This window comes from Eretmochelys imbricata, chromosome 10 (assembly GCF_965152235.1).
Source record: "Eretmochelys imbricata isolate rEreImb1 chromosome 10, rEreImb1.hap1, whole genome shotgun sequence".
Taxonomy (NCBI): Eukaryota; Metazoa; Chordata; order Testudines; family Cheloniidae; genus Eretmochelys; species Eretmochelys imbricata.
In genome coordinates this window covers 31866031-32133413 of record NC_135581.1, presented here as the reverse complement: position 1 = coordinate 32133413, position 267383 = coordinate 31866031, and the positions used below count along the sequence as shown (strand labels likewise).

The 267383-nt window shown below is 48.4% G+C and overlaps 3 protein-coding genes and 1 long non-coding RNA gene across 7 annotated transcripts; 2 read left to right on the top strand and 2 right to left on the bottom strand.

Annotated features, from left to right (window-relative positions):
- Window positions 1–11608: 11608 nt before the first annotated feature.
- On the top strand, window positions 11609–33673 carry ARHGDIG (Rho GDP dissociation inhibitor gamma). The gene is made up of 6 exons (XM_077828983.1): window positions 11609–11778; window positions 22133–22312; window positions 31001–31084; window positions 31386–31462; window positions 32022–32085; window positions 32359–33673. The coding sequence occupies exons 1-6, from the start codon at window positions 11706–11708 to the stop codon at window positions 32556–32558; spliced, it is 678 nt and encodes a 225-aa protein (XP_077685109.1). The 5' UTR covers window positions 11609–11705; the 3' UTR covers window positions 32559–33673.
- A 3077-nt stretch (window positions 33674–36750) lies between these two features.
- On the top strand, window positions 36751–47174 carry PDIA2 (protein disulfide isomerase family A member 2). The gene is made up of 11 exons (XM_077828798.1): window positions 36751–36976; window positions 39050–39256; window positions 39829–39962; window positions 40530–40667; window positions 41228–41344; window positions 42789–42914; window positions 43702–43896; window positions 44702–44822; window positions 45514–45695; window positions 46560–46652; window positions 47094–47174. The coding sequence occupies exons 1-11, from the start codon at window positions 36751–36753 to the stop codon at window positions 47172–47174; spliced, it is 1620 nt and encodes a 539-aa protein (XP_077684924.1).
- A 13213-nt stretch (window positions 47175–60387) lies between these two features.
- AXIN1 (axin 1) lies at window positions 60388–233003 on the bottom strand. 4 transcript variants are annotated; one of them, XM_077827636.1, is made up of 11 exons: window positions 232793–233003; window positions 231594–231712; window positions 229594–230562; window positions 141940–142080; window positions 112038–112134; window positions 99674–99811; window positions 85204–85748; window positions 81160–81336; window positions 73730–73975; window positions 62889–63056; window positions 60388–60852 (listed from the first exon to the last, which is right to left on the bottom strand). In XM_077827636.1, exons 3-11 carry the CDS (start codon window positions 230469–230471, stop codon window positions 60726–60728), a joined length of 2517 nt encoding a protein of 838 aa, XP_077683762.1. In that variant the 5' UTR covers window positions 230472–230562; window positions 231594–231712; window positions 232793–233003; the 3' UTR covers window positions 60388–60725. The 4 variants fall into 4 exon arrangements, with proteins under 4 accessions (XP_077683762.1, XP_077683763.1, XP_077683764.1 ...); XM_077827637.1 differs by having other exon boundaries at window positions 231594–231687; XM_077827638.1 differs by lacking the exon at window positions 231594–231712 and having other exon boundaries at window positions 229594–230565.
- On the bottom strand, window positions 202587–211082 carry LOC144270829 (uncharacterized). The gene is made up of 3 exons (XR_013347255.1): window positions 210284–211082; window positions 204277–204386; window positions 202587–202999 (listed from the first exon to the last, which is right to left on the bottom strand). It is a non-coding gene; the product is annotated as an uncharacterized LOC144270829 (long non-coding RNA).
- Window positions 233004–267383: the final 34380 nt, after the last annotated feature.

Sequence of the window (267383 nt, the reverse complement as noted above, 5' to 3'; positions counted from 1 at the left end):
GCTCGCTGGCACATGAATACCAGGGGCTTGGGGCAATGATGGGCAGGAGCAGAGCCTGCCCCAGAGTGGCACAACTCAAGACCTCTGTGCCAGCCTGGGTTTGTGACTGAGCACAGCCCCTCCCTTAGGGTCACCCTTCTCCGTACCCCAACCCTGCCAGGAGCACCCTGCTCTGGTGCTGCCCTCCCCCCGCCCAGCTGTCCTACACTGAACAAAGCCACTAATAAAGGACAACTCATGGGCAACTCTGGCCTCTCTCATTGCGGGTTGGCAATGGAGGGGTGCTGCCAGGGGAGGGGGTGAGCAAAGCCCTGCCCCTTATGGAAATCGGCACAGGGGGTGCGATGGGTGGGACCCAGAGGGGGCTTGGCACAGCCTGGCCAGGGGCCACAGAGCAGTCGTGTTGTCCAGCGCCATCCTGTCCTGCCCTGGTGCCTCCTGCAAAGGGCCACGAGGGGCAGAGGCCTCCTGGTGAGTGGTTGCCACCCTCTATGCCCCCCCACCCGGCAGCATTCCCCCTGCAGTTCAGGGTACAGTGGCTGGGCCTGGTATTAGAGTCCAGGCCTTGTCAGTTCGAACCTTGCTGCCCTGCCCCAGGGAGGGGACGGGAGAGAGTTGGCACCTGGAGCCAGACGTGGCCTGGAGTGCTGCAGGGGCTGGTGGATTGGGGACGATCTCCCCGGCCTGTTTGGCCCAGTGGGACTTCGGCATCCTCTGGCCTAGCCCTTGGCGCATGGGCTGCTGTGCCAGTCTGGCCCAGCCTGGGGAGGGGCCCAGCCCAGCAGCGGTGTCGACCCTGAGAGCAGACTGCACTGCCATGGAGTGAGAGAGGGTGTGACTGGGGTTCCTGCTCACCCCCCAGGGGTATCCCCAGCACCTGGCCCTGAGTGAACCCATGTGCTCTGCTGGGGCAATGCCTGCCCCTGTGCTGGGGATTGACGGGGCACTTACAGCAGGGCAGGAGCACTACAGCGAGGCCTTGGGAAACAGCACTGTCGCCCTGTCCTGTGAGCTCATGGGGCGGGGGGGCAGGGCTGCAGCCCAACAGTGATGCTGAGCCGCTCTGCCAGTACCCTGGAGTGGCTGAACTGGAAGCATGCTACCCTACTGCAGCGAGGGGAGTGCATCTCAGAGCGGGGGACCAGCCAAAGAGTCACCTCAGGCTCGTGGCCCGGGTCACCGTGGCCCCAACGTTGCCCTGCAGCTGCACAAAGAGTCTTAATGTGGGTGTGAGACGTTGCTGCGTGTAGGGGAGGAGGCTATGTCTGAGCAGCTGCTGCTGCATTCCACCCCAGAGGTGGCTGCATCGACTCCTTGGGTATTAGCATGGCACTGAAGCATACATGGCACTTCCAGGTAACAGGGCACCTGGCTCAGTGCATGGCTGTGAAGCAGCTGCTCAATCTAAGTGCTCGACGTTATTAGCATTTGCATTGTAACCCTTCTGCCAGGCGCTGGGTTCCTTCTAAAGATCTAACCAACATCAGCCAAGCCCCACGCAAAAACCTGGGGCCTGCTGTATGCCAGCCCAGGCCCCTGCCACCAGACCCCTCCCCCAGCCCTGTGCGCAGGGGCTGGGCACAAAGAGAACTTCGGGGTGAGGAAAAGGGGGATGAATGCCCAAACGCGGGAGACCCGGCAGCTAATAGCTGCTGGAGGTCAGGGCTGCTCCCCAGACTTGGCCAGCTGCCCGCGCTGGCTGAATTCAGCTGCCACTCCTGGCGGGAAGGCCAGCACCACAGCCCCTTCGACCCAGTGCTGGGCTGCACCTCTGCCCAACCCACAGCAAGGCTGCACCACCCGCCCCATTGCCCGCTACAGCCCTCAGTGCAGGTATTCCCAGGGATCAGCAGCTACACCCTACCCGAGTCCTCCATCCCGGTGCTGCACTCCCTGCCACAGCCCCCCTTGCTGGGCCTGGCTAGGGCTCGGTCCGAGCCGCCCCGGACACCTTTCCTCTACAGCTTTGCGGCTAGCTTTTCCCAGCAGGGTCTGTGTGTCTCACCGCCCTGCAATGCCAAACTCGGCCCAGCCCGGCACCGTTTCTGGAATGCGAATAGGGCCTGGCCCATCCAGGTGGCTCCCCAGCAGAGGGTGCAGCAAGTTCCCTCCCCTGGCCTGCCTCTGCCCAGCTGGAATTCCCAAGTAGCTACCCCTGTGCCCAGCAATCCCAGCTAATTGCACCCACTGTGGATCTTGGGCAAAGGGCACCTAGCTCAGGAACAGCACACGCGGGCTGAGGGCCTGAGACCCCATGGTGCTGCAGCCCACATGCCTGCCCATGGTGACCAGTGCCTGGAAGATCCCTGCCTGCCTTCCCCGCATTCTTGGCGGATGGGCTGTGCAAGGATCCAGCCACCCTCTTTAAACTCACAGCTGCGAGTCCGGCAGATCTGGGCCCAAGCTCCAGCGCTAACGGGAGCCCTGCAGATACTGGAGGGCTCCGATGGCTGGCGAGGGGGAGAGGCTGAGGCCCAGCTCCAGGCCAAGGCTGAACGTCTGCATGACTGCTTTTAGTGCTAGGCCACATCTATCAGCCCAGCTCTTTAAACACACTGGAGCCTGGCCTGGTGCCACCCATGTCCTGGAGGGGCTGGCTCCAGCGCCCCGGCAGTGATCCCGGCCCACCCTTGCCTGGGATTGTGTGATGGTTCAGATGCCTGGCCAGGGCAGGACAAGGAGCCCAAAGGGCCCATCCAGACACTCACCTCTGCTGTGTCGCCCCCGCTGGGGGCTGAGCCTGGGCCACTCCAGGAAGGGCCAGGGGGCATTGGGGACTGACGGGAGTGCTTCCCCCTGCAGCAGAGCCTCCAATACCAGCAGCGAGGCGACCGGGTACCTGGGCAGAGTCTCCTTCGCCAACAAACCTTCTTTATTGCCTCTGTTCAGCACCAGGCACTCGCTTTCACTCCCAAACGCAGCTGCTACCCCAGGGTCCAATGGGCCTAAAATCTCCTTCTGACTAGGAGCCGGGGATTAGAACCCAGGTCTCCTGACTCCCAGCCCTGGCTCCTGGCCTGTGCTGCCTGCCAGGCTGAAGGGAGAGGCACTGGGTGAGGGGAGATTTTCACAGTCTGGGGCTTGGTGGTTGCCCTAAGGCTGCTGTCTCTATGAGGCTGGCGTGGAACAATCAGCGAATAGCTCCAATGCCCTGTTACCGCCTCCCCCAGCTCATGAGTGATGCACTAACTGTGTCCAGAGCTGGGGCTGGCTCCAGGGAGCCCCACTAGCCCTTTCCCAACCATGGGCTGCACCGCCGCTTAGTGTCACCTGCCGCAGCCGCGGCGGGATGCAGGCCCCTTTGGGGGCACGGTGTTGTCAGGCGCTGCACCAACTGCTCCAGCAGAAGCCGCACGTCCCTCTCCCCTGCTGCCTTCATCTGCTCGCGCTGGAATGCCACCAGAAACGGCAGGCGGGCTTGTCTGGCAGGGTTTGTTTGCCATAAAACTCGAGCTGCTTATTCCACACGGTGCTGCTGGCCTCCAAATAGTGACAGCTGGGTTCCTGTCAGCGCTGCTGTTTGATTTCAAAGTGGGGTCTCTAGCCAGTGAGGGCCGGGCTCGCCTTTCTTACCGGGCTGAAGGTAGCTGCCATGTTGGCCTTTTTTCTCCAGGCTCCTGGTCTTTCCCGGCTCCCCAGGCATTTTCACAAAGAACTGGCAACGGCTGTGTGTTCCCTTCTGGGCAGCCCACCTGGGTCACTGTGTTTTTATCCTTTGCCTTCCTACGCGTCCCTCCCTTTCCAGCTCTCCTCCCCGTGGGAGACCAGGGTCAGGTGTGTTCTGGGGACACTGGAGTCCACAGCAGTGAGACTGTCGAATGGACCCTGCACTTGTTAAGGCCAGGGGAGATGGAGGCAGGCAGTGCTGTGGAGGTGGAGAGAAGTTGATGAGCGGGAGGAGGAGGAGGAGGCTCGGGTTCAAGGACTCTTGGGCCAAGAGCAATGGTGACTGAAGGCAGGGAGCTGGATTTTGACCTGCTGTCTGCCCCAGGGAAGCATGTCCATCCTCCAGACATTCTGCTGAATAAAGAGATCAGGTCGTGAGGCTTCATGCACAAGGGCAGCTGAGCAGAGGGACTGGGAGGTGCCATGACTGGAGCTGAGTCTCTCTGGGGCACAAGGGGTGTCTAGGGGTGCAGGTGGCAAGGGGAGGGATTGGGTCTCTGCTCCAGCCCTGACATGCTGCTGGGGTGCAGGGGCCAGAGACAGCTTGTGAGGGGCCAGGAGAATTGCTCTGGTGTAGGCAGAGGACTGAGCAGCTCCAGACAGCTGTGTGGGACCCTCCATGAGCCCAGAATCCTGAGGGTTTAAAGCCCCTACGTCTGGGCTGCCTGTGTCACACTGTGCCCCAGGCAGAGCACAGTCCCTGCCAGAGAGGGTTGAGAATCAGCAGAGCCTCGAGGTGGAGAGCTGATGCTACCCCCTCTGCCCCTTCCAGGGGTGCAGGCAGGCTTCCCATCAGGGCACCTGTGTATACCGGCCCTCTCAAGTTGCCCTCTGGCCTCTGCGAGGAGCCCTCCTTCCCCTTGCCGCTCTCTGCTGCCCTTCCTTGGCCCTAGCTGGCGCACCCCTCCGCCTTGCGGCTGGTCCATCGGTGCTTCCTCTGGGGCAGTGCTCAGCCGCCCGCTCCAGGTGGGTGTCCTACGGATCCTCTCTGCTGAACTCCCCCCGGCGCCCTGGGGTGCTGCTGCTGGCCCGTAAGGGGTAATGCAGCACAGCTGAGTGCCCCAGCCTGCAGAGCACCCTTCTCCACCGCGCCTGCCTGTGGGCGTGCTGGGCGTGCAGCTGGGATGGGCAGGGAGAGGGTGGCAAGGCGCAGGCTCAGCTAGCTGTGCTCTTGGGCCCAGCCTGCAGAGATGCCAGGAAGCTCTGCCCTTTGGCAGATCCCACCCTGCTCACTGCCCAGGAACAGGGTGTGCTGGGTGAACAGAGCTCCTTGACAAAGCACACTGAGGCTTGTAATGCTGCTGGCACCTCGGGCTGGGCACTTGCTAACACACACCAGGGATGTAGGCCTGTGCTGGGCCATGGAATGGAAACGCCAAGCCAAAGAAAATGCGGTGCTGGTGGGGGGGGGGCGCTCTTCCCTTGAGCCAGTGTCCCACAGTGGGGCTGTGTTTATTGGGGTGCTGTCTAGGCGGAAAGCTGAGGGCCTGAGTACCTCTTGCCCCATGGCCCTTTCTGCAAGTGTCTGTCCTGGCGTCCCAGCCAAACACCCACCCGGACGATGACATTCTGCCACCTGCATCCCTTGCCCTGTCACTGCCATGCCTGCCCTGCGTGAGGATTAGTTGTGTGTGCAGTAGCCCAGGGGCACTTCCAGTGCCATCCAACAGCCAAACTAGCGCTCCTCCAACCCACTCCTTTGAATGCTGCCCCCCAGCGCCTGCCCTGCCCCACGACAGCGAGGAGAAACTCGGAAGACTTTGTAATTCTTTAGTATTCATTCTAACTGATCAGTGATGAGGCAGCGGCTAGAGCACAGGTCAGGGAATTAGGACGCCTGGGGATCTATCCCCAGCACCCTGCTACGTGTGCAGGTGGCTTAAATGGCTCAGCCTCCCTGCGTGTGAAATGGGAATGCTAACATGCCCCTATTTTTGTAAAGAGGGGAGAGGGGAGGGCTGGCAGGGGTCTGGCTTGTTTATCACCTCATTGTAGAATGGGGCGCTCTGCCCACCAGGGCTGCCCTGGCGTTTGGACACCCCATCACTGCAGGCTGCTCAGCCCTGGGCTTTGGCACAACCCATGATAACTATAGTGGCCATCCGCAAAGCGTGGCTTTCACCCAGGGCTGGGTTTTGAATGTGGCCCTGCCCCAGTGTTGGGGGCAGATTGAGAAGCAAACTGGGCTCCCTAGTGAGACGTGCTCGGGGATTTCAGGGCTGTTCGGATCCCTGGTGCCATGTGCCCAGGCCTGCGGGGTGTTGGGGTGAGGCTGCTGGTGGTCACAGCACAACTTGGCTTCTCACAGACTCCCTCCTGGCACACTGGTATTGGACTGGCCACGCCTGCCTACGGCCCTGACAATCCCAGGCGCTGGAGACACAGCTATGCTGCTGAAAGGACACTTTTGTGCCCAGGGATGAGTTGGCTTTGACAGCACACAGCCCAGCTGACAGTATTTGCTGCGACTCCAACAGGTGCATGGCCCACCCTGGCAGCCCTAATCTCGTTGCATGAAGGGCTCTCAGGGCTGCCATACCCCAGGCAGGTGGGTTTGAAAAACGTCTGGACATCGTACCAAAAGGACTGAAGGTAAAAAATCCATTACAATCTACATACCACACAGACTATGCTGACAGCTTGTGCCACACGCTCTCAAAGAAACTGCGGAATCACCTGATCAACATCCTCTACAGCAAACAGGGAAAGATTAAGAATGAGCTCTCAAAAATGGATACTCTCATAAGAAACCAACCTTCCACACAAACTTCCTCGTGGCTGGACTTTACTAAAACTAGACAAGCCATTTACAACACACACTTTGCTTGTCTACAAAAGAAAAAGGACGCTAAACTTTCTAAACTACTACATGCCACAAGGGGCCACAGCAATGATTCCCTCAACCCACCCAGCAATATTGTTAACCTATCCAACTATACTCTCAGCCCAGCAGAAGCAGCTGTCCTATCTCGGGGCCTCTCCTTCTGCCCCTCCACCCCCACAAACATGATACAGTTCTGTGGTGACCTAGAATCCTATTTTCGACGTCTCCAACTCAAGGAATATTTCTAACATACCTCTGAACAACATACTAATCCAGAGAGACCTCCCTACCAACACTACAAAAAGAAGGATTCTAGGTGGACTCCTCCTGAAGGTCGAAACAGCAGACTGGACTTCTACATAGAGTGCTTCTGCCGACGTGCACGGGCTGAAATTGTGGAAAAGCAGCATCACTTGCCCCATAACCTCAGCCGTGCGGAACACAATGCCATCCACAGACTCAGAAACAACTCTGACATCATAATCAAAAAGGCTGACAAAGGAGGTGCTGTTGTCATCATGAATAGGTCGGAATATGAACAAGAGGCTACTCGGCAGCTCTCCAACACCACTTTCTACAAGCCATTACCCTCTGATCCCACTGAGAGTTACTAAAAGAAACTACACCATTTGCTCAAGAAACTCCCTGAAAAAGCAAAAGATCAAATCCGCACAGACACACCCCTGGAACCTCAACCTGGGATATTCTATCTACTACCCAAGATCCATAAACCTGGAAATCCTGGGCGCCCCATCATCTCAGGCATTGGCACCCTGACAGCAGGATTGTCTGGCTATGTAGACTCCCTCCTCAGGCCCTACGCTACCAGCACTCCCAGCTACCTTCGAGACACCACTAACTTCCTGAGGAAACTACAATCCATCGGTGATCTTCCTGATAACACCATCCTGGCCACTATGGATGTAGAAGCCCTCTACACCAACATTCCACACAAAGATGGACTACAAGCCGTCAAGAACTCTATCCCCGATAATGTCACGGCTAATCTGGTGGCTGAACTTTGTGACTTTGTCCTTACCCATAACTATTTTACATTTGGGGACAATGTATACCTTCAGATCAGCGGCACTGCTATGCCAACATTTTTATGGCCCCACAGTATGCCAACATTTTTATGGCTGACTTAGAACAACGCTTCCTCAGCTCTCGTCCCCTAACACCCCTACTCTACTTGCGCTATATTGATGACATCTTCATCATCTGGACCCATGGAAAAGAAGCCCTTGAGGAATTCCACCATGATTTCAACAATTTCCATCCCACCATCAACCTCAGCCTGGTCCAGTCCACACAAGAGATCCACTTCCTGGACACTACAGTGCTAATAAACGATGGTCACATAAACACCACCCTATACCGGAAACCTACTGACCGCTATTCCTACCTACACGCCTCCAGCTTTCACCCTGACCACACCACACGATCCATCGTCTACAGCCAAGCTCTGCGATACAATCGCATTTGCTCCAACCCCTCAGACAGAGACAAACACCTACAAGATCTCTATCAAGCATTCTTACAACTACAATACCCACCTGCGGAAGTGAAGAAACAGATTGATAGAGCCAGAAGAGTTCCCAGAAGTCACCTACTACAGGACAGGCCTAACAAAGAAAATAACAGAACGCCACTAGCCGTCACCTTCAGCCCCCAACTAAAACCCCTCCAACGCATTATTAAGGATCTACAACCTATCCTGAAGGATGACCAAAAACTCTCACAAATCCTGGGAGACGGTCCAGTCCTTGCCTACAGACAGCCCCCCAACCTGAAGCAAATACTCACCAGCAACCACATACCACACAACAGAACCACTAACCCAGGAACCTATCCTTGCAACAAAGCCTGTTGCCAACTGTGCCCACGTATCTATTCAGGGGACACCATCCCAGGGCCTAATAACATCAGCCACACTATCAGAGGCTCGTTCACCTGCACATCCACCAATGTGATATATGCCATCATGTGCCAGCAATGCCCCTCTGCCATGTACATTGGTCAAACTGGACAGTCTCTACGTAAAAGAAGAAATGGACACAAATCAGATGTCAAGAATTATAACATTCATAAACCAGTCGGAGAACACTTCAATCTCTCTGGTCACGCGATTACAGACATGAAAGTTACAATTCTTCAACAAAAAAACTTCAAATCCAGACTCCAGCGAGAAACTGTTGAATTGGAATTAATTTGCAAATTGGATACAATTAACTTAGGCTTGAATAGAGACTGGGAGTGGCTAAGTCATTATGCAAGGTAACCTATTTCCCCTTGTTTTTTCCTAACCCCCCCCCCCCCGCGACGTTCTTGTTAAACCCTGGATTTGTGCTGGAAATGGCCCACCTTGATTATCATACACATTGTAAGGAGAGTGGTCACTTTAGATAAGCTATTGCCAGCAGGAGAGTGGGTTTGTGTGTGTGTGTGTGGTGGGGGGGTGAGAAAACCTGGATTTGTGCTGGAAATGGCCCAACTTGATTATCATTCACATTGTAAGGAGAGTGATCACTTTAGATAAGCTATTGCCAGCAGGAGAGTGGGGTGGGGGGAGGTATTTTTTCATGCTTTGTGTGTATAAAAGATCTTCTACACTTTCCACAGTATGCATCCGATGAAGTGAGCTGTAGCTCACGAAAGCTTATGCTCAAATAAATTGGTTAGTCTCTAAGGTGCCACAAGTACACCTTTTCTTTTTGTGAATACAGACTAACACGGCTGTTACTCTGAAACCTGTCCTTGACAGAAGCTGGACAGAAGCGTGTGTTTCAGCCATGTCCCAGCAGCTCCCTAGTGCACTTGGAGAGCTCCGAACTGGCTTTCTTTGCAAACCACCTGCCATGCAGCAGTGTGCGCTGGGGCCAAATAGAACCCCCCTTGGCCACAGGAGTCAGCCCCTTCCGCATCGAGGGCTGCAGTGGGTAGATGGTTGCTGAGGCTGGCAAAGGAGATGGAGCATTTCTGCAGCCAGGATCCCCAGTGTACAGAAGGGAGCAAGGAGTTGGCATGCCCTGTGCTGGCCTTAATCCCACTGTGTAAAATGGGGGTAATGATCCAGTGGGGTTGTGAGCATCAATTCATTAGCATTTGTGAAGCATTCAGACAATGGTTACAGCAGCGGAGATCCAAGATTCCTGGGTTCTAGTCCCATCTCTGGGAGGACAGTGACACCTAGTGATTAGAGCAGGATTCAGGGTGCTAGCTGTTTGTTAATGACTGTGAAGCTGGACCTGTGTAACTGCAAAGGGACTTGATGCTGAACTGCCCCTTTAGGCATCACTGACATTCTCAAAACTGCTCCTCAGCTATTGGTCTCGCTCAATTTTTCCTGTTGCAGCTGCTCCACTTTGTATAAATTAAATATTCATCGGGGGAGAGAGACTGACTCTATAGCCTCTGGATTTGGCACTGCTGCGACAGCTGCTGGAATCTGGCATCCTGTTCTGGTGTCCACAGTTCAAGAAGGATGTTGATAAATTGGAAAGGGTGCAGAGAAGAGCCACTAGAATGATTAAAGGATTAGAAAGCCTGACTTATAGTTAAGGCTACGTTTTAGTCCCAGATATTTTTAGTAAAAGTCGTGGACAGGTCACAAGCAGTAAACAAAGATTCACGGCCCGTGACCTGTCCATGACTTGTACTATATACCCCTAACTAAAGCTTGGGCTGGGGAAGTCGTGGGTGCTCTGGGGGGGGTTGGTCTGGGGGTGCCATGAGTGCTGGGGGGGGGGGTTGCCTGGGACCCCTGTTGGTGCTGGGGCGGGAGGGTTGTCGGGGCTGGCAGGCTCTCTACCAGCCTCCGCACAGCTCCCTGGAAGCAGCTGGCAGGTCCCTGCAGCTCCTAGGTGGAGGGAAGGCCAGGGGGCTCAGTGCGCTGCCCCCACCGCAAGCTCTGGCTCTGCAGTTCCCATTGGCTGGGAACCAATGGGAGCTGCGGGGGCAGTGCCTCCACCTAGGAGCTGCAGGGACATGCCGGCTGCTTCTGGGGAACCCGCTCCCCACCCCCGAGGTAAGCACCACCCTGCACCCCAACCCCCAGCCCTGAGTCCCCGCCCACATACAGAGATCATGAAACAATGGGTGTTACCAGTAAGGTGAGTTATTACCAGCAGGAGGGGGGGGGAGAGGGACATGACCTTTTGTAGTGATAATCAAAGTGGGCCATTTCCAGCAGTTGACAAGAACATCTGAGGAACAGTCGGGGGGGGGGGGGAATAAACATGGGGAAATAGTTTTACTTTGTGTAATGACCCATCCACCCCCAGTCTCTATTCAAGCCTAAGTTAATTGTATCCAGTTTGCAAATTAATTCCAATTCAGCAGTCTCTCCTTGGAGTCTGTTTTTGAAGTTTTTTTGTTGAAGAATTGCCACTTTTAGGTCTGTAATCGAGTGACCAGAGAGACTGAAGTGTTCTCCGACTGGTTTTTGAATGTTATAATTCTTGACGTCTGATTTGTGTCCATTGATTCTTTTACGTAGAGACATTGATGGTCATTAACCACTTGAGTATCTACCACCACCAGGCTCCATCACTGACCATTTTAAAAACACTATTGGATGCTTTTCTAAGAGTCCTGCTCCAGGAAGGATTCCGGGGCAGGTCTCTGGCCTGTGTCAGACAGGGGTCAGACCAGATGGTCACACTGGTCCCCTGTCCCCCTAGACTCTCCAGCTAACCTGGTGATCGGGGCGCTCACCTGGGAGGGGGGTGCCGGCCCCTGCACCAAGCCAGGCAGAGCTGAGAACTGAACCCATCTCCCCTTGCCCACCAGGCGACTGGCGGCACAGCCGGGGCGCGGGCAGCCCGACCCAGTGGCCAGAGCCAGCGCCGCACTCACAGGGGAGGAGCCCAGCTGGATGGTGCCCTCCCGGCCGGCTGGCTGCCCCTGCCCCGGGCTGCAGCTGGGCACAGCCCCCGTCATCCCCCGGGAGGGGCCGCCAGGCCGCAGGGGAGCGGGTGTGCGCGGCGAGCTGGCGATGAGCTCATCGCGGTCTGGTGGCTGCTGAGGGCTGGGGCTGGTGCGGCGCGGCGCTGGGGGGGAAGGCGGCCGCACGTCTCCGGTCTGCGCGGCGCGGCACGGCACGGCACGGCACGCCCACTGGCCGCTCCCCCGCAGCAGGCTCGGGCTGGCGGCCTGGGGCTCGCATGGCCCCGTGACCCTCCCCGCGGCGGCGCGACCCCCTTCTGGCGGCACCATGCTGGGCTCGGACGCGTGCGAGTTCGGCGGGCAGCTGCTGGAGCTGCTGCGGCTGGCGGTGTGCGCCCGAGGTGAGCGGGCCGGGCTAGGCTGGGCTGGGCCGGGCCGGGCGGCTCCTCCGCGGGGGCAGCGCTGTGGGGCCGGCACCCCAACGGGCAATGGTGTGGGGCTGCGGGCCCGGGGCGGCAGGGTGGGGGTGAGCAGGGACCGCCGGGGTGTGTGTAGGGACAGTGGGTGTATGGAGGGGCCAGGTCTGGGGGTATGCAAGGGCCAGGCCGCCGGGGTGTGTGTGCATGGGCGGAGGGGGTGTGCACAAGCAGAGGGGAGTGTAGGTGTGTGCAGAGGCCAGGGCCGGGGGTGTGCAGGAGCTGAGGTGTGTGTGTGTGTCGGGGGGGGGGTGTAGCACGTGTGAGATTGTGTGCGGGGGGGGTATAGGAGCCAGGGCCCTGGTGTGTGTGCATGGGTGGAGGGAGGTGCAAATGCGCGTGTGCAGGGGCAGGGGGTGTGCACAGGGGTTGTGCACAGGCAGAGGGGAGTGTGGGTGTGTGCAGGGGCCAGGAGCTGGGGTGTGTCTGGTTGTGTGCAGGAGCAGGGGGTGTATGGGGTGTGCAGGAGTCGTGTGTGTGTGTGTGTGTGTGTATGCAGGGGCTGGGGCTGGGGCTGGGGGGTGTGCACACTGTGTGGGTAACTACCTATCCAGTCAGCTACTCCCAAAGCTGTCCCTGGCCAGTGCCCTGCCCTGAGGTGCGAGGGCTTCTCCATAGCCAGCGGCCCCCAGCAGAGCGCCCCTCCCCCTTGTGCCAACTCCCTGCGGCCTGGGCATATGGGCTGAGGGTGGGCAGGGGGTGGCTCAGCTGCAGCCAGGCTGCCTTTGCTCTGCCCAAGGTCTCTCCAGGGCACTGGGGGTTCACTGCCCTCTTGCTCTCACAGTTGTATCGATTTGTCTGGGTTTTCCATTGTCCTTTCAGGATATTGAGTGTGGGCACAGAGGGGCATGCCTGGCAGGGCTGGAGCAAGCACTGGGTGAGCCCTTGTTGTGCTGGGAGGAGCAGATGGGAGGTAGCAGGGAGAGGAAGGGTCCAGTGTCCACGGTGAGCACCGGGACCTTCTTTATGTGTGTGAGCTGGTGGGGGATTTGCTGCTGAGGAGGGGTCCTCATGGGTTGAGCCCTTGAGGTAGGGGGCTGATGGGTCGCTGCCAGCTGGCCCATTTGTTGTCCCTGGTGTGGCTTCAGCCTCCAGCAGAACAAAAGTCCCCCGTGTCCTGCTGGGAGGAGGGTTTTGCAGGCTCAGATGGGTGCTGCTCAGCGCTGACGGTGGAGGGCTGGCAGGGCCCCCCGGGGCGCGTGGGCTGGGACCTGAGTTCAGCTCCACCACTGTCAATCCAGAGAGACAAGCCAGGCTCCACAGAGCTGGGCGTGACTGGCTGCAGCCGGCAGGGCCATTGCAAACCCTCTGGAGCAAGGCTGGCTCGCTGACCCCCAGCACCTGCTCCAGCTCGGACCACTGGGAGCAGAGAGCCAGGACTCCTGTCCCAGCCGCTCTCTCAGCACAGCCTCGGCTTGTTCCCTGCTCCAGGGCTCGGGTTGGGAGCAGCTTCCCCTGCTCCTGCCCCAGAGGCCTGTGATGACACCTCCCTCCCATGAGAAGCCTGGCTTGGGGTGGGGAGCAGGGCCCTGTGTGGAAGGGGGAGCCGCCAGGCACAGAGCTGTCTCTGAGCAGGACTATCCCAGCTTCCCTCAGTCTGTCCCTGGGACCGCCCCCTGCGGTCCCCTCAGTGGAGCCAGGTGATCTCTGCCTTGGGAGCACTCCACAGGTGCCACTGTGACCATAATCTCAGAGAGGTAGCCTGGGGGAAACATCCCCCCCCCCCCCCATCTATAACCCCTCCTCCAGGTTCCAACCAGGCCACCCCCCTCTGACCCCCCCCCAGGGATTTGGGACATCACAACCATTTCCATGGCAACAGGCTGTGATGTCACAAGACCAGTGTTATGACTTCAGTGAGGAAGTGGGGGTCGGCAGGCGAAACTCAGGGAGGAGGGTGGGAGAGACTGGTCTGAGCAAGGAACAGGGCATGCGGCACCAGGGGCTCAGAGGATCCCCCCCATCTCCCAGCCATGGGCTGCTCCCCTCTGGGAGAGCCCCCTGGCAGGGAGCTAGTTGAGGGCAGAGGAGGCAGCTGCTGACAAACTCCCTCTCCATGCCTGGGGTGGGGCTGTGCTGGGCTGCTCTCTGCCTAAGGTCTCTGAGCCTGGTGTGTGCCCTGTACTGGAGTCTGGGTGCTGACTGCTTTATAAGGGGGGCAGGACCCACTCCAGAGCACTGGGGGCTGCATCCTGTGCCCTGGTGCTGAGCAGCACCCCCAGCAAGGGGCACTTGTTCAGGACGGCGCTGTTTGCTGTGGCCCCTCTATCCCAGTGAGCACGTCTGAGGGCATGGGGGCCTGCTGGCCTGGAGGGCAGCAGGGGCTTTCCCAGGAGCTTGTACCTTACTGCTGTCACAAACCGGGCCCTGCTTCTGCTGGAGCACTCACAGGTGTAGACAGGAATTGGGGTGGGGGAGGGTGCACATGTGGAGCCCTCGCTCTCCCTCTCAGCTGCCTGTCGGGTGTTGATTTGGCGGAGGAGCTTACCTAGGCTGCGGGAAGGAGCTCCAGCCTTGGTGTGGTGCTTTGTGTTGGGGGGTGGGGTTCGTCCTAGCTCCCAGCCTCGCCCACTGATGTCCAGTGTCAAGTCCCACAGAGACCTAACGTGTGCTTCATGAAAGAGGCGTGAGCCACAGCGGGCAGTCATTAGGGCACTGGCTCTGTGATGATGCCCAGCGCTTGCTCTCCCTTGCCTCAGCCAGGGCTGCTTGCTGACAGCACCCTTTGCCAGGCAGCCCACCACACGCTGTGCCCCACACAGGTGCCAGTCCCCCTGCCTTACTCCTGGTGCGTCATTTACACCTGGGCAGAGTGGGTGTGAAATGCCAGCTGGTCAGGCTCAACATTGTCTCTGCCCGGCTGTGCAGTGATCCGTGCTAGGTGCCCAGTGGGGGCAGAGCCTAGGGCTGCTGGCTGCAGAGGGGGCTCTGGTTGTGGGCCCTAGAGGGGTTCCCATGAGGTGTTTCTGCTCCTGCCAGGTGATGCTTAGTTACACTGTTCCAATGAGCTGATCCCCCAGCACATCCGGCTTGCCAGGTTCCCACGGAGTCAGTCTCCCCCAGGGGCCAAGCCCAGCTCCATGTGCTTCTCTCAGCCTGAGTGTGTACCACCCAGTAGCAGCCAGGCCCAAAGCTGCCCTTGTTCCCTGGGAGCCCCAGCCCTGAGCACTGTCAGCTCATTAACAAAAGGCACTTCTGGAGCAGAGCCTGCTCCTGGCCCATTGGCTTTGGGGAGCCAGCTGGGGTTCTCTCAGGGACCCCACGGCTCCCTTTTCTGCCAGGGCCCAAGGGGCTGGGAAGGGACCTAGCCCAAAGTCCCTGGACTCTCCCTGCAAGCCCCGAGGCTGGGCTGAGTCTCTGGTTTAGGGCGGTGAGGGGGTGCCCTTCCCTGCTGCTGGTCAGAGGCTGCTCATAGAAGGGGGCTGGAGCCTGCCGGGAGAGCGGAGGGTACAGCAGCAGCCCTCTCCAGGCCCTAGCTGTAGGCCAAGGGAAGAGGCTGGTGAAATGGGTGTTAGTGGAAAGCCAGTGCCCCCCACCCAGAACCCATCACCTGGAGCTGTGCCCAGAATGCCGCTCACCCACCCACCCACCCACCCATGATGGGTCTGCCGGGCCTTGGGAATGCTCTGGAGTGTTTGCACCCACAGGCAGCAGGTCTCGTGTGCCAATGTTTCCCAGTGTGCGAGTGGGTCCCAGTGGGCGCGCTGGGGCGGGGAGAGGTGTGCCAGTGGGCACGCTGGGGCGGGGAGAAGTGTGCCAGATTGGGTCATGGTGCGAGGGAAGCAGGTGCCAGCAGCAAACCTGGGGCCGGTTGGCTTCAGCTGCCAGGATCATGTCATGTACTTGCTTCCTGGGCTGCTCTCAACCCTGTTCTCCTGGCTTGGGGGCCTGCATGCTGGGGCGCTTTCCTGGGGCTTGATTCTCCAATGCCTTCACCCTGCCTGCGAGAGCAGCGGCCTGCGTTTCCCTGGAGGTGCTCCTGATTTACACCAGGCTGAGTGAGAGGAGCTTCGGGGTGGGGTGGGGGGGAGCTGGCTGTGTGTGACATGTACAGCCAGGAACCCCAGGGTTTCTATCGTGAGCTTTCTGCAGCATCCCCCCTCCCAGCGTGGCAGCTGCTTCTCCTGAGGGCTGCTCTCGCCTCCCGTGCAATGGCTAATCCTGAGAGCCTCGCCCAAGCCCCCGACCCTTCCCACATCCATGGTGGAGCGGGAGCAGACAGCGGCTTTCCCTCCCACGCTCCTCGCAGTAGGAGAGGCCATGGCAGCTGCAAGTAACTGAGCCCTGGGTTTGAGTGGCAAAGTGTGCACAGTGAGCGGCGCCCCGTGTGTTCTCCCCTCCAGTGGTGGGCCCCAGAGCGCCTATGCCAGGCCCACTGGCGGGGGCTGGTGCAGTGAATTGAACGATCTGTTGGCCATTTCCGCAGCTGGAGTGTGCGACTTGCCGCCTGGCCCTCGGTCTGTGCCTGCCGCCTCGCAGACGCGCCTGGTGTTGGGGCTCAGGTTGGCGATGGCAGAGAGCCTTGCTCTGCCTGTGGCTGCCTGGAAGCTGCATCTCTGCAGCCCAGAAGCCACCAGCATCAGCAGCACAAAGGGGCCACTCGCCGTTCTGCTCCCAGCCCTGACGTCCCCTCCCGCCCCGTGACCCCCGAGCCCTTCCCCGAGAGGTTAAAGGGGGAACAGAGTCCAGGGGCAGTGCGGCTCTGGTGTGACACCACCATGCCCACAGAGTGGCACCTACAGCACGGCAGGTTAGTGACTGTGCAGGTGGGGGACCGAACTCCCGGCTCCCTGCTCTAACCAGTAGACACCCTGCCCCAGAAAGGCCCTGGGCCATGCGCTGCAGGCCTGCAGCATGGGCTCTCCTGGCTAGCAGCAGCCCCTGGGAAGGGCTCTGTCTGGTCCCCGTGGAGGCAGGCAGAGGCCTTTGCTGCCCACTCGTGCCATGTTGAGAGGGGTTAGAGGGCAAAGCAGCTGTGTGTGATAAATTCCCTCCCAGGACATGGCCCCCCAGAGCTCCCCCGGCCTACCTGAGCAAGGATTCCAGCCCACAGCACAGGCATGATCTGGAGCAATTCACCTGCCCCGCCCTGGGGCCCAGCTGCTCTCCTCCTCACCCCCAGGGAGCGCTCCACAGAGCTCCCTTCAGGTACAGTTACCAAGCAACCACCCACCTGGCTGCAAGAGCAGCCTGCAGGTGCTGCACTATTAACTCTTTGGCTGCCTGATTGCATCTTACCAGAGCAGGAGGGAGGGGCCTCCCCCTGACTGAGACAGCAGGTTACAGCAGCTGTGAGGGTACGGGGTGGGGGTGTGTACTGGGACTTGCAGGGTGCTGGGCGGCGAGCAGCAGTAGTGTTTGGGCTCAGACTTCAATCCAGAGATTTTGTCCTCCCACCCCCACGTTCTGAGTCCTAGCAGCACCCCAGCCTCCTGGCAGAGCCCTTAGACCAGAGGCTGCAGCAATTGGCCCTACCCAGCCAGGCTAGCAGCTTTCCTATGTCACTGGGAAAGAGGGGGTTGGGCAGACCGGAGCCCAGCTATCCATGCAGGTGGGTCTGAGGTGGTAGGGGAGGGAGGAGCCGCCTGTGAGATGAGCTCATTTGGAAACCAGGCTCACCCTTTGTCATAAGGAACTAAATCGGCAGCGTTCGGGCACCCCACAGCAGGGGTCCTCCCACTCTCCCACCATGCTCTAGCCCCAGCTCCACCAATTGCCAGCCCAGGAGCACTCAGTGTAGTTGTAGCCGGTCGGTCCCAGGATACTAGAGAGACAAGGGGGGTGAGGAGACCCAGAGCTCTGTGGAAGCCTGACAGTTTCCCTCTCACCAGCAGAAGTTGACTCAGTAAACAGTATTCCCTCTCCCACCTCGTCTCTCCACAAGTAGGCAGGCTCAGGTTTGTCCTGGGCACAGCACTGCCTCCAGCTCTGCCTCCGACACTTCCCTAAGTAAATGCAGCTTTTCCAAGCTGCTGGCCTAAGGCTAAAGCCAGCTGGAGTTCCCAGGTCCCCTCCAAGCACTGGTAATCCTCCCATTCTCCCAGGCCTGCTGGTGCAATGGGCTCCTACTCCTGACTGAAATAAGTAGAAGGGATTTTGTGCTTTCTGCTGTGTGCTACTAAATCCAAGTCCAGGCAGGCTCCCTGTCACTGATGTGTGTATCTGCATGAGCCCCTCTTTGTCCTCGAAAGTCGTGTAAAGAGGGGAGCAGCATTTGCTCTTCATCTGTCCAGGTCCTTCCCCACAGGGCTGGTGCCCCAGGCATGGCTGCAGGCAGTGTCTGACTGGGTATGACTAGTGAGCTAGTGCAGTCACCAATCCAGTAGGAAATTAAATGGTCAGGGTCTAGCAGGGCATGTGACCGGCACCATGACAATTTGAGCAGGGGGTTGGACTAGATGATCTCCTGAGGTCCCTTCCAACCCTGATATTCTATGATTCTATATACAGGAGTGAAGCCTCTGGAGGAAAATGCTGAGCCAATTTCACTTTCCTTTCCAAGCGGCTGTACAATGTAGGCATCTCCCATGCATCTGTCCCGGGTGTTTCTCCTTTAACAACGTACATGCTCCCAGCTCTTAGCATGGAGTGGCTGTTGAGTGGTGCTAGGTACCTGCTTCGCTTATGGGAAATTTGGGGGGGAAAAAACAGACAAAAACCAGATTCTAATTAGTGGAATTAATTCAGGTTTTACACGCTTTCTGTGTCTGCCAAAAGCTGTTAATTGATGCGGATTGAAGACTCAGATTTTCGATTGTACAGACGTCTGGAAATACAGCGTTCAGGTTCTCCTGGCAACCTTAGGTGTTTGTGTGTGTGAATGAGAACTACGAAGGGTGGGAAGGTCAGTTGAGCAGCTCACAGCTTGTTGATGAAATGTCTTGGGTCTGTAAAATCAGACAGATGCGCAGGGCTAGGGCTGTCGTGTCACAGCTGGCAGAGCTTAAATTAAAGCCGACCTGCAAAGGCAATGTGTCAAATGCAGTGCTTTGTGCTTGGTAAGCGTGGGTGGGCTGGGTGGGAACTGTGATGTCTTGAACGGTTCACTTCCCTGCTTCCAAGCAGATGGGTTGTTGATGAAGGGATTGGTCAGTACGTTGTCACAGCTCAGCCTTCCTAGTGTTTCTGCTGGAATGTCTCGATGTCGGTGCTATAAGGGCAAAGGCCAAGCCTGGCTGCCCAGCCCTCTCTGCACAATTGCACTGGGTGTTTCAGCTGGGAGGGGACCCCCACACACTTCACCCTGGGATTCTTCTACAAATCACTGGCGAGGAAGCGTGCAGCAAATGGGGCACATTGAGGAGAGCACTGGCCCTGCAAACTGACTCTTGAGTTAAGCTCCGCTGGTGGAACGGGATCCTCATGGGGCCGGTCAAAGCTGACCAGCGCAGCTGGAGTTGTGTAGGCGGGACACTTGCAGTGAATCACTCCCCTGTGCTGTGTAGTCTGGGGACTATTTGCAGAACTTGCTGAGTACCTGGAAAGAGAGGATCAATTCAAGGAAGTGCTAAACTCCTCTTGGATGATTCAGGAACACAGGAGACTAGATCTGTTTGTACAGCATCTTGCACAGTGGGCTCCTGGTCCGTGGCTGGGGCACCTAGCTGCTGCCATAATGCATCTAATAGTTAAAGTGCGGCACCTTGCACAGTGGGCTCCTGGATGCTACCGTAATACATGTAATAAATAATGCACAGCGCCTAGCACAGTAGGCTCCTGGTCCATGGCTGGAGAGTATGGTAATACAAATAATAGATCAGGGCAGACTGTCAAACCTGGCGCTTGGGCGCTGCTTGCTGCAAACTGGCCTCACTGGTGTTCCTGGCTCTGGGTCACACAACGTCAGGTTGGAGCCAGTTCCCCAGCTACCTTCCCGTTGCTGTACCATTCCGAAGAGGAGACTGAATGTTTGCTATTTAAACAGGGTGGCAAATGTGTAGCGTGGGCACCCGGGGCTGCTGGTGTCTCAAACAAGCCTGCTCCAGAGTGCCTGGGCTGGGTGCCTGTCCTGCTGAGAAGTACCCCTGGGCCCCCCAGTGCAAGGCACAGCACCCCTGAGGTGCTAACTAGCCTGTGAGTGCTCCCTGCTGGGCTGGGGGAGGGTGACTCCTCCCCGCTTCTGAGCCTTAGCTAGGCTTCACAGCAGCATGGACGGCTAGATCCCCTTGGAGTGCCACGTCAGATCCTGATGCAGCAGCCTGAATCCTGCCTGGCTCTGGGGCTGGGGTGGCACCGGAGGTGCGGCGGTCTCACAGTGTGATAGACCGAGGCACCGACTCTTTACGAGGCTGGGAGTTGGGTGACACTAGGCAGTCCTGTGCGGCTCTCCAGGTTCTGGGCGCTCAGATCCCCTCCAGCTGGAGTCTCTCAGGGCTCTTCCCGTCCCTCGTGCTGGGGCTCTGCAGTCCCTGTCAGCCCCCGCACACTGCAGTGACCCTGTGCTGCCACCTGAGGCCACAGAGCAGCCTGGGTATCACTGGAGGCGTCGCTTACCCTGCAGACCCCCTTGCTGGTGGTGCTGAGTTGGTGAGAGCCTGGCATGATGCGGAGCCCAGGGGCGGCAGGGGCCAGCAGCTGGAGAGAGACTTTACCTGTAGGCTGACAAACTGGCTGCAAGGCTGAGCTGTGGGGAGTGTGGCCCCTTCCCATCACTTTTGGGGAGAGCCGCCGCGTGGGCACTCAGGGCGCTGTCTCCCATGCACACCGGGCCCTTGGACGTGGGACTGGGGTGAGGAAATTCCTTCATCCCAATCTGCAGTGACTAGATCCTAGCTCATGGCCCAGCTCGGGCCCCTCCCAAGGGGGATTGCAGCGTGCTCTTGGGGCGTCACTAGGAATTGCACGTGGTCCTTCCCAGGGTCTGGTCAGGGACTAGCCTGGCTCTCTTCTATTCGGCACTGGTGAGGCCACACCTGGAATATTGTGTCCAGTTTTGGTCCCCCCACTACAGAAGGGATGTGGACAAATTGGAGAGAGTCCAGTGGAGAGCAGCAAAAATGATTAGGGGGCTGGGGCACATGACTTACGAGGAGAGGCTGAGGGAACTGCAGTTATCTAGTCTGCAAAAGAGAAGAATGAGGGGGGATTTGATAGCAGCCTACAACTACCGGAAGGGGGGTTCTAAAGAGGATGGAGCTAGGCTGTTCTCAGTGGTGGCAGATGACAGAACAAGGAGTAATGGTCTCAAGTTGCAGTGGGGGAGCTCTAGGTTGGATATTAGGGAACACTATTTCACTAGGAGGGTGGTGAAGCACTGGAATGGGTTACCTAGGGAGTGGTGGAATCACCATCCTTAGAGGCTTTTAAGGCCCAGCTTGACAAAGCCCTGGCTGGGATGATTTAGTTGGGATTGGTCCTGGTTTGAGCAGTGGGTTGGACTAGATGACCTCCTGAGGTCTCTTCCAACCCTGATATTCTATGATTCTAGGCCTGTGTGGTTCTTCCTGTGGGACCATCTCTGCTCTGCTCTGTCCTGGCAGCTGAGGCTGGTGGCTGCATTTTATCCCTTGGTCTGAGGGATGTGCTTTGTCTGGGGCATGTGGGACTGTTGGGGTGGGTCTGGCCCCCTGCTAGGTGGCCATGCAGGATCGGGGGGGGGCCTGCATCCCGCTCGGTGGCCATGGGGGAGGGTGTGTATGGCCACGCCTCGCTTGGCGGCCCTGCTGTGATTAGGCAGGGTGCTGATGGGCTGATCAGCTGCTGGTGCAGCCAAAAGCAAACAAATGAACTCGGAACTCATCTCTGGCTGCCCTGCCCGACACTTCCATGAACTGCGGGTGAGGCCAGCGCTTGCAAGGAAGGGTGGAGAATGGCTCTGCAGCTGCAATACACAGACCTGCCGGTGGCTGCAATGCATGGGGGGTGGCTGGGGCTGAGGCGGGGCGGTACAGAGTGGAGCTCCAAGGACTAGGCTGTCTCCTCCACCCAGGCTGCTCTTGGAGTGATGACTTTGTTCCTGTGGGACAGGGTGTGAGCAGAAAATTGCCGTGGGGAAGGGGCAAACCTGGCCCCTTGCTTCCTCTAGACTCCTGTCCCATCCCACCCCACGCACCTCCATTCTCCCTGGCACTGCCACTCCCCACCCCTGTTCTCCCTGGCACCGTTCCTCTTTCCAGCAGGCTTCAGGTGCCCTGGGGAGGATACCTTTCCCACCCCTCAGCTAACACCAGTGTGTCCAGCCCCAGGGATGGGCACCTGGTTGGTGGGTGAGCGGCCGTGGGGCTCTCCCGTAGGAGGCTGTGGGTCCCTCCTTGCTCTGACTGGCTTCTCCTCCCCTCAGATATCATGGCAGACAAGGACGGTGTGACGCCTCCCCTGGAGGAGGAGATGGATGACGTGGACTTGGCGTACAGGGCCCCGGAGAAGAAGACCCTCCAGGAGATCCAGCAGCTGGACAAGGACGATGAGAGCTTGAACAAATACAAGCGGGTGCTGCTGGGGCCCATCCCAGTGGGTGTCGGTAAGGCCCCGGCCCAGTCTGTGGGAGGATGGGAGGGGATTTCTCGGTGGGGGAGGGGGTCTCTGTTTAATCCTCACCCGGGGGCAGTACCAATGGAGGAGGAGCCATGTGGAAAGTTCCTTACCTGGCTCCTTTCAGCTCTAAACTTGGAAGAGCAGCTGAGTCCCGTGGGCAGGGTTGTGCTGCGGGGGATGCGGAAAGTCTCCTCTGGGTCTGGTGTCTGTCCCCGGTGGGGAGTTGCCATGTGGCATGCAGAGCTGTGAGCTGTGCCCATGTGGGCATGGAGGGCAGGTACGTCACTGCACCTCCCTCTGTCGGGGTGCTGCCTCAGCCCGTTCCTCCCCGAGGGGCCGGTCTGTGCCCCTAGCCTTATGAAGGAGATGTTGGTAGCTTTCCACCCACCTCCGAATTGTAACAGCTGTCCAGTGTCAGATCTGTACTGCAGTCTACTTGGTTACGTTATCGCCATGGTAGTTTCCATAGTAACAGTTATGGAGCGACCTTGTACCTTTCGTTTGTAGGTGACCAAGATGGAGACACCCTCCTTCTGGGAGTCCCTAAAGCAGGGTGGGCAAACTACAGCCCGGATCCGGCCCACCAGCCATTCTAATCGGGCTCTCGAGCGCCCGCTGGGGAGCGGGTTCTGGGGCTTGCCTCACTCCGGCACTCCAGCCAGGGAGCAGGATCAGGAGCCGCTTCATGCGGCTCCTGGAAGCGGTGGCATGGCACCGCTCCGGCTCCTATGCGTAGGGGCAGCCAGGAGGCTTCACTCTTCATGCTGCACCCTCCCAGCACCGCTCCTGCAGCTCCCATTGGCCAGGAACCGCAGCCAATGGGAGCTGCAGGGGCGGTACCTGCAGATGGGGCAGCGTGTAGAGCTGCCTCGCCCCACCTCCGAATAGGAGCCAGAGAAGGGACATGCCACTGCTTCCGGGAGCCACTTAAGCTAAGCGCTCCCTGGATCCTGCACCCCTGAGCCTCCCCTGACGCCCCAACCCCCTGCCCCAGCCTTGATTGCCCTCCGAACTCCTCGGTCCCAGCCCAGAGCACCCTCCTCCACCCCAAACTCCTCATCCCCAGCCCCACCCCAGAGCCTGCATCCCCAGCCGGCGCCATCACCCCCCTCCCACCCCAGCCCAGCGACCTCTCCAGCACCCTGAACTCCTCATTTCTGGCCCCAACCCAGAGCCTGCACCCCCAACCAGAGCCCTCACCCCCTTCCGCACCCCAGTCCCAATTTCGTGAGCATTCATGGCCCGCCATACAATTTCTATTCCCAGATGTGGCCCTCAGGCCAAAAAGTTTGCTCACACCTACCCTAAGGCCTAGACCCACATACAGTGCCCTGGGTGGGGACTGCAGTGCGGTGCTGCATTGTCACCACTGTACGGGGGCTTGGCTGTCCTGCCACCTTCCCAGGCTGCTGGCTATTCCCCACCCCCTGCTTCCTGTGCCCTAGTTTGGCAGTTGACATCAGCTCCTCTCCTGTGGCATGAGGGTAAGTGGGGAGCTCGATTCGCTGAGTTAGCCAGCCGGGAGTCCTGTGCGTCTGAACGCTGCCGAGGATGTAGCATTTCTCCGTTCTCACCTCTGAGTGACGGGCCCTGGTCTGCGCGGCTGCATGGCCCAAGTGGTGACACAGCCAGGCGTCCCCTGTAGTTGCAGGCAATGACGCAGACTGGGAAGAGCGCGAATAAACGCCCTGGTGATGGGCAGCGAGCAGCAGTGCACCATTGACCTCCTCAGTAGCCCCACAGGGAGTTCGCTGCATGCTGCTCTGCACCGGCAGAGCATGGACGTAGTGGCAGAGAAGCGCCGTTAGATCCCAACTGTTCGATTGTTCCCGACAGCATTTTCTCCAGGCCTTCGTCCAGTCTAGTCTTAACTGTCCCAGGCCCTGGGAGTGCCACCTGGTCTCTTGGGAGAACCCTTTGTTCTGAGATGAGCGTTGCGTGTGTCTGGGCCCACCTAGGGGGCAGGCATTTGTTTCCAAGCAGAGTACCTGGCGTGTTTAGACTCTCCTATGCGCGCACACATCAATCCCCAATTTCCCTGCCAACCCCCTGGCCACCTCACACCTAATGAAGGGCTCCATTTGGGTACACTTGATGGAAAATTCTCCAGTCATTGACTGGAACGTGGGAAACACTTGTGATAGTACAGAGCTGGCGCAGGGTGATGCTCCTGCGCTGTATGATGCTCCAACAGGAGCAGCTATAATGCAAGCTGAAGCAGAGCTAAAATGTTGCACAGACGTGGCTGTAACTCAGTTAAGCTCTCCCCTGTTCCAGCCCAGCAGCCGCTCCAGGGCAGTAGTGGTTGGAAAGCAGGGCAGTGTGGGACAGCGTTTCTCTGTTGTGTCTTAGCTTCCACTGAGGGTTGAACTGATTTCCAAGCTGAGTGGCCTGGAGGTGTGCTGGGCCTTGGATAATGTTTTGCAGAGCTGCTGCCTCAGTCTGTGACTGAGTAATTCTCCGGCGGGGCATCAGCAACGTGTAGTGTTTGGCAGAACCCAGAATGCCTTGTGCGACGTGCGTGTTCCAGATCTCCTCCCTTTGCACCTCGCTCTGTGCCCTGTGTCACACTGGCCCCCGGTGCTCACAGGGCACCCGTTTGCAGGCTGTTCCCATTTTCCCCTTAGCTGCTGCTTAGCCAAGTGAAGAACTTGATTCTTTGGTCGTCTAAGCCAGTCAGTCTGGCTCTCTCCGCAGTATGTTTCTCTTCAAAGAAAAGTTAATTTGCTAAATTCTCCATTTTGTTTTATTAAAGGAACAACTGGATTTGTGGCCATTCTTTTGTCTATAATGGCCACGCTTAGACTCCTTCACGATCAAACGCTTGTACCTTAAAACAGGAGATTCTTGATATTTCTGTCTGAAGATCTCCTTGGAAGACTCGGGGATGGGAAGTGGGAGATGAGCTGGTGGTGCTGACAAATTAATGAAGAGCACCCAATAAATACCAGAGGAGATAGCGTTACAGGGGGTGTCGCCCAAAAGAAATTGTTACTAAAGTTTTGACAGGTCTGATGAAAATCTCATTTGCTCTCAGTTCTGTTCCATTTCCATGGCACCTGTGGTGCTGCTGGCAGACTGGACTCCGTGGGGAAAAATGGGTATTTTTACCATATGTTAGTCCGGATGCATTACACGCCTAGTGTAGTCTAGGGAAGTTGTAGTTACCTTCACCAGCTAACATGTGTTATGTCCTGGAGAAACCTAGGGTTCAGCTTGCCCAGTCTACGCTAGGCCTGTAATACAAGTGTTAGGGCACCTTTTGTGTAGTGAAGGCGAGGCTGTGGTCTTCAGGAAAAACAGGGAAGACAAGGCCTGAATTTATAATGTAAAAGCCAATGAGGAGAGAGCCCTTCCCAGCCAGGCCTTCTCTGTTTGCCAGAGAAGCAGGAAAGGCCAGGTGCCCAGTTTCTCTGAATTCACCCAAGTTAGGCCATTCCCCTGTGAAGCCTTCCCCAGCTACTCTAGCTGGCCAGCACTCGCCAGGATCCGCCCCTCTGCAGAGCATGCTGGGAAAAGCGGGAGGAGCTCCGGGCCCTCGAGGACCATCGGGCCCAGGGTGCCTTTGTTCGATCCCGAATCCGTCTCCTTCGGGAGATGGATCGCGGCTCCCGCTTCTTCTGTGCCCTGGAGAAAAGGAGGGGGGCCAAGAACATGTCACCTGCCTTCTGGCAGAAGATGGCATCCCCGTCACGGATCCAGTGGAGATGTGTGGGAGGGGAGCAGCAATCCAAAACACTCCAGCCATTGCAATGGGGCAGTTCCTGTAGGAGCCAGCCTCCATGTCCTGACCCCTACCCTGAGTGTTGCACTAGCTGTGCTGTGTCTGGAGTTCACATCTTCTCCTGGGGCCCTTCACCCGCCTTTGGCCCCCTCTGCCTTTATAGCAGCAACAAAGACCAGAGCTGAATGTGGCTGGGCGCTGTTGGCAAAGGCTGCTTGGCAAGAGAAGTGGCAGCCCCTGTGGTCACACATGCTCAGTCTGTCTTGGAGCCAGCACCCAGGCCTGGAGCTGCTGAATTACAGCATTAGGGGAGGGCAGAGCGGCTGGCGAGCAGCAGCTGCTAGGTGGGACTCCAGGCTGAGTCATCAGTGCAGGGAGGGCCAGGCTTCTAATCACAGGGGATAAACAGCAGTTCACAGATGTGCTTTAAATAACACAAAGGAGGTGAGGGCCAAAGCAGCCAGGAGCCTGGATAGCTCCAGCTCCTCTTGGCTGGGCTAGGGGGAGATTGGAGAAGTGAACCCCCCAGTGCAGTGTCAACACTGGGAAATAGGGGCCGACAGGGCGGCACTCCCAGCTCACGGTGGCTGCATTTGCCCCCTGGCTCTGGAGGCAACAGTCTCCCTCTACTGTGTACTGGGCTTGTTGGAATGTGCTGGATCCAGCCAGGGATCATCCCCTGAAGATCAGGGCTCCTTCTTCCTGCCCCACAGGGCAACCCACAGCCCCTGAGTTTAGTGCTGTGCTGGGGGGGGGGGGTGGAGGGTGCTCCTGGGCCCCCGCTAGGCCAGGAAGGGGATGTGTGCAATTCTAAAGACTCATCTGCTTGGGTAGGGAGCTGGCACTGCTGCTGTTGTGAGGGTCTTCTCACTGCCTTCAGGCCCGGTGGTGGGGATAGGAAGGGCCCGGGGTCTGGGGCACACAGGAGCTGCCCAGTTCCCTTGTTACAACAGTCAGCTGGTAAGAATGAGAATTAATAGATGGGATATATCAGCCATACCTTGGCACAGATTTATTCAGTCTGTACAGCGCTTAGCACAGGGGACCCTGATCCTGACTGCAGCCCCACAGCACTGCCGCGTTCCCAACCCCAGCTGAATAATAATGGTGGCCATGGCAGAGCCAATCACTGTACAGAAGGTGAGGGATGCACACTAGAACACTCCTGCCAGCTGGTGCATTTCCCCTTGTTTGGGGCTTCCCTTTGTACCTGCATGGGCGCCATCAATTATGTGTGGGCACCCGCCCTCTTCTGACCTCAGCCCCACTGACTCGGAGTCTGATCCTTGGTATGGACCCCAGCCTGGAACCTAACTGAGAACTCCTCGGCTGCTCCCAGCTTTAGGTTTTCCCCTGCTCTGACCCTTAGTCCTGACTGCCTTTGGCGGGATCCTGACACCCGTATCTGTGCCCTGGGCATGATGCAACCTGGCTCTGCCTGCAGCCAGACATCTGGAGATGGCATGCAAATGAGGCAGTGCCCTAATCAGCATATCTGATGGCCAGGCACTTTGTCATTTGCACAGTATTCCTTTTGCCATTCCCTCCTGTGCTCTGTACCCCAGTGCCCCCCCTCTGGCTGGATTCTCCACATCGTCTCTGTGATGGGTTAACCCCCCCACTGGGGTGTCACCTAATGTACTGGGGTACCACTGAGCTCCCCTGTTCTACCAGCCTGGGCTTCCTTACACAGTCCTGCTGAGCCAGGTCCTCAAGCCTCCTCCAGCACACACACAGGTAGGGACACACCTAGCTGCAGAGAGAGACAGACACTGAAATCAGCTCTGCATGGGAAGACTCAGCCAGGAAATTGCCCAGAACTCAAGTGCACACCCTCCTGGAGGTGCAAACCCCAACATTATATTGTCTTGCGCTGCACAGAGAACTATACAGTGTAAGATCATGAAATTTGCCTCCTCCCTCAATGTGGAGGAAGATATGCACAGGTTTTTGCCCCCTTCCCCTCCCCCGTTTATGAATTCCACAAACTGGTTTTAGAGAAAACACAAACAAGTTTATTAACTACAAAAGATAGATTTTAAGTGATTATAAGGGGTTAGCAAATGGATCAATGCGGATTACCCAGCAAATAAAACTAAAACCACAATGTAAGCTTAATACACTAAAGAAACTGGTTACAAGTAGTAATTTCTATTCCTGAATGTTCTTTTAGGCATTTCTTTCACAGGCCAGACACCTTCTCCAGCCTGGGCTCAGCTTCCCCCCTGACCTCCTTTGTCTTTGTTTTTTTTATATGTTTCCCGCAGTCATCCTGGGTGGGGATTCAGTAAAGAATGAGCCCTGGTTAAGTCACTCCCGGGCCTTACATAGGTTTTACATAGGGTGGCAACCCTTTGTTTTCCAGTGTGGTTCCCCACCCACCGACCCAGTGGAAAAATACTGATATTCTATCATCCGGTACCAAGTGATGTGATCACATGACCTTGCAGTGCCAGTGCAGACATGAGTCAGAGGCATTTGTAGCATCCCAGGAAAGCTTCTCAGGAAGGTGGGAGATTAGCATCTTCAAAGACCTATTGTTCTTCCTAGTGGCCCATCCAAACTGATTGCATTCTGTCTGGTGGGCATTCCCCAGGTGTAAACTCCTTGTAATTGTTACATAGTCAATATTCCTAACTTCAGATACAGAAATAGTACATGCATACAAATAGCATAATCATATTCAGTAAATCAACCTTTCCAGTGATATCTCACATGATCCATCTTGCATAAAATACATTTTAGATATGCTATAATCATATTTTAACAATATTTCTATGAAGACTATGGGGTGTAGCATCACAGTCTCCCTGACGTTAGTGACACTGCCTAGGCCCTAGACCATGATGGCCAGCCTGGCTTGCACAGCACCTCTGTATCCATTGCACAGCCCAGTGCTCCACACACCTCCATGGCTGGCAGAGGGTTTGGGCCGAAATTCTAGGCAGCATCTCTAGGGTTAGCTCTAGAGTAGTCTTCCAGGGGCTCTGGCTGAGGCAGGCAGGGGCTGTGCAGCCTGTATCAGCCCTGGGAGAGGGAGCTGGTGCCCCCGCTGTGGGACGTGCCCTGAGCTGGCCAAGTATCCCATGGCTGAGTGTGACAGGGGCTGGGGCAGTGACTTGGCCACCTGCCTGGCCAAGTTGGCCTGGGGGTGGCACGGCACTGGGCACTGCCAGCCCAGCACTGCAGCAGAATGGAGTTCGGTCCGTTTTGACAGAGCGCCCCAGGCTGCCAGGCTTGGTGTGTCCTGGGAAGGAGGCTGTCTGGGCCATCAGCAGGAGCTGCTGATGCAGGGCAGGTGCGTATCCAAACGTGCATGTTGTCGGGGGGCGGGCTAGGGCCTGGGCAACGAGCACACCAGGCCTGGGCATGAGGGCCTGCTCACCTGCCCTCCCTGGGCCTGCTCTCAGGAGCCCCTGCTGCAATAGGCTGGCCACCATGGGAAAGGGGAGGCTGGCTCCCCAAGGAGGGGCCGTTCCTAGTTAATCTCTCGCCTTTCCTCCTTCGCTACAGGCCTGGCTGAATTCTCCTGGCCCACATTACCATCCTCTTCTCGATTCCGTGGTGATGCTAACTGTGCCCCCTCCATGCTGTGCCAGCCTTGGGCTTGCTTTGTGCTCTCTGGGGCTTGGCGCCGTGGTAGCCTGACATGTTCTGCCTTGGTTGGTCAGAGAGCCCCGGGCTGGGAAGGGAGCCCCCACCTTCAGCAGACTCTGCAGTGCCAGGGCTTCTGTAAGCCAGTTTACAAGATGGTCCTGCGGCTGCATTTCCCCTCCTGGCAGGGTTTGTGCCAGGCTCTGTGGCCTGGCAGGCAGGAGAGGTGTGATACCTCTGGGGTCTCTGTTTCCCCTCCACCTTCCCGCGTGAAAAACAGTTTCAGATTACAAGTAATGGAAGGGGTGGGGCGACAAATTCCGTGAATGAGATGGGGGCTGCGACTGGGAAAGTTTGGCAACCGCTGTTCTAGAGCAGCTTGCCCTGCAGCCAGCTAGGCGCTTGTGGCTCGCCTGTGGCTTAGTAACTCTTCATTCTAATGGAGCCTCCCTATGAATCCATAAGACAACACGGGCCTATCCCTTGGCTAGGTCAGGCTGCGCTGCTGAACAATCCCTTCTCCTAGCGGCCAGCTCTGCACAGCCCCCTCGCTGCAACCCCAGAGACCTGGGCAGCCTTGCCCACCACTAGGAAGCTGGCATTTCCTCTGCCCCGCAGTCAGAGGGGCTGGACTACCCCTGAAGCAGCCGTTTAGCCGATGGTCCTCTAACCCTGCCTGTTTGAGGACCACCCCTGCCTGGCACTGGAAAGAGCAGACAGCAGCTGCTCTTCTGGTCATGGGCCTGCCGGTCGTGGCTTGCAGTGCGGCCTGGCTGATCAGACACAAGGAGCACTACAGGAGGGTAGCTGTGGCCTCTGAAGTCTGGGAAGGTGCTGGCCGCAGCTTAGTTTGAGCTTTCTGAGCAGAGGCTTGTGGCAGGGCAGCCCTTGTCCTGGGAAGGGGAGGTGGGCTCTAGTTCTTGGGGTTGTTGGCAGTCTTGCCCTCCCCGGGGAACAAGCTGGGCAGAGGCATAGGGGACTCTAGTGGAAGGTCCCTGGAATAGATGTGTTGGATTCATGTTCATGACATTCACGATGTTTGCTACAGATGGATTTGTTGTATTGGTTTATTCTAGTGATATGAATGATACCAGAGCCATGGGAGCTCCCCCATTTGGAATAGGGCAGGGGCCTGGTGAGCTACTGCAGGACTTGGGGGGCGGGGGGCACAGCGGGCAGCAGCTGCAAGGGAAGCCTGGCCTGGAGTCAGGCAGTGGGACAGCTCTGTCTGCAAGAAGCTGCTAAAGCAAAAGGTTTGGATGGCAGAATAAGCAGTGTTCTCTTGGAAAAGCCAGGGGTGGGGGTCGGGTAACAGCTGTGCCCAGCTACCGACTCTGCCCCTCCTGCCATCTCTAGATCCCAGCGTGGCTAACGTCACCTTGACGAGACTGACTCTGCTGTGTGACCAGGCCCCAGGGCCCATCACCATGGACTTAACAGGTGAGCAGGGCCAGCCCAGCGCACCCCCTGGCTGGAGCAAGGATGGGGGGAAGCAGCTTAACAACCTGGCAGCCACTTGCAGGCTAACCCCTGCTCGTTCGGGAGATCCTGCCCTCAGGGGAGTTATGGGGGAATGGGGAGACAGGCCCCATTTGTCCTCAGTCCGTCCCTGCTCCTAGGTGTTGGAATCCCAAGGGGACGCTGTCCTGCTGTCCGTGCCCATGGGGAGGGGTGGGCTCTGGGCCCTGGCAGAAGGGGGCCAGGGACAGGCAGGCTGACGGCTCTCCTCTCGCCGGCGCAGGGGATCTGGAGGCGCTGAAGAGCCAGTCATTTGTGCTGAAGGAAGGGGTGGATTACAGAGTGAAGATCTCCTTCAAGGTGAGCTGATCCTGCAGCAGGCAGTGTGGACCCCGGCTGGGCCTGGTGCACTCGCTTGCTGCATGCGGGTCAGTGAGCGCCGTCTCCTCTGGCAGAATGACCGCTCGTGACTGGCACTGCCTGGCACTTGGCCGCTGGCACTCTCTGGAACATGCCCTGCTGCCTGTGCCCCATGGTGAAGGCAGGTCGGTGCAGCCTGTGATGGTGGGAATTAGGAACTCTAGATGCCTGGTGCAGTGACGCTGCTGGGTATGTGCCGCTGCACTGCGGACTGCATACCGCTCTCCTGCATGAGAGCCAGGCTGAGCTGGAGGCTCGCATGCTGGGTTGGGAAAAGGGGGGGCAGGGCAGCAAATGAGCAGGACCTGAGGGCAGTTAGAGCCCCTGTGTATCAGATGCCTCCCTGGTGAGAGCTCAGGGCGGGTCACTGACATCTGCCCTGCAGTTCTCCCCAGGCTGCTCTCCATGGGGTCTTCAGAGGGAGGTCTCCTCCTGCAGGCGCAGGGAGCGAGGCCCTGGCAGGAGGTGTCCCCCTGACCCTGACCCCTCTGCCCTGCAGGTGAACAAGGAGATTGTCTGTGGCCTGAAATATTTGCATCACACCTACAGGAAAGGCTTGAAAGGTGAGTCTGCACCTCGGCCTGCCTGATCTCCAGGTCTTGCCCGGGGCTCCTTGTGGGGTGGGAGGGGGAACCCAGCTGGTCATGTGGGGCTCGGCAGTCTGATATGGGGTGGGGGTACTCCTGGCGCTGGTCAAGCGCTCTAGTCCCACCCCTGGCCCCAAGCCACCACAGGCATTTGATGCCCCCCCTCACACATTGTTACCACCTAGTGCCTGACCCAGAGCATTCACCCCTGTTCATGCTGACGGCTCCCCCTTCTCTCTGTCTGCCCAGTGGATAAAGATGTCTACATGATGGGCAGCTATGGGCCCCGTGCTGAGGAGTACGAGTTCCTGACCCCCCTGGACGAGGCCCCCAAGGGTGTGCTGGTGCGGGGTACCTACCACATCAAATCCTTCTTCACTGATGACGACAGAACGGACCATCTCTCCTGGGAGTGGCACCTCTGTATAAAGAAGGACTGGAAGGATTGAAGCCCTCCCCTCCTCCCCACCCTCCCCCATCCAGACTCTAACATGAATTAGGGGCAAACGAGCCTTACTGCAAACACAACGGCTCTGGGGCCGCTTCTCGGGCCTCGCCAAGTCAGGCAGCCGAACAGGGCACCATGCCCCCCCGCTCTAGTGCTTTTCTCCCCTCTGCAGCCGCATCCCCCACCATAGTACATTACCCCAAGCAGGTGTCTGTGTCAGTCCCGCCCCTGCCTACTCCCCGCTCTGCGCCTGTCCTTACTAGACTCTGCTGCTGCCCAGCGGGCCCCTCTTGGTGCTGAGCCCAGCTCCCCTCAGCGTGGCACAGGGCTCACTGTGCCCCCAGCTGCGGGTATTAGGGCCTCCTGCCACTTTCACAAGGTTCTTCCAGACAGCTGCTCCCAAAGATCATCCCCCCACCCCCCTTGCCACGGGGAGGTCTCGTGTCTCAGCGTTAGCCTTGCACTGCTGGCCGGGTGCCTTGCATCAGCCTTGTGGTGCCCTGGGGGAGCTCCCTGAGTCTGTGCCATGCTGAGAAGCAGCCGGAGGGTTTACTGGCTTAGCCCAGCCCCCCCAGTGATGGCTGTGTATGTGAAGTCCCCGTCTGTCTGCCTCTTGACATCCCGGCGGGAGCTCCTGTGCCACCCTCAGCCTGGAGCTCTGTGCTGCCCATTCTGGCCATGCCAGCTTGCCTCACTCCACTCATTGCAAGCTCTCCCCTTGCCACACAACCAGCCCCAGCCTCTAACGAAGCCCAGGGCCCTTTGTATTTGATTCACATGAAGGTGGGCTCACCCTTTGGGGATTGGACTCAGGGTTAGTTTTCATTACTGGGGGGTACTTTGAATACTTACTCTGTCCAGCATTTCCGCCGCTGGTGCTGTAGTGAGTGAATGGGTTGTAGCTCTGGGTGAGGGTGTCCCGGTTGTGTAAGGGGCTGTGACAGCTCACAACTCTGCACCTGCTGGCCCCATGGCCCGCGCTCTGTGCTGGGCCAGCGTGGTCCTGAAGGGTGCCCCGAACGCGGCTGTACTTGCCCTTCCTCACCTGTCCCGCTGATACCCATGGCTGTGCTCTTGGTCATTACCATTAAACGTAACCGCCCTCTCTTTGACTTATGCCCGTGTACGCCTGTGCTTTGTTCACTGTCACGGAGTCCCTGGGCGATGCTCTGGAACTGCTCCCCATGAAGCCAGTCAGGACTCTGGGACAGTCGCCTTCCTGTGAGCAGCCTGTCTCCAGGGCACACAGCTCACACAGCTTCCACCTTCCTGGGTCTGACCTCGGAGCATTCGGCATCCTCTGCCCCTCCGTGCGCTTCCCACAGTGACTCCGCTCAGGCGGGGCTCCTGGGGAAGCCAGAGGGTCCTGCACCCCAACTTTGCAGTCAGGCATGACTCTCAGCCAGCCAGTAAAACAGAAGGTTTATTAGATGACAGGAACATGGTCTAAAACAGAGATTGTAGGTGCAGAGAGCAGGACCCCTCAGCTGGGTCCATTTTGGGGGGCAGTGAGCCAGACAACCACGTCTGCACTTCACTCCATGTCCCAGCCAGCCCCAAACTGAAACTCCCTCCAGCCCCTCCTCCCCTGGGCTTTGTCCCTTTCCCGGGCCAGGAGGTCACTTGATTCCTTTGTTCTCCAACCTTTTAGCTCTCACCTCGCAGGGGGGAAGGGCCAGGCCATCAGTTATCAGGAAATAGGGTGTTGACCATTCTCTGTGTCCAGACCGCTGCACACACCTGCCCTCTAGGGCTCTGCAATGATCATACACCCTTATCCCACCACCTAGATACTTAAGAACTGCATGGGGGAAACTGAGGCACCCCCACACTATTCAGAGGAAACATTAAGAACAGTCCCACTTCGTCACATTCACCCATCAGCTAAGTGGATAGGGGCGCTGTTTATAACACAGAACACTGCCTCCCTTCCCCTTGGTTACCAGCAGTGAACAGGGGCATCTGTGCTGATGGTGCCAGGGAGTGCAAGGTTCACAGTCAGTCTATAGAGAAGGGCGTACGTGGCTCTGATCCCTGCCTTTGGGATGCCAAGGATGTGTCCTCAGGGCGGGCTCTGCTGGGGTTTGGTCTTCTGCCCGGCCGCTGGCCAAGTGTGTGTGGGTGTGTGTGGGTGCCAGCTGGCCGTGGCTGGCCTCAGCTGCCCCAAGCCACAGTCCCAACTCCTGGGACTGGCTCCGCACCTGAGGCCAGGTTTATTGGCTTTATTGGCTCCCGCCCCTCCGCTACCACAACATCCCACTGCTGCGTTTGCTTGTGTAGCGTGGCTGGGTCCTTCGCAGCGTCTGTGTCCCCCTTGTGCTCTCTCCTGTGTGTGTGTGTGGTGGGGGGACAGCCCCCACCCCTGAGTAGTCCGGGCCTCCTCACAACCTGCAAACTCAGGGCAGAGGAGGGCTGAGTTCCTCCAAGCGCCTGCACCCTGGCTGGTGCTTCCAAATACTCCAGGGGGGCCCTGCTCCGGGCTCCCCCCCAGAGTGCCATTTGCCCTTCAGGGCCCCGCAGCCCCTGGTCTGGGCTCCTACTCCTATGAAGGCAGCTGCTGAGCGGTGTTGCTCTGTGCCCGTCGGCTTCCCACGCTGCCCTGCGCACAGGGGCTGGGAGAGCAGCAGGATGAAGTCTAGTGCGGAGGAAGCCATGGCCGGGCTGTTCTGCAGGGGCCTAGTCCTGGCTGCCGAGCCTCTGACCACTGCCACTGATTGGCACGTGACTTCTGTCCCTTCCTAGTGCCTGGCAGGGCTACCTGGGGGCATGCTGTTGGCCTCCGCACACACGGCTCCTGCTCCGGCTGGGGCAGGGCTGTGTGGCTAGTAGGAGTTGTGCTGTTGGGGGTCCCAGCGGGAGCGGCCCCTGCCGGGCTGAGAGGCGCACTGCACTGAGTGGGCCCTGGTATTGCTCCAAGTTTCCCTGCAGGCTCCTTGCAGGGAGAGCCCCTCCAGTGGCTGAAGGGAGGGGTTCCTGCTCTTCCCCCTACAAACATACTGGGGGCAGGGGGAGCTGGGCTCCCCACAGACTCACAGCGGGGCAGGGAGGGGCGAGCCGCTCTCTGTTAGTCACTCCCGGCTGTGCTGCAGCACCTCTCTTTGGTGCCAGCTGGCCCTTTGCCCCGGCTGTGGGCTCTGCTGTCGGTGGCTCCCCACTGCACCTGGTGCGGTCTCCCAGCAGCTCAGGGAGCCTGCTCACGTCCCTGCAGGGCCCCTGAATCGCACCCAGGAGTAAACGGCGGGGAGCGTCACCCTGAGCCATCAGCCAGCTCCAGCTCCAGCTCCACTGCACCCTGGGCGCAAGGTGCCAGCTGCAACTGGCACCCCAGGACCTCTGCTGCCCAGAGCAGCCCAGGCACGTGGGCATGGTGAGGCTGAATGTTCTACCTGCGCTCTCCTGTGAGGGTACCCGTCTGTCACCCCTGACAGCTGCCCATCCTGCTGTCACCCCCCGCCCTCCCTCCAGCAATGTACCCCTGGCTTAGGCCCTGCTCATTGCTACCATAGGTTAAAGCCCTCTGCCTGGGCCACAGCTGACACTGTATTGGGAAAGTCTCTTTGGCCAGGCCTGGGACACGGCTGCCCCTCTCCCCACCCAGGCCCAGGGCACTGCTGCCAGGCAAACAGTGCCATGTCTCGGAGCTGGCCGGGCAGCCAGCAATGCAGGGGGCATGGTACTGGGTTATGTGAGGTGCTGTGCACATGGCTGGCAATGCCCTGCTCCTGTCCCCAGCCCAGGCAGGTTCCCTGGGAGCCAGCTGGACAAGGGCATGGCTGGCAGCTGCCCACCCTCCACTAACCCATTGTTGGGGCCGTTTCCTTGTGCTGGGGCTGGTGTGGGAGGCCTCAGAGCCGAGGCCCTAGGGGCAGGTGTGGTAGGAGCTGTGCCCAAGGGAGGGTGCTTGGGGATCTACTGCCCAGCCCCAGGGCAAAGTGCAGTGGGTCGCTGGCCTCCGCTATTCACAGTCCCCAGCCTGGGCCTGAGAACTGGGCTGGAAAACAGCTCTTGCAGCCACCTGCTTGTTCCTGGCTGCACGCCTTATCTGAAGCCGATCAGCCAGTAACAAAGGGACACGAGCGCCATGGGCCAGGCGCCACCCGCTCCTCCGTGCCCTTATCTTCCCCCGTCGCCTCAAGAACACCTTCTCCTGCTGGTGGCTGGTGCGCTGCTCGCCTGCTCTCCGCGCTGTCACCATGGGCTACTCCAAGTCCCCGCTGCTCGTGGTCCTGCTGCTGTCGCTGGCCTGGCTGGCGCCCACCTGGGGAGAAGACAAGGATGCCCAGGTCGAGGAGGGGGTGGTGGAGGAGGAAGAGGACGTTGTCTCTGATGAGCTCCTGGAGGAAGAGGATGTCTTGGTTCTCCACCAGCACAACTTTGAGCGAGCCCTGCATGAGCACCGCCTGCTGCTGGTGGAGTTCTGTAAGTTGGGGGAAAGGGGTGAGACACAGCTCAGGCCAGGCAGAGGGTATCAGCAGCAGCATGGGCCATATCCCCAGCCAGCTGCCCAGCTGGGCTCGCAGCAAACCCTGTGTGCTGCCACTGAGTAGCCGTGGAGCCCTGGGTTCAGGGGCCCCAAGGATGCCTGCTCTATTCTGGGATTAGCCCTGTGCATGCCCTGCTGGTCACTGGCTCTCGGGAGCACTTGCTAAGGGGAAAGTGGTTGCAGCTGTCAGCGCAGGTGCTTGGCCCTGTCAGCTGCCAGTGGGACCCTGGGCATCTGTACTCTGAGCGCCAGGGAGAGCAAACAGTGGCTGCCCCGTGCTTGGCTGTCCTTCAGCGCAGAGCTCAGGTGGTGGCTTTCCCACGGGAAGGGTGTCCTGGCTTGAGCGAGGAGACACTGGCCGGTTAAACATTAATGTGCAGGCAAAGCTGGTCCCAAGGCCCAATGACTCCCTAGGGGCCACAGGAGCCAGAAGAGTGGTACAAGCAAAGCCACAGAGCCAGAGCTGTGATTAGACCCAGGCAAGCAACATCATGAGCCTGGCCTGGGCGCAGAGCCTGCACTCCTCTCCCCTGCCCCTGGGCGCAGATCCTGCCAGGGGCTCCCCTGGGAACAGCTCCAAACACACACTCTCTGGGCACAGATCCTGATGTGTTGTCCCCTGGGCGCAGATCCCAACGTGCTCCCCCAGGACCTGGGTGCAGATCCTGCCATGGTCTTCCCTGGGCACAGATCCCGATGAGCTCTCTCCAGGGCCTGGGCGCAAAGGCAGCAGTGCTCTCCCCGGGGCCTGGATGCAGAGCTCTCGTCCCCACCATTTATTGCTGGCGGCTCTGCACCAGTCACTGCCTCAAGCAGCTCCACTGGCAGCTCCTTGCGCAAGTGCATGCGGGCTGGCAGGTTGTGCTTGCTCTGCAGGTGGGACGGTCTGTGGCTGTGCTCTGTCTGGACGCGGGCATTGCCCACAAGGCCTAGCGTCAGAGCCAGAGGCCGGGAAGTGGCCTGCATGGCCTGGCTCACAGTGTGGCACGGCACTCCCAAGCATGGCGCCATGGGCGACCCAGCCGGACAGGGTCCCAGCGTACTGGCTGTGTGTGAAGGGGCCAGGGCAGCCCAGCTGGGCCCTGCTGCCTCTGGGGCCAGGCCCAGGCTGCTCTTTAGGCCAAGCAATTGGAGGTGGCGGAAGGGGTCACCTTTGCTGGGAGTCTGTGACCCCCACAGGGAAGCCTCATAGCCCTGAGGGGCCTGTCCCGAGTCACGGAACAGGTGCGGTGAATGGGCCCAGCTGCAGAGTGTCCCCAGGCCTTGCTGTGAACTGGGGCCAGAGCAGGGCCATGGGGGAAGGAGGGGACGTGTGGTGCCAGGCTGAGTCTCTCCATGGAAAGGAGCCGAAGCACCCCAGGGCGGGGCAGAGGCAAGGGAGCCTTGGAGGCGCAGTCATGTCCCTCACCTCACAGCGTGGCTGACAGCAGGAAGGACCAGCCAACACATCATCCAATGACATGGGATCCCCCTGGCAGCCCTGCCGAGCAGCACCGTCCCGCCCTCTTGGGTAGCATAGGGGGCCAGCAGAAGGGCAGAGCACCTGGGAATGAGAGGCAGGACCGGGTGGGTTTGTGCTTCCAGGCCCTGAAGCAGGCTGCGTAGCCCCGACTCTGCCCCAGGGGGAACCCAGCCCTCCAGGGGGCTGTCAGATGGGTACTGCCCTCCCGGCAGAGCCAACAACAACCAGTAACCAACTAGGGGTGACAGCTGGGCCAGGCTGGGCAAACCCAGGCTGTGCTAGGGGCGAGTCTGTGCGAAGCCCCCTGCCCCACGCTGGGTGCTCATGCCATCCCTCTTCCAGCCCCCAGCAGGCCCCAGGCTGTGACAGTGACCCCTGCTGGACTCTGTCCTGATCTCCCCAAGATTGGGTGGGGCAGCAGAGCATGAGGTGGTGGAGCCCCCAGGAGGATTTCATATGAGGTGGGCCAGGGTAGGATGCTGGGAGCTGCTCCAGGCAGAGCTGCGGGGGGGCGGTCTCATCCACTCAGCCTTCCCCTTTCTCGCAGATGCCCCCTGGTGCGGGCACTGCCAGGCCTTGGCCCCTGAGTTCACACGTGCCGCTGGCATCCTGAAGAATGACTCCATGGGCCTGCGGCTGGCCAAGGTGGATGCGACGGAGGAGGTGGACCTGAGCGCCGAGTTCGGCGTTACAGGGTACCCGGTGCTGAAGCTCTTCCGAGATGGGAATCGCACACACCCCATAGACTTCACAGGTACAGCCTGATACTGCCCTGGGGGGGGGTCCCTGCTCTGGAGCATGGTGGGGCTGGGATGGGATCCTCACCCAGTACAGCCTTGGGGTGTGGGGCAGTGGTGTGGAGAAGGGGTTGTGGGTTTGCAGTGCAGGGGAGGGATTGTGTGGAGCAGTGGATCAAGGTGTGTGGGAGGGGTTGTGGAGTTGGGTGCAGGGGGAGGGACCATGGGGGGCTTCAGTGTGGGGGTGCAGGGGAGAGGCTGTGCGGGAGGGGATGGGTTTGCAATGTGTGTGTGAGTATAGGTTTGCAGTGCGGGGGAGGGGTGTGTTGGGGCTGTAGATAAGAGTGCAGGGGAGGGACTGTATGGGTGTGTGGTGCAGAGGAGGGGCTGAGTGTGTGTATTTGCAGGGTGGGGGGGCTGTGGGGAGGGCTGTGGGCCAGGGTTCAGGGGGGACTGTGGCTGTGTGGTGCAGAGGAGGGCTATGGAGAGGCGTTTGCAGTGTAGGGGGCGGCTGTGGGTTGCAGTGCGGGAAGGGCTGTGTGCCATGGTGCGGGGGGGGCGCCCCAGGCAGGTGACGTGCTGTGCGCAGGGCAGCGGGACTCCGAGGGCATCGTGCGGTGGATGCGACGGAAGGCTGGCCCCAGCGCGGAGCTGTTGCAGGATGAGGCCAGTGCCCAGACGTTCATCACGTCCCAGGACGTCATCGTTGTCGGGTTCTTCAAGGTGCGGGGCCTGGTGGGCAGGAGCGGAGGCCATGGGGCCTGGCAGAGCTGCTGAGTGTGGAGCTGGGGCAGCCTGGTTTCAGCATGCCCCTGAGCTGGGTGGGGCGGTGGCTGCCCAGGGTGTCTAGATGGGGACTTTCCCCACTGGCTGGCAGGGCCACTGCCCACACCACAATGTCCCCCTGCCCTGGAGGCCCTGAGCTTGGCCAGGAGGTGCCATGATCCAATGCCAGCCCTGTGTGTATGCTGTGGGAGGGCCCTCCAGCACTTGCCCCCCCAGTACTCACCTCTCAAAGGAGTGAGCACCTCCCCTTCCCTGGTGCCCCAGTAGCGCCATAGACCAGCCCTGCACACTCAGCCCAGTCCCACCCCCTGCCTGCTGGGGAGCAGCTCATGGGCGAGGGGCCAGGGCACTGTCCCCGTGGCGCCAGCATCATGGCATTGTGGCTGTGGGAGCCATGTTAAATGGAGGGTGCTCTTCACCAGTGGGCTGCCAGGGAGCTGGTCTGGGTGGGCAGCGCAGTGCCCCTCCCCCCAGACCAGCTCAGGGCCTCCGGGGTGTTCGCAGGACCTCCAGAGCAAGGCTGCGCAGGGCTTTTATGAAGTTGCCAGTGATGCTGTGGACGTGACCTTTGGGGTCTCCAACAGGACAGAGCTCTTCCAGAAATACAGCGTCACCCCCGACACCGTCTGCCTCTTCAAGAAGGTGAGAGGTGGTGGGGCAGGGTACCTGGCACTGGTCCTACTCCAGCTACAGCCCAGCAGGGACATGGGGATTCATGGAGGATAGGTCCATCAATGGCTATTAGCCAGGATGGGCAGGGATGGTGTCCCTAGCCTCTCTTTGCCAGGAGCTGGGAATGGGCGACGGGATGGATCACTTGATGATTACCTGTTCTCTTCATTCCCTCTGGGGCACCTGGCATTGGCCACTGTTGGAAGACAGGATACTGGGCTAGATGGACCTTTGGTCTGACCCAGTAGGGCCGTTCTTATGGGCCACCCAGAGATGGACCACCCAGAGATGGGCATGAGCACTAGCCCCAGCAGGTGACAAGGAGGGTACGTTGGGATGGGAAAGGCCTGGTAGGAGGGGCTAATGTAATGGCCAGGGCAGGGCATTTTCCCAAGGCTGTTGCCCCAGCAGGACATGGCCCCATGGGGTGCCCTGCTAGTGCAGGGGCAGCCTGGGGCCCTGCCCAGCCTCTCCCACCTTTAGCTCCATGCTCTTGGTGTGTGTCACTGCCCCACCTTGGTTTGTTGCAGTTTGATGAAAAGCGGGTGGATTTCCCTCTGGATGCGGAGCTGGGCCTGAACAAGGAGGAGCTCTCCCGCTTCATTGTCCTGCACAGCCTGGAGCTGGTGATGGAGTTCACCAGTCAGGTGAGACACACACCCCGCCCCCCACCCCCCAATGAGAACAGCCCCAGAGAGACCCAGCAGGCTGTATCCCAGAGGGCTTTACACAGACAGTGCACTGCAGGGCAGGGCTGGTGGAGGGATTACAGCCCTCTGATGTGTGTGAGCAGGGCTGGCCTAGGGCACATTGCTCTCTGAACAGTGGGGGGTGGGGGTGTTTGTGTATGCGTGGGGGGGATTATAGCTGGGGAACAGGGCTGGCTCTAGGCACCAGCAAACCAAGCACGTGCTTGGGGGTGGCACGTTTTCAGGTGCGGCATCCTGGCCATCTTTTTTTTGCTTGGGGTGGCAAAAGCCTAGAGCCAGCCCTGGCAGCAGCAGTGTGTCCTGCGCGGTGGGTGCCCTGGGGCTGCTACGGTTCGCATCGGGGACCAGCGCCCGCACCTTGTGGCTGGGCCGGGTGGGCTCCGAGGGCGGGACACTTGGGCTGGGGGCCGCCCCGCGGGGTGCACGGAGCCGCCTGCAGGTGCCGCAGGGCGGCCGCCCCCCAGTGCCACAGCCGGGGCTGGGCGAAACAGCCCGAGAGACCCAGGGGCTGCGGCAGGGCGGCCAGGAGCAGCAGCAGCCATGGGGCCATAGCGGGGACCGGTTCCCAGGGCACTGTCATGCAGAGCCCGCATCCTGCTCTCTGGGGCTCCGCTCCCTCTGGGCCTACCCTGCCCCGGCTCCTCAGCCCCCGCCGGGGTGGTCCCCCCGGCTCTGCCCTCCCCAGTCCTGGCCTGTCCTGGGGGCGGGAGCCCCGGCTGGAGGGACCCTGGGCTGAGGCACGGCCTGGGAGCCTGGCTGCTTACCCCAACCCTGCCAGCGCCGGACCGGCTGGAGGTGAGGGGGGAGTGGGCGGAGTCAGCACTGGTCAGGGGAAGCCCAGGGTTGGGGGCGGCAGGGGGTGCGGGTGGGGGAAGGCATTGGGGGGGCGTGAGAGCCCAGGGCTGGGGTGGCAGGAGGGTGCGGGGGGATCCCAGGGCTGGGGTGGGGGAAAGCCAAACATTTTTTTGCTTGGGGCGGCAAAAAAACCTAGAGCCGGCCCTGACTGGGTAGGGCTGGCCTAGGGCACATGGCGTGCTGCACAGCCGGATGTGGAGGGGGAATCACAGCTGGGGTGTGTGGTGGGAAATGAGGGGCTCACATCTAGGGGTTTCTGTGTGGATTGCAGCCAGGGCATTGGGCAGGGCTGGCATAGGGCACACTGCTCACTGCACGGGTGTGTGTGTGGATTGCGGGACACTGGCATGGGCAGACGAACACTCATGGAGAGTGTCTAGACAACTAGGCCTTTCCCGCCAGCCTTCCCAGGACCCTGGGGCTGCAGCTGTTGCCCTGGGTCTGTGCGGTAGTTGCTGCAGGAGCATGTGTGCGGGGACCCTTCCCACCCGCTCCACTGGCCAGCAAACCCTCTTTCTCTCCCTAGAACTCACCAAAGATATTTGGGGCAAAAATCCTCAACCATCTGCTGCTGTTTATTAACAAGACCCTGGAGCCCCACCTGGAGATCCTGGGCAGCTTCCGGGCTGCCGCACCCCCGTTCAGGGGCCAGGTAACCAGCTAGTCATGTCCCTGGCAGTGGGGCGTTGACCCTATGAGCTGCAGCCTCTGAGCCCAGCATGCCCCACTCACCTGGCCTGGCCGGGCCAGGCAGGCTGCTCCCAGCTGGCAGGTCTCTTGCCAGGGCTGTGGGACACCAACACGTGGCTGGCATCACATGCATGCACTGTGGGCTAGCCTGGCTGGGCGTGTGGTCGAGTTCCTTAAGCCTGAGAGCCTCATCCCAGCCCTGGCGTCTGCTGTCTCGCAGCCCCAGCACTGGGAATGGGAGTGGCTTGTTTTCTGGGCCAGGCTGGCTCAGGAGGGGCCCTATGCCTTGTAGAGGCTGGAGCACTGGCTCCTATCCTGGCCCAGAGTGGCCAAGAGGGGGAGTGAGGGTGTCAGGGAAAGGACAGGCTCAGATGCGCACAGTCCCAGCGCAGGCTCTGTGGGGCAATGAGGAGGCTTGGGGGGGGTCTCTCAGTCCCAGCGCAGGCACTGGGGGCAGTGAGGGGCCCTGCGGGGGGCTCCTAGTCCCAGCCTAGGCTCTGTGGAGCAGCGAGGGGGTGTGTGGGAGCTCTCGCTCCCAGCACGGGGCTGTGGGAGAGCATGGGGTGGGGGTCTCTCAGTCCCAGTGCAGGCTCTGTGGGGCAGCGAGGGTGTGTGCCGGGCTCTCAGTCCCAGCACAGGCACTGGGGAGCAGTGAGGGAGCCTGGTGGGGACTGTCAGTCCCAGGGCTGGGGAGGGCCCGATCGGGCTGGTCTGGGGTGCAGCTGCCCTACGTCTGTGCCCCACTGTAGGTTCTCTTCGTGCTCATCGACGTGAATGGGGAAGGCGCCCAAGTGCTGCAGTACTTTGGCCTCAAGAGCCGTGAGGCCCCCACCCTGCGCTTCATCAACACTGAGACCAATAAGAAGTACCGCATGGCCACAGATGAATTCACCACCCAGGCCGTGGGCTCCTTTGCCCAGGCCGTGCTTGATGGCAAGGTCCAGGTGCGCACAGCAGCCATGCCCAGGGCTCAGGCCCAGCCCACCCCTCCTGACAGCAGGAAGGGGAGCACTGCCATTTGTGGGGGTTGGGAGAGCTGAAGGCCACGTGCCACCACCAGATTAAGTGAGGGCAACCTGGGGGCCCTGGCCACATTCCTCCTGTTCCCCCAACCTGCTGCCATCCCAGCCCTAGCTCCTTTAATGCAGAGCACTTCCCAGCTGCTGTGTAGTGCCCCACTGAGATACAGCCACCTCTGGGTGGAGAGGGGCACCTGAGCAGGGGAGAAGATTGGGGGAAGACTGCACCCCTTCCCCTACAGAGAGTCCTTGCTGGGCTCTCACCCAGCCCTGCAGAGCAGATCTTGGTTTCCCAGCCAGCAAATACCAGGGGACTCCCCTGACTTCCCGGAGGAGGACGAGAGCTGAGTTGCCCATGCCAAGATCTGAATCTTTGGCTCCAGGGGGTTGGTTCTTAGACCCCCCTTGTGCGATGCAGCTGGATCAATCAAAAGGACCCTTCTTGACCATTCATGCAGACGTTCCCCTTTATGTGAAGTTTGCACAGAAATGCTCAGCCTGGAGGGCAGCGAGCGGTGTCTACTGTATTAGGAATGCTGAGTGCCCCCCCATCTGAGCGCCGCGTGAGCGCTGCAGGGCCAGGTGCGGGGAACTGGGTGTGAGGCCTGTGCAAGCCCGTGTGGCTCACACACACCCACGGCCCAGACGTTTGCAGCTGTAGCATCTCTTCGCAGCACTCTCCGGAATTGAGTTACCAAACAGCCCACACAGCCTCTCCCTCTCTCCGCAGCCCCATCTCATGAGCGAGGAGGTCCCCGAGGACTGGGATAAGCATCCAGTTAAAGTCCTCGTGGGCAAGAACTTTGAGCAAGTGGCTTACGACGAGACCAAGAATGTTTTTGTGAAGTTCTGTAAGTATCAGCAAGAGCAAGTCTGAGCCTCCCCTGCCCCCAGGCCTGCCTGATGCCCTCGGCCAGGGCCCAGTGCAGACACAAGCACCAACTCTGTATGCCACCAGACAAAGCTGTACTGGCAAGAGACTGCCTAGACGTGGGAGCTGGAGGATTCGGGCAACTCAGTCCAGCTCCTCAGGGCAGAGGGGACATTCCTAGCGTGTGTCAAGGGTAGAGCTCACTGTCTCAGGTGACCTTCTCTTCCCTGGGGAGGCGATTCCCTGTCTGCGCCGTCTCACCTCCAGGGAGCCTAGCAATTCCTGCCACACTGACCAATCCCCTCGTCCCGGGGAGAAGGGGAGTGGCACCTGGCAGGTGTTTGCAGAGTGTGTCCCACCCTGCCCTGGCCAAGCTCCCATCCAGCTCCTTTGTTGGTCTCCTCCAAGCCCTTCTGTCCCTGAGGAGCCATGACCCCACGCACTGAGAGAAATCATTTTAAGCACCTGGGTCACTCCCAAGCATCTACAGCATTGCTGTGTGTGGTGGGCAAAGACTCCAGCTGGTCCAGCCTGATTGTGCTGTGTGCCCCTGCCCTGCTGACTTTGCCAGTTTCCTGGCCCGGTTGCTGGAGCTGCTTTCCCAGCCCCAGTGCTCTGCCCCCAGGATGCTCCCTGCAGAGCAGACAAGCAACCCTTCTCTGTCATGACAGATGCCCCCTGGTGCACACATTGCAAGGAGATGGCACCTGTCTGGGAGGAGCTGGGTGAGAAGTATAAAGATCATGAGAACATCATCATCGCCAAGCTGGATGCAACAGCCAATGAAATCACGAATCTCACCATCCATGGCTACCCTACACTGCACTATTTCCCTGCTGGGCCAGACAGGAAGGTAGGTTGTCTGGATGGGATGGGAAGGGCCCACTGGGATGGGGGTGCACTTGGGTGCAGGAGGTGGGTCACTCCTGGACCTGTGCTGGGTGACAGCAAGGACCCATTCTAGGCTCTCATCTGGATACTGCATGCAGCACTGGTCCCCCAACTCACACAGGATATGGCCGAGCTCAAGGGGTTCAGAGAAGGGCGATGAGAAGGATCAGAGGTTGGAGAAAGTGAGGAGCAATTGAAATGACTGGGATTGTTCCCTTAGAGAGAGGGTGGATAAGAGGGGACAGAGTAACAGACTATCAGATACTGACTGCTCTAGATATGGTAGATTGGGAGCGTCTGGGCTCCCTGTCTCGTAACACAAGAAGAAAGAGACAATCAATGATCCCAGAAGGGAACAAATCCAACAGTGATCAAAGGAAATATTCTTTCACACAACACAGCCTGTGGAACTCACTGCCACAAGATGCTATTGAGGCCAAGAGCTCTGTAGGATTCCAACAGGGCCTGGGTGTTTCTCTGGGTAACGGGACCCTCCAGGGTTATAAGAAGATAGACTAAAATAATAGTGCTTTGGCAGAGCTCCAACCCCTCCTGCTTCTGGGCAGGAGCTACTCGCCGATGGGGTCAGGAGGAGACTTTCCTGGGCTGGGCTAGCCCCAAATTCTCTGCTGGGGGTTCTTGCACTTCTCAGGAAAAGCTGGTGCTGGCAATGTCAGAAGCAGGAGATTGGGCTGGCCCAGGCCGAGCATGGAGGGTGGTGGGTAGAGGCAGGCTAGGCTGCCCGCAGGGAGGTCCTAGGAGTTCAGCCTGCAAAGAGACAACCCTGCAACATCAGTGTCTCATGTTTCTCCTTTGCCTGCACCAGATGATTGAGTACAAGAGTGCCAGAGACCTGGAGACCTTCTCCAAGTTCCTGGAGAACGGGGGGACGCTGCCTGCGGAGGACACGCAGCCTGTGGTTAGTAGAGTCTCAGGGCTCCACCCTGCCACCCCTTGAAGCTTGAAGCCTGCTGACTCAGGCTGTTGCTTTAGCAAGGAGGTCACTTGGACCAACCCAACCCACCAACCTTCCGTTAGCCCGTCAGCCTGCAGCAGCCGGCTCCGCCCAGCCCCAGTGACTCTCCCACCATGGAGAGAGATGTGTCCCTCATGTCCCTCCCACATGGTCCCTTACACCCTTTCCCCATGGGGCAGAGGGCTGGGTCCCTCGTACCCCTCCCCCACCAGGGAGATCAGGGTCCCTCACACCCTCTCCCCCACTGTTCCTCATGCCCTTCCCCACTTTGGAGCAAGCTATGTCTCTCCTGCCCCTCTCCATGGGGTCCTGGCCTTGCCTCCGATGCATGCTGGGCCTGCTGGGGGCAGTGGCTTCTATGGTAACCACCCTGCTGTTCCCCAGGTTCCTGAGAGCCCAGAGGAGCCCAAGGACACAAATGGGACACGCCCGGCAGATGCCCCTGAAAGCAGAGACGAGTTATGAGACCCGCCCTGCACCTACCCCTGGGACCCCTGAGAGCGGGCACCTGGGGCATGGACTGACCCTGCACTGGGCTGGCCTGGCCTCTCGGGCCCTGCCTCAGGCAGCAGCTGCTCTCCAAACTGTGGCAAGGCCTACGGCGGGTGTGGCCTGGCACCTCCTCCTTTTGCAGAGCAGCCCCAGCCAGGAACAGGGCCATCCTCCATGCCCCCCACATGCTCCAGCCTCCACCCCATCCTGCAGCACTGATGGCCAAGAAGCCAGGCCCAGCATGCCAAGGGTCGCCCACAGCTCCCTCAGGCAGTGACACCAACACCAAATACCTGTGCCCCAAAATCGTGAGATTGGCATAAACGTCATGAGACCTGACAACCAGCTGTGGTGGTTCTTTGTCTCTGCTGCCGGGTGCAGGTGTGGGGTCCCAGCCCTGCAGCCAGGAGGCTAGCACTGGATGGTGCTATTGAAAGCTGAGGCCTATGGCATCACCTGCCTCCTGGAGCTGGGGCTTGAAGAACCCCTCAGATACCATGAACCTCCTGACGAATCTCAAGCAAGGGCAACAGCAGGGGTTGGGCGAGTGGGGGATGGGCACGTGGCAGAACCAGGAACATGAAGACCTGTGTGAGTCTCCAGCTTCAACCCCAGCTGCATACTTTCCCAGCACATCTCCCACAGGGGGAGAAAATGGGACAATGCATGGATGGCACGCTGGCACTGTGAGAAATGTGTCTGCTGTCCCGTGGCCCACAGGGCCTTCCTCAGCCCTACAGCAGGGAGGGCCCCTGGGCTAAGGGTGGGCCTCCATCAGCTGCAGTAAGATTGGGGCTTATCCCCCTGTAGCCTGCAGCATGAGCTCTCGCCTGGGTACCATGCTGGTCTCCCAGCAGGTCCCCACAGCCCCATGAGTCGGACCCCCAAAAATCATGAGATTTTTTTTAAAAGCTCCTAGTGGGTGTTTTAGGTCAGTCTCTTGCTGTTTGAACCCCCGCCCCGCTGCCCGTTTGCAGGGCGTGCGCGTGTGACATTAGTGTTACCCATTCTCCCAATGTGCTGGATACGGTGATTTTGGCCCCTGCAGCAGGAGCTCTCACCCCCACATCTGCCCCTCTCCTGCCCAGCAATGAATGCTGTCCCCAGACCCCCATCAGTTCTGTCCCCACCCAACCCCCCCTCAATTCAGCCCCCTCCTCAGTTCAGTTCCCCAGGCCCCATCACCACCCCAACAGTTCAGCCCCCACTACCCTATCGACCCCCACCACCCTCAGTTCATCTTCCCACCCATCTACTCAGAACCCACCATCCGCACAGCCCTCACCCTCCTCACGTCAGTGCCCCGGCCATAGTTCAGCCCTCCCAGCCTCACCTCTGCTCCACTTAGGGTTCTTCACCCTCCACAGGCCTGGGGGGGGGGGCTGCAGTGGGGTCCCCCGCCCACATCCCATGCTAGCAGTGGATCAGCCACCCGGGGCTGAGAGCACGAGTCCCGCCACGCGCAAGGCTGGCAGCGGGACCCCATCTCCCAGGGCTTACAGTGATTTCTAAGTAAAATTAAGCCTCACTCAACCTCGGCATAGAACTCCCAGGTGGCAGGATTTTTTTTTCCAGCGGCAGCCAGCGTGGCCTTTCTGTTCATGTTCCCAGGTGCTGTAACCACATATGCCCTCTGCCCCGTCCTCAAGGGACTCCAGGGCCAGTCAATGTAAAGTTGCCCAGCTGTTTCTCTGGCCCCAAGCCCTCCTTCTCCCTCCATGGAGGCAGGGCCCTTGCAGCCCAGCTCAGTAGTGCAAGCAGGGGGCCTGGTGGAGGCAGGCCCTGCAGGAGGAGCTGAGCTGGGGCAGGCAGCTGATTTGCCCAAGGGCTTGGCATCTAGCTGAGGGGGAGCCCAAGGGTCAGTGGAGCATGGGGAGTCAGAAAGGCGGGCAAAAGTCAAGGGAGGGCTCAGGCTGGAGGGAGTCGGTGGGGAGGGGAGATCAGGAGCCCCATATTATCTGAACAGCAGCCATGGTTCCTGTCCATGTGCTATGGGAAGAACCCCCAGCCCCAGGTGGGCCATGAGATCACAGGGACAGCGCCAGACCAGCGCCCAGCACCACCACAGCAAAGCCCAGAGAGATGCTGCCAGGAGGCCAAGCCCAGGCTGGGGGATGCGGAATGGGCTGAGCCAGCCCTGGGGAGGCACAATTGGCTTGAAGACACTCCCAGAATATGTGCTTCTCAGCCCGGGGCAGCGAGGAGGCTGAACCCCATGGCAAGGCATAGCCCTTTGGCACAAGGCTGGGAGGGGCAGCCTGGGCGCTGGGTACAAAGGAGAGTGGGATGCCAAGCAGTGGGTGTAGAGCCAAGGGGCAGCGAGAGGTGTGCAGCTCTCATGGATTCTTCAGGCCTCTGCTTCCAGCTCCCCACGTAGCCATGTCCTCCTGCACAGGCTGCCTGATGCGGTCCACAGTGCAGGCCCTGCCCTCTCAGGGCCCCTAAGCCCAGCTGAGCTACACCCTTCCTTGCGGAGCCCTGAGAAGAGCTGGTCTGGGCTCTTAGAACATAAGAACAGCCATACTGGTCCATCTAGTCCTGTATCCTGTCTTCCAAAAGTGGTCAGTCCCAGATGCTTCAAAAGGAATGCACAGAACAGAGCAATTATTGAGTAATCCAGCCCCTGTTCTCCAGTCCCAGCTTCTGGCAGTCAGGTGCTAGGGCCACCCAGAGCATGGGGTTGCATCCCTGGCCATGCTGGCTAATAGCCACTGATGGATCACCATGAATTTATCTATTTCTTTTCTGAACTCAGTTATACTTTTGGCCTTCACAGCATCCCCTGGCAACAAGTTCCACAGGTTCACTGCGTGTTGTGTGAAGATGGACTTCCTTTTGTTTTAATTTGCTTCTTAATTTCATTGGGTGACCCCTGGTTCTTGTGTTATGTGAAGGAGCAAATAACACTTCCTTATTCACTTGCTCCACCCCAGTCATGATTTTATAGACCTCTATCATAGCCCCTTCTCTTAGTTATCTCTTTTTCAAGCTGAACAGTACCAAAGCTTTTTAATCTCTCATACGGAAGCTGTTCCATACCCCTAATCACTTTTGTTGCCCTTCTCTGTACCTTTTCCATTTCTAATATCTGTTTGGAGCTGGGGCAACCAGAACTGCATGTAGTATTCAAGGTGTAGACATACCATGGATTTCAATAGTGGCATTATGATATTTACTGTCTTACCTATCCCTTTCTTTATGGTTTCTAACATTCTGTTTGCTTTTTTGACTGCTGCTGCACGTTGAGTGGATGTTTTCAGAGAACTATGCACAGTGACGCCAAGATCTCTTTCCTGAGTGGTAAAAGCTAATTTAGACCCCATCATTTTGTATGTATATTTGGGATTATGTTTTCCAGTGTGCATTAACTTTGCATTTATCAACATTGAATTTCATCTGCCATTTTGTTGCCCAGTCACCCAATTTTGCAAGATCCTTTTGTAACTCTTCACAGTGTGCTTTGAACTTAACTATCGAGTAATTTTTATCATCTGCAAACTTGGCCACCCCACTGTTTACCCCTTTTCCCAGATCATTTATGAATATGTTGAACAGGACTAGGCCTAGACCTGTGGCAGACACCAGTATTTACCTCTCTTCATTCTGAAAACTGACCATTTATTCATAGACTCATAGACTTTAAGGTCAGAAGCGACCATCATGATCATCTCATCTGACCTCCTGCATATTTCTATTACAACACAGAATATAAAGTGTACAGTGCTCACTTTATGTTGTTATTTTTGATTACAAATATTTGCACTGTAAAAATGATAAAAGAAATAATATTTTTCAATTCACCTCCTACAAGTACTGTAGTGCAATCTCTTTATCATGAAAGTGTAACTTACAAATGTAGATTTTTTTTGTTACATAACTGCACTCAAAAACAAAACAGTGTAAAACTTTAGAGCCTACAAGTCTACTCAGTCCTACTTCTTGTTCAGCCAATTGCTAAGACAAACAAGTTTGTTTACATTTACGGGAGATACTGCTGACTGCTTCTTATTTACAATATCACCTGAAAATGAGAACAGGCATTTGCGTGGCCCTTTTGTAGCTGGCGTTGCAAGGTATTTATGTGCCAGATATGCTAAACATTCATTTGCCCCTTCATGCTTCGGCCACCATTCCAGAGGACATGCTTCCATGCTCATGAAGCTTATTAAAAAAATAATGCATTAATTAAATTTGTAACTGAACTCCTTGGGGGAGAATTTTATGTCTCCTGTTCTGTTTTATCTGCATGCTGCCATATATTTCATGTTCTAGCAGTCTCAGATGATGACCCAGCACATGTTCGTTTTAAGAACACTTTCACAGCAGATTTGACAAAATGCAAAGAAGATACCAATGTGAGATTTCTAAAGATAGCTACAGCACTCGACCCAAGATTTAAGAATCTGAAGTGCCTTCCAAAATCTGAGAGGGACAAGAGGTGGAGAATGCTTTTAGATGTCTGAAAAGAGCAACACTCCAATGCGGAAACTACAGAACAAGAACCAGCAAAAAAAGAAAATTAACCTTTTGCTGGTGGCATCTGACTCAGATGATGAAAATGAACATGAGTCGATCCGCACTGCTTTGGATCATTATCTAGTAGAACCCATCATCAGCATGGATGCAAGTATTGTTGAAGCATGAAGGGACATATGACTCTTTAGCGCATCTGGCACGTAAATATCTTGCGATGCCGGCTACAACAATGCCATGCAAACGCCTGTTCTCACTTTCAGGTGACATTGTAAACAAGATGTGGGCAGTGTTATCTCCTGCAAATTGTAACTACACTTGTTTGTCTGAGCGATTGGCTGAAGTAGGACTGAGTGGACTTGTAGGTTCTAAAGTTTTACATTGTTTTATTTTTGAATTCAGTTATTTTTTGCACATAATTCCACATTTGTAAGTTCAACTTTCATGATAAAGAGATTGCACTATAGTACTTATATGAGGTGAATTGAAAAATAAGATTTCTTTTTTTTACAGTGCAAATATTTGTAACAAATAAATACAAAGTGAGCACTGTACACTTTGTATTCTGTATTGTAATTGAAAGCAATATATTTTAAAATGTAGAAAACATCCAAAATATTTAAATAAATGGTATTCTATTATTGTTTAACAGTGCGATTAATCGCGATTAATTTTTTTATCACTTGAGAGCCCTAGTTTCAACCAATTTGCCTGATACTGAAGTTAGGCTTACTGGCCTGTAATTGCCGGGATCACCTCTAAAGCCTTTTTAATAAACGTACATCACGTTAGCTATCCTCCAGTCATCTGGTACACAGGCTGTTTTAAACGATAAGATACATACCAGAGTTAGTAGTTCTGCAAATTCATATCGGAGTTCCTCCAGAACTCTTGGGTGAATACCATCTGGTCCTGGTAACTTATTACTCTTTAATTTATCAATTTGTTCCAAAACCTCCTCTATTGACACCTCAATCTGGGACAGGTCCTCAGATTTGTCACCTAAAAAGAATGGCTCAGGTGTAGGAATCTCCCTCACAGACTCCGTAGTGAAGCCTGATGCAAAGAATTCATTTAGTTTCTCCCACAACAGTCTTGTCTTCCTTGAGTGCTCCTTTAGCACCTTGATGGTCCATTGGCCCAACTGCTTCTGATATACTTAAAGAATTTTTTTGCCATTAGTTTTTGTGTCTTTTGCTAGTTGCTCTTCATATTCTTTTTTGGCCTAACTATACTTGATTTGCTAGAGTTTATGCTCCTTTCTGTGTTCCTCAGTAGGATTTGACTTCCAATTTTTAAAGGATGCTTTTTTGCCTCTAATTGCCTCATCTACTCTGCTGTTTAGCCATAGTGGCATTTTTTGGTCCTTTTATTATTCTTTTTAATTTGGGGCATACATTTAATTTGAGCCTCTATTATGGTGTTTTAAAAAAGTTTCCATGCAGCTTGCTGGGATTTCACTCTTGTGACTGTTCCTTTTTCATTTCCATTTAATTAGCCTCCTCATTTTTGTGTAGTTCCCCTTCTTGAAATTAAATACTCCTATGGTGGGTTTTTCTGGTATATGGTCCCCCCTCATTTCCCCCCCGAAGGACGTTAAATTTAATTACATTATCGTCACTATTACTGAGTGGTTCAGCTATAGGCACCTCTTGGACCAGATCCTGTGCCCCACTGAGGACTTAAACAAGACCTGCCTCTTCCGTGGTAGGTGCCAGGACTATCTGCTCCAAGAAGCAGTCATTAATGGTGTCTAGAAATTTTCTCTCTGTGTCCTGTCCTGAGGTGACACCTCAGTATGGGGATAGGTGAAATCCCCCATTACTGAGTTTTCTGCATTTATAGCTGAGCCTAAGAGTCCAACACGTGACTGAAACTCCTTCCATCTTATCCCACAAATCAACATGGGCACCAGAAGCCCTTGCAGTGACCAGGCTCCCTGTGGAGGAGCCTGGGGCCTTGGGGAGAGATCAGATTCCCAGTGCAGAGAGGCACTTGCCGCTCTGAGCACTAGATGGGGCTCTGTTTCCAGAAACACAAGTAGGCAGTCAAGAGGCTGTGGCTAGTGCTTTGTGAGACAGCTTGCAGGGCGGAGAAGGGTTACAAGGAGCCCCCCTGTTCTGCCAGCAATAAGAGGAATTTCTCACCTGTGCGGGGTGCCCTCATTGCTCGCCCCCTCACGCCATCATGCTCCATGACTCAATCCTTTCTGGGCTGCTTAGGTCTCTCCTGCCACCCCAAGCACCCTCAGGGATCACAGTCCCTCAGAGAGGAGCGGCCTTTGCTTCAACAGATGTTCTAAAGCCAGCAGGAGTTCAGGTGGAAGTGTCCCAGGGAAGGAGCACGAGTGCCTTCAGACCGCAGGGATGGAGCCACCAACTCAGCCAGGCCACTGGCTTCAGTCTCTGTGACAAGCACCAGCTTCAATCATGGTTCACAAGAGGCCATAAGTGCTGCAGCTTTCACCCGCAGAGCCGCGCATCCCACCCCAGACCGGCCTATTCAGTGACCAGCTCAGGGAACAAAGCAGCTGACTCCAGCCCAGCTCCCAGACCTGCTCCTAAGCACACACATGGGCTCTGTGCACTGAGCGGAGTGCCAGCCCGGTAAGTGCCTCGCAGCACGGCTCTAGAACCAACCAGACTCCAGGCTCAGCTATCACCTGGAAGGGGTAGGTGGGTCCCCGCCATCTCCCCAGTTAGCAACCTCCCGGCAGCGTGGTCCAAAAGCCCACGCCTGGAAGCCCAGGGATGCTGCTGCTCAGTCTACAGTGCTCTGAATAGACTGAGAATGTTCCCTCTCCAATGGCCCATCCTTCCTAACCATTTCCCAAAGGGGGCAGAGCCTGGCACAGGCTGTGCCCAAGGACTTCAGCCCAGAGCTTGTCCTCAAGGCATGGTCCCAGGCACGATGCTTGCTAAGGAGTCATCTTAGTGGGATGGAGGGAAACGGATGGGATGGAGGGCCATGCTCTCAGCTTGTGATCTAGCCGGCTCTCACGCTAGGCAGGGCTGAACTGGGCACTGGCTAAGGATGTGTGAGGATTTTGATGATTCAGGAGGGTTCTAGCTAAGCATGTGCCCTGACTAAGTCTAATCATAGCATTACATGGGCAAGGTGGACCAGCCAACTTTGGGCCATGGCTCCTCTGTGCAGAGGTGCTCGCTCCACGCCAGCTGCTGAGTCAGACCAATGCTATCCCCGCCCCCCCAACAGCACACACTCTTTCAGCAGGCATATGGCTGGCCTCCCACCCAAAGCTCAGGCCGCATGGCTGGCAGCTTGAGGGCTAATGCCAGCATGGGTTAATCACCAACTGCAAACCTGAACCTGCTCAGGGGCTGCAGAACTGGGCAAGGATTTGGCTCCTCAGATTCATCCTTATCCTTGGCACCTACCCTCTGCTTGTGCCAAAACAAGCTAGAGCCACAAAGGGACTTAGGTGTGGTGCTTAATTAGTGCTGGGGGTCAAGCAATGTATTTACTTTCAAAACAGATGCAGCAAGCCCAGAGGTGCCAGTGTTCTGAACGGCCAAGCCCAGAGGCACTGGGGCTCAGCCTTAGCACATATTTAGCACTGCTTATGTGCCTGAGTCCAACATTTAGGCACCACTGACATTCACAACCCCCCTCTCAGCTGACACTGAAACCCAGAAGGTGTCTTTGTTTATGGCAGCCAGCAGGTGCGAAGCTGCTGAAGACCTAGTGACCTCAGCTAACAAGCTGCCTGCTGCCCTTGCTCCTACCTGAGCCCTGGCAGGATTCCCAAACTAAGTTCCCCTGCCCATCTTGCCCCCAGCAAGCACGTGGATGTGTGTATAGCTTCCACCACCGAGTAGCCAGTGGTCAGCTGCGAAGTGGGAGATCAGGCATCAGATCCTTGCTCCAAAACAGGCAGAGCAGGGATTTAAACGCAGGTCTCCCACACCCCAGCCGAGTGCTCTAACCACTAGGCTATTGGGCAGACGAGGTGGTGAGGTCTACCTCTGATTTTTCATGAAAACCAGCTCAGGCGCCCAGCTCTAGGAAGGGTCATGGCTGAGAATCCAAGTGGAGAGGCACCTGACTCTCTCTCCGGGGTCCCTCTCCTCAGCATTTCCCGCTGGCTAGCTTTGGCAGCTCCCTGTGCTGCCCGCTGGTTTCTTTGACTCCTATTCTTAGGCCCCTCTCTCCCCCCTGTGCATGGTACAGGGAGCCTAGACATCCAGCTCACGCTGTGAATCTCCTAGGTGACAGGGCCCCGGGGTGTGGGGCTGCAATGCTGCGTCTGATCCCTTTGTGGCTCTAGCCTTCTGGGAATGTGCCAATCCCCGCTTACTCTGGTCCCCCTACCCACAGGAAGCCTGGCAGAGTGTGGCATCTCAGGACCAAAATGTTTTGTCACCCCAGCCTCAGTCCAGAAACAGCCTGAGTCCAGCTGACCCCTCCACAGCCCCCAGTGGAGAAAAGTGCTTGCAAGGCTCCTGCCTGGTGGATTCCGCCAGACACATTCCACCAGAGGGAACCTGGCCTGGGGAGAGGGTGTCCCAGAGCCGCTGGGGCCCAGCTTGCCTGGATGCACGCCCCCTGTTCCCGTAACATCAGCCTAGGGACTGGGGAGGGACATTCCTCTTCTAGCCCTGGCGAGTCGAGAGGGGCACCACTCCTGAGTCAGGACTGCAGGAGGAACTGCTCTCCACACGCCCAGGCAGGTCCTGGACACCACACTCTGCAGCATGGATCCCTTGCTTTCGTTGAGTAGCCAGCCCAAGGCAAGGGCTTTGGGCCAGGAGTCCTTGGCTTTCTGTGGGCTAGATCTCATAAACAAGGCCACTCCCAGGTGGTTACTGCAAAGGAGCCTCTGGGGATGAGTGCAGGGGACTGGAGCTTGCTTGGTCGCACCCCAGCCAGCCACTCCCCTCTCCTGACTGCCTCTGGTGAGCCCTCCAGCCCCTTCTTCCTTGCCATGGCTACTCTCACCCAGAAGCAGATGAGGGAGGGGCCAAGGGTCTGTTCTCTTCCAGGCCCCACCCACAAAATAAACTCCACCCACCCGGGACACCACTCACTGCAGATTGTGCAGCTGCCCCTGCTATGAGCACTTGGTCTCTGAGCACCACTGGGCTCTCCTTGGTGGGGCTTCGTTGTGCCTGTGGGCTCAGCTCCTTGACGGGGAGGAGATAAGTGGTGGCATCAGCTCAGATGCTGCTCTCCATGAGTTATGTAGATCTGTGTAGCCCCCCCACCCCCTTGCGGCTCCTTCCTTAGATGTGGAATGAAACAGTTAATGTTTAAATCATCACTAGGCAATCGAGTTACTATTGCAGTGAGGTGAGTGGAGCTGGCCACACTTCGTCAAGCGATTGTTCCAGGCTCTCTTCAGACTCAGGCAGTCATCTCTGCAACGGTTACGCTCCGTTGTAAAGGTTTCTTCGTACCTGCCATTTGCTGCTTTTCCCATTTAGCATGGACCATCTCTCCAGCAGCCCAGGACAAGGGGTCCTAGGGAGCTGCCTGCATGCGCCATGTTTGCTGTAACAGGTTTAATCCTGCTGTGCGTCCACCCTCCCTCTCTGTCCTAATGGCTCTATGCTTCTCCCCTTCTCAACCATCCCATCTCGCCTCCCTCCAGCCCACAGCAGTGAAAAGCCTCTTACCCGCTGCTTGGACATGTCATTGCCTCCTCTCACCCTCCGTACCAGCTTCGAGTTGGTCTTTGCTTTCAACATGCGGCCTGACTTGCATCTCTGGTGTCCTTTCCCACCATTCCTCCCCTTTGCCCTGCTCCCACCACCAGCCTCACTTCTCCCTGCTGCCCCAGCACCCCGCACAACCGCCCCATCCCAGCGGGGCTCAGCCTCTCCTTTCAAACTCCTTGTTGAAACTCTCTCTCTTTTCACAACCCCAGGAGCAATAGTGCTCCCCCCTCGCTGTGACCTGCAATCCCCAGCCACCCCACCCCCCCACGAGACGGTGCTCTGACTGCACCCACCCTGTCACCTCGGGGGTGGGATTATAAACTTCGCAGGTCAGGAAGGGGTCTCTCTGGGAATGGAGAGCACTGCTGAACACAGGGAGATCAGGGCAATAGGAACCCAGATAGGGCAGCAGTCCATTTGCAGTGACACTTTGTGCTCATTTTCTTTTCCTAAAAAAAGTCCTTGACACTCTGCATAAATGGCAGGCCCGCCAACCCCGGGGTCTTGGCCGAATTCCAATTATGCCTGCTTTAAACTCCCTCCGCCATTTGAACTGACTAAGGTATGCTATGCACCTGGACCAAGCGCCTGTGAAGGGCTGCATACCAGGGAGGGGTAAAAAAGCAGCTTGCAAAATGGGGCCCTCCTAGTTTAGATAGCTTGCACTTCACAGACAGGTCCTGAGGCATACGCCCTCTCTGAGTCCTGTCCATTTGCTGCTACCTGCATTGACTCTTACCAGCACGGCCACCATCCCAGCTACCTACTTCAGCTTGTGTCCCTTGGGGTAGATCTTGCTGAGCCTCGCATACCTCAGCTCTCCAGAGAAGGAAGGAAAACAGCAGCCAGTTGGATGTTGGGTTTTTTATTTCATTATTATCCAAGTACCTTTTAAAAGATAATTGTACAAGTCAGCACATGAAAACGCTCAGGAGACACCGTTTGTAGGCATGCCGCTGGCGGCTGACGCTGTGGTTAGAAAATGTACATATTTACAGTGGAACCCTTCAGAAACAAGGGCAAATGGAAAACCTGTGGCTGTCGGGTACATTAACAATTTCACCAGACACAGAATATGAGCTGAACTTAAAAAAAGAAGAAGAAAAATGTTTGTAATGCAGTTCCCTGGATGAAAACAACTTCTCATTTGCTGGACTTCACATAGTGATAGGCAAGTTACAGAACCGTGTTCAAAAGGCACTCTGTGACATATACAATATACTGAGAGGCAAACCTACCTGTGTGGATACACAATCACGCAGGCCTATCCCACTATATCACCTCTTACTGTCATCACCACGCCTGCGTCTAGCAACGCTGCAGCCAACAGAAAGAGTAGAGCTGAGAACACAACAGAAGAACAACCATGGCCAGAGTCAGTGCTGATGTGAAAGTCCTCACATCCTTACTGTGGGGCAGAAATGGACCAGCACAGAGGCCCACTGATCTGCAGGTGGGGCATGGGCTGGTATCTGAAGGGGGTCTGGGTCACTGGGTGATTTAATTGACAAATATTTACACTTGACTCAGGTGAAGGGATGATCTGCAGTGTGGCGGATTAAGGGAGCTCAGTGGGTCGGTGAAGAGAGGCCTGCAGAATGGTGCAGGGACAAGACAGCTGCTGGCAGAAGCAGCAGGCTCAGGGCTATGTCCTGGACCGTCCGGCGTGCTCCGTGGGGAGCACATTTAAACAACAATCGCTTTAGATTCTTAGCCCCCAGCATTCTTGCTTTTGAATAAACACTGGCCCTTTGGGACCCTTCCCTGAGGGTCCTGTCTTCTCTGCAGCCAGGGTGACTGCTCTCCTTAGGGGGTGTAACCTCCCAGGAGATTCCTGGGCAGCTCTACTGATGATAAATGGTCCCACATGTGCCCATCGAGGGGGAAACATGCAGAAACAGCTCTATTTTACCGCATGGCCACAAATACAGCCAAAGGCTGCCTCCGGCTCCTGGGGATTAGCGCCTTCATCAGTCTCTCCAGAGCGCCCTTTCTCAGAGCATTCAGGTATTAGCAGCAGTGCTACCAGAAGAGATCGACCTGCAGAGTCCATGGTGAGATTTCTCTCCTTTCCTGGCCGCGTGGAACAGAAACTGCAAGTTTCCAAGTGGTTTTCTCTCTGCACTACATTCGCTCTGGCTAAGTCTCCACGTCAGGTCTCAGCATGGGCAGGGCCGACATGCCATGGCCACAGCACAACAAATTATTATGATCTACAGCCAACAACCCCTATGGCGGGGTGCAACTTTCTAAGAGGCGTGAATGGAGGGCTCTCTGATTGCTAATTACATATGATGAGAGACCTCCGGCAAAGCATGTGCTTGGGAAAGGCTTATGGCTGGGAGCAGGTGTCACCAGACTTCTCCAACTATCGCCTCTTATCTGCAGAGAAAAGAGCAGGAGACGGCAGTTCACAAAGAAGGCTCTCACTAAAACGGAACCTGCCGATCCCATCCCTAATCCTGGTGCTCCGTGCTCCAGGGTGCCCCCTCCTGGCTGGACTGTAGCTAACACTCACTGGGATGCATCCGAGTTGCAGGAACCAGACACTCATGGACTCCAGCAACAACCAGCCGCAGTAGGTGCTCTAACAAAAGATCACGGTGTTAAGAGCTCCTAAATACAAGCCCTCTCCTCCAATGCTTACTCAGTCACAAGAACGCTTGGAGAAAAAACTCCTAGGAGATCTGGTAGCTTAAAACATGGGCAAGGTAAACAGATTAAAAGTGGCTTGTTAATATGTCATAAACCCAGGTTTTCAACCCCGCACTACTCTGGCCTTCGTATTGTCAGTGTGAGCCAGCCAAAGTGTCGGCTTCCATATCAGCATCTGAGATAGCAGCTTGTGTGGACTTCCCCGAGGGAGTTCTCCACCTCACACACACAGTAGCATCAACTAAAAGCCATCCACTGTCAGGACACGGGGAGGGTCGGATGAAGGCAAGGCTCCATGCCGAGCTGGACAGATGGCTGTACACGCTGGGTGAGCTCCGAAGTACCTGTACGTCTTACATTTACATAAGAGCACTGTGACATTGAAAAGATTTTCCTTTTATTACAATATATCAAAAATATGCAGCTTTAGTAAACAAGTCATATTACACTTTCTAATTCAACTGTACAATGCTACAATACACGTAATAGTCTGTCTGGAGAGGGAGCCCGGCGGGGATCCCACCGGCAAGTCTGTGTGGTGGAACTCCTCCCACTGGCAACGTGTAGCTCCTGGAAGTCCTTGGGAGGGATCGAGGTGCCTCCCTCAGCCTGGGTCAGCCCAGCACCGAGGGATCTGTGCCTCCCAGAGCACCAACTCTGGATCTGCTCTAGACTGTTGAGACTTCCAAAATCTTTCCCAGGCCTCTTGGCTCTCCCGTTAGTCAATCTTCTCGACCTTCCCAATGATCTTCTCCTCAAAGATGGGCAGGGTGGCCTCGTCCTCGCGCACCTCCTCAAACACCACTCCGCAGTCAAACTCATGGCTCACTTTTTTAAAGTAATACCTGCAGAGCAGAGGTGGCCACGTGAACGGATCACCCACTTGGCAGCAGCCCAGAACCCTGCAGGGTCCCACCCACCAGGGGCTGCACCAGCCCCAGCCATGGGCCCTAATAGGCTTCGGAAGCCACACACTGACTCAAACCCAAGCATGCCGTACACCTAATTCCTATGTGATAGTGCCCTGGGGGGTGGATGTGATAAACAGGAATAAATGTCCATAACACCCAAATTGGCTCCAGAGCCAGAACTAAAAGCCTCTCTCTTGCCCTCCCACCAAACCCTCCCCTACAGAAGCAGCATGGCAGCAGAGATAACAGGTGCCTGCGATAGCAGGGACTGGACTCAAGGACCAGCCATATGTTCCTTTGATAAGCTTTGCAGGTGATGGCCAGCTCACCAAGGCAGGCATTGCCAATCCTAGTACAAATACAGCGGGAGTGGCCCTTACACCAACTATACTCCCAGCACTCCTAGCATCAGAGGCTGACCAGCTGGGTCCTGCAGCCCACCCCATAAACAGTCCCACAGTACGGACCAAAGTTGCTCTCCTATTGAGGCTAGAGCTATGGCTCGGAGAGGCTACAGGTCCTACAATGCAACTGGCCTCTATGCAACTGGCGTGCAGCCCAGGCAGCCCTCCATTGAGCAGAGTCTGGGGCCTGGTGGGGGCTGCTGGCTTGGTACACAAGCAGGTTTTTGCTTGCAGCAATTGCTGTTGTAACACTCTTCAAAGCCAGACCCTGCTCTCGAAAAAACACGCTCAGGCCAAACTGCCCTGTCTGCCCTGATCACGTGGCTGCAAAGAGTTCAGCAGCTGAACTGTCCCGTCTGGACTGCAGCACGGCACAAGCGTAGCTTGGAACCAAACCCCTAAAATACCCGTAACTCGTCACTTCAATAACACACAGTACGCACATGTTCAGGGCCAAGGCCGAATTCCTGCCCTGATCCACCCTTCTTTAAATTAGCTCCTGGCAGGCCATTTTACCTGCCTCTTAAAGAATACACACACAAGAAACCTCCTTAGCCACTGGGTGTTCTCACTTGTGCTTCACGGCTAATGACAGCTGCAGCACTGCAGGAGGAAGTCCCACAGAACGGAGCCCCAGGGAGAGCACCTCTGACCGCATCACCTGCAGTTGTCTCATTAATCTGTCTCTGCTGGGAGAGACAAATGGGCAAAGCACTCACACCACTGCCTGCTCGCTGGTAGCATGGATGACGTCAGCTCTCTCTGGATCCTGCTAGCACATCTCTGCCTGGGATGCCATATTCCTAGGACTCAACGATACTTCTGCCCCTGCCCTGAGTTAGCCTACACTGCCGTGGCACTCGCTCTCCCCTCCAACGGCCCTGCGCTGGACTAGCCGTATGCTTCTCAGAGACTGAGCCTGCTTATTTTCTGAACCGCAAGCTCTCTGCCCGATGATCCTGCCTCCCTCCTTGCTTAAGGGTTGAGAAAACTGTTCTTTTTAAAATTGGGAAAGATTTCCCAGCTCCTCCCCACCCCCCAGCAGTCCCTGCCTTGCTGGAACATGGGGTTCAGTACAGGCTCAGAGAAGGGCCCTTGTTAAAATACTGGGAGCACATACCTGAGAACCCCACCATATGCAGAGGGCCTGGGGGGGAGGAGGTTGCTCTGGGATAGGAGGGGCCTTGTCCCCTTAGTCTCCTTCGCACCCCCATGATTCCCACTGACACCTGCTGCTTTAGGTTTAGCATCCTGGCATTGCAGTGAGACAGCGTCCCCGGCTGACTCAGAAACACCACCTCCCCAGGGCAGTCCCTTGCCTCGTCTACCTTGCATGGCTCCGTCTCTGGAGAATCACTGCGAGCCAAGATCCCATGACATCCACGGTACTAAGGAACGTAGACAGTAAAGAGCTAGTGCTGCAGTCTCAGAGGGAGGCCCCGACACCCGCCTTAGGGGCAAAGGGGAGGAAGAGCCAAAAGGTGAACGTGGCCGTGTGTGGACAGCAGAGACCTAGGAGCAGGCTGAGCTGAATGGACTTTACCATAGGTCTCTCCTCTGTCTTACCTGTAATTCCCTTTCTTGGTGAGCAGCTCCTTAAACTGTCCCAGCGTCACCACGCGCCCCTTGACCAAGGTGCGGTAAGGGATGGGCTCTCCACAGAAGTAGTACGCGACCACGATATTCTCACATGGCTGGGAAGCACCATTGCCTGGTCTCTTCTGGGGCTTCAACCTGCCATGAAAAACAAGAACATTCCCACTAAGTAATGACATCGGGCCTGGTGGCTTGTTCTGGCAGATGCTGCTGGAGGCTCCAAGGAGTTTGGCTGCCACAGGGGAACATGAGATGTGGGTTAATGGAAGACATCAGTATGCCTTAGTTAGTGCTCACTGCAGGCTCCTGGGGACCAGCTGACACGGGACTGGTGGGCTCCTGGAGTCCCATGGTCAGGGACTTGGTTCCCAGCTCCCCAGTGAAATGGGAGACATGTCCCATTAGGAGTCTCCTGCTCCACTGAGCCGTCACATGTGGCAAGGAACTGAGGAAGGCCACAGGGGGACTCTGCTGACTGCTGGCCTGCTGGAGGAATGCCTCTCCCCCTCTGGACTGATTTCTTCATTTCCAGCGTCAGCCAGGGCCAAAAGGCACATCCTAGGTCCGACCTTTGCCTCCTGGACTGCCCTGGAGGAAGCAGAAACTCAGCAGCCCGGCCCACGACAGTCAGTCAGGGAAGAACCGATGCCCACAGAGGCCTGGACAGCACGGAGCAGGCCCTGGAGGGAACACCCTCACTCAGAGCCGTTCTGTCTTGTGGGGTGGATGGCGTTTGGTTTTTTAAAACTGGGGTCCTTCTTCAGGACACCCCATCAGCTGGTCCTGTCCCTCCCAGAGCTGGGGAGGGGGGCGCCCTCCAAGGGCCTGGCCTGTGGAGAAGTTTGACACTGGCTGCCTGAGAGGAGGATGGTTTAAAGTGGGGATTCAGGTTTCGTTCCCCTCTGGTAGCTGGCTTGGCCCGGAGCCCAGCCACACAAGCGCACAGCCACTGTCTCTAGCTCCTGATTTGCCCACCAGTGGGCAGAGGCTGCCCTGCTGTGAAATGTAGGTGCTTGGAGCCCAGCCACTGGCCCTGAGGCAGCTCCAGCTCTGCCAGGGTGACAGCAAAGCCGAGCATGGATAGGCACTGGGAACCGAAACACAGAATCCTCCCTGACAGCACAGGAATCAGTCATGGGGCCAGGGCGGGATGCACCCTCTGCCACTGCACACGAGAACACACAAGAACTGCCCTGGGAAGAAGAGCCCCTTTGCTGTAACCAGTGGCTGGCTTTATCTAAGAGAGCCCATGCCCCAGTTCTCCCAGCAACGCAGCCTCCTGCTGGGCCCATGGAGCTGTTTCATTAGGTTTGCCAGAACCAGCTACCAGGGAGGACATATTCTTAGGGGTTACGCTGGCCCCTTCAGTGGTCCCCACACTGGCACCCTGACTTGACAATTTAGTAGAGATGGTCCCAAAGCCGAGTGCTGGCATGAACACCCCTGCCGCTCTGCACGCAGGCAGGAGCCAGTCACAGATCTGTGGCCAAGCCTATTCCTGGAACAGACTTGTGGCAGTCCCTGCAGTCAGGGGCCAGTGCTGCGGGTCTGGGGCCCTCTCTGCCACAGGCTGATGTGACTGTCTGTATACAGACAGAGAGGGACCCATGCTGCAGAACCCTAGCCCTAGTAACAGAGGGAACGGGGTCTAATGAGGAGTGGGGCTGGGCGCCAGGAGCCTGGGGGGCTGATCCCTGGCTCTGTCAGTGACTCATGGTGCAATGTGACCTTGGTAACCCACTGGAGCTCTCCGCGTCTCAGCCCCTGGCTCTCCAGAGAGTGGGAGATAATGCTTGCCTGCCAGGAGGGGGTGCTGAGGTTTAATACTGATTCATATTTGTAAAGTCATGTTGACTCCTGGATGACAGGGGCTAGTCACCAGTGAAGTATTATGAGGAGCATCCTCTCCAAAGGTGAGCTTGAGCTCACCTGCACGAGCATGCTTAGCCCATCAGGGCAGTATGGGGTTGCTAGCACAGCTTGCTAGTCCCAGATACAGGTACGGAGGGTCAGGCTGACAGACAGACCCTATGGGGCTCCTGCTAGGGAGAGAGGATGCAGGTTCTACTTCAGCTGTGGCATATTTCAATCACTCCCCACCACTCCGTTTGAGGAAGAGGGCTCATGGGCTCCCACAAGCATGAGAGGGAGGGGGCTGTGCTAACAAGTCCTCCTCGGCTCTCAGGGCAGGAGCTCAGTGTCCCTTTGCAGGAGCCGGCGGGAGCGCTGCTAGCACGGGACACCTGTACAGACAGACAGGTGCGTGATTCCTGATGACCGCGCCGCCTCCAGAGGCAATCTGTGTCTGCAGAGCCCAGGTGGCACGCTTCTACACCCTCCTACAAATCATGGACTGGCCACGCGGCACATCAGCACAGCAGGGCATTCAGAGTCTGCTAAGAGGGAATCTAGTGCCGCCATAGTTTGTAATCTGCTGTGCATTCCCCCTCCAGCGCAATAAAAAGCAAGAAGAGAAATTTCCTTTCCATATGAGAGACAGCAATGATTTCTGAGCAATCTGCAGAATCCCTCTCTCTTGGGTCCTGGCGCTAGCCGTGTAAGTCCGTGGGGAATGCTCCCTGGACAGCCCTGAATCCACAGTTACAATATAAACACACGGCCACTGCCAGCCTGTCTGCTCCAGATCAGGATGGTGTTTCATTAGTCTACACAAACCGGATCATTTCTCTTACTCTTACATACAGAAATGCATAAGGCAGACTGACTTATTGAGGGCAGGACTTGTTTTCTTATTGCCAAGACAACTTTTCGGATGTTTTAACATCCTCAAAAGAAGCAAATCAAAGAGATAACTCAGTCCACTATTATAGAGGGGCACCCCCTTGCTATCAGCAGCTAATTTAGCAAGTGGTTTTGAATTTACACAATCTGGGAGCTGGTAAAAGGTTTCAGGGGGAGGAGCACATGCTCCCCTGAATCCGCAAAGCAGCTGTGTGTGTGAATGCACTTCTGGAGGTTTGGAGGCTACACAATCAGGGCAAGGCCCCTGGGAGCTGTGTGACAAATCCTAGGTAGCATTTTGTTAACAATCCCCCCAAAAGCCCACATGCCAGTGAAAGTGAAAGCAGGGAGTGAAAGCAGGTGGTCATGCTCCCGGCGTGGGGGGCACATTTTCAATCTTATTATTTTTGGAACCTCTTAAAGTGTTCACTATGCACAAGCCAGGGTACTGAGTTAGCTGGTGCTATGGTTCTGGCTGTCGCATCACAACTCAAAGAACTCTATTTTCAAAGGTGGATACACCGGGCAATAATAGCGCTTTGCACTTCTATAACACCTTTCATCTGTGCTCTTCTCATTCATAAAGTTTAGACAAATTCACCACTTGGCATGTGTGGGCTTAGCCAGAGGCAGCTTTTGCTCTGAAATCCATATAAGTTTGGCAGCTTTGAAAATTACAATACAGTGGACTGGATTAAAGGATGGTTTTATATTTATATAACTGGAAACTCACTATAAAAACAGAATTTGCCAAGCACATGAGTTAACCCCAGTTTTGCTATTTTGGAAATAACCGAGACCTTAACCTTTAAATATTGGCTCACATGCAGAGTGACTTTTTTATGACATGCCTATGTAAATATCGACATGGAAAACCTGGGCAGGGGAAACACTTCTTGCCTCCTTTCAAAGCCCTGAGGTGTGAAGTGCAGCTCAACTGTTGTTGGTACATGTTCTGCTCAGAGGAGCCTGTGAAAAAGAGTGCAGGGTTTCTAAGCACCCGGGGCCCCCCACTGCCAGCACAGCTTCACAGCCTCTCCAAGCCGCATCACAAAGCATAGGCTGCCCGGAAGCTAGGAGAGCATTCAAAAATCGAAACATCCTTGGGAAAAACACGCATTCCAATGAAAGTAAAAACAGTTCATACCGTCAGGCAAATTCTGAGCCAAAAGTTAATCAAAGAGGTGTGGAAAACCTCCCACTCCTTAGGTGTCTCCCAACTCTCCTAGCTCCAGGGATGGCTGAGATGTGTGCCTCGGAGGCCTGGGCTGTGCATTTGTGTGCTACAGATTATGCAAGTTACAGATGCCATCCACAGGCTTAATCCATGTTGCCCACAATAGTGATGGGTAAAGAAGCTCTTGTTCATCCTGTGAGACAGAGAGCGCTCAGTCTGTTCTGGGAACGAGAACGCCAAGGAACACAGACAAACGCCGGCAGCCTTGCTAGCCCACCAGGGCCCTGCTCCATCAGGGCAGCGTGAGTATAGGAGAGATGGCGGCAGCTTGACGCAGGTGGCCACGGCTCTCTCACAAATGGCTGTTAACTGAACATGCTAAGAGCGGGGAAACTCAAGAGATCCTGCGTCCCCTCTTCCTAGAGCTGAGAAAGGGGCTGCTGCAGTTCTGCTGGGGGGAATGCAGGGGAGGGGAATGACCGCTGGCTAAAACCCTTCTCGGCCCATCTGAGTCGCCTGTAAACCATGTTCCCACTTGGAGAAGCAACAGAATCCGACAGTTATGCTGTGCCCTGCTGGAGCACGTCTTTGGTGCCTCCCTTACTCCAAGGACCTCTCAAAACAGGAGGGAGGGAGAAATGCCAACGCCATGGGAAACAGGCTTGGGTTCTAGGCACGGCTAGGAGAGCACCTGTTCCTTTCCAAAGCACAGGCACGGGTTGCTAATGCCTAGGAACGCTGACTCTGGTACTTTTTATGGGCCTAGAAACCACCAACCCCCCCCCCAGCACGTTTTTAGACACCCCCCCCCCCACTTTTGCCATAAATCAAAGCAGTGTGGGCGGCCAGCACTGGGACAAACAGACAACGGTTTACAGAAAACACACAAAGAGCAGTGACACCTACTCAGACTTGGCAAGATACAGGTCAGGGACAGCGGGTGCCGCATTCGGCACTGGAATACAAGCTGGCCTAACAGAAGTGCAACCACACTGGATCTAAAGAACAATCTCAAACTAGAAACATGTGGCTACCCTCCATTGCTGCTAAAGATTACAGTACAGTATGGCACCGGCACAAGGAGCTCACTCAATGGGGCATTCCAGGGTACGAGCAAGGACCATTTTCCCGAACTCCTTGGTGGTGCGAAGGTCAGGAACTCACACATCAGCTCTTTGCATCAGGGCATCCCAGCACACGCTGCCAAAGCACTTGCCCAGCCCTTACTCACAGCCAGGCAGTTAGAGAGATTGCTGGAGTAGTCAATCATTCCCCCTCCCCACAAGAACGCTCCTAAACTCCACATGAGATCTACCTCTGCTACACACAGCAAGAGACCTGCCTGTGCAATGTGTCTCCCCCGCTCTCTGACCTGATTTCCAAGAGAAAAATGAATGCTGGGAACACTCTTGAATTGCTGAAGTCAGCTGTGCACCCCTCCTCTCTGTACCCTTTAACAGGACAGGGTTTGGTCCAGCTATGCAGAATCTCTCTGCCTCAACCTTAATTGATTTTAGCTATAAACAAGCCTTAAATACAGACCTTCTGAAAAAAAAACAGATTGGTGTCCTGATTGAACATCCATCCAAAATGTAACAGCTTACAAAAAGAAAAGATGGATTGACCAGACCGGCTGGGCACAGAAGGCGCTCTCATCTCTGGGGCAGCAACCCTGATAGAGAAGCAGCTCCTTGTGACACGCCCGCTCCAGGACCACAAAGAGCAGGCAACAAACCAGAAAGACTGCAGCACAAGGTGCTTCTTCGCAAACACCCCAGGAGCCATGATCAGAACGTCTAGCATGTGAGGAACCCTGTTGTTTGTGGAACAAGATCAAAAGTCTCAGAGCTGCTGCTTTTGGGAGCAGAACATTTTATTGGGGTGATCAACGTACCCAACATACGCTTTCCTCCTGAAACTGCAGCTCAGGGGCTGCTGTTTGTAAGTACTGTAATCTCTGACCCCTATAATAAACCAGACTTCTTCTCACGATCCCTTTGCACCAGCCCTTCGCCATACCAAGGAAGGTTCCCGAGCCCCACCTTTGTCCAATGTGCCATTATTGACTGTCCTGCTGGCTTGGACTGTTCAAAAGGACAATGTATAAATACTCCATCACAATGCTCCATCCTCCTCCCCAGCGGATGCATCTATAGGGCTCCCAGCCCCACTGAGCTAGTGGTTTTTCAGTACTGTCAGCTTTGGAAATGTGACGCTGAGTTACACTCCATGTACACAGCTCCAAGTGGTCGAGTGTTACTTCTGTTCTGAACATGAAATGCTATTTGAGAGCAAAGAGGATGTCTTAATGCTGCATTAAGATGATTCATTGCAGTTGCACTTATTATTACTTGTTCCCCATCCCTTGTGACTATCTAACAGGCTATTATGATGAGCGGCCTAGTTGCATCATGCTGGAGCCACACGTGAAAGAGGTGCCGTTTCGACAGGGAAGGAAGGAAGGCCCGTGGCACCAAGGCTGTTGGTACTCTGCACTGGACTCTGTGCCCGGGTAGCGTTATAAGGGCTGTGTTACTCCTGGGCAGAGGCAGAGCAAATGGACTAGCCTGAGGTCTGAGTGTCTGCCCCTGCCATGGCCGCATTCATTACATATCAAATGCACGTTAGAACGTCTGCTGGATGGGGAGCTTGGGCTGGGCATAAACTAGTGTGCCGCTTGCAGAAGCTGTCAGTCTGAACAGCTGATACACACCACCACCTGCCTAAGGGCTGCCTACATCTCACTGGGACCAAGCTAAAGAAACTGGCTGTGCACCGGAGGTGAGAGAAATGGTTCAGAGACATCAGTACAGGCAGAAAGAGAAGAGCGTCCCTGGGTCTGGGGTCTTTAATAACTGGGGAGGAGGGGGAGGGATCATTGTGCACCCAACACCTAACAGCTTCAGAACAGCTCCCAAGGAAGCCTGCACCTCCCGCAGCAGGGCTCCGCATAGGGAGAGCAGGGCCTGTCCAGCTATAAGAGTTTAATCTCTGTTGCGGGAAGGTTTGGCTGTCATTACAGTTGGGTACAGACACACGCTTCACATCCAGAGCCAGAACACAGTGGTGGCTAGAATGCTGCCGAGTGACATTGCTCACCTTTCTCTAGAGCAGCCAGGTTTTTTTAGGAGACAGCATAAGAGATTGTGAGGCTTCTGGATGGTCCCTTAGGAAGGAGGGGACAGCTTACAGAGAAGGTAAACATGTAAAGAATACGGTCAATTTGACAGGGAAATTAACCTTCCTAGAAGGGGTCAAAGAGTTTTGCTCTCTTAGAATGGTCAGGGCCAACTTGTTCCTTGTGCCCTCCCTCCTCCTTCGAAGGCGGACCCTGGAGTCCCCCGAGGCAGGGTCTCTGTAGGGAAGCTCTCTCTGCTTTCCCAAAGCAAAGAATGAGTCTCTACCAAACTCCACTGTTTCTTTGGGCTTTTGGTTCCATTGCAGTGGCTCCCCGCTGAAGTGAATGGCATTTTAAAAGGCGTAGTCTACAGGTACAGGCAGGTGTGATATAGGCATGGATTAAGGAAGTAATGCAAAAGCCTACAAGCCCCAGGCCGGTAAGATTTTTAACGTAGCCAAACAAGGCCTCAGGGGCAAAGAACAATTTGATGTAAGCAGCTAACCAATAAAGTGACCCCAGATTAGGTTATCACAAGATAGCCATGGCCCAACACCTCAGGATATAAGAAGTGTGATAAAACTGTGGATATTTAGAAAATAGATACTGCAATGTGCCAGATAAAGCTGGTTCGAGCATTCTGGGGATTCTGCGGACATCAGATGTCAGTCCAACCACAAAAACACCATGGTAACTAATTGACATATGTGCTAATAAGCTTGAGGTAAAAGGTCTAGTAATCTATGGGAGAAGGGCACCCCGACATTAGTGGGGTGTGGAAGTTCAAATAAGGAAGAGGGGCTGAAATGCTACTGAATACGCATTAGACTTAGTGGAGTCAGTATAACACATTATCAAAGCTGTATCACAGCCTGCATGCCTGGGACAGGCCAAGACAATGACCACGGGTGATGGTGACATGGAAAATAATGATTAACACTTCAGGTTGTTCTGCAATGGATGGAGTGAGTATATGGCTGCTCAGATGCTCATTCTATGTTCTCTCTATCTCGTTAGGTTGGAGTGTTTGTACCTTTGCTATCTGTGTTAATAAAACTATTGCAAATCCAGAACGTTTTTGCTAAGTGCAAATGTTGCAACTGTGGACGCCAGGGATCCCAAGTGATTCTAGTAATACTGGGCCTGATCTTGGGACAAGAACCTACCAAACCTTAGAGTGTTAGCTGGGAATTCTTAGGTAATCAATATAGTTAATACACAATTGTTTCTGTCATTGGAGGATTTTAAGAACAGGTTAGACAAACACCTTCCAGGAATGGTCTAGTTATTACATAGTCTTGCCCTGAGTGCAGGAGACTGGACTAGATGACCTCTCAAGGTCCCTTTCAGTCCTATACATCTATGATTCTATGCCATGAGGCTGGCCAGCGTCCCTGAAGGGGTGAACAATGCTGCATGGAAACAACCTCCTGTTAGAGCTAGCTGTCCCTAGCCAACAGCTATCCTTTACTAACTTGGTTTCTTGGGACTTTCTCCATATGCTTGAATCTCAGCCTTTGTATCTCACCTTCCCGCCCTCAGAGAATGAGGACACCCCATTACCCAGAGATCTTATTTTCAAGTCCCCTGGATTGCTAGTCCTACAAGGGCATGGACTCTAAAGGGGACACTGGCCCAAACATGTTTCCATGTGAGCATCAGGGTTTCTCCAGGCAATACAATTCAGCAGGGACATTTCTACTGATAGGAACTCTTAGCTCCTCCAAGGACTCCTGCATGCATTCTCGTGGGTCACTAAACAGGCTACCCACAAAGGACACAGGCACCTTTGCCTTTTATGACAGCTGTATTATTCTCTCCAGTTTCCAAGACTCTCTCAGAAACCAGAAATGAAACCATCCTTATTGGCACATTCCATGCAACAGACAGGTTTGTTTCATTCCTGTGTCCTCAACAGAGGGGCAATATGCCCACCCATTTGGGGAGGTTGCTTGTTGTGTGTGAGCATCTGCCCGACTAAGCTCAGCAGCACAGCCCTGAGAATGCAGCTGATTATGCAGCCTATTCTCCTGTCCTTGGCTAGACAGTAGGTACCACAATAACAAACACCACACACCACCATGTAGGTTCTACAGAGAATGTTGTTTACTATACTTGCTATATTATTTTAATTCTGCAGGTAGCATGGGAATCTGTATATAGGCCATGTGTCTGTGTCTATACATTTCTGGGAGGGTGGGTGGTTCTTTTAAATGCTCTTCAGAGCCAAGAGGACAATCCCTATCTGATCACACCAGTTTATAGGCAGGCTGGATATTTGGGGCTTAGCCTACTTGGGAATGCCCTTTAATTACAACTTGTCAATCTAAACCTCATGTAAACATTGCTCTGAGTCGGCCATAGGGCAGTTACATGAGAAAATAATTGAAACCAGGCAATTAGAGGTTGCCTTTGAAAAATTATGTCTAAGTTTCTAAGTAGGCAGACACTGAAGTTTCATGTCTCTGGAACACTGCATGAGCGGCTGTTTGCAATTGCCATTTAAAAAGGTATTTCATGGCAATGAAAGGCTTTCAGGCACTAGCGTTAATTATCTTGTACTTCTCAAATGCCTTTCATCTCAGGAGCTCAACATGTTTACGTAAATGCTGATTAATCCCACACCTCTCTTGCAAGGTACATTAGGGACAGGACTATTACCCCTGCTTGATAGATGAGGAAACTGAGTCACAGAGAGGCAAAGTGACTTGAACATGGCTGCACAGTGAATCAGTGCCAGAACAGAACTACGGTAGAACCTCAGAGTGACCAGTCAAGCACACACCTCGTTTGGAACCAGAAGTATGCAGACAGCAGCAGAGACCAAAAAAAGTGGGGAGTACAGTACAGTACTGCATTAAACGTAAACAACTAAAAAATAAAGGGAAAGTTTAAAAAAAAAGATTTGACCAGGTAAGGAACCTGAGCTGCTTTCACTTAAATTCAAATGGTTAAAAGCAGCATTTTTCTTCTGCATAGTAAAGTTTCAAAGCTGCATTCAGTCAATGTTCAGTTGTAAACTTTTGAAAGAACTATAACATTTTGTTCAGAGTTACGAACAACCTCCATTCCCAAGGTGTTTGTAACTCTGAGGTTCTACTGTAGAACCAAGTGTTTCTGCCTCTCCCTTCTCTGTTCCTGCCACGAGAACCACCTGCCATTTCGACTTTTAAGGACACCAACAAAAAGTGATCGTTTTACAGTTGCCAACTTCAGGAAGTCCCTTCACTGCACCACAGAAAATAAAGGCCATTAAAAATCACACCCCCGTTTAAATCAACTAAGCACTGCAGACCTCATGAAAACAAGTGAGCTCCTCCCCGCCAGAAGCCACGTACACACTGCTGGGGCAGTGAGAGAGGTCAACCCTGTAGAGCCCCCATCCCAGGCACTGCTCTAGGAACAGCTCACACAGCTCCTTTCCAGGAACTAAAACAGGACTTTGCCTTGTGCCTAGAGCAAGGGGATCCCTTCCAGCCCCACCATCTAAAGGCCCTGCTCCCCATTCTCGAGGCAGTTTTTGGCTTTTGCTCCTAGGCCCCTGGGATGCTCCCTGCTGTTGAAAGGATGAGGTGTTACAGAACATGCAGTGTCCTATGGCTTCCAAAACGTGCTCTTTTCTAACCACCTGCCACTCGCCTTTGTCTGGTAGATCCTGATAACTGCAGCAGGACCAGCTGAGTGGGTCACCGTGTCCTTCCCTCCTCACCTCTAGGTTCTGCTTCAGAACAGCCTCCCCTCCCCTCTCCGCCCGACCAGACTAAATCATCTCACCTCTGTTTGGGGGGCAGTTTGCCAGCCCTCTTCTCCTCTTCCTCCAGTCGCCTGCGTGCTTCTTCCAGCTGCGTCAGAGGGTTGGGGGCTGGGTTGGGCGGCATGGTAGGATCTTGAATGAACGGGTGAGAAGGCTGGGCGATGTTCCTGAGCTGGGCACTGACCCAGGGGTGCACAGCGACTGGGCGCTCGATGGAGAGAGGTCTGGGCATATCATGGGCCAGCTGCTTCTTGGCACCTGAGGAGCTTCACACACAAACACAACAACATTTGACCCATGCAGGCATGTCCCCTGATGGCTCTCAGTGCTTCACCGACTAGACACAGCGATCGCCCAGCCACCCTGGGCACTTTCTGCACTGTCACCCAGCTAGGAGGGAATGGAGAATACTATACATCCAGCTCCAGCGCTAGGGAGGATTTAGGGGGGTACCAAGGAACCGTCTGAGATGGAATTTTTCAAGGCCACTGGGGAGAGCAACCAGCTTCCTACAAAATGGGACCTGGGGTCACATATGGTTGGGACCTATTTTATGAGTCATATGAGACATCCAATCCATGTAAATAAAACTAATAGTAGTTAGATAAAAAAGAGCGGTCACTCCCCTGTGCAGTAAGGTGTTCGAGATGTGCCCCTCTGGGTGCCTCGCGTGCTCTCGATTGGAGACTGTCATTAGCAGTGTCCATTCAGCCCATGCACACGCTGCAGATATCCTCGTGCCCCTTGCTGCGTGGGTGAACTGCCCTCAGCTCCTTCTCCACTGCCGAGCCTCCGAAGGAAACTTCGAAGCAGAGGAGAAAGGAGGGCGGGCAGTGCAGCACCCATAGGGGGCACATCTCGAAGAACTACAGTCAATGCACAGGTTATTATTCTCCGAGTAGTGCCCCATGGGTGCTCCAATTCAGGTGACTCCCGAGCAGCATCCCCATAAGACGGAGGCAGCTTCGGATCTGCATTGCCAACTGCTGCATCAGACCTAGAGGCACCGACTCAGGCGTAGTGCCTGGACCATCACGGAGCAGCTCTGCAGATCTCAGATGCTGGGACATTTTGAAGTAAAGCCTACATCTAGACTGAGACCTCGCAGGGTGAGCTGCCACACCAGAACAGGGTGGAATGCTGGCAGCAGCGTACAAGCAGTAATACCCCCAGAAATCCATTTTGATAGTCTTTGGGCAGGAACAGCACGCCTTTTAGATCTGTCTGCAAATGAAACAAACAGTCTAGATTTACAAATGATTTAGTCATATCCAGATTGATGGCTAACATCTACAGCACGGAAAGCAGTCTCCAGATGGGAATTCTGGGGTTTTGGAAGAATACTGGTGGGTAAATGATCTGATTGAGATGAAACTCAGAAGACACTTTAGGAGGAAACCTGGAGTGTGGCAGTAAGGAAACCCTGTCCTTGTAGAACCCTGTTAAAGGAGGGTCTGCCATGAAGGCCCTGATCCCTCCAACTCGGAGAGCTGATGTAATAACCACTAAAAAGGTAGTCTTGATAGACAAATACAGTAAAGGGCAGGTTGCCAGCACCTCAAAAGGGGGTTTCATGACATTATTAAGAACAAAATTAAGGTCCCAAACTGGGGTGGGGACTTTCATCTGTGGAGAAAGGTTTTCCAGACCTTTCATGAACCTTACAGTTGTAGGGTGAGGAAACAGCGAGAACTCCACAACGGTGGCATGAAAAGCTGTAAGGTGGCCAAACGAACCTTGAGAGAACTAACTGACAGTCCAGATTGCTTTCATTGCAGCAGGTAACCCAGAACAAGTGGAAGAGAGGTGGATTTGGGAACAGCTCCCTGGAGTTCACACCAGTCACTAAATCATCTCCGCCTTTTGAAGGTAAGCATTTCTGGTAGACTCCTTCCTACCATTTAGAAATATCTGTTGTACCTCTGCAGAACAAGCTGACTAACCCCATGAACCATCAAGGAGTCATGCCTTGAGGCGAAGAATGCTCAGATTGGGATACAGCAGTGGATCGTCATCCTGGGAGAGCAGTAGAGGAGTGTCTAGGTGAAGCAGGTAAAGAAACCATGCCTGCCTCAACCATGGGGCTATTAGGATAATTCTGGCCTTGTCCTGTCTGATTTTGTTCACAACTCTGAGAATCAGAGGCACCAGGGGAAAAGCATAGAATATCATAGAATATCAGGGTTGGAAGGGACCTCAGGAGGTCATCTAGTCCAACCCCCTGCTCAAAGCAGGACCAATCCCCAACTAAATCATCCCAGCCAGGGCTTGTCAAGCCTGACCTTAAAAACTTCTAAGGAAGGAGATTCCACCACCTCCCTAGGTAACGCGATCCAGTGTTTCACCACCCTCCTAGTGAAAAAGTTTTTCCTAATGTCGAACCTAAACCTCCCCCACTGCAACTTGAGACCATTACTCCTTGTCTATCATCTGCTACCACTGAGAACAGCCTAGCTCCATCCTCTTTGGAACTCCCTTTCAGGTAGTTGAAAGCAGCTATCAAATCCCCCCTCATTGTTCTCTTCCACAGACTAAACAATCCCTCAGCCTCTCCTCATAAGTCATGTGTTCCAGTCCCCTAATCATTTTTGTTGCCCTCCGCTGGACATTTTCCAATTTTTCCACATCCTTCTTGTAGTGTGGGGCCCAAAACTGGACACGGTGAGGCCTCACCAATGTCGAATAGAGGGGAATGATCACATCCCTCAATCTGCTGGCAATGCCCCTACTTATACATCCCAAAATGCCATTGGCCTTCTTGGCAACAACGGCACACTGTTAACTCATATCCAGCTTCTCGTCCACTGTAACCCCTAGGTCCTTTTCTGCAGAACTGCTGCCTAGCCATTCGGTCCCTAGTCTGTAGCGGTGCATGGGATTCTTCCGTCCTAAGTGCAGGACTCTGCACTTGTCCTTGTTGAACCTCATCAGATTTCTTTTGGCCCAATCCTCTAATTTGTCTAGGTCCCTCTGTATCCTATCCCTACCCTCCAGCGTATCTACCTCACCTCCAGTTTAGTGTCATCTGCAACCTTGCTGAGGATGCAATCCACACCATCTTCCAGATCATTTATGAAGATATTGAACAAAACCGGCCCCAGGACCGACCCTTGGGGCACTCCACTTGATACTGGCTGCCAACTAGACATGGAGCCATTGATCACTGCCTGTTGAGTCCGACAATCTAGCCAACTTTCTATCCACCTTATAGTCCATTCATCCAGCCCATACTTCTTTAACTTGCTGGCAAGAATACTGTGGGAGACAGTGTCAAAAGCTTTGCTAAAGTCAAGGAACAACATGTCCACTGCTTTCTCCTCATCCACAGAGCCAGTTATCTTGTCATAGAAGGCAATTAGATTAGTCAGGCATGACTTGTCCTTGGTGAATCCATGCTGACTATTCCTGATCACTTTCCTCTCCTCTAAGTGCTTCAGAATTGATTCCTTGAGGACCTGCTCCATGATTTTTCCAGGGACTGAGGTGAGGCTGACTGGCCTGTAGTTCCCAGGATCCTCCTCCTTCCCTTTTTTAAAGATTGGCACTACATTAGCCTTTTTCCAGTCATCCGGGACTTCCCCCGATTGCCATGAGTTTTCAAAGATAATGGCCAATGGCTCTGCAATCACACCTGCCAACTCCTTTAGCACTCTCAGATGCAGCGCATCCGGCTCCATGGACTTGTGCTCATCCAGCTTTTCTAAATAGTCCTAAAAGCATGAAACAGCTTTATCATCCAAGTGAGGAGAAAGGCATCCCCTAAGAAATTGCGACCTAATCCCCTCTTGAACAGAGCAGATGGCATTTTTTGTCTGTAGCTGTCCCGTTTCTGGAAACCCCAAAGCCTGAACTATGCCAACAAGAAACTGGGAATAAACTCCCATTCGTAGTCTTGGGAAAAATACCTGCTGAGAGCATCGGCTGTGACATTTCCCTGCCCAGGAGATATACTGCTAGAATTCTTATGCAATGTTTCATAACCTTATTGCTTCGGTGCATCGGGAAGGCGATCTCACGCCTCCCTGCTGGTTGATACAGAACATGCAGGCCCCATTGTCTCTCATGACTCCGATAGACCTGTGTCTGATGAGAGGCAGAAAATGAAGGCAGGTATTTCTAACTGCTCTGAGCTCCAACAGGCTGGTATGGAGGGTGGTTTCTTGGGGTAGCCATCTGCCCTATACTGTGAGAGCACTGAGGTGCGTGCCCCATCCTAACAGAGATGCATCCATGGTTGTGGTTACCATTGGTGTCAGCTGGAGGAAGGGAACTCCTGTGCCTATATTGCAATGAGCCTGCCACCAGTCTAGGGAGCATTTCACCCACTGAGGAACTGAACCTGTTTGTTGACAGTGGTTTTCAACCTTTTTTATTTGTGGACCCCTAAAAATTTCAAATGGAAGTGTGAACCTCTTTGGAAATCTTAGACATGTCTGTGGATCCCCTGGGATCCATGGCCATAGATTGAAAACCACTGATCTAGGCTGTCTGGTTGGTGAGTAAACTGATCTAAAGGCACCCCTGGAAACAGTGAAGAGTAATCTTGCATGTTCTGCCACAAAAGTACAAGTCGCTATGTGATGTAGAAGTTGAAGACAGTTTTTGACTGAAGTCCATTTTTCTTTGGCATGAGGAAGTACCTCAGATAGAAGCCCCTTTCCCTGTGTTGAGTGGGGACCAGCTCTATCACTCCTGAACAAAGGAGGAAGTTTATTTCCTGTCTTGTTAAGAGCTCATGAGACGCGTCCCTGAAGAGGGATGTGGAAGGGGAATGAGGAGGAGAGAGGTAGATAAAATGGATGGTGTAGCCTGATGATATTATCTCCAGCACCCGTTTGCCCAAGGTGATACACCCCCATGCTTGTCGGAAATGGGAGAGTTGGTCTCCAAATGGGGGGAGGTGGGCAAATCACTGGAGCTGACAGGCTAAAGAGAGGGGAGGGTCCAAACCCTACATCATCCTGTCAAAACTGGTGCTTTGAAGATGAAGCCTGCTATGAATTTGTGCCGGGTGGGTTAGAGGATCTCTGGAGGCTACGTCTCTTTTTGGAGGTTCCGTTGATCTCTGAAAACCAGAGAATTGCATCGGGTGGAATATTTGAGTCGTTTGTCATCTACTGAATTTTCTTTTGTTTGCGGAATGTAGATAACTAACAAATGTAATGTGACCCTGGAGTCTTTCAGGGTATGCAACGATTTGTTGGTATTCTCTGTGAACAACTTCAGACCATCAAATGGGAAATCCTCTACCATATTCTGGAATTCTCTGGAGAAACCAGACAGCTCAAGAAAAAGGGGGTTCTTACATGGGTACCCAGAACCCTGGAGACATATCAATAATACTGAAGGTAGGTCTCCATCATCGATCTCTTCTTCCTCTAATGGGGGAGCACTGAGCGAAAGAGGAAGTGATGGTACCGGGACGTATAAGGGTCCGGAGACAAAGTGGTTCTTGGTACCAAGAGATGCTTGTTACCTGCACGAAACAGAGACTCTCGTTCAGCAGTCACCGGTAAGTCCTTCGGGTACCAAAAGTCTTGTGGTGCCGAGTGGCGTTGCAGTATTGACGGCCCAGCACGCTTGTCCCTGTAGGATGGTACTGAGGGTTTTGAGTACTTCACAGGTGGTGCTGCTGTAGATGGGGGCTTAGTTTTACATGGGACTTGATTTTCCGGTTCTTCAGTGCCCTGGATTTGAAGGCTAAACAGAAGTTACACTTCTGTAAGATGTGAGACTCTCCTAGACTGCGAATGCACTTAGAGTGTCTGTCATTAACTTGGATAGCCTCTCTAAGTGAGAGGCAATGTTTAAACCCTGGAGAAGGGGTATGCCCCTTGCATGGAGGATTTCCTTGGAGGAAATAAAACACTCTCTCAAATAACCAGTAACTAACTACCAAACTAAGCAGCTAAAGTAAAACAAACTCAGAACTAAGTCAGCAAGCAGCTGAGGCACGCACAATGAAGACATGCTCAGCTCTGTCTCAGGCTGTGGTGGGTCAGAAGGAATTGGGGACAGTTTGCCCATACAGCCTAAGATAGCTGGGGGGCGGGAGGGGGCATGAGGATATCAGCAGCGAGTGTGTGGGATGAACGGACACCGCTAATGAAAGTCTCTAATGGTAGGCGAGTGGGGCACCCACGGGGACACTACTCGAAGAATATTCTCTTTCAAAATTCTCCTAATAGGCTTCCATAGAGCATGCACTGGTAAGTGATGGCTCCATTTCCAGGCTATGTATCCCATTTGCTCACTATATTTTGCAATGTTGTCGTAGCTGTGTCGGTCCCAGGATATTAGAGAGACAAGGTGAGTGAGGTAATAGCTTTTATTGAACCAACTTCTGTTGGTGAGAGAGACAAGTTGTCGAGCTGACACAGAGCTCTCTCTAGCTCGAAAGCATATCTCCTTCACTGGCAAAAGTTGGTCCCGTAGAAGATATTATCTCCTCTGCCTTGTGTCTGTCACTATTTTTTGGCATATCCATGTGCAGTCAGCGCTGCAGCACAGTGAGGGTCCTTCTCAAGCAGAACCAGTGGCACAGGGTGACTCATAATCAGTAGCTCAAACTTGCCATGGCCTGGCACTTCGAGTCTCATTAACATGCTATGCAGCCAGACAATTGTGGGCACCACTACAGGGGGAGAGAGGAAAACAAGAGACTATCAATGAGCAAAAAGGAGAGTAGCATGGTAAAGCCAAGTGCTGGAATTTCTTGCAGGTACAGTAGACACCCAGAACATCCAATCCTGCACTGCCAGGGTGCAGCTTAAGTTGGCCACATGTGCAGTCAGCACTTAGTTAATAATTCTGTTGATCATGTGCAGCCGGACTAGTATCCAGCTCCCGAAACTGCTGGCTCTCAGGGCTGGCTGGAGAAGTCACGGCTGAGTGCTGCCAGCAAGCCAAGCAGCCACAACTCTGAATCCAGCCAGACAGGGAGCAGATCTGCTGAGTTAGAAAGGGTCTTCTGGGAAAGTCTCTTTTCTGCCCACACATTAAAGGGCTGAATATATTCCAGGGCTAGTGCATCCTGGTAAGCCAGAGCTCTTGGGACTCTGGAGGGCATGGAACTGAACACAGCCACCTGCTGGCACTGCCAGGGCGCCTGCTTCCAGCCCTCCACGTCTGAGGAGTGGTTCTTGAGAACCCCTGTAACCAGGCTCAGCTAGGGCTGGGGGGGCTTCGATACAGCTAGGCACATGAGAACGCGTTTGGCCATTTTATTCGGAGTCAAAACACCCTGTCTGTACAACCAAACCCCACACACCTGTCATGAACTTGTGGCATCTCAATACAGACTCCGGCCATCCCCACATGGGGTGCCCGAACAAGATGCAGGGCTCCCGAAGAGCTGAGCCCTCATAACTGTGCTCTCACACCTCTTCCCACTGCCCCCAGGAATGCTGCTGTACAATGGTATGCAGGCTCTACTCTGCCAAGCCCTTACCCATGGCTTGTTTTCTTATGCCTGCTGATCTCCTTCTCTCCTTCGATGATCCACTGCAGGATTTTCTGGTTCCTCTCCATGTCCTCAGGAGATCCGGGCACCTCATAGCTGGCACCATCACTTTTCCCTGAATCGGTCTTCTTGACATTTCTTTTTGAAAGTAGACTCGCTTTGCCACTGCAAGAAGAAGGCTTGAGACATTAGCTACTCATCTGAACTCCCAGACAGCAGAGAAGTGGCAGACTTGGGACACTTCTGCTTTCTAGCTACACTCAGGTGGCAGCTCAATGCCCCTGAATGACAGCCCCACAATCTGAACTGGTTTACAGAAGCTCAGCAACACAGCTTGGGGATATCCCAGTGATACGTGGAATTACCTCTGCCCTGCGATCCAACCCACCAGTTTTCAGTAGTTTAAATCAAAGACTAGGCTGTGCTTTAGGCTGAAAGTTGCCTGGAGCCTGGATCACCCGGATATATCCCACCTAACCAATTCGCTACCACTGCAGGGGCCTTGGGCATTGGTGGCATCTTGGTCTTGCCTGTCCTCTGCCTGTGCAACACAACAGTTTAGTCTCCAGAGGACTGAAATACTTTGGTCTACCCAAGTTATTGGCTCAAAGCACGGATAACTAACTGGGTGAAACTGGCTGGCCCTGATCATCAGACTAGATAATCTAATGGTCCCTTCTGGTCTTAAATGCCATGAAACTAGGAAGGGCTGAGGCAGTGTATATGCCTGTTTAAGTCGCAAGGATGCCAGGCCTCTCACCCGTTCTACACTGTGATGATTATCCTGTCACGCAAGGAAGGCTGTGCATGGCTGCCCTCTGGAGCCAGGGGACTTCTCCATTGCCAAAGGGGTCACAGCAATGTGACACAATTACAGCTGTCAATTAATAGCAGTTAACTCACGAGATTAACTCAAAAAATTAATTGTGATTAATAAAGTTAATCGCATTGTTAAACAATAGAATACCAATTGAAATTTATTAAATATTTTTGGATGTTTTTCTACATTTTAAAATATACTGTATTGATTTCAGTTACAACACAGAATACAAAGTGTACAGTGCTCACTTAATATTATTTTTGATTACAAATATTTGCACTGTAAATATGATAAAGAAAGAATATTTTTCAATTCACCTCATACAAGTACCATAGTGCAATCTCTTTGTCGTGAAAGTGCAACTTACAAATTCATATTTTTTTTGTTACATAACTGCACTCAAAAAACAAAACGATGTAAAATTTTAGAGCCTACAAGTCCACTCAGTTGTACTTCTTGTTCAGCCAATCACTAAGGCAAATAAATTTGTTTACATTTATGGGACATAATGCTGCCCACTTCTTATTTACAGTCACCTAAAAGTGAGAACAAGCGTTCACATGTGTTCACATTTGTAGCCGGCATTATAAGGCATTTATGTGCCAGATATGCTAAACATTCGTATGCCCCTTCATGCTTCGGCCACCATTCCAGAGGACATGCTTCCATGCTGATGATGCTCGTTACAAAAAAATGTGTTAATTACATTTTTGACTGAACTCCTTGGAGGAGAATTGTACGTCTCCTGTTCTGTTTTACCCACATTCTGCCATATATTTCTTGTTATAGCAGTCTTGGATGTTGACCCAGCACATGTTGTTAGTTTTAAGAACACTTTCACTGCAGATTTGACAAAATGCAAAGAAGGTACCAATGTGAGATTTCTAAAAATAGCTACAGCACTCCTGGCTGAACAAGAAGTAGGACTGAGTGGACTTGTGGGCACTAAAGTTTTACATTGTTTTATTTTTATTTTTGAGTCCAGTTATTTTTTTGTACATAATTCTACATTTGTAAGTTCAACTTTCATGATAAGGTGATTGCATTACATTATTTTTATTAGGTGAATTGAAAAATACTATTTCTTTTGTTTTTTACTGTGCAACTATTTGTAATTAAAAATAATAATATAAAATGAGCACTGTACACTTTGTATTCTGTGTGGTAATTGAAATCAATATATTTGAAAATGTAGAAAACTACCATTTATTTGAATATTTTTGGATTTCTATTATTAACAGTGCGATTCATCGCGATTGAATCGCTTGACAGCCCTAGATGCAATGCTTGGCAGATCATCCTGGTGAGGGAGTGAAAGACTCGGCTAAATGCCAAACTCTTAGCCTCAACATGGCAACATAGCCCAACCTTAGACCATCCGGCCAGTTCTGGATCTGAAATATACCACCCAGAATAGGATTTGCCACTCCAGATCGGAGCATTGCTCCAAGTCTGGGTCTCTTCTTCCTTCCACACAAGATCAGACAGCGGACTCATCGAGAGTCTGATACCCCAGGCCTACCAAGTCCAGTGTTCTCCTTGATGCTTCAGAATAGGGCAAATGACTGAGTAATACCCCAGAGGGGAAACTCCTTCCTGGTCTCCCCATAGGCTCTCTGCTTATGTCTTGAGTACACTGTGAAGCTTCTCTGCAACCAAAAGAGCTCACTCTTTATTTTACATCAGGGCTAGATTCCAGGAAACGCAGCAATCCCTGAGAGCCCGTGCCTGTAGGATGCTGCCAGGCTGCAATGTGAACTGCCCCAGTGCAGGGCTTTTAGACTCTTCAACACCTACTCCCCCCAAGGACTATATACCAACCTGTCCTGGTGGAGTATTCGAGCAGCCCTCTTCCAAAGTCCTGCAGAACTAGCTCATGCCAGCCCATCATCAACCTTCACCCTCCCACCCCCTCCCCATCCTCCAAATGAATCAGTTCTGGTCTCCCTCCCCCACTTCTGCTTTGTGGGCTCCTCTGCGCTTCTGCCCCGATCCCTCTGCTCTCTGGCCCCCACTACCCTACCCTTAAAGGGGAAGCACAACTGCTCTCCTCCCCTTCCTCCTGGGGAAAATGCAGCAGCTTCAGCCTCTCTGCTCCTCCTCCTCCTATCAAAGGAGCTGTGTTGCTTAGGCTGCTCTATTCTGTGCCCCACACCTCCCATCCTAGGGAGGAGTTAGTGACTCTCCGGCCCACTCAGCCAGTTTGCCCACCAAAGCTCCTACTACCTGGGGCTTGCAGCCAGCCCTCTCAGTTAGTTCCACACTGTGACATTTATTAGTACAGGGGATTTACTGAGCACCCATCAGCGGGATCAGAATGAAATCTGGATGATGCCTACAAGAATAATGCAATAATGTAACTAACAAAACCCGGCCCAATGGAACAGGAACAAACTCTCATCACTGCCTTCTCCCCTGCACCTGAGCAGAAAGAGAGGTGGGAACAGGGGAAGTGAAGATGGAACAGGAAGAAATTTTAGATCCTCCAGTGATCGTCCTCAGGCAGATGGTCCCAAGAAATGGCCCCGTCACTGAGAAACAGTCCCTATCAGACTGAACGCTGGGATGGAGGGCTAGGTCAACCTAGCTAATCTTGGTTACTTTTGCAAGACAGGGACAGGAAGTTCCAGCAAGTCCCTTTGGTCCTGAATTATGAAGGGCTCTTACGCACTTGCATTGACACTCCCCATTAACAAGGCCCTGAAACAAAGCCATTAGTTTGGGGGCTGTGAATGCAGGATGTGAGGAGAAGCCAACTTTTAGGCACCTTCAGCACATTGAGAGAGCCTAGGTACAGCACACAGAGATCCTAGGTACAGCACACAGAGAGCGCCTAGATACAACATTAATATCACCACTAGTAAAGGAGCAAAACAGCCCTCGTGCACTGTAGCTGCAGCAGTTCCAGGGCAACTTTAAAGGGAGTCTTTGCAGCAACATACCCCAGAACTGATAAGGGACAGCATGAACGACTGTGGAGAGATCTACTGCTGAAGGAAACGGACTGCCAAGGAGAAGAGCGGCACTCCACCCTGTCCCAACATGGACTGCCATGCTCAGAGAACAGCCCAGAGTGACTCCTGAATTCCACACCTCTGCTACAAGCGGGGACCCAAGCCCATTTTGCGCATTTATTTGCATGATGCAGTCCATTCCCAAGTGACCTTTCTACAAAGCAATGGCTATAGGACTCCCACTGGTCCTGCACTCACCTGTAGCCCAAGGAATCTGCAGGGTTGGGAGCCAGGCCCATGCTTTCAGTGTAGTTCCGGGATTTTGTTGCATAGTTATGTGAATCTACATTCCAAGCAAAGCTGTTTTGCACTCTCTGAGTGGCTTCAGCCTCAATCTGCTCCTTCGGTTTCATCACGCTGTGGTGATGAATGTGGTGGTAGATATGTTTATGGTGGTATAAGTTAGCTGCATCCAGTTTCATTCCTGATTTTGTTGCATGCTTGCCATGCCCTGGAGGTATTGTCCCTTGCATCTTTCCAGCATGGCCACTTTCCGGTGACCGGGGCTTAGGTGAATGGCGGCCTGGTCCAGGGGACTGACAACCTGGCGTTTTCATTACTCGCTGTACATGTTCATCGAGAATGCTCTCTGGATTTTCTTCATGAGCATCTCGCAGCTGCATCCCAGCACAACCCATCTCGGAGTAACGAGGAGTGAAGTGATGCAAGGCCTGGGCAGAAGGCAGCTTGTGGCTAATGACTGAAGGACCAGAAGAGATGTCTGCGTCCTCACCTTCTTCTTCCTGCAGGAAAATGGAAAGAGAGGAGAAACTTCAAGTATAGGTCGTCTATCATATTAGGGGCAGACAGGAAGATAGGCTTGTGTGTGTTTCTCTGACCATATCATAAACAAACAGCTGGGATGTACAGAAGGAAATCCTTGAAAACCATAATTTGATTATATTTAGGAGAAGACAGTTCCTGCTTAAACTGCTGAGTACCTTGGAGAAATGACTGTAATGACCAACAAAGGAAAGGCAGCTACATCTTTTAAGCATAGTTCCCAAAGAGCATTTAATAAAGTATCAAATCAAAGCAAACTGGATAAAATAGAAGAGTTCTAGGATAGACAATAAAAGCGTTTGTTGAATAGGAAAAAAAAAATTATAGGAACAAGTGATGGAAAATGGAAAGAAATGGCAGGGCTATCCACAGGAGAGATTCGGGACCTACCATTCAGATGATTATTTCAAAATGTAAGAAAAGCAGTGCTGATCACACAAAAGCAGAGGATACGAGAGATAATTTAATGATGACAGCAGCGTGAGAGGTTTCAGAAATCAAGGCTCTACCTTCCAAATGCATGACCTCTGAGGCCTAAGGCAAAATACTTCACACGTCTGAAGAAACGGGATTATAACTCAAATACTCACTGTGCCAGTCTGCGAGTGGATCATGGAGAGCAGTTGATAACTGTATTTTAAAACACCAAATTCCATTTGAACCCATGAGCATGCCAGTAAGAAGGAAAACTTTCCACTGCTGGCAGCCAGGAATTTTGAAGCTGACAAATGGTTTGATTCTCCAAGATGCACTGAGATGCTTATGAAGTTGCTTTATAGGGAAGTCAGGATCTTGCCTTTATTTTATTACGTACTCAGGAGAATTAAACAATTTCTTTATCTGCCCCTCCCCTCTCCTATCAGGGACAGTAAGCCATGAGTTGCAGAGCAGGATGCTCAGTGAAGCTGTCTGGCCTGCCAAACAAGCCTGAGCTTTATCTGCCAGAGCACATTGGCTCACATCTGCTTTAACTGCCCACTTGCAGATGACATTTGCCGCCCCCAATTAATTAGCTTCAAAGTCACAAGTGCTTGGCATATAACAAGGGAAGAAATACAAGATTTCTTTGCCACACCATACCTGAGAGTATAAAACCTAACTGACCTCACTAGTGTCAGGCATTTATGTCACACGGGCGCTCTTCACAACGGAGGCAAGGAAGCGCATCCCATTAATTAGAGAGGGGAAAAGGCTGGTAAGCCACCTACTCCAGCCCAGCGCCCACACCACCCTTGCCTCTGCTGCACCTGCTCTTGAATACCTGGGAATTCATTCCATCCTGCACTAAGTCCTCCTCAACGACTCCATTCACATATCCTGCAATCATCACTAACACGCTTGTGTTTGAAAGCAACCTAGGAAAATAGGTCTCCACTGACTGTGGAGTCATGTACCAAATGTGTGAGCTAAGCAGAGTAGGAGGGGCTGTCAGCACAGGAGAGAATTCAAACCCTCCTTTCCCTTGAGCTCCCCTTGAGCTGTAGGTCCCTGACTCTCTCTCCAAGACAGTCCCAGGCTGCACTCTGCAGCTGGGTCAGGGAAGGGCCATTTCAATACAGACACACCCACTGTAGGGCTTGGCAAGACTGAACGCCAAACAAGTCTAATTTGTAAGGGTCATAGAACAAGGCCTAGCTAGTGAGGACAGTGACCACATGCAGAACATTAACACACAGAATACCATGCCCGACCTTGGAGGTGGTGTAATGGGACATACATGTCCTGATGGGCTATGCTGCGTTCACACTGGTAGTTCACAGGAAGAAAAGGGGTCCTTCCTCTACATTTACAATAACCCTAACAGGGAAGTGCGACACTTGAGGTAGCTAATGCAGGTTATTAAAAATACATCCTATGAGAGGGAGACAATGCATAAAGCACTAGCATGGGGATACCACAGCTGTTACTGGCTTATGGAAACCTCACAACTCGTGAGCTGCTTCTCTGACATTCATGATGGGATGGTTCCTTCCCAGAGGAGCTCAGCCGGAAGAGGCAGCACTGAAAGCCTAACAGCAATAGCCGTTTAGGATTCCATTTACACTCGAACACACGTTCCCAGGGAGCGACTCTGCAGTTACGGCTGACGCAGTGTAAGTGCTGCCATGCCACCATGAGCAGCACGAGAGCATGCAGTGCAAATCTCAGCTCACTCGGCCAAGAACCAGCTTTTAAAAAATGACAGGTTCTTACAACCTTTCATGCCCATATTGAGATCAGAGGGGAGAATCAAACAGATGCCACTCTCCCTGAGCTCTCCTGTAGTCAGTGTACACCACCCAGTCCTGGCCCCAAACAACCAGACAAGATTATTAGCTGGTCTGTTTGGTTCTGCGGAGCAAGTGGAGATTGGCCCGATGGTGGCCTGTGCAGGCTCAGGCTAGTCCCAGTTAGGAGCAGGCTCATCACAGATATGAGCAAATGCCAGTTCAGCCATTGAAATAACGTGAATGGCTCACAAATTATTCTGTGGCCTGGTGGAAGGTATATTGGCCAGGGTACCCAAAGACTATGAATTCAAATCTTGTCTTCTGCTGACAGCTGTTAATATTCCTCTGCATCTCACGGCTCTTGGTATTAGTTTGCAGCTAAAATGACTGAGGTTGCACAATATCAAATCAGGACCCCGGTGTATAATACAGCAGACCAAATCTCATTCACTGGGCCACTCTGCCCTTGGCAAAGCATCTGCGAAGTGAAATGGTCACCTGACAGTACATCAGTGCAGTGTGCGAGGAAGGGGCTGCATAAGGAAGGAGAATGGGGCTCTGGTTACTGGAATGGACTAGGGACCAGGAGACTCAGGTTCTGCCCAGGACTCGAGTGCAGACTTCACAGATTCCAAGGCCAGAAGGGAACATTTGATGATCTAATCTGACCTCCTGTATAATACAGGCCAGAGAACTGGCCCAAAATCATTCCTAGAGCAGATCTTTAAGAAAAACATCCAAGAGTGATTTAAAAATCGCCAGTGATGGAGAATCCATCCCTCTCCACCTCCGGTAAATTGTTCCAGTGTTTAACTACTCTAGCCATTAAAAATTTACACCTTATTTCCAACCTGAATTTGTCTAGCTTCAACTTCCAGCAACTGGATCATGTTAAACCTTTATCTGTTAGACTGAAGCGCCCATTAGTAAATATTTGTTCCCTGTGTATGTACTTACAGATTGTAATCAACATACCCCTTAATAATATCTTTGTTAAGATAAATAGACTGAGATCCTCAAGCCTAACATTATAAGGCAGGTTTTCTAATCCTGTAATCATTCTTGTGGATCTTCTCTGAACCCTCTCCAATTTATCAACATCCTTTTGAATTGTAGACCCCAGAACTGGACACAGTATTCCAGCAGCAGTTGCACAAGTGCCAAATACAAACGTAAAATAACCTCTCTACTCCTACTTGAGATTCCTATGTTTATGGATCCAAGGATTGTATATTAGTCCTTTTGGCCACAGTGTTGCACTGGGAGTCAAGTTCAACTGATTATCTATCCCTGGACCCACAAAAAGTCTTTTTCAGAGTCACTGCTTCCCAGGACAGAGTCCCCCATTCTATAAGGTTGGCCAACATTCTTTGTTCCTTGATGTGTATCACATTTAGATGTATTAAAATACATTTGTTTGCTTGTGCCCCAATTTCCAAGTGATCCAGATCATTCTCTACCCGTGACCTGTCTTCTTCATTATTTACCACTCCCCCAATTTTTGTGTCATCTGCAAATTTTACCAATGACGGTTTTGTCTTCCAGGTCATTGATAAAAATGTTAAATAGCATAGGGCCAAGAACCAGATCCTGTAGGACCCCACTTGAAACACACCAGTTCAATCAGGATTCCCCTTTAACAGTTACATTTTGAGATCTATCAGTTAGCCAGCTTTTAATCTATGTAACATGTGCCATTTTTATAATAATTTTATAATTTTATAATTTTCTACATGTTTAATCAAAATGTCATGCAGTACCAACTCAAACGTTTTACAGAAGTCTAAGTATATGACATCAATGCTATTACTTTTATCAACCAAACTTGCAATCTCATCAAAAAAAGGTATCAAGTTAGTTTGACAGCATCTATTTTCTATCAATCCATGCTGATTGGCATTAATTATATAACCCTTCTTTGATTCATTATCAGTTGACTCCTGTATCACTTGCGCCATTATCTTGCCCGGGACTGATGTCAGACTGACAGGCCTATAATTACGTGGGTCATCCTGTTTACCCTTCTTCTCCTTGCTTTGCCTCTCTTGGCTCGAGTTGCTTGAGCTCTCTCTCTGTGCTTCAGTTTCCTCATCTGTAGTATATCTGGCATCTCCAGGGACCTGATCTACCCCTTTGCCTTCTAAGAACTATGGGGATGCCCTGTTCACAATCACATTCTGTTTGGGGTGAGGAGGCATCAGGAGGGGGACACAAGGGTTGTGGAGGCAAGTGCTGTGTTTGATGTTACATATTTGTAGACAGTAGCTCTGAGCCTGCTGAGCAGCAGGAGTGGGGCAGGAGGAGGGGAGCCTGTGATCCCTTCCCTTCCGCATCAGGAATTTCCCTGAGAAAGGCATGGGGAAGCTGAGAACAGGCAGACTCAATGCATGTAAGAGGCATACAGGGAAGCTGAGAAGAAGAGATTACTCACTTTGTGCAGTAACTGCAGTTCTTCAAGATGTGTGTCCTTATGGATGCTCCATTTCAGGCACGCATGCGCCTCTTGAGCTCTCGATCAGAGATTTTCAGTTGGCAGTGTTGGTTCAGACCATGCATGCTCCCTGTGCCGTACACCAAGGCTACATAGGAGTGTGCGGGTGGAACCACCTTCAGCCGAACGTCCCTTCTGACGCGGAGGGGAAGGAGGGCAGGTAGTGGAGCGCCCAAAGGGGGACACATCTCAAAGAGCCATAATTACTGCACAAAGGGAATAACCTCCTTTTCTTTTTCATGTGTCCCTTGGGTGCTCCACTTCAGGTGACTTCCAAGCAGTATCCCCCGAGGGAGGAGGGAGCCTTGGAACTGAGACTAGAACTGAAGACAGTACTGCAAAACCAAGTGCCACATCGAATCTGGTGGCATGGATTAAAGTGTAATGTTTTAAAAACGTATGTACTGAGGCTCACGTAGAGCCCTACATATCTCAGATACCAGCATATTCTTATGTAATGCTGTGAATGTTGCTTGTAATCTGATCAAATGTGCTACCACTCTTTGGGAGGATGAACGCCTGATATCATAACATGTGATAATACATCCAGATATTCACCTTGATAGTCTGAGCAGAGATCATGGACCCCTTGGATCTATATGCAAAGAAGATGAAGAGCCTTGATGACTTTCTAAATTGCTTGGTCCAATCTACATAATAAAAAGCCAACACCCTTCTAACATGCAGGGTATGGAAACAGGATTCCTACAGAGAGCTGTGCAGCTTTGGAAAGAGCACAGGTAGATAAACAGATTGGTCAACGTGGAACTGCCACAGAATCTTAGGCATGAATTTAGGGTGTGGATGTAAAGACACTTTGCCCTTGAAGAATACCATGACGGAGGGGATCTGCCATCAGGGTTCCAATCTCCCGACCCTATGAGCCGACATGATGACTACTAAAAACATCGTCTTCACAGATAAATGGAGCAGAGAACAGGATAATGTTGTCTGTCTCCTGTCTGATTTTGTTCATCACCCTTGGTATCAGCGACACTGCGGAAAATGCACAGAATAGACCCTTCTTCAAAAAAGAGGACATTTCCTGTTTCTAGAAGCGGCCAAGAGACCTACATCTGCCAGTCCCCATCTTTGGAATATGCTGTAGAGAACTTGAGCGTCTAGCTTCTATTCGTAGTCCTGAGAGAAGTGCTGCTCCTGAGGACACTGGCTGTGGTGTTCTGAATATCTGGAAGCAGACTGCTGAAATTTGGATCTGATGAACTATGAACCAGTTCCCTAGCTTCATGGGTTCGGCACACAGGGAGCGGGATCTTGCTTCTCCCTGCTTATTGATCGAGAACATAGAGGGTACGTTGTCTGTCATGACCCTGATTGATTTGCCCCTGGTGAGGGGCTGAAAATGAAGGCAAGCATTCCTGACAGCCCTGAGCTCCTTGTGATAGATGTGGAGACCGTGGAGATAGCCCTGAAATAGATGTGGAGACTGGTTTCCTGAGTTGTCCATCTGCCCTGAGTCTAGGGAGTTCCTCCCTCTGTCCCCTGTCCCTCCAAGGTGCCGTCTGACAGGGGAATAGATCGTTCTGAGCCAGCCCTGGAAGCAGCGGAGGCATAGCCTTGCGTGACTGGTCAAAAAAGTTGCAAACTGCCATATGTCCCAGCAGCTGTAGACAGTTTCTTATTGTGGTCCCAGGGCTCCCCTGAATTGCCCATACTAGACCAGATGTTACAAATCTGCCTAAGGGAAGTCAGGCTCTGACTGTCAATGAGCCTATATGTGCCCCTATAAACTTTAGAGGTTTACATAGATTTTTCTTTTAAATTCAGCTGCAGACCAAACCTCTGTAATAGAGGGAGTGTCATCTGGGTGGAAGATAGCACTGCTTGGTAGGAGCAGCCCTTGAGTAGCAAGTTGTTGAGGTACGGGAAGATTAGGATCACTTCTTGTCAGAGGTAAGCCACCACTTACCTTTGAGAACAACCATGGGTCCAAGGAAAGGCAGAAGGGAAGCACTTGGAATTGGAAATGATGCTGGCCTATAGTGAAGCATAGGAATTTACCTGTGCAATGGGTGTATCATAAGAACAAAGAACATAAAAACGGCCATACTGGGTCAGACCAAAAGTCCATCTAGCCCAGTATCCTGTCTTCCGACAGTGGCCAGTGCCAGGTGCTCCAGAGGGAATGAACAGAACAGGTAATCAGGAAGTGATCCATCCCCTGTCGCCCATTTCCAGCTTCTGGCAAATGGAGGCTAGGGACACTATCCCTGCCCATCCTGGCTAATAGCCATTGATGGATCTATCCTCCATGAATTTATCTAGTTCTTTTTTGAAGCCTGTTATAGGTTTGGCCCTCACAACATCCTCCGGCAACGAGTTTCATAGTGCTTGGAACATGGGGAGCTGAGAACAAGCAAGCTTGGTGCATGTCACGTGGAAAAAAGCACAAGACTGGGTGGAGCTGATGATGGGTAATGCTCCCGGAATATGGTATGAGTCTCCACATGTTCCAATGTGGGGAAAGGATTATAGGGCTCTCTCTGTTCCCTCACTCGTGCTGCTCATGGGGGGCTGGAATTCTGAGGGGGAACCTGCTTCCCCTATACGGGTGGTAGGCAGATTGGGGCTCCCCTTATGCCCTGGTGTTGACTTTAGCTGGGAGATGAGGGGCTGGGAGGGGTACCCAGGAACACATCTACACCTGTCCCTCAATCACGGCCCCCACACCACTGCCATTTTCCAAAACAACAGGAAGTCACACACAAGAAAGCTACATTGACATGGAGTGAAGGTGGCTGGCGCTCAGCCCTGCCCTGTGTGCCTCACCCCCTTCCACTGCAGGAGAGAGTCATTTTCAAAGTTCAAACACTGAATGAGAGGGACCCTTCCCACCCAACACAGCCACAGCCTTAACGCTGTCCCTGTGGAGATGGCTACAGAACAGGGGTGGGCAAACTTTTTGGCCTGAGGGCCACATCAGATTTCTGAAATTGTATGGAGGGCCAGTTAGGGGAGGCTGTGCCTCCCCAAACAGCCAGACGTGGCCCGGTCCCCGCCCCCTTATCCGACCCCCCGTGCTTCTTGCCCCCTGATGGCCCCCCGGGACTCCTGTCCCATCCACCCCTCCCTGACCCGACGGCCCCCAGCCCTCCTGCCCCTGACTGCCTCCTGCTGCCCCATCCAACCCCTCCTCTCACTCCTAACTGCCCCCTCCCAGGACACCTGCCCCTTCCAACCACCCCTTCTCCCTGACCGCCCCTGGAACCCCTGCTCCTGACTGCCCCCTCCGCCCCATCCACTTCTTCCTGACTGCCCCCTCCCCCGGGACCCTTGCCCCCATTCAACCCCCCCGTTCCCTGCCCTCTGACTGCCCTGACCCCTATCCACACCCCCGCCCCTTGACCACCACCCCGAACTCCCCTGCCCTCTATCCAACCCCCCCGCTCCCTGCCCCCTTACCGCCCTGCCTGAAGCACCGGTGGCTGGCAGCGATACAGCCGTGCCGCCCAGAGCACCAGGACAGGCAGCCGCGCTGCCCAGCTGGAGCCAGCCATGCCACCGCGCGGCACAGAGCACCGGGTCAGGCCGCAGCTCTGCATCTGCGCTGCCTGACAAGAGCTTGCAGCCCGCCACCCAGAGCATTGCACCAGCGGCGCACTGAGCTGAGGCTGCGGGGGAAGGGGAACAGCAGGGGAGGGGCTGGGGGCTAGCCTCCCAGGCCAGGAGCTCAGGGGCTGGACAGCAGGGTCCCGTGGGCCGAATGCGGCCCATGGGCTGTAGTTTGCCCACCTCTGCTATAGACACTGGGAGTGTAACAGCAATTGACCGTGCCTAAGCAAACCTGTCATTGTATCTGTGCCTGGCACAGCTCCCAGCAGCACTCCCATTCCCAGCCCCCAACTGAGCTCTGGGTGGCACCAGTGACCTGGTTGGGACTTGCTGCTGCTTGGCAGACACTGAGGGAGTGGTGAGGAGTTCTTAGGGCAGGATCACAGGGGCTGAGTTAACATTGTTGCTGTTCCCTGGCTGAATTTCCCGGTTTGCCAGCACTTGAGTTTTGGGAGGGCGGCAAGGAACACAGGGCAGGGCTGAGTGCCAGTGACCTTCGCTCCATGGTAAAAAAATGTCATGCATGTGAATGTACACACACAATAGTTTATGCATCGAAACCTCTATAAACTAAGAGCCACATTTTCAACAGCAGGCACAAAAAGCAAGTAGTTAAATACATCATGAAAATACATAGCCGGACGCCAACACCAAATGATTTTCTATGGTTTTGTCTACACAATGTAAGTGCCTACTTTTGAAAAATTATCCCTATATTTTATTTGGGATATTTTTACTCCCAAGTTAATTTTGACTTCACTAGCTGCAAGATAAAATTATAAAAACGTGCCTTCTTATCTGCTTAGGATAACAGCTGGATTTTGCACAGAAACAATCTAGGGTTCAGCAAGCAGCTGATGTGATGGAGTCTTGGTGCATGAAAGGAAAGCAGTTCTGGGAGGCACACGCCCAAGCCCTTTCTTTGTGTGAGCTCTAAAGCAGGTATTTCAGTGCTGCTGGGAATGAAGCTCGGAGACAGCACAGCCTCTGCAGACTACACTTTCCAAAACACAGAATAATGCAAATCAGGTCTGGTGTGCCCACTAGATGGGGCCTGGTGGTTACAATATTTTCAGAGGCTCCTTTAATCAGGTTTAGAATGCTACAAGTCATTTAAAAAACACATCTGCAATGACATTACAACCCAGGGAAGTCTGCACAGCCCTGTCCATTGATCTAGGAGCAGAAACACACACTGACAATCTGTAGAACTAGCAATATCTCATTTCCTCTCCTTTTTACCTATCAAATGACCACAGATTGAGCTGAAAGGATTCCCCTGATGTATTTGTGCTTTTTGTTTTAATCAGGGATGCCACTGAGCAAAATGATGCTAAAGGAAGTTCCCTTCCTAGCAATGCTTTACATTAACATGGAAAGAACTGTAAACACAGATATGCTTCTCACTGGTGATGTGGCTGGTTGCTTTCCACATTTCACTCAGGTCAGACAGCGAAGCTAGATCAGTCTGTCAATAGCGCATTTGACTTTCTAGATGCCATTCAGCAGCACAACACTGAAATACTTGGGCTGGAAATACCATAGGGCAGTGGTTCTCATCCGAGGGTACATGTACCCAGGCGGTACGCAGAGGTCTTCCAGGAGGTACATCAACTCATCTAGATATTTGCCTAGTTTTACAACAGGCTACATAAAAAGCACTAGCAAAGGCAGTACAAACTAAAATTTCAGACAATGACTTGTTTATACTGCTCTATATACTATACACTGAAATGTAAGTACAATATTTATATTCCCATTGATTTATTTTATAAGTATATGGTAAAAATGAGGAAGACAGCACTTTTTCAGTAACAGCATGCTGTGACACTTGTATTTTTATATCTGATTTTGTAAGCAAGTAGTTTTTTCAGTGAGGTGAAACTTGGGGTACACGAGACAAAGAAGACTCCTGAAGGGGGTACAGTGGCTCTGGAAAGGTTCAGTGCCACTGACACAGGGGAATGCACAATCCAAAGAACGCTTTCTTGGGGATTTAAAGGGATTGATGAAGACTGTCCAGTGCTTGGTTTTTCTAAATGTTAAGAAAAACCCATAAATGGTGGATATAAATTACCTGGTTGTGCTCCCTTAACAAAATCACGTGACTCTAAATTCACTTTCCTTTCTCCTGTATTCATTGACTGACGCTGCTTTGGAAAGGGAATGGCAGGCAGTTTGGTGAAGGGTCTGAAAAGTTATTTTTGTTTCAGTACCTTTTGAAATGTTTCCAAGCCCTGTGCTGAACCAATGACTGTGCTTGAGGCTTTGCAATTTGTTTTTTGAATTTTGGCCCCGTTCAGCGAGCCACCCCAGAGATCTGCACTGAGAGGAGGCCTCCAGTTCTGACATCCCTGCCCCCAAAAGCTGTGGTGCATCAGGGTTCAAGCTCTCCTTTTGAAGATACCAGCAGGCCCTGCACTTTAAGTACTAACCTAAAAAGGCTTATATTTAGTTATTCTGTATCCCTAATGCCGCGCACTGACCATCTGATACATTGTTCTATATGAGTACCACCGGTTTTACTACACAGCATTACCTCGAGACCTGGGCTCAAATGTGGATTAAGTCAAAAAGAAAATTTGCTTAAACAGACTTCAATCTGTTCTCTAGCACAGCATTTCTCAAATGGGGGTCTGCAAGAGTATTCCAGGGGGTTTGCAGGTGCTGCTGATCAACTCCTCCCCTCCCCCCAAGCATCTCCTGCATGCCGGGGAACAGCTGTTCAGCGGTGTGCAGGAGGCGCTGGGAGGGAGGGGGAAGAGCGGGAACGGGGCACGCTCGGGGGAGGGGACAGAAAGAGGCCGGGCAGGGATGGGGTCTTAGGGGAAGGGGTGGAGTGGGGGCAAGGCCTGGGGCGCAGCAGGGCACTTGGGGATCCACAACAAATTTTAAATCAAAATGGCGGTCCTTGGGTTGCTAAAGTTTGAGAACTACTACTCTAGCAGATAGGTATCTGCTGATTTTGATACTGCTGCTGGCAGCGTTTGCTAGCAGAGGCAGGGGGCTGGGACAACATGTAGTAATTGGGACCACAGATTTACCCCACTTGTGAGCCTAACTGTGGATCTGTAAATTAAAGTTAATAAACTGCCACAATAACCTATAACAAACTGCCACAATAACCTATAATGAATGGGAAAAGGTGCAAAGGGGAGTCAGAAAGACTGAATTAGTCCAAACAAAACGGCCCTCTCATATAATTCAAGGATTGTGTTAAAATCATGTTTGGTGAACATGTGGGACCACAAATCAGTGAACCAAAATTGGCATGTGGGAAATTAGGCCTAACTGGTGAACCAAATAAGGAGAAGACAGGTTATTCTGCCCATCACTCCCTTTGGCGCCCTCACACAGAGACTTGAAGGGGAGCTGGCTACTATGACGCTGAGGGCATGAAAGACAAGAGAACAGGAGAAGGAGCAATCTTCACCATTCTGGCTGCTGCCCCACTAACTCTTGGGATCTACTATGACACTGTTTGTCCTTCTTCATCCTAATCCTGAGAGAGACCCTGACCAGACCAGGCAGGACAGAGGGAGCCAAATGACATCACCACCTTCACTGGCTCCAGCTGAATCCCAACCACCATCTGGGAAGTGAGGCCTTGTCACTCTTGTACCCCCCAGGTGTTCTTTTCCTTCCCCACCTTATTTCTTCTCTTTCCTATCCCTCTCCTTTTGCCTTCTGTTTCATAAGAGTCAGGTTTAGCTGGCCAAGACTGCATTTTTGCAGCACTGCTGTAGGCTGTGACCAGTCACAGCTAAAAGCAATGCCCTAAATAGCCGGGGGCTGGTACAAGTTTGCCAGGTCTTGCAGTGAGACAGGGTGGGTGAGGAGCATCTTTTACTGAGCCAACTTCTCTTGGTATAAGAAACCACCTTTTGAGCTTCACTGAGCCCTTCTGCAAGACTGGAAAAGGTAACCAATTGTCCAAACAGTGCGCTAGCCTTGTGTTTCTCCAGCAGTGAGGTTGCAAGTGAAAGTCAACACCAGAGACAGAAGCTGCATTTTTAATCTTTGCCGTTCTCATATGGGTCTCATTTTGTCTTCTAGGAAATGTGACTGGACTTTTCACAACAGCAGCAACGACAACAGCTCCAGCCCATCTCATCTAAGTGCTCTTTTTTCTAAAAAGGACAGTTATTACCATGTTTAATATAATTGAAGAGACTGTCAGACCAGGTTTTCCCCCTTAAAGACTCTCTCCTGCTAAAGGGAAAGGGAAGATGGAATGTAGTTAAAATGAAAGCCTTACATTTCAACTGATTTAATGTTTCCTTCTTTTCTCTACCCTAATAAAGGGGTAAAGGATTTTTAATGGCATGTTTGCCATGGCACTAAGCAGGCTTAGGGCTCTGTATACCAAACCCTGAGCCTTGTTTATTACAGGTAATGTTGGACAGTTTCAGGGTCACATTAGCACTTTTGACTCTTTCGTCCCTTTACTCCATCTAAATTAATACACCAGAGTGGCAAGTGAAGGCATTGGGCAATGGTGTGGAGTGGGAGACAGCAGAGAGGTCCAGGACTATACTAACAGAGAGTACCATAAGCCAGGACTGAGGGGCATCAGCCAGTGGTAAAGAGCTGTCGGGGGCAGGTCAGGAAGAGCAGAAGTTAGCACAGAAGTTAGCACCTAGAATCTAGGCAGAAAAGACCAGGTAAGTCACCATCATCAACTCCTCTCTGCCAACTCACAGGTACTAAAGCAAGCTATTTAAGCATGGAGTAGATATGGGGATAGACGCTTGTGTCGACATTCAAATCCCCTACCCATCTACGTCTGGATCAGTTACAATGTACATCAGACATTCCAATCCACTACACTAGCATCTCAAAAAGAAATTTCTGACAAATGCATAAAATTCATATTTATGCTGGTGAAAGGTCTTTGATTGACAGTCCTGGACACTTAACCCGACTACAGAACCACAGTGCGAGCAGTGGTACTTCAAGCCTGCCCCACACCAGCTGGCATCATTCTTTGTCCTGATGCCAACATGCCACCCTTAGGGGTAAAATGATAGTTTCAGATGCCATTGAGTCCTTGGACACTCAGCTGAGGCAGCCAACAGGGGAGCCCTTTGGTTTTGAGGGGTGGTGATTTTGGTATGTGGACAGTCATCCTCTAGGAACTGAGATGCACAAACTAATTTTGCTTAGGACCCTAGCTATACAGTTGCAGACTGTGATTTTAAGTAACACACTGATGCACTCAGCAAAACATCCTGTACTTACAAAATAGTATTTACACTTATCTAGGAATACAGAACACCAGAAGTATAAAGGGGCTCCGTGAACTCTCTGAGCTTTCTGACAAAATGTCTCACATAGGACTGACCCGACTTTCTCCCATTCCCAGCCTGCCATGGAGCTAAGAGCCTGCTATGATTTTTTGGCTAATCCAGGGCTCATCACTAAAAAAACATTCCCAGGTGTCCCACCTGGTCATTTAAGCTCTTGTGAAACATCATACGGCTCAGCAGCATCATGACCTATGACAATGTAGTGTTACTCAATACACCTGCTGCTGAAGGATTCCCACAGTGCAAGTTATTCAGACAACCTGTATTTCCCATTTTCCAGAGATTCTGAGGCTACTACTAACCGCTCGAACACGTTTAAGGCGCTCCTCTAATTTCTCCTCTGCTTCACGTTCCCTTTGTACTTCCTCCAGGCGATTGATCAGCTCTGCAGCAAACTTCTGTGGTTCAACATGGATATCCTTTGGCATTCGGTATGTACGCTGAAGGAAGAACACACCATCGGTTAGCAAAAGGAGCAATAAACTGAAGCCAAAACTTTAAAATCTTAAAGGGAATCCTATCTCAGCTTGGAATGTCATTGTCCTACCAGGGATCAGGCTGTGCTAGGAGGGTAGAATTTGGGTTGGCTGGTGAACAACCCAAAGGGATAGTTTGGTCCATGCCAACAGCATTCCACTGATGAAACCAGAGTTCTGCTCTGCTTTCTGGGACCTCCTTCCGCACCCCATCTACACAGCTCCTTAATGATGAAGCGATTTTCTAGAATGAAAACTCCAGGGATGTGGTTATCATTGAATAACCAAACTCTGTTGCAGGCATGCCAGTGCTCAGTCCTTGCTGCTTATACAAGTTAAATGTAATACTACTCTTACGAAAGGGCTGAAACATCAGGAATTTGTAGCAGAAAAGTTACCATCTTTTCATTTAACAGACCAGGGGATTCTAACATGCATACCTGGCTTCTGTCCCAGACCCACCAATCTAGGCTGGTGAAGGTTACCTACTTATCCATGTAAGCCTGGCCCAATGAGGCCAAAAAGGGTGAACTCTTTTGGCCTCTTGCCTGCTGGGATCTTCCTTTCAGTTACATCCCACAGAGTTTGTGCTACTTAACCCATGCACAAAATGCAACTGTTTCCCATGAAGCATCCTCTCTAACTGGAATAATGACACAACACAACTGCAACTAGTTCTCTTCAAAGTCACGCAAAGGCTGCTGTTTTAGTCTCCTCAAAAAAGCCATATTTTGTCATTTTATAAAGTGCAAAAAGATAGATATAATTTGATATTAACTAGAGAAAACAGCTCCAGCCTTACATTTCCTGATAACTCTAAAAGGCAGCATGCTGTCCTGAGCTGGCCAGATGGTAAGACAGGGATGGGGAAGAAAGACTAAAGGAGCATTTTGCTAAGGAAACAAGACAGGTAAAAGAATGATTTGCTGCTTGTTCCATGGGGCAGAGAGACGCCTATCCACAGGGAGTAGAAGAGGCCAACTACTTTTTCCTTTTCCCTATGCCAAATTATGCTGCACCTGGGGAGCTGAACGATGGAACAGTGATATGCCCCGTACCGAGCTATCAAACTGACAACAATTGCATTTGCTGCATTTTCTCCATTACCCTTTATTCTATTGCTCTGATGACCATGTGAAATGACTTATCCCAACCAAAGATTTCACGAATGCTGCAAACAAGACGGAAAGTACAGTCACATGGAGACAGAATATGTTGTTACATGAAAAAGGAAGAGGGAGATGTACATTTTCTACAACCAGAAACAACACAAGGAAACAAGGAAGCAAAACAGCAGGCGTGTTGGCCCACTGGAGCAGGAGGACTTATGCAATATACTCGGCACCAGCCCTTTAACAGGTAAACTCCAAAATTTGGCAGTCTGCACCTTTAAATTTGTAAATAAACACAGTAACCACTTGATCACCATGTTTAAACAAGGACCCTGACCCGAGCCAGGGCTCCGGGCTAGGACCAAGGAGCTCCTCTCCTCTCCCAGCCCCAGTGATGAAGTAGTACCTGCTGGCTCCTGATTGGTTAGCGTCTCTTTCTGGCCTTTCTACGCCCCATGAGGGCTAAGTCCTGTGAAGGTTCTTCTTAGGCAGGGGAATGTCGAGGCACCAGTGCTTCCCCCAAAATGTGAGAAGGCCGGATAGACACTGTCATATGCAGGATAACGTATATAAAGAATGGCTAGGATACCAGAAATACACTTCTCCCTGGGAATCCTACTGACTGAGGAGCAGAGACCAAATCTCTGTGAACTCTTCACATTTCTTTCTCATGCAGAACACGAGAGTTAATCTATAGTTCAATAAGGATGATAGAAATAATGCAAATCTCTGTGAAATCTTCATGTTTCTTTCTCATGCAGAACACGAGAGTTAATCTACAGTTCAATAAGGACGATAGAAATAATGCATATCTGCAAGACTTACAGGTGCATCCAAACTCTGCTTCTGCTCTGCCCCAGCACAGGCTGGGGTGGGAGTCAGGAAAAGGAAGGTTATATTTAACATAGCCCTTACAGGAGGCCAGAGCTCCTCTTATGGAAGCAAAAATTTGAGAACACCTTTTATTACATAAAAACCCATGTCAAAGATTGAAGCAATGGGCTTTGCTCATTGGCCTCAGTGACTGAAACTGTGCTGGAAAGTACAGCTGATCAATGGCTAAATGACATGGGCTACAAGTATTCTGGCCCATGACAGCTTTCCTATCCCCCTCCCTTCTCTTGCACTGCAGATTTGCAATAGCATGTAGACCCAATGCTCCTGAAGGATTTCTGCAGCCAGCATGTAATTCTTACCCAAAGGGATTCCTGGAAGAAAGTGCCTGATCTACATGAACCAATGGAAGGAGTGATGCAATGGGGTGCTGTTCTCCAAATGCCTTTGGGAGGCAGGTCTGGACTGGTGACAACACAGGACATAAGGTGACTGCGGACTAGAGTGGCCACACCCCAACCTGAAGAGACTGTAAGTAGGAAGGCAGGTGAACACAGACTTGCTGCAGGGAGCATGCTACTGGAGTCGCTTCCCACAGGAACCTGGGCTGGGACCCAGTGGAAAGGGAGGGCCCAGGTCCCCTACCACACCCCCTTAAGGGCCTAGGCCTGGAGGTGGGTGGCAGGCTGAGGAGTTCCGGCTTGAAGGTCAGGAGCAGGCACCCCTACCACCTGACAGAGAGGCCAGAAGCCAGGTGCACTAACCTCTAGGCCACCCAGTCCTCCGAGCTCCTATCACAAAGTCCTTCAGCTTGCATTCTGACTTGTGAAAGAAATACAGCTGGATTTATTCAAACTGTGCTTCTGCCTCACCTGGGATTTCTGGTGAAGAAGTGGGACTCGTTTGGTCCTAAGGGGGAGGAGGAAGATGAGGATGATTTGGGCTGGCAGAGTGGGAAAAGGGTTTATCTTCTCAGAGATCTCTGTAATGAGTCTCACAACAATGTGGGGTCCTTAGAGAGGAGAGCAAGGTCAGATGTGCCCCCTCCATCTGCAGGCAGGCCCGAAGAATCCCAGGATTTTAGCACTTGCACTAATGGAATCCTGTGCCATATAGTCGAGTCTCACTGCTGTAAGGCAGTGGTTCTCAACCAGGGGTCTGGGGCCCCCTGAGGGGCCACAAGCAGGTTTCAGGGGGGCCGCCAAGCAGGGCAACCAAAAGACTCTGAGGGGTTCTGAGCAGATAGCTGTTTCTGACTGAATATCTGTAAGCAACAACAAAGCACAGGAAGATTAGATGGCTGTGGCCATCTGGATACCTTCAGCTCAAGGGTTTTCCAGACTGTCCTTCTACCTACTGGTTGAAGAGAACCTGAAGATTGACACTGGATTCCAGGGGAAGGTCTGATGGCTTGGATCATGAAGCCATGGGTGACAGTGTATTAGGAGGGGATCGCTAGAGATTGTAGATGGATGTTTGTAGATCCTCTGGACATTCAGGTGGTGGGTGGGACACGCAGAATCCAGTCCTGACACTTTGTCCCTTCTCAGGGCTCTGAAGGTATAGAATTCGGAGGTAATGGAGACACATCCCAAGGTGAACATTTCTGCAACTGCAGGGTGAACTGGGAGGACATGCTTCGAAGATGAGTGACCCCTTCTCAACATTCCGCATTTTCTGCTCCACAGTGGAACTGTATGGAAGCCGTTACTTCCAATATGTATGGGCCGTCCTGTGAGGGTTTTCTGGGGAGTTGGCAACTGGAGGAAGGCCAGGATCAGATCCTCTCTTCCTTTGCCTGGGTGATCCCGGTCTCTCAGGGGCATGCTGTGAAGAGCTGTAATTTCCTGCTTGTGGGGAGCTGCAAAGAGGTCCCTAGAGATGACTGAGGAAGGGACTGGTGAGGCTGCAGCAAGCTCTCCTGGAGAATATCATGGAAGGGTCTTTCACAGGTGCATACAAAAAGACTGCCAAGGACTTGTGGACCCAGGTAAAGGCCCCTGAATTGAGGGTTTTCTGGAGGGCTCTGGAAGGAAAGGGTCCCTTACACGTCCATGGAATTGTCCTCCTGGAAGTTCCTGTCGGAGTGCTGGTTCCCCAAATGTATTCTGGTGAATTCCCACTCTGAGTGTCGACACCTGACAGAGATGACTGTCTGACGCAGGGCTGCTCCCGCTGTGACCTGGCTGCAGTGGATCTACTTGGCCGTGGGCTGGTGGCCAGGCCCTTCACACAGAACAGGCCTGCTACGGGGGCCTGCAATGCACAGGCATGGGCAGTGCATTCCCTGTGTGTTTCCTCATTTCTTCTGGGAATACACTTGCCCTTCTCATTCTCCATGTTGCTCCAGGGCTCCACTTGAGTCCAAGAATGAGATGGAGCGTCTTCAGAGACATAACAGCTGCAGCTGTTTCCCTGAGAAACAGGAGAACTGAAAAATGTCTTCCCACTTGCTGGAGAAGGGAGGAACTGGGCCCAAAGATTCTATCTCATGGATCACTACCTGCCTGAGAGGCAGGTGAGACACAAATCCACTGCCCATTCTAGTGGCAAGAAGCTGGTTGACAGAAGAAAATACTAAACTCCTAAAGCATTTCTAGACACTGTAAAATGTGTGGACTAGGTAGAACACAGGATGGCATGGGTTGGACTAAATGTTTTACTGGAGCTCATTTCAAGTGCCCTATAAAACTCCCTTGTGCGGATTCACCATTTCTGATTAGCTTGGCCATTTCTAAGCTCATGCTGGTAAACTGACTCTCTAGCATCATCAGGTAATCTTAATAGGTTGTACTTTATACACCTTATTACAAAGGTACTGTCATAACGCTGCTCCTGTCTCCACCTGTGCCTGTGTTCAGATAGACAACCTAACCATGGATGTCACTACCCAGATCCTGGTGTGGATTTGCAGTCTGTGGCCTGCCTTTCCCATTCACAGAAAGGCAGGCTGGGGGGACCATCATCCACCAGGAAGCAGGTGGGAGAGCTACAGGGGGAGGTGGCTAGGCTGAGGAGCATCCGTGCCCATGAGGAATTCCTTGAGAGTATTCATATGGAGACATGCAAGGCTGAGGACTGCTGTCACACCACCCGGGGAGGAGGATAAGGCTCTGTCACAGGGAGGACACTGGCAGCTGGTTACTTCTGGCAGCAGGCAGTGCTCTATTCCTACTCCCAACCCACCCACCATGGTGATGGAAAACTGTTATGTTGCCCCGGCAATGAGTGACGAGGAACCACCCCCAAAGGTGGAGGAGGAGAAGCCATGAACCCCCAAGGCTGGGAAGATCATAGCCACCACTCCCAGGAGGAAATGTAGGATAGTGGTGGTTGGTGACTCTCTTCTGAGGGGGATGGAGACACCCATCTGTCGCCCTGACTTGGGATCCCGGGAGGTATGCTGCCTGCCAGGGCCCCGTATCCGAGACATTACAGAGGGATTGTTGAGGATCATCCAGCCCTCTGACTACTACCCCCTGCTACTCATCCATGTGGGCACTAATGATACTACAAGGTATGACCCTCAGCAGATCAGAAGTGGCCCTGGGAGTAAGGGTGAAGGAGTTGGGAATGCAGGTGGTGTTCTCTTCAATCCTTCTAGTCAAGTGTAGGGGCCCAGGCAGAGATAGATGCATCCTGGAGATGAATGCCTGGCTGAGAGGATGGTGTCGCCAGGAGGGCTTCAGCTTCCTTGACCACAGGATGCTGTTCCAGGAAGGACTGCTAAGCAGAGATTGGGTCCACCTATCGAGGAAGGGGAAGAGCATATTTGGAAACAGACTGGCTAACCTAGTGAGGAGAGCTTTAAACTAGGTTGGAAGGGAGCAGGTGACCAAAGCCCACAGGTAAGTCAAAAACATGGAGACCTGGGAGAAGGGTTGGAATTTGGGTGAGCATGGCCTGTTATAGCAGGGATAAGGGAAAGACAAGACAGAACGGGGATTGGGGGGGAGAAATCAAATCAGTGTCTTAGATGTCTGTATACTAATGCAAGAAGTATGAGGAATAAACAGGAAGAACTCAAAATGCTAGTAAACTAACACAACTAGTAGGATAATACGTATGACTGAAATATTGGTATAGAAGGGTACAGCTTGCTCAGGAAGGACAGGCAGGGAAAAAAGGGAGGAGGTGTTGCCTTATATATTAAAAATGTATATACTTGGACTGAGGTTGAGATGGAAATAGGAGACAGACTTGTTGAAAGTCACTGGGTAAGGATAAAAGGGGTAAAAAACAAGGATGATGTCATGGTAGGGGTCTACTACAGACCACCAAACCAGGAAAAAGAGGTGGATGAGGCCTTTTTTAAACAACTAACAAGATCATCCAAAGCACAGGACTTGGTGGTGATTGGGGACTTCAACTACTCAGACATCTGTTGGGAAAATAACACAGCAAGGCACAGATTATCCAACAAGTTCTTGGAATGTACTGGAGACAATTTTTTATTTCAAAAGGTGGAGAAAGCTACTATGGGAGAGGCTGTTCTAGATTTGATTTTGACAAATAGGGAGGAACTGGTTGCAAATTTGAAAGTGGAAGGCAGCCTGGGTGAAAGTGATCATGAAATGATAGAGTTCATGATTCTAAGGAATGGTAGGAGGGAGAACAGCAAAATAAAGACAATGGATTTCAAGAAGGCAGATTTTACCAAACTCAGGGATTTGGTAGGTAAGATCCCATGGGAAGCAAGTCTAAGAAAAACAATTGAAGACAATTGTCAGTTTTTCCAGGAGACATTATTAAGGGCAAAAGAGCAAACTATCCCACTGGGTAGGAAAGATAGGAAGTATTGCAAGAGACCACCCTGACTTAACCAGGAGATCTTCAATGATCTAAAAATCAAAAAAGAGTCCTACAAAAAGTGGAAACTAGGTCAAATTATAAAGACTGAATATAAACAAACAACACAAGTATGTAGGGACAAAATTAGAAAGGCCAAGACACAAAATGAGATCAAACTAACTAGAGAAAATGGGTAACAAGAAAACATTCTACAAATACATTAGAAGCAAGAGGAAGACCAAGGACAGGCTAGGCCCATTACTCAATGGGCTGGGGGGGGGGGCGAGAAGAAAGAGGGGAGAAACAATAACAGAACATGTGGAAATGGCAGAGGTGCTTAATGAGTTCTTTGTTTCGGTTTGAAAGTTGGTGGTGATTGGATGGCTAACATAGTGAATGCCAGTGAAAATGAGGTAGGATCAGAGGCTAAAATAGGGAAAGAACAAGTTAAACATTACTTAGACAAGTTAGATGTCTTCAAGTCACAAGGGCCTGATGAAATGCATCCTAGAATACTCAAGGAGCTGACTAAGGTGATATCTGAGCCATTAGCGATTATCTTTGAAAAGTCATGGAAGACGGGAGAGATTCCAGAAGATTGGAAAAAGGCAAATATATAATGCCAATCTATAAACAGGGAAATAAGGACAACCTGGGGAATTACAGACCAGTCAGCTTAACTTCAGAAAGACAATGGAGCAAATAATTAAGGAATCAATTTGCATACATCTAGAAGATAATAAGGTGATAAGTAACAGTCAGCATAGATTTGTCAAGAACAAATTGTGTTAAATCAACTTGATAGCTTTCTTTGACAGGGTAACAAGCCCTGTGGATGGGGGAAAGCAGTAGACGTGGTATATCTTGACTTTAGTAAAGCTTTTGATATTGTCTAGCATGACCTTCTTATAAACAAACTGAGGAAATGCATCCTATATGGAGCTACTATATGCAACCTATATGGTGCACAACTTGTTGGAAAACTGTTCCCAGAGAGTAGTTATCAGTGGTTCACAGTCATGCTGGAAGGGCATAATGAGTGGGGTCCCACAAGGAACAGTTCTGGGACCGATTCTGTTCAATATCTTCATCAATGATTTAGATAATGGCATGGAGAGTACACTTATAAAGTTTGTGGATGATACGAAGTTGGGAGGGGTTGCAAGTGCTTTGGAGAACAGGATTAAAATTCAAAATGATCCAGACAAACTGGAAAAATGGTCTGAAGTACACAGGATTAAATTCAATAAGGACAAATGCAAAGTACTCCATTTAGGAAGGAACAATCAGTTGCACACATACAAAATGGGAAATGACGGCCTAGGAAGGAGTACTATGGAAAGGGATCTGGGGGTCATAGTGGACCACAAGCTAAATGAATCAACAGTGTAACACTGTTGCAAAAAACAAAACAAAAGAAAAACAAACCTCATTCTACGATGTATTAGCAGGAGTGTTGTAAGCAAGACACAAGAACTAATTCTTCTGCTCTACTCTGCGCTGATTAGGCCTCAACTGGAGTATTGTGTCCAGTTCTGGGCGCCACGTTTCAGGAAAGATGTGGACAAATTGGAGAAAGTCCAGAGAAGAGTGACCAAAATGATTAAAGGTCTAGAAAACATAACCTATGAGGGAAGATTGAAAAAACTGGGTTTGTTTAGTCCGGAAAAGAGAAGACTGAGAGGGGACATGATAACAGTTTTCAAGTACGTAAAAGGTTGTTACAAGGAGGAGGGAGAAAAATTGTTCTTCTTAACCTCAGAGGATAAGACAAGAAGCAATGGGCTTAAATTGTAGCAAGGGAGGTTTAGGTTGGACATTAGGAAAAACTTCCTAACTGTCAGCATGGTTAAGCACTGGAATAAATTGCCAAGGGAGATTGTGGAATCGCCATCACTGGAGATTTTTAAAAGCAGGTTAGACAAACACCTGCCAGGGAGATCTAGATAATACTTAGTCCTGCCATGAGTGCAGGGGACTCGGCTAGATGACCTTTCAAGGTCTCTTCCAGTCCTATGATTCTATAAAAGGCTCTATAATCAATTTCACATTTGTGTAGCACCCATCAGAGAAGCTGCTAAACCGGGGGTGGGGGGGGTGGGGCAAACTATGACCCACAGGCTGGATCTGGCCTGTCAGGGCCGTAGTGCAACAGGGCTAAGGCAGGCTCCCTGACTGCTCTTGTCCTGCACCGTTCCCAGAAGCGGCCAGCACCACATCCCTGCGGCCCCTGGCGGGGGTGGGGAAAGGGCTCCCTGGGCTGCCCTCACCTGCAGGCCCCACCCCATGCAGCTCCCATTGGCCAGGAACGTGGAACCACAGCCAATGGGAGCTTCAGAGATGATACCCAGAGGTGAGGGGAGCGCAATGGGGAGCTGCATGCCCCAACCCACCCCCATGAGCCACTGCTGGACATGCTGGCCACTTCCAGGAGCGGTGCAGGGCCGGGAGCGGTGCGGGGCCAGGGCAGGCAGGGCAGGAACCCCCTCCTCTCCTCTTTCTCCCCTAAGTACACCAAGTCCTCGCTCCTCCCCGTCCCAGCGCTTCCCGCCCGCCACAGAACAGCAGTTTGGCGGCGCTTAGGACTTTCCGGGAGGGAGGGGGAAGAGTGGGGACACACTGAGCTCGGGGGAGGAGGCGGTAAAGAGGCGGGGCAGGGGTGGGGACTTGGGGGAAAAGGGTGGAATTGGGGAGGGGCAAGGATGGGTGGGGGCGGGGCCAGGGGGGCATTGAGCATCCAGGGGGCAGAGGGGAAGTCAGCGCCTATGCCCTGAACCCCTCCTGCACCCTGCATCCCAATCCTGAGCTCCCTCTCGCACTCCGCACCCCCTGACCTGAGCACCCAACCCCTGCCCTGAGCCTCCGCTGCACCGTGTACCCCAACCTCTTGCTCTGAGGCCTCTAACTCCCTGCCTTGAGCCCCCTGCCGCACACCTCCTGCACCCCAACCCCCTGCCGCACCCCACACCCCTCCTGCAGCCCAACCCCCTGCCCTGAGCCCCCTTCTTCACTCCGCACCCCTGCTGCACCTGAACCCGCTGTGCCCCAGCCCTACATTCATGGCCCTGCATACAATTTCACCAGCCAGATGTGGCCCTCGGGCCAAAAAGTTTGCCCACCCCTGAGCTAAACTCTTCACTGGTAAATGAAGGTGAGGTCCCTAGCGGACTTTGTGAACACAGCTTCCTTCCTGCTAAAGGCGACTATACCATAATAAGGGGATTACGCAATGCATTCTGCAAGAACTATCTGAATTAGTTACATTATAGCAATTGGCTATTCTGATAAGGTTTGTGTCCTGTTGTGAAATCCTCCACCAAAGACAATGGGTTATTACTGCCTGTCCGAGAGTGTGCTACAGATCAGGTCTAGACAGGTGCAGGGATTACTTTAACTATAGGTCATACTACATAGCAGTGACTGATTTTGGAAAGCAACAATGGAAAAATGTATCCACTTAGAAGTTAATTGGGTAGATTTAATTCGACACACCTGCATTTAATTTTAATTTTAAAAACCGAACTTTATAAAATGCCGCACTGGTGTGTGCTAAAACATATTGTCTAATTACCTTCTCGTTTCACAGTGGATGGATAAAGTGAGGGCAGAGCAGTGCCTCTCTGAAGTCTATGCCAATTCCATGCCAGTAATTGGCAGGCAGGAGGTGCCACAGTGTCTGAACTAAACTCTTATTCCCTGGAGAGAGACTAGAACTAACTTGCTTCCTCAGTCCTCTCAAATATAAATATGCAATGACATATCTTCTCCCCTGGGACTTAAAATTAAAGCACAAAACTTAATAGGAAAACTGTATCTTTCCTTGTGGAGTGTCTGTGTGAAATTTACAAGGAGCAGGTAATTCTCAAAGAACATGCTGATAAGCACTACAGTAGAAACGTTTACAAGCAGCAGGTGTCCAATTTAAACCTTGCCTTTTAAAAAAAAACCTGTTTCCCAAAAAAAGTCAATAAAATTTCATGCTAAGTAAAACTAATTAGCTTGCGAGTAACCACTGCTGGAATGACACTTATTCATCTCAACAAAAGAAATATCTGGCAGATGGAAGTTCGTTAAGGCAGAGTTTGCCATACATATTTTATGCGCCACACTCAGAATTTATAACCTGCGGTTCACTGAAGCGTTGCCAGTACACTTGATCAATAGAAAGCCACTATTATTTTTATCCAAAAGGTAAAGCTGCTGACAGGCTTTGAAGTCAAAGAATATTCACTCAGTAGTTCCCGCTGTTCGGCAATTGAAAAAAAAAAAAAAAAGGCCAAGCCTTCAAATTTCAACTCTAACAAAGCAATGCTTACAGTAAAAACGGCAGCAGCGGGAAATAAAAAGGCACCCAGCCAGTCTTTTCGACAGCAACCACACTGTGAAAGCAAATATGTGAAAGGAGAAGAGGCTGAACAACGGTGGCTAGTAAGCTTCCATAGCCAGGGCTTTTATTTTCAACCCAATGATCAAAGCTCAGGAGACCCTCTTAAATCATCAGGAAAATAATCTAATTTAAAAGGCAAAACAAAGATTTAAAACACAAGATTAAAACAAGCGTGGATTTTGCCTGCATTGCACTGCTTCTGAACAGGCAGGATGAGAGTGACTATGCTAAGTGAAATCATTTCTCGGAGGACAGGGACATTTTCTCAATTTGATTTGTGCTAGAGCACAGCTGCCCAAGGACGAAAGTAGTATCTTTATTTTCTGCTAAACATGACATGTCACATGTAACTTCTCGCTCAGGGGAAAAAAAGCTTACAGGGATCAGCAAATGTGCAGAAGTTGCTACAGAATCCAAAGGGTTATGCTAAGGGTCTAAGACCACGCTCTTTGCCTGATGAAACCGGGGAAAAACTAGAGACAAGAAAGGAGCCCACCTTTCTATCTTATATCCCAAAATAGCGGTCCTCTGCATCAGGCTGGGCTGCCTGGACAGAAACACCAGTTGGAGACATGACATTTGTCAAATAGCCACCAATCCAGATCCCTAAATTGCCCCTAAATTTACATTATTTCTCTGCTCAGCTTTACTTTGTGCTAGATGGGTAGGAGCTACATGTTACAGAACTATATCCAAAATTAGCTCCAAAGTGCTTACTGTGAGGTGCCTGCCACCACAATATATGTGAGCTTGCAACTGTAGCTAGCCCAGCCATCTTACCCAACAACCCAACCCCTGTCCTGGATCCTCAAACAGGCAACTATTCACCAATTACCTTAAAGGGCTGTGCATTTTAAAATCCAGTGTTGAGTAGGCGTAACAGTTTTGAAGTGGACTATTCAACTTTGCCTCTCGAGAGCCCACTGGACCACCATTTTAAAAAGCAATGCACTCCCCTGTGACTCCCATACCACCTGGAGACCTGATCTTTTGCTGACTAAGTGTGCACCTTCAGTCTCTCGTACTGGGAGACAAACTTCTCGACAGGCAGAGTATTGCTACTTACAGGAATGTGAGGTAGTGGCACACGTCCATTTGCTTTGGCACTTTCCTGCATCTCTCGGCGATGCTGCTTTCGGAGTCTGTACGGTGGGATCCCATCTCTGCCAGGACAAAACGACAATACGCGCCACTTTAGTGCCTTCCATGAGCTGATCTCAAAGCACACTACCTTCATTTAAGCGTCATAACTCCCTTCTGAAGCAGGTATTATCTCTGTTTCATAGATGAGGAAACTGAAGGAGAAAGGTTCCTTGTACTCTTGTCAAGTGAGCTGGTTATGGAAGATAGGAGCTAGTGAGGAGCAGTCAAATGTAAGAGAGTGCCGCTTAAACATAACATATGAAGACAAGCAACTGAATAGTGACAAAATGTATATGTGCTTATATACAAATGCTAGAAGTCTAGACATTTTCCATCATTGTTTGCAGTGGTGTTGTAGCCATGCTGATCCCAGGATGTTGGGCAGACAATGTGGGTGAGGTAATATCATTTATTGGACCTGCTTCTGTTGATGAAAGCGACAAGCTTTTGAGCTTTCAAAAACCTGTCGCTTTCACCAACAGAAGCTGGTCCAATAAAAGATACCACCTCTTCTCTCTAGAAGTTTACATACTAAGATGGGTGAACTTGAGTGCATTAAAGGAGGATATTGATATAACAGGCATCATGGAAACTTGGTGGAATGAAGATAATCAATGGGACACAGTAATACTAGGGTACAACATATCTAAGAATAAGAGAGTAGGTTGCACTGGTGGGGGAGTGGCACTACCTGTGAAAGAAAGCATTGAGTCAAATAAAGTAAAAATCTTAAATGACTCAAACTCTACCATAGGATCTCTATGGATAGAAATTCCATACTTGAACAATACGTGTACAGCAGTAGCAATATACTACTGACCATCTGACAGAGGATGGTGACAGTGACTGTGAAATGCTCAGGCAGATTAGAGAGGCTGAAAAGGCAAAAAACACAATAATAATGGAGGATTTCAGGTATCTTCATATTGGCTGGGTATTATGGCAAGGCGCCTCCTTCGCCTCTCCAGGCAGTACAGGGGGCCTGGAGTAAATCAGTTTCATTCCAGAGAGATTTTATTCCTCACTCAGGTTTGATTTTTCAGTGTTTACAAGGTGGGTCTCAGGGTAGGCCCAAGGAGTGCTCTTCAGCCAAACAAACAAAAAAACAAGTTAATAACATAAAAAGATCGAAGAGTCATCTGTTTAGTGTGCAGTGGCAGTCAAAAAACTAACAGAATGCTAGGAACCATTAGGAAAGGAATAGATAATAAAACAAAAAATATCATAATGCCCCTATATACATCAATGGTACTCCTACACCTTGAATACTGTGTGCAATTCTGGTTGCCCCATCTCAAAGAAGATATATTGGAATTGGAAAAGGTACAGAGTAGGGCAACAAAAATGAATCAGGGTATGAAATAACTTCCATGTGAGGAAAAGTTAAAATGACTGGGACTGCTCAGCTTAGAAAAGAGACGACAGAGGTCTATATAATCATGACTTGTGTGGAGAATGTGAATAGGGAAGTGTTATTTACACAACACAAGAACTAGCGCTCACCTAAGAAATTTATAGACAGCAGTTTAAAGCAAGTAAAAGGCAGTACTTATTCACACAAAATGCACAGCCAACCTGGAGAACTAGTTGCCATGGGGTACTGTGAAGGCCAAAAGTATAGCTGGATTCAAAAAAGGATTAGATAAGTTTGATGGAGGATACTCCATCACTGGCTGTTAGTCAAGATGGTAGGGATGCAACCCCATGCTCTAGGTTTCCCTAAACCTCCAACTGGCTGAAGCTGGGACTGGGCGACAGGAGATGGATCACTCAAAATTGCCCTGTTCTGTTCATTCCCTCTGAAGCATCTGGCACTGGCCACAGTTGGAAGACAGGATACTGAGCTAGATGGACCATTGGTCTGACCCTGTATGGCCATTCTTATGTTCTTATAACTATATCTGCTTATATGACCACTAACTCCTACCAACATTTCTCTTTCTGTTCAAAACACTAGAAATTAAATGAGAAAATTTCATTAATGCAGCGTTCAGGTTCCCTGGCTGTATCTGTTGCCCTTCCAGAATGTCAAGTTCAGCAAAATTCACTCCTTTCCTATCATCTTTACCAGGATATAGAATTCCCCCTTTAATAAATTCACCCCAAGAGATGTTTCCAACCAAACCATGTGCTCATCCACATTTGCTGGCTTTCCCCCAGCACTTGGTTTAAAAATTTCTCTATAACCTCTTTTAATTTTACACGCCAGCGATCTGGTTCTGTTTTGGTCTAGGTGGAGCACCCATGGAAAAAACTTAGTGGGTGCTTAGCAGCCACCAACAACCAGTACCCCCCGCGCCTCCCGCCCACTGATGGCCCTGCCAATCAACTCCTCCCTCTCAGCACATCCCGCCCTCCGCGATCAGCTGTTCCACAGCATGCAGGAGGTACGGGGCGGGGAGGAGCGCGATGGGGTGCACTTGTGGGAAGGGGCGGAACTGGGTGGGAAGGGGGAGGGTGGGGGTAGGGAAGAGGTGGGGTGGGGGCTTGAGGGAAGGGGTGGAGTAGGGGCAGGGTCTGGAGCTGAGTGGGAGTTGAGCACCCCCGGGGAAAGGAGGAAGCTGGTGCCTGTGGTGCAAGCAAACAATGTGTGTTTTAATACGGCTAAATGTAAATATATATAACCAGGAACCATGAATATAGGCCATTCTTACATGATGGGGGACCATATCCTGGGAAGCAGTGACTCTAAAAAAGATTGAGGGTCATGGTGGAAAATCAGCTGAACATGAGCTCCCAGTGCAATGCTGTGGCCAAAAGGACGAATGTGATCCTTGGATGCATAATCAAGGGAATCACAAGCAGAAATAGAGAGGTTATTTTACCTCTGTATTTGGCAGTTGGTGCAACTACTGCTAGAATACCGTGTCCAGGTCTTGCGTCCTCAATTCAGGAAGTATGCTGATGAACTGGAGAGGGTTCAGAGGAAAGCTACAAGAATGATTAAAGGATTAGATTATCTGCCTATAGTGGTAGACTCAAGGAGCTCAATCTATTTAGCTTAACAAAGAGAAGGTTAAGGGGTGGCTTGTTTATAGTCTATAAGTACCTACATGGGGAACAAATATTTAATGATGAGCTCTTCAATCTAGTGGAGAAAGGTCTAACATGATCCAATGGCTGGAAACTGAAGCTAGACAAATTCAGACTGGAAATAAAGCGTAATTAACCATTGGAACACACTACCATGGGCGGGGTAGGGGTGGGGGGGGAGATTCTCCATGCCCGGCATTTTTAAATCAAGACAGGATTTTTTCTAAAAGCTCTGCTCCAGATTTCGGGGCAGTTCTCTAGCCTGTGCTATGAAGGGTTCAGACTAGATGATCACGATGGTCCTTCTGGCTCGGAATCTATGAAGAAAATGTAGGGCTGACAGGCAGTACTGCCCCTATTCTCCCTGCCCTTCTCCTGTCACTCACCTCCATGTCTCCCTTTCCAGTATCCCATCCCACTCCTCCAACTTCACCTATGCCCCACTCCTTTCCATCCCTTGATCCACAACTGCTCTCCTACCAACTCATCCCTATTTCTTCCCCTCTCATAATCATCCATCTCCTTGTTGCACCCCAAAGCTCTTTGCCACCTCTGACAGCCCTGATCACCTTCCCCTCCCACAGAACATCTGCATGGGTAATTTATTTTCTTTTAAAAAATAATGTCTGTGCCTTCTGAATACTCTGCTGTCGTCCGATTACATCTCCCCAAAATACAAAAAACCCTTGGACAGAGGCAGGTGGTAGCAAGAAGCCTCTTTTCTGTATTTCAGATTTCTGCCTATGGCTGGATTTGAGCTCACAGTGACCGGGCGTTGCTCAGGCTCGATGGCTGTAACATTCTTCCTTGAACTATTCAGTTCCCATGATCCATAGATAGCTTCCAACTGCCTTAGCCTCCGTCTCTGCACATGCACAGTGTAATCTGTTTGGGGCGGGAGCTTTAGAGCTGCTTCGTGCACGCTTAACTAGAGAACCAAGCTCTTCGGCGAACAACTCTGTCATTCGATTTCCCTCGAAGGGCTAGTGGGTGGCATGTACTCTTTTCGGGGAACTCTTGAGCGTTTGAGTTCCTGGTGTAATTGTCTCAGCCCTGGTTTGCTATCTATGCACAAAAAATAGAGATTGCTAAAACAAGTGAACTTAGAGAAAAAGTGGGGTGGGTTTTTTGGGGGGGAGAAAGGGGACTATAATTTGGAAATCCCTTGGTCATATGGCTCCAAATTTGCATCAGTAACCAAACCCCATGCCGCTAGGAGGCACACCAAATTTCAAGGCAATCTGAGTAACCAGGTGGATCTTAGAGCACTTAGAAGAGTTGCGCTTTAAACAGCCAGTCTTAACCTTCAGCGTAGCACAGCTGGTGCTCTGCTGTAATACAGTGAGTAGACCACAGATTGGTCTGGGAGAGGAGGAGGAAGAAAAGGCAGTACAAGGATAACTACAGTGAGGAAAACTTAGCCTGGAAATCAGGGACACATTTTTAAATACTGAGGGTAGTTAACCACTGGAGCAGCTTCCAAAGGGATGTGGTGAATTCCCTATCACTGATATCTTTCTAAAAGATACTCTAACTCAACCAGAAGTTATGGGCTTGACCCAGGAATCACTGGATGAAAATTTATGACCTGTGCTATGCAGGAGGTCAGGCAAGATGATCGCCATGTTCCCTTCTGGCCTTAAAATCTATGGATTGTTACTGCATGGTTGGGTTCTGCTGAAAGTTCCAAAGAACAGTTTCTAATTAGCTCTGTTACCATGCATCTGAGGAGCCTCATCCTCCCACATTCAGGTGCTATGGTGCATGACAGTAAGTGTGTTCCTCCTTTCCCCTTGCCCAGTGGCCTCTGAACCCACCCATCTGCTCTGAGGACACTGCCACATGTGGGTGGTGACTAGAGCTGGTCCACTCATCCACTGCAAGTAAACAGCCATTGTGAATATTTAGTTTTTCCATCAAATAATTATTTGCATGTGTTTCCATTTTTGCACCCATACCATGCCAACGCTCAGGAGGTTAGCCATTTGTTCAGACAGGTGGCTCTAAATTTGTTGTTCAGTGTTTAAGAGGGGACTGGTCTAGCTACTTAAAGAGTTTCTGTGTCATTTCACTAATTCCCTTCTGTTTTCTCCTTCAGCTCATGGATGAGCAGGGGAAATGCAGAGCACAATAAAGAAAGAGTCAGTGGCTGCAATTAAGTATATTTGGTTATTTTCCCAATTATTTTTGAATGGTTATAATGTTAGTGTATATGACTTCAGAAAATGTCTGGCCCTTGATCCTAATATTTGTTAATGTTTAATAAATGTTTTGTAATTTAAGCTGTGAATAATGTAGCATACAGAGCTAGTTTATATCTAATTCAGCGTGTTCTGCTCATTACACAAGATGTTTCTCCAGCACGGCGGAGACCAGCCTAGCTGATACCTTGGTTGCACTGGGGCTTTGCACATCTGAGGCAGAGCCAAGAGGAGCCAAGTAGATGCCTTGGCTGCCACTGAGAGAGAAGCAGCAGCATACAGAGCACTGAGAATTTGCTGAAAGGCAGGGCAAAGCACTATGAAACAGAGCTAGGCAGAGGCTTTGATCCATACTTGCACTGCGAGTCCCAGTGCAGGAGGGGCAATGCACAGCTAGCTCTGTGGTGGTGAACTCCGTCACAAAGTTCAGGGCAGCTGCACCTGTATTCCCCCTCTGTGGGCCACCAAGGGCATCCACTGTAAGCTTTCATCTCCAAGCCATCACCTCCTTGGACAGAGAACCACATCTCACTCCCTCCTGACTGGGGTTTATCCAGGCTGTACAGTTCCCTGCCTATACTGTGTTATTTCCTTCAAGCCAGACTGCCTAAGCAGGCAGTGTCTGTGTTTTGCTCTCTCCTCAGAGACTATAAAGAGCATATTTTTCCACTGTCATAAGTTACTACCCAGCTTGTCTAAGCAAGCACATTTATTCATAAGAAAAAAAGCATTAGCATCAGAGAATCATAGGGTGAGTAGGGACCGCAAGAGTCACCTAGTCTTAACCCTCAAGACGCAGGATTTGTTGGGTCTAAACCGTTCAAGAGAGATGGCTGTCCAGCCTCCTTGTGAAAACTTCCAGTGAAGGAGCTTCCACAAGCTCCCTAGGCAGTCTGTTCCATTGTCCTTCTCTTCTTAGAGTTAGGAAGTTTTTCCTGAGATTTAATCTAAATCTGCTATACTGTAGTTTGAACCCATTGCCTCTTGTCCTGCCCTCTGTGGCAGGAGAGAACAACTTTTCTCCATCTTTTTTATGGCAGCCTTTCAAATATTTGAAGACTGCTATCATGTCCCCTGCTCAATCTCCTCTTTTCCAAACTAAACATACCCAGTTCCTTCAGCCCTTGCTCATATGGCTTATATTCCATCCCTTTGATAATTTTTGTCACTCGCCTCTGGATCCTTTCCAGTTTTTCTACATCCTTTCTATAAATTGGTGACCAAAATTGGACACAGTACTCCAGCTGAAGCCTAACCAGTGCTGAGTAGAGCAGTACTATCGCCTCCTGTGACTTGCATGCTATGCTTCTATTAATGCAACCTAAAATTGCATTTGCTTTTTTTTGCTGACTCATGTTGAGGTTGGGATCCGTCACAACTCCCAGATCCTTCACAGCAGTGCTGCTGCCAAGCCAGTTATTCCCTATTCTGTATTTGTGTGCATTTGTTTTTTTTCCCCTAAGTGTAGCACCTTACACTTGTCTTTGTTGAATTTCATTTTGGTATCTAGTTCCCCAATTTATCAAGATCCCTCTGAATTTTAGCTCTATCCTCCAAAGTGTTGGCAACCTCCCCTATCCCCCAGCTTTGTGTCATTTGCAAAACTGATCAGTCTGCTGTCTATTCCCACATCCAGGTCATTAATAAAGATGTTAAACAGCACTGGACTCAGAACAGATCCCTGTGGAACCTCACTTGAGACCTCCCTCCAGTCTGGCATCATTCCATTAGTAGTTACTCTTTGTTTGTGGCTGTTTAACCAATTATGTATCCACTTAATGGCAGTTCCGCCAACCCCACACTTCTCCAGCTTGCTTATCAGAATGTCATGTGGCACTGTGTCAAAAGTCCTGCTGAAGTCCAGGTATATTATGTCCACCACTTTCCCCGTATTCACCAAACCAGTTACCCTGTCAAAGAAGGAAATCAAGATGCTTTGGCATGATGTGCTCTTAGTAAATCCATGCTGGTTTCTAGTGATTACCCCTTTATCCTCCAGGTATTCACAAATTGAGTTTTATACATTGCTTTAGTAGCTTCTCAGGTATCGAAGTCAGGCTGACTGGTCTATAATTCTCCATCTCCTCCTTTTTAAAGATGGGCACTACATTAGCCCTTCTCCAGTCTTCCGGGACCTCTACTATCATCCATGAGTTAGCAAATATTATTGCCAGTGGCTCCAAGATTTCCTCAGTAAATTACAGAGAAAACAATACAAGAACCTACACACTTATAATAAGCTTAAGCAGGGGCACTAGTAGGAGTTAGTCCTTCAAACCAAGCCAACAAGTTTTTCTGTGGTTACAAGTTCATAACAGCCTTAGGTCAGAATGAGCACACCCATGATTAGTTTAAGTCTTTCCTTTTGATCAAAGCTTGGGCCTTTGATCTTCAGATTCTGGCAACACGTAATTGGTAGATAATGGTCCCCTCCTCAGGGTGTAGCTTGAAAAAGCTGGGCTTCTGCATAATCAGAGGTGGGGAGTTGGTTTCACCTCTACCTAGAGGCCCCCAGGCAAACCACCTGATGATGTCCAAAAGTCCATTCTTGTCTGGTTCATTGTTCAATATAATCCTTTGAAGTTCCGAACACTTCCCTGAACTCAAAATAATACATAAGTTTTGTATTTAATACAATGGATTCCAAAGATACTTAAATTTAATCCAATGAGGTTTTTAAAGATCTTACAGGAAATTGTCATACCTGTCACACACTGACTCTACTCCTGCTGCTGGCATCATACTTGGGGGCATACTGAGTGCTGACACAGTATCTTTTACACGCGTTGCGGGCACCAGGTTTTAAGACCATAATAAGAACATAAGAATGGCCATACTGGGTCAGACCAAATGTCCATGTAGCCCAGTATCCTATCTTCTGACAGGGGCCAATGCCAGGTGCCCCAGAGGGAATGAACACAATAGGTAATCATTAAGTGATCCATCCCCTATCGCCCATTCCCAGCTTCTGGCAAACAGAGGCAAGGGATACCATCCCTGCCCATCCTGGCTAAAAGCCACTGATGGACCTATCCTCCATGAACTTATCTAGCTTTTTTGAACCCTTTTATAGTCTTGGCCTTCACATCATCCTCTGGCAAAGACTTCCACAGGTTGACTGTGTGTTGTGTGAAAACAACCATTGCTACCACTGCTGGTGGTAAATCATTTTTGGTTTAGTACAGATGGGCCCAAGGCGGTTGCCCAACTGTAAAAAATCCCCCAAGAATTGTACTCTCATTTTCACCAAGACACATCCATACTATTTCAGAGGCTTATTTACCATTCCTAGTTTGACAAATATACAAATACAAAACACAATAAAAGTGGTGCTCACAGAGGACACCAACCCACGGAGACTGTATTATAAAACACAGAAAACAGGTTTATAGCCTAATGTAATTGGATTCTTTAGAAAGAAATCAAGGGGAAAAAACAAATACCCATTTAGGAATGTTGGAGTTTTAATTTTTGCAGGTTATTATAGTTTCTCCTGACACAGCAAGAGCAATGAATTTGAAATCTTTGAAATACAGATTAAACTCGCTGAGGTAGTGTTTTTAGTTCTTAGACACTGTTTCGTTAGACTCACACAACTTCTCTTAACAACTGTTATACTATGCAACTCTAACAACAAATAACCACGGCTTCATTCTGAAAAGCAGCACAAGTAATCCAGTCACAATGCAACTCGCAATGTTTCGATAATTCACATTTACACTGGCCAGCTGTATTTATTATTGGGTTAAATAAAATTGCTAAATATATTCTTTATAGTTGCTTCCAAGTATTGCATAAAACAAAGCTGTTTAAAACTGTCACATTACCAATTCCTGCATTCCCTTCACACACTATTTGACAATGAGAACAGACTGCTTACTGTACACTAAGCCTGAACAACCAAAGAATTACAACTACCAAACTGTTCAAGGAACAACAAAAGAGCAGACTTGTATTACAACTTATGTTTGCTACCAAACAGTTATTGCAATAGGCACTTAATTCAGTTGCTCTCTGTTTCAAATAAAACAAGAGTACTTGTGGCACCTTAGAGACTAACAAATTTATTAGAGCATAAGCTTTCATGGGCTACAGCCCACTTCATCGGATGCATAGAATGGAACATATAGTAAGAAGATCATATACCAGCTAATTTTGTGGATACAGACTAACATGGATTATATCTTCTTACTATATGTTCCATTCTATGCATCCGATGAAGTGGGCTGTAGCCCACAAAAGCTTATGCTCTAATAAATTTGTTAGTGTCTAAGGTTCCACAAGTACTCCTGTTCTTTTTGCGGATACAGACTAACACGGTTGCTACTCTGAAACCTATCTTTTTCAAATGTTAGTGACTAAAATTCACATTGTCCTCAGAGGATTCTTCTCTTTCCTTATTACTGTGGGCATACAGGATTGCTACAGATTTGCTAGTGTGACTCAATTACCTCATGTGAATGGAATTTTATTGAGTAACCAAAACACTCAAAATGAAATTCGATTAAACAGACATGATTAATGACAAGTGCTTTTTAATATGAAGACAACTGACAAAACAGAAACTTAGGCTAATTATGACTCTGCTTACTGGTTGCAAGTAATGTAATAGAAGAAAAACACAAATCTCAGAACACTACCTATACTGCACCAAGTCAGAAACATCATCCAAAGAGCCAAGTGTTTTTCTGAGACTTATAACATGGAAGTGTTGCTATAACAACAGGCTATTGTGATGGCTTTCATTGTAGGGCATCCTTTTCTTTAATGGTGAATGTTCAAGTGGAAAATAAATTTAGAACCACTCTAGTTAAATAAACCAGTTTCATCAATGTCCATTCAAAATGTAGCTCTCTCCAGACAAAATGACAATAGAAATACTGACAATTTTACAGAAGATGCTTTCTGTATGGAATCGTTTTATCTATTTCTGTTATAAAGTCAAGGTCTGGTAAATATGTAACAGTGGTGAGCCCATGGCTAAACACCAAACACTGTAGCAGAGTACAACTCGTGTATTCTAAGCAGCTTAAACCTTCATGGTAAACGTAGCATTATGTTGGCAGGTAGGGTGCTACAAGGATTTTTTTTTTCTTTAAATTCTCTGCAACACCAGTCCCAGAGGAAAGAGCAGACTTTTGTTCAGAGCACAGTAGTGAAAGGCTGATAATGGCCTCTAATCTATCCAGCTTCAAACACATGTTCAGCCCTGCTGTGCTGCCTTTGATGTCACTTTAACTAGATTCCCCAGTGCCACCTCTGAACTCGGAACATTCCTTCATTCAATGCACTATGCCAACTCAACCAGAGGAAGCAAATTCAAAAGATAAGCACTTTAATTTTATCCCAACAAAACCTCATTCAATAGATGGGGAAAGCAATGAAAACCAACACCATACTTTTGTTTTCCTTTTGTCAGGTAACTTTATTGGAGATATTTTCAATAGCTAGAGATGTTAAAAAGTAGTCCATGATTTTCTTTTGCAGCAAGTTTGCTTTTAAGTAACTTTATAAAACGGAATTGACATGTTTGACTGGATGATCTTTGCTGGTACCAAAAAGAACTGCTGTTGGACTAACAGGGAGGAGAGCTGGTGAGAGGGTTTGTGACTATCTTTTCTTTTTTTTCAATGATAATCATTTAATGATACATTTCTAATCTGCTAGTCTGGAAACGCTGGGGCTTCCTCTCCTTTCAAGACGGACAGGCAGCCACAACTGGTAACGATGGATTCTTTTGTTGGCCTGTAGCCAGGGCTCCCAGGTTATTTTCCTTTTCTCCCAAGTAGATAGCTTCCAAGTCCAATCCATTAACTATACACTTGGGATAATTATTTGGGGTTTTTAAATTAAAACTGCTAACAAATTTCCAGGATAAGAATTTAAGACCATTTTGGATCACTGGCCATGAGAGAGGCAGGAAGCAAATCAGGAGGTAAGATGCCATTTTCTGAACCATCACTTCTACCAATGCACAACTATGAATATTTGACTCGTCAGCCCTCATTCACAGAAGCAAGCAGAGGGGTGGGAACTTCTTACAAACCTTTTGGTTAAACGCCCTCAGGTGAGGAAATGGAATCTAGCATGTCATGTTTTCAAGGGTGACCAGAGGACAAAACTGCTACCCTAAACTCAGTTATTCATGTGCAGTTTCTCTTCCTCTCACCGATGGAAACAATGGCTCAAGTGCAGTGACAGCTTTTACCTTGGTTAGGCAAGAACGTTGCTCTGCCCTCCATATTTCAGTGGAATGGTATCTCATCCGCCTTTGCAACAGTGGCGCTGGACATCCACCTGGCAACATAAGCAACGTATCTGCTGGCCTAAATTCAAGTACTTTCTGGTTAGAAACAGAGCCATACTCCTGACCTCTAACAAATGCCTGTCCTTTTCCCTTTCCAGGAAGAGACCTTACAAATGAAACCACTGACTCAGGGCATATCTACACCGCCCTTGGAGGCCTAACTCCAGCTTGGGAAGACATACATACACTAGCTTTGATCAGAGGAAGTGTGCTAAAAATAGCAGTGTAGCTAGGATGACCAGATGTCCCTATTTTATAGGGACAGTCCCGATATTTGGGGCATTTTCTTCTATAGGCGACTATTACCCCCCACCCCGTCCCGATTTTTCACACTTGCTGTCTGGTCACCCTAAGTGTAGCCGTGGCACCGACATGGGCTAGCCTCCCTGGCACAATCATATCCGAGACCCTAGGTACATACTTGGGCTGCTAGCCCTTCCCGCTACCCAGGTCATGACAGCTACACTGCTATTTTTAGCGAGTAGCTCAATCAAAGCTAGTGCATGTACATCTGGCGGATGTGGAAATTATGCTGTAGACAAGCCCACAGATAAACCTGCACACGCAACAAGGCCCAGAGAAGAGAATTACATTCCTTTTTTAATGCGACAAAGGGCTGGGAAGGGCACATTCACTCTTGGTTAGAATTTGTAGGCTTTGCAAAACTGCGAGTCTAAGAGGAATTTAATGAGAGGGTGGTGGTTTGGCATCTATGGAGGCTGGGAGGTCATTCCTTCTGAAGGAAACAACATCGAAGGAGGCATGGGAAATGCAAGAAGGAAACGAATGAGCATTGAGGCATGGAGGAGCAAGAGAGGCAAGACGGAAAACAGAAACAGAGAATATCTGACTTGAGGACCAAGGCAGAACTAGGCAGGAACTTGCAGAGGAGTGTAAATTTAATATGCTAAAGAAGAACTCCAGCAAAGGGACTCTAATATGGGGCTGATGTGGTCTTATTATAATACAGTGGCTAAGTGAACCCTGTTCCTCTTTGTGCCTACTCCATATAGAGGATATAGAGGCCTGCCACCAGTAAATGGAATTACTCCTTTAGTTCAGGTGAAGACGACCTACAGTTTTTATGCTGACAGTCTTGCATTCTGCCCTGCTGATGACCAAATAGTAGGTGCTGCTACATAACCAACAGGTGAGGAAGATGGCATCAGACTTGTCACTATGTAGAATGTTATCACTAGACAATTGTTTAAGTGTGGGATTAGAAAAAAAAAACATTAAAATGACTTCTCAATCTCCCACAACAGGCAGCATTCTCACCAACCTTTGCAGAAGAACTGTGAGGGGCAGGGGGCCAAGAGGGAGACCGAGGGGAGGATCAAGGAAAGAGAAAGTTCCACCTCTAAAGTTTCCCCTGCACTCTGCCCACTCCATCCACGGGCCTCATCCCTTTCACCTGAAGGGACCACCTTTAAGGCTTTATGGCCTTAAAGATGCAGAAATTATTGGGTAGGGCTCTCTGGCCTGTAATACACAGGCACAGGAAGTGGTCAGACTAGATTATCAGAATGGCCTTATTTATGGATCAATGCCAGGACAAGACGAGAAGGGCGTAGAGACCCTTAGTGCAGTACTTAGCCAAAGAGCTAGCTGGTCACATGGCACTGGTTCCTCCTTGTTCCGAGTCACTACATTTTATTAGAAGCAGCTAAATACACTGCAAACCCTTTGCCAAATATGACTTTTCTGTGTAAACAGCTGCTATAGCTGCTACAGAGTTATGTAATCATAGTGTGTAGGGAAAGTAGGCCACTGATCCTGAACTAAAGGGAAGGGGCTCATGAATAAATCTATTAACACCAAGTCCACGTCATGGCCTCTCTCCTGAGGTTGCCAGCAAAGGGGCTAATTTTGATAATGTGTTTCCAGTCACTTGCACACTAGGAAATGGATTAGGAAAATCAGCTTCTGTTCACTGAACCGCCACCAGATGGCAACAACTTCAGTTGCTACTAACTTTGACCAGAGTGGAACTGATTACCTAAATGTAGAAAATATGGTCTGATTATGATGATGAAGGTCAAGGCTTTGGATGTAAGCAAAAGCTAAGAGATGATCACATAAGACTCTATTGTCCCTGGACAAAATTTAAATAGCGAGGGAAATATTGTGTGGTACCCAGGGACCTAAACTGAGCTCCAAATTATAAGAATAAAAATCACATTTTCCCCTCTGTCAAGCCTGTGGAGCTGCTCCTCCAGCTCACTAGGCAGAGGGCACGATTTTAACCCAGGAGTCTTATTTCCGATGCCACATACATTATGACTGTTATTTAACATTTACATACATGTGGGCCAGCATCTGACCATGCTTGTTATCTAACACAGTCCAAGATAATGATACCTCATGCAACTGTCTTCATGCCCAGTTCAGACACAGTCATTACCAAGTTTACTGCTTGCTGCATGCTGCCACTGTGTTCCTAATATTCCAGAGAATATTACTTCATGCATACTTTGAGGAGGTTTATATTAGTGCAGATAAATTCCAATTAGATTATATACCCTGTAGGTGACATAATTAGCACCATTACCAAAGATATTTCACACATCAAATACTGTGAAAGCCATGAACAGTTCAGCTGAGGAAACATGAAATGGATGTGTATTCCGTATGTACAAAGCTATATCCTGTACACTTCACTCCACCCTTCGGGGATCATAGATACAGGCATCAACTTCTGGAATGGCTACTGGTGGCAGATTTCTTTTGCTAATGTGGAATCAGGGTAAATTAAACACCAGTCTGTACGGTGTAAACTCAACACAGATGTTGTAAGGAGAATACAATCAAAACCTTGAGGCAAAGCAACAACAAAATAAGGGACTGCTCCCTTCCAGAACAGATATATGTCGAAGAACAATTAACAAAAATTTCACTAAGAACAAGGCCATTGCGGAGAAGCTACATGAATTATTTGCATCAGTTTTCACTGCAGAGGATGTGAAGGAGATTCTCACACATATGCCAGTCTTTTAAGGTGACAAATCTGAGGACCTGTCCTAGATTGGGGGAATTAGCAGAGGTTTTGGAACAAATTGATATATTAAACAGTAGTAAGTCACTAGAGCCCGATGGGATTCACCCGAGAGTTCTGAAGGAACTCAAACATGAAATTGCAGAACTGCTAACTGGTATGTGACCTACTGCTTAAATCAGCCTCTGTACCAGACAACAGGCAGATAGACAACACCAATTTTTTAAAAAAGGGTCTCAATGACAGGTCTGCAAGTCTACTGTAAGTCAATAACAGGCAAATTGGTTGCAACAAGAGTTAAGAAAAGAATTATCAGACACAGATGAACACTATATGTTGAGGAAAAGTCAACAGCTTTTGTAAAGGGAAATCATGCCTCACCAATCTGTTAGAATTCTTTGAGGCAATCAACAAACATGTGGACAAGGGTGACCCAGTGGATATAGTATATTTGGAATTCAGAAAGTCTTTGACAAGGTCCCTCACCAAAAGGCTGTTAAGCAAAGTAAGCAGGATAAGAGGAAAGGTCCTCTCATGGATTGGTAACTGGTTAAAACAAGGAAAATAAAGGGTAGGGCTAAAAGGTCACAACGTAAAGAGGTAAATATTGGGGTCCCAAAAGGAGCTGGGCCGAGACCTTTGCTGTTCAACATATTAACAAATGATCAGGAAAACCGTGAGGTGTCAAAGCTTGCAGATCATACAACCTGAAATAGATGTTATTTACCCCTTCACATAATGCAAGAACCAGGGGGTCACCCAATAAAATGGATAGGCAGCAGGTTTAAAACGAACATGAGGAAGTACTTCTTCATGCAATGCACAGCCAACCTGTGGAATCTGTTGCCAGGGTTAAATTGTTGTGAAGGCCAAAACTATAGCGGGGTTCAAAAAAATTAGGTAAGTTCAAGGGGAATAGGTCCATCGATGGCTATTAGCCAAGATGGTAAGGGATGCAACCCCTTACTCTGGGAGTCCCTAAACTTCTGATTGCCAGAAGCTGGGATTGGATGACAGGGGATAGCTCACTTGATGATTGTCTGTTCATTCCCTCTGAAGCACCTGGTAATGGCCACTGTCAGAAGACAGGATACTGAGTTAGATGGACCATTGGTCTCACCCAGTATGGCCATTCTTAACACTCTTAGATGTAACAGTCCTCTCCTCTGTGTTATACAAGCAGACACCACGCCAGGCAACTAAACAGCAGCTTGTGGATTTGCTGCAAAGGCACAATGGAGGCCACATCAACTGGTGAGCTCCCCTGTTGTGGTTTATGATTCTATGAAGAGGAGAAAGGGCTCTCGGGGAGGATGTGAAACTCTTCGAGTGAAGTCTTTATTAAACAGGCCCAAACCAAGGTTATCACAATAACCAGGTTAGGAGCTGGCCATATCAAAATGCTGCGTTGAGGAAAGTCAGAGTAGTTTAAGGGGAAAGCTCAAGAGAAGCCAATGGGGGAGAATCTTAGCTTCAATGGCCTGTGCCTATTGCCAAGTCTATTGTTAGCTATTATCTTTACATGATGCCTCCTCTGCACCTACTCACCACATCAAGCAGTTAAAATAACATAGCTACTGATCAGCTTATAAAAGCAATTTTGATTAGAAAGGTCTGAAGCTGTCTTGCCTAGAAGGATGTAGGAATTCATATGACAAAGGTGAGCTAAAAAGCCATCAGCAGTGCTGCATCCATTTGAGAGCAATGCATTTACAGCCAAGTGAAAGGGAACTCCCTAAAAGAAGCAAAAAGACTGCAGAAGTATATGTTATATATACAGTAAGCACATCCCAGCACAGCACAAGAATATTTGACAAAGTCTGCAATTACATCCTGAATCTGAAAGATGGTCAGCAGTGATGGGGTTTGTACTAAGAGACCATGGGCAAAATTTTCAAAGCACTATAATACTGCTACTACTTAACTCCGAAGGCTGCATCTAATAAAATGACATAGCTTTTTGCTGTCAGTTTCCTATAACTGGCTTGTGTGTGCAGCCTGTAAGGGGAAAGCATACAAAGGGGTTTCCAGAACGGTCTTCCATGATTGTTCCTTAGACTGTTAAAGCTTACAATTGAGTTGTGGACAATTGGCTGACACTACTCAAGATTTTGTCTTGCACTAGGTGGTGTTCTCCCTGACTGCACACTTCTATTAGTTTGTTATTAGCACTCTGGGGCTCTCTTGGATTATCCCAGGCATGCATTCTCCATTGGGATCCAGGCTGTGGAGATTTCTAACCAAGCATTATATCCAGTTTAGCTATTGCCTTCAATAAGATGTTAGATTTCTCGATTAGAGCGCTTGGTTAATACTACAAATTGCAGTGCACTACAAATCTCCCCAATCAGCACCTGAGTTTTTCACCGCAGAGTTTTGTTTAGGGTAGGCCAGAATTCAAAGTATTCATACATGGAAGTCCAGTAGCAGAAGCCCCTTTTTCAGAGGCTGCTTTTGGTTGAGTTTCATTTTTGGCTGTCTTTCGCAATTCAGCAGAAACTCCTTTGAAACTCAGAAGGTATATAGCTTGGAATTCCATATAAAAGGTAATGATAGCCAGCAAGACTTCGGAACTACATAATGAAAAACAAATGTTGAATCTATATTGGGTATTTTGTAAGCCAAAGGTCAAAATTTTGTCTCTGTAGTTCATGTTTGGGATAATAATGCATGCGGCCCAATTTGAAGAACACTAATTGAATGAAAACATTTTAAATCCATGTAGTCACATCAGTTTATTTAAAATGAGCCACAGAAATTATACCAGTTCCTAACATGAAATGTAGCAAGTACCAAGTCTTGATAGCAATTAAAATCCTGAAACTCAGCATTAGCATGTCATAACAGAGTCACAGAAGGGACGCATAAACTGAAAGAAAAGGGGAATGGGAAGTCAAGAAAATACAGGATGGTTAAATGGGAAGAGATTACTCAAATATAAAAACAATCCATCCAGCAGATGGAACACATTGTGGCAGCTAAAATGGAAATTAGAAAGGCTAAGAGAGAACTTGAAGAGCGAATAGTCAACTACATAAAACACATGTGCTTTAAAACAAGTATCCTGAAAGTAGGAAACCAATGAGAGTCAGTAGGACCACTACACTACCAGAGAGTAAATGGAAGCAATAAGGAGGTGAGAATACTGCCAAGAATTCTTCACTCGGTCTTCTCCATGAAGGACGATGGAGCAATATGGCACCTGCTCTTTGCAGACAGTGCAAATCATAATATCATAGAATATTAGGGTTGGAAGAGACCTCAGGAGGTCATCTAGTCCAACCCACTGCTCAAAGCAGGACCAACCCCAACTAAATAATCCCAGCCAGGACTTTGTCAAGCCACGCTTTAAAAATCTCTAAGGATGGAGATTCCACCATCTCCCTAGGTAACTCATTCCAGTGCTTCACCACCCTCCTAGTGAAATAGTTTTTCCTAATATCCAACCTAGACCTCCCCCACTGCAACTTGAGACGATTGCTTCTTGTTCTGTCATCTGCCACCACTGAGAACAGCCAAGCTCCATCCTCTTTGGAACCCCCCCTTCAGGTAGTTGAAGGCTGCTATCAAATCCTCCCTCACTCTTCTCTTCTGCAGATTAAATAAGCCCAATTCCCTCAATCTTTCCTTGTAAACCATGTGCCCCAGACCCCTAATAATTTTTTATGTCCTCTGCTGGACTCTCTCCAATTTGTCCATATTCTTTCTGTAGTGGGGGGCTCAACACTGGGTGCAATACTCCAGATGTGGCCTCACCAGTACCGAATAGAGGGGAAAAATCGCTTCCCTCAATCTGCTGGCAATGCTCCTACTAATGTGGTCCAATATGCCGTTAGCCATCTTGGCAACAACGGCACACTGTTGACTCATATCCAGCTTCTTGTCCACTGTAATCCCCAGGTCCTTTTCTGTAGAACTGCTGCTTAGCTAGTTGGTCCCCAGCCTGTAGCAGCGCATGGGATTCTTCCATCCTAAGTGCAGGATTCTGCACTTGTCATTGCTGAACCTCATCCCTACCCTCCAGCGTATCTACCTCTCACGCCATTTTAGTGTAATCCGCAAACTTGCTGAGGGTGCAATCTATCCCACCATTCAGATTGTTAATGAACATGTTGAACAAAACGGGCCCCAGGACCGACCCTTGGGGCACTCCGCTTGATATTGGCTGCCAACTAGACATTAAGCTGTTGATAACTACCTGTTGAGCCCGACAATCTAGCCAGCTTTTTATCCACCTTATAGTTCATTCATCCAATCCATACGTTTTTACTTGCTGGCAAGAATACTGTGGGAGACCATATCAAAAGCTTTGCTAAAGTCAAGATATATCACGTCCACCGCTTTTCCCATATCCACAGAGCCAGTTATCTCATCATAGAAGGCAATCAGGTTGGTCAGGCATGACTTGCCCTTGGTGAATCCATGTTGACTTGTCCTGATCACCTTCCTTTCCTCCAAGTGCTTCAAAATGGATTCCTTGAGGACCTGCTCCCTAATTTTTCCAGGGACTGAGATGAGGCTGATTGGTTTGTAGTTCCCCAGATTCTCCTCCTTCCCCTTTTTTAAAGATTGGCACCATATTTGCCTTTTTCCAATCGCCCAGAACCCTCCCCCGATCACCATGAATTTTCAAAGATAATGGCCAATGGCTCTGCAATCACATCAGCCAACTCCCTCGGCACCCTCGGATGCATTAGATCCGGCCCCATGGACTTACTTTTCTAAATAGTCCTTAACCTGGCCTTTCATCACTGGGTGCTGCTCACCTCCCAATACTGTGCTGCCCAGTGCAGCAGTCTGGGAGCTGACCTTGTCTGTGAAGACCGAGGCAAAAAAAGCATTGAGTACTTCAGCTTTTTCCACACCATCTGTCACTAGGCTGCCTCTCCCATTCAGTAAGGGTCCCACCCTTTCCCTGACCTTCTTCTTGTTGCTAACATACCTGTAGAAACCCTTCTTGTTACCCTTCACTTTCCTTGTTAGCTGCAACTCCAATTGTGCTTTGGCCAAATGAGGTGCTGTTGGAGATGGAGGTATCAAGAGAGGAGGATTTGTACCAAACTTATCCCTTAAGCGAGTGGCTCTCAACCTTTTCCATAGTAGGACCACCAAAGGACCTCCTTTCCCATTTAGCAATATGGGAAGGGGAAGGTGGTTGCAACCTGTTCGTGACTGCCAGGTTGAGAACCCATGACATATCCCATTCCTGGACAGATGCATTCAGAGTAAGCCAGTACTGATCACTGCTATATTAAGAAAGGGCAGAGCCAAATTCGGCAATGAAAATCTTTGTGCATCTGAGCTCAGACACTTCATTCAAAACTCTGCCACGTGAAAGCCAGTAAACTTCAGTGTAGAAGAGGACTGCCAGTGCGTTACTCTGTGCAGTAACTGCAGTTCTTTGAGATGTGTGTCACTATACACTCCACTTCAGGCATGCATGCACCTCTCAAGCCCTCGATCAGGGATTTTCAGTTAGCCGTGTCGGTTCGGACTGTACATGCACTCTCACCTCCTCGTGCTGGACACCGAGACTACATCGTGGTGTGTGGGCAAACCACCCTGAGGTTACTTCTCCACCCAAAAGTCCAATAGAGAACAGTCCGATGCAGAGGGGATGGAGGGCAGGTAGTGGAGCACGCATGGGGGCATACATCTCGAAGAACTACAATTACTGAACAAAGTGTGTAACTGCCTCTTCTTCTTCATGCAGTGTCCCTCTGGCTGCTCCACTTCAGGTGACTTCCAAACAGCATCCCCAGAGGAAGAAGGGAGCTTTGGAACTGAGTCTAGAACTGAAGACAGTACTGCAGAACCAAGTGCTACATCAGATTTGGCAGCATGGATTAAAGTGTAATGTTTTGAAAATGTATGTGCCGAGGCCCACGTAGCCATCCTATATATCTCAGATACCGGCATATTTTTAACTAACACCTGTGACAAAGCTCTGTCCTTGCCTCTGTGGGTCCCGCGTTTCCTGGCGGATTTCGTTAGCCTCAGAGGCTCACACTGACCCTCCACGTAACCCTTCTCTCTCTAGAGACAAGGGTCACAGTCTACTGAGCCATTTTCATCATAAGCCAGCAAGGGAGGTGAGGAGGTTATCCTTCCTTGCACAGTCTCTGTTGTCTCCCAATCTCAGTGATTAATCAGGGGCAAAGGTTGAGGGGGAGAGCCCGGGCCCACCCTCTACTCCGGGCTTCAGCCCAGGGACCCTAATAGTATCACCTATGGTAGCTGACCTTTTAGAAACATGACATGTACAATTCCCTGGGCTACTTCCCCCACAGCAGCCATCACTTCCTCAAGCTCCACTTCACCCTTACCTCAGGGCCTCCTTCCTTGTGTCTGATATGGTATGTACTACACAGTCTCTCCAACAGCGCAGCTTCCTCCCACAGCTCCTGACATACGCGCCCACCTGACTAACTGGGAGGCTTTTAACTAGTTTCAGCCAGCCCCTGATTGGCTTCAGGTGTCCCAATCAACCTAGCATTCTCCCTGCCTTCTGGAAAGTTCTTAATTGGCCCCAGGTGTCTTAACTGACCTGGAGCAGCTTCCATTTCACTTATCCTGGTACCAGGGATTTGTTTAGCCTGGAGCTAATATATCTATCTCCCACTACTTTTCTATAGCCATCTGGCCTTGCCCCGTCACACACCACAGATGTGGCTTTTGATCTAGTTGAATGCACTATCATCCTCCGGGGGGATGAACGCCTTGCAGCATCATAACACATGATAATAAATCCAGATATTCATCTAACAGCCTCTGAGCAGAGATCGGAGATCCTTGGATCTATACGTGAAGATTAAAAGTCTAGCTGATTTTCAAAATAGCTTGGTCCTATCTAAGTAGAAAGCCAACACCCTTCTAACATCCTGGCTACAAAAACAGGATTCCTGCAGAGAGCTATGTAGCTTGTGTGGGGGGGAAGGGGAGGGGAGGGGGGAAACAAAAAACACAGGTAGATGAAGGGATTGCTTAAGGTGGAACTCTCACAGAACCTTAAGCACAAATTTAGGGTGTGGATGTAATGACACTTTGCCCTTGAAGAATACTGTTAAGGGGGAAATCTGCCATCCAGGCTGCAATCTCCCCGGGCTGATGTGATGGCTACTAACGAGGTTGTCTTCTTAAATAAATGGAGCAGAGGGAAGGTTGCCATAGGTTCAAATGGAGGTCTCATAAGGTAACTAAGTATCAAGCTAAGGTTCCAGGTTGGGATGGGGTCTCTAATCTGGAGTTTGAGATCTTCCAAACCCTTAACAAACCTAGAGGATACCAGGAGAGGAAAAATGGACAATCCTTCTCCTGGAGGAGGAAAGGGTGATACTGCAGCCAAATGGATCATGATCAAACTAACTGATAACCCGAATTTTTTCGGATCAACAAGGAATCCAGGATGAGTGAAAGGGGCACAGATTCTGGCAGCGGCTACAAGAATCTTTTCCATTTTGGCAGGTAAGTAGTATGGGTTGACCTCTTCCTACTATTCAGGAATACATGCTATACTTCTGTGGAGCAGGAGGATTCTAACCCCTTAAACCATCATGGAACAATACCCTGAGGCATCCTGGGAGAGGAGAGAAGAAGTTGGGAGCTTGAGCAGTGGATGGACACATAGATGAAGCAGGTATGGCTACCAAGCTTTCCTCAGCCAGATTGGCACTATAAGGATAATTTAGCCCTGACCAGCTGGATTTTGTTCATCACTCTTACTACCAGGAGCACTGGGGAAAACATACAGAACAGACCCTTCTTCCAAGATCGAAGAAAGGCCTCTCCCAAGGAGTGGTGGCCCAGACCCACTCTTGACTAGAAAAAATGGCACTTCCTGTTTCTGGAGGTGGCCAAGAGACCCCCCCACCTTATTTTGGAACATGCTGTGGAGAACTTAAACGTCTAGCTTCCATTCATAGTCCTGTGAGAAGTGTCTGATGAGGACACTGGCTGTGGTGTTCTGAATATCTGGAAGCAGACTGTTGAAATTTTGAATTTATGAACTATGAACCACTTCCCTATTTTCCTGGGTTCGGCACACAGGGAGGGGGGATCTTGCTTCTCCCTGCTTGTTGATCTAGAACACAGAGGATATGTTGTCCGTCAGGACCCTGATTGATTTGCCCCTGAGGAGGGGCTGGAAATGAAGGCAAGCCTTCCTGACAGCCCTGAGCTCCAACAGATAGATGTAGGGGCAGCCCTTGAGTAGCAAGTCATTGAGGTACAGGAAGACTAGGATCACTTCTTGTCAGACATAAGCAGTCATTACTGCCAGGACCTTTGAGAACACCCTTGGGACTGAGGAAAGGCCAAAGGGAAGCAATTGGAATTGGAAATAATCCTGGCCTATAGTGAAGCATAGGAATTTCCTGTGCAATGGGTGTATCATTACACTGGAAATAGGTATCTTGTAGGTCAAGGGCTGAAAACCATTCCCCTTTCTCCAGTGAAGCAATTATGGCTGCAAGAGTCACTATCCTGAACTTCTGAGACTTTATGAACTTTTTTAGAAGTCTTAGATCTAAGATTAGTTTCCATTCTCTGTTCTTTTCTGGCATAAGGAAATACTCGGAGTAAAACCTCTTGCCCGTATTAGAAGGAAGGACCGACTCTATTGCGCCTAATCTAAAGGAGAGAGTTCACTTCTTGTCTCAGTGAAAGCTCGTGAGAGGGGTCCCTGAATAAGGACAGGGAAGGGGGGTAGAAAGGAAGGAGTGATATAAAACTGATAGTATAGCCTGATGTTGTGACCTCTATGACCCGCTTGTCTGTAGTGATCCACCTCCACGCATGTTGGAAATGGGAAAGGTGGTCTCCAAAGATGGGGAGGTGGGCCAATGGGTGCAGCTGTAAAGCCAGAGGTGTGGGAGAATTCGAACCCTTGACCAAGCCATCAAAATGTGCTTAGAAGATGGCTGGGTGCTTGTGCTTGTGGAGGGCAGCTGGGTGGACCTCTTTCTCTGAAATCTATGTATTTCCTAGGGGGGGTTCAGAGGGTCTATGGAATCCAGAAAAGTGAGCAGGATGTGATCTCTGGGCGGTAGGTGACCTACTAAACCTTTTCTTATGTGTAGGTGTAGCTATGCCCAGGGATTGTAAAGTAGCCCCAGAGTCCTTCAGTGTGTGCAAGAACTCATCAGTGGTCTCTGAGAAAAGCTTACAATCATCAAAAGGGAGGTCCTCAACAGCATTCTGTACTTCTCTCGGAAACATCAAGAGTTGGAGTCATGATGCCCTGCGCATAACCATCACCGTGGAAATGGACCTGGCAACAGCATCCACAGTCTTGAAGAGCAGTTCTGGCCAATAATTGACACTCAGAGGTGCTAGATTGGAATTGCTCCCTATGCTCCTACAGCAGATGCTCAATAAAGGCCGTGAATCTGTTACCATTTGTAAAATCGTATTTGGCCATGAGCACCTGATAGTTTGCCATCCTGAATTGCAGGTTTCCTGATGAAGAGGAACTTTAGTCCAAAGCCATTGTCTTTTCTGATCTTTGTCCAAGGGGTGGACAGCACAGTGCTGTCTACCCCCTCATTTACCACATCAACCTGCAGGAAGTTAGACTCTCCCAACCAATGGATACACAGAGTGGCCATCGCTCACAGGGATAGCCGCTCAGCAGAAGAGGCAGAGTTTGAAACCTGGGTAGCCAGGCATACCCTGCCAGGAAAAGTAAGTCTCCCAGAGTGGGGAGAGATGAGAAAATCAATCTTCTCACTCCTTAACTGACTATAATTACACTAACAACTAACTATACTAACTGATCTTAACAACTATAGAAAAATAGAAAGCTGAGGTCTCCTCAAAGGTGGCTACACTACGTTTCCATCTCAGGCTGTGGCAGTTGAGAAGGAACGGAGGGTGGTTCACCTCAACATCCCTATATAGCCTTGGTCTCCAGCCTGAGACGGCACAGGGCAGGCCGAATGGACACTGCTGAATGACAATCTCCTCTCAAAGGCTCGAGAGGCGCACTCGCACCCTGAAGTGGAACACCCATAGGGACACTATTCAAAGAAGAATGCTCCTTTCTTCTCATCAGATAGTCCATTAGGTAGTAGTAGGATGATCAGACAGCAAGTGTGAAAAATGGGACCGGGGATGTGAGGGTAATAGGAGCCTATATAAGAAAAATACCCAAAAATTGGGACATCTGGGTCACCCTAGGCATTAGGCTCACCTATAATAAAGATCACAACTTTCACAGCTTCAGTAAGTTCCTCTCTCAGTCTCACTGGCAACCTCTTTGCTACAAAAGCTTCCCACTGAGTTGAACGACGAGTCCAAGCGGCTTGGGGTGCAATAGGTTGGATTCTAAGCACAAGGCCACAGTATTTTTTTTGTCACAGCTCAGGCATCAGCACAGTGCTGCCGATCCAACCCTGCTGCAAGACCTGATTGTTGAAAAGCTGCTAAATTCCCCCACACACACACAACCCGGAGCACACACCATCAGGGGAAAGCAAAACAGGCAGACCTCATGCATGGATCCTTCCCGCTCATTGCAGCAATGTTAAAAGTTGGGCAGAAGAGACCACACATCTACAGAGTTTCATCAGTTGTATTGAAAGAAATTGTTCTCCTGAACCCTCAAACAGTTGTTCCTATACATGTGCAGCCGTGGCATGAATCCATTGTCTCACTGTACCACAGGAGAAGGGAACTGCTTTGATGCAACTGGCAGCATCAGATCCCAGAACATTAATGACACCCCAGACATCAGGTGAAATCAGTACTTCCTCTGTGAGGCTCAGCAGTTTTCAGCATTCACAGTGACACCAAGTAAACTGCTCAGACGACTTTCACGTTTACAGTATTGTCATTTACTAACACAATGATTGATTTCGTAAACCCTCTTTTGCTTGAGAATTCCCAGGGTTTCTTTTCTAAGATGGGTTTCAGAGTAACAGCCGTGTTAGTCTGTATTCGCAAAAAGAAAAGGAGTACTTGTGGCACCTTATAGACTAACCAATTTATTTGAGCATAAGCTTTCGTTAGCTACAGCTCACTTCATCGGATGCATACTGTGGAAAGTGTAGAAGATCTTTTATACACACAAAGCATGAAAAAATACTTCCCCCCACCCCACTCTCCTGCAGGAGAGTGGGGGGAGGTATTTTTTCATGCTTTGTGTGTATAAAAGATCTTCTACACTTTCCACAGTATGCATCCGATGAAGTGAGCTATAGCTCACGAAAGCTTATGCTCAAATAAATTGGTTAGTCTATAAGGTGCCACAAGTACTCCTTTTCTTTTTTCTAAGATGGAGGCTTTGCATTTCTAATATAGAAAAAGCATAAAACCAATGTTTTGAAAAATGCTTTTATTCTTCTTTATCCATTACTGGGAAGCAAAAAAGAGCACAAGCCGAATTTTTTATTTTATTTTACAAATCATCTTTCAGGGAATTAAGTGGTCTGAAGGTGAGAGGTAAAGTTCCCTCATGAGGTTAGAAACTGGAAGAGACAAAAAAAGACTTAGAATTTTCTGCAGGGAAGGAGTATAACAGTGTAGTGGATGTGGTTTATCTATTTGAACAAGAACTGGCATAATTTACTAATTTAGAATCATCTCAAAGAGGGTGAGCACAGCAAGGTGGCAAAATTAGAAGAGATAAGATTATATAGGTTATTTACTTAGGTTATTTAGGTTAATCAGGACTAAACTATATTGAACTCATAAGAACCTAAAATGAAGCTAGGTGATGAGGCCATATAATGGCAGTTGAAATTTAACATAAACACGTGCATGGTAATACACATTTGGAGAAAAAAAATGAAAGCTCTTTAAAACACTGATGGTTTCTAAGTTCACTTTAACCACTCATGAAAAAGAAGTCTGTGGTTTCCAACAATCTCTTCCAGGGGTTCTACAATTGAGGAATATGGGGGATTGGAATGAGCCCTGCAGGTTTTACCTATGAACATTGTGGAGTCTCCTTCACCTGGAGACTTTAAATCAATATGGGATGTCTTCAAAAAATCTGCTCTAGCTCAATGACAGGTTTGATGCAGAAACTGCTGGGAGCAGTTCTTTGGCCTGTGGGATGCAGGAAGTCAGACAGAATGATCATAATGCCTGGCCTTAAAATCTATACCTATGACTCAGGGACACAAGGTCCAGTCCTCCACACAATGGACGGGAAGTCTAACTTATTCTCCTTGCTGGAAATTGACCCTTCAGGCAGTCCATGCATCAGACACATGCATGTGGACGCACTTGCTTAGATACAAGTTTCTTTTCAGTCATTGTCACGGGAGCCTACAGTTATTATTGGACTGTTCAAGCAGCCAGTCCTACAAGAATGCACATCTATTTGCTCCTAGTCCCTTACGCTGTCCATGCAGATTTGTCCACTAAGCCGATGCTAGTAAAGAAATACTTATGTTTCCCAGCCTGGAATTCTCATTATTTGTGCATTTCTCCTCTTTGTTTTGTGTACTGAAAGATTACACTCAAAACTACACTCAGTTACCTCGTTGCTACGCTTTCACTCAGTCTTAGTCATTTGGAATCAATGTAAAGTTGAATGCTTCCCTCTCCTTGAGCTGACTTGGCCAGACTGATATCTGTCTGACATTCCACCCACCAGAGCAGCTTTCGTAAGACATGAAGGTCTCAATCCTCCAATTCACCACCTTCCATCCATCCTCTGAGCAGTGTCAGGCATTTGGTAAGAAGATTGCTGCAACTGACACCTTTCAGGGTCCCTCCATTTCATCTGAATGATGGATTGGAATGACAGCTTGCACATGCCCAATGTTCTCTGTTACTGTACAGCCAGTTCTCTTTTGTAACCTACACTCACGTGTTGTTTTTCATGGCCTATAGCTTTAGCTACGCATTCTCAGTCATCATGTTGATTCAGATTTTTTCTCTCTAGCAATTCAGGAGACACTTTTGCTTTGATAGAATCCCAGAAGCCATTTATGGAAAAAGGATACTTCAAAAACTTAAACCGATATTCTGGCTGCTCAACCCTCTCCTCCCTTTGCACAGTATGCCAAATCACAGCTTTTAAAGCCATTGTTTCCTGTTGGAGACTCCACACATTTTATTAGAACAAGATTTTTTTACTTTCCTTATTAGGAGAGGAGAAAGGTAGAGGTTTTCCTTATTGGGGGTTAGGGACTTTAGTATTCCATTGTATTACATTCCTCTTCTAGTGCACCAGACAGCAAACCCACTCATTTCTAATCCCCCCTCCTCCTTACTCTCTCTTACCCTACCTCACTCAATTTAAAAAGTATATCTGAATGTAGAGGTTTTATTTGCAATTTGCCACACACTTTTAACCCTTGTTAATGTGCTTTTCTCTAAGGCCTCATCTACACGACACAGTTTTGTTGACAAAAGTCTGAAAAGCTTAGTTTTATCAGTAATAATAAAGTAAGGCTCTTGAAATATCCAGCGTGTGAAGTTTCTTTTCTCCTGGTGCAGAATGGGATTTTGGCAAGAAAACAGGAAGCCAAGTGAATTTCAAGACCACCTTGGACCTGACTTTAGGATGAGGTCTCAGTACCACTCTGCCTCTGTGGAAGTTCAACCTTAAGTACTTGGAGCTTACTGACTCTCCTAGCTGATGACAATTCTGAAAGCAAGAACATACAAGGAGCAGTCTAAAAGTGACTCAAAAGGAAACTCCATGAGGTTTAGAAGAACTAATTTAAGGTCCCACGTGAGCAACAGTTCTCTTGCTACTGGGAAACTATAACGTGGGCTTTTGAGAAACTTAGATACTGTCAGGAGTGAGAAGACCAAGCATGACTGCAATGGTGGGTGACAAGCCAAAACTGTGACCAGTGAATTGTCACACAGACACATACTCATAGAAGAACAATTGTTTACAGTTCTATAGTATCCTCTGAAGAACCCTTGGATGTGCACACCGTTTTAAGTAACACCCATTAACTGATTAGTTTTTCTGAGTATCCCTTCGCCAGTCTCTTACGGAGTACTTGTGGTGGCTTAATCCAATTATTTTCCAAAGTGACGTATCCCTTTTACTTATTAAAAATAAACGGAAGGAGCAAACCTGGAACTTGACTATTCATAATTTTCACTTCATGCATCTGAAGAAGTGGGGTTTTTTTTTTACCCACGAAAGCTTATGCCCAAATAAATCTGTTAAATTAAGGTGCCACTGGACTCCTCGTTGTTTTCATAATTTTCATAGTGTGTCAAAAACAACTGTCTGCATATTTAGCAGAGAGGTGACATTCAGGGCATGACAGGGTGTTCATGTAACACAATGTCATTTTCTACTGACAATTTGGGGACTAGAATGAGAACACATGAATAAATATGACCCAGTATCAATCAAATGGCCTGGTCTGGAGTAAGTACCAGCTATGTATCTACATAAGCACTTCACAATCTTTAATGTACCTATTTTCCCAACCCCCTGGGAGGGAGGGCAGGGCTATCACCCCCATTTTACAGGTGGGGAAACTGAGGCACAGAGCAGATAACTGATTTGCCCAGGAGGTCTGTGGTGGAACAGGGACTTGAACCCAAATTTCCCACGTCCCAGACTAGTGTCCTAACCGCTTTTGCATGATCCTTCCTCCCTCTTGTGAGCCAAATGTAAATGAATATTATTAAACATGGAAGGTATGATTACAGATAAATGAATTCCCCCCAAGCTTCCGACAAAAAGCCCAAGAAGTTCCCTGAATTGTACTCCAACAAAGTGATCACTGGGTGACACGACGGTGCCATTATCTCGGTAATCAGATGTCTAAAAGGACTGTATTTGCAATAAACCTGGGAACCTTCAGAAGATAAAACAAGTGGCAAACAGCACAGCTGGAAGCCTGTTTGATTCTGTCCATGAGGGGAGCATCTTACCAGAAGCTGACCTCTGTTTTTCACTTCGCAAACCCACCTGCAGTCGCTGGCTGTTAAAACCAGAAACACCTGCTGGTCATTACTTGGTTTAGATTACAAACATTCCCAGTCCATCAGACCAGAATAGTCCATGTCTCCACAGGTAACAACAAAGCAATACAGCTAAAAAGGAAACCGTAACAGGAATGCATTGGAGCTAGATTGGTCACATGCCTGGTATATCCCGTGTCAGCTACTTAACAGTTAGATATTCCTTCCCAGAATGAGTCATTCCAGCATCTAGGGCACTGATCTCTTTATGTAACCAAAGCCACAGCCTGGAATCCGAGAAATTAAATCTGCAGTCCATTCCAGCGGCCAGGAAATAGATACACAATGTCCCACTTTACTCCATGTCATGCTCAGTCTCCGTCCCAGGTAAGTTACTTACACACTGCTGTCGGTCAGCGACATGGTGTCTGCATCGCTAGACATGCTCTGCTGCTCACTGTCATTCGCACTGGTGGCTGGTGCCAGAGCATACCCTGTGTTGACATAGTAAGGGTTAACTGGCTCTCTCCACGGCCCATGCCTGAAAAAAATAAAATACAATACAATTCAGATGACAATCTTAATTTCTGCTACTACCTCAGGTTATTAAGTCTGAACCAGCAAGAATCTGCAGCTATTTTATTGGTTTTCTTCATATTAAATACAATAAAGGATCTTCTAGTAATGGCGGCAGAGGTAGCAATGAGAGGTGAGCTGCAAAGAACATAGGTTAATAAGTAGAAACAAGGTCCTTCACCAAAGGCTCTTATGTAAATTAAGTTGTCACGAGATAAGAGGGAAGATCCTTTCATGGACAGAGAATTGTTTAAAAGACAGGGAACAAAGGGTAGGAATAAATGGTAAATTTTCAGCATGGAGAGGGTTAACTAGTGGTGTTCCCCAAGGGTCAGTCCTAGGAACAATCTTATTCAACCTATTCATAAATGATCTGGAGAAAGGGGTAAACAGCGAGGTGGCAAAGTTTGCAGATGATACTAAACTGCTCAAGATAGTTAAGACCAAAGCAGACTGTGAAGAACTTCAAAAAGATCTCACAAAACTAAGTGATTGGGCAACAAAATGGCAAATGAAATTTAATATGGATAAATGTAAAGTAATGCACATTGCAAAAAATAACCCCAACTATACATACAATATGATGGGGACTAGTTTAGCTACAACTAATCAGGAGAAAGATCTTGGAGTCATCGTGGATAGCTCTCTGAAGATGTTCACACAGTGTGCAGCGGCAGTCAAAAAAGCAAACGGGATGTTAGGAATCATTAAAAAAGGGATAGAGAATAAGACGGAGAATCTCTTATTGCCCTTATATAAATCCATGGTACGCCCACATCTTGAATACTGCGTACAGATGTGGTCCTCTCATCTCAAAAAAGATATACTGGCATTAGAAAAGGTTTAGAAAAGGGTAACTAAAATGATTAGGGGTTTGGAATGGGTCCCATATGAGGAGAGATTAAAGAGGCTAGTACTTTTCAGCTTGGAAAAGAGGAGACTAAGGGGGGATATGATAGAGGTCTACAAAATCATGAGCGGTGTGGAGAAAGTGAATAAGGAAAAGTTATTTACTTGTTCCCATAATATAAGAACTAGGGGCCACGAAATGAAATTAATGGGTAGCAGGTTTAAAACAAATAAAAGGAAGTTCTTCACTCAGCGCACAGTCAACCTGTGGAACTCCTTGCCTGAGGAGGTTGTGAAGGCTAGGACTATAACAGGGTTTAAAAGAGAGCTGGATAAATTCATGGAGGTTAAGTTCATGAATGGCTATTAGCCAGGATGGGTAAGGAATGGTGTCCCTAGCCTCTGTTTGTCAGAGGGTGGACATGGATGGCAGGAGAGAGATCACTGGATCATTACCTGTTAGGTTCACTCCTTCTGGGGCACCTGGCATTGGCCGCTGTCGGTAAACAGGATACTGGGCTGGATGGAGCTTTGGTCTGACCCAGTATGGCCGTTCTTATGTTCACATTTTGATCGCCACAGACATGCCAGCAGTTTGGAGTCATAGTCACATGCGACTAGCACTGACAGCATGGAGCACTAAGGCAAAAAAAAGGGAAAGGCAGCTCTGCCTGCCTGGTGAGGGGCCAATGGGCACTGGCAACTATCACTTCAGTACCAACAGTGTGCAATATAAGTTGTCTGTGTTGCACCTCTGCTCAGTTCATTAGCATGACAAGATAGGTGCTGCCAACGTCTCACAGACTTAATGGAGTCTGTCAGATGTAGATGTAACAGACCAGGGCTCTGCCCAAGATTGGGCTTCACAGGACATTTGTCATTAACCATAGGCTCCTACATCCATATTTAGGCACCCAAACAAGTGCTCTTATTTCCAAAAGTGTAGCCCAGTGAGACTCAGACTGCAGCTCGTGAGCTGTGTGTGTCTCTTTAATGTGTCTCCTGTGGCTCCTTGCAGCACATGATATTAAAACACTGTGTCATTTAATTATTAACCAAAGTTTCTTAACCAATCAGGATGCTTTTACTATGTTATTAACCAATTCTATTACCAACTTGCACTGTTATTAACTTCTTTGCTGTGCGAATGAATATGAAAATATACATAAACTCAGTATTTCTCCTGTCATGCTGTTTAAATATGAATAGCACTATAGTAAATGAAACAATGAATTCACACTACCATGGCTCTTTTGGGTAATGTTTGTTGCTAATTTGGCTCCTGGACCACTGAGGTTTGAGTATCACTGGAGTAGCCAAAACTGGAAAACCTGAACTGCACCTACAGAGGTCACACATGCACAGCGTGTATCAGCTGAGCCCACTGTACTCTCCAGGGGCTCCTTGCATCCCACTCCCTCCAGTTTCCTGTGGGCCACCCTCCCATTCCCCTCTATTGCAGGGACTCCCTGCAACTCCCCCTAATCTTGCCCCTGCCAGGGGTTGTGTGTGCCCCCATTTCCTCCCATACAGGGGGTCCCCCCAAAAATCCATGACTATATGATTGTGTCCCTAGTTCTACACATAAAATAGCACAAAGAAACACTAAGGATCGTACCTGAGAGCGATTTCATAAAGTTTTCTTCTCCTATGACATATGTTTTGTGTCATCCCAGTTTACTAAACTCCTTTGAGTTTTCTACAGAGTAGGGTATAACTAGTATAACCTGTATTTTCTCTTTTACTGCTGACATATATGCTGAAAGCAATGGTATTTGGCAGATAAACCATGCACGTACATCTAAACATGGCATCTCAGATTGTTTATACATCTCAGAACTAGAAAGCTTCCATTTCAAGTGGTAATGTATTGTTTAAAAAAGGCCATTTTATTTACAGGCAACTAAAACAAAGTGATGGCACTGCATGAATTCTAGGACTATTCTGGAATTAGTAACAAACTGTCATGCAAATTTACCATCCAAGACACAAGATCTTTTTATCTACAAAAACAACAAGGAGGTCCGGTGGCACCTTAAAGACTAACAGATTTATTTGGGCATAAGCTTTTGCAGGTAAAAACCCCACTTCTTCAGATGCATGGAGTGAAAGTTACAGATACAGGCATAAATATACTGGCACATGAAGCGAAGGGAGTTACCTTACAAGTGGAGAACCAGTGTTTACAAGGCCAATTCAGTCAGGGTGGATGTGGTCCACTCCCAATAATTGATGAGGATGTGTCAATACCAAGAGAGGGAAAATTGCTTTTATATGAGCCAGCCACTCTCAGTCCCTATTCAAGCCCAAATTAATGGTGTTAAGTTTGCAAATGAGTTGTAGCTCTGCAGTTTCTCTTTGAAGTCTGTTTTTGAAGATTTTTGTTGAAGAGTGGCTACTTTTAAAGCTGTTATTGAATGTCCAGGGAGATTGAAGTGTTCTCCTACTGGCTTTTGTATGTTACCATTCCTGATGTCTGATTTGTGTCCATTTATTCTTTTGCGTAGACACTGGCCAATGTACATAGCAGAGGGGAACTGCTGGCACACAACGGCATATATCACATTAGTAGGTGTGCAGGTGAATGAGCCCCTGATGGTCTGGCTGATGTGGTTGGGTCCTCTGGTAGTGTCACTAGAGTAAATATGAGGACAGAGTAGGCAACAGGGTTTGTTACAGGGATTGGTTCCTGGATTAGTGTTTCTGTGGTGTGGTGTGTAGTTGCTGGTGAGTATTTGCTTCAGGTTGGGGGGCTGCCTGTAAGCAAGGACTGGCCTGCCTCCCAAGGTCTGTGAGAGTGAGGGATCGTTTTCCAGGATAGGTTGTAGATCACTGATGATGTGCTGGAGAGGTTTTAGCTGGGGGCTGTACGTGATAGCCAGTGGTGTTCTGTTATTTTCCTTGTTGGGCCTGTCCATGCATCTGAAGAAGTGGGTTTTTTACCCACGAAAGCTTATGCCCAAATAAATCTGTTGCTTTTGTGGATACAGACTAATATGACTACCTCTCTGATACTCGTCCTGCAGTAGGTGACTTCTGGGTACCTGTCTCGCTCTGTCAACCAGTTTCCTCACTTCCCCAGATGTGTATTGTAGTTTTAAGAATGCTTGATAAAGATCTATTTATCTGTTACTATGATAATGAAAAACTAATATTTCCCTCATCTGTCAAAAAATAGCCTCTCTCAAGCAAGTAGGCTGTGAAGAATTTTTAAGGCTGGTATCAAAGTTTTTAGTCCCAGAGTTTTTCAGTTCTCAGTAAGCTATTTTATGTAGAGAGAGTCCTGTGAGTCCTCTCCAGGAGTCTGGCAATCCATAGGCATGAGTACTCTCACTCTAAGCCCTCCCTTGAGATGGCAGGCCATCTTGCTCTTTTCCTAGCAAGCAACCTTTCCGGTTGTCAGTTTAAATGTGCGCTGGCAAAACCTTAGTTCTATATTCCATTAGGTCTCAGAACAGGTTTCTAGGGCAAGGAAATAATTTGAACAAGTTTGTCCTAAACAGCAAGACATAGTAAGTCACAATGTCACAACTCACATTTTCCATTTTTGCCCCCTGAATAATGGTCAGTTTTGAATAGTAAAGAAACACCACGGAGAATAATCCTTCTGTCAAGTTTGAAATGACAGTTGGCACTATGGAGGCAGAAATAACTTCTTACACTGGGGTGAGAACGATGGATAGGTCAGGCCTTCCCCACGGGCAAAGAGATGGATGCTTTTTTTGGGTAACCCAATTAAAATGTATCACCACCTTCTAGTGGACTCTCTTGCCAGGTACTCTCTTGGCTGCCATTAGAATTTTCCAGCAATACATTTAAACATAGTGCAGCCGTTTATAATACATTTGGGGACTACTACAGACAGTATGCCTTATAAAAGACAATTTGATTAATCGATTCCTCTTTCACATCAGCTGGTCATGTAAAATGGGCCCAAGAGAAGGAAAAGAATAAACCTTCCAGATTAATCCTATGGATACTACAATAATTGCCACATACTAGCCTGCAAGAGAGAAACAAAGCCCTTAACTTATTTTTATAGTTAAAATGCTCAATTTTGTCCATTGCTTACAAATGGCAGGGGCTGAATTTGTTGTAGGAACCCCATATTCCCCACACAGGTTCACACAATTCGGGGAAGGATCGCAGCTACCCTGCTGTTCCTGCACAGAGTACATCCTCGGGAAAAGCAACTCAGCAATATTCACCAGCTTCATCATGACACATTCTGATATGGCTGGGTAGGCATTGTGCGGAAGTAACACAGGAATAATAATTCTCTGCCACCACTACTTGGGGAAGAGTAGTGGGAAAGAGAGAAGTTAGTCTCTCTTTCCTTCAGCTCCCATACTCCCTGCACCTCCAGAAACAGCAGAGGTTCAGCTTGAGATATCACTCCTGCAGCGACCTAAAGGCATCATTTCGTCTGATGGCTGATGCTAGGAGAGCACTACCTGCAGGAGCAAGAACACAAGCAGATTTCTGGGGTGGAGGAAAAGATTTAAGGAGGCAGAAAACAAAAAGGAGTAAAAACATTTAAGGAGAGAGGAGGCAAAAAGCAGGAGTAGGAGACTGGCAGAAGAGGGTTGCTGGACCAATAACAACACTTAACATTAATGTGGGCTTTCCATCCAGCACGCTAGCAGCATTGCAGGAATTTGGGATCCATTTCAATGTACCACCCGCAGAGTCAATAAGAACAGAGAGTGCTACTCAGTCTCTCTCCATGCTCCTAGCAACTCCTCTAGTTGAGCAAGGAAGCCACGACTGCAAGCTGCAGAAGGGACGGTTCCAGTCTGCCTTGGAGAGATACATCAATCACTGCATTCATTCATTCGCTTGATACAAACTCTCAGCTCCCTCTCTTAGTCACACAGTTAGTGTGAAAGTCAAAAGAAAAAAAACTCCTAACACTTCTCTCATGGCCCCTGGAGCCCCACTGTTTGAAAGTAGACGGGTCCCTGTACTGGGCAAGGAGAGAACCAACACCACTCTCCCCCCCTCTTCTTTCAGTAGAACACCCCCCCAAATAAAAGTAAAATTAAAGAGTTGCTTGGCACTGATACAGAAAGACAAAAGGCAGTCCGCACCTCTGCAGCCCCGCAGAACACTTAAGAGGAATTCTTTGGGTATCCATTTGAGATGGTGGAAGGAATTCCAAAAGGATGACGCCAAACAGATGGGTGTCTTTGATTCCACTCAGTTCCAGAGGACTGAAGAAGATAAGCAACCTCCTATTAAAATGTACACAGCTGTGAACTTTCCATTGAGAATACAGAAAAGGGGTTAGTCCCAACTGTTATGTTTAGTTAAAATTATGCACTTAAGCATGTATACAGGAGGGATTACTTACAACTTAGCTCTGGCCTCTAATACTCAAACGTGAATGTAAACTCTGGGTAAGCATAAGTAAAGAGTATAGGATTTCAAAGCAATCATAACAGGTGACGTTACTTTTGAGGAATTCATCTGCACTCCATCCTTCTCTAAACGTTCTCTTGCCCTGACAACTCTCTTCAGCTGGACCATATCACTGGTTGAACAGTTCATGCTGTGCCTCTGAAGAACACTTGGAACAGATACGAATTAAAAAAACCAACCACAACTAAAAAACCCATGCAGTCTAACAATGAGGAACTGATCCTCTTCTCATTCAAGGAGATACTGCTACCTAAGGAGTACAAACTCACTCACACTGATTTTAAATTTCTGTTAAAGACACCTATGCACCAAATGCAAACTTATATTACCCCTCTGACAGGAGAGTGAAGGAAGAGGATTCAAACAAAAAGTTTCTCTTGATTTCTGAAATTACTTTTATCTCCGCAGCACAAGGAAAACACTGCAACCATTTCATAAGGACATACCAAACACTTAAACCTCAATCTTTCCACTGTTCAATTTCTAAAACAGTCACATACTGAACAATTAAAACAAGATTAAGGATCCAATGAACCAAACTTTGCAAAGCAGAGAATACCATCCTTAATTCAAGCTGTGATGGCATGGCAGGAATGAAGGTGGTAGGACTCAGCAATGGGGATGCTTCTGGCCCATATGCTCTTCTAGGCACACAGTTGAGATGTAGGAGGCAGTCAGTTTTGGCCGAGTGTCTCTGCTTCGGGAGATTGCTGCAGTGGCTATTATGACATCTAGATCAAGTCTCTCCCCTCTCCAACGGTTGATGGTCACAGAATATTTGCATGTGCCAAAGACATCTTGGGAAATCAGTAAACATCTCCCTAGGGCAGCCCTCACCCTCACCTTGATTAAATGCATATTCTACTTCTAAATATTAAACTGAACTAGACAGAAACTGTATTTCTTTGGATTAAGATGATCATGAGAGAGATCTCTCATACTCTAGGCAACGAATGCAGGATCTTGATATTATCAAATGCATTTGCTTATATGACAGCAATATTCACGGAGAAGAAAAATATTTGTGTGTTCCTGTAGCCAGTCTCCACTCTCCAAATATCACTTATTTTCCACTCCTAGAGCAGAGACAAAAATAGTGCAAACTAAGTGTACAATGCTCTCACTACTTCAGTTTTGCTAAACTTTGGAGCTTAAACGTGAGTGGCTAAACCCTGGTCTACACTACATGGTCAGGTCGATGCAAGGCAGCTTACATTGACTTAGCTGTCAATGTGTCTTCACTTAAATTTGGCTCCCGGCAACGTAAGTGCCCCGCTACGCTGAGTTAACCAAGCAGCACAGAGTCGTGGTCGGTGTAGTTAGGTCGATGCAGCGATAGTGTAGACACTGCATTACTTACGCAGACTGTTACTGGCCTCCAGGAGCTGTCCCACAATGCACCACACTGACCATTCTGGTCACTGTTGAGAACTCCATTGCCCAGTGGTCAGTTAGACAGGAAGCTGCCACTCCCCTTGAAAGCCTGAAAATTTTTGAAATTCTTTTCCTGGTTGGCCAGCTTGGTGAGTGCACCTAGCAGCTCTCCATTATTGAATGTAACTGCCCAGCTGACCATGCCAGCTACACACTGCAGGCATGCTCCTGCCTGGAGAACACGGGAAGTGATGGATCTCCTGGGTCTGTTGAGTGAAGAGGCTGCACAGGCACAGGTCTGATCCAACCTTAGAAATGTGGACACCTATGAACAGGCTGCTCAGGGGATGCAGGAGAAGGACGATGACAGGGATCTGCAGCAGTGCCGCGTGAAAGCTGCGCCAGGTGAACCAGTAGGCCAAGGAGGCCAATGATCGATATGGTGCTGAGCCACACACCTGCCGCTTTTACAAAGAGCTCCATGCTCATCCTCAGTGAAGACCTCCCCCTGCCCCCCAAGAGCTCCGTGGATATTTCCAAGTCACAGGCCTCTGTTGGGAACAGTGAGGAGGAGGAGTATGGGGGGCAGGCGACCAGGGCATCCAGCTGCATAGCAAACCAGGACATGTTTTTGACTCCACCACAGTCCAGGCAGTCCCCACAGTCCAGCATGGGTGAGCCTGATGCAGGGGAAGGAACCTCTCGTAAGGGTGCTGTTTGCTTTGAAATTACAGGGCTGGAACCCCCAAAGTAGCAGGACACATCTGCTGATTTACTCTATTTTACTTGTGCTCAAAGAGGCAGTGGAGTTGCAAGAGAGGCAGAGTTGCTGTCTGCTTTTCATTCCCTTTAGAGCAAGGCAGAGGGGGCCACGTGGAGCAGTTTGTTTATGTGCACTGGGATGTCCTGTGAATCCTCCATAGAGATCTCGAGGACACTTTCATGGAGGTACTCAGCAATCCTCTGCCAAAGGTTTCTGCCTGATTTCTTCTGCCACAGAAGGACACTTCCCCACGCCACTCAGCGATTACTTCAGCAGGCACCACTGCAGTATGCAGGCTAGAAGCATACGGGTCCAGGCAGCATCGGGATGCCAGCAACAGCTGTGCTCTCTCTGCCTCTGTTACCCTCAGGGTGAGATATCAGCTAAAATCACCACCGTCTGTGGAACACTGCCAGTACTCAGTGCCATTGGCCTATATTACTAGAATCATGCCAGTGAGCTATTCCCCAACCCCCCGCAAGGGACATAATACCACAGCTGGCGCTGTGACTGGCGCGTGCTCTATCAATCCCAAGAAGAAGTGATACTGTAGTGCTTACAAGTTTGGGGGAACAAGGGGAGTGAATTCAGTATCTTAAGTTTTGATTTCTGTCGTGAATACACTGACAGTGGTACCTGTGTGTGATATATCTTCAGCTGCTGCCATTGTGGCCTTCAGGGTCTCCCCCTCCACACCCGCAGAACGCCTGAGCCAGATAAGGAGGAGAAAGAAGAGGACTCGGGAGGACATGTTCCAGGAGATCCTGCAATCCTGCATCAGAGAATGAGCCTAGGGCCTGGAGGATCACCCCTACAGACAGCATGGAGAAGGACAGAGCAGAGAGGAGAAAGGCGCAGGAAAAGCAGCGGAAAATGCTTGTGCTTCTCAGAGAGCTAACAGAGATGCTGCAGACTCTGGCAGACCTGCAGGTTCAACAATCCCAGCCTCACCTCCTTCTGCAGCCATTAGAGAACTCAATATTGTAACCTCCCTACACTCCCCTCAACATTCCACGTGGCCTCAGGGGTCCGTGCACCTCCCTTACCGCTCCACCCGGGGGGGACATTAAAGACAATCACAGCTTCACAACATACACTGACCCGTGAAAGCCACAGTTGGCGTACATGTACCTGAAATGAAGTGTTCTTTCCCCTTAATAAATGAAGGGAACAGAATTTAGGAAGTTTTCATATTTTTTTTAATTGCCTGATTCATGTTACAGAATAAGATTCTATTTTTTGGAACAAAATTCACCTTTATTAGTTCACAACATGTGCTGTCTGGTGCTGAGCAGGTCTGACACCCACCAATTACCTGCCACTTCACTTTTTCACAGAACCCAGAACACCATTCACAGACAATATTTATACGTGCACTGACAGTGTCATATTCCTGCATACAGAGCAAACGCTACAAGATTTATAACCGGTTGCAAAAGAGCAAGGCCAGGGAGAACACATTACACCACCACACGCTACTCTGACTCGCTATTAACAGGGTCTTTCAAAGACTCCCTGAGCGGTATAGCTGTGCATTGAGTTCTTCTTATATCCCTGATATCTGGCTGTTCAAATTTAGCTGACAGTCACTCCACCTCCACCCCAGCAGAAACTTCTCCCCCTTAGCGTCAGACATTATACAGGACACAGCAGGCAGCTATAACCATTGGGATATTTTTCTCACTGAGGTCCAATCTTGTAAGTAAACAATGCCAGAGACCTTTCAAATGACTCAAGGCACATTCATCTGGTGAGCCTGTAGCTGAAGCGAACCTTGGTGCTGTTGAAATGGCCTGTGTACTACTTCATGAGCCATGGGAGTAAGGGGTAGGCTGGGTCTCCCAGGATCACTATTAGCATTTAAGTATCACCAACGGTAATCCGCTGGTTGAGAAAGAAACTCCCTGCTTGCAGCTTTCTAAACAGTCCTGTGTTCTTAAAGATGCGTGCATTATGCACCTTCCCTGACCAGCCCACACTGATGTCAGTAAGACGTCCCTGGTGATCCACCACAGAAACATAGCCCTTTCTGTTGATGTATTCTATGGCAGGGTGTGCTGATGCTAAAATAGGGATACGCGTGCCATCTATCACCCCCCACTGTTCAGGAACTCCACTGCTGCACATCCATCCACTATGTCCTGCAGCAGGAGGCAATTAATGGCTCTGCCCCTGTGGGGAATTTCCCAACTCCAAATTGATTTCCGACTGACCGGTAGCAATCTGGAGTTGCAATTATCCACAGTGCGATTACCACTCACTTCTCCTTTGTCAGTGTGGATCTTATTTTGGTGTCTCTGTATTGGAGGACTGGGGTGAGTTTGGCACTACAGATCCAGGAACATGGCCTTGGGCATCCAAAAGTTCTGCAGCCACTGCTCATCATCCCAAACCTGCATGACAACACAATCCCACCAATCAGTGCTTGTTTCTCAGGCCTAGAACAGCGCTTCACCATCTGCAGCTGCTCCATGAATGTCACCAACAATTCTTAATTGCTTCTTACTATGTCCCACAGCAATCTAGCCTCCAAGGAATTGTCATGTTCCCATCTGCTCCTCTTGTAGCTCTGCAAATTCTGCAGGGTCATGCACCCTGTGCTTACAACACTCATGACAATAGTGCAGAGATGTGCACGTACCATGCTGCTGACTGAGATGGCGGAGAGCGAGGAGGGACGCCCAGGTTTGTGGGGATTTTGAAAAGAAAGCACAAAATATTATGGGATGCATATAAAATTAGGGGATGGAGAACACTGTATTACGGGAAGCTGACTCCCTGTCACCCCTGCGTGACTTGTTTTGGCCCCATCAAGCATTGCAAAAACTTCCCAAAACACCCTGCGCTGGATGATGGCGAGTTGCACAGTGGGATATGCTGCATTCTGCATTGATACAAGAGCTCCTGGGGAGAGACACATCGCCGGCACAAGGAACAAAGTATGCACATGCACAAGCAATGTACTAACTGCAGCAGCTGTACTGCTGACATCACTTAGGTCAACATAATTTTCCAGTGTAGACATGGCTGTAGAGTCCTGACTACTCAGAACTATCCAGGACTTCCCAACACCTCTACCACTTGATATTTAGTTGTAGGACCTCTGCCAATTCACTTTCACCGAAGCACTGCAATCACATCCTCTACTCTATTCCAGTCCTGGCCTCACATAGCTCTGTCAGTGCATCTCAGGGCTGACTTGCAGAATGCCCTGCTACTGCGTTCCGGGCCTCTCCTGGTCCTCTGCTGATTTCTACCAAACACACTGCTATTGCTTTTAATAAAAAGAGTAAGAGAACACGATTTGGAAAAGAATTCCTTCTAGCCCCAAATGATCTACCAAGTAGGGTGCTTTGGAAACATTTACATTTTCTGTAACCCAGCAGGAAGTGTTTGTAAACACAGTGTCAGCCAAATACATTCTGGAACATGCTGGTAAGGCTGGCTGCATTTCAGAGGGCTAGTCTCCTCTAGCATTGGCAGGCAACACCCTGGAAGGCCTTTCTAACATCACAGTCCAGGGATGTAGATCCTGAAGGGCTGGTGTATGCCACCTTCACCTGAAGACCCTGTTCCTAACCAGACAATGCTGTTCTAATCGCAAAGAACCTAATATGCCTAACACAGGAGGACACTGGTGGAAAGAGAAGGCAGCAAAATAAAGACAATATTTTCCAAACAGGTGACACAGCACAACCAGATTTCACAGCTCCTTGCTGCAATGTCACTCAAGGGCTCTATTAGCCCACATGAAATACCTGTTTATCCTCTTTGCTTCCGTTTATAACACCTCTTATTTCTAACCAAGGTTTGAAACAACTCACTTGCTATAGGCAAGTCAGAAATTTCCCCTGAAGATGAGGGGCCTCTATGCTACCAATTTCTGCAGAATTTAAGCTTTCTTTTTAAAAAAGACGTTTCCCAACATTAGGCTGCAAAGATAACGTTCCATCTGTGGACCAATGCAGTACTGTCTACCCAAGCCTGCAAGCAGTCCCTGTGCCTCTACTGCTGCTCATAATTTACCCTAGAATCAGAAGAGAAACTGACTAGCCTCTAGCCTGTTTCATGGCTACACTTGAGAACCCTCTATGGGCAGCTGTGAAACTATCAAGAAAAACAACCAGCTTCATGTGGCGGTGGCTGTCTTGGAAAGCACTGAGGAGCAGCATGTTAGGGGGCTTATTGCTTCACCCACTTACTTCCCTGGTCCTTCTCGCATGAATAGAGAGCAACAATACCCGAAGTCCAAAGGTGCAAACAATTCAATGTTTATTGGGGTGAACTTCCAGCAAGCATGATTCCAGTTTCCTTCCTTAGCGTCCCCCTTCCCAGCTCTGACACCACAGAGCCTTACCTGTGTCCCTGTTCCCATTCCCCTCCCTTAGCAAAACATGATTTCAATTCCCCCACCCCCATTCCCTGTTCCCATTCCCCACCTTAGCAAAACATTATTCCAATTTCCCCCGCTCACTTCCTGATTGACTGCAGACTATATAGTAAAACTTGAGTTCTACTTAGCTATACCTTAACCAATCATTTTACTGAAATTTAATTAACCAATCCTAACATATTGTCACATGATTAGCCAACCAATTATATCCCACCACCTTAATTAGTTTACACCCAGCAAAATTAATTATACAGCAGACAGAAACAATCACAGAACCAGACAGAGATTAAACAGACAAACAATAGGGAAGTGGGGACTACAGTGATAGAACACAGAAATGAAGATTTCACATCCCAGCTATTGATAAGTGAGTTCTTGCCAGACAGGATGCTATCAAACTAAGGTTCCTTTTACATCTTCTAGGCACTTTCCTTTCTCTGGAGGCGACAGGCATTATCAGGACAGGATTGTATTCCTAACAGCCCAATAGCACCTTCTTTCAATGTGACTAGTTTGGAATGTGAGGATGTGACCATTCGCTTCCCAGTTTATGGCTGCCTCTGCTGCTTAGCCAAAGGCCTTAGCCTAAGAACAGGGCCTCAGACTGTCACAGTAAGAGAAGGACCTTACACCGGCAGACAGTGATTTTGATTCTTTCTTTTATACCTCTATAACTAGCTAAGTGATAAGAATACACCAAAATTAGAGTATAGGCCTTTACAAACAGGCCTAAATATCTATATCCTAACACAGCAGAGCCAGGCATTGGAGCAAGCAACAGGGAAGGACACTCCAAAAATGGGAGCTGGCAAAGGTGCAAAGTAACAGAGACCTTTCCTGTCCCCTTCACTTTCAGCAGACACGAGGAGGAGGACCAGGCAAAATAGCTCAGACTCCTCTCTTCCCTTCACAGCAATTAGGAACTTGAGGGTGGGAGAATAACATTCCTTCTCTCTTTTAATGGTCAAAGGATAGAAGAGAGAACTTCATAGTTGCTGTCACCTACTTGATAGAGATTAATATAAAAAACAGAACCCCTGAGCAGGGTCTAGGAACAACACATGAGTTAGAATCCTTGCAATCTACCCTGAATCTCAATGTTTCCTATCTGCCTTTCATATCAGCCTCTGGCTAGTTGGTTAAACCTTCTGACTAGTAAATGTTTCAAGCCCTGTGCTAAAGATTTTCAGCACATAATTGCCTTTTCCACTTCAAAACACTAATGATGCAGTCTGTCATATTTGTGAAACACCAATACTTCAGTCTGTTTGAAGAGCATGTTACATTTTTGATTCATAGTTCATTACCCATTTATTTGTAAAGCACATCACTGACACCTTTTCATACTAAGATACAAAAGCCTGCCCCGAGCCCTGCCCCCACTCCACCCCTTCCATGAGGTCTGCCCCAGCCCCGCCTTTTCTCCGCCTCCTCCCCTGAGCATGCTGCATCCCTGCTCCTCCCCACTCCCTCCTGGAAAGTCCTAAGTGCCTCCAAACAGCTGTTTGGTGGCAGGAAGCTCTGGGAGGTAGGCGGAGGAGTGGGGACGCAGTACGCTCGGGGGGAGCGGAGGCGGGGGGGTGAGGGGAGCTACGGCGGGCTGCAGGAAATAACTCCGTGGGCTGCATGTTTGAGACCCCTGCTCTAAAGGGACCAGTGGTCTACCCCTTCTTCATTCCAATTTCTCAAGGGGATACCTTAATTGACTGTCTTTTGGGAGAAAGATTCAACAGCTCTACACATGGTTTGGTTCTCCTTAGACAGACAGATAGATTCCACTCTCCTCCTACCCTCCCCCTCAAAAAGCAGCAGCTTAAAGAAATGTAATGACTGCCTTCACAGTTGGGAAAATGTGGCCCATATTGAAATAATTCTCCAGCTAACCCTTCAGAGAAAGCTGTTCTAACCCCATATAATTGTAATTTTGTGAAAAATTAAGCTTTAGATGAACACATTGTCATGTGCCTCCCTCCTTCCTGAAAAAGGGTGCCTTTAGAAATGACAGCTTGCTGATTCTTGGGCTGACTACAAATATTAAAACAGAGTTCTCTTGTTTACGATATTTACATCCACCAAGCATGTGGGTAATTGTCCCATGGAGTCAGATTTTCACAGCAGTCTTAGTTCTGTACTGAGGTATCAAACCCAGCAAGCTCCTTGCTAGATACATTAAGAAGCCAGGACAGCATATAATAATCCTTCATGTGGTGCTAAATTTTACTGTCATAGTCAGCCAGATAAAAATGTGCACTCATTACCCTATGCTACATGACCTTGAGCAATTCCCTAGGCATATTTAAATATAATGTGCTGTGAATTATCTGACAATAACGCCCAAATGGTGGAGTTGCCTTTAAGCAAGAGATTAGAATAAAATCTACAAAGATGTTTTGGCATTAAAGAGTGAAAAAGGTTACTTATTTATCAGGTGAACAGAAAGGTTTAGTATTCAAATATATTATAAAACAAAGGCTGGTCTCTCAGGCACTAAATGTTGTGCGTCGTTGTGTTTAGTGCTGAGAGACTAGCACTACAGAACTCACAAGAACTGCGCCAGTATCTTTTGCAGCTGAAAGTGAAACAGATTACAAAGAAGCAAAGCTAACTAACTTTCCTCCCACCTGGATTTAACCTACACTTGTGTTTCAAAGAGTCTAATCAAAAGGCTGAAATTGGGGATTGATTTGATAATCTGACAGCAAATCCTCAGAGTTGCTCAATCCACAGTCCCTCTCAATAGACTGTGTGGTCAGATGTCAGTGTGTGTGTGTGAACTTTATCACTGTGTCAGGCTAAAAGCAGCGGTTTTAGGCAGAAGTGGCTTCCTTAGAAGAGCAGATCATCTTTGGACAGGTTATTCTGGTCTCTGTGGAAATCGAAAAGTTAACTTAAAGTGTCGCATGTAAGGAAAGCAATAAAATCACTCCACACAACACTAAAAAGGCATCCAATCAAAATTTTATCCTCCAAAAAAATAAAATACCTAGAAAGTTTGAAAGGGAACAGCAGTTTGTCATCTATAGGTATAAGCAGGATTCTTCACATTCTGCAGGTGTCAGGGAATTTAAGTTTACAGACTGTTATTTTAAAAAGCTAATAAAAAGACATTCCCCCCATTTGCACATTTATATATTCTGCTATGAACAAAAAAAGCAGCACACAGATGAGCGCTCTCTTCCTCCTATTTTCCAATAATCTAAACAAAGCTGTCAACTCCCATTGGCGGTACACTAGTAACTGTTGCATGGACCAGGTATACACTAAAAAGTTTTGCTGGCATGGCTTTGTTGGGTAGGAGTGTGAAAAACAAATCACACCCAGCCAACAGTCATGCCAGCAACCTTCCCCCCCGCCCCCAGTCTCTACACAGCTCACTCTGGTAAGAGCCCTTTTGCTAAGGGTATGTCTAAACTACGAAATTAGGTCAAATCTATAGAAGTTGATTTTTAGAAAGCGATTTTATACAGTCAATTTATACAGCAATTTATACAGTCCCAATTAAGTGCATTAAGTCGGTGGAGTGCATCCACAGTACCGAGGCTAGCGTCGATTTTCACGGTGGGTAGCTATCCCACAGTTCCCGCAGGCTCCGCTGCCCATTGGAATTCTGGGTTAAGCTCCCAATGCCTGATGGGGCAAAAACATTGTCGCGGGTGGTTTTGGGTACATGTCGTCAGTCGCCCCTCCCTCTGTGAAAGCAACAGCAGACAAACGTTTCGCGCCTTTTTTCCATGCGGGCACCATACTGCTTTCAGCAGATGGTGCAGTAGGACTGCTAACCGTCGTCATCGAACTACCGCTTCTGCTGCCACTCTGCTTGCCCAGTCTTGTCTCGATAGCGAATTTCTCCATGTTGTCTCTCATGGGCTCCTGCTTCCGCTGAAAGTCTGCTCTCCTGCTCTCCTGAATCCACCTCGCAGTTCATCAGCCACCGCTTCCCCTGCCACTCTCCTGCTCTCCTGGTGGTCTTGCAGGGCCGCTTCTGCTGCAACTCTGCTTGGCTGCTTTTGTCTCGCCATAACGAGGCAAGCATGCAGCCCTTTCAGCTGTTGTGTCCTGGCAGCAGACGGTGCAGTAGGTCTGCAAACCATCGTCATTGAACGACCGCTTCCGCTGCCACTCTGCTCTCCTGCAGACGCCATACCACGGCAAGCATGGAGCCCGCTCAGATCACCGTGGCAGTTATGAGCATTGTGAACACCTCGCGCATTATCATGCAGTATATGCAGAACCAGAACCTGCAAAAGCAGGCAAGGAGGCGATGGCAGCGCGGTGATGAGAGTGATGAGGACATGGACACAGACTTCTCTCAAAGCACGGGCCCCAGCAATTTGGCCATCCTGGTGGCAATGGGGCAGGCTCATGCTGTGGAATGCCGATTCTAGGCCCGGGAAACAAGCACAGACTGGTGGGACCGCACAGTGTTGCAGGTCTGGGATGATTCCCAGAGGGGAGGAGGGAAGGACAAGGCCACATTGCACTTCAAAACTTATTGAATGCCAGCCTTCCGTTGCTTGGGCAGTCCTCTGGGGTGGAGTGGTTGGGTGCCCGGAGTGGCCCCCCCGAGTTCTTGGGCATCTGGGTGAGGAGGCTATGGAACTTGGGGAGGAGGGCAGTTGGTTAGTTACACAGGGGCTGCAGTGGTGGTCTGTGCCTTTCCTGCACCTCAACCATAAGCCGGAGCATATCAGTTTGATCCTCCAGTAGCCTCAGCATTGCATCCTGCTGCCACCTCTCCTCTTGCTCCAGCCATCTGGTCCTCACATTCATTTTGTGCTTTCCTGGACTCTGCCATTGTCTGCCTCCACGCATTCTGCTGGGCTCTTTCAGTTTGGGTGGACTGCATGAGCTCAGAGAACATTTCATTGCGAGTGCGTTTTTTTCGCCTTCTTATCTGCGCTAGCCTCTGGGACGGAGATGCTAGTCGCAGCGTTGAAACATTTGCAGCTGTGGGAGGAAAAAAAGGGAGATTAAAATTGAAAAAGACACACTGGCCATTTAAAAGGAGGGGCTGATGTTTTCGGGTTAACGTGCAGCACAAACCCAACTAACCCTCCCCCGCCCCCCCGCATACACACACCACCCCAATTCTCTGGGATGATCGCTTCACCCCTCCCCTCACCACGTGGCTAACAGCAGGGATGATTTCTTTTCAGCCACAGGCAAACAGCCCAGCAGGAACGGCCACCTCTGAACGTCCCCTGAATAAAATTCCACTATTTCAACCAGGTGACTATGAATGCTATGACTCTCCTGAGGATAACACAGAGAGATAAAGAACAGATGTTGCTTGAATGCCAGCAAACATTGGGACCACACGCTGCCATGCTTTCTTATGCAATGATTCCAGACTACAAGCTACTGGCCTGCTGTGGGGTAAAGTGTCCTTCCATGGAGGACGCAATAAGGCTGCCCTCCCCAGAAATCTTTTGCAAAGGCTTTGGGAGTACCTCCAGGACAACTTCATTGAGATGTCCCTGGAGGATTTCTGCCCCATCCCCAGACACGTTAACAGACTTTTCCAGTAGCTGTACTGGCCACGAATGCACCCCAAGTCTTCAGGGCAAAATAATCATTAAACAAGCTTGCTCTTAAACCATGTATTATATTTACAAAGTTACACTCACCAGAGCTGCCTTCTCCACCTTCAAGGTCTGGGAGCCCAGGTTGGGAGGGTACTGGCTCCAGGGTGATAAACAGTTCCCGGCTGTCAGGGAGAACCGTTTCTCCGCTTGCCTGGTGTGCGCTATCTTCAACCTCCCCCTCCTCATCATCTTCCTCGTCCCCAAAATCCTCATCCCTGTTGTGTGAGACACCCCCCTTGCAGGAATCCATGTACAGGGGTGGGGCAGTGGTAGGGGCACCCCCTAGAATTGCATGCAGCTCATCATAGAAGTGACATGTCTGGGGCTCTGATCCCGAGCGGGCGCTTGCCTCTTTTTGGTAGGCTTGCCTAAGCTCCTTAAGTTTCATGTGGCACTGCTGCGGGTCCCTGTGATAGCCTCTGTCCTTCATGCCCTTGGAGAGTTTTTCGAATATTTTGGCATTTCGTCTTTTGGAACGGAGTTCTGATAGCACGGATTCGTCTCCCCATACAGTGATCAGATCCACTACCTCCCGTTCGGTCCATGCTGGAGCTCTTTTGCGATTCTAGGACTCCATGGTCACATCTGCTGATGAGCGCGCCATACTGGCCAAACAGGAAATGGAATTCAAAAGTTCGTGGGGCTTTTCCTGTCTATCTAGCCATTGCATCTGAGTTCAGAGTGCTGTCCAGAGTGGTCACAATGGTGCACTGTGGGATAGCTCCCAGAGGCCAATATCATCAAATTGCGTCCATACTAACCCAAATTCGACCAGGCGATGTCGATTTCAGCGCTAATCCCCTCATCGGGGAGGAGTACAGAAATCGATTTTAAGAGCCCATTAAGTCGACAAAAATGGCTTCATTGTGTGGACGAGTGCAGGATTAAATCGATCTAACGCTGCTAAATTCGACCTAAACTCGTATGGTAGACCAGGGCTTAGAAAGCTAATGTCATTCGGGCAGGTGGTTTAACTATCCTGCCAAAAGAACTGCTTTGGTTGGTACAAACTGCATCTCCACTAGGAGACTTTGCTGGTAGAGCTGTACTGACCAAGACTTTGTAGCGTGAACTAGCACATAAGGAGTGTTAGTTGCTACTGGCAGGTATTAAAATAGAGTTAAAGAACCTAGACACAGGGCTGTAGCAATCTGCGTTTCTAGGTCTTTTGACTCCTGTGTACTGCTGTGACTATGGCAGTTTTGAAGACCCACATCACAGATGATGCATCCATTCATGCACACTAGGTTGCAAACTGCAACTGCAACATGCATCAGAAATGCCTCATTGTGCACAGAAGTGCATGTGAAAAGAGTGGCATGGATTTTGTAAAAGAGCTGGAAAGACACTGCAGTGCAGGAGAGAAAAACTGAAAATACTTAGAAGCATGTTGGAAATTCTCCTTTGAAATGGAACTTTGGGCTGAGTATTTCACTTTTCATCTAACCTATAATAAAATATTTTTTCTTAAAATACAAATGGCATAATTTGACTTACAGCACTTAACATTTATTTGTCCATTAAAGTTGGCAATTTCCTTTAAAGACCTGATTATCCCAAATATTTCAGGGATGGCTGATATATCCCTAACCTACTCATAAATGAGAATTTTAGAAAACAGGATATGACTACAAAGTTGCAAAGAAATTGGAAAAAAACTTTCCAGAGATTTCAACTGACTATGTCCCTATACATACTAACTCCAAGTCCTTTTGATCATCAGAAGTGAGACTGTTTGCATCTTACTTACCCAGATACAGGTTTTAATTCAGAATTGTATAAACCTAATCTTGCTACTACAGAATATAAATTCAGCTTTTCCTCTGAAAGATTGCACACCTTTCCCTTGTATGCTTAGGATCAAAAATCTCATATGTTTAATACTTAAATGCAAAATAAATGAGTTACAGTAAAAACCCAAAACAGATAGAATACATGTATTTTTGGCCGTCTATCAACTGCAACACTGGTCTTAGGAAAAGGGTTTCAAATCAAAGCAGCATAACATTTTGTTCTATGTCTCTGAATTTACGGCCTCCGACAATCACAGAATCACAGAAATGTAGGCCTGGAAGGGACCTTGATTGGTTATCTAGTCCAGTCCCCGGCACTGGGGCAGGATTAAGTATTATCTAGACCATCCTTGACAGGTATTTGTCTAACCTGTTCTTACAATCCTCCAAAGACAGAGATTCCACAACCTCTCTAGGTAATGTTCTAGTGCTTAACTATCCTTACAATTAGGAAGTTTTTCCCTAATGTCTAACCTAAATCTTGCTTTTTGCAATTTAAACCAATTACTTCTTGTCCTGTCCTCAGTGGATAAGGAGAATAATTTATCACCTTCCTCTTTATCACAACCTTCTACAAACTGAAAACTGTTACCATGTGTCCCTCAGTCTCCTCTTTTCTAGACTAAACAAGCCCAGTTTTTTCAATAGCTCCTCACAGGTCATGTTTTCTAGACCTTTAATAATGTTTGTTGCTCTCCTCTGGACTTTTTTCCAATGGCGACATCCTTCGTGAAGTGTGGTGCCCAGAACTAGACACAGTACTCCAGTTGAGGCTTTATCAGTGCTGAGTAGAGTGGAAGAATTACTTCTAGGGTCTTGCCTACAACACTCCTGCTAATACATCCCAGAATGATGTTCGCTTTTTTTGAAACAGTATTACATTGTTGATTTATATTTAATTTGTAATCTATACTATAACCCACAGATCCTTTTCTGCAGTACTCCCTCCTAGGCAGTCATTTCCCATTTTGTATGTGTGCAATTATTTCTTCCTAAATGTAGTACTTTGCACTTGTCCTTATTTAATTTCATCCTATTTATTTCAGACTGGTTATCCAGTTTTTTAAGATCACACTGAATTCTAACCCAGTCCTCCAAATCACTTGCAACCCCTCCCAGCTTGGTATTGTCCACAAGCTTTAAAAGTGTACTCTGTATGTCACTATCCAAACCATTTATGAAGACAGTGAATAGAACCGGACCCATGACACATCCCTGTGGAAGCCCACTTGATATGCCCTTCCAGCTTGACTGTGAACCACTGTCAACTACTCTCTGAGTACGGTTTTCTAACCAGTTGTGCACCCACCTTATAGCAGGTTCATCTAGACTGTATCTCCTAGTTTACTTATGAGAAGGTGATGCGAGATGGTATCAGAAGCCTTACTAAAGTTGAGATACATGGCATCTGTTCACACTCATTTGGACAAGTTAGGTTGGATTTGCAAGGAACACTTGGCCATTTTAAAAACATAGCTTCTGTGTAATCTCTGTGAGAGATTAAAAATGTTTACATTAAATGTCTCCTGTAACATCTACCAGACAGTTAGCTGAGAGCAACAGTTTAAAATGCTAACATAATGAAAAAAGGAAAAGTGAGGTTTGCCAGTGTCCCCCATTCTGGAAGCAGTACTCACCGTACCTACCAGCACCAGGGGAAGGTGTCATACAAAAGAAACGTCACAGTGACCTCTAAGATTACTACACAGAGGAACTGGCCAACAGAGTCTTCACAACTGTCACAGAAGGAATTCCCAGGATCCACCACTGTAGGTCTCTTATACCAACAGTGGTATTAAAAATATCTCCTAGCCCCTCTAGGGACATTGTTTGATGAAGGCCATGCAACTGGCAAAGAGACCCACTGCAACAGCAAAATATAAGGTCAGGCTGCCATGAAAAGACATTTCAATACCTGAACACATGACTGACTATCAGAAACCACAGCGAGAGATACCTTAGAAAAGCTAGATAGCCATAACATGTTTCTGGGGGGCGGTATATGAACCCAAGGGCAGACAGACATCACTTATAGTTGCCTGCAACTGCTTCTCCTTGCCTGCAGGACATACAGAGGCACCAGGTCAGCTTCCCTCTGACACAGACTGCAGAAAATGGTTTTACAGTTATTACAAGTATATAAAAAGGAGGTAGTACAAGACATCTCAGAAAGACCTTAACTATAAATTCACTACCCGTAAAAACACTGTAAACAAGAACTAAATGCAAATCAATTCAACCTGCAGAAAACCAAAGACTAAAGTTGTGGCCAGCCTTCCTGCCTCACATCAATGACATTTGCCTTAAAATAAATTGTGATACCGAGCAGAGCTTTTAAACAGATTCATCCAGGAGAAATGTTTCCCCTTTGCTTGGTAAGTAGCTTATCAAAGGGAAATTACATGTAATTAGTGCGGCTGGTATTGCATTAGAATTTCAACACGCAAACCTAGTCAGCCCTTTAAGAGAACACATGGGAATGACACCTCCCCACAGGGCAGGTGAGACAGCGCCTTCCTCCCAGTCCCCCATCCCCTAAATTACAGCTGGCAGATAAAATAGCACCTCCTGGTGACACCTTCACAAAAAGTACAGGAGTCTTTGTATCGGGCATTTAGTTGAAAGGCTTATATTTCTGGGGGTTGGGTGTGTGTACATATAGGGCTGCGGGGGGATTTAAGATTCAAACCCACCCAGGAACCACTCCCAGGACTAAGGATCCAAACAGAAAGGTTCCTGCCATCCAGGAAAAAAGAGAGTATGATATCGGAATGTCCTTATATCCAGTTATAGTTTTTAAGTTGAAAACATACAAATACATCCAAGAAAAACCAAGTGTTAAAAGCCTCCAGAAAACATGCCGAGCAAGCAAATGCTGCAATTAAACCCTTCACTCTTCTCTGTATTGATTTCAGGAAAGGCACTTGAAGAAATGCAGATGAATAAACAGCTGGAAGCAGCTCCCTGATCTCCAGCTCTGGAAAATCTTCACAGAATTTTGCAGAGCACAGCCCTCAAGAAGAGACCATCCCCCTTGTCTGGTCTGCAGGCTCAGTGAGGGCTGATGGGTGAAAGAGGCTCCCTGAAACAAATTAGTTCCAAATGCCTGTCACTGAGGCACTACAGAGGGACAGGGAAGGAAGCACAGGGCTATACATGGTCTGCTCACATTCTAAAGAAAGCAGCCACTCTGTTTACAAATACAGATGCCTGCAAACTATCAAATTGGTCCTGGGATTTCAACAGCTTTTCATGATTACTGTTAGTCTCAACCAAGCCACAGATTCATTTAATGACTAAACCAGGCAAGCAAGCACTTTGTTTTCCAGACAGCAAGGAACCTTTCTAACAGGATCCAGGTTTTCAGATAATATATTTACCTAAAGTCATGATGATGAGAGTGTTTCTTAACCTTGTTCCTCACTAACTTCTGAAATCACCAGCATTATACACTAGGAGAGGCAGGCAAACCTCTACAAGCAGGCAACAAAACAGTAAAAAGAAGGAGGATATACACTAAGCCCTGGTCTACACTAGGACTTTAGGTCGAATTTAGCAGCATTAAATCGATGTAAACGTGCACCCGTCCACACGATGAAGCCCTTTATTTCGACCTAAAGGGCTCTTAAAATCGATTTCCTTACTCCACCCCTGACAAGTGGATTAGCGCTTAAATTGGCCTTGCTGGCTCGAATTTGGGGTACTGTGGACACAATTCAACAGTATTGGTCTCCGGGAGCTATCCCAGAGTGCTCCATTCTGACCGCTCTGGACAGCACTCTCAACTCAGATGCATTGGCCAGGTAGACAGGAAAAGAACCACGAACTTTTGAATCTCATTTCCTGTTTGGCCAGCGTGGAAAGCTGCAGGTGACCATGCAGAGCTCATTAGCAGAGGTGACCATGATGGAGTCCCAGAATCGCAAAAGAGCTCCAGCATGGACCGAACGGGAGGTACGGGATCTGATCGCTGTATGGGGAGAGGAATCCGTGCTATCAGAACTCCGTTCCAGTTTTTGAAATGCCAAAACCTTTGTCAAAATCTCCCAGGGCATGAAGGACAGAGGCCATAACAGGGACCCAAAGCAGTGCCGCGTGAAACTGAAGGAGCTGAGGCAAGCCTACCAGAAAACCAGAGAGGCGAACGGCCGCTCCGGGTCAGAGCCCCAAACATGCCGCTTCTATGATGAGCTGCATGCCATTTTAGGGGGTTCAGGCACCACTACCCCAGCCGTGTTGTTTGACTCCTTCAATGGAGATGGAGGCAATATGGAAGCAGGTTTTGGGGATGAAGAAGATGATGATGATGATGAGGTTGTAGATAGCTCACAGCAAGCAAGCGGAGAAACCGGTTTTCCGACAGCCAGGAACTGTTTCTCACCCTGGACCTGGAGCCAGTACCCCCCCGAACCCACCCAAGACTGCCTCCTGGACCCAGCAGGCGGAGAAGGGACCTCCGGTGAGTGTACCTTTTAAAATACTATACATGGTTTAAAAGCAAGCATGTGAAAGGATTACTTTGCCCTAGCATTCGCAGCTCTCCTGGATGTACTCCCAAAGCCTTTGCAAAAGGTTTCTGGGGAGGGCAGCCTTATTGCGTCCTTCATGGTAGGACACTTTACCACTCCAGGCCAGTAATACGTACTCGGGAATCATTGTACAACAAAGCATTGCAGTGTATGTTTGCTGGCGTTCAAACAACATCCGTTCTTTATCTCTCTGTGTTATCGTCAGGAGAGTGAGATATAATTCATGGTCACCTGGTTGAAATAGAGTGCTTTTCTTCAGGGGACATCAGAGGAGCCCATTCCTGCTGGGCTGTTTGCCTGTGGCTAAACAGAAACGTTCCCCGCTGTTAGCCACAGGGAGGGGGGAGGGTTGAGGGGGTAGCCACGCGGTGGGGGGAGGCAAAATGCGACCTTGTAACGAAAGCATATGTGCTATGTATGTAATGTTAACAGCAAGGTTTACCCTGAAAGAGTGTAGCCACTGTTTTATAAAATGTGTCTTTTTAAATACCGCTGTCCCTTTTTTTTTCTCCACCAGCTGCATGTGTTTCAATGATCACAGGATCTTCTCCTTCCCAGAGGCTAGTGAAGCTTAGAAAGAAAAAAAAACGCACTCGAGATGAAATGTTCTCCGAGCTCATGCTGTCCTCCCACACTGACAAAGCAAAGACGAATGCGTGGAGGCAAATAATGTCAGAGTGCAGGAAAGCACAAAATGACCGGGAGGAGAGGTGGCGGGCTGAAGAGAGTAAGTGACGGGCTGAAAAGAGTTAGTGGCGGGCTGAAGACAGGGCTGAAGCTCAAATGTGGCGGCAGCGTGATGAGAGGAGGCAGGATTCAATGCTGAGGCTGATGGAGGACCAAACCAGTATGCTCCAGTGTATGGTTGAGCTGCAGCAAAGGCAGCTGGAGCACAGACTGCCACTACAGCCCCTGTGTAACCAACCGCCCTCCTCCCCAAGTTCCATAGCCTCCACACCCAGACGCCCAAGAACGCAGTGGGGGGGCCACCGGCCAACCAGCCACTCCGCCACAGAGGATTGCCCAAAAAAAAGAAGGCTGGCATTCAATAAATTTTAAAGTTGTAAACTTTTGAAGTGCTGTGTGGCATTTTCCTTCCCTCCTCCACCACCCCTTCTGGGCTACCTTGGTAGTCATCCCCCTATTTGTGTGATGAATGAATAAAGAATGCATGAATGTGAAGCAACAATGACTTTATTGCCTCTGCAAGCGGTGATCGAAGGGAGGAGGGGAGGGTGGTTAGCTTACAGGGAAGTAGAGTGAACCAAGGGGCGGGGGGTTTCATCAAGGAGAAACAAACAGAACTTTCACACCGTAGCCTGGCCAGTCATGAAACTGGTTTTCAAAGCTTCTCTGATGCGTACCACGCCCTCCTGTGCTCTTCTAACTGCCCTGGTGTCTGGCTCCGCGTAACCAGCAGCCAGGCGATTTGCATCAACCTCCCACCCCGCCATAAACGTCTCCCCCTTACTCTCACAGATATTGTGGAGCACACAGCAAGCAGTAATAACAGTGGGAATATTGGTTTCGCTTAGGTCTAAGCGAGTCAGTAAACTGCGCCAGTGTGCCTTTAAACGTCCAAATGCACATTCTACCACCATTCTGCACTTGCTCAGCCTGTAGTTGAACAGCTCCTGCCTACTGTCCAGGCTGCCTGTGTATGGCTTCATGAGCCATGGCATTAAGGGGTAGGCTGGGTCCCCAAGGATACATATAGGCATTTCAACATCCCCAACAGTTATTTTCTGGTCTGGGAATAAAGTCCCTTCCTGCAGCTTTTGAAACAGACCAGAGTTCCTGAAGATGCGAGCGTCATGTACCTTTCCCGGCTATCCCACGTTGACGTTGGTGAAACGTCCCTTGTGATCCACCAGAGCTTGCAGCACTATTGAAAAGTACCCCTTGCGGTTTATGTACTTATGGTGCTTCGGTGCCAAGATAGGGTTATGGGTTCCGTCTATAGCCTCACCACAGTTAGGGAATCCCATTGCAGCAAAGCCATCCACTATGACCTGCACATTTCCCAGGGTCACTACCCTTGATATCAGCAGATCTTTGATTGCGTGGGATACTTGCATCACAGCAGCCCCAACAGTAGGTTTGCCCACTCCAAATTGATTCCCAACTGACCGGTAGCTGTCTGGCGTTGCAAGCTTCCACAGGGCTATCGCCACTCGCTTCTCAACTGTGAGGGCTGCTCTCATCTTGGTATTCATGCGCCTCAGGGCAGGGGAAAGCAAGTCACAAAGTTCCATGAAAGTGCCCTTACGCATGCGAAAGTTTCGCAGCCACTGGGAATCGTCCCAGACCTGCAACACTATACGGTCCCACCAGTCTGTGCTTGTTTCCCGAGCCCAGAATCAGCATTCCACAGCATGAACCTGCCCCATTAGCACCATGATGCATGCATTGGCAGGGCCCATGCTTTCAGAGAAATCTGTGTCCATGTCCTGATCACTCACGTGACCGCGCTGACGTTGCCTCCTCGCCCGGTATCGCTTTGCCAGGTTCTGGTGCTGCATATACTGCTGGATAATGCGTGTGGTGTTTAATGTGCTCCTAATTGCCAAAGTGAGCTGAGCGGCCTCCATGCTTGCCTTGGTATGGCGTCCGCATAGAAAAAAGGCGCGGAACGATTGTCTGCTGTTGCTCTGACGGAGGGAGGGGCAACTGACGACACGGCTTACAGGGTTGGCTTCAGGGAGCTAAAATCAACAAAGAGGGTGGCTTTACATCAAGGAGTATTTCAGGCAGGACTTCACGGAGGGTTCCAATAAGAAATGGTGCACCTAAGTTATTGTTCTTATTGAAACAAGGAGGTTAGCCTGGCCTCTGATTGATACATGGCTAGATTTACCTCGCTGCACCTTCTCTGTGAGTGACTGCAGTGTGACCTAGAGGAATGAGTCCCCTAGACGGAGGAGGAGGCAAATGAGTACAAAACAAATCTGGTCTATTTCTTGTTTTGATCCACTCCATCTATCTTTTACATCTTTGGCTGGCAGCAGACAGTGCAGAAGGACTGCATGCCATCCACATCTCATGGCTGCTCAGCAGAAGATGGTGCAGTAGGACTGCTAGCCATCCTCATCTCTTGCCTGCCCGGCAGAAGATGATGCAATAGGACTGCTAGCAATCCGTATCGCCTGCCTGCTCACCATAAGACAGTTCAATAGGACTGACTGCAGGACTAAAGAGAACGACCTGGTCAAGTCACTCCAAATTTAGTCCCTGCACCCATGTCTGCCCAGGCGCTCCCAGCCGACGTGGCCAGGAGCACCTCGGACATGACGAGGATGGCTACCAGTCGTATTGTACCGTCTGCTGCCAGAAGGCAATGGGTTGCTGCTACTGTGTAGCAATGCCGTACTGCGTCTGCCAGCACCCAGGAGACACAGGTGACGGTTACCTGAGCGGGCTCCATGCTTGCCGTGGTATGGCATCTGCACAGGTAACTCAGGAAAAAAGGCGCAAAACGATTGTCTGCCCTTGCTTTCACGGAGGGAGGGAGGGAACGGGGGCCTGACAATATGTACCCAGAACCACCCGCGACAATGTTTTAGCCCCATCAGAGTGCTCCATTGTGACTGCTCTGGACAGCACTCTCAACTCAGATGCACGATTGTTTGCCATTGCTCTGACGCAGGGAGGGGCGACTGAGGACACGGCTTACAGGGTTGGCTTCAGGGAGCTAAAATCAACAAAGGGGGTGGCTTTACATCAAGGAGTATTTCAGGCAGGATTTCACGGAGGTTCCAATAAGAAATGGTGCACCTAAGTTATTGTTCTTATTGGAACAAGGAGGTTAGCCTGGCCTCTGATTGATACATGGCTAGATTTACCTCGCTGCACCTTCTCTGTGAGTGACTGCAGTGTGACCTAGAGGAATGAGTCCCCTAGACAGGGGAGGGGGGGAAGCAAATGAGTACAAAACAAATCTGGTCTATTTCTTGTTTTGATCCACTCCATCTATCTTTTACATCTTTGGCTGGCAGCAGACGGTGCAGAAGGACTGCATGCCATCCACATCTCATGGCTGCTCGGCAGAAGATGGTACAGTACGACTGCTAGCAATCCGTATTGCCTGCCTGCTCACCATAAGACGGTTCAATAGGACTGGCTGCAGGACTAAAGAGAATGACCTGGTCAAGTCACTCCAAATTTAGTCCCTGCGCCCATGTCTTCCCAGGCGCTCCCAGCCGACGTGGCCAGGAGCACCTCGGACACGACGAGGATGGCTACCAGTCGTACTGCACCGTCTGCTGCCAGAAGGCAATGGGTTGCTGCTACTGTGTAGCAATGCCGTACCGCGTCTGCCAGCACGCAGGAGACATACGGTGACGGTTACCTGAGCGGGCTCCATGCTTGCCGTGGTATGGCGTCTGCACAGGTAACTCAGGAAAAAAGGCGCGAAACGATTGTCTGCCCTTGCTTTCACGGAGGGAGCCTGACGATATGTACCCAGAACCACCCGCGACAATGTTTTAGCCCCATCAGGCATTGGGATCTCAACCCAGAATTCCAATGGGCAGCGGAGACTGCGGGAACTATGGGATAGCTATCCACAGTGCAACGCTCCGGAAGTCGACTCTAGCCTCGGTACTGTGGAAGCACTCTGCCAAGTTAATGCACTTAATGCACTTAGAGCATTTTCTGTGGGGACACACACACTCGAATATATAAAACTGATTTCTAAAAAACCGACTTCTATAAATTCGACCTTATTCCGTAGTGTAGACATACCCTAAGCAGAGCAAATCAGTGCCTCATTGGATTCAGGACCCAGCTTACCAGCTCAGATACAAATCAAGTGGGATACAATAAAAAGAACACTCTCTTCCGGAAGTCATTTGAATAGTCTCTTGGATTCTAGCAAGAACATTCAATGCTATAACTTCAGTCTGACACCTTGTAACACTCTGCCTTCAGTATTGTTGATTGCCCTGCCTTCTCTGAAATGGCAAGTATTTCCCTTCCCCCATCTATTCCAAGGGAAGATATGGAGAGGCCTGGCATAGCCAGTCAGTGATTGTCCAATCCTTAGTTATTGCTTGCCAAAGTTCTGTTTAACAAAATAAGGGCTTAGGGAAAAAATTGGTAAGTATGGTTTGGTCTACACTGCAGAGTTAGGTTGACGTAAGGCAGCTTACATCAACCTAATTAAGTCAGTGTACACACTACAGCCTTGTTCCCACCGATGTAAGTGTCCTTCTATGCCAGCCTAATAACTCCATCTCCAGGAGAGGCACAGGTCCCCACTCCCAACTGGGGCTGCTGCCTGTGCTCCCTTAAAAACTCTCACTTCAAAACTACTTGCTTACAAAAATTAGACATAAAAATAGAACAGTATCACAGCCACTACTACTGACAAATTGCTGACACTCTCATTTTTAACATATAAATTATAAAATAAATAAACTGAAATGAAAATATTGTACTTACATTTCATTGTATAGAATATAGAGCAGTATAAAAAAGTTGTCTGTATGACATTTTAGTTTGTATTGACTTCGCCGGTGCTTTTTATATAGCCTGTTGTATAACAAGGCAAATATCTAGATGAGTTGATGTATCCCCAAAAGGGCTCTGTGTACCCACAGAGGTACGCGTACTCCTGGTTGAGAACCACTGGACTAGATGACCACACTGTTCCTCCTGGCCTTGGAATCTATTAATATGTTCTCTCTGGAAAATGGTGTATACACTGAGTCAGTCTGCCTCAACATTCAACTTGGCTTTCTTCACCTTGGTGAGGGTCCAGATGGCCTTGAGTCCAAGGGACAAACTTCTTTGCCTTAGCTTCAAGAAAGAGAACCTGGCTGTTGAAGAAATGAGTCCCCAGATGGACAAGGTCTTGGGAAGGGACAAGAAAGCTCCTACCTCAATTCATGATGAAACCAGGAGCACTGAGGATTGTTGGGACTTGCCCAGGATCCAGCTGGGTGAATCTGAAGGACCTTACCTTCATCAACAGCTCATCCAGAGAATAAAAATCTGAATCTCCTCCTCTCTCACGTGCCATTGACAATGCTCCGAATCTTCTCACACGTGTCCCATGGTGCAGATGGGACGCTAACAGGTTGGAGTCAAATGCTGCAAATTTTCAGCCCAGGAGAAAATGAAGGCCCCAATGCTGCTGTAGCTAAATAGGCACATATAGGTTGTTTCAAACCCACTGGGCACAGTCAGTTGTTGGGCGATAATGGAAAGGTGAGCATCTCCATTCTGAAACTGGCCTTTTGTACAAAAGTATTAAGAAGGGAGAAGTCCAAGATAGTAGAAAAAATACATTTTCCCCTTTTCTACCGTGAACACGTTCCCCAGCGCCATTCCTCTCAGGAAACAAGTTGAATTGCCCCAATACTGAATAAGATGTGCACTGCTTGGAGCAAAAACTTGTCTCTAATCGACTTGATGATGGGAAGGAGGAAGGATTGGAGGAGCTATCTGGTAAACACTGAAAAAGAACAAAACTCTGCTGAATATCACCAACGGACAGCTTCTAGTACCCACCAGCCCACAGCAGAACCAAACCAGACTGGAAGAAACTATTTCAGCCATCCGTGAATGAGGCTGATGTACACCAGCACCAGCAACCCTTCATTTCAAATTAGCACCAGCAGGCCCAGAAGTGGTGGTAGTAGAAGTGGATGATCAAACAGGAGCTCTGGATCCAAACAAGAGGCCACAACCTTGGGAATAGCTCCTCATTTGGAAACATGAGGACCTCAGGCATAGAGTGGAATATATAGAAATTAAGAGGTTAACTGTTCTGTCAGAATGTCTTGGTCATGATCCACCTGTCTATGGAGCAAAGGTAGAAGAGAGCCAGCAGAGATGAAATGGCCCAAGAACCATGGGAGTGGTCAGTGTTGGTGCATGACATCCTGGTCACAGGTGGACAAGCTAGGTTGCCTGGACCATAGGGCAGAACACAAAAAGCCCTGGATGGGGACACTGGAGTGGTATCCTACCCTTGGAGGAGTATGTGAGCAGGGCAGCAGAGAGCAGAGGGGAAGCAAGAGAATAAAGACTTGTTTCCATGTGGAACTGCTAGGCACATAGGTATGGTCCCCAAGACCCTCAGGAAGCCAGGTGATGAGGGCAAGAGAAGGGAAAAGCAAAAAAGATCTGCAACTCCTCCTGCAGAGCCAGCAGAGTGGGGCTAGGGCAGTTGCTGAGACTTAGGGTGACCAGATGTCCTGATTTTATAGGGATGGTCCCAATATTTGGGGCATTTTCTTATATAGGCACCTATTACCCTCCCACCCCCGTCCCCATTTTTCATACTTACTATCTGGTCACCCTACTGAGACTCAGAGTGCCAGCAACTGGATACCAAAAATATGTCTCAAGGTCTGCTGATTCGCACATGAGCACTGTAAAGTTCAGCAGTTACAACAGTGATGGATATTTGTTCACTGGAGAATTCTGCAATGCAGACATTGTCTTGGGTTGCTACGTTCTGCCATTTGAGAGTCAGAACTGAGGAATAATACAAAAATTGTCTAAGTAGCTGCTGTGAACTAGGGAGGCAGAGAAGAAAATTGGCGGGGAGAGCTGGCATCAGTGTGAAGAGTAGTGTTGGAAGATACTAATACTGTTCAAAAGGAAGGATGCCCCATTGTTGTAGCTGCGTCTGTCCCAGGATATTAGCGAGACAAGGTGGGGGAGGTAATATCTGTTATTGGACCAACTTCTGTGGGTTAGAGGGACAAGCTTTTGAGCTACACAGAGCTCTTCATGCACATCACACCCACCTACATCCCAGTTGCTCTTTGTTTCTAATTATTTGCAGTTCCTCCACTAATCCCCAGGATTTTTCACTTTACATTTTCAGTTTAGTTTTAAGTTCTACCCTGTACTAGTTTCTTCTCCAGCTTTTGAACCAGTCTCCTGGGGAAGTCTGGTGCATTGCAGTTATGAAACTGAGGAACTTTGTAAATGGTGACAAAATTATTGCCTACATATCTGAAAATGGGAAGGACCTGTTCCATGTTAAAATGAATGGTTAAAACCTATTTAGGAAGGATTGAGTGGACAAAAGGCAAGGAGGAGAGGCACTCTATGTAGGAAATGGCATACTTGGGGATTGGTCCTATTTTGAGCAGGAGGTTGGACTAGATGACCTCCTGAGGTCCCTTCCAACCCTGATATTCTATGATTCTATGATTACCTGTTTCTGAGACCCTGACAACTCAAGAGAAAATGCTCTTAAATGCTTATGGATCAATGTCCTAATAGATAAAGCACAAAATGGGGTACTAGTTGGTGTCAGCTACAGACCACCAAATCACACTAGGGAACAGGATGACTGGCTCCTTATGCACCTACCTATAATGTGTAGAAACAAAAGCTGCATGATAATGGAGAACTTCAATATACCTGGAATTTCTGAACATTATAGATGACAATTTCCTACCTCAAAAAGTGCTGCATCCAACTATTAGCCCTCATCTTGACAGATAAACTGGAACGGATCACAAAAATAAAAATGAATGGTAACTGAGGTACAAGTGATCATGACTTCATCACATTTATAATGTGCAATGGTCTCACAATAAAACTGAGACCAGCAATATATATACTTTGTGCTTTAGAAGGGTCAATTTCACAAAGAAAACAATTATGAGCCAAATCAGTGTGGAGGAATAATTTAATTAGAAAAATATGAAAGATAATTGGGAATTGTTTGAGAACACCTCACTAAATACACCCCAAAAGCCACAATCAAGGAAAAAGGCAGTGCTGGTTAAAAAAACAACCTGGTTTAGAGGGGAAGTGAAGGCAGCTTTAAAAAATAACAAAAAAATAACAAATAACAAATGGAAGAAAGAGAAGTTGATAGTAATAAATATAAATCAGAAGCTATGAATTGTAGGAATTTGATCAGGGAAGCCAAGGGACACAAGGAGAAATCTATGACCAGCAGAGTTAAGAAGGAGTTTATAAGTATATTAGGAACAAAAAGAATACTGACAATCGTCCTGCTCCATTACTAGATGGAAGTGGCAGAATTATCAACAATTATGCAGAAAGGCAGAACTGTTCAATAAACATTTCTGTTGTGTATTTGGGAAAAACATGACGTAGTCTCATCATATGATGATGATAATACTCTCTCCATTGCAATTATATCTCAGGAGAATGTTAATCAGCAGTTACCTAAGTTAGACTTTTTAAAATCAGCAAGTTTGGATAACTTGCAGCTAAGAGTTTTAAATGAACTGGATGAGGAGCTTGCTGGACCATTAATGTCGATTATCAATAAGTTCTGGAACACTAGGGAAGTTCCAGAAGACTGGAAGAAAGCCAACGTATCAATATTTTAAAAGAGTAAATGGGATGATGTGGGTAGTTACAGGCCTGTCAGTCTGACATTGATCCTGGGCAAGATAAGAGAGAGGATGATACTAGATTCAATTAAAAAAAATTCAAGGATACTAATATAATTAATGACAATCAACATGGGTTTATGAGAAACGATCTAATTTGATTTTTTTAATGAGATTACAAGTTTGTTTGATAAAGGAAATAGTGTTGATGTAATATATTTAGATTTCTGAGGTGTTTGACTTAATACCAAATTACATTTTGATTAAAAAACTAGAAAAATATAAAGTTGACATGACTCATATTAAATGAATTAGAAGCAAGCTGACTGATTGGTCTCAAAATGTAGCTGTAAGCAAGGAATCACAATTGAGCAAGTGTGTTTCCAGCGGAGTTCTGCAGGGATCAGTTCTTAGCCCTACTCTATTTAACACCTTTATCAATGACCTGGAAGCAAACATAAAATAATCACTGAGAAAGTTTGCAGATGACACAAAAATTGGGGGAGTAATGGGTAAATAATGAAGAGAACAGGTCACTGATGTAGAGCAATCTGGAACACTTGGTAAGCTTGGTGCAAGCAAAAAGTAAGTGCTTTAATATGGCTAAATGTAAATGTCTAAAGCTAGGAACAAAAAATGTAGGCTATACTTACACAATGGGGGACTCTATCCTATGAAGCAGTGACTCTGAAAAAGATTTGGGGGTCCTGGTGGATAATCAGGTACATCGAGCTCCCAGTGCGACACTGTGACCAAAAGGAAGAACGCAATCCTTGGATGCATAAACAGGGGAATTTTAAGGAGTAGAGAGGCTATTTTACCTTTGTATTTAGCACTGGTGCAACTGCTGGAAACTGCGTCCAGTTCTGGTGTCCACAGTTCAAGAAGGATGTTGATAAATTGGAGAAGGTTCAGAGAAGAGCCATGAGAATGATTAAAGGATTAAAAAGCCTACCTTATAATGATAGACTCAAACTGCTCAATCTCTTTAGTTTAACAAAGAGAAGCTTAAGGGATGATTTGATTACAGTCTATAAATACCTACTTGGCAAACAAATACTTAATAATGGGCTCTTCAATCTAGCAGAGAAAAGTATAACACATCTGATGCCTAGAAGTTAAAGCTAGTCAAATTCAGACTGGAAATAAGCTGCATATTTTTACCAGTGAGAATAATTAACCACTGGAATAATTTAGCAAGGGTCACAGTGGATTCTTCATCACTGACCATTTTTAAATCAAGACAGGATGTTTTTCTAAAAGATCTGCTCTAGGAATTATTTCAGGGAGATTCTCTGGCCTGTTTCAGAGTAACAGCCGTGTTAGTCTGTATTCGCAAAAAGAAAAGAAGTACTTGTGGCACCTTAAAGACTAACTAATTTATCTGAGCATAAGCTTTCGTGAGCTACAGCTCACTTCATCCGATGAAGTGAGCTGTAGCTCATGAAAGCTTATGCTCAAATAAATTGGTTAGTCTCTAAGGTGCCACAAGTACTCCTTTTCTTTTTTCTCTGGCTTGTGTTACACAGAAGTCAGACTAGATGATCACAAGGGTACCTTCTAGCCTTGGAATCTATTAATCTATGGATATATGACACAAACCTTCTAGAAAAGCATCGAGTCTTGATTTAAAGACTTCAAGAGACCATATTCCTTGGTAATCTGTTCCAATGGTTTTAGTGTAGGACAAACTTAAGGTTGTTTGTGTGCACTAAGTGTGCACTTCCAAATGTTAACATGTTGGATTTCTTATAAATTTAACCTGAACTCTGAATCGCTTTGGTTTATAATGCTTATTTTAGGGATAATTACAACATTTGGGTAATGTATTGTTCTCTAAATTACTGAAACATATTCTTAACCTTCGCTCAATTTTAACAGTTGTTTTGGGAACAGAAAAGTAATTACATATAAGGCCAGGTCTACACTATAAATTTCCATTGGTATAACTACGTCTCTCAGGGGTGTGAAAATCCACACCCCTGAGGGATGCAATTATACACAAATAGCCCCCAGTGTAGATGGTGTTAAGTTGACAGTGAAGTCTTCTCCTCTCAACATAGCTACCTCCTCTCGGGGAGGTATATTAACTATACCAACAGAAGAGACTCTCCTGTTGGCGTAATAGCATCTTCACCGAAGCACTAAAACTGCACCGCTGCACGATTCTAAGAGTAGACCTGCCCTAAATGATTTAATCCAACAGAAGTCAGAGCACCTCGAGAATACTGTTAAAAATCAATTTTGGCAAATAACATTGAGAAAACAGAATAATATATTGTGTTCCCTAAATAGCATGTGCAATAGAAACATTCAGCATTGAATTTAAGACACTGATTACCAACTCTCTTATAATGGGTCAAGCACACATGACCTTGGGGTCATCTCATTGCACCTACCAGTACCATACAAGTCTGCTAGAGAAAGAAGCAGTCAAAGAGGGTCAGGTAAGTGCCTTTTAAATGTCCACAATCTTCATTAATGCAGAGTTTAAGTTTAATTCATCCTTTCATTGATCTATCAATACCATTAAGTTGCCTGGTTGTGCCTTGTACTTTTCCAGAACATCAAGTTCAGCTATATTCAAACCTCTGAAAATTAAGAGTTAAGGTAATACAAAATTAAATTTCTGAAAACCAGGAAATACAAAGCTAAGGTACAGGCCATTCCTGCACTAACTCTGCCCCTGGAGTTGGGAATAGCCACTGGGAATCGTTCAATACAGTATAAGCAGACACGAAGAAGTCCTAAGAGAATGTGCCTTTATTTGTGTGTTGTGTTCCAAGGATTTGAATTCCAGCACGCATTCCCACTGCCTTTACGGTGGTAGGTCATAAGAATCTGAAAATATTATTAGCAGCTCACGTTAAGACGGCTGTATGTCAGGAGCCTCTTGACCAAATGACCCAGCAACTTGCTTTCCTTCAATCGCACTCACTCCCATTGTTCATAAAAAAGGTGAAGGACATGAAACAGGATTCCATTATCCTCACTGCTTGTTAATATCTTTCATCTTCCTGCTACGTAATTCATGCTAACTTCCTTGACAATACTTCTAAAGTAAAACCAGGTCTGCATGTGGATTTCAGGGCACTTTACATTATTGCTCTTACACCAGAAATGCTGGTTCCACAGCAGCACGGAGGCAAGAGCATCTAATATGCGCACGAAACATTCTCTGAGAACCGCCAAGGGAAGGGCTCCAACTCTCAGTGCATGGGTGCAGCTCAGGTTCAATGATCACAGCATGTCCCCTTGAGCCACACAGTTACTGTGACAACAAAGTGCCCACAAACCCTCTGGCCCATGTCTTGCTGCATTTGCACTCTTTAAGGCACCTCAATTTAGCCTGCATTGACTTAAGAGTTCCAAATGTTACCAACACTACCTTTTCCAATATTGCGTCCCCAAAAGGGCACTTGTACTGTGCACTAGCTCAGACAAATCCTGAGGGGCAATATCAGTTTGAGGAAGATCAGAGCCATACTTTGAATGCCAGAGGTAGCAAAAGAAACTGGAGCACTAATCCTATCCTGCACCCCCATGAGGCACAATACAAGTTAAGACAATCTGTGTGAACATATGGATTTTAGGGACCTTAGAACAATTGCCTTTTAAAGAGTAAGCAACACTCAGTCTAAACTGCTGTCGCTCCACTATAATATTGTATGATTTTGGGAAAACTTTAAAGAGCACTTATCCAACCTCTTTCCCCTGCCAGATTAGCTCCATGGACTTGCAGGCTTCCATGGTAGAAGTGACATTCTTGGCAAAGAGCACGAGCTAGTGACCTGCAATTTTCAGGGAATATGAAAGGTAAAGAGGATAGGTCTGAAGTAAATTAAATGCTGAATGCCCTGCTTGTCTTTGACCCTTGGGGAACTCAGCATAGCACGGATAGTCCTATTTATACAATCTCTTCAAAGAGAAAATGATTTTAGGAGATTCGCGGTCCAAATGAATCTTATTAAGAAAGATATTGCACTGTCTTCACTTTTATTATGGTATGAACAAGGTAACACGCAGCTCACACATTCTATGAAGGACTCGCAGGAGTAATGAGAACACATGTACTTCACTGCTACTTCCACACCAAAATCTTTGAAATGCTTTAACATTAAAGAAATAAAACTGCTAGTAGACTTTTGGCACCGTTTTAACCATCAGGTTTCTTTTAAGAGATGCAGAATTGCTGGATGCCCTTTATATTAATTATTTATTATGAGTCCAGGTTCCAGGCCGTGTGCAATAATTAAAATCTCAGTTGGTCAAATGACCTCTCTCTCCCCCCTAAAATACATTCCAAACCACTGCATTAAACTGGTCTTCAAAGCCTAATTCAACCTCACTCCCAGCTCCAAAAAAGCCTAGTAAACTGATAAGCTTTGCAGGATGCCTTAGGGTCACCCCAAATCCAGGCTCTGAGAGATCAGGTAAGGAAATTTCAGAGTCCAGAGAATTCCCTGCCTCCAGCCACACAATGTTAGATCAAGCATCTCAGCTGATTGCAACTGTTGGATTTCATTCAAGGAGAGATGCAGGGTCTCTCAGGATACATCTACACAGCTTATGGTTGCAAGCCTCCCAGCCCCGGTCAATAGACTTGGGCTAGGGGGGCTTGTACTAGCGTTTTAAAAATAGCTGTGGGGACAGTGGTTTGAAATTGCAACTCAGGCTCTGAAGCCTAGGGAGGGGATAAGGTTCATAGCCCGAGCTGTGACTTCAAAGAGCCGTCTATGAAGCTATTTCTAGAGCACAAGCTTTGCCAGCGTGAGTCTGTTGCCCTGGGCCGGGAGGCTCACTGCTGCGGGCTGTGTAAACGGACCCTAAGCTGGTATCACAGACCAGGCTTTTCCGAGTAGTCTTCTAGAACTCCACACGTTCCCAAGACTGAACCATCCGACGATATTGGGGTCAGGTAATTAATTAATTAGTGGTGATGGAGATCAATTGAAAACACCTTCAAGCTACACAAAGCTTTTAATTACTAGGCGTTTAGAGCCCAACTCTTAAGATATCTCAGTGCCCACACTGAACACAGACCATAGTCAAGTGTCTTTCTGGTCTCTGCTGGGGGCTGGGAATCTGACATTCCCTTTTCAAATTTCAACGGACTTATCCTTGGTGCTAAGGAGTCTCCTGTTGAAAAGGTCTATTAGGGACTGGCAATAATTACAGGCCCCTGGAAAGAGAGTGGAATGACGAGTAACCACAGGAGAAGTAGTAGAAGCAGTATTCACTGGAGACAAATATGGCAAAAACGGATCTGCAAGAAATATCGTGGGCTGAAAACGTTTTCCAATTTCAGCTCATGTTAATGGCAGACAACCTCAAAAGAGACACCCCAAAGTAGTAACTGTGCATATGGAAGTTATTCTGGCAAGGATATCAACAACAGATCTCATTCCAAAAAGGAGAAAAATACAAGAATATTCTCTCTTTAGATGGTGCAAGGCCTCAAGCATCTGAGTCCAAACCTTTGTCCATCTCACCCACGCCTTTTATCCCAATACATACCCTGGCCCTACCCTCAGTTAGCTCTGCTTAGTCTCACCTTCCATCTACAAGTACAAGACAGGAGAACTCTTGAGGTAGCTGCAATGTTCTTCCAGCCAGTTTGCAAAGGTGCCCAAGCATTAACACAAACATCCTTGCTGGAAGAAAACGAATACATGCTTTCTGCATAGCAGGAACACTCTAAATTCAATTCACAAACGAAAATCTCAGCACTGGTTGTAATTGCAGGTTTCTTGCAGGACACTTCACAACACAATCACCAATGCCAGCAAAAACACACAGTAAAATATATATGAAAAATTATAAAAATTAAACTGATTCCAATGGCATCAGAATATTCCACATTTATCAATGGTGCACAATGCTCAACAGCTCTCTGGTAAACCTGGAACATATAAATATGATCTCTGTAAAGAATTCTACACTGCAAGAGATCCAAATCCTTAGCCCATCAAAGTATGAAAATAGAGCATGTAACAGTTATAAACCTCTACAAAACAGGAGGAATTTTAGAAAAAATGCCTAGTTTTTGAACTTGACCACATCTGCACAGGCATTCATTAAGCAGTTCAAGGTACCTAGAACTAACTCACCTCATGTAAATGGATATGAAAATAAACTGGAAAAAGACCAAAATAACTAAGTGAGGAAAATAATGACTGTCCACACACAATTCCTTCAGCAGTTAAAACAACAGTAAAGATAGAATGCCAGTACATTACAACACCCAGGACTCTCCGAAGGGATATGGGGGGAATAGTCATGTAAGGAGATGAAGTTCCTTCTATGTTTATGTCACAACATTATGAAGCCAGTGCACTTATCTCAAATGAAGGCAGTCATACAGCTAACGTCCCTTCTGTGTTGGTCCAGCATTGGGCTTATTGTCAATGGTTCACTAACTAAGCAGGTTCTGTGTTCCCTACTGTTATTTTCTCAGGCCCTTCACACACTTTGTAGCTTCCATGCTTTAATGAACTATTTTGACAGCTACCCTCATTTCTCTCCACTCTTGGGCTTTCCTAGTTTGGTTCTCACATAGTAAACCAGGTCGATATGTGAGCTTTTTCTTCCTATCTATCTTTATGTGATTAAAATAAGCCGTTTGCTGCCACAATTTAAGGAAAGAAGTGACAGTACAGCAAACATACTATTTGTTCCAAATACATTAGCCAAGGGTCCCCAACACGGTGCCCGTGGGCTCCATGGTGCTCGCCAGGGCATTTTTGTGCGCCCGCAGGACACCCCGCCACTGAAATACCGCCGAGAAGCGTTGCCATTTCTCGGCGGCATTTCGGCGATGGGGTGTCGGGCACCCGCCACAATCTTCTGGGAATAGCAATACGCTATTCCCACAAGAAAGGTTGGGGACCACTGCATTAGCCATTGTTCTGATGGAAGGATTTTTGTCTGGTTCTACAATCTGAAGGGCAGGGGATGTGTCATGTAATGCAGTGAATTTAAAGTGAAGCTTTACTGATCATTCTTCCTTGTGAGTTGATTGCCCCCGTACAGACAATTGGATTCTGAACAACAATCCCTAGACACTGGAGGAGAGAGATCGGGAGACCAAATTTTCACAGCCAGGCAGACCCACTGACATACACCGAAGTCCAATCCAGGTGATCATAACTAGCAGTGAAATACTGTGGAGGGAGAAAAGATATAGAAATAGCTATGACTAAGCAAGGCCTGGAGCACAAGAACTATGGATAACTGAATGCCACATGTGCAGAAAACAAGAAATCACAACTGATTCATGTATGTGTGTGTGATACATACAGGCGTTCTTTTTGTTGAGTATTTTAGGGAAAAGCAGTGGTGGAAGAAATACTCTTCGCTTATTCTTTGTACTTTTGAATATTTACTTGTAAAATATTAATTTTAGATACTATATACAAAAACTATGTTAAAATAATATCATGGTTGCAAAATCAAGCAATCCAGAGTTAGGAAGTGCTGATTTCTTGTTCCCCTTCGACCTTAATTTGACCCCCTTGTGGACATACATTATGGTACCCTATTTAATTACATGATCACATACTATTTTTTCCATAGAACCCCTGCCTCATTCAGGGCACAGGATGAATGATGCTCCCTGAACAGGCAAGTATTCAATATTTTTTTAATACATTTCATTCAGTGGGTGGCTCCACACCTTGGTCACCATACATCATCCAAAGCCTGCACTGAACACAGAATTACTCAATTCCTTTCGGGCTTTTTTACGGCACTTACCACAATAGATCCTGAGTACGTCACAAGCATTAATGTATTTTCCTTGACAACATCCCTGTAAGGCAGGGAGGTTTTATTATTCCCATTTTACACATGGGGATCCAAGGCGCACACATTGTAAGGCTAAAATTGTCAGTAGTGTCCACTAATTTTGGGTGCCCAACTTGAGATGCTTACGGTCTAATTCTATATAGCCTTTTATAAAGCACAGCTCACATTGACTTCAGCCATAGCTGTGCACACACAGTGCTTCTCAAGTTGAGCTCCCAGAAGAGGAGGAACACACAATAAGTGTGAAAAGTTTTGGTTTAAGTGACTTATCCTACATCACACAGGAACTCTGCAGCAGAAGCAGGGACAGAATTCAGTTCTCCAGGATGACAATCACCTGCCTTAACCACAGGGTCATCCTTTCTCTTCCTGCAGTCCTCTGCCCCATTCAGTACACAACTTCCAACTTCTACAACCAAGGCTGAGGTCCTATAGACAACAGCCTCAGCCACTACACAACCCTGACTCATTCCCTCAGCACCATCCACCCTGCATACTGATTGAGGCAGGGGTTCTGTGGAAAAAATAATACATGATTGTGTAATTAAAGACTGTATCACAATGCATAGGCACAAAGGTGGCCGAATTAAGATTGAACGGGCAACCTTAATTCTCATATTTTTAAACTTTTGAGTGCTTGACTTGCCAACTTTAACGTGCTTTAAATATTTTTGTATGCAATTTCCGTTTGAAAAAAATCCACAAAAACCCTAATAACACAAATTCCATGATGTGGAACTAGAGTGATTCCCACATTGGTCATCAGCAAGATTAGGACTTTCAGATCCACAGTCCAGACTTCTACCATTTAGGCTTACAGAGTAGTAATAGTAGGCTGTTATCCTCTATGTGGACCAGTCATTGGAAGGGAATAACATACCCTGTACCAGGAGGTTTACTGCTATTTGCTGGACAAAAGAAGAATTTTGGAACTCAGGAATCCTGGGTTCTATTCCTGGTTGTGGAGGGGAATGTTCTTTAGTAGTTATAGACTTTTGCCTCTGTCCCACTCCCAGACTGTCCCATTCTGACCCTGCCCCCAGTGTTGCTGTTCTCCTCCACTCCTATTCTTCCCATCCGCCCACTCAACCTGTCCCTATTCCCGGTCTCCATTCAACTCAGGCTGCTGCTTTCGCCTCCATGCTGCATGGGCACCAGTAGAGGAAGCACTGAGAGCAGAAGAGAGAATCTCCTTGCTCTCAGTGCCAGTGCTGGGTCCCACAGCAGCACTCAGTATATGGGAAGAATAACTGCAAAGAAAGTGCTGTTCAGCCCTTGTTAGAGCATGCTCAGTAAAAATGGAACTTTCAGAGATGTTGACTGCAACACGCTAACAAGTCTCTAGTAAATATGTGCAAACAGCAGTTTCCAGAGGCTTACAAGCTAAATTTGAGTAAATTTTCATAGGGACACCAAAAGGCACCTCTCTGACCCCAGGGCAACTCAACTTGGCAAATTACTAGTGCCTGCTTCAAAGCGTGGAGGAATTGAAGCTTCTCCACAGTTGTAAGGTTTTGTTTTTGTTTTTTTAACCATTGGCAAACAATATATTTTCCCATAACTTCTGTTTTTGCTGAAATTTTCCAAAATATTTCAGTCTGAGCCAGAGACCTAGCATGGAAAACTGCAGCCTGATCAGTTACAGTTTGGTAAAGTTACAAGCAATTGAAAACAGGGTTTGTATATAATGGGAAGTGTTAGGCAACCTTAACCACAGGCATTGCTGCCAACTCTGCCTATATAATAAATGGGGGAGATTTTAAGATTTCTTGCTAATAGGAAAAAAAATGTGGAGTGAAAAAAATAGAGTTGAGCCCGTAACTTGAGTCGCAACCTTTTCCCAGACAGAATAAGGGCAAAGGTGATGAAAATATCCATCCATAAACGTGTGTGAAAAAAGTCATTGTGTGACTCAAGAAATGCAGCAGCCTGCAAAATTATTGTCTTGAGTCAGCCCATGGATTTGAGTGAGCAAACAGACAAATAAAAAACCCATGCATGAGTGTGTGACTGTGAAACATCTTGCTATGACATGACAGAAGAGATACTCTCATACCTCAACACGGAACACACCCAGTATCTCTTGTCTTTCTCATCTCTAGGACAATAGAATTCTTCCTTTTTCATTTATGTTTACGTCTCCAAGAAAATGTAAAATTCACACATTGAACAACAGAACTGAAAAATATATTTATTAGTTTCATTTGTAATCACTGCAACTAAAACTAGCAGCTCTTAAATGTCAGCATTGTTTCTCAGGTAACAAAACAGATGTGCCTGTAGAGCTTTCATTGTCCAGTCACTACATAACTTTAAACAAACATTAATAAATGAGCGTGTTCGTAAGGCGGCGGACAAGGTAGCTGCACTTTACACAGCTTCTCTGCATACAGGATGCTCTCCCTTGAGAGAAAGGGAATTAAACTGGGCACAGAACATGTTCCCTGATGCAGGAACAGACCCTGCTTACCAGAATTTTTGACCCAAAGTCTCTAAGTTCATAATTGCTGCCAGTTACCCACAACGGAAACCTCTCCGGTACCAGTGACACATCGGTGTGGTTGCACCAGGAAATGGGAGGAGACAAGCTGTAGCAGTAGCCAAGGCCAGGGGCTGCACATGCTTTCTCCACAAAGCTCTCACAGCACTCCTCAGTCCTGACCTGCAGCATTCCCTGCTGTTCCAGTTCTGAGCCTCCCTGATTTGGCTGCCAGTTGTGCCAGACTGGGTGGTGGTTCTGCAACATGAGTGTCCAGAGGCTAGACCGACAGCCATCCATCCTCATTCATTGTGAGCTGAATCCCAGAGTCCATTTGTTGAATTAACCCTCTAACCCTCCAACGTGCCGCATCAGTCTGATTAAGCAGAACAGGCCTCTTTAAAGTAGTACTACTTAGGCCCAGGAAACCATCTCTTGACACTGATAAACTTACTAATCATCACCCAGTCTCTAATCTCCCTTTTCTGCTCAAGGTTAGGGGAAAGGATGTGGCAATACCTGGACTCCTCATTTCCTTAGCCTTGATCAAACTGGGTTTAGACCTGGGTGCAGTATGAAGATGGCACAACTACTGCAATGATCTCTTGAGGGCATACAAGAACCGAAGTGTCAAGCTGCTTCTTTAGATACACCCTCATTCCCTTTGATACTACTGTCATTTCCAGTTCTTGGCACCAGTGAAGGGAATCGATGCATATGGCACCAAGGGCCCCCTGTATTACTGCAGTGGCAGCTGCACACAAATGTGACTAGGGTTGTCTCTAGGTCTCCAAGCCCTACTTCTTTTCTCTTCTAAAACAGTCAGCCTGCAAGGGCAACATTTCCTTCACTTGCTAAAGAGAGAAACTACCACAGTCAGAGGGATGGCTAGAACCTTACTGATGAAGGAATGTCACCAAAAGATTCTGAGCTGTCTCTTATCTGCCGGCTGGGAGGAATGCTAGATCAGCTCAGAGAAAGAATGAAAAGCTGGCTACAAGTAATCAGTGTGAGGTAGCAAACATGATGCCAACAGCAGTCACAGTAGCAAACACCTTTGGAAAAAGCTTTTAAAGCCATGTAAAAAGTGGGGACATAGAACCAGATGGGTGTTAAGCCAATACTCTGTCTACACATTTATGGTGAAAACCTTGCAACAGTTAACATAAGAAAAGTATAAAGTCCCTCTCCTAGTCTAGTGTCCTGCCCGCCATTACCGCCATCCCCTCCCTTCTCCTCCCATTTTCCTCTCCCTCGTTGTCTGTTAGCACTGCAGGAAAGCCAAGCTAAAGAAGGCTTTGCTCTGAGCACAAGGAGATCCTAAGACTATTCTAACTCCCTTTGGAAGAGCTGCCAGGAAAGCTCTGTCCTCAACTCTTATGACTTTGACCCTAAGACTGAGAGTTTCATCATTCTGGAAGGACATTGCTATCCCTGGAAACTGTGACCATGGAGAGGCAGTCTATTCAGTATTGGGGCCAATATTGTATAAGGCCTTAGAGAAGGGAACTCTGACCTTGAATCTGAGTCAGAATTTTAAGAGGAGCGACAGTAGTGAATATACCACCTGCACAATGTACTCTCAGCAGCTAGCTAGTCTTGCTGAGTGGGCAGACTGCTGTATTCGGGGCCAAACTGAAGTTTTGTTAAGGTTGATGTGCTCGTTCCAAACTATGATGCGTCACACATTCAACCTGGAAGCGATGAAGGTGTGGATCACTGTAAAAAGGACAGGGGTGCAACCTCCCAGCCATCCTGAGATGGAAAAAAGTCATCACAATTTGAGAACCCAGAAGGACCCACAGGCTTGGAATTATCTTGATTATTGGAGGGCAGATCCCTCCATACTGGGTGATACTAGGTGGTAGCTAGCGTCAGAGTTCAGGGCAACTGCAACTGCATTTCCCTTCTGTGGTCCATTAAATACACCTGCTCTAGGCTCCCGGCTCCTGAGGCGTCACCTGTCTTATGCAGAGACCCTTATCTCTCTCCCCTGACTAGCGTTTTGCCAGGCTGCACAGTTCTCTACCTATACCTTGATATCCCCAGCAAGCCAGATGGTCTAAACCAGGAGTCTCAAACACGCGGCCTGCAGGCTTATTTTCTGCGGCTTGCCAGCTCCCTGCGCGCACCCTTCCCCCCCAGCGCTTACCTAGAGCAGCTCCGGCCTGGCGCGCACCGGCAGCAGGGCTGGTTCCCTGCCCTGCCCTGCCTCTGCACCGCTCCGGGAAGCAGACGGAACCTGGGGAAGGAGGAGCACAGAGGGCTGTGTGTTGCCCTTGCTTCCAGGCACCACCCCCCCGCAGCTCCCATTGGCCGTGAACAAGGAACCACGGCCAATGGGAGCTTCGGGGGAGGTACCTGGAGGAGCAGCCAGGGCAACACATAGAGCCCTTTGCCCCCTCTCCCCCCGGTTCCGGCCACTTCCCGGAGTGGCGCGCGGGCAGGGCGGACAGGCAGGCAGGGAGCCTGCCCTCCCCCCGGTGCGTGCCGGGTTGCAGCCTGCCCCCCGAACCCGTTCTGCAGCCGAAACCCTGCCGAGTCCCCTGCCGCATCCCGCACCCCTCCTGCACCCCAACCCCCTGCCAAGCCCCCTGCCACACCCCGCACCCCTCCTGCACCCCAACCCCCTGCCGCACCCCACACCGCCTGCACCCCAACCCCTGCCGCACCCCACACCGCTCCTGCACCCCAACCCCCTGCCGCACCCTGCACATCTCCTGCACCCCCTGGGGGCAGGGAGGGGGCGGAGCTGGAGTGGGGATTTTAGGGAAGGGTTTGGAATGGGGGCAGAGAAGGGATGGGAAGAGGCAGGGCCGGGGCAGGGCCTCATGGAAGGGGTAGAGTGGGGGCGGGGCTGGGAACAGCGGGGAGGGGGTCATGTCAGTGGCGTGGCCCTCAGGCCAATGTACTAGTCGTCATGTGGCCCTCGTGGTCATTTGAGTTTGAGACCCCTGGTCTAAACAGGCCAGTGTCTGTACTGTGTTTTCTCTTCAAAGGCTATGAACAGCTATAATTGCTTACAGTCACAAGTTATTACATAGCTCTTTGTATGCAAGCATATTTATTCTTACGGTGAAAGCATTACAGAAAAGACACACACAAAAATAAGAGTTTCTATATGTATGCCAAAAAGCTTACCAGATGTCACACATAAAAGTCTTATAGGGCCTCAGTGAGCCAAAGTCTTTCCCACCCTTCCCAGGGAGGACTGGGGCCTTGGACCTGAGATCCTATTCATTTGCTGGATCAGAAAGAAGCCCGAGTCAGCTTAAACTCGGTCTATGTATCCAAAAGTCCTTTCTTTGTCCGTTAGTCTCTGGAGAATCCAGTCTGAACCAGTATACGAGAACCTCTTCGGGTGGTGGTACTTCTCTTGAGGTGTTACAACCTGAGGGAATTTGCCTGATCACCCCCAAAATGTTCTTAGTTCCTGGACAAGCTGTGGTCAGCCTCCTGCATGGAATTACAGACCATCTGTGGCCCACAATGGTACAGAAACTTAATACAGTGACATCTCCCAAAGCTATTGCAGGAACTTGCCATATCTGTCACAGTTAGATCCTCAAAATCTTTTCCTATTTCTGTCAACATCACTTGCCCAGTTATAGGTTCAGCCAGCTACGGGTAAAACTCAGCCTGCCACTGGGAGAGCTGGTTGACAGTAGATCAGGAAGAAGTTGGGTCTGGCTGGAAGGACTTTAGTTACACAAAATGAAATGTTAAATTATTTTTACTTCTAGAGCAAAAAAATTATTTTGATCCAGTTTCAGATTTCTTTTAAACCAACATCTAAGCAAAAGCAGCTGAAGTTTAAATGATCCAATTTTGCAGGCCACTACACTGCTGTTGCACAATTCATTTGAATCCCAAAAATTCTGAAGATGTGCCAATGCAAATCCATGCACATCTCTGTGGGTCTTCAACTGGGCTTCCCACCCTTCCAATAAAAGCCTTCATTCCATTAGAACATTTTTTCGGAATGTCAAACACTAAAGCCTCCCTATATATTTATTTTGATTTCTTTGGCTATACAACCACAAGTGTTTGAACTCCCATCCCCACTCGGGAAGTCCTTGTCTAACGGAAATTAAGTAATGTAAATACAGACCAGTGATCTCCAAACCTTTCATCCTGACAAACATGTTCCCAAAGGTCAAGAGGCCCCAATCAGTATAAGGGGCATATTCTCTGCCCTGTTCTGCTTCTGTGTGCTAACAAGAACCACCCATAAATCCTCTTCTGGGGATTCCCCTCATGTGGTTAAGTCAGGTTAGTCTGTTTCAGCACTCCCCCCATTCCTTGTTAGGAGCCCTGCCAGGCTCAGGCAGAGCCAGCTGAACTCCTGCTCAGTGCTCCCTGGGGCTCCCAGGACCCAGAAGGGAAGCAGCCCAGGGTCCTCAGAACAACTCCTGGAGTAGTACTTCAAGGGACAGCTGGGGAGGCGGCTCTCCTGGCTGGGCTCTCCTGACTGCCCTGCAGCGATGGGCTGGTACACACACTTCAGTTTAGCTGCAGTATGTAGCTCAAGAAATCCATTTTCAATTCATCTTCAAATGCACATTTCCTTCTTAATTTGGGCCCCATCCAGGGCCACAGTGAAGTACACTGTGTAAAGTTACAAAATACAACAGGACTTGTTAAAAGAACACAGACAGCTGCATGCTGAAATGTAGGGTTCAGGCACTCCTTGAAGCCTCCACAGCATACTCAGGTGGGCCCTGCTGAGCCCACCCACTGAAAAACATTAGGTCCTCTCTCTATTAAAGGGTCACAACAACAGGTAGGTCAGGGTTATAAATCTCTAAATCTCTGACTAACATGAGTACACGCACCATGTACACATTACAAAAAGTGCAACCTCATTTGGGCAGAGTGGCCCAAATGGAGCGAGCTGAATTAAGGGAATAGCAGCAATTAACCAAATGTCCTTAATATTATAGGTATGTCTTCAGCTTATTATATCAGCAAATACTTTGTGTTTAGAGCACCACTTTCAGATTCAAATTATATTTATTTAAAATTCTTCCTTTGTTAACATTTTAGATTAAAACCACAAGAATTTGTAAAAGTTTACATCAAGCGTTTACTTGTTTATTTATGATGCTGTTTATTGATGACAGCAATAAAATGGCTAATTTTAAGACATCTTAACTCCAATACCCACCTATAAGAAGCTTAGTGTGATCCTGTAGCACTTGCCTGAATTAGCCCAAGCCTCTGCTTTACAGTTCCTATTGGAACTCAAACAGAGTAACCCTATGTAAAGCATTCATTTTTCCCACAACCCAGGGGTGGCCAACCTGTGGTTCCGGAGCCACATGCGGCTCTTCAGAAATTAATACGTGGCTCCTTGTATAGGCACCGACTCCGGGGCTGGAGCTTCAGGTGCCAACTTTGCAGTGTGCCGGGGGTGCTCACTGCTCAACCCCTGGCTCTGCCACAGGCCCTACCTGCACTCTACCCCTTCCTGCCCCCCTCCCCTGAGCCTGCCGTGCCCTTACTCCTCCTCCCCAACCCCCCCCCCCGAGCCTCTTGCACCCCGTGAAACAGCTGATCAGGAGGTGCAGAGAGGGAGGGGGAGGTGCTGATCGGCGTGGGGGAGCTGATGAGGGGGGCTGCTGACGTATTACTGTGGCTCTTCAGGAATGTACATTGGTAAATTCTGGCTCCTTCTCAGGCTCAGGTTGACCACCCCTGCTACAACCCAAATCTGCTTTTTAGGCAGTGGGGCACCCCCGTGACTGTTTATAAGCTGAACATAGCAGGAATGCATACGTGTAAAAAATATATATATCACTAGTGTTCCAATTCAAACCTGAGGCACATTACACGACATTCAGACCAACCGACGTGACGGAGACATACAGCACATTGCATCAGAGTCTAAGGCCTTGTCTACGCAGCCGTGCTCCCAGCGCTCGCAGCTATTCCCCTTGCAGAGGTGGTTTTATTACAGTGCTGGGAGAGCTGCGGCAGCGCTTTAACGTGGCTGTGTAGACATCCTCTAACACTTTTCGATTCCGACCCCAAAACTAATAAAACAATACATGTAACCAAAGAAGAAAAGGGAACGCTGCTCCTTCAGGGAAACTGGCTTTACCCCGCTGCTTTGCAATGCAGAGACTTAAGGTGTGCATGGGTATAAATCCTGATGCAGTTTTTACCTGCAGGCCGGGTGTGCAGGCAGCTCTGCAGGAATCACGCCTGTTGTCGGAAAAAGTCAGACTCTTGTGACTACTCCCCGGCTTCTTTTGAAGCCACTTTCTTTTCTTGTCCTTCTGTTTACCTGCTCTGCCTCCCTTTTTTAATTCCTAGCAGCCTTTGCAGCAGCTGGCTGAGAAAGCAGCACTTCCAAGAACACAGCTACCCCAAAGTGGAAGAGACGTGAGCAAAGGGGCAGAGCTTCTATCAAGGACTGCATGGGAGTGGGATTTGTGGGTTAGTGGAGAACACTTGGGACAGGCTGTCAGAAAGAGGGACTTCTTCCCACAGCAGGTGCTATTCCTGCACAGCCTCTTGGACCCAAGGGCTCCCAAGTACTGCTGGAGCAGGATTTATGCCCATGCGCTAAACTGTAGTCTTGCAAACCAGGTGGATAATGCAGGGAGGTGATACCTCTTTAAATTTGTGCTTGGCAGCCCATCTGAATATTGTTAAAGGCTGAAAGTATGGTTGTGCCATCAGAAGTGACTAAGAATGGTCTGGGAAAATGGGGAGTCCCTGCTAATCATGTGTCAAAGAATTCCAGACTATGTTTGCTCAGCTTAGAACTCTGTTTTTTCTAATTGTGCACATCCCACCTGGCATCTCTGAGGGCACTGAAATAACTAACTCAGCTATTATTCACGCCTTTGGTTATTCCAGTGCAAGTCTGTGTGTGGACAGACATTTCAGAATAGATGCCCTAGTTCAATTGGACATCCTTTTTTCTTTTAACCAGCTTAAGCAAAATTGAAATAGGACATGGCTGTTCTGAAATACGGATGTTCACATGCAGACTTTCACCAGAATAACCAAAGGTGTTAATTGCAACTCATTTAGTTGTTCTGGTGGTGCTTTAAACGTTGGCTCGCTAGCCTGGCTGGGGATATACACTAGAGTTTAAATGTTGCTTTCGTTCCAGCTGGTAAACTGGCAGAGGCCCACCAGAGAGACTGTGACACTGACGGGCCAGGGACAACACAGTGGTAGAAATTCCAGTATCCTCCCCCCTCCCAGGAACTAAGATGGCAGGGGACAGGGCTTCTCACTAGGTTGTTACCCCGGACTTCCTTGGTGGGGTGTCCCATCTTCAGCAGGTTTACCTTTAATTAGAATGTTCAGTGCTCTGCTACTGGATGTTTGGGGAAATTTGTCAAGCCCTATTTCTGCATGTTCAATATTTCTGACTATAAGTATACACTATTAGAGAGGGTCTCCAAAGCACTTCAAAATTAAAAAGTACTCTGTGCCAATTATTAAAGATAAAACTGCCATTTGTCATTTAAATTGTTTAACTCAACCCTCTGGCATACTTCAGATCTCTTCTAAATAAAATGCAACATATTTGCTAAGGAGGGGATGTGCAAGGTGCCTATGTACAGTGTGTCTGCACTGGAGGGTTTTACCTTGCCAATTAACTCACAGCACTGAACACATTTGCAAAGGCTAGTCTAGTGTGGACACTCCCCAGATGCTTGTTCCAGGGTACAACATTTGTGGTTTAACTAAGGATGTGCCAAGGGTAAAGAACAAATATTTCCGTCCTGGAGCAAATATCTGGGGAATTTCCACTCTACCTTTTTAACACGTTTATACAGGCTATAGTGTAGACAACCAATTAAGAAGTTGGGAGCCCAAGTCCTACTGTACGACAATGAGAGTTGTGGGTCTAATCCCCTTAGGCATTTTTGAAAATCCCACCCTAAAGATGTAATGCCAATGGTTTGAAATGTACACAATTTCCCTGTGACTGTCCAGTAGCAGGCACTTTGTGTTTGCATAGATACTACGGCTAGTAGAGCACAGGGCTTGCATTTTGCATTCAAAGCTCAGAACGTTGAAATCTTTCTCGGCAGAGCCTGGAAAGAATCTCAGCAATTTAAACTATAAGAATCTCCCTCCCTCCCTGCTGCAAATTCTGGCACATTGTTAGGACAGTCCCTCTACAAGGCCTAATTTCAGCTAAATGTTGCTCACAAACCAATTATTTAAATTATTCCCAGTCTATGTTAGTGCATGCCAGGTTTTGAAGAAAGTATTCATTTAGTTACCTCTGTTTTACTGCATAAGTGGGACAAATTTCATGCCCCCCTACAAGTCTATTATGCATTCTATTTATACCACAAACATTTGGTGTACAATTCAGGAGCAGCAGGAACAGGTGATGTAACGCACTGTACAAACATCATTCTATTCAAACAGTGGGAAAATAAACTGTATTCTCTGGGTTTCTTTGATCAGTTTAAAACAATCAGATTAGAAATCCCAGATAACCCAGTATGTACTGGAGATGAAAGGCTGCTGAAGAAATAAATTACCCAAAGTTAGATATTAAGCAAGATTTCTCTCTCAACAATCAACTTATCTGTGGATAGAAGAGGACTGGCCATGGGGTTTCAAACTCCTGCCAGGCACTTTATTTATTTTTATAACACTGTATAAAAGCTACTCCACCCAGAATGAACTTTGCATTGCACAACACATCAAAGGCACTTTATGGCCTAAATTAAGCAATAAAATTGTTAAGATTGTGTGTTATGCTGAAAATTGGCTGGCCTCTAGTGTGAAGTGAGACAGGAGGTGAATGGCGTATGCTTCCTGGAGAAGGCTCAGGGCAGCATGGCCTGGGGTATCAAAGTGTGCGGCACTCTTATATTTAACATTTTATGGACCAAAGTAAAATGCTCTGGAACTTGAGTCTCCATTTTAACCCTCTGCCCCCCAAGGTATTTTAACCTTCCCCTCCTGAAGCCTACAGCCTTCTAGCTAAGCCCCAGCAATGACCAGACAGACATCAATACCGCTCCTTAAATCTTTCAATAGATTCACTGTTGAGTGAGCTGACTCACTCCCTTCCCCATGAGCTATTCCACACCATTCCCTAGCTATGGCGTAACAGACCAGAAATAAAACTAAAGCCAAAGCGACTGCATGTTTACATGTCTTTCGTTTAGTAAAAGGGGATTTTTTTTTTTTTTTTTACTTTCAAGTTTTTGTTTAAAAAATTCCTCAAAGGGGACTTTTACTGCTCTCCATTTGCTCCCTTCCAACTTGGTATCCGTGTCATCCACACACTTCAGCAGATGCTGCCATGCGGCCGTGACTTTTAACACATGTTCTAGTGACAAAAAAAACAGAGGGATGTTTAAACCTACTGACTTAGTTTAAGGAAAAATATAAGTTAGAAGAAAAACCCAACTGAAATGTTCTGGAAATCCACAGGCTTGGTAGCAGAGCCATTCATAAAACGGCCTTTCTTGGCACAGTGTCTAGTACTGCTTCAGCAGAGAATGAGACAGCTTTTAACTTTCATTTTTTATTTACCTTCCCTTTTATTTACTCATTACCTCAGAACATTAAGCCCTGACAGTTTACCACATAGGCTGTCTACACGAGCGCATTCTTCCCCCCACCCCCTCCATATTTCCCCTATAGTTTCTCCAGCAACAGTGCCGGTCAGATCCAGTCTAGAGGACATGCAGGATACAATGAGAGCAGCCAGTCTACACCAGCACTTTCACCCTCGCTACCAGAGGAAAGCTCAAGAGAAATGTTGTGTAAGTAAGGCCAGAGTGAAACAGAAATTGCATTAAACCTTCACAAGCAGCGGTTGATACAAAACCAGGAGGTATTCGTTCCAAAAGTGTTTTAAAAGTAACATATAGGTCTGGGAATTCAATTAAAATAACATGCACATCCCCTTCTTTAGGGCATATTAGCTAATCATGGCACACATGCGTCTTACTGCTGCATGCAGGATGGGTGCAAAGCCGAAGGAAAAGGCAAGTGAGCCCACACTGAGGGGAAAGTAACTAAAGCAGGATGGTCCTGCCTGCAGAATAATACCCACGGGGCCAAAGCAGCAGACAAGGCCAGAGATAAGAGGAGCCACCACACTGACTAGCATGCTCATCCCACCTCCAGACTGCCGGCAAGCCACAGGAAAAGACCTGAGAAGTTAGCACTGCCTCAAATAGCAGTAACTCCCAGAGCACCGCTGACAGCTTTTGGTCAATAGTAGTACGGCTAATAGTGCTGCAATGGCTGTAGGGAGAGGCAGGGAAGTCCCTTCTGTGAAACTGCAGTACGGCTTTCAGATTCCTTCTCCGCAGCCCCTTTTCAGGCCCCAAACTGTGCCCTCTCCCCACCCTGGTACCATGGAGAGATTCCTGGACTCCCTGGCTCCCTTGAAGCTGCTGATTTCTGCACTACTTTATTTCCCTCTACAATTTTAGTGAACATCAGTAAGAGGGTCTGACTAATCACACTATAGCCTTTCTCCAGCCTGTGCCAGAACTGCTCTCTTTGCATGATGCCTCACCCATTACAGGAGAAGTAAGAAAAGAAGATGCCGCCATCTTGAAAGATTTCACTCGTGTCAACAGTGAATGTTTTAATCAAGCATGAGACAGTTATCCATGCACTGACATTGACAGACATTTAAGTTATGTAAAGGACTTTGAAAGCTGCAAAGCACTATGTAATGGCCCAGTGTTAATAAGATGAGGCGCTTATAAACGGCCTTTCATAACTGAGTGCCCAAACTCATCCCAAGCAGACTCTCCTGGTTTCCTGTCTGTGGCACTAGCAAACAAAAAGCTATACACTACAGGTAATTATATTGTTTCCACGGAGGACAACAATTAAAAAATGGCCAATTATACTTTACAAGCTCAGGATATTCAAGTGCTTCCTCAGATATCCACAGCGGCAATAAGCACTTAGAAATGGCAACTCCCAACAAATTGCAGGTAATTTAGAGTCATTTACACAAGCCTTCAAACACTGCCCTTTAGAACACCGCATGGGAATCTTGGCATGTAACTTTGTCAGTTTCAAAATGGGGTGTTGTATTTATTCAGTCAACTCATAATCCCTGAATCATACCACCATTCTCCTGGGAGGTGACAGTCATAGTGACTTTGTTCTCATAGAAGTGAATTTTTGTTCTGCAATAGGGCTGCCAGATTTTATATCAGATATTTAAGATTTGAAAAGCTGTTAATTCATGCACCAAGCCAAAAATTGTCCCCTAACATGAATCCATCCATATTAATGGGAAACCACTCATTTCGATAGTACCCAGTTTCTACATTAGCCCCAATGATTTTAAAGGAATGGTATGCAGTCAAATTTAGCCCCAAAATTGGGTTTTGTTAATCAACAGCTTTTTATAAAACAACTAGCAAGAGAAATATTTCTATGGTTTTTATAAATTCCAATGGAAATGTTATTTAACAAACATTTACGTGCTGTGTTTGTAACCCGCAATACGGTAGCACCCAGCTAATGCATGAAAACTGGAAGTAAATGTACCAAAAACATACCAGAAAAGCAAAACATTAAATATCTGTTTTCACTGTCCAAGAAGTGAGAAATTCAAATTGTGAACAAAAAGCATAAACAGTAGCGTTTAAAGGACATTTATATCTTCAATTTTTTTTAATAGTTTAATTTGTCACAGGGAAGGAAATAATTTTAAAATATTATTTTAAAATCTGACAGCGTCCCTTTGAGATATCAATTGTTGCTTCTCAGCCCTTACAGGCAATGGCACCCTTTCTCCTATCACTGCACCAGCTAGTATTTCACGTGTGTCCACTTCATTTGTGTGCATTCCAACTTGCAACTTTCTACCATGTCCACTGTGAGTCAACAACAGTGACACACAGAGAATCTGACAGAAACACCAAGATGTGCATGTGACAGATGAGAAGCTGCTATGTATTAATGTATGAATACTAATATGTAATAATGCTATGAGTATTGTAAGTGACCTGGTTAGTGTGCTAAAGTTACATGGTGGGTTATTAGAATGCACTTATGATTGTATTGATCTAGTTTAACAAAAGGGAAGAGCAAACAATAAAGCAACACAATAGCTCTAGATAAATCATTGCTTGAAAAACAACAGGGCAAGCTATTAGTTTAAGGGATCCCTCCAAGGAACATGCAAGCTTGTTTTCTCAGGCTGGGAACTTGAGATCAAAAGTTTCAGAGTAGCAGCCATGTTAGTCTGTATTCCCAAAAAGAAAAGGAGGACTTGTGGCACCTTAGAGACTAACAAATTTATTTGAGCATAAGCTTTTGTGAGCTACAGCTCACTTCATCACTAGAGAGTTAAAAGGCGCTTTTAAGGAGAAGGTGAGTTCACTTATCAGACACTGTCTTCTAAGGAGAAAGCTTTAAGGAGGCTGTTTGGTCACTGGTGATTACCATTGTCATTGCCCTGGAGGGAACCAAACTGCAGGCTCAGGGCCTAACTCAGACCTGCTGAGGCATTCCCCATTAGTGTCAGGGCCCTGTGTGAGAGTGGGAGAATCATGTGATTCCACCCCAAGAGACAGGTGGCAGCTAGGAGCCTGAGACCTGACAGGCAGCATGCTCAGAGACCAGGAGGAGGCAGAGGTGCAGTTCACTTGGTAACCATGGCACAGAAGTGGGCTGGTATATCACGGAAGGTGTAGAACACCAAGTTCCCTGTCCCAAAGGGGGCACAGTCTAAACAGTAGATGTGAGATGATGGGGAAGTAGGGAAGGGATGGAGTGGCATAAATTAAGGCATCATTTGATCATGTTGCTATCAGCCATTGTCCTTCTGGCACCCATCCCCACCCTACTTTCTCAATTTATCACATCTCAAATGTAGCCTATATGCTCTTTCAGACAGGGAACAAGTTGCTCTATATCGTCCGTGAAGCATTAATGCACTCTGGGGAGCTATCCAGTATTTGCACACTATGTTCCAAACCCCAATTCAAAGGTTCTCCTCATTACACGTTCTAAAGAGGGGGCCTAAGTATCAGTTGCAGAAGCCTCAAGCACCAACAGTAGTAATGCAGAGAAGTGGCTGGGAAGCTGAGACAAACCATCTTTAACAACGTATTTTTCTATAGCTGCTTTTGCCAAGTCCTGCCTTTCGTTTCCATATTCCCCCTCTGCACACGTCCTATTTGGAATTTGTAAACTAAAATTTAAGCCATCGGCAGGTGAAAAATCACTGGATTATTAACAATATAACCCATTGCCTGGGAATGACAGTCTGTGGGGAGGGGAGGAAGGGAAAGAAAGCAGAAGGCAAAAGGATTTTCTGTAGAGGATGAACAACTTGGGAAGACACTTGGAGACCAATCCTTGCAATCTAAATTTACACTCTGGATCCAGTACTCTATACACTGACCCCTCCAAAGGAGGAAAATGATACTTTACAAATTCTGTTCCCACAACCACTGTATATATAATAAGCAACTTCCTAGAAACAGCGTTCCTTCCTACAACTTTAAGTAGAATGATGTCTGACTTTAGAGCTACTGGTCTTCTATGCTGAAGGCTCGATATCTTGATGGTGGTACAAATGAACTTTGGGCTTGATAATGGAACATAAACTCTATCTGTAGACAATGTAATGTCATATGACAAAACAATTTGGCTGATCTGTAGTTAGCAAGGTAACTATAGAAGGTTTATGATTTCAGGTGCTTGCTCTTCTAGTCCTGTTTTTGCTTACCCACAGTGCTCCCCAAAAAATACATATAACATTCAGATTTTAGAAGAGGCAAATTTTTCTTCCCAGTTAATTGCTTTCTGTGGCTTGGCAACACCAATGTGGACAATAGGGTGTTCCTGCTTCTGCTGTCCCATCAGGAAAAAGTGGTTTGGCTCCAGTCCCACGCTCTTTCCTAGCTCACTCCTTAGGCTCAGCTCCCAGGATGACTTCCAAGGCTGTGAAATCAAAGGATTAGCCTACTCTGCACTACCTGAGGCTACATGCTACACCCAAATCTACACCCAGGATGGGCTACTTGAGAGGGCTTGGCTGTTGCCAAGCCACAGAGGGCAAACAACAGGGAAGTCGGGTTTGCCTGTAGCTTGGCTGATGGCTCTGACTAGCAGAATCACCAGAGGATGAGGAAGCAAGCCATCACACGGTAGGTCTTCACTGCAGTTCACTTGAGTGATCAGCATCTGGGTCAGCCTAGCTTGCATGTGAGCAGCCACACAGCAAATCCATGCCTGAGCTACTGTGCACTCTTGTTGGTAATGCACTCACTCGTGTCTGCAGGACTGCTGGCATATATCCTACAATTCTTTGTGCATCAGAAGCTGAGCTGCTCTGATTCTGTCCCAGCAAATTGTAGGAGAACTTGTCTGTTCTTCTGGGCACGTGGGGGAATTGTGGGAAAGCACTGGAGGCCTATCAGCACTCAACAGGTTTAGTCTGCAACCTCACTGCAAAGCTGGCAGGGTACAAGCCCAAGTGGAAGGCTCATTCAGGTTTTAGCCTATAGCCACCGATGAGGCAGCTAGCTTGGGTCCACCACCAAGCACCACCAAACGTGGGTCACAGGTTTGTGTGTGTGGAGTCAGAGGCAACACCTAAGTAAGCACCCAGGTTAACTCTGCGGCAGACCCATGGCAGACTGGGGAGGAGAGAGTATGTCTCAAGTGTGTGGGGGGGGATATCCTGGCTTTTCCCCAAAGATTGCTCCAAGGCTAAGGCAGAAGGACTGCCCTCAACTCTGCAATCTTAGCTAAAGGGGTCAAGTCTAGGCAGTACTGCCTAGCCAAAGCGTGGATGGAGAATCATCAAGTGACTTCCCTCAGAGTTCACTCACAAGGTATGTCTATATTGCAATCAGACACCCCCAGCTGGCCCATGCCAGCTGACTTGGGCTTGTGGGACCTGGGCTAAGGGACTGTTTAATTGCAGGGTAAATGTTTGGGTTTGGGCTGCAGCCTGAGCTCTGGGACCCTCCCACAGTCCTAGAGCCTGGGCTCCAGCCCAAGCCCTAACGTCTTACCACAATTTAACAGCTTTTTAGCCCGAGCCTTGCGAGCCCAAGTCAGCTGGCACAGGTCAGCCATGGATGTCTGATTGCAGTGTAGACATACCCTCCGAAGCTTCACTTCATTCAGCTTAGAAGCATCAACTGCTCCAGTGCAGCAAGTCCAAAGTTTTGACTGGGCAATCGAGACTGGATGCTGGCTTACACTGGTCCCCAGTAGATCACTATGGGGAAAGAAAAAGGGCATTGTCAAAACATTAGGCCGATGCCTGGATTGGAGAAGGTCACTGCAGTAGGTACACCACTCCAATTTCCTGGCCAGAAGTTACTGGTGCTACTGTTACTTACGCTGTTACTGTTGTTCCAGGCCAATTCTCTGAGCTTCTTGGTTCTGAAGAAAAGTTGGAACCTACACAAGCCCAGAACTAAATGGTGCCTTAAGCAAGAGTTGCCACCTGCTTCTTCCTGGACAAGCAGAAAACAACTGGGAGAGAGATGAAGGAGGTGGACCTGGAGCCAGAATTCTTTTTCCTAGTGAGATACCACCTGCCTGATGCACAGCGGAGAAAAGCATAATTCATCTCCACACTGATGTTGCCAGGACAAAGAAACGTCTGTATTAAAACCCACCTGACTGATCCAAACTGAACCACTTCTCCCGTCAGCTCCCTCCTCTCCAGGAAAGTAGATGGGCTTTGCCATGTGCCCTGAAAGACACTGGGTTTGGGACATGATATGTTTCCAAGCCCCCAGCCCTTTACTGGCTCCTCCCTCTTACACTGGGAGCAGATAGCTCAAGCAGCTCAACTTATGAGAACTTCTGCAGAATCACTGGGAAAGAGGCAGATCCTAACCATTCAGAACTTTACAGGTCAACACCTCACCCCTGAATTGGGAACCAAAAGTGTCAGCAGGCTATATGCCATACAAGCAATATGTCCCCTATGGGAAACCCCACAAAGAGGGCAGACAGCTGCATTCTGCCCCAGATGAAGCTGCTGAGTGTTCCGTCAGATGCAGCCACATACAGAATGGCACTGTTGGAGCTCAGTCAGGAGGCAACAGGCACATCAGTCCCTTCCCCAGAGAAAAAGCTGCCAATTGCACATGGATAGAAGAATTTGCAAAAGCCTTGCAGAGTGAACGAAAACCAGTTTTGAAATACAAAATTGGATTTTTTATTTAAATCAGATTTTTTAAATTTAAATTAAATACAGGAAACCTATTTCAAATCAAATTTAAAACTGACAACCTACATTAAGGCTTAAACATCTTATAGTCTATTACAATCATTTAAATTAAACACAAAATAATACTAAACAGCACATATTTGTTGCCAAGTTTTAAAAATAATGTCCAATCCCTGAGCTGGTAGTGTACCTGGAATCAAAGTTTGGTGCAGTGCTAAACAAGCTTTTGACAGCAGTAGCCTCTTCTGAAGGTCCAAAGAGAATATTTTCTTCATTTCAGTTTATTCAACTCATTCACTTCAGTGATTAATTCATACAAAGGTAAGAAAACAGTTGGGAGTTGAAAAAGCAGAAAAGCTTGTTTTCCTCTTTCCAGTCTATGAATAAAAATAGGTGTCAGAGGGTGAGATCTACTAGTTCTAAAATCATGAAGAACACATCCAGAAATGAGTTGAATTCACTAACTACAAATAATACTTCCTATGTTTAATAAATCAATTAGTCTTAAATGCAAAGCAGTTTTGTTAAACTTTTTTCCTTCCATATCCAGTATATTTAAGACAGTTTTATTTAATTAAAAAATTAAAATGTTGGTTTTGTGCATTTTAATTGAATTCCAATTTCTATCCAAATACAGCTTGACACAAACCACAAGAAAAAAAAAGCATCAGCTAGTAAATAACAAATGCATCATTCATGGTTTTCTAACATAATAAAAAATGAAAACTTGAAGAATCTGAATAAATGGATATTAAGCTATATAATTGCTAAATAAATGTGTACAGATATAGCATAGCCTCCTGGTTAGCCTAGGGCAGAGCGATAGCTCAGTGGTTTGAGCATTGGCCTGCTAAACCCAAGGTTGTGAGTTCAATCCTTGAGGGGGCCATTTAGGAATCTGGGGCAAAAATTGGGGATTGACCCTGCTTTAAGCAGGGGGTTGGACTAGATGACCTCCTGAGGTCCCTTCCAACCCCAATATTCTATGAATAACAAAAAGCACCAAATTTAGTGTAAAGGCTCTATCTAGTTTTGATACTGTCTCACATGACCTTCTCATAAACAAACTAGGGAAACGCAATCTAGATGGAGCTACTAGGTGGGTACAAAACTGGTTGGAAAACCATTCCCAGAGAGTAATCATCAGTGGTTCACAGTCATGCTGGAAGAGCATAACGAGTGGGGTCCTGCATGGATCAGTTCTGGGTTCTGTTCAATATCTTCATCAATGATTTCGATAACGGTATAGAGAGTACACTTATAAAGTTTGTGAACGATACCAAGCTGGGAAGGGGTTGCAAATGCTTTGGAGGACAGAATTATAATTCAAAATGATCTAGACAAACTGGAGGAATGGTCTGAAGTACAGAAGATGAAATTTAATAAGGACAAATCCAAAGTACTCCACTTAGGAAGGAACAATCAGTTGCACATATACAAAATGGGAAATGACTGCCTAGTAAGGAGTACTGCAGAAAGGGATCTGGGGGTCATAGTGGACCATAAGCTAATTATGAGTCAATAGTGTAACACTGTTGCAAAAAAAAAAAAAAAAAAAAAAGCTAACCTTATTCTACGATGTATTAGCAGGAGTGTTGTAAGCAAGACACAATAACTAATTCTTCTGCTCTACTCTGCGCTGATTAGGCCTCACCTGGAGTATTGTGTCCAGTTCTGGGCGCCATGTTTCAGGAAAGATGTGGACAAATTGGAGAAAGTCCAGAGAAGAGTGACCAAAATGATTAAAGGTCTAGAAAACATGACCTATGAGGGCAGATTGAAAAAATTACATTTGTTTAGTCTGGAGAAAAGAAGACTGAGAGAGGACATGATAACAGTTTTCAGGTACATAAAAGGTTGTTACAAGGAGGAGGAAGAAAAATTGTTCTTCTTAACCTCTGAGGACAGGACAAGAAGCAATGGGCATAAAATGCAGCAAGGGATATTTAGATTGGACATTAGGAAAAACTTCCTAACTAGTCAGGGTGGTTAAACACTGGAATAAATTGCCTAGGGAGGTTGTGAAATCGCCATCACTGGAGATTTTTAAGAGTAAGTTAGACAAACACTTGTCAGGGATGGTCTAGGAGATAATACTTAGTCCTGCTGTGAGTGCAGGGGACTGAACTAGAGGACCTCTCGAAGTCTCTTCCAGACCTATGATTCGCAAATCAACATGTTTCACTGGTTACCAACCAGTGAGAATCAACCTTTCTTTAGGAAAAGAACTAAAAAGCGCAAATGCAAAACATAATTAAAATCAATTCTTTAAAATAAGGGCTGCCTGATTATTGATTCAAATTGTGATTAAAATCACTGACTTAACTCAATCCACCCTGATACAATGTGGATTTGTGCCTCTGACTATTTTAGAGAATTAAAAATCAAGACACTGAATCTCACTTTGCTAGGTGTTAGACCAGGGGCAGGCAAACTTTTTGGCCTGAGGGCCACATCGGGTTTCCGAAATTGTATGGAGGACCGGTTAGGGGAGACTGTGCCTCCCCAAACTGCCAGGCGTGGCCCAGCCCTGACCCCTATCCAACCCCCCCCCATTCCCTGTCCCCTGATGGCCCCCCTGGAACCGCTGCCCCATCCATTCCTCCCTGTCCCCTGACTGCCCCCTCCTCTCATTCCTGACTCCACCCCTCCCTCCCAGGACCCCTGCCCCATTCAACCACCCCTTCTCCCTGACTGCCCAGGGAACCCCTGCCCCTGACTGCCTCCACAGCCCCATCCAACCACCCCACCCCCCCGCTTCTGACTACTCCCCCCAGGACTCCGCCCCATTTCAACCCCTCTGACCGTCCTGCCCCCATCCACACCCCTGCCCCCTGACCACCACCCCGAACTCCCCTGCCCTCTATCCAACCACCTCCCTGCTCCCTGAGCCCTTACCGCCCTGCCTGGAGCACCGGTGGCTGGCAGCGATACAGCCGCGCCGCCCAGAGCACCAGGACAGGTAGCTGTGCTGCCCGGCTGGAGCCAGCCACGCCACCGCGCAGCACAGAGCACCGGGTGAGGCTGGGGCTCTGCAGCCCGGCCGCCCAGAGCATTGTGCTGGCGGCGCAATGAGCTGAGGCTGCGGGGGAAGGGGAACAGCCGTAGGGGGGCGGGGGCTAGCCTCCCAGGCCAGGAGCTCAGGGGCCCGCGGGCCATAGTTTGCCCACCTCTGTGTTAGACAGTACTTCAACTCCTGGATAAATGAGAGGAAAGATGTTGCATCACTCTCTATATCCTTGAAAGGGGCAAGAAGGGTGGGTGGGAGGGAGTTCTGAAACTGTCAGGTTCTAAGTAGACTCCTCTAATATCCTTAATGCTCTTCCCTTGCCCACTGCCACTATAGCTCATACAAAGACAGATCCTAGTGTAGTCTCAGAAAATAGGAATGAAATAAAACTAGGAGATCATAATGCAACAGGTAACTCAGCCACAGTGGACTCTGGCTACACTAGGCTTGTCCCACCACAACTGCAGTTTCTCCAGCAGTACGAACAAGGTCACTTGTGTAGGTCACCTACTGGCATTTTTACCATCCCTTTACCTAACTCCACACAGAGCTGGCTTAGATGGAACATTGGTTAAAATGCTGGCAGAGCCCCGTCTACCATAGTGCTTCCACTGTTGCTTTGGCTGGTGGAGCCGCACCAGTGGAAATTTTAAAGGAAAAAGCTAGTGAAGACAAAGGTGGGTAAGATTTACCTTAGAAGGGATTTATATCTGGAGCACTCAACCTTAAACTGCTGAGACAGCCATTTTCTCAAGTGTATAAACATCCCAAGCTGTAAGTGCCAGGCTTGCAAGAATTTCCCCCCCAAAGCTTAAGAATAAATTCAAATGTTTTAAAATTATGGATGAATCATTCTGAAAACTTTCTACACTTTACCTTCAGTTACTGACACCAACTGTGCAGCTGTTACTAAATTACCCGTGCCCACCTACGTACACACTGTAGAGAGGACGCCCTCAAAGCTATAACTAGCTAAGTAATTCAGGCAGCAGGAAGCCCAGTTTCTGAGCTATAGATTGTATGTGTAAAATTCACTATGGTGTATACGACTGTGAGCACAGTGGTTAGCACAGTAGAGTTTATTATTATGGGAAAAGAATACAGATCACAACCAAATTTCCATTGCAAGCCTAATTTTGGTCTCTGCACTGAAATCTACAAACAAAAGAATACTGGAATCAAAATTGATAGGTTAGGTCAGGTCAGGGGACAAGATAGAATTGTTCTGAGAAAGGCAATCTACCAGGCCCTGGGAGGCTAAAGTTGGCACTAAGGCCCATCTCCAAGCATTCTGAGAGAATTCAAGAATTTCTTTAACTGTTGAATGCAGTCAATCTGCAGCAAGCAGAGAATTTTCTCTATTTCCCCACAAATGGTACATGGAGTCATGGAGGCCTTTCCAGAATGTAGCGTAGTCAGTATCATCTGAAACGCTCCAAGTCTTTGCAGGACACTGGAACCTATCACAGTGGGTCCTCTACTGCCAGAAGCTGATTAGCCTAGCAATGGACACGGTCACTAGTTCTGGGAACTACAGCCTCCATTGCCAGTCCAAGGCTACAAGGAAGAAGATTCCTGGAGATTGGGCAATCTTCTGCAATACTGTCTAGCATGGGCCAGGGAGGAAGGATGATATACCATCCCAAAGTTCCAAGGGAGTACAAATGCATCTGTTACTCTTGATCTGGGCTCCTTGAACCTGCTGGAGGATTTTGTTAGTGTTTTGTTTCTCCCGGAAACCATCACATCTGCCTGTCCGCTGCCTGTACATGCTGTACTCAGTTGCATCCTGTTCATCCAGTCTTTCATACGCTTCAGCTTTCCTCTCACAGGAACAGCCAACAGGCTGAGAGATTTCCCTCTGTCCAAGAAACCAGTAGCTGTATTTCCCTTGGTCATATCTTGGTTCCCAGACCCCCTTGCCCTGTAGCAATGTCTGACTTCACTCTTGCAGAGGTGTTCTTATTTTGTTGTGAAAGTGCAATAGTACAAATCTGAGGACTTTGGTATCCATTCTGTTTGTGGATCACTTTCTCTTTGCCAGGGACCTCCTGACTTGCCTTAGTGGGCGCCCCAACTCTAAGCCAAAAATCTAGAATAAACACTTTCCATTCTCAATGGCTCAGGGGATACCTCCTTCCCCAGGTTTCCTGTGACCAGACACCATCATACTTTTCTTGAGAAAACTAGTCATTTGCAGCAGTTTGATTCTGTTTTCTATTGTGCTAACAGAAACAGTTGCAACCATCTTGTGAAACATGGGGATAAAGAACAACTTCAACACAGTGGCAAACAATGCACTTCTTGTGGTGTGATGAAGCTTGCATCCAGTGTCACAGCTTGATCAGTTTCTCATAAGTAAGAGATTCATGCCCATTCCTGGCGTTTAACCTTGCTTCCAGGATTAGAGGAGCGTGGGAAGACTGCTCTTCGTCCTCTTTATTATCCCTCCATGTGATTCAAAGATGTTGCAGATTTCCATGACCAACAGGTTGATTTGTCTATTCCAATCTGGCTCTGATGAGTCAGTCATTCAAGAACAGGTGGGCACATCTCTTCATATACTCAGCTGCAAACAAAAGCAAGAGTCCCCATGGCTGCAGCCAGCCCTAGGGATAGTACCTAATACTAACCTATTAAGCCCACTATAGCAAACAGCAGGTACCTCTGATAGGAGTGGAGGCTGAGTATGCAGAAGCATAATGAATCCTGGGGTCCCCAGGATCACAGAAATTGGCCTTAATTCAGCAACTACTGACTGACTTCAAGAGCTCCATATTGAAACTTGAGATGCTAAAAGAGGCACTGACCCTTTTCAAATGCCGTCCTCATTTTGTCACTGGGATGGCAACAGACTGAATTCCTTAGCCCCTCTGCTGCTCCAGGACCAGTATGATGACTATAACCCAAAGTAGATGGCTCAGTGTTTCCTGTATGCCTTCCTGTTTAGACACCTTGCAGCAGGGTGACTGAAGATAAAAGTCACATCTTCTCCAAGGATACAAGGCTCTGTAGCAGTTAAACCTTCCTTTTCTGTTATACTGATCTGGGGCCACTGGAGTGGGCAGTAGGACTTCGCTCTTCTGAATGTGCTGCTAAACTATGTGCCTGTGGCTCATCCCATAGGCCACTCCCATGGCGGAACCAGATTATTTGGAATTGTTAGAACTTTTCTAGCATCTCCACAAGTAGGAGCCTGCCTGGAAAGGTAGAGTAGATCATTTCACTTTAGGGCACATATCTGCTCTATCACTCATTGCTTCAGCCACTGGACCCTCCTGGGCTAAGATCAACAAGGCAATACAGCATGATCTATTTTTGATCACACTGAATATGACCTTGCAGATGAAAGGGCATGCCTAACCAAACAGCCAGAGCACCCTAGCTAGTTCAGACTGCTTGTCCCTACATTCCTGGGGACTCCAGAATCTCTGACGCCATCTTACTGCCACTCTGGATGCATAGGTTTCAGAGTAGCAGCCGTGTTAGTCTGTATCCGTCAAAAGAACAGGAGTACTTGTGGCACCTTAGAGACTAACAAATTTATTAGAGCATAAGCTTTTGTGAGCTACAGCTCACTTCATCGGATGCATACAGTGGAAAATACAGTGGGGAGATTTTATATACACAGAGAACATGAAATAATGGGTGTTACCATACAGACTGTAACAAGAGTGATCAGGAAAGGTGAGCTATTACCAGCAGGAGAGCAGGTCGGGCGGGGGGGGGGGGAACGGGGGGACGGACGGACGGCAATTGTTCAACAAAAAAACTTCAAAAACAGACTCCAACAAGAGACTGCTGAATTGGAATTAATTTGCAAACTGGATACAATTAACTTAGGCTTGAATAAAGACTGGGAGTGGATGTATCATTACACAAAGTAAAACTATTTTCCCTTGTTTATTTCCCCTCCCACTGTTCTTGTAAACTGCTGGAAATGGCCCACCTTGATTATCACTACACAAGGTATGTCGTGTCGTCATCCCCCCCCCCCCCCAGTAATAGCTCACCTTTCCTGATCACTCTTGTTACAGTCTGTATGGTAACACCCATTCTTTCATGTTCTCTGTGTATATAAAAACTCCCCGCTATATTTTCCACTGTATGCATCCGATGAAGTGAGCTGTAGCTCACAAAAGCTTATGCTCTAATAAATTTGTTAGTCTCTAAGGTGCCACAAGTACTCCTTTTCTTTTTCCTGGAGGCATAGGCACTCTAAACAGACATTTACAGGGAAAAGCCAGAAGATTTTAACAGTATCTTCAGGGACCCTGCAATTTTTCTCTCCAAAGGCTCCTTCAGGGCTGCTCCCTTCTGCCAGGATTGTCATTGTTCTAGCAACCATGAAGATGGGAATATTGCCCCTGGGGTTCCCTAGCAAAACCTCTGCATTTGCAGGTCAGGCAGGGTGGGTGATGCAAAGCCTTGACTGTCTTGACGGGGGTGAATCTCTGTTTGAAATGCACTACTCGTTATGTATCTTTTTCTCTGTGGGAGGGTGACCAAGCAACTGTTGCAACAGCTCATATGGGGAAAGCAGCAAGCCTGAGCTCCTGCTCTGCTGGCATTTCTACCTCCAGTTACAGTGTCTAGGTCATCTAAGTTGCGAGGTAAAAGATTCCTCCTTTTTTCAGTACACACAACTCACCCGTCTCCTGGGACTGCCAGTCTGGGATGTCCCTTCCTTGGGTGAATTCTCCTCTTCCCACACTGCTTTCTCCTCTTCTTATGCCTCATCCCAACAGCTGGGATGGGGAACATTGCCCTTTCACTGTGTGTGTGCTGGACAGGTGGTTGCTTTCTCTTCTGCTTCTCCTTGAGGGCTTGCGAAAGAGTCTAGGAGCTCCGCTGGGTTGGGGTTGGGCTGCCCCAAGAGTCCGAGCACTGAATGAGGCTGAGAAGGGAGCTTGAGATGTCCCTCCACCTCTGTCCTCCCCTAGGAGGCACCTCTTTCCCAGACCATATGTACAAGGAGCCCATGTAAAGATGGCCATATAACAACTGGTGTGAGGGGAGACACTTTACACCTACCCTGAGCTTCCTTTCTGCACCCTTCCATGTACATTGGACCCTGCCTGTCTCCTGTGCTTCCCTGGGGTGGGTCTATTTGTGAGGAAATGCATAGCTGCTTGGCTACCACCTCTCACAGAGCTGCTTCTGTGTTTGATCTGGTGCCGGGAGTTGCAGTATTCCTCCCCTTCCAAGCCTGGGCTGTAGTGCTGCAAGTGGGAATCTCCTGCACACAGAAACCATGGAGGGCTACAGCCACTCTGCTAGGGAAGAGGGAAGAGGAAAGCAGTTTGCTGGCACCAGGGCCAGTTCCCAAGCAGATTCCACATGCCTTATTCTCCCTCCCCACTCTAGGGCATGCGCAGGAAGGCCGTTCTTTTGATTCCCTCTATGGCCTGACAATTGGCCTAAGGGGCAGGGCTGTGCCTGCATCTGCTCTCTTCCTCCTATTCCCTGAGCAGGAGGCATTGTGGGGCCTGTGACCTGGGAAGGTGTACCCAAGCCAGAGGGTAGCTGGAAACTCTGCAGCACATACCTCTTTGGTGCTATGCTGAAGGTTCTACCCATCTGGGGCTCTCTGCTGGTCCATCGCCCCTGGGTGTGGGGATTCTTCAGAGTCCAAACCTACACACACAATTCAGGCAGAAAGGTCTGAAAGGGGTGGGTGTGCATGCATACAAATATATTTTGCTACTTGATTCCCTAACTCTGATTTGAATACTGGCCTTCTTTCCCCCTTTGTGTGTGGGGAACGGGGTTGGGGGCATACCTAGAGGAATCAGACCATGTTTATGGCCTGGTCTTTCTTGCACCCCTCTGGTACACTGCTGACTGTGCGGGGGAGCATGGGAACCAGGCACTGAGGATTACCCCCTGTGCCACACACACTTCATGAAGGTGAGCAGGGGAAGCAGTGCTGATTTCATTTATTCCCCTTTCCAGAGTTTGTCCCTATAACCCTGTTTCAGAATAGGGGGTCAGAGACTGCTCTGAAAATATGTCCAATGGCTAGCAATCTCCCTGGCCTCAAAGATACTGGGCTTATTTGTCTCTCCTCCCACACATCAGCCCTTCTGGGTCTCAAGCCTGGGTTTCCAGAAGCTCTACCCCCTCTGCTGCAGGGGATCCACGTGAGTCAGGTGGATCGGTGTTTCCCCTGGAGTTCTCAGTCTGGTATACGAGCAGGGATCCTTGAGGAAAGGGATGGGGCGGGGGCGGGGCTTGCTATACAAGTAGCAATGGGGGAGGGAGCTGGGCTGGAGGAACCTTTCTGTATGGGCATTGGCAGCGTCCAGAGCCCACGGGGAAGAGGAGGGGGCAACCTTTTCTGGCTTCATTCCTCTCATAGAGAAGGGCCGAGGGAATCATAGAATATCAGGGTTGGAAGGGATCTCAGGAGTCATCGAGTCCAATCCTCTGCTCAAAGCAGGACCAATCCCCAACTAAATCATCCCAGCCAGGGCTTTGTCAAGCCTGACCTTAAAAACCTCTAAGGAAGGAGATTCCACCACCTCCCTAGGTAACGCATTCCAGTGCTTCACCACCCTCCTAATGAAAAAAGTTTTTCCTAATATCCAACCTCCCCCACTGCAACTTGAGACCATTACTCCTCGGTCGGTCATCTGGTACCACTGAGAACAGCCTAGCTCCATCCTCTCTGGAACCCCCTTTCAGGTAGTTGAAAGCAGCTATCAAATCCCACCTCATTCTTCTCTTCTGCAGACTAAATAATCCCAGTTCCCTCAGTCTCTCCTCATAAGTCACATGCTCCAGCCCCCTATCATTTTTGTTGCCCTCCTCTGGACTCTTTTCCAATTTTTCCACATCCTTCTTGTAGTGGGGGGCCCAAAACTGGACACAGTACTCCAGATGAGGCCTCACCAATGCCAAATAGAGGGGAATGATCACGTCCCTTGATCTGCTGGCAGTGCTCCTACTTATACAGCCCGTAATGCCGTTAGCCATCTTGGCAACAAGGGCACACTGTTGACTCATATCCAGCTTCTTGTCCACTGTAACCCCTAAGTCCCTTTCTGCAGAACTGCTGCCTAGCCACTCGGTCCCTATTCTGTATTAGTGCATGTGATTCTTCCGTCTTAAGTGCAGGACTCTGCACTTGTCCTTGTTGAAAGTCATCAGATTTCTTTTGGCCCAATTCTCTAATTTGTCCAGATCCCTCTGTATCCTATCCCTACCTTCCAGCATATCTACCACTCCTCCCAGTTTAGTGTCATCTGCAAACTTGCTGAGGGTGTGATCCACGCCATCCTCCAGATCGTTAATGAAGATATTGAACAAAACCGGCCCCAGGACCGACCCTTGGGGCACTCCGCTTGATACCGGCTGCCAACTAGACATCGAGCCATCGATCACTATCTGTTGAGCCCGATGATCTAGCCAGCTTTCTATTCACCTTATAGTCCATTCATCCAGCCCATACTTCTTTAACTTGCTGGCAAGAATACTGTGGGAGACTATATCAAAAGCTTTGCTAAAGTCCAGGAATAACAAGTCCACCGCTTTCCCCTCATCCACAGACCCAGTTATCTCATCATAGAATGCAATTAGATTTGTCAGGCATGACTTGCCCTTGGTGAATCCATGCTGACTGTTCCTGATCACTTTCCTCTCCTCTAAGTGCTTCAGAATTGATTCCTTGAGGACCTGCTCCATGATTTTTCCAGGGACTGAGGTGAGGCTGACTGGCCTGTAGTAGTTCTTCCCTTTTTTAAAGATGGGCACTGCATCAGCCTTTTTCCAGTCATCTGGGACCTCCCCAAATCGCCATGAGTTTTCAAAGATAATGGCCAATGGCTCTGCAGTCACATCAGCCAACTACTTTAGCACCCTCGGATGCAGCGTACCCAGCCCCATGGACTTGTGCTTTTCCAATCCCCGACTGCCTAGGGGAGAGGGTCTGAGGCAACCCCACCTGTCCTGGGCTGTGAGGGAAACTGTACTCTTCCCACAGGGCCAGCCAAACTCCCCAGCAAGAAACTCAATAAGGGGACAACAGGAGACACAGACTCTTTCTTCGGGCTCTGGCTTTTCTTGGCTTAGCTCACTCCCTCAAGCCTCCAGGGGCAACAGTCACTGCAAACACTTCAGAAGGGGAAGCAGAGCTGAGAGGACAATCACCCCAAAAAATCAAAATGCAGCCCTGGGACAAGGCTGGGAATTAGAAGGAAATAGGACTGAGCCCAGTTGTTCTTCTGAACATTTGAAGTGAAGTTTGGAGATTCCCCTCTGAAAAGCTCTGCAGCAGGGAGGGACAGCAAAGAAAACTGGTGGGATCTTCAGGGGACAGGGCATTCCCCAGCTGCCAGAGACTGCCAGGCTGAAGTACCCATTGGAATAGTTCTGAGGACATTACCACAAAAAATTATTCTTCCTAGCCATGAAATCTCAGCTATTCACACGGGAAGAGGACCCAAGAATGGAAATTGAGTGAGGCAGACTGCCTCTGTAACACATAGGGGTGGAAAGACAGTCCTAGCAGGTAGGAGACCTAACTTTGATTCCTGGCTCAGCCACAAACTTCCTGTGTGATCATGGGCAAGTCAATTACTCCCTCTCTGCCTCAGTTCTCCACTTCTAAAGTGTGGTGATATTTCTGAGGAGAACACCCATTAATGATTATGAGGTGTCAACGATGAGAGCCCTATAACTACCTAAGATAGTGAAACCCAATCTCCACATCTCTGTTTTTTGGATTTCTACCAAATCTGTCTCTGGAACCTGTTTAGGGGGCTTCATATGTTGCCACTGCAACAGGTGGAAAAGCAGCTCCCGCCCCAAAGCTCTCCACCTCCAAATAATCTGGTTTAAATGATTTGTTCATCATGATGTATGAAGTCTATGGTAAAGCGCTGGACAGAGCCCAGTCCTCCTGGACCCCAGGCCATTGTCCAAAGCACACGACATCTTTGTCTTCATCTTTCTTCCAGCACTTGCACATGATGGAATTTAAATACAGTGACTATCATAAAAGACGTGATTACTGCCTGGAGCAATTCAGCTTTGGCAGGTTCATTTCAAAAGGCTAAGTGGATGAGGTTTGATCCTCTGCCATATCAGAGACTTAGGTTTTATCCCCAGCTCTGCTATAAGTGACCTTGTGAAACTTCTCAGTTATCTTGTCTGTAAAATTGTGGGGAAGGATAGTTGCCTCCCTCTAGGATAGGGATATAAGGCTTTGGTCAATAATAAGAGCTTCTGAATTGCACAAATATTAACAGAAGTTGTAAGAGGAGAAAATCAAGCAGCAACATCATGTTAGAAGGCAAAAACATCAATAAAGTAGAAAAGCTCATCTACCCAGACAGCACCAGACTAGTCAATGGAGACCTCAAGAAAGGAGTGACATCAAGGATAGGAATGGCATCCACAGCATTCACTAAACTCAAAAAAGATATGGAAATGACAGGTATTCAGCACCAGAAAAAAAACCAAGAATCTCAGTGCTAACATACGGGCATGATAGCAGGAGATGTGCCAAAGCACTAGACAGAAAACTAGACATCTTCCAAAATAAGCGCCTATGAGAGATTCTGGGTGTTGGATGGAAAGACTTAAACACCAATGAAGAGATCAGAGAAATCACCATCCAACTGCTTGTCTCCACTAGAAACAGAAGGAAGTGCTGGTCATATTTGGGGCATGTACTCCAGATACCCAGATACAGACCCCCACATGGAGTCATCAAATGGAAACCAACTGGTGTGAAGAAACATGGGAGACCAAGAGAAATTTTAAGAAGAACTCTTTATTGGTAGGGCAGAACAGTTGATCTCAACACCATGGAGCAGATGGAAGCAAGAGCAGATGACAGAGAGGAACAGAAGAGGTTAATTTCTACCCTTTACACCAACATTGACACAAGGAGGATGTAAACGTAATGGAAGATGAGACAATTTGATTGTATGTCTTCTGACTCTCAGGCCTATACACCTCCCAGTATAAAGGATATGGGGGGGGGAGGGGGGAAGAGTCTCTCCCTTTGCTCTCTTTCCTCTGTGCTTCCCAGCCATATGTCTGCACACAGCGCTGCTGTTCCACACAGCGCTCACAGCAACCCAGTGCACCACTCCGTAGATTCAGAAACAAAGTCTAATAACTTTTGAATTATTGTGTTTTGAGGCCTAACAGATTTCAGCTGGGCAGTTCAATGATACAAGTTTTCTGAGATACCACCTATAGTTCCAAAGGCTCCCAATCTCTGCAACAAAAAGTATTAAGAAAGCAGATATTCTAAAGAAAGGGTTACGTCTCGGGAACCCCTTAACCAAATGCCCCTAAATTTGCACCACAAACTCTGCTCTGGGCTCTGACTTGATATCAAGTCAATTTGACTACATACGTGTATTTTAAAGAACTTTCCAAATTCAACTTTACATAGAAATCTTTGCAGCCTTAACTACTCATTGCCTCATAACAGAGAGAGACTTGGGACAACAGGGTAAGTAGTAATACTTTCACCAGACCCTCGCTAGAACGCGGGATTTGGGATTTATGCGCGGTGCCACGTTATAGTGGGGGCCACGTGATAGCATTACCATGGATCCCAATTTAAATATTTAAATTTGGGATCCGTCGCCGCGACCACGCTATGTGCGAATCTGCGTTCTAGCAATGCGCGTTCTAGAGAGGGTCTGCTGTAGTTATGACATATTGCTTTATGCAGAAGATGGTAGCATCTTACAGAACTTCTGAGTGACGACTTACTGGAAAATGGACCATGGTAAGTTTCATCCTGGCAGAAAGATGAATAAGACAGATTTATCTCAGAACATAATTGTAACGTTGTTAAAACATACAGACTTGGCAAAGGGAGGTTCAGAAATGTCCACGAGGTTTCACTGTAGTACTGGAGAGACCCTTGCTCTGCAGTGGACAAAAAGATTCAAGAAGGATAAACATAGGACCTCAATTAAGAGAACGTTTTTTCCTATTGTAGTTGACAGAGACCAAGATTCTCACATGTCTAGCCCAGAGGTGGACAAAATAAGGCCCGCAGGACCCTCCTGCCCGGCCCCTGAGCTCCTGGCCTGGGAGGCTAGCCCCCGGCCCCTCTCCCCTTCACAGCTTCAGCTCACTGTGCTGCCGGTGCAATGCTCTGGGCTGAGAGCTCCTGGGGCAGCGCAGCTGCAGAACCCAGCCTGACCTGCTCCAGCTGGGCGCCAGCCATCGGTGCTCCAGGCAGCGTGGTACGGGGGCAGGGAGTGGTGGGGGGGAGTTGGATAGAGGGCAGGGGAGTTCGGGGGTGTGGATAGGGGTTGTGGCGGTCAGAGGGCAGGGAACAGGGGGGTTGAATGGGGGCAGGGGTCCCGGGGGAGGGCAGTCAGGAATGATAGGAGGGGTTGGATGGGGCAGCAGGGGGCCAGCAGGGGCGGGAAATCCAGGGACAGTCAGGGGACAGGGAGTGTGGTGGATGGGGCAGGAGTCCTCGGGGGGGGGGGGGCATCAGGGGACAGGGATTGGGGTTGGATGGGGTAGGAGTCCTGGGGGAGCCATCGGGGGCGAGAAGCAGGGGGGGTTGGATAGGGGTTGGGGGCCGGGCCACGCCTAGCTGTTTGGGGAGGCACAGTCGCCCCTAACCAGCCCTCCATACAATTTTGGAAACCCGACGTGGCCCTCAGGCCAAAAAGTTTGCCCGCCCCGGTCTAGCCGGACAAGGAGCAAATTCTGCTTACAGCAGGAAGTGAGGCAGTATATCCTCTTGAATGTAAAAGCATGTTTTAAAATAACGTTATACGAGTCTTTTTAACACTTTTGCTTTTTAAGCATCTAACAAACAATTAAGTGTAAGGGGGTTGACAGACTCTTTAAACGAAGAAATTTACTGTTCTTTATTTCAAAAAATTCACTTCACCAATTTTTGGCAACTGTAGGTTTGTCATATTAACGCTAGGATAGCAATAGAAATGTGTCTGTTAAATTACTTACTACTATTGGAGATATGATTTTTGAAGTCATAACATATAAATATTGCATTTTTAGAACAAAAAATGCTTTTTTGGTCAACAAATTGCCACTAAAATAGCTGTATACTGTTGGGGGCTTGGTGCTACAGCAGAGGTACCTATTTTGTAGTTTCCCAGGCTACAGAACTGCATGTTCATGCTAGGTAGACTGTAATTGCTTAATTACTGGCATTAGGCTTGATGACGTTGGACTTGTTTAATATCCTATACAGGCAATAGTGCAGCTGCTCCTCCAAACATGGGTTAACTGCCAAATTACCACCATTAAAATAAACTGGAAAAGTTCTTACAGTCCATTGTCACTGAAGAGTTTCATAATAAGCCACTGATTGTAACTACTCTCAACCAACAGCAGAGAAATACTTGCACACAGAGAACACACTTTATACTGTCCATCAGAGCAGGGGAAAAACCAAACTGCTGTTTTAGTTTGAAGTATAGTTAGTATGTCTGCACTCACCAAATAAGTGTCAAATCCTTTCAGAGAGATGTTCCGAATTGCACATACAACCAATTTGGCTTTTTAATCATTTCAATTTCTGTGACTAAAACCCTTATAGCTGAACAAAAGAAAAAAATCTCTCCGTACTGAAACATTATGCTTAGCTTCACAGACCATATCAAATCGTATGGGTTCTTGCTTTGTCGTCTTCACATATTCCATTTAGAACACATAATTAACCTCAGTTTCTACCTAATTTCAAATCTTTCCACATAGAGAAACCAACTAATCCAGTGCACTCAGTGGCAGATTGCAAATTAAATCATTACTACAGCTCCTATCTGTAGCTTAAAAAACATGGGGTTCCTTCTTTTCAATGACTAATTGTAATTTCTTAAAAGATTTGAGGATGAACCTAATAATCCAGTGATTATATTTCTATAACCTAATTCAGGTGTTGATACCTCTGTTAAGAGTCTTCTTAAAATGTCACTTTTCTGCACTAAATGAATGGCCACTTTTCAAACCAGAGTTTTCTTTTCCCACTAAATATTTAGGATTTTTTTTTTAAATAAAATATACAGCAATTGCTTGATACAAATGAATCACCCTGATTTTACCGCTCTTAGCTATGGCAATCTACATAAACTGCAATCAAAACAGCAACAAGGTGAAAGCTTTTGGGTATGTAGCCCAAAATTTATCTATCTGTATCTGCCCTGAAGATGTCAAAACATGAGCAATGGCCTCTAGTCACTGCCATGCCATTTATTTATGCATTCATCTGTAGTGGTGGACACATGTGTATAATAATAAAATCCAAGCAAATTAGAACTGTCCAAAATTAACTCCACTCATCCCCACTGAAATCACTGTTCTGCAAGATGATCCACGCAGGCAAGCCTCTGTGCGCAGGTGGATCTCCACTGACTTTGGTGGTGCTGTGTAAGAGCAGAGCCATTGCAGCAAGGAGATTTAGGACTCTCCCAACAACCTATTCAACCTAGTGAATTATGGCTTTGCAGCACAACTTGATAGTTAATACATCCAGAGTCCAACCAACCGATTAAGCAAGTGAGTTACAGATGCAATAACTGCACGAACGTCCTGCATTCTGAAATTACACAGGGAAAATTAGCCCCATATAGCCACAACAAAGAACATCTCCAAACAGATAAACCGAAGTTAAGGTTGAACTGCAAGGCACGTAAATGTACCATATGGCCCACTTATTGGGTATATTCAGCACAGGTTTCTGGGATTGGATCAATTTTCATTTAGCTTTTTAGTACCCATCTTTTTTGGAAATTGCACAGAATTCAAAATTACTCCAACTATGTTTCCCAAATGGATTCCATGGGACTTGTGTCAACAGAATTGTGGGAAAGCTGGGGTGGACAGATCACTAGAAATGTACACCACTTAGAAATGTGCATGAAGCTAGGTATCAAATCAGGCAAAGCTTCTCCATGAAAGGTAAGACATCCTTTATCAATTTATTGCCAATTTCTGAGCTTCAGTGCGTGAAGGATACTAGACATGAAGAAGCCAGTCTAAAAACTCTTTGGAAGACTAAGAATTTAATTCTATTTAAAATACTTGTTTTTAAAAATGTAAGTTTTGTGATCTGAATAAGATTCAATTCAATCCTTGCAAGAAAATGTACACATTGGGGGGAGAGAGATAACATTGTTATTGCTTATCAAAACAGACGGCCAGAGGTTTGCAGTGTCTCTCTCTAAAAAGAAACCCAAATATCAATCCACATCCAAACACAACGGATGAACTATTTCTTCAATTCAGTTGATAAATAAGGCCATGTCTACACATAAACACTGCTCAGGTTTACATAACATCAAACCTGAGCAAAACCTTGTAACAACACACTTTAAATTGTTGATATAAGTGTGTCCACACAGGCGCTCACATCAGTTTAACTACATCAATTTAAAAATGGGGTTTAGTTAAATCAGTACAACTTGATTGTACAGACGGGCCTCTCAACTGGGAGGAGATACTCTTCTAGCCAGGTGTAGATGGCACAAGTCTTTCTTGAGCACAGCTCCTATATGATTTTCTAAACCCAGACATTGATCTAGTCAGATCCCCAAATTATGCCTTCAGCTTAACAATGGTGGTTGAATGCTCCCAATGCTGGAGACAGACATAGTCTCCACCTTCACTTGCAGTTGTTTCTCCTAACCTACCAGCATCACCCCAATCTTGTCCAGTGGAGCCTCAGTCAGCTCCATGACCCAATCACCACCACATGCTGGAGCAACTGAGAAAAACTAAGCTGGTTGTCATCAGCAGATTGAAAGCACTGCTGCCCAAGTCTCCTCATTAACCTCCCTACTGATCCCACATATACACTGAATATAAAGGAGGATAAATTAGTATCCTATGCTACCCCGTGAGAGTGCCCATGGAGTTGACAAGCGATTACCCAACACAACCCTTTGGGGCCTTTCAGCTATGAGAGAACAAAACCAGGTAGCACCATACACTCCTGCTCGAGACTGCAGACAAATCACTAATGCCTCATGATCACCAGTATGGAGAGCAGCTGGTATATCTGCTATATCAGCAGTGACCCCTGATTGTTGTTAATTGTTAAGAAAACATCAACCAAACAACAAGAGCTGTACGAAACCTAGATCTGTACCCAGACTGGGTACAAGGGTTAAGATAATCAAACACAACCAGATGCTATGAGAACCAATGTGCCACAACCTTGTCAAAACCTTACTCCAAAAGGGAAGGCACCACACTGGACTATGGCTGCCTAGACTGTCTATGTCAAAAGATGATTTTTTTGAAGAAAGGAAGCATGCTAGCTTCCATGCTCTCCCTAACAGACACTGACTATCTCCAGCAATAATTGACTGTATTGGCCTTCACCAGCCAGGAAGGCCTTGATTCTGATGCATAGGTTGTGGCCTATTATTGGCTACAAGTCAAGGTTGTGATTTTCCTCAAATCAAACAAAACATTTTTTTCCCTGGGAAAATACCCATTAAGGTTTTGCAAAAAACACCACAAAGCAGAGGGCCCCAAGTGATTCTCTTTCAAAGCATATTATTTCCCCAAGTAAAAGAAGGAACATCTTGTCCAAGAAAAAACTTGTACTTCTGTGAATAGAACAAACCAGCTCCCCTCGTGAGGTCTAACACTTTTTTGTATCTGCCATTACATACAGGTATACCTTTAGTAACTATTTGCTCTTTCAGTAACCAGTCTATTATAAAGTTTCAACCAGACCAACCCAAACATACTAAAAAAAAAAAAAGTTAAATTAACGTTGAGCTGGCTACACCACAATCCAGGTTATAAAAATGGTCAAAATTCTGACTTCAACTGTCCTAGGTTTTTACTTCCACAATTTCCCACCACTTCAGTGCAATGAACCATGACACAAACTCCTTCGCCAACGGAGGTCGAGGTAGAAATTTGGGTCTCAAAATGTAAACGCTAACAGAGAAGAATCATCAAGATCACCTTCCATCAGCCACGCTTCAGCTTCTTCTTGATATGGGCTCAACTTATGACATTTTTATTTGGGATCAGTTATGTTGCCTAAGCTTCACTGAATTATTTTTCAACTTTCTCTCTGTGTAGCTGCAGTTTTTCACTGTTGGTTAAATCAAGTCAGATTATGACTAAAACTGCAAGAGAAGTGTCAGACTAAATTGTTATGTCCTTCTGAAACCTCCTTCAATTGTTTCTGTAAATCTCATATCGATCAGTAGAGTACCATGTTATGAAAAAAAATGGGCTATGTTTTGATCAGAGTCCACCTCATGCTTGTTGAAAATTTCAACACTGATAACATTTGAATACAAATATACAGAATCTTCTAAAGAGTCCTTGGGGAGCCATGGCATCTATCCTCCTTTTTCAACAAACCAACCAACTCTGAAGTTAATGGTGATTTAAAGCATTTTTGACCTTCTGTAAAGGGGATAGCTCAGTGGTTTGAGTGTGGCCTGCTAAACCCAGGGTTGTGAGTTCAATCCTTGAGGGGGCCATTTAGGGATCTGGAGCAAAAATTGGGGATTGGTCCTGCTTTGAGCAGGGGGTTGAACTAGATGACCTCCTGAAGTCCCTTCCAACCCTGATATTCTATGAAAGTGCTTTTAGAACTGTGTTGTTTATTTCACAATGTGGTTTAAATAATAAACTTTGTACCCATAAATCAGAAGTTTAGGATCTTTATATCGGAGCAGTTCTCATTTTTTAAACTTTTATTTTTATTGTCTGAGCAAATGGCTGTCATAATTTCCTCTACGCTCCTGGATAGCATCTTCACCAATTTAACATAATCTGTGGTTTTCGTTTTAGACATCAAATCAAATTTTCCTAGTATGGATTCTTGAAACCATTCTTTCTTATGATTAGCCAAACATTTTTTCATTAATTTAAGTGCTGATTTTTGGTTTTCAGTTCTTCATTTAACTTGTACTCTTTCTTCACTTGCAGCATCAAGCAATGGACCTGGGAGTTCAAATCTATCTAGTGGAGCAGGATGAATAAAGAAATCAGTGATTTAAAAAAAAAATTAGATTATTTATATCAGGTTTTTATTTAATAAAATTGTATTTTTCCTCTTTAGAACTCCTACATAAAATTAAAATTGAGATTATGACAAACTATGTTAAAGCCTACATTTACTATAATCTACTAAAATCATTTAAATTAATGTAAACAAATAATATTCAAGCAGTACGTTTGCTACCGAAGTCTCAAAAAAAGTCAAACTATAGAACTGGTGGGCATCAGTGGCTAAGCACCTGGAACCAGAGTTGGCTGAAGTGCTACGCCAGCTCTTGACAGCAGGAGCCTCCTCTTGTGCAGGTGCAGAGAGAGTTATTTTCTTCATTTCAGTTTATTCAACTAATTCAATTCAATAACTAACTCATACAAAGTTGAAAAAACAATTGGGAGTTGAGAAAAAGCAAGGAAGTTTATTTTTCTCTTCCAATCTAGGACTAAAAATAAAGCATGGAAAGATGAGATCTACGAGTTCTAAAATCTTTAAGGACATGGGGTCCAGAAACAATCAATTCATTTCACTAACTACAGACAGTTGTTTTGCTTAAGAACTCAGTTTTATAAGAAGAACGTGCTTTGATAACTGTATAAAAGAAAAGTATCCAGCACATTTAAGGTCGTTTTTATAAAAAAACAATTTTAAAATGCTGGTTTTGTGCATTTTAATTGAATTCTAATTTCCATCCAAATGCAGTTTGAAATAACTGATAAGTAAACATTAAAACTCTGACTAAATGTATGTTAAGAAATATAATTGTTTAAATAGTGTGTATAGATAATATATTCTCCTAGTTAGTAAAAAATAGTGCCAAATTATACTAAAGAGAATCAACTTTTTAAAAAAATATTTTTAGGAAAATGAAATATAAATGCAAAACAAGATTAAAATTGATTATTTTAATAAAGTCACCCTGCAGCAGGATATATCCAAGATAAGTGCTTCATTTATTCCTTTAAACTGATCATTTTGTGCTACAATTAAGGCAATGTTGTTAGAATGAAGAAGGTTGCAACTTATCAAGTTAACATTTTCAGTTATTGTTATGGCATATCACCCATGGATCTTTGCCATTTGTTGGATGTCGAAGGTGAACAGAGACCGCTCTGAATTTACCTGGTATTGAATTGCTGCTGGAAGGCCCGGAGCAGGGACTTACATTATCACATATCTATTTTAAAGTCTTACTTGCAAGATCACCAAACTTCTTCAAATCATTGTACTACGCTTCCACTTCAACAACAGTTTTATTCAATGAACATTTGTTCTTGAACAACCTAAAGAAACCAATTTTTTCCCATGTTTTGAGATGAGCACAGATCTGTCCAATTCTACCACTTAACTTGACAATGTTTACATTTACTTTTAAAGAGTTAAAGATAAGTACTTCCATCCACTCAGATCACTTGTTTCCCATTATTTCCTTCAACTTTGATTATGATGAGTCACATAAATTCACATGCTGAAGTTTGATAATCAGTACACACAATTGTTTTCACTATTAAATAGCAGCTTTCACATTTACTATAGTTGAAATGAAATACCACCCCCCTAGTGCATTCAACTCTGCAAAGACTGAAAAATAAGATTAGCTAGCCAGCTTCATATAAAAACTACTTCATGTTATCAGACATCGAGCCCACCTTCCACAAGTTTTCCAGTTCTAGCAATTCAAGCCCTCTCAAGTTAAACTTTCCACTCTCCAATATCCATTGACAGCGGATTTCACCTTTAACCATGTCCCCTCCATTCACCAATCACTCCACCTATTTTCCCTCTCTAATGTATGTCATGTTCATGGAAACATTTCAGAGTGACATAAATTTTCAATAAATTTAAAAAAACGGAGAAACCAAACACCACTAGATTGTTTTTTCTGAAAAAAACCCAAAACAGTTGTTACACAATGCTGCCCCCTTGATTATCTCTGCCAAAACAAAGCCAAGTGAATGTGTGTAAGGTATCTTCTAAAACAAAGTTAATTATTCTTTAACAAAACAAAACAGTAGCTGGGAGTTTATGATTTAGTAAAGCAAGTATGACCTCACTGTTCAACAGGGGAGTTTGTAACTCCTAGTTTATGGTGCAAGTCAAGGACACCCAGAGCTCTGGATGGGCATCTATAGTTGGGGAGATCTTAGACCAAATTTAGATAAATAAGTAATTAGTAGAAGAAACCTGCACACATAAAAGAAGAATGTGACATGTAACCTGGCAACTTAATGACTAGCAATAGAGTTCCAAATCTTTAAAATGTGCAGGTTTTATTAGAATACTTCAAAATAAATCTGCAAGGCAAAAGTTTAATTTCTGTTCTTCATAACTCAGAAAAATCCCATCAGTGGATCTCAAAAGAAGGTTAATAAAAGATTTAGTCACATTCACTACCATGCTAGTGTCAGTTTTGGAAGCTGTGCATTAGTGCACGAGATCTTCTGAGGTTACCTTCTTTGAAGTTCACTGATCCATAACCAATGTCCAATTAATTTGCAGTAGCCTACGTGCAATGACTATTTGCCTTTTCCTTCCTATACAAAAACACAGTAGGTAATATGACACTTTTATTTTAAACAATGCTCTCCATACTGCGCATGAGTGAACCCTCACCTTCAGGAATATATCACACTAATAACAGGCTTAATTGAAATGGTCTGAGCAAATATTTATATTTGTTTTATTTTCATGAGATGGGGAATTTAACACTTTAAGCCTCTTATGCTGCAAAGATTTGAATCTGACTAAAAATGCATGTTCACAAAACAAATAGTTTAAGTTCTAACTGTACAAATTCTTCTTTATTCAATTTCCATGGAAGTCAAGCAATATGCAGAGGTTAAACTCGGGGAAGATTAAACAGACCTATAGATGTAGGAGGTTGAAAGAAAAAAAGCTAATATCAGTGCTCTTTCAATAACAAATTGGAAATTATCCTACATACAAAACCAGAAGAATTGTGAAAATGTTGAAGACAACCAAAGGCCCTGATCTGCACATGCTTTTTATATACAACAAGAACGTACATATGTAAGTAGTCCACTTGGCTTCAAAGGCACTACTCACATGAGAAAAGCAAAGTGGACTAATTTAAATTGAAGTGATTTTAATCATGATTTAAATCATCAATTTTAATCTTGTTTTGCATTTCTACTTTTCAGTTATTTTCCTAAAGAAAAGTTGTTTCTCATTAGTTGGTACCATTAAAACTTGTTATCTTGCAGTTAAATATACCCTTTTCCCCTAAATTTGTTGGTTTTAAAAAAAATGTTGTTAACCAAAAGAATAATATATCTGTACTCATTTAAGTAATTCTATAGGTTAATTTAAAATTTATTCAGATTCTTAATTTTCACATTTTTATTAAGTTAGAAAAACAGTGAATGATACTTTTTTTATCTAGTAGATAATTTTTTACTTGTTATTTGTGTCAAGTTCTATTTGGATGGAAATTCAAATTCAATTGAAAATACACAAAAACATTTTAAAATGGTTGGGGGGGGGGTTATAAGTTAAATAAGAGTGTCTTAAGTGTGCTGGATACCTAAGAACAAAATGGTGTATCAGAAAGTTTATCAAAATAGTTTTTTAAAACAAACTGATTTATTAAATGTAGGCAGTCTCATCTGTAGTTAGTGAATTGAACTGACTGTTTCTGTTCAACCTGTCCTTCAAGATTTTAGAACTAGTAGATCTCATCCTCTCATTCCTAGTTTTTATTCATAGATTGGAAGGGGAAAACAAGCTTTCCTGCTTTTTCACAACTCACAACTGGTTTCTTATCCCAGAATGAACTGCTCAAACTGAACTAGCTGAATAAACTAAAATGAAGAAAATAGTCTCTCTCCATTTGCAGAAGAGGCTACTGCTGTCAAAAGCTGACTTATCACTTTAACAAACTCCAGTTTGTTAGGCAGTAGAGCTTAGCCAGTGACTTCCACCAGTTCAGTGGTTTGACTTTCTTTAAAGCTCGGCAACAAACACGTACTGCTTTATTTAAAAAAAAGCATTTAAATTATTTTTATGGATTATAATGTGTTTAGGCCTTAATATAGGTTGTCCTAATTATACATGTGATTTTTTTAAAAAAAAATAAACCTATTTAAATTTAAAAAATCCAGATTTAATAAAAAAATCAGATAAAAAAATAAATAATTTAATGATGAGAAAAGTACTCAGGCACTTAAGTGTTTGCAGGAGCAAGGTCTTAATGTTTACAATACCGCTCAAAACAACGGTTGGTACGCTGTACCCCTGGAGGACTTTGGTTAGATGACCTGTTCTACAAGGATGGATTGGCAATTAAGATATCAAATTACTTTTAGCTTATGAGCTTTTTGGGAGAGTGGATCATGTCTACATATATATTTGTACATCCCCTTTGCACAATGGATCCTCTGGACCTACAGTAATACATATATTAATGTTTTTAAAAATGTTATTCCCATTCAGTAATTCCTGGTATGGAAATGCATCTCACTGAAGTGCCCACTGATGGCAAGAATTTCCAAGAGGCACCTGACAGTGAAAAATCTGTAGCTGTAGTGATGGACTGTTGGGCACAAAGTTTTACAAAAGATGAATATCCCTGTTTATTTTTTCTCAGATGCACAACCTGTGTTTAATCCCATCTCATATTGCTCTGATTTAGTATGAAAGCTCTGAACTTTATAAACCTTATTACACAGTGCCACTATTTCATGGTGTTTTAAAATAAGTATTCAACCAATACATTCACGGTATTTTCCCTAAATTAGATCTGAAGTGCAGAACTGCTAAATACTCTTTTGTTACCTGTTCTAGAAATGAGAAAACTCTACCTCAAACCAGTTATTTCCAATCTTAAAAGCTATTTATCACTTAAATAAAAAGATACTTAAATCTTAAAATGTTCTAATCTTCCCTTATAGTAGGTACCCAACTGGTCAATCAAAATCCACTTCAAGAAATGTTCAAGGTTTTTATTAACTCCACAGGAAAGTCCCAGGATGTGGGATTTTGTTTTTTAGATTCTTGATTAAACCAGCAGGGAGTCACATGAATTCCCTCTTTTTTCAAAGTTTCACATTCAACATTCCCTCCTCAAAATCTGTACGAAAACAAGGATCAAAATGAAAATGCTTCAGCATCTGCAATGGGCTGAGGCTTTGCAGAGGGAGGGATGAATTTCCAGCTGCCAGACTAAAGGACTGCTGAGTGAGATTAAATCCATAAATACCTTCTCCTAAGGCTGGGGCAGCTTTGATCAGGAAACTTTTAGCTGCTTCATTTTATAACCTTCACAAAGTGGCCAAATTTTAGCCTAAGATGTACTAAAAAAAGGTGATTTTATTTTAAAGAAATAAGAACGCATTCTGGACATGTTACTGAACCTGGAGAACTCCCTGATAAATATTTGGCATTTTAACTGAACTTCCAGCTAACACAGAGTTGTAAGGACGTGGGAGGAATGACAGGAAATAGAGTATCTTATTTATGAAAAACAATGATTTGGATGAAAGGAAAGGCCATAAGGGAAAAATAAATAGCTAAATTTGGCAACTCCTACTTTTGGATGGCACTGGTAGAATCCACTGTCAGGAAGCCTTTAAGACCAAATCAAAAATCACTTCCAGGGATTGCTATGCATTCCATTTGGTAGAGAGGAATATGATGGGTGCCATCGCTCCAGTGACAAAGAACTTGTAGTCACCAGTCACACTGAGTATTCCCTTACATATTCACACAGCAAAGCCCTATTATGAGTAAGGCCCTACCAAATTCACGGTCCATTTTGGTCAATTTCACGGTCGTAGGATTTTAAAAACTGCAAATTTCATGATTTCAGATATGTAAATCTGAAATTTCACAGTGTTGTAATTGTGGGGGCCCGACCCAAAAAAGGAGTTGTAGGGTGGTTGCAAGGTTATTGTAGGAGGGCTGCGGTTCTGCTACCCTTACTCCTGTGCTGCTGCTGACGGTAGTGGTGCCTTCAAAGCTGGGCAGCCGGCTGCTGGCTGGGAGCCCAGTTCTGAAGGCAGAGCCGCAGCCAGTAACAGCACAGAAGTAAGGATGGCACGGTGTGGTATTGCCACCCTGACTTCTGCACCGCTGCCTGCAGAGCTGGGCCCTTGGTCAGCAGCCGCCACTCTCCAGCTGCTCAGCTCTGAAAGCAGCAGTGCAGAAGTCAGGGTGACATGGTGTGGTATTGCCACCCTGACTTCTGCGCTGCTGGTAGGGCACTGCCTTCAGAACTGAGCACCCAGCCAACAGCCACCGCTCTCCGGCTGCCCAGCTCTGAAGGCAGTGCAGAAATAAGGGTGGCAATAGCGCAACCCCCCTAAAATAACCTTGAGACTTCCCTGCAACTCCCTTTTGGGTCAGGACCCCCAATTTGAGAAACGCTGGTCTCCATACAGTATCGGGTAAAAGCATATAAAAGACCAGATTTCACAGAGGGAGACCAGATTTCACCATCCGTGATGCGTTTTTCATGGCCATGAATTTGGTAGGACCCTAATTATGAGTATATAAAATCTACAGTTCAACCACTAAATACTGTCATTTCTCTCCTACAGGCCAAATGCAAACCTGGAAATGCAGCTCATTTGAATCATTCTTCAATGCACATGAGAGGACCACCCATGGCCATGATTGATGCATTAGCCCTCCATCTTTCAAATGACACTCTCTCATCTTAAGGAGCTGATGGAAACATACTTCAGGTGTGATTAACAGAAATCATAGAGAATCTATCAAGCGCAGTTCTCAGTTTCTACAGATACTTCAGACTGACTCTCCTCAAAAAACAAACAAACAAAAAAGCTTGCATTCCAAACAAAATTTCCAAATGAAAAGGTAACATTCATCCCCAGAACTGACACTTACGCAGTCCCACATGCATCCCCAAATTCACAACAGCCTCAAGAAGCCCAAACGGCTTTCATGAAAGTTCTACAGACACAAGACACTAGAAATTTTATTCTATCAGGCTAATGTACCTGAACTCTCTTCCCTCGCTATATCGCCTGGTTGATGTGGCACGCTGGGTTGCTGTCTCCAAAAGCAGCTTCTGAGTAAGCCTGCTGGATGGGGCTGAATCTCGGCTGGTTTCCTCTTCGGTGTCTTGGTCACACTTCCACTCCTCATCCTCATTAAGAGTAGGCAAATATCCAGGCAGTCCTTTACCTGTTCCAGATCCTGAGCTCTGATCACTATAAATTTTAGGACTTTCCCCACCTGTCCTTGTATATTCCAAATAAATATCTGACTTAAGGAACAAAGGATAGGTATTATCTTCGATCATGCACTGAATCTCAGTTTGGGCCTGGTCAAACATGTCAGGATCAATTTGCAGTTTCATGACACAATCTTTTATGAAGCTTTTTGTGGCTGGTTTGATTTGCCGGGATACTATCCCATTATTGTCCAGAATGTACTTTTTGTAAATAGCTTTAGCCAATTTGAGCCTCTTTTCCTCATTGGAGACGCAGGGCTCTAGCTTCCTGAAGCCACTGCAGGCAAACCAGAAGTCCAGCAAATCTGCACAGTCCTCCTGCTTCAGGAAAGTCCTGAACAGATTTATCCCATCTTGATCATCCAACAAGGAGTGCAACGACTCAGCCCATTTCAGGTAGGGTGGAGTTGGAGAAGCACTCCCCTCAGGTTCATACCCCAAATCCAGATCAGAGCGCCTCGGTGTTGCTGTGGAAGTCTCATTTTTAATAACGTCACTTTTACCAGAGTAGAAGCTGTGGCTGATTGGCCTTGAATCTGTAGAAACTAGCTCACCCTCCTCACCAGGGACCGGTGGCCTTGGAGCATCTTCGGTGAAGCTTCCCCCAAGATCCAAAGGGAAGCCTTTCCCTTGGATATTCATTTTTATGGTGCCTGCTTGCACAGGAACAATGAGGGAACAGGCTTCGTCTCAAAACACCAGTATCAGTAGTTCCAGAGTGAATGTGTTTGTTCTGCTGAAACAAATGAGAACAACATTAAGAAATATTGCAGATAAAAATTCTAACACAGGACTATTTTTAAGAGTACTCCAGTATTTTTAAGCTTCCTAATACTGAGGTAGCTAAACAAACTGATGACCAATCCTAGAAGAGGATTTATACAAATTTCTTTAATAGGGGATTTACTTGAATTTTTTAATGTGTATATTTGTATACCAGACTTAAGTCATAAAATATACAGTATTTTAACATAGCTAACCACTAGGTAAAGTCACATCTCCATAATAGTTTTGGAATTTCTTTCAGGGCATGTGAAAATATTCTGAAAAAACTTCCAATTAGCATTAAAATCAAGAAAAGACAACTTTCAATACAATCAACTGTCATGAAATTCCCCTCCAGTTCTGGAGACATTTTGACAGTGCCTTAGCACTTTTAACAGACAAGCATTTTGAGCATTCATTAGGTTAAGAGAACAATATACTTTAGTGAAATTAAAATCATAGTGTACAGATAATCATAATATACTGTCATTCCCAGGATATTTTGCATTATTTCTCAATTACACTCCTGTAATAAATGTGCATAATGTAAAAATGGTGTGTATGGTACAGTATTACTAAATATACCATTATACTTCATGGAATGGAGGGTATTTACTGACATTTCATGTAAGCTAACAACCATTATTTGCTACTGGCCCTGAGAACATTTCTAGTCACCACCTGACGATGAGAAATAAACAATATTTTTAAAAGTAATTTGAATCAACATGGTGCAGAAGGTGTTTATTTATGGAGGCAGGAGTAGAAATGTACTACCTCTAGTACCTACTTTTGTAATAAATCAATACAACTTAAATTCTTTAAAGACACTAACAAAAGTTTTGTGTTACAAAATAATACTGGTGAACTCAAAGACCTGAATGCTGTAAAGCTGCAGCTGTCTTACAAATAACTTCTTTAGATGGACTTATTCAATTGCATGTGAAAATATACCAAGGAAAATAATTATGAAATAAAAGCCTCTCTCACAAAGCTTACCCCACACAAATGAATACATCTTTCAGACAACTTTCCCACTTCTGTTGCTCCCAACTGAGCTGAAAAAATACAGCTAGAAGGTGCCCGGGCTGGCCTTCAAGACACCAAACAGTTTGTACCTCATCACAAAACAAAATAAAGTGGTAAACAATTAGGTTAACTGATTTTAATTCCTAGATAACTGTGTGTTTCAACTGTTTTTTGTGCTCATGAGACCAAGAGATAGTTTCTCATTACAACTACTGGATCAAAACATGCAAAACATTCAGTTGTTATTCTGAGGTTTGCCTGAACACCTGTAATTTAGTGTATTCTTATTTCATACTATGCCCCGTTTACAGTATGTTTCTCTTCCATCACTAGAGCAATGAAGTCATGGAAATAATCCGATCTTCACAATAAAGATTTCCAGCACCTAAACATCCAACATAACATTTTAACCTTTTCATTGAGTTGAACCTCACACTCCGAAACTGACACACGAGCCATTTTGCTCCCAGTTGCAAGCAAGGCTCCATTTCTCAAGCCCTGAGAAGCCCTGAGCATTTCAACTCCGGGGAAAGCTTGAAGGCACTGCAGTAAATCGCCATGCCTGGTGACTCTGGGCACAGCCCAGGTACATGGTGCGGAGACACATGCACAGTCTGAGGCCCCGATCCCGGCGGCTACGTGCTGTTCCGGCGCGGATCGAGGCCTTGGTGCCCAGACCCTGGATTTGCTCCCTATAATCCCTCCTAACTGGCCGGATAATGATCCTCCCCCGCGCTGCCCAGGGGCTCCCGAGTGGGCTGCTCCTTCTCCCTGCTGCTGGCCAGTGCCCCGGGCTCGGAGGCTCCCGCAGCCCTGGGCCAGCCAGCCCGGCAGCTCCGGTCGGGCGCTGCGGCACTGACAGGAACCATGGCTCCAACTGAGCGAGCAGGACGCGGGGCCGGGACCCTCGCGGGAGCTCCGCGGGAAGCCTGGCTGATCCCACCCGCCGGGGACCCCGACCCCCTCCTCCCGCCGGCCCGGCCGCAGCCCAGCGCCCGCGGGCGGATCCCGCACGCCCGGCCCGCTCCCCCGCCAGCGGCGGCGGCCTAGCGCCGGCTCGGAGCCGGCCCGTCCCGGCGGCCCCACAATGCGGCGGCCTCCCCGGCTCGGCCCGGCGGCCTCAGCGCAGCACGGCTGGGGCCTGGCTCCGGCCGCTCCCGTTCGCTCACCCGCTCGGAGCAGCCGCGGCGCGGGGCCCGGCCCATGCGGCTCAGCAGCGGCGGCGGCCAGAAGCCGCAGGCGGCGGCCGCGGGGAAGCAGCACAAGGCGGGCGGCCCGGGACCCCCATGGCCGCAGCCGCTCGGTCTGGCGGCGACACGGAGAGCAGCGAGCCCCGCACGGCTCAGCCTGCGCCGCGGCTCCAGCCCAGCCGCTGCCGGGAGAGACCGGCTCCGCCGCGCCCCCCGCGCCTCCGCCCGGTACTGCGGGGAGCGCGCCGCGCCGGGAGAGCCCGAGCCAGGGGGCGCAGGAGGGCCCAGGCCCCCGCCCCGCGGGCGGGCGGGCAGCGCCGTGCTGAGGAGAGGAGAGAGCCAAACCTGGAGCCTCCAGAGCTGCTGACCGTGCCCTCCGTGCAGGCCGGGCTGCACGCCTCCTGTCCCTTTCCAGCTGCAGGGAACGAAGCCGTTTCCAAATTTGGCAGCAGCGCTCTGCAGAGGCCAGCTCAGTTTCCCGGGTCATTTTTAAAAGAGGATATTTACCAACTTGGCAAGACAAACGCATACAGCTGCTCCTTTCTGAACCGTGGTCCTGGACAGGCTAACCTAACCTTGCGGGGTTCTTCTAAGCTAAATAAACAACCCCGCACTCTGGGAACGTCGCCGCCACAAGCCACTTCAAAAATTAAATACAAAGAGCTTCTCCCCTTATTCCTTGTAACCTCATCAGGCTCCAGTCAGAAAAGCCCCATCACTGTCTTCCCATTTGCTATGCTACAGGGACAGTTACCCCTGCAGCAGCTGCAAACTCCCTGTTTCTAATAAGGAACTGCCTCCAAGTCCAACCCTTTTCTCCCGCCTCCAACCCTAGGCCCTATGAGTAAGAAGGGACCAGGAAAGTGGAGGTCACATCATCAGAGGCCCCAGTTTGTACCTTTACTCTCCAACAGCAAACATCCCTCTGGTGCACCTCTGTGGTTTGCCAGATGGAAGCCCTTGTCTACAGGGCTGGATTAAGGCACAAAAGGCCAGTACCTAGGGCTTTAGCTCCTGGAGTCATGTGATTACATCAAGAAAAGGAGGACTTGTGGCACCTTAGAGACTAACACATTTATTTGAGCATAAGCTTTCGTGAGCTACAGCTCACTTCATCGGATGCATTCAATGGAAAATACAGTGGGGAGATTTATTTTCCACTGAATGCATCCGATGAAGTGAGCTGTAGCTCACGAAAGCTTATGCTCAAATAAATGTGTTAGTCTCTAAGGTGCCACAAGTCCTCCTTTTTGCGAATACATACTAACACGGCTGCTACTCTGAAACCTGTGATTACATCAGACTCTCAGATGTCATAAACACAAAAAGTTAACTTCTAGCCCTCCTAGTTCAGTAGAACAGTTTGTAAACAGGACGCAAGCGTAACTGATGTGGTGTTACCTGCCTGACTCTGCTGAGAGCCTGACCTAGTAACTCTGAGGAGGAACTGCTCCATACACCATATTATCTCTAAGACCCACTGCTCTGAGCGGCTTGGCCCACCCACCTCAGGTGCGGGGACAAGAACAGGGGCATCCCTGCTGCCACCTCTGCTGCTCCCAAAGGGAAGGGGAACCTGCTGCTGCTTCTAGGCATGGAGAAGTGGGCCCCATGCTGCTGCCTCTCTGGGGGCAGAATTGGGGGAACCCTGTCACTGCAAGTGGGGAGACAGGGCCTGATGTGGTGCCATTCCTAAAGGCCCAGATTCCCTTCATCCAGCCCAGCCCTTCTGGGGGACCTGACTAGAGTATCCACCTTTGCTGGATGGAAATAAGGGAAAACTATGTGAAAAATAAGGAACACCACTTTATTTTAAGGGACATTTTAAGAAAACACCATTTCCCTGAGCATATGTATTTTTCTCTCGTGCACATTTCTACTGCCCTCAAGAATACCATGCAATTAGTGTAAGCTTCAATGTCATGTGTAAAATGGTACTTATCAGTTTTAATACATTTCAGTACATGTTAAAATAAGGGAGAAGTGGTCCTCCTAGACCTGAGGAAGTCAGTTGGGTTGAGACTCAGCTGTCGGTCTTCACAAATGAGAGAGAAAGAGGCTGGGGGTTTGGATGGAGTGGATAGGGGAAGAGATCCTTATCCCCATAGCAGAGCCAGTTCTATGGCCCCAGTGGACAGCCTGGCTCCTGATTCCATCAGCTCTAACCCCAACCACACTAGTTTTCCCTTTTCTCCCCCCTTTTATTTTTATGATTGTTCCTACAATCTAAACTATCATAAAACTCAAAAAAACCCAAACTCAACACAACTTGGAATGGGGGTGCCAGCTACCCACTGAGGCTTGGAGAGCTGGAATCTGCCAGGGAGATGGGAACCAGTTGGTGACAGGGGCCCAGCTGTCATCCAAGAGCACCACTACTCAGCCCTGCTCTCTAGCCCTGCCCTGCTGCCAATCTGTGTTACCCATGCCCCCCTTAAGGAGTGTTGCTGTGCCCATGGACAGGAGGGGAAGCTGGCCTGGGAGGCACCAGACCCCTGCAGGAACTAGCACACACAGTCATGTGAATAACTATCACCACTGATGCCTATAAAGCGATATTAATAAGCAAAATCAATTGTTCAGCCCTTTTGGGACCCAACGCTAGATACACCCCTCTCTCCATAACAACCACAACAAAGGTAGGGCCAGACATGCTGCATGCCTTCCCTCCACCACCACCACCACCACCACAACCTGCCTTATCACGCTGCTGCTCCCAAGTGGGTCAAAATTCTCACACAGCACCTTAACACTCAGAGCCCCAATGCAGTACACTGCTCAACATGCTGGGAACACAGGTGGAAATGAAGCAATCAGTAGCTGTGACTGGCCCAGAAAGCAGGTGGGTTCTGTTCCCCTACTGAAAGGGGTATAAGTGACTCGACTGAAATGCTGGCTTGTTGGGTGACTCAAATTCCAAGGGTGAGGGGGGTAAAATAGTCTGTCCTTTTTCTCCCATTTATTCTGAACAGAGTAACCCAAACCAGGAATAAACCCTTGGAAAGGTTCTGGTCAGAACAATGCCCAGGAAAGGCTCACGCTTCAGAGACTTCTCTGTCTGCAGAGCTGAATCTGGGAAAGGATGTCTTAGTTTGAAACTGAAATACTGGTGTGGTTCCCAAAGTTCAGTAGGCAACAGGATTTAATGCCATGTATTTGCTTGAAAAATATTCCAAGCCTTACATGTGTGTCAGTGGATGAAGGGGTGTAGATACTTGCTTTAGGAGTCGCTCTTTTCAGGTCAACCAGCTAGAACTGGTTGAAAAAACATGATTGGTATTGTCTCTGATTTCCCTACTCAGTTGAAATAAATTCTGTAGCCAGAGTCAACATGTGAGCTCACCAAGAGGTGGCGCTATAGGGAGTACAATGTGAAAAAACAACCTGAACTATAACTCTGAGAAAGGCATGATGGGAACCAGGTCCTAGCTAGATATAGACTGTTTTTTAAAAACTATTGGTTAAATATATGTTACCACAGCTAAATTTGTAATGTTTCCAGGCTCAGGAAGAGTTCTGCACCACATTCTGCAAAAGTACAGAATGGTAGCTCTGTGCCCATCGCTCATTCGTGGGGGCTGAGGGTATTAGTTAAAGTCTCTGTTGGTTACCATGTGCTCATGGCTGAATTAGGGTTGCCAGGCATCAGGTTTTCAGCTGGAACACCTGGTTGTAAAGGGACCCTGGTAGCTCCGGTCAGCACTGCCAACCAGGTCGTTAAAAGTCCCATCGGCAGCACAGTGGGGGGTCGAGGCTAAGGCAGGCTCCCTGTCTGCCCTAGGTGCGCATGCCTCCTGGAAGTGGCCGCAAGGTCCCTGAAGCCCCTGGGCCCACGGGCAGCCAGAGAGGCTCCATGCGCTGCCCTCATGCCCGCAGATGCCGCCCTCACAGCTCCCACTGGTCATGGTTCCCAGCCAATGGGAGCTGTAGGGGCAGAACCTGTGGACATGAGGGCAACATGTGGAGCCTCCCTGGACGCCCATGGGCTGCAGGGATCTGGTGGCTGCTTCCTGGGAGCTGCGGTAAGCACCGCTGGGATTCTGAACCCTGATCCCCCTCCCACACCCCAACCCCGTGCCCCAGCATGATGAAAGTGAGAGAGGGTGGGGGAGAGTGGGATAGAGCAAGTGAGGGCAGGGCCTTGGAGAAGGGGTGGGGCCTCGGGAAGGGGCAGGGCAGGTGTGTTTGGTTTTGTGCCTTTAGAAAGTTGGCAACCCTAGGGTGAATAAAGCTTTTCCTGTTTAAAATGTGACTCTTCTCTGAAAAGTGACTATACAAAAGTCACATTCTGACTCCGCAAACCAGCTGTCTGGGCACATTCCAGTGCTGGCAAACGCAAAAGTTCAAAAATCCTGTGATAGCGCCCCCAAAATCATGAGTGGCTTAGAAACAGAGAGATTTGATGTGTAGGGTCTGTTTTCTGATGTTTGAATTCCCCAGAGGAATCGCCCCTTTTGTGTGTATGCACATGTGTGTGCCTGGGAGTGCACAGGTATAGGTATGTGTAGGCATAAGTGTGCATGCATGAGTGTGTGTGTGTGTGCACACAGGCACATTTCAGGAAACGTAATCTGAAACACAAGAACTACACACAGAACTGGCAGGCCCCTCATCCAGCATTTCTCACTGGCAGGAAGGGCCCTTCTTGAGCAGACACCCTACACCTTTCCCTGCTCTCTTCCAGAGACTTTCAGGAGCTCTTTCCCCCAAGTACTGCCCCCCACTTCCTCTCTACCCAGAGAAGTTTCCCTTTCTACAGCTTGCTCCCCACCAGGCCACTGGCCCTGTTCACCTCTCCCTTCTGCCCCCCATCCCAAGCCTTGCAGTTATTGCCTTCCCACCAATGGGCTCAGTTCCCTTTCCAGCACTCTCCCTCCTAATGGACAGCATTTCTGGTCCCTGCCCAGCTCCCTCACAGGACAGTGCCCCTGCTTCCTCTGCTGCCTCTCCTTTGAGGAGATGAAGAGATGCAAAGGGATGGAGTGCATAAATGTGGTGTTTAGGGCAACTGCCTGTGTGCCATTCAGTATAAATTACATAATTAGCTAATTTGCATGTAACAATGGTGAAAAAAAGAATAGAAAAACTGATATGGGATTAAATTGATAAAGAATTACAGGATACGAATAGAATTAATGCCCGTCAACATGGCTTTATCAAAACTAGGTCTTGTCTAACAATTCTGATTTCATTCTTTGACGAGCTATTACAAGTTTGGATGATAAAGGTAACTACATTGATGCAAATAACTTAGACTTTTGTAAGGCATTTGACTTAGCACCACATGGCATTCTGATTTAAAAAGTATACAGTATCAGTATGCACATGTTAAACAGATTAAGAACTGGCAGCTAACTGACAGAGCTCAAAAAGTAGTTGTGAAAGGGGTCAGCATGCAATGTGGGTGTTGATAGTGGGGTTTGACAGGGGTCAGTACTAAACCTGACGCTGTTCCACTTTTCATCTATGATCTGGAAATAAATACGAAATCACTGCTGATCAAGTTTGCAGATGACATAAAGATTGGCAATGTGGAAAATAATGAGGAGGATCTGGAGGGATTTGGATCACATTTTAAAATGCGGTTGAAAAATTGCAGGAGAGCTGGAGAAAATGCCTTACAGTGAAAGCTTGTCAAAAAGAAGATTGAAAGGGGACTTGATTACAGTGTATAAGAACCTTTGTGGGGAGATGGGATAGGGTGTGTACACCACAAAAGCCCTGAAGGGGTTTATGTGGGCCTGAGAGGCCAATTAACATACCTGGCAGCACCTGCAAGAGAGAGAAAGCCAGGCTGAATCCATATTGAAGCCCAGCTGGGGAGGGGGTGTGTAGTGATTATAAAGCCTGGAAGTTTGTAACAGAAAGGGGCTGGGCTAATGTCAGACCTCCAAGCGAAGTCACTCTGGAAACTGAAGAAGAGTCTATTGGAGAGGAGGAGAAACAAATAATAAAAGAGTAGAAGCAGATGACAATATTGGCAAAAAAGCAAAGCTGAGAAAGGAAATAAACCAAAGTGTTATAACTGTAAGATCCCTAGCCAAGCCAAAGAAATAAAAGACAGCGATGTTAACCCCGTGAAAGTAGCTGACTGGATTGGAAAAAAGCAAAGAGAATACAGTAAAAGCCAGTAGGTTGCACCATGCGGTTCTTTTAGTTGAATATAAAAATAAAAAGAGAAAGCTGATAAACTGCTAACAATGAAAATACTAGGGAAAGTTAAAATAAGCTGCCAGCTACCAAAGTATTTGACTGAAACAAAGGGGGTAGTCGATGGACTGCCATTAGAACTGCCCAATGATGAGAGAACAAAAAGCATAGGAGAAGATAAATTGTTAGTAAATCGGTGACTACAGTAATTAGTAAATGAGGAAGAGAAAGCAAGCCACCAACAGCAGAGCTGATTACATGTAAGGGAGGGATGCTGAGAAAGTTACACTATCTCCCCCTGCCCCCACTCAGGTGTTGTAAGTGCCAATGATATGGGCATGTAGCAGCCGTTTGTAAAGGGAAAACAAGATGCTGTAACTGTGTGGGAGAGCATTCCTGTGAACATTTCATAGAAAAGGATAGAGTTCAAATATAGTAACTGCAGTAGTCATCATGCACGGGTGTATTGCAACAGGGCAAGCTAAAGAGATAAAGAATATTAATAACATATCTTATGCTACAGCTGTAAGGAGACTCTAAAAGCATCAGGTGGAGAAGGAAGAGAAAATCAGCACAGAAAAAAGAGGAACTTTGGATAGAGCCTCACCCTATAAAAATACGATAAATACCACAAAAGGATGATCTACTAGTCGTAAAATAAAAAAGTTTATCACATTTATGATAGAAGTGATAAATTGCACATCACAAATGGGGGAAAAAAATCAGCAAACATGCAAATTATAGCGATGGGAGCCAAAAAATACCTGTATGTTCGCAATCTGGCAATGGACTGTATTCATGTGGTTTTCAGTGAGGTTAATGGTAAAATATGACTAGTGTGGGAATCTGAATCTTTTGTTGGAGCGCACAGAGTTTGATAGCACGTGGTCAAGAACTAAAAGCAAATATCCTGGAAATGAAAACTAAACCAAATGTCATATGTATCCAGGAAACACGGGTGTTTGAAAAGCAAGCTTTTCAAATTCCAGGGAATATCGCCTTTAGGCGAACCAAAAACCAGGAAGAGGTTTGTAGTTTCGCAAGGGAAAGATTAAACTACATAGCCACAGAGCAGAGCTCTCCAACCTTTTTAGGCCCAAGATCACTTTTTGAATTTAAGGGCAACCCAGGATCTACCCCCTTCCCCGAGGCCCTGCCCTGCTCACTCCATCCCCCCCTCCGTTGCTCGCTCTCCCCACCCTCACTGGGCTGGAGCAGGGGGTTGGGGTTGGGGAGGGGTGCAGGCTCTGGGCTGGGGCCTAGAGGTCTGCAGTATGGGAGGGGGTTCTGGACTGAGTCTGGGGCAGGGGGTTGGGGTGCAGGAGTGGGTGAAGGGTGCAAGCTCTGGGAGGGAGTTTGGTTGCAGGAAGGGGCTCCGGGCTGGGGCAGAGTGTTGGGGTGCAGGAGGGCATATGGGGTGCTGGCTCCGGGAAGGGGGTTGGGGTGAGGGCTCCCACCAGGCAGCACTCACTTCAGGTGGCTCCCGGTCAGTGGCGCAGCGGGGCTAAGACAGGCTCCCTGCCTGCCCTGGCCCCACACCACTCCTGGAGGGGGCCAACATGACCCTGTAATTCCCTGGGGGTGGGGGGCACATGGTTCGCACACTGTCCCTGTCTGAAGGCACCGCTCCTGCAGCTCCCATTAGCCACAGTTCCCCGTTCCTGGCCAATAGGAGCTGCGGGAGCAGTGCTTGCAGGCAGGAGCAGCTCACAGGGAGTCCTGCCCTCCCTCCAGGCTGTGGGGGGCATGCTGGGAGCTTTCTGGAGCAGCGTGGGACCAGGGCAGGCAGGGAGTCTGTCTTAGCAGCAGCACCGCTGCACCACTGGAGATCGCAATCGACTGGTAGAGTCTCCTGGATTGACCAGTCGACCACGATCGTTGGTGACCACTGCAATAGAAAATGAAGAAGCAAACCTAGCATATAATGCTGTTGAGATCCCAATGCAGACATCATATTTTCTTTAAGGATTAATAATATCTATAACCTATGTGGGAAATTAGAAAGTTCAGAGCTAAAAGAAATAGTGCAGAATGCTAAAAGATCTTATATTATATGTGGTATAGTAATAATAATAATTGTGGTAGGAAGAGAGCTTGAGACATAAGCTTTTCTATTAGAGGCCTTGTATGAGGCAAGACCTGCTCACAGAATCTGGCAAGAACAGGGCTGATATTGCAGCAATACATATTCCTAAGTAGCATTAGTCATGGAGCACTCACACACACATCCGCATATCAAGTGGTAACAGATCATCCTGATACCAAGAATGTTACAAAAACATTCCCCAAGAATAACAGGAACACACTGACCCCTCCTAAAAGATAAGGTCAGGATGAAAGTACTTAATAGATTTGTTTTGATTGAACCAACATGTACAAGGTGATAAGTGATAACTAGCCACATCGGGGGCAGTAACTTTGTTTGTATCAGGGTATAAAGATTTATCTCAGAGGGAGTATCTTTGTCTAGCCTAGGGAGGAACAGAAAGTCCCTCTGTTCACTGAGCTAGTCCATTGTTACAGGCATACATGTATTAGTGGTCCAGTAGAGTCTGTGGGATACTAGTACCGTGCTTCGTCAACAATAAACCTGGCCGGGTGCCTTCATCCCTTAACAGATTTTGCAGTCATTGAGCAGTTCGCTTAAGGTCTGCCATGCCAGCTGTCTGTGCAGGGCTGCGGCGGCACACAGAGGGAACACACACGCACAGACAAACATCTATTAACATCTAACCACAATAATAATAAATGATGGGGCAATAAGGCAACTGATAACAATGGCACATGCTTAGAGAAGTTCACTGATGAAAACAATCTAGTGGTTTTAAACAATGGCATGTCAACTAAATTTAATGCAACTGATGGTAGTTTTTCTTTCTTAGACCTGGGATTTATAACAGCAGACATTGCAAATGGAAAATACTAAAAATCTAAAGATAAGGCAATAGCACAAAGATTTACCAAACAAAAAACAAAAACAGTTGGAGAAAGTACTGTGGTAGATAAAGAAAGATAACCAGACAACAGAAATATACAGGCAAATCAGAAAAAAAGGAATGGAATTCAGACTAAGAATAGTCACATCCTAGTTCTTATTGGCACCAATAAAATTCTTAGAAGTTCTGATAACAAGAAAGCAGAAGTTTTAACAGAAACTTTCCGAAAGGTGAGTAATGATGAAAATCAAAGTGCAGGTTTTTGCTAGAGTAAAAGACAATTCATTGAAGGGAGTCATGAACTATTATTTAGGGGAGGTAAAGATACTGTCCTGAATGAATGGATTATTATGTGAGAATTTGAGATGAGCTATTGACATCAGCCAGAATACATCCCCAGCTAAAATAATATATGCACAATAATGTTTAAATCTCTCTCTGAAGGCAGTTTGAAGCTTCTCTTGTAATTATATAATACTATATGGAAGGGTGGGGGGGGAAGAGTGATACTGGTAGGATAGAAACATGCAGAAGTAATTCCAATATGAGCACCAGGCAAACAAGTGGATGCTTATAGACCTATTGCCCTTATGTTCTGTCTGGGTAGAACTGCGGAGAGAATGGTGAATGGAAGATCGGTTGCCCTTGGGAAAAAATGGCATTATAGATAAGATACAAGGTGGTTTTAGGAGAGGAACATGCACTATTGATCACACTGCTAAATTAGAAGATGACATACATGAGGCACGAAGGTTACAGGATAGCTGTCTTTCTAGATATTGAAAAGGTGTATGACATGCTCTGGAGGGAAGGCTTGTTGTACAAAGTAGGTACACTATGGATAAGGGGGGGGGAAATGTATGGGTAGAGACTTTTTGAGTAAAAGGACCATGCAGTTCAGAGCTGGGAAAGTTATATTGACGATATATAATACAGGGAAGTGTTATCAGCCCAACCTTATTTATTTTGATAAATGATCTCCCAAAATGAGTAAGTGCCAGAGGCAGGTGTCACCCTATTCGCAGATGATTGTGCTGTGTGGGTTAGGAACAGGAATACTGAGGTGGCAGAAAAGCGAATCAAACAAAAGTTAGGAGAGACCTTTGATTGGGGCAATGCATGGGGGTTCAAGTTCTCCATTGCCAAATCCAAAGGATTTATCTTTACAAAAAGGAAAATTACAAAGGAATGTAAACTGTATCTGTATGGAGAATAGATATAGTTCAAAGGTTTAAATTCCTAGGGGTAATATCTGATACTAAATTGCTTTGGAAAGATCATATAAACTATGTTAAAGATAAATGCACAAGTATTAATCTGCATACAAGTCTTGCTAGGACCAATTGGGGGGTGGATAAGAAAATGCTTCTGATAGTACACAGAACCTGAATCAAACTGGTTATTAACTATAGCTGCCACGCCTTTGGGTTAGCATCAAAACTGGAACTTAAAAAAAAATCAGATTTAATAAAAGCCCAGTCACTTTGAATTGCATGTGGTGCATTTATTACAGCACCTATATGCATGCTACAGCTAACTTCTAGTGAAATGCCAGTTACATTACCAATGAAATTACAGGACCTAACTTTCTGGGCCAAAGTTAATGAGAATTGCAATGATGAAAGTACCAAACAAATATATCAGGACTATTGGGAATTTGATAGGTTAACTATAGCACACTATGTTAGAATGTCACATACCATTCAAGTTCAAGTGTGGAGGCAGTAGCTGAAAGACAAGGAAAAAGTAAATGACGTCAAAACTCTTGGTTATGGGATAATTAGTTGTACATGGAAAGTTACATATCCAAATGAGGATTTAGATTCATTTTATAAACTTAAGGGTAAAAAAAAGAGACAGTAGGTATTAAAAGTGAAGTGTATATAGATGAAAAGTCGAGTTGTTTTTGTCAAATATATACAAATGGGTCCTAAAGAGAAAGGACAGACAAAGCAGTTGAAAATGCTGTAAGAAATGAAAAGATTGACACAGAAATACTCTTGAGTAATCAGGAATTCAAAAGTGTAATACATAAAATTTTAAAAGAGGAATATCAAAAAATATTGGATTAATGAAAAAAAGAAAGACTTTTTTTGAATTGTGCCCCAGAGTTGAGGATTATGACATACTTCAGGGGATGGATAGGAAAAGTGAAGCAATTTTATTTAGAGTATTAACTGGCCATGTTAACACATGTTAATAGTGAGGGGATTATGCACTGGAACAAGCTACCAAGGGAGGTGGCGAATTCTCGGTCTCTGGATGGCTTCAGATCAAGACTGGATGACTTTCTGGAAGAAGCTTTGGCCCAACACAAGTCATTGGGCTCTAGGCAGGGGTAAGCGTGCGAGGTTCTCTGGCCTGAGCTATCCGGAAGGCCAGGCTAGATGATCTGATGGTCACATCTGGCCCTAAGCTCTATGAATTTATTATGTACAATTCTGGTTTAAGGTCACCACACTCAGCCCAAAGCAGTGGTAGGGGCAGGGCATGGAGCTACACGGACCTTGGCTGTGGTGGCTGGGGAAAACCGGTGTCTGATGAGGTAGCTGAGAAGGGAGATGCTTGGATGGCTGGCAGCGATGGGGTGGGTGTTCATCAGCTGACTGCGGCAGATGTGCTTGTTTGCATGCACTGAGAGACAGTAAGGGCAGGGGTGAAAGGAAGCCGGTACGGGCCGGTTCGGTGTACCACTAAAAAGTGGCTGCTGGTACCGGCCCGTACTCAGCTGATGTTAAAGTGCTGCCGCAGCAGCACTTTAAGGACCCTGCTTAAAGCACCGCTGTGGCAGCCCTTTAACGCTGTTGCCCCTTTTGCTCCCCCCCCCGGCCACTGACTGGAGGGGGCGGGGGGGCAAAAGGAGCAGCTGCCCCGGGACCGCGATTTAAAAGGGTCCAGGGCTCCAGCCACCGCTACCACAGCAGTGGCCAAAGCCCCGGGCCCTTTAAATTGCTGCTGGAGCCCCGGGCAACACTGGCCAGGCAGCGCGGATGGGCTGGCTGGGGGATGCTGACCCTCAGCCCCGCCCCTTCCGCCCGAGGCGCCAGCCCCCGTACCAGTAAGCATTGAAGGTTAATGTCACCCCAGGTAAGGGGTGCTGGGCACAGAGATTGCAGCTGGAATGGGGGGAGGGGCTGCTGAAGGGACCGGGTGGTGGCTGGGGCCTGGGTTGGTGCTAATGTTGGGGTGTGTGGAGCGGCAGCTGCTTTAGTGCTGGTTTGGGTGTTGAGGGAGGCAGCACGGGGAATAGTGGCTGAGAGGGGCATCTTTGCTTGGGGCAATTGGTTGTAACTGGCTGTAGATGGGAGGGCAGAGCGCCTGGCACTAAATTGGGCCTCTCCCCTTGCCCTGTCCCCACTGCCACCCCTTGCCCTGCGGGTCCTTCCTGCCTGGGACCGAGCAGAGGGAGCAGTGAGAGAAGAGGTGACACAGCAATCCCTGCTGGCCAGCAGGTTCAACTGCCTGGCCTGCCCACTGCTCAGACAGGTGGTGAGGTTGCAGGTGGGCTTCCACATCGGAGTGCCATGTGAGGTAGATGCTGGGCAGCACAGTGGGCTGGGGGTATGGAGAAGGCACAAGCTCCTGGCTCACACTTTCCTCCTCTCCAGGGCAGGGCTATATGGGGCCATGCAAGTAGCAGCTGGCCATGGAGGCAGCAGCAGAGACATGTCCTGCACAGGCAGCTTGCTGCTGGGGAGCAGCACCAGCAGGAGCCAGCCCTGCAGCAGCCTCTGCGGACAGCATCCGGAACTGCAGGCCAATGCCAATGGCATCCAGTGACTAGAATAGAACTGCAGTGTCCCGCAGGAATCCTGAGCTGCCAGGAGCTGCTCTGGAGATCGCCAGCTGCCAAGAGAGTGCTGCACTATTGTGGGACTCATGACGGTATCATGAGAGTTGCCAGTGGTGAGGCGGAGTTGCTGATATTCACTCAGGAGTAACTCACTACAGTTTCCTACCCACCCTCATCCACTGTGAGAATGGCTTGGTGATGTTTGGGCAGCAACGCCTGTGCAACTGGCAACTGCATGGGGTGGCAGAGGGCATGTTCATAGCTGCCAGCTCCTTACAGCTGAAAGAGTGACATTTTTCATTGGTGACAAGACATCACTAATTCCCCCCTGTCCCCCCCAGGGCTCCCCCAGGCAGTGGGAGCAGAGGCAGGATCTTATTGCTTGAACCCCAGAGAAGCTGGGGGAATAGTGAGGCTATAGTGGTGCATAAGGCCTTTTGTTCACACTTACCATCCAATGTTTGCCACTCTGGTTCCTATAGGGCCCCCCGGCCTGCTTTGTGTTCCCAGTCTCCTTGCTGTTGGCTCCTACACATGGCACCCAGCCTCCCCTGCTCCTAATAAGGAGCCCTGTCTGTGATGTGGGTAGAAAATGCAGTGCTTCCCTTCTGATCACACACTCGCTCCAGGCTGAATCCTCTCCGAAGCCAGGCGCTGCTGTGTGCTGAAACGCACGCTTGCAGAGCTTTCTGTGCACTAGAACGCTTGCTACAACATTTGCAGCTGCAGTTTCTTGTTCAGCTAGACCAGCCATATTGTGCTGGGTTTCTCAAAAGCCAAAACAGCTCCCCTCCCCCACAGAGTGGCTCCAGCTGCAAACACACCTGCGGACAACATGCTTCTTGGCAAAAACCAGCATGCCCCTTTCTGTGTGCAGTAAAGGAGATGAAAGGGCCAGGGGAATCAATCATTCTCAAACTGCCCAAGGGCCAGAAATTTCTCTGCACTGTATCGATTCCCTTTTTAATGCTTAAACATTACAAGCAAGAGGTTTGCTCATCCCAGGGTATTGGTCTTGCACATTGGAGACCGCATTATTCTGGGGCCATTTGCTGTATCATTGATCTTAGTGTTACCCATACACCTCCCGGGTGAGGTGTTCTATCCGCTCTGGTGGCACGGAGACCACTTCGAGATTAATGAGGCTGCTACAGCCTTAACTAAGTGCCATGTGCCTTTTAGCTCATGCAGTAGAGATTCATACACTAAGCTCCAGAGGTCCCAGGTTCGAGCCCACCCGCTGATGACTGGGGTCTGTCAGTGTTACATTAGTACTGGTCACTATTCTCTGGCAGAAATACACCTGACGCCTAACTTAATCCCTTCCTTTAGACCCTTTCCCAGTGAGGACTCCCATGTCTCTTAGGCAAAAGCAACCTCTGCTAATGCAAGTACAAAGGTCTGGGCATCCTGAGCTCAGCTAAAATATACAAGGGGGAGACTGCACAGCTTGTCAAGAGGTTTCACTTGTGAAAGCAAATAGAGATGTTCAGAGGGGAAGTTATGAGCACCAGCCAGTTTGGGGATCTCTGATACATGTTAGCACTGGGCAGCTGTAGTATCAGACCCTAAACAGGCAGCCAATATTAAAGTCACACAGCCTTCTCTTTCTGCACTGGAGGGCAAATTCAATACAAACTCAAGCCAAACACTTCATTGGAGACCGTCTTTGCCTCTTCCTCTTTCAACTTTAAGTGCTATAACCCAGATCAGAGGCAAAGAATAAAGCAAAAGTCTCACTGGCTCTTGCTGGAGGCAGCTGCCTTTCACAAATCAATACATCTGAGTGGGAGAACCCGCTTCGCAGGATACTTCGGGGGTGTCACACTTAAAAAGGTAGACCTGTCAATATAAAAATAACCAATTGTAAAAACTGGAGTCTTCCCTCCCTGTCTCATTGATAACTCCTGAAAGGATTCAGATAAAGAACTTTCAAAATCTCATTTCCTGTTCACTCAGAAAGCTGTTCCTTTGCTTTTACCCTTCAGAGGTATAGACAGTAATGTCAAACTGGTCAGTTTCCCTTTCTGTTTTTAGTCAGTTTCACAATCTAGGTCTCCAGCTCAAGCTCAGTTGTTATATGGCAGGAGGTTACTTACAGAAAAACAAAAACAAAAACCCAGACCATTTGCAGATAAATCTTTAAACCATAGCTATTCTGGTTAGATTTTCTACCCTTTGAAACAAAAGCTAAATTTGCATTCTAAAATCAATGGACTTTTCCTTGATATTTTATTCTTTTCTCCTTGAAGTTTGCAATTAAAATCAGGGTTTCCTAAATGTATATTACAGCACCTGCTTACTAATTCATGTGAATGACATGGAGATCCCTTGTGAATTACTGAATTTTGCAAGTTAGTAAGCTCCTGCTCCTGCAAACACTTAGAACGTATGTAACTTTATTCATATGAATAACCCCACTGAGTTAAATGCAGCTAGTCCTGTGAGTAAAATTAAGCATGTGTTTAAGTGTTTGCAGGATTAGGGTATAGGTGACAAAATACCACAAGAGAAGGGACGGTGCATCCCAGAATGTACTTTCTTCAGTTAATTAGACACTTGCAGTTTGTTTAAATTACATATAACATTACTCATTACACCCACAGTAAATACTGGGGAATAGTCAGGTTTTAAAGATAATGACATCTTCATGATTAATATAAGATCTCACTTCAGCATGTGCAGAGTGCAGCTTTGTGAAGGAATAGAAAGAGGCCACCGATTTTTTGGATGAATTATAGGGTATGTCTACACTGCAACCAGAGGTGTGACTGCAGCATATGTAGCTTTGATCTAACTAGCTGCAACAACAATAGAGGGAAACCATGGCAGTGCAGACCATACAAGCCTGCCTGGAACCCTGGGTATATACTCAAGCAGTTAGCCCATGCTGTCAAGGCTTCAGCGCTATTGTTACTCCAGCTAGCTAGATCAGAAGTAGCTTGGGTATGTCTACAACTGCTGCAGTCACACCTCGTATTGCGGTGTACTGTGTCGACATATCCTGAATGTGAGCAGGTCTGGTTTAAGACTAACTAAGGCTTGGATCCAACCTACCAAGGGCCCTACCAAACCCAAGTGCCCCCCCCTCCCTTTATATGCTAAGCCAACAAAAGTGATTGTATACATTTTCTGCCCAATTCTAATACATGTTAATTTCTGCCTTGGGGTGAAATTCACTCCTACAAAGCTCCATGAGCCACTCAAGGCCCACTTAAGGCTTATTTTTAGGATTTAAGTGGGACATAAGTGGTGTGTGGGCATTGTGCTGTCAGTTTCACCTGTGGTGAATACTAATGATCAGCCAACAAGCATTTCACATCACTGTCCTAGTTTAACTTGCCTTAAGATTGCATCCAAGCATCCTGACCCCGTGCACATAGTGAACACATGCAAAGCCTATGTGTGTCAGGAGATTACTGTAGCTAGATTATAAAACTGTATGCAAACATCTGCCTGAGTTTGAACATGAATTTTCTTGGCAAGTGTTTGCATCCCTTCCAGGTTTGCTTTCCAGATCCATCCAGCCACTCAAGCCTCACTGGCACAAAGACTCCAGAGACGTAAATGAAGCTTGAGGGCTGACATATACTGCAAGTGAGTCTTGATGCATACATTTGATTGTAATACTAGCAATTCATGCTGTGCTGGGTAGTTGCACAAATCATGCAGTCGGGGAAGAGCGAAAATACCAGCTTTCTCTGGATCCAAACTTTGTGGGTTCATGGACCTCCCCTCAGCCCAAGCCCTGGTCTGTGGATCCTGTTTTAACTGCTCCCTGAGTATGAGGATTAATGAAGTGTGGGTTAATGAGGTACTGTTCTAGGATTAGATTGATAGCGGAATATAAAAACAGGTTTATGACAGAAATGCCCATTTACTCTTCATTACAGAGATGCTACATTTGACTATACAAATGAATGTAATGTGACATTGCAGGCTCTGGAACTTTCATTCTGATGTGCATCGCAGCGTCACTAGATGGTGCTGTGGAGTAGTTTTGCTCAGATGCAACCTTTGGTAATAGTTTAAAGGGAACTTTCAGGTCAAATTTGGTCCCAAATGTAGGTTTTATAAATAATAATAAAAAAAAATTAAAAAACCTGTCAGACTTTCATGCTACTGTAAAAGAAGTCTAATTGTAACAGCTATTTCAAACAAACATTGCCTGGCAGCATCTGCAACCCAGTATTGCTGCACTGTGCTAGGTCATAAGAATGTGAAGTTGACTAGAAACTGACTAAAAACCGTGAAACTGACCTGTCAATTTTCATTTTCCAAGCCTAAAGAAATGAGCCCTGAACTTTGCACATTTCAGCTACAAAACTGTAGTGCCTTGGGGTTGGGTGATGCTTTTATTGCTTGTACATTAAAAAAAAATAATAATGGCAGGGGGGGAGGGGGAAAAGAGAAGAGATTGAATCTAATGACTCAGTTCAGATATCCTGAGAGTATAAAGCCAGAAGGGACCATTAGATCATCTAGTCTGACCTCCTGTATACCACAGGGCCCTTGCATTTCACCCAGTTATGCCTACTATTGTATTGACCCCAACTGTAATAAATGAAAGGGGGTGTGGCGAGCTCCCTTTTATGGACACCCAGCCAGCCAGCTAGCTAGCTATAAAATCCTCTTAGTAAGCTGCTCTCTACTTGCTTTACCTGTAAAGGGTTAAAAAGTCCATAGGTAAAAGGAAGGGAGTGGGCACCTGCCAAAAGAGCCAATGGGAAGGCTAGAACTTTTTTAAAATTGTGAAAGAACTTCCCCTTTGTCTGTCTGTGTTCTCCTAGAGAGCAGAGACAGGGCTGTAAGAGCTTGGGCCAGGTATGAAAAATCATCAGATCATACCTAGAAACTACTCATTTTAAACCCCAGATATGTAAGTAGATCAGGAAGTGTCTAGGAAAACGCAATTAGGTTTCTCTCTTTTATTTCTTTATGGCGTGTAGACTCCTCTGTGCTAATCCCAAATGCTTTTGTTTTGCTTGTAACCTTTAAGCTGGACCTCAAGAAGGTTATTCTTGATGCTTAATTTTTGTAAGTGAGTTTTTTAAATCTAGCACTGAGAGTTCAAATGTATTTCTTTCCTTTTTTAAGAACAGGATTGGATTTTGTGTCCTAAGAGATTTGTGCACGTTGTTTAATTAGCTGGTGGCAACAGATGATTTCCTTTGTTTTCTTTCTCAGCTCTTCCCCGGAGGGATGGTGGTGAAAGGGCTTGCAAGTACCCCACAGGAAGGAATTCCCTAGTGCGCCTTCCTGGGTTCTCAAAGGGGTTTTTGCACTTGGGTGGTAGCAGCATCTACCCATCCAAGCTCAGAGAAAAGCTGTAACCCTGGGAGTTTAAAACAGGCCAGGCCTACAGAACTGGGGGCTCGAGTGGCCAGTATTAATTTTTAGAATCCCTGCGGGCCCCCACCTTCTGCACTTGAAGTGCCGGAGTGGGGAAATCAGCCTTGATACCAATAACTCGTGTTTATCTAAAGCATATTTTCCAGAAATGCATCTGGTCTTGATGTGATCGTGTAATGGAAAATTCACTGCTTCCCCTGGTAGATTGTTCTTGGGATTAATCACTTGCACCATGTAAAAATTGTGCCTAATTTCTAACTTGAATTTATTTGGCTTTGTCTTCCAGCCATTGGTTCTTGTTCTGCCTTTCTCCACTAGACTGAGGAGCCCTTTTGTACCTGGTATTTTCTCCCAATGAAGGTACTTATCACTTTAATCAAGTCACTTCTCAATCTCTGGTTTGATAAACTCAACAGATCACTCAAGAGCCAGGGTTGTTCAATAAGCAGACTGCGGGCCAAAGCTGGACTGCCAGATGCTTTTGAACAGACCTTGAAATCTTTTTATTATCATCATCATTAAGTTTTATGTTATTTCCTCTGGAGTCTGGACCTTGACTACTCCTAAACCAAGGAATGTGGACCTTGACAAAGAATAATTAGTTACCCCTGCTCTAGGACATTTTCGCCAGTTCTTGAATCATTTTTTGTGGCTCTTTTCTGCATGTCTCCCATTTTTCAACATTCTTTTTAAAAGGTTGATGTCAGAACTGGATACACTATTCCAGTATTGGTCTCAGAATGCTGTACACAGAGGTAAAAATCACCTCCTTACTCCCCGCTTTAGCCATCCAAGGATCGTATTAACCCTTTTTACCACAGCATCGCACTGGGAGCTCATGTTCAGTTGCTTGTCCCTGCTGAGCTCTAAATCCTTTTCAGAGTCAATGCTTCCAGGATGCAGCCCCCAATTCTGTAGGCCTGGCCTGTATTCTTTGCTCCTGAATGTATAACTTTGCATTTGTTGGTATTAAAACACGTTTTTGTTTGAATGGGCCCAGGTAACCAATTGATCCCAATTGCTCTCTCCGACTGCCTTGTCCTCCCATCATTATATTTATCATTCTGCCAGTCTTCATGCCATCTGTAAATTTTATATTTACTTCCAGATCATGAATAAAAGTTTTGAATGGCATAGGGTCTACTACTGATCCCTGCAGAACCCCACTAAAAACCATCTCCATTCCATGATGATTCCCACTGATAACTAGTTTGAGATAATTGTTAGCCAGTTTAGCCATTTAATATGCACTTTACGGATACTGTACAGTGCTAAATTATTCAGAATGTTGTGCACTGCTAAGTCAAATGCCTCACCAAAAAACCATGTCCATTACATCTCTTCAGTTACCTTTCATCAACCAAACTGGTAATCTCACCAAAGAATGAAATCAGGTTCATTTGACAAGACTTATTTTTCATAAAACCACATTGATTCGCATTAATGATATTACTGTTCTTCATTGATTGAATCCCATATGAGCTTTTCCATTATTTTGCCTGAGATTTTTGAGCCTAACTAGCCTATAGTTACCAGGTCATCCTGCTACCTTTCTGAATATTGGCACGGCATTAGCACTCTTCCAGTCTTCTGGAATTTCTCTGGTATTCCAAGATTTATTAAACCTTAACATCAGTGGGCTGGAGATCTCCATAGCCAACTCTTTTAGGACTCTTGGGTGCAAGTTATCTGGTCCTGCCGATTTAAAAATGTTTAGTCCTAGTAGACATTGTCTAGCACCCTCCTGTTACTAATGGACTGGAAAGTACGTACTCATTCTTATGTGATACATGATCCTGCTTCTTTCTAAATACAGAGCAGAAATATTTATTGTACACGTCCACTTTTTCTGCATTATTAACAATTTTACCGTCTCCATTTAGTAATAGGCCTAGGCCACTGCTAGGATTTCTTAGGTTCCTGATATACATTAAAAAACCCTTCTTATTCATAGATTCCAAAGCCAGAAGGGATGACTGTGATAATTTAGTCTGACCTCCTGTACAGCACAGGCTGGAGAACTTCCTCAAAATAATTCTTAGAGCAAATCTTTGGAAAAATATCCAGTCTCGATTTAAAAATTTCAGGTGACAGAGAATCCACCACCACCATTGATAAATTGTTCCAATGATTAATTACTCTCACTGTTAAAAAAAACCATGTACGCTTTATTTCCAGTCTGAATTTGTCTGTCTTCAACTTCCAGCCATTGGATCATCTCTGCTAGATAAAGGAGTCTATTACATATTTGTTCCTCATGTACGTACTTATAGACTGTAATTAAGTCACTTCTTAACCTTCTCATTGTTAAGCTAAATAGACTGATCTCCTTGAGTCTACCACTATATAAGGCAGGCTTTCTAATCCTTTAATCATTCTCATGGCTCTTCTCTGAGCCCTCTCCAGCTTATTAACTGGAATTGTGGACACCAGCACTGGATGCAGTATTCCAGGAGCAGTTGCACCCGTGCCACATACAGTGGTAAAATAACCTCTCTGCTCCTACCCAAGATTCCCCTGTTTATGCATCAAAGGTTCACATTAGCCCCTTTTGGCCATAGTGCCGCAAAGGGAGCTCATGTTCAGCTGATTAATCCACCATGAGCCGCAAATCTCTTCCGGAGTCACTGCTTCCCAGGATAGCATCTCCCATCCTGTAAGTAGGGCTCCATTTTTTGTTCTTATATGTATACATTTAGCCATATTAAAATGCATATTGCTCTCCAGTCCTTGTAATTATTTACCACTCCCAATTTTTGGGTCATCTGCAAACTTTATCAGTGATTGTAATGGGGGAAACTCACCTCTCACAAGTGCCTCCTATCAGCTGGGTGTGGTGCTGCAATCTTTTTTCCCCTATTCCTGGCACTCCCTGTAGGTTGCCAACCTCACTAGGTAGGTCTTTGGTGGCTCAGTCCTCCAGCCAAGTCACACAGTCAAAATGAATGAATCCCTTCCAGGGTATCAAAGAGTTCAACAAACTGTCAGCCCTCACCAGGATCTTCAGCCCCATCTCTGGGCCATTTAAATCCTACCCTTCACTCTGGCTTCTAAACAAGCCTTGTCCCCTTCTTGGAGCTTAGGCCACTTCATCAGTGGCAGAACCCAGGCCCACCCACTACTCCAGGTCCAACCTCCAGGTCCAGGACCCTACATACAGCAGCCACATACTACTGCCTCCAGTTCACAGCTGCTAATCCCTGAGGCTTTTTCCAAGGCCCCGTCTTCTCTTCCCCCTGACCTCAGGGCTGAAGTTCTCAGATCCTCTTCCTCACTATGTGCAAAATACCACTAGAACCCATCCTTTGGCACTCTCACACTCCTGTGACCAGCCAAAAGTCCCCATCCCTGTTGCTCTGATCCCAGCCAGGCTCAGTCCCTACAGTGCCTTTTATCTGAGCCTACTGTGTTCTGATTGGCTGCTTCTGTGTAGCCTTTCTAGGCAGGCCTGGAGGACTCATCTTCACTGCTACTTTCTGGGACAGGGTGTGGTAAGACCATAGAGCCTCCAGCAGGGGGCGACAAAGACCCAGGTACACCACATCACACTGATTATTTGAGTTATCTTTCTGGTCTTTGATAAAAATATTAAATAGTGTAAGGCCAAGAACTGATCCCTGCAGGATCTCACTGAAAACACACCCACTCCATGATAATTCTTCATTTACAATTAATTTTTGAGACCTATCAATTAGCCATCTTTTAATCCATTTATTATAGGCCATGTGACTTCTGTACCTTTCTAGTATTTTTAATCAAAATGTTGTGCAGTATCAAGTTAAATGCCTTACAAAAGTCTTAAATTTATTACATCAACTCTATTATCTTTATTAATCAAACTTGTCATTTCATTACAAAAAAAGATAGCAAGCTGTAGTTCTGCTAGCTCCTTGGCCACCCCGCTTCAACAGACCTCAGGTGGTGGCCAGGATGTGACAGCTGGCTGAGAACACACAGGCCTCAGTTTGAGATCTGTGACCTCAGTCTATTCCCCTCATGTGGCACCTGGGATCAGCTGGGCAAAGCAATTCCATTTGGGATATTCTGATGCCAAATGTGGAGGCATTGGCTGAAAGGGCGAGGCCGGGAGTCAGCTGCTATGAGGTCTCTCGGGGATACGGGGTGCGCTCCAGTGTCAGGTAGGAGAGTCTACCCATCCAGACAAGCAGCAGGCTAGCCCCAGTCACCTTCCACATGATGGCTGTTGATGAAAGCACAGGACAGAGCAAAGGGAGCCCAGGGCTCTGTTCTCAGCTCTGAATGATCTTGGGCAAGTGACTCAACCTCCCTGTGTCTCAGTTTCCCCATCGGTAGTATGGGAACAATGATAGTTCTTCCCTTATGGGAGTGATGAGGCTCAGCCTGTGGTGTTGGGAGGCAGGCTCTCTAGCTTCAGATCCTGAACACCAACCCGAGCCACAACTTCAAACACCGTCTACACAGCTAGTTCTGAGTGCTAGCACTAGCTGGAGTCTGCTGCCTCAGGCTGGGAGGCTCGTTGTCGCGGGCTGCATAGACACACCCTAAAGGGCAGAGCTCCCGAATTCAAGAAAAGGCTCTGGTCCCACATTCACTGCAGAGGGACAAGCCAGTTCCGGCCCATCAAAGAAGGGAAGAGATGCCTGCCCCATGTCTCAGTGAAGCCAGCCACTCACCCTGTGGCAGTGGGAACGAAAAGGCCACCTTCAAACTCTCCCAGGCAGAGACACCTCTCTGCCACCATTCTAGCCAGTCAACTGTCAACACTCCCCGCCCCCTCTGAATTCTAGCCATCAGCTGATGAGAGATTGTCACACGCCAGGCATTCCAGCCAATCAGTGACAATGCGATGCTGCAGCCCTCAGCAGACATTATTAATTCAGTTAAAATGAAAATATGAAAACTTAATAACTAGAAAATACGTGACTCCTTGTTCTAGATGGACAGCCCCGAGTCCCCGCCCTTCACTCAGACAGTAGGCAGCCATCATTGCCAGGCAACACAGAAACCACACACCAATGAGGGGACAGCAAGAGGCAGCAGAACACTGGCCAAAGGAACCACTCTCCCATGACACAGTTAGCCTGTGGAACCCACAGCCACTAGGGAACATGGAGGCCAAGAGTTGAGGATTCAAACGGGCACTGGACGTTTCAATGGGCATCAAGACCATCTTGAGTTCTATCAGAGAGGATGAAAACACACTTGGAAAAGGCCATAACCCTGCTGTCCTGGGCACAAGCCACTCACTGTCTGATAAGGGTTCAGGGGAAACTTCCTCTCTGCCCCGTTACACCATTATGGGCTTGCTAAGCTTCCAGCTCCCCTGATATAGCTAGCAATGAGCACGGCCAGGGACAAGGTTGGGCAAGCAGGGTGCTGCCCTGTTCCAGGATGGTGATTCCTGTGGCCCTGAGTGAGAGGGACACTTGGTGACCTTCGGATTGGAATGGGCACTACAAAGCCATGACAGAACAAAGCAGACCCCAACCACCCCTGCCGCCGCCCAGCTCCTCCCTACCACCCAGCCCTTTGCCACCATGATGCATTGCTCTGGTTAGGGCTTGTTAGATATGCCCCTCACTTTAATGCACTAGCTTGCCTAGAGAAGAGCAGAAACAGAACCGGACCTGGGGATGGAAACAGAGTGTGGCGACCTGCTGCAGAGGCAGAGCTGAGGGGTGGGGGATCTGCCAGAGCAGGGAGGGTGAAAGGGTCTGAGATCCTATCCTTTGAAAGAGGACATCTGGGATGGCCTGTGAGGTCTGCCTCACAATTCGAAAGCCAGTAGCAAAGGCCACACATTCGTAATAAGTACAAAGGAACAGTAGCTACGATGTGGAACTGGCTGCTCCAGGATGGGACTGAGGCTGATCTGGATTCGGAAAGCACCTGGCCTTTCTACAGGTGTCTCAGGACACCTGTATATTTACAGTGTCTCTCACATGAGCTGTACCCCAGAACTCCTCTCAGAGCATGGCAGGGCAGACCTTAGTGACAGCAAACAGGGGCGGGAGGAGATACGGACCAGAGGGGGCAGACGTGGAGAGAGGGCAGGAGCTGAAGAAGGGACAACTCCTACACCACTAGTGAGAGATCTCATAGCGGATCAGAGGGGAGCTAGTGCTGGTTGAATGGGGGAGCACACCTGAGGTGGTGCTAGGTCTTAAAAATGGTGCCTCCCATGTGGTGTGGCCTCACAGACAGTGTGTGTGTGAGGTCACACCACGTGGGGGAGGAGCACCATTTGAAGAGCGCGCTGCTCCACCCTCACTAGTGTGACCTTGCCATCTAGTTTAATACTGGAAGAGTGGTCTGCCTAGGCTGGGGTCAGAAGTGAGGCGCACCAGCAGAGCTGTGTGTGGGGAATAGGGTGATCAGTGTGAAAAATCGGGACGGCGGGTGGGGTGGGGGGTAATAGAAGCCTACATAAGAAAAAGACCCCAAAATAGGGACTGTCCCTATAAAATTGGGACATCTGGTCACCTTAGTGTGGAGCTCAGGGCTGGGACAGCAGGGGGCTGTGGGTCGGGACTGAGGGGCATCTGCAGAGCTGTGTGAGGACCCTGCACGAGAACAGCAGGGGTTGTGCTTGCACCAGAGGCAGGTGTGCTAATAACATGCCAGTATATAAGGACCTTTGCACAACAGCTGCCCCATAAGGCCACGGTGTAGCAGTGCCGTGGCACATTTGTGGTCGCAAACCCCACGTCCTGAGAGTGGCCAGGAGCTAGCAGCTGCTGAGTGAATGAAATGCCAGGCGGAGAAAGCCCTTGCTGAAAGCACAGCATCTTCTGTGATCCATGTTTATTGTTTTTATGGGCAATTCCTTCCAAAAGGGCTTTAAGGGTATCATTGGCCACCCCCCAGGACCTGGATGACATTTCTCTAATTACAGCCTGTGCGTTTCATGGGGTGGCCGTTTCACACTCTCCCCAACCTATTTGCCAGGCCATAAAGCTCCAGAGTTTTCTCTTTCATGTCAAATTGGCAGATTCAGCAGCTGGTCCCTTTCTTGTGAACAGTTTCAGTTTTGACACGGAAGTTTCCAATGAAAACGTGTTTCATCAGAACATTCCCAACCTGCCTTGCTCACAGCCCACCCCCAAGGCAGATGGGGAACCGAGGCTCTGAGAGGTGCCACTAATGTTGGGTGCCCAGTCTTAGGTCTGCATAAGGGGGCCCACTCACTGCTAGGGCACCTCCTCCTGGCTGCTGCAGGGATTAGCTCCACCTGGTCTGGCAGCCCCTTCTGTCCGCTCTCTCTTGGGGACTCAGCGCACCCCCTCGTTGTGACTTGGCCCTCCAGCCAGGTCACTATGTGTGCTTCCTCCTTCCCCTGCAGGATGAACTATCCCAGGCCGTCTCCAATTGCACTGCCCTGACTGTGCCACTTCCCCAGTGGCTGGATGCGGAACCCCCCCCGCCCCTGCATTGCAGCCCGGGGACCCTGTAACCAAAGGCTAAGGTCTGCACTGTCCCAAACCTTGCTGCTCTTTCCCTGGACTGCTTCCTACACTGCCTCTCTCATGCCTCCTGCGGGCATGCCCTTCCCCCCGGGCCACACCCCCTGCTCACCCTAGCCTCAGAGAGAGGGACTGCAGCCCTCCTCCATGCAGCCCCCTTCTGCCCTCAGCTACCTGGATTTCTACCAGCCCCACCTGTTCCTGGCTTCACCCTTTACTCAGTCCTCCTTGCTCCCTGGCTCCTCCTCCAGGTGCAGCCTCGGCAGTTCACTGGCCCACCCAGCAACCTTAACTCCTCTGTCTGATGGCAGGTGAACATACCCTCACAGTCTGGTTTCTTAGAGATACTGGGAATCTGAGGCTCCCAGTGAGTTCAGTTGCAGGCTTAAGTCTTCAGCATGTCTGAAAATCAGACCTCAGGTGTCTTCATTTGGGCACTATAGAAATTAGTGGCCACCTCTGAAGTCATTGGTTTAATCACAGAAGAGACCAGTGGCAGAGTCAGAACCCAGGTTTCCTGGGTCCCCACCCACTCCAGTGACTTAACCAGGGAACTGTCCTCTCTTGTCCTTTGTGGCCCTGCCGCAGTCCCACGTTCCAATTTCCGCAGTGAATGAGGCTGGAGTCCTGCAGGCAGCAACCTCAGTCCCTACTGAGCCCTGATTCACTGGGCCATCTGCTGGCTGCTGAAGGTACAAAGAATAGTGCATAGTGTGTCCTGTGCACTGCGTGAGACAGAGTTCTGAGCAAAACCAGCATGTTAGGCTGGGGCATAATGACCAGGCACCAGGGTTAGGTTTGTGGGCCACAATTACAGTCATTTCTTAACATTTGAGTGCTTGGCTTTGCAGCCTTAACAATGTGTCTTTCAACAGTGTTTTTTGAAAAAAAAAAAGGGGGTGGGGGGGTGAGAAAACCTGTATTTGTGCTGGAAATGGCCCACCTTGATTTTCATACACATTGTGAGGAGAGTGGTCACTTTGGATAAGCTATTACCAGCAGGAGAGTGAGTTTGTGTGTGTGGTTTTTTGAGGGGGGTGGGGGGTTGAGAAAACCTGGATTTGTGCTGGAAATGGCCCACCTTGATTATTATACACATTTTAAAGAGAGTGGTCACTTTGGATGGGCTATTACCAGCAGGAGAGTGAGTTTGGGGGGGGGGGGAGGGTAAGAAAACCTGGATTTGTGCTGGAAAGGGCCCAACTTGATGATCACTTTAGATAAGCTATTACCAGCAGGAGAGTGGGGTGGGAGGAGGTATTGTTTCATGGACTCTGTGTATATAATGTCTTCTGCAGTTTCCACAGTATGCATCCGATGAAGTGAGCTGTAGCTCACGAAAGCTCATTCTCAGATAAATTGGTTAGTCTCTAAGGTGCCACAAGTACTCCTTTTCTTCTTTCAACAGAGTTTTTATTAAGAATTTTCTAGGTGTTTTTCAAAAGAAAACTGAAAACTGCCAGATGGTCCCTGCTCTTGGAGAAGAGTGCAAAAGAATCGCTCCACTGCAAATGGACATGTCACTGTAGCAAGGCTAGGTGCACTCACACAAGCTTTAATCTAGGTAGTGCGGGTACTAATAGCAGCGAAGGTGTGGCGGCATGGATGCCAGGGCGGGCTAGCTGCCTGAGAGCACGCCTGCTGGGGACCTTGTGGGTTGCTAGCCCACTCTAAAGTCTGTGCCGCCTTGTCAGTGCTCCTTTTATTATGCACACTAGCTAGACTGGCACGAGTGGGTGCCAATCCACAGCCCCTGCTGCAGTTATACCATACGTTGTGGTTTAGTTGGCCTCCACCAGGTTTGGCCCTGGCCACTTCTCCTTTGTGAAAGGCCAGAGCAATTCCCCACAGTCAGCCTGCTGAGCTGCATAGGTGGGTGCCAAGCGTCATTGGCTGTTGGGGCGGGCTGGGGCCCCCTTTATTGCACTGGGATAATGGGGCCTGTTCGGCCGCAAGCCTCATTTTCAGTTTTCTGAGCATGTTTCTAGGCTGGGAACAGCCAGTGGGTTCTCCTCCCATCCTGCCTCCATCTGTCCGGGCTCTCACACACTCTGCTGGAAGCAGCATCCTGAGCATGGTGGGCACTGAATGGCGCTGCCAGAGTAATAAGGCCAGAGCCTGCATGTAAAATCCCCGACACCCCTCCCGGCTCCATTTCCCTGGCCATCACAGTTGTTGCAGCCAGTCCTGTGCTGCTCACATTGCAAAGGCACTGGACTTATGGGGTGGGAAGGAACACACTGCCTGAAGGAGCACATGCCCACGCCGACCAAATCATCACACACCTTCTTGGCTGCTGCCACCTGCAGGTGGCCATGCTGTCAGAGCAGCCAGCTACCATTAAAGGCAGGAATCCAGGCCTGCTTCTGTGACGGCCCGGACCTTCTCTCCACCCACCTTACAGCCTTTGGGGCAGGCCTGCCCTCTGCATGCCAGCTCCACCAGGGTCCTGCAGCTTCCTGCCACATCCCTGGGTTGTAACATCTGCCTCTCATCTCGGCGAGTGGGGGCATGGGATTCTGTCCTTTTGCTTCCCAGTGCTGCTGCTCTGTAAAGAGAAGAGGTGCAGGCTGTTAGATCTCTCAGAGCCTGCGACACTCTGCAGGGAGGGGGACTCAGCGCACAAACTGCAACCCCCCAAATTCAGGGAAGTTCACATCCGGGGCTGTTTTGGCCCCCAGACAAGCCTCATGTTATCACCCTTCCGTTCAATCTCTCCCCAGCCCTTTAAACATGTTCCCTTCTTCGGCTGCTCCAGGTGGTTGGTTGTAGAGCGTAGCACTGAATTAGGCCAGCCAGTGCTAGCTCCTGCAGAGTGGCCCATGGAGCACTGGCTGGTCACTGGTGCTTGGCTGCATTAAAAGATGCTAAACTTACCTGAAATACCCCCCCAGCCTCCTTAGCCCCCACGCACAGGTCCAGTGATTGCCAAAGGGATGTCACTGGACAGCCAATGGAAGAGGAGGTAGGAATGTGTGACAGCCAATAGGAAGGAATGGGGAGCGGGGGTCTGCATGACAGCCAATGAGAGCGGAAGTGGGTCCGCATGATAGCCAATGAGCGAGCAAGGGCCTGATCATGTGAATTGCTGAGTGCCCTGCAAGACTGCTGAGAGCTCTCAGCTCTCCTCAGGCTCAGTTCCCTAACGTAATTAATCCCGCACATGTGGAATCTCCTGCACCTCAGAGAAGACACTCTGGGGTCATTTCTTAGAGATATATGTGCCTCACTCCCCAGCACCCTCCTTGGAGTTATCCCCCAGAGCGGCCGGACTCGCTGGACCACACTCAAACCACGGGTGTCAGGGAGCCCTTTGAAGGCAAATTATGTGCCACAGAAGACGCTGATCTAAGAAGAAGTGTGCTGGAATCAGTCTTCTCTCTCCAGTCAATTCCTTGGCTCTGGAGACCGCTACTGCAGGGTCACAGTGACTCACAATGCGGGTTCCTGTGGCCTCCACACTGGCCCTGAGGCCCTAGTGACACTGAGCCAGACCCTTACCCCACACCCTGGGTCGACCAGCTGACCACGTGGGAACTGTATTGCAGATGCTTAAAGCAGCCAAGTTCACTGCCCAAGTGTCTAAATGCAAGATAGGGGCTGCAGAGGTACCTTGTGTAGGACACAGGGTGGGCAGTGGGTTTGTTTGCCCTGAGCCTTCAAGATAGAAGCCATTTGGAATTGGCCTGCCCCACGAACCAAGAAACAGGTCCAAGCCTTTATGGGTCTGGTTAATTATTACCGGAGGTTTGTAAAAGGGTCTGGTGACATTCTGGTCTCCATAACTGACCTTACGAAAAAGGGTGCTGTGGCCTGAGGCCTAGGAGAAAGGCGTCAAGACCATACAAGAGTCTTTGCCTAAAGAGCCAGTTTTGGTCTGGTCCCGACTCTTACGCTGGAGCCTAGCCCAGAGGAGTATGACAGAAGACTCTTTAATTTTGAAGACTATGGCAGAACAAGACCCAGTGGCTGGAAGCTGAGGCCTGGTCTACACTTAGAACTTAGGTAGACATAGTTACGATGCTGAGGGGTGTGAAAAATCAGCACCCCTGACCCCTGTCCACCCCAGCGTGGACACAGCTGAATCCACAGAAGAGTTCTGCTGTCCTAGCTATCATCACTCAGGGACATGGAATTCCTCCAGTGATGGGAAAATGCCTTCCATCACTGTAGGCTGCGTCTACACTATGAGGTTATGCTGCATTGCTACAGCCCCATAGCTACATCACTATAACTCCCGTAGTGTAGACATGGGCTAACGCTAGGCAAATTCAGATCAAAATGAAGTGGAAATAATTAACCATTGGGACAGCTCGTCTAAGGTCATGGGGAGTCTCACTCACATGAAATCTTTAAATCAGGATTGAAGGTCTCTTTCTAAAAGATCCATCTTAGCACAAACAGAAGTTATGGGCTTGATGCAGGAGTCCCTGGGAGAGGTTCTCTGGTCTGTGTTATGCAGAAACTCAGATTGGCTGGTCAGAATGGTCCCTTTGGGCCCTGAAACCTACAAATCTACAGTCAAAGGTATCAACCATGCTTGCTTATGATAAGCGATTGCAAGAACTAGGACTAGAAATGGACATCCCTGAGGAATGCAGTTATACCAACCTAACCCCCAATGTAGGGCTACGTCAACAGGAGAGCTTCTCCCGTGGACATAGCTATTGCCTCTCACAGAGGTGGACTAACTACACCGATGGGAGAAGCTCTCCCCTCGGCGAAGGAGCATCTTCACTTAAGCACTACAGCGGTGCAGCTCCAATGCAGCATTTTAAGTGTAGACCTGCCCTGAGTGAAGACAGTCTGGGCACAAGGATAATGTCACACACATAACATTACTGGGAGTCACTAGATGACACTAATACAGATGGTCCAGTAAAAGATATTAGCTCACCTACCTTCTCTCTCGAAAGAACGTCTCTTTCTGTTGGTGAGAGAGACAAACTTTTGAGTTACACAGCTCTTCTTCAGGTCTGGGAAAGGTACTCAGAGTGGCACAGCTAAATGCAAGGTCAAATTGATAGTACATAGTCTAAGGGACCATTCCAGATGAATTGACCTGTTAACCCTGCAGTCATAGGACAAAAAGGGGGTTAGTGGGTTACAGATTGCTATAATACGCCACAAATCCAGTGTCTTTATTAAGACCGTGATTGTTAGCATCTAGCAGAGTTGTGAATTTAAGCTCCCAGGCTCGTCTTTTGAAAGTGTTGTGCTGGTTTCCTTTGAGAATGAGGACTAATCAGTCAGATACAGAGTGATCGCTCTGTGAAAAGTGTTCACCCAGAGGTGACAGGGTGTGTTTGTCTTTTATGATTTTCCTGTGTGGAGTTCACTCGAGAGTATAATGATGGTCTGGTTTCACCCACATAGTTGTTATTGGGGCATTTAGTGCACTGGGTGAGTGAGGTACACCACACATTGTGATAGGCATATGTAGGACTCATGGATCTTGAACGATGCATTGTGGGGGGTGTTGATCATTGTAGCAGTGGAGATATGTCTGCAGATTTTGCATCTGTTTTTCTGGCAGTGTCTGGTGCTGCTTTGAGTTGCCATGTCCTGGTCTGTGGAAATCTTGGGGATGGGCAGGGGGAGTTGTCTGAAGGCCAGAAGATGGGGTTCAGAAAAGATTTCCTTCAGGATGAGGTCACCATCCAGTATGGGTTGTAGTTGTTTGATGAAACCGCATATGCGTTCCAGTGTGGGCTGGTAGGTGATAACTAGGGGTGTGCAATTGGAGGGGTTTTTATTTCTGTATTGAAGCAGATTCTCTCTGGGTATTGGGGTGGCCCTTCCATGATGCCATCTATTTCTCTGGTGGGGTGTCCTTGTTTGATGAAGGCAGTTTTGAGTGTGTTAAGGTTTATATCCCAGACTTTTTCCTCGGAATGTATTCTGTGGTATCTGAATGCCTGGCTGTAGATCACAGATTTCTCGGTGTGTTTGGGGTGGTTAGGAGCGGAAAGCCATGAGTTTCTTGTACATAGCTGTCTATAGGGTTCCATTGCTGCAGCTGATTGTGGTGTCCCCAATATGCCACTATCTTCATAGGTCACCTCGAAGAAGAATTTTTGGACAAATGCTCCACAAAACCATCAGAGACATTTTCATCCTCTGGACAGGTGACTTAAACTCCCTCATAGATTTCCATCACAATTTCAACAACCACCACTTGTCCATAAAACTCTCTGGTACACTCCAACACTAGCATCATCTTCCTTTTGCCAGTACAGGAAGACTGTAAGAACTCCGCCTCCCTGACATTACTGTACTGGCAAAAGTTTCTAATGTAGCTCTGGCCTAAATTGATGGGTCATATCAGTTATTTACAAATGTTCAAGTTTGTTCATTCACTAATTTTCTCAAAATGTCAAAGATGGAGTTGAACAAAACTGTCCAGCCGCGTTTTTCGAAGACACCAGTCACCATGGTATCTAGCCTTCCTTGCACTCACACTGGAGCCAAGCACCTCGTGCTTCCTGCTGCAAACCATGCAGCAACCCCGAGAGTCCAGGTGGTGGGGTATCATTCCAGCCCAGGTGCTGGCTAATAGTGTATGCTTCCTGCTGTACCCAATCTCCATGACTTCAGTGGGGGGTCACACAGCACAGTCAGCATGGGCATGTGTGTGCAGGGCAGGGGAGGGGAGAGCAGGGCTCTGTCACATGCATGAGGTCTGCTTCACTCCTTACGAACTTGCCTTCTCCGCTGGCATTTTTCAAGGGCAGCAACACTCCCATTACAGGGGACAATCCTGGGAAACACCAAGCTGGGTCAGACCAGGGGCCATCCGGCTCAGTCTCCTGGCACTGATGGTGGCCAGGACCTGACGTTGCAAAGGAAGGGCAGGAACCCCCTAAGGTTCTGATACAACCTGCCATCTAGGGCAGTGTCTCCCCACCCTCACCAGGGAGGGGTGGTTCATGCCCTGGAGCGAACAGCTCTCCGGTTCTCATATATGTCGATCCCCTCTGTTGCAGCCATACTAGTTCTCATTATCCACAGAAGTGCCTACAAGATTTTTGAACCCCACTAAGCCCTTGGCCCTGAGGTCATCTCGCGGCAGTGGGTTCCACACGTTAATTATGTTTTAAGTGGAAAAAGTACTTTCCCCCCTCACATTTCAATCCGCTGCCCCTTGTTCTTCCATTATCAGAGCCCGATGAGTCATGTCCCTCTCCTTCTGTAGGCCATGCACACACCTCTGCTAGGTCCCTTCCTGTCATGGATATGGCTGTGTGAGAGCAGGGTCAGGAAAGCAGCAGAGATGTTCCATGGAGCATGAGAAGCAGCTTGCTCTTCCTCACAAGGAAGCTGTAAGTCACCAGCATTTCAGAAGAACTGAGAACAGCCTGGAAATAGCAGCTTAGAGTGAAAATGTCTATTATCGGAGAATCACAGACCTGCTGCCATGGAGCTCTAATGACAGCATCCTAGTGGGGTACAAAGCTGGGCTCTCCCTCTGGGTTGGCCTGGTCTGCAGGATTTCCATGAGCACCCAATTTAAGGCCTAGTCTACACTTAAAACTTAGGTGGATATAGCTAGGGCACTCGGGGGGGCAGAAGGGCTGAAAAATCCCCCCTCCACCAGGCGCTGTAGGTAAGCCAACTTAACCTCCAGTGTAGAGGCAGCTGGGTCACTGGAGAATGCTTCTGTCAACCTAGCTACTATTGCTTGGGGAGGTGGCATTCCTACAGCAACAAAGAAACCTCTTCTGTCGCTGTAGGTGGCATCTACAATATGGGGTTATGCCAGCATAGCTACGGTGCTGTAGCTATGCCCATAGAGTCTGTGTAGCATAGCCATGGCCCAAGGTGGCATCTCAGTGCTGGGGGAAAGTGTTCCAAGATGGGCAGTGCCCTGAGTTCTCAGCATCCTCTGGCTCCAGGCGCCCTTTGCAGCCTGGCTAAGTGCTTCCCAACATGGGGGGGCCTTGTTGCGGTGCCCGTGCAGGAAGGAGACACAAGAGAAAGGACATTAGCACACATCCCATTCTCAGCCTCGCCTAGTGCTCTCTCCACACACTCTCTCCTCAGTCAGCAGGGTTTAATTTGCACGGGACGCTGTTCCTGCTTCAGTTGGAGAACGCCCCTTGCAATCCAGAGACTGAAATGAGGGCTGGGTGGCCTGTGCAGTCAGCTGGATGACATTAAGCTGCGATTCCTTCATTAAATGTCACGGATCCTCCGGAGAGAAATTCTGTCACACAGAGAAGAGCCAATTACCCGGTGCTTGGACGAGTCCAGCCAGTCGGAACGGGGAAGCTGCACACAACTAAATTCCCAAGAATTTGATCCCCAGTGACCTTGCCCATTATTCTGCTCTGCAGCAGGCAGGGCAGGGATGCCTTTATGAAGTTTTAGACCCTCCCAATGGGGAGCCTGGCATGTCAGATACCAGTGTCGGGATGCCTCCCCCTCACCATCTGCCCCCTCCTGGGGTGCTCCCCCCCTCCAGCTAGCCCCCTCTTTGCTTCCCAAGTCTCCTTCCTCCCAACAGCTACTCCCCCTGCAATGCCTAGAACCCCCCAGACTGGTTCACCAGCCTCTCAGGCACGCGTTACCCAAGATAGTGCAAACAGCTCCCTCACCCATATGGTTACCCCATGGGAAATCTCTCCCACATGCCCCTTCCTCAGATGGCCCTCTGTGGAGAAGCCCTTTTCTAGTCAGTCACCTCCTGAAGAGTCTGTCCCAGACCCCCATGTCCTTTACCCTGCCCACCCTAAGGAGCCCTGCCCTTGCAGCATGAGTGAGTGCTATGAACAGGCATTGCCTTGAGATCCTGGGGCCCAGGGCACACCTGGCCATTGACTGCAATGGCAGATGTGCCCCAAACAAGCCAGCACTGGGGTTTCCAGTGAGTAAAAGCCAGATGCTGGGTTTGA

Bases quoted from the DNA above. Each gene is read 5' to 3' on its own strand.
- ARHGDIG (XM_077828983.1), top strand. From the start codon at position 11,706: ATGCTGGGCTCGGACGCGTGCGAGTTCGGCGGGCAGCTGCTGGAGCTG. The intron at 11,779-22,132 runs GTGAGCGGGCCG...TCCTCCCCTCAG, and splicing joins GCTGGCGGTGTGCGCCCGAG to ATATCATGGCAGACAAGGAC. The intron at 32,086-32,358 runs GTGAGTCTGCAC...CTGTCTGCCCAG, and splicing joins CTACAGGAAAGGCTTGAAAG to TGGATAAAGATGTCTACATG.
- PDIA2 (XM_077828798.1), top strand. From the start codon at position 36,751: ATGGGCTACTCCAAGTCCCCGCTGCTCGTGGTCCTGCTGCTGTCGCTG. The intron at 36,977-39,049 runs GTAAGTTGGGGG...CCTTTCTCGCAG, and splicing joins CCTGCTGCTGGTGGAGTTCT to ATGCCCCCTGGTGCGGGCAC. The intron at 45,696-46,559 runs GTAGGTTGTCTG...TGCCTGCACCAG, and splicing joins CTGCTGGGCCAGACAGGAAG to ATGATTGAGTACAAGAGTGC.
- AXIN1 (XM_077827636.1), bottom strand. From the start codon at position 230,471: ATGAATATCCAAGGGAAAGGCTTCCCTTTGGATCTTGGGGGAAGCTTC. The intron at 112,135-141,939 runs GTAAGTAACTTA...TTGTCCTGGCAG, and splicing joins TCGCTGACCGACAGCAGTGT to AGATGGGATCCCACCGTACA. The intron at 85,749-99,673 runs GTTAGTAGTAGC...ATTTTCCTGCAG, and splicing joins GCCTTAAACGTGTTCGAGCG to GAAGAAGAAGGTGAGGACGC.